Below are 281,283 nucleotides of genomic sequence, written 5' to 3'. Positions count from 1 at the left end.
ATCTCAGGATTTCATTAACCAAACACATCATTGCACATCTGGGAATACTGTTAATAAGGCTGAATATTTAAAATGTTATTTTTATGAGTCATATGGGAGAGAATGGGAGAAAGAAAATGATCTGAGCATCTAGCAAACATAATGGATTCCAAAGCCACTAGTCATTTCAGTGGGATCTAAGCCAAAATAGATGTTCAAGATTCAAGATTTGTCATATACACAATAACAAACACAGCAGTTTATTATTGGGTAATGAAATTCTTATTTTGCAACTGCCCGACCAAACTATGCTTACTAATATAAAAAGAAATATATATAAAATACGAAATATAAAATATACAGTGGGACAAAAAAAGTATTTAGTCAGTCACCAATTGTGCAAGTTCTCCCACTTAAAAAGATGAGAGAGGCCTGTAATTTTCATCATAGGTACACTTCAACTATGAGAAACAAAATGAGAAAAAAAATAATCCAGAAAATCGCACTGTCTGATTTTTAAAGAATTTATTTGCAAATTATGGTGGAAAATAAGTATTTGGTCAATAACAAAAGTTTGTCTCAATACTTTGTTATATACCCTTTGTTGGCAATGACAGAGGTCAAACGTTTTCTGTAAATCTTCACAAGGTTTTCACACACTGTTGCTGGTATTTTGGCCCATTCCTCCATGCAGATCTCCTCTAGAGCAGTGATGTTTTGGGGCTGTCGCTGGGCAACACGGACTTTCAACTCCCTCCAAAGATTTTCTATGGGGTTGAGATCTGGAGACTGGCTAGGCTACTCCAGGACCTTGAAATGCTTCTTACAAAGCCACTCCTTCGTTGCCCGGGCGGCATGTTTGTGGTCATTGTCATGCTGAAAGACCCAGCCACGTTTCATCTTCAATGCCCTTGCTGATGGAAGGAGGTTTTCACTCAAAATCTCACAATACATGGCCCCATTCATTCTTTCCTTTGCACGGATCAGTCATCCTGGTCCCTTTGCAGAAAAACAGCCCCAAAGCATGATGTTTCCACCCCCATGCTTCACAGTAGGTATGGTGTTCTTTGGATGCAACTCAGCATTCTTTCTCCTCCAAACACGACAAGTTGAGTTTTTACCAAAAAGTTCTATTTTGGTTTCATCTGACCATATGACATTCTCCCAATCCTCTTCTGGATCATCCAAATGCTCTCTAGCAAACTTCAGACGGGCCTGGACATGTACTGGCTTAAGCAGGGGGACACATCTGGTACTGCAGGATTTGAGTCCCTGGTGGCGTAGTGTGTTACTGATGGTAGCCTTTGTTACTTTGGTCCCAGCTCTCTGCAAGTCATTCACTAGGTCCCCCCGTGTGGTTCTGGGATTTTTACTCACCGTTCTTGTGATCATTTTGACCCCACGGAGTGAGATCTTGCATGGAGCCCCAGATCGAGGGAGATTATCAGTGGTCTTGTATGTCTTCCATTTTCTAATAATTGCTCCCACAGTTGATTTCTTCACACCAAGCTGCTTACCTATTGCAGATTCAGTCTTCCCAGCCTGGTGCAGGTCTACAATTTTGTTTCTGGTGTCCTTTGACAGCTCTTTGGTCTTGGCCATAGTGGAGTTTGGAGTGTGACTGTTTGAGGTTGTGGACAGGTGTCTTTTATACTGATAATGAGTTCAAACAGGTGCCATTAATACAGGTGGAGGACAGAGGAGCCTCTTAAAGAAGAAGTTTCAGGTCTGTGAGAGCCAGAAATCTTGCTTGTTTGTAGGTGACCAAATACTTATTTTACCGAGGAATTTACCAATTAATTCATTAAAAATCCTACAATGTGATTTCCTGGATTCTTTCCCCCCATTCTGTCTCTCATAGTTGAAGTGTACCTATGATGAAAATTACAGGCCTCTCTCATCTTTTTAAGTGGGAGAACTTGCACAATTGGTGGCTGACTAAATACTTTTTTGCCCATTGTAAAGTGCATATGGAATGCAAAATATAAAAGTTGAATGAAAATAAACGAAGATTAAAAAAAAGACAATCAAACAATGTGCAAACATAGAGGTAGATATACTGTGCAATGTGCAATGTCTTGTGCAAGATTGCAAATATAGAGGTAGATGGTGATTATAATCCGTGGTTCAAAAGCCTGATGGAAATATAGAGGTAGATGGTGATTATAATCCGTGGTTCAAAAGCCTGATGGCCTGGGGGTAAAAACTGTTTGTCAGTCTAGTAGTCCTTACTTTCACACTCCTGTAGTGTCTGCCAGATGGTAGGAGTGTGAATAGTCTGTGTTGTGGGTGTGTTTGGTCCCTGATGATGCTCTGTGCCCTTTTTGTGACCCGGGTGTTGTAAATGTCCTGTAGTGGGGGGAGGACAGCTCCACAGATGAACTGTGCCATTTTAATGACACACTGGAGAGCCTTTCTGTCCTGAGTTGTGCAGTTCCCGTACCACACTGTAAAAAATGATTTGTTGTTTTAACTTAAAAAAGTTAGTGCAAGGGTTGCCTTAAGGGCTGTCTTAAAATTTTGAGTTCACTGAAATTAATATAGTAAGTTCACAACAATTTAACTTACTATGTGAATTCCAGTGAACTCAAAATTTTAAGGCAGCCCTTGCACTAACTTTTTTAAGTTAAAACAACAAATATTTTTTTTACAGTGCACACAGTGATGGAATTTGTCAGGACACTCTCCACTGTGCACCTGTAGAAGTTGCTGAGGAGTTTGGTGGACAGTCCAAATTTCCTCAGCTTCCTTAGGAAGAGTCTCTGTTGAGCCTTCTTGATGGTCTGCTGTGTGTTGTATGTCCAGGTGAGATCCTCACTGATGTGAGTTCCGAGGAATTTAAATGTTTTCACTCTCTCCACCTGTGTTCCGTCAATGTGCAGCAAGGTGTGCTGGTCTCTCCTCCTCTTCCTCAGGTCAATAACCATCTCCTTGGTCTTCTCAGCATTCAAGGAGAGGTTATTTTCCCAGCACCAGGAGACCAGCCGAGCCACCTCCTCCCTGTAGGCTTTCTCATCTCCGCCGGTGATCAGCCCAATGACAGTGGTGTCGTCAGCGAACTTGATGATGGAAGTGTTACTCTGGGAGGGGGTGCAGTCATAGGTGAAGAGGGTGTACAGGAGTGGACTGAGCACACAGCCTTGGGGGGTCCCTGTGCTCACTGTCTTGGTGCTGGACGTTCTGGAACCGACTCTGACAGCCTGGGGTCTGTTTGTGAGAAAGTCCAGGACCCAGCAGCAGAGGGAGGATGTCAGTCCAAGGGTGGAGAGCTTCTCAGTCAGTCTGCTGGGGATGACAGTGTTGAAGGCTGAACTGTAGCCCACAAACAGCATTCAAACATAGGTGTACCTGTGTTCCAGGTGTGACAAGGCTGTGTGGATGGCTGCATTGACGGCATCGTCAGTTGAACAGTTCTGACGATATGCAAATTGAAGGGGGTCTATTGTGTCTGGGATGTCCTTTTTGATGTGTGACATGACTAACCTCTCAAAACACTTCATTACAACTGAAGTGAGTGCAATTGGGCGATAGTCATTCAGGCATGTTATATTGTTTTTCTTTGGGAGGGGCACTATGGTGGTGGTCTTGAAGCATGTGGGCACAGACGACATGGAGAGGGACAGGTTGAAAATGTCTGTGAAGACCTCTGCTAACTGTGTGGAGCAGGCCCTCAAAGCACGGCCGGGGATGTTGTCAGGGCCGGCTGCCTGTCGGGGGTTAGTCCTCCTGAAGACCTTGCTCACTTCGGTTATGGTCACAGTAGGTGAAGAGCTCTGTGCTGCCTCTGCTGGTAGAATCCCTCTGCGTTGGTTGGTGTTGAGGGTGTCGAAGCGAGCATAGAACTCGTTCAGCTCATCTAGTGATGTGTTGTGGTTGGCTGTGACCCTGCTGTTCTTCTGCTGGAAATTGGTGTTGCAGGCCCTGTCACATGCATCTGTGTTCAACACTGACTGTCCAATAATCATGAATAAAATAGAAGCACAAGCCCACTTTCTCTCAGTCTCTTTTCAATGCAATGGTTCTGACTGAACCACAATGTTGTCCATCAGCACATAACTTCAGGATTCAGGTTCAGGATCTAAATCTTATGTTTTTTGGATATGAACAATCAAATGAACAAATGATATTACAAAGCAAAAACTTACATTTATTAATCTTTAGCTCTCATGAGAACAAAAAACATTTAAGAATTTAAAGAGGGCCTATTATGAAAAATGTACTTTTTCAGAGCGTTCTAACCAGCTGCATCTCTGTGTGGTGTGGAGGCTGCAGTGCCTCTGACTGGAAGACTGTGAGGAGAGTGGTGAGGACAGCAGAGAAAATCATTGGGACTTCTCTTCCCTCCATTCAGGACATTGCACCAAGGCGTTGCATGTCTCGAGCCAGAAACATCATCAGTGACCCCTCACTCACTATGGACTGTTCTCCCCTCTGGCCTCTGGAAAGAGGTTCCGCAGCATTCGGTGCAGGACCATGAGGTTCTGTAACAGCTTTTCCCCCAGGTCACCAGACTGCTGAACTCCAAACCCAAACTCTAAACTTCTATTTATAACTTGAACATTCCAAATTCCACAGGCCACTTTATACTATTGCACTTTATCATATTTTTGCTGCTGCATAATTTAATTTAATACACTTCATATTTATTTCTGTGCTGAGCAGTGGCGGTTCTAGACCAAAATTACTAGGGGGGCAGAGGTGGGGCCAGTGTTTTTTCAGGGGGGCACATAAGGAAAAAACATGGCAATATTTAAGCGTTCAAAATGTTTTGTTTAGTTTATTTAAAACCAAAACAAAATACATTGAGCATAAATACAATGAGATAAACATTCTGTCTCAATAGCCTAAACATAAATTGTGCTCAATAAATCTTAAAACCATGTTTCTCTTTTTTGTAAAATAAGATTTCTATTTTTGCATACAATGAACCTTTTATCTGTCCAATGACACTTTTTAAATTCACAGCATGAATGAATTTTCTTTTTCACAGCATGAGACTTGAATGTACAATCACTATCTTTATCTAAATCACACTGTCATCATCTCACTCTTTCTTTATGTACAGCAGGGGGGAAAAATAGAAAGAAAAAATAAATTCACATACAGTGGTCTCAGAATCACCCTATAGCATTCACAGCAGGCTGAAACACTACAACAACAAGATTCTGCGATTGTGACTCCTTGAGAAACGGTCTACAAATGCATCAAGGTTCAAAGCCTTGGACCTTCTGGATTCAATGCTGAGCACACCAAGATTGCTTAGACGCTCCTCACTAATGGTGGATCGGAGGTACCGTAGGTCTTCACCAGTTTCAAAGTGGAGAAACTCCGCTCACAAGAGGCAGATCTCACTGGGAGTGCCACAGCTATTTTGCATAGTCTAAAGAGCTCAAAAAATACTTCTTTATATGGCTCAGTGAAACGTGTCAACGCTACTGTATCTGATGGCTTTTCAATCAAAAAACTTCGGACGTGACAGCTGTTATCACTCACGTCCGAAGTTTACAATTCGCGCTGCTGCTGGTCTTTCTGCTGCAGGTAACAGTGTGCGTGTAGCGCTTTAAGGAGTCCGTGTAGAACACTCCGTCATGTCAGTTCCGATCTTCGAGCCAGCGCACATCAAAATTAATAAATCTTATTATCTGTTCAGCACAGGGGCCACAACAGGGGCCAGGAGCAATTTTACAGGGGCACTGGCCCCCTCTGGCCCCCGTTTAAAACCGCCTATGGTGCTGAGCCAAATTGCAACGAAATTTCATTCGGTGTAAACTTGTTGCATACTGAATGACAATAAAGGTTGTTTATGTCTATGTTTGTGCACATACATTTGGGTATCTAGAGTGCCTACCAACCCATAAACTCTGGAATAAGCGTTTGTTCTAGTCAGTTTCTTTTAGGCTGCCTATTTCAGAAAATGTGCTTTAACAAGTTCAGATTTTGTTCCCCTTTCTATGTCACAAGGGGAGCTCATTAGAATTATGCTGCCCCCTCATCTGAGTATCTCCATTCATGGCTTGAGAGGGGGTGGCGTGAGCGGTGGCTTATTAACATTTAAAGGGACAGGCACTCAATCTGCTGTTTTTTAGACAGGGTGAGAAGGTAGCTGTGGTGATCTTATTTTTGTGGTATTTTGACCTCAGGGAACTGTGTCAACTTGTGAAAGAGGGGTATAATATGTCACCTTTAAGAGATTTCCATATAGGCTTTGAAAATTTTACCAGTGAATAAAAATAGAACTTGTTGGCTGAACACATAAATGTTGTAACACAGTTCAAATTTACGTACTTGCTTTAGTGAAACAAGATGAAAGAAAAGCCCGCATCAATCAAAGCTCAGCTTTGGGAAGGGAAGAGATATAGGACAAGATGAGGAGACGGAGAGCAAAAGAAAGAGAGAAGGTGCTGGAGATGAGTGAGGAAGAGCAGATACTTCCGACTGTGCCCTGGATAGGATTAAAATTGTGTCCCTGTGCTGTTCAACACAAGCACTTATGATGAATATGAAGGAAGATATTGCAAAAAAAATGTGGCTACTGCTTATAAATTAAATAGTTTTCTGATACCATGTATCAGATATCCTCCTAGTATCCTCCTAGTACTCCTAGACAGTAGATATCCTCCTGGGAATCAAGAAAAAAATGTGTCTCTCAATTTGTCTTTTGTTGTGATTTCCTTCTTAGGAATTTCCCAGCAACCCTCATGAGATATCATTGGAAAGTCCAGGATGTATTCTTTACAACACACCAGGATTCAAGTGAATAGCTTGAAAGAGTAAGAGGGTGTGCACATAAAACAAATATCAACTACAGAGGACACAAGTCTGTGGGCTGGTTCTCAGGAGGTTACAGCATATATATTTACTCTATGAGGCAGTAGCCACAAAAATGAAGCGTAATCCAAAAATGAACAATTTAAAAATCGCAGAAGTAAAATATACCAAGTGTCTGTACTTTATCTTATTCTACTCTTAGCTCTTACAGTTTTCGAAACTGAAACCTCCGAACTGAGGCTGACATACAAACGCTGTTGCCATGACCCAAACTCTTATTTCCTGGAAATGGCCTGGCGCTAGAACTCAGTAGAACACACTTTCCCTCTGTAATAAGCATAAACATGTCTGAAAGCAATTTCTTTAGTCTAGTCCATTCATTTCGAATGGTGAACTGAATTGTATACACCAGGGTGACCAGACGTCCCGGTTTTACCGGGACAGTCCCGATTTGGGGTTGTGTGTCCCGAGTCCCGACAAAAGTCTGTCGGGACATGGATATGTCCCGGTTTTCGCCACTCGCGACGTTTGCGACTGAGCAGCGTGGGAATCATTAGCGGAGAAATGTCTGCATTTACTATTTTGATGAATTGACAGGAATCGCAAACTTTCCTGGTTACTGCCCCCTGGCCCTGTGGCATAGGGGTTTATTTAGCCACATTATTCCAGACAACAGAACGTGTTGCCATGCAACAATAAAATAAACATTAACTGGCGCGAATGTTCTTTTTCTAGCAGCTAGCAGCAGCAATGCCGCAGCAATTATGCCGAAAAGAAAATGTACTTTTTCCAAAGATTTACAGGGCACCTACCCCTTCCTCCGAGAGGTGCAGAACAATGCGCACGAAGCCTACTGCACACACTAAGTGTTTTGTTCTTGTACTGAGTTGGGTAGCCTATGCTGCAAATGCTGTGCGCTCCTGTGGGGGCTTTCCTCGGGCTGTCGCCCCTCTCCTCCTTTACTGCTGTTCTGTTTGAGTGTATATTTACGGAAGCCGCGAGAGGCCCTTCATATAATCTTTTTTTATTCACCTTGTTATCCCGAGATAACGACATAATTAATTCAGGATCTCGAGAAAACAACACAACTAATTCGAGATCTCGAGAAAACAAAACAATTATTTCATGATCTCAGCTGGATCACTGTATCTCCGTCGGTAGAGACGAAGCCGGGCCAGTCTTCTGCGGAGGTGCCGTGGAATAATTTTGAAATTATCCCTTATTAAAATACTTAATGCAATCTCTCCCTGTGTCAACCCCTGATCAAAATATTGCCTTATTAGGTGATTGATTATTCCAGACATTCTAATGACCAAAGTTGCATCTATACAGAATGAGAAATAGCCCCAAAGTCAGCATATCACAAGTCTCTTGGCGCACCTGAATGAACCATTTCTCAGCTGTTTACTCAAGATCATGAAATAATTGTTTTGTTTTCTCGAGATCACGGAATGATTGTTTTGTTTTCTCGAGATCTCGGAATAACGTTTTTGTTTTCTTGAGATCTTGAATTAGTTGTGTTGTTTTCTCGAGATCCTGAATTAATTATGTCGTTATCTCGGGATAACAAGGTGAATAAAAAAAAGGATTATATGAAGGGCCTCTCTCGGCTTCCGTAGTATATATTCTCAAATCACTTGTCTCTTTTTTGTTTCTGTTTAACATACCATTCTGACAGTTTGGCCATATTGCTGTGTTGAACAGCTTGTTGCACCTTCCATTAAAGTGTTCACAAGTTTCTTGCTTTATTCATTCAGTTGTGGGGAATGGTTAGTAAGGTTGATTCTGACCTAGGCTATGTTGAGGTCACATATCTACTTTTTAAGTTCATGCTATAGTGCATACAATTTTAGAGATATAGCCTACATGTGCATATGCATTCTTCTTGGTGTTCTCACAAACAGGTGAAATAAATCAGTTTAAATTTGGCCTATGGACATAGCCTGGCCTATTCTCAGCCATTACAAAATCTGCTGTCTGACCATAATTTAACTGATCTGTATACCACTATGCTACTAGATAACAAAATGCCTGTTTGTTTTATTTCATGTGTGATGTTGATAAATGTGAGCTTCAACAAAATGATAAGAGCACCTCTCTGACTGTCACGTTTACATAAAAAAAAAGGTGTGCGTGCACGAGCATGGTCGCGCGCAAAGTGTCCCGGTTTCAGACTCGGGGAATCTGGTCACCCTAGTATATACTCACCGGCCATTTTAATCAGAACACATGTATGCCTATGCGCAGTGCGCGATCGTTACACTTACATTCTTACAGCACGATGACGTAGTGGCTAGCGCTGGTATATGAGGCAATAGACACAATAAAAACGATTTTGACCTTTTTGGTGACCTTGACCGGATGACCCTCAAAATGTTGGAGACCAATGCCCATCTATCCTGAAAGTTTCATGAAGGTTGATCCAGCCATTTTCCTGTAATATCGTTTACAAAAAAAAAAACAAAGAAACAAAGAAACCCGACTGAAAACAATATCTCGCCCCGCTCATTCTGTAGTGGGCGAGGCAATAATAATAATAATAATAATATTTGGCTTGTCGTTGGCCTGCACTAGCATTGCCTGTGCTAACATTACACCAGCTAGAAGGTAACTGGACTGCTGCACTAACAGCATTGAGTCGTGGGTAAGCTAGCATTGGCCTTTGCTAATGCTACTGCTATGCCAGCTGGAAGCTAACTCAACTACCGCGCTAACAGCACCAAGTCGTGGGTAAGCTAGCGTCAGCTTTGCTAACACTCCTGCTAAGCCAGCTAGAAGCTAACTGGACTGCCGTACTAACAACACTGAGTTGTGGGTAAGCTAGCATTGGCCTTTGAGAATTCTGATATGAAGAGCGTGTATGTATAATAATAATAATAATAATAATAATAATATTGGCTGGCTTTTTTCGTGGTCTTTCAGATATATTTCATTCAGCTAGCATGATATTGAACACATCTTTGACTCATTCAATATCATGCTAGCTGAATGGAATATATCTGATAGACCACTCAAAGCCAGCCAATATTATTTAATTATCTAGTAACTGCGGTGCATGTCATGGTCTGGGATATATATTAAATGGGAAGCAAGGAGTCAGTGCTTGTGATTGGCGTGTTGGACGTGGGAGAAACAGGCAAACATGAAGACCTATGCAAAATCCTTATAGCTCCCAGTTTGCAGTGGTGAGTACCTACCCACGATGGTCCAAGGAAGGGCAAACCATGAATTGGTGACAGGATGTTGGGTGGAAAGCTCATCAATCAGTGAGGTCCAGGAAGACTATCTCATCTGGCCTGAATGAACAGAAGGGATACTGTGGCACAAGTCAAATAAAATTTTAAGAATGGTTATGGAAGGAATGTGTTACAGCACACAGTTCATAGCACCCTGCTGCATATGGGCTGTGCAGCCACAGATCCAGACATCCCAAGTCTCCCGGAAGTTCCGGGAGTCTCCCACATATTGATAGTGGCTCCCTGATGCCCGCAAATTGGATAATATCGCCCTGAATCTAGAGCAAGAGCGTGCACGCAAAACATTAATGTCTGCATCGCGCATCTTAGAATGTGCGCATATGACGGAGCGAGCGAGGGACGGTGTTGCCAGATACTGCTGACGTTTTCCAGCCCAAAATATGTTAAAAACCCGCCAAAATGCACTTAAAACCGCCCAAAATGTAAAATGTACTTGATGCCTATCTTGTAAAGTAAAAATATGCAGCTAAAGACCAGCATACTATTTGTAAATCGAACAACAATGCAAACAACTTCTAAATGGCAACATGAGACCGTCAGTGCTGGAGGTGAAAAATCTGCTGTCTGGTACTCGGCTACGTATGGTTGAATCAGATTATAACTTTGCAGTCATCTGCTGTGTGAATCAGATAACTCATCCACAGCATTAATCAAAGTGTGGCAAGCAATGTATGTTGCTATCCGTAGTTCACGATGTTTCTGGTCATCATGGATATCAGTCGTGTTAGCTCTCCTCACCGTAAAAGTTCTGACCGTTGGCTGGCACCTCATCTTGTGCTTTTTAGTTGCAGCATGGTCTTTCAAGTCCTTGAGGTGAGCTCTTATGTTGGTGTTGCAAACTTTGCAGTGTGCCTTCTCTCCGTCATTCGATGAAACTATCCATAACTTTAAATCTGGGTTGTTTTCCCACTCCTTTCTGTACTTTTTTTTGTATTTTGCCCACTTTGGCATGTTGACTAGCCGTCATTCACTAACTGCACTCTGTGTCGTGTGATGCCCACGATCTCTGATTGGGTCACAGAAGTGTTTAATATGGATTGGATGTAGACTAGTGGACTTAGATAGTACATAGAATGTGCTGCATCAAAGTCCTTCTAAGGCTATATAAGTGTCTCTGGCTGCATTCTCACACAGAACGTTGGTACGAAATATTTATAAACATCTGATAAAATCCCGCCGAACTAACGTCAAACCTGCCCAATTTTTGTCAACCAGCCCAAGCCATTTTTTGCCCGCAAAGTAGAACTCAAAACCTCCCAGTGGCAACACTGGCGAGGGAGCGCGCGAGAGACTGCGTGTGTGCCTGTTCTTGTAGCGCATGCTAGACAAAGAACATCCTGATTGGTTTACTCAGCAAAATAAGCCAATCAGCTTTCAGTGTGGGTGGGCTTTTATCTCTTTTCTCGAGGACTGAAGCTTTCAGTTGAGTCACTGCGGCCTACAGGATCGTCATGGCAGAGAGAGAGCGCGCGCCCCCAAAAAACAAAAGTACAAAACTCACTTCACCTCAGATTACACAAAAGAATCTCCCTGTCTAATAAGGGTAAAAAAAAAAAATGACAGTTTCGTGCGATGTACTGTTTGCAACAGTGATTTCAGCATTGCCCATGGTGGCTTAAATGATTGTAAAGGACATATTGAGGTGGGGGTGGCATGGTGGTGTAGTGGTTAGCGCTGTCACCTCACAGCAAGAAGATTCGGGTTCGAGCCCCGTGGCCGGCGAGGGCCTTTTTGTGCGGAGTTTGCATGTTCTCCCCGTGCCCGCGTGGGTTTCCTCCGGGTGCTCTGGTTTCCCCCACAGTCCAAAGACATGCAGGTTAGGTTAACTGGTGACTCTAAATTGACCGTAGGTGTGAATGTGAGTGTGAATGGTTGTCTGTGTCTATGTGTCAGCCCTGTGATGACCTGGCGACTTGTCCAGGGTGTACCCCGCCTTTCGCCCGTAGTCAGCTGGGATAGGCTCCAGCTTGCCTGCGACCCTGTAGAACAGGATAAAGCAGCTTGAGATAATGAGATGAGATGTTGAGGTGAGGAGTGTCATTTCATGTGCATTATATTTAGGTCTACAACAGGCTGTCATGAAAAGACCAAACTCTGAAGATTTCCATAAAGTAACAATGTATGAATAAGCAGTTTACATTAATATAATATAATATAATATAATATAATATAATATAATATAATATAATATAATATAATATAATATAATATAATATAATATATGCTTTCATATCTTTTAGGGAGCACAACATATTAGGGAGGCTAAGCGCAGGGAAGGCTGCTCCAATATATCTCAATTCTTTTCATCAGTAAAGCAGAGTCTCATTGAGAAGGTTACTACAGCTGAGGTGTCTTTCACATCTTTTGTTGTTGAACATAATGTGCCATTCCATATGTGTAGGCACACTGGCAAGTTATTTAGGAAAATGTTTCCAGACTCAAAAATAGCAAGAAATTATGCCTGCTCCTCCACTAAGATAGCAGCGATGATGAACCTGGCACTGGAACCTGAATGTTCAGAGGATGTGTACAAATTAATCCGGACAGAAAAAAGGCCATGCAGTACGTTGGTTAATGAAAGCAATGACATCATGTGTGAGAGAGAATGTGCTATTTTAGTCAGGTACGACAGTGAAGCACCAGGATAAGGTGACAGGCGGATTTGTGGATATGCCAGTGTACAATGATGCCAAAGCTGAAAATATATTCAACTGCATTGCATCATCCATGCATGAAAAAGGCCTTGAATGGTCTAATTGCATAGGTTTCAGCAGTGACAACTGCAAAGTTATGATTGGCAAAAACAACTCTGTCTTATCAAGAGTGAAAGCACAGGCCCCACATATATACAGTGTTGGCTGTCCTAGTCACTTGGTTAACATATGTGCCAAAACTGCTGCTAAAGAGCTCTCAATGTCACCTGAAGAATTGCTAATTGACATCTACTACTACTTTGAGAAAAGTTCAAAAAGAAGAGAGGAACTTAAACAGTTTCAGCACTGTAAAAAAATGGCTGTGAAATCAACAGTTATTTTACTGTATTAAACACAGTAACAATACTGTGTATGATTTTTACAGTAGAATGCTGTAACTTTTACAATAAAACCTTGTCCACATGACAAAATCACAGTAGTCTAAGTATTACAGTGAAAATCACAGTAGTCAAAGCGTTACTGTAAAGAAAATCACAATAGCCGGTATAGTACTGTAAATAGAAAAGTAAACTACTGTATTTTATATATATATATATATATATATATATATATATATATATATATATATATATATATAAGATTTTAAAAAAGTATCTGGGCACATACTTTTAATATCATATTTATGACTTCTTATTGCATTATTAACTCATAATGCATTTATATTTTTTATCAACAGTAAGTTTTATCTTGGCGGCACGGTGGTGTAGTGGTTAGCGCTGTTGCCTCACAGCAAGAAGGTCCGGGTTTGAGCCCCGTGGCCGGCGAGGGCCTTTCTGTGTGGAGTTTGCATGTTCTCCCCGTGTCCGCGTGGGTTTCCTCCGGGTGCTCCGGTTTCCCCCACAGTCCAAAGACATGCAGGTTAGGTTAACTGGTGACTCTAAATTGAGCGTAGGTGTGAATGTGAGTGTGAATGGTTGTCTGTGTCTATGTGTCAGCCCTGTGATGACCTGGCGACTTGTCCAGGGTGTACCCCACCTTTCGCCCGTAGTCAGCTGGGATAGGCTCCAGCTGGCCTGCGACCCTGTAGAACAGGATAAAGCGGCTAGAGATAATGAGATGAAGTTTTATCTTTTTTTTTCTTTCACTGGCTGACATGGGGTGACATAAATTTATCCAATGAGGATCAAGAGAGTTCAACGGTCGTGCTTCAAATGGGCCAGTCATGTCAACGTAAACGGGACAACCTGCGAACACAGCACATGCAGTTTTGACTCTGTCAGAGTAAGGAAAGCTTCGTGACTGCTCCTAATCACTCTAATATCGGTTCGTTAGACAAGGCGTTGTTTTGTGCTTGTGTTCATTTTTGTTGCGTTTGTGTGTGTTTGCATCATCTATGTTCATTTTTTTCGCTGTTGTAACATTTTTGGCTGCGCGGGAGAGATTCATCCTGTGGGCGTATTCATCCTGGATCCACCACCAAGTAGCGTCGGGACTTCCAGAAAATCGGTAAGCAGATAATATTTTCCTGTTCATATATTTTGTTCTATAAAATTAAAATAAAAAAAGCAGCAAAAAAAAAGTTGAGTATGAAAACTCGAGTTCATGCATTTTACTTCATCCCTCTTAATCCTGCATGTGTTCATTGATTCACTGAAGTTTATTCATGTTCTGTTTATAAAACCTTTATCTGTAAATAGTTCTCTGACTCTTGTGATCAAAAACATTTATCTGAAGCTAAATTCGGAGGCTTTTATGTAAATAGTTTTCTAATAAACAATACATATAGAAACTTCTGATCAACTCGTATAAATTTCCGGCGAAAAAGACAACTTCTGGGGTAAGACCAGCCTATTTCTGGGTTAAACCACACCCACTTCCGGGTTAAGCCCCATTCAGAGTACGGATTTAGATAATTTAGTTGATTTGAACAGATACAGATAATGGTGTACTCACTCATTCCTAGTAGCCACCTCTGCTGTCATTATTGCTATTTCAGATTGCTTGCTATGCATGTGTCACTTTTTGTTTATCTTTCACCAACCCAGTTATTTTATCTGCTCCTTTTATCTGTTTTATGCACTGCTTGGAAGATATGTATGCTCCTTGACCTGCTTTTACACTCATTCATGTGGAGCAAATCGTTTATGGAATGCATTGCTATGAAATATAATTTTTGTAATGTCTGACTCTGACTAAGGAGAGACAATCCTGACTGCGAAAAAATGGATGCTGTCGATCGAGGGGAGGGTCATAATTCCACCTGCTGCTCACCTGACTGACTTCACCACTGCCTTGGCCGCTCTCTTAGCCTGTTACTGTTTTCAACCTAGAGTATCAGGTGGAAGCCAACACAACATTGGAGTTTGTTCAGAGGTATTAACTATCTCAAATAGTTGATTGTAAAGATTGAAATGTGAAAGCAAACTGACAATTTAAAAGCTGTTCAAAATCACCCTCTTCCTTTAAAATGTTATTGGTCTTGAGTATGTAAATAGTGTAGGTTGAAGTCTCCTTACAACTTGAATGCTTGATTAGAGAACAGAAGACTCGTTGACATGTAAATATTGTCCCACCCTCAAACTCCTATACTCATTTTCATAGGTTTTTGGTCAGAATTAATCCTGACTCCACTAAGTGCAGTGCCAAGGAGCAGATGAGCAGGAAGACTGGGAGAGTGGTGAAGCGGAAGACTTCCTATATGAACCCCCATGTGATCTCCTTCATCAGGGACTTCACTGAGTTCGATTGGCTAAGTGACTAGATAGAGGTGAGGTTCTGATAATAGCTTTTGCATTGAAAGTTCAAGATGGTTTATTTAAAGATCTCATCTCATTATCTCTAGCCGCTTTATCCTGTTCTACAGGGTCGCAGGCAAGCTGGAGCCTATCCCAGCTGACTACGGGCAAAAGGTGGGGTACACCCTGGACAAGTCGCCAGGTCATCACAGGGCTGACACATAGACAACCATTCACACCTACAGTCAATTTAGAGTCACCAGTTAACCTAACCTGCATGTCTTTGGACTGTGGGGGAAACCGGAGCACCCGGAGGAAACCCACGCAGACAACATGCAAACTCCACACAGAAAGGCCCTCGCCGGCCACGGGGCTCGAACCCGGACCTTCTTGCTGTGAGGCGACAGTGCTAACCACTACACCACTGTGCCACCCTTATTTAAAGATGTTATCTCAAATAGTTTTATTAACCCTTGTGGGACGTTCATGTTTTTGTTACACTGGACATGTTTGTGGGTCTGGTGGCTTTTTAAATCAATACAGCCATAACAATTTATATAAAGATACTTACCAGATGTTCAATTCATCCTAATTACAAGCAATGAAGACAGCATTATATGGATGATATTTATTATTTACCTCTGGTAGATCATATTAATAAAAATATTGCCCGATTTTTCATGATAAAATGAAAAAAAAAAGAGGAACTATGTCAAGGAGTTCAGTTAATGGTCTGCTCCAAGCAATTCAACTTTATGGATTTTTACATGTTTTTCAAAAGATTTAGTCTCAAATTTGAATACAAAAATGTCCAAACTCTGGTCTTTTATGTATAATAGTTACTGACTGGGTTAGTGGAGACAGCTGCCTTGGCCAGCTGTTGACTGCTCGCTACGGAAATGTGATAAATGATTTTTAGTCATTCAAACCTGTGGTTTCAGACTTAACTCTGCTGTAAAAGTTATATCATGGTACAAGTTCATGTGAAAGTTATCAACAATTCAGTTGTGTTTTTCTGGTGTACAGCCATAGCAGTGTTGATTATACTGTATGTAAAAATGCCATGGTTTGCGTATTGCTGTCCCTCACGTTCAAGTAATAAACTATATTGGGCATTTTTGCCCTCTGAGCAGAGAAATTTGCACCTGCAAAAATTTTTTTTGCAGGATGCTGGGATACAGAGAGTAAAAAGTGTGGGAATATGGGAGCAAATAGGTGTCGGTACTTAGAAATGTGTTGGAACGTTGTGCTGATAACACACACACACACAATAAGAGCAGGCCATGTGAGGACAGAGACCCTAACACCATATAAGGGTTAAATAATGTGTTAAGCTACGGTTGTGTCACAGTGATTGAGTGGTGATTGAGACTATGCTCCACTGATGAAGGTTCTTGAATCAATCTTAGCAGAAAAAATCAAACATGCTGTAATTCATGTTCAATCAAAAACATGTTAAAAACACAGTTTATTCAACATCTCTTTAAGCATTTTAACACATTGCTAAACTCAGTTACATCTTGAATCAAACTGTAGGCTACCTTAAACTGAATGCAGCAGTCATCTTAGGATATTTAAAATACCCTCTCCAATTATCAATATATAATATCCACTGTGAAGATGAAGAGCTTTTTTTTGGGTTCTTGACAAAGAGGCACTTGCTAAGTGAGGAAGCCCTCCCCCCTTACAAGACAAAGCAAGTTCCCAATGAGAGAGTGTGGGTGGTAAAAGAGAGCAACTGAACTTGCTTGAAGATTCTTGAAGACGTTTCACCTCTCATCCGAAAGGCTTCTTCAGTTCTGTCTGACTGGTAGGGAGCATCAGGTATTTATCCTCTCATGTATGAAAAGCTCATCTAAGGTGTCATTGAGGTGGGGTTTACATTAGACCGTATCAGAGGATCATCAGATTAACGTTTTTAAAACGATTAGCGTGCACACAGCAACGCCAATACACGATCAGCGTGCACACAGCAACGCCAATACATGGATACGCTCGGCTCCGCAGGCATCCTGCGCTCCAAATCACTCCGCCCTGAACAGCGAGTGCCCTCTGGAGGGTGCGCACTCCGGCCCTGCGCAGCTCACAGAGCACGCGAGTGAAGCGCACGAGCAGTGATTCGGGACTGAGCCGCTGTGTGTGTGATCCCAGTGCATATTGGGCATGCGCGTCACTTACCACTTGCAAGTGGAAGGATGGCAAGCCTAAAGACAATCATAACTACACAATGGGCAGTATTTGCATCAGTATTTGCAGTATTTTCATACTTTTATACTCTTTAATGAAAGGTGATACAAGGTGGAAGTCCGCGCCGTTTTTCAGCAGTCGCGTCACATGACCAACGCCAGTGAATCAGGAAGGTGGATGTCACAGTGACGTTGTCCAATGACGACGCCAGCTAGAGCTCAGCACAGCGTATCCGCGTATTCTCAATATTTACACAGCACCGGACCAGACACGATCTGGATTGAATACGTGGACCCTGGCGGATTCCCGTTTCCCGGCGTTTCCAGGCGTTTTAATGTAAACGGACAGTGCATCCGCGAAGAAAACGAGACAGATACGGTCTAATGTAAACTTGGCCTGAGTCATCCTGTTGGTGTGGGTCACTGGGGGCTGGTTGTGAATGGCCTCGAGAGTCGTTAGGATGATCAATGGATTGCCCGTTAGGGTGATCAATGGAATGCTGATTCTCTCTGTCCTCCTGTGAGTCACTGAAAACAGCTGGGTTTTGGTGTGCATTCAGTTGTCTGGGAAGTGTGCCAAGGAGTGCATTGTAGGTGGCTGATAAATGATGTCTTAGAACCCCACCTGACATAGGCCCTTCGATTTCCATCACTAGAGTGCGTCAAATTACTTTCGGTTTTGCCAGCATGGATGTGCTTCTTTTAAATGAAGGCACAGATGTGTCAGACATCGACAAAACGGTAAAGAATAAGTGGAGATGGGCTTGGCGAAATTAAATGGGCGATAATGGCAAGCTCCTGCTGCTGTGCCAAGGAAAAAGAAACAAAAACAGGCATCAGGTGTTGCCAAACTAGATGCCTTTGGCTTCACTGTGAAGAAGCAGAAAAAGTGAACTTTCAGTTTACTTTTCTTGTTTCCTGGCTTTATTTCAACAGATTTTCTTATTTTTCTTTCTGTTCCACTCTTTTGAAAGCATGGTTCAAGTTCGACTGCACTTGCACTTTTCTCTTAACCACTGTTTTGCATGACTAAAGTATTGTTGAAATAAATTTGCACTTTGCGCTGAAAACTTGATGTTTCATTATTTATAGCCAGTAATGACAATGGTAAAGTCTTGCCTTAGCTTTAGTCATTGTTAAAATTATGTAAATGTACTATAAGTAGGGGCCTAGGGGATAATGGACAACACGGCGTTTAAAATTTGACGCATCGCTGACATGGTAGGGGCCAACGACATGGAGCTTTTTTTTTTTCAGTCAGATGATTTTTTTTTTTGCTTTAATCCATGTGAGCTGCAGCTGTGGGAGCCAATGAAATTTGCTTAAAAATACAACCCTGAATCAGAAAAAGTTGGAACAGTATGTTGCAATTGAAATTAAAACAGAAAACAATGATTTGTAAATAATCTTTGACCTGTATTACACTCAAAAAAATACAACATTATTTGATTACCTCATGAATTTTTCAAAATAATCACTTATTTCAATTTTGATTCCTGCAACACATTTCAAAAAAGTTGGGACAGTAAAGCATTTACCACTTTGTTGCCATTCCTTCTCACAACACTTAAAAACGCTGTCGCCTCACAGCAAGAAGGTCCGGGTTCGAGCCCCGTGGCCGGCGAGGGCCTTTCTGTGCGGAGTTTGCATGTTCTCCCCGTGTCCGCATGGGTTTCCTCCGGGTGCTCCGGTTTCCCCCACAGTCCAAAGACATGCAGGTTAGGTTAGCTGGTGACTCTAAATTGACCGTAGGTGTGAATGTGAGTGTGAATGGTTGTCTGTGTCTGTGTCAGCCCTGTGATGACCTGGCGACTTGTCCAGGGTGTACCCCGCCTTTCGCCCGTAGTCAGCTGGGATAGGCTCCAGCTTGCCTGCGACCCTGTAGAACAGGATAAAGCGGCTAGAGATAATGAGATGAGATGAGACGGATATATCTCATTTTGGAAAAAAAAAACCCACAGTTTTTAAAAAATTTAAAAAATCAAAATCTAGATTTGCATTTTTAATGTTATTACAACCTCATAGTGTTATATTAAAGTTTCAAACAGAAAATAGTGATTTTCATGCTACCACACTTTTGGTAAATATATTTTTTCTCAAAGTTACTTATAGTGGATTTATCGCATTTGGATAATCCAAAGCAGATCCTTCCATAAAATGAAAATGTGGTGTGTTCTGCTTTAGTTGTAAACAAACATACTAATACACACATGCTATTTGGCATTATAATAATAATAATAATAATAATAATAATAAGTTAAATTTATATAGCGCCTTTCAAAAAACCCAAGGACGCTTTACAATTATAGACAAGGAAAAAATAAATAAATAAATAAATAAATAATAAAAAGTAAAAAGTCCACCAAGTAGGGGTCAGGATGTAATTCCCGTGGTGTAGCAGCCACAGTCCCACCAAAAGGCGCACGAAAACAAGTCCCACATCTCCAGCACCGCCGCCGTGACGCCGTCAGCAACATCGCTCGAACACCACGCCGTGGATCCACACAGCGAGCAGAGAAGCTCCGCCACGCAGAGCGCTGGTGTGTCCCAAACCGCCTGCACAGCCGCTGCGATGCCACCGAGCAACATCACTCGGAACATCACGCCAAGCATTAAAGCACAGAGCGCTGGACAACCACGATGCAAATTGAGCAACAGGCTCACTGCAGTCCATAGCTGGGAGCACAGGCATCACCCACGGCGAACCAAGGCCTGGAGGGAACCAACGCCCAAAACTGGGTCCGGAGCTACACCACAACCGGCGGACAAAACACTCAGACAAACACCAAACTACACAAACACACAGGAAAGAAAAAAAAATAGAAAAAGAAATAAAATAAGAGCTTATTTTGTACTTTGGAAACCAAACCAAAGCTGCTTGTCAGTTATAATCTTAACAGATTACTGGCTCTGATCAAACCTTTACGACAAAAAGATTTTAAAAGAAAGAAACACTCTCAAAACTACCATTTTTTGAAATTCATTTAACTTAATGTTGCCATGTCATTTTTCTTTCTTTTTTTAAAATATAGTGGTCATTATGCCCATATTTTAAATTACTTGGTGGTGATTTGGTGGAAGAAGAGCAAATTTATCACGCACACACTTAAGCACAGTGAAATTCCTCTCTGCATTTAACCCATCTGAAGGAGCGAAGACACACATGCACACACACGTGAGCAATGAGTGCACACACTCACTCACTCACACACACACACACACACACACACACACACACACACACACACACACACACACACAGAGAGAGAGAGAGAGAACAGTGGGCAGCCATGCTATAGCACCTGGGGAGCAGTTGGGGGTTAGGTGCCTTGCTCAAGGGCACCTCAGCCTAAGGCTGCCCCATGTTAACCTAACGGCATGTCTTTGAACTGTGGGGGAAACCAGAGCACCCGGAGGAAACCCACACAGACATGGGGATAACATGCAAACTCCACACAGAAAGGCCCCCAATGGAACCCAGAACCCAGAATGGGCTCAAACCCAGAACCTTCTTGCTGTGAGGCGACAGTGCTAACCACTACACCACTGTGCCAAATTGGTGGTGGAATGAGGAAGTCCAGGAAAGTATAAGGAGGAAGAAGTTGGCAAAGCAAAACTGGGATAAAAAGAGAAATGAAGAGAGCAGACAAGAATATAAGGAGATGCGGGGGAAAAGTAAAGAGAGCAGTAGCAAAGGTGAAAGAAAAGGCATATGATGAACTATATGAAAGGTTAGAAACTAAGGATAGAGAAAAGGACCTGTACCGATTAGCAAGACAACAAGACCAAGCTGGGAAGGATGTGCAGCAGGTTAGGCTGATGAAGAATACAGATAGAAATGCTGACAAGTGAAGAGTGTGTGTTGAGAAGGTGGATGGAGTACTTTGAGAAGCTGATGAATGAAGATAATGAAAGAGACATAAGGTTGGCCAAGGTGGAGATAGTGAATCAGGAAGTACAGCAGATTAACAAAGAAGAAGTAAGGAGAGCTGTGAAGAGAATGAAAAGTGGTAAGGCAGTTGGCCCAGATGATATACCAATGGAGGCATGGAGATGCTTAGGAGAGATGGCAATTGACTTTTGACCAAATTGCTTAACAAGATATTGGAAAGTGAGAGGATGCCTGAGGAGTGGAGAAGAAGTATACTGGTACCGATATTCAAGAACAAGGGCGATGTTCAATGACCTGTACCGATAACTAAAGAGGTATAAAGTTGACAACCTACAGCATGAAGTTTTGGGAAAGAGTAGTGGAAGCTTGGCTAAGAGGAGAGGTGGAGATATGTGAGCAGCAATAGGGTTTCATGGCAGGAAAGAGTACTACAGATGCAATACTTCCTTTGAGGCTGTTGATGGAAAAATATAGGTAAGGCCAGAAGGAGCTGCATTGTGTGTTTGTGGATTTAGAGAAGGCATATGACAGCTTACTGAGAGAAGAGCTGTGGTACTGCATGAAGAAATCAGGAGTGGTGGGAAGTATGTGAGATTGGTGCACGATATGTATGAGGAGAGTGAGACAGCAGTGAGATGTGCAGTGGGAATGACGGAGGCATTTAAGGTGGATGTTGGGTTGCACCAGGGCTCAGCCCTAACCCCTTTCCTGTTTGCAATGATAATGGACAGGTTGACAGACAACACCAGGTAAGAGGCCCCATGGATAATGATGTGTGCAGATGATATTGTGATCTGTAGTGAGGACAGGGAGCAAGTGGAAGAAAACTTGAAGACATGGAGATATGCCCTAGAAAGAAGGAGAATGAAAGTCAGTAGGAGCAAGATGGAGTATATGTGCGCGAATGAGGGTGAGGACATGGAATAGTACAGCTACAAGGAATAGAGGTGGTCAAAGCAGAGGAGTTCAAATATCTGGGGTCAACTGTACAAAGCAATGGCAAGTGCAGAGGAGAAGTGAAGAAGAGAGTGCAAGCACATTGGAATGGATGGAGGAGAGGGTCAGGAGTGATTTATGACAGAAGGTTGCCAGCAAGAGTGAAAGGGAAGGTGTACAGGACAGTATTAAGAGCAGCAATGTTATATGGTTTGGAGACAGTGGCACTGACAAAAAGACAGGAGGCTGAACTGGAGGTAGCAGAGCTTAAGATGCTGAGATTTTCATTGGGAGTGACAAAGTTGGACAGGATGAGAAATGAGTATATTAGAGGGACAGCACATATAGGACGGCTTGGAGACAAAGTGAGAGATGCAAGATTGAGATGGTTTAGACACGTACAGAGGAGAGATCCAGGGTATATTGAGAGAAGAATGCTGGAGATGGAGTTGCCAGGTAGAAAGAGAAGAGGAAAACCAAAGATGAGATTTATGGACGTGGTGAAGGAGGACATGAGGATGGTTGGTGTAACAGAAAAAGATACAGAAGACAGGAAAAGATGGAGGGACATTATCTGCTGTGGTGACCCATAATGGGAACAGAAGAAGAAGATTCCATATTTTCAACAAATAGGTTAAAAATGTTTGAATTTTATGAAACAATTTTCATTTTCTATAATTAAAATAATCAACATTCAAATTGTGGTAAGACTGACACCCCCTCAAAAATATGCTGAAATACGAGGGTAAGTCAAAAAAGTTTTAAGACAAATTGAAAAAAATCTTTATTCATGAAAATAACAAAGCTATTTCTCTACATATCCTCCATTTAAGTCTAAACAATTCTGCAAGTGATGTTTCCATCGGAGAATTCCTTCTTTGTAGAATTCTGGGGGATGTCTTTCACACCTTTTGAAATTATAACATCTGTCTTAGAACTTTTTGACTTACCATTGGAAATCCAATATGTTAAAATAAAGCCAATACATCCAACACACACATTATTCCAATAATAATAATAATAATAATCCTGCATTACCTGCATTATAAAATTCTGAATTCAGAATCTTGATCCAGGTGTATAACTCAGAGCCCCCCCAGGGAAGCTAAGATATGCTTATCCTTTACAAGCACTGACATAGGCTGTTGAGTCATTGTTACACTGGCATTCGCAAGCCAAAGCAAAAACAGTTCCAGTAGATCATGTACATGTTCGTTCAAAATACCTGAGACACACAAGTAGGTGTATTGCTACATTGTAGGGTAGTGAGATACACACACGTAAGTGAACTGCATTCTCTTGTAATGTATTTTTGCACAAAAATGCACATTTGCGCACACATGCCCAATGCCAATTTGCACCCATCTTTGTCTTGTCATTTATGTTGTTTATTGTACAGCTAGATGTTTAGATAGTAAATGTTACCTAGATAGCTATAGACAGTTATTTATATATGTTGTTTTGTAATCTATTTTCTCTATAAGTGCACCATGGGGAGCCTGAGGGAAACGGTATTTCAATGCATTATATACTTGCATATGAACGTATTGACAATAAAGCTTTCTTGAATCGAAGTCTTAGTGTCCATTTATATGACTGCTCAAGGTCTTGAATACAGAAATTGTTCCTGTTCAATTTGGCCTACTTATCCACTCTTAAAGGTTCTGTATAGAACAGTAAAGGTACAAACACTGAACTGTTCTATTCTCAGAGTGTAGTTCTTTTATCTTGATTTTTAATTACCATAGGTTTATAATCTATTCTGAAGAGACTGTTTAATTTATATGCTCTATCCTAAAGACTTTACACATTGTAAAAATTTGTAAAGCACTGTGAGATTTTTAATCCATCCATCCGTCCATTATCTGTAGCCGCTTATCCTGTGCAGGGTTGCAGGCAAGCTGGAGCCTATCCCAGCTGACTATGGGCGAGAGGCAGGGTACACCCTGGACAAGTCACCAGATCATTGCAGGACTGTGAGATTTTTAACTCAAAATAAAACATGCTTCATAAATAATGATTCAGATGATGAATTTGAGTTACATTATTTAACTCATTATTTGAGTTACAATAGAGTTCCTGTCAGCTCAAACCAGTCTGGTCATTCTCCTCTGATGTTTCTCATCAACAAGGTGTTTCAGCCTGCAGACCCTTCACTCACAGGATTTTTTTTATTACACCGTTCTGTATAAACACTAGAGACTGTTGTGTGTGGAAAATCCCAGGAGATCAATATTTTCAGCCTATCTGGTACCAACAACCATGCCATGGTCATCACGTTTCCCCCCATTCTGATGTTTATCTGAATTATTTTTTTTCCCATTATTCTGCTGCCACATGATTGGTGGATATATAAAACATTTTTAAAGAACTGACTGTTCTCTTGCTGCCTAATATAGCCCACCCCTTGACAGGTGCCATTGTAATGACAAACAATTAATCAATGTCATTCACTTCACCTCTTGGTGGTCTTAATGTTATGCTTGAAGGTTTGTGAACCCTTTAGAATTTTCTATATTTCTGCATAAATATGACCTAAAACATCATCAGATTTTCACACAAGTCCTAAAAGTAGAAAAAGAGAACCTAGTTAAACAAATGAGACAAAAATATTATACTTGGTCATTTATTTATTGAAGAAAATGATCCAATATTACATATCTGTGAGTGGCAAAAGTATGTGAACCTCTAGGATTAGCAGTTAATTTGAAGGTGAAATTAGAGTCAGGTGTTTTCAATCAATAGGATGACAATCAGGTGTGAGTGGGCACGCTGTTTTATTTAAAGACCAGGGATCTATCAAAGTCTGACCTTCACAACAAGTTTGTGGAAGTGCATCATGGCACGAACAAAGGAGATTTCTGAGGACCTCAGAAAAAGCATTGTTGATGCTCATTAGGCTGGAAAAGGTTACAAAACCATCTGTAAAGAGTATGGACTCCACCAATCCACAGTCAGACAGATTGTGTACAAATGGAGGAAATTCAAGACCATTGTTACCCTCCCCAGGAGTGGTCGACCAACAAAGATCACTCCAAAAGCAAGGCATGTAATAGTTGGCAAGGTCACAAAGGACCCCAGGGTAACTTCTAAGCAACTGAAGGCCTCTCTCACATTGGCTAATGTTAATGTTCATGAGTCCACCATCAGGAGAACACTGAACAACAATGGTATGCATGGCAGGGTTGCAAGGAGAAGGCCACTGCTCTCCAAAAAGAACATTGCTGCTTGTCTGCAGTTTGCTAAAGATCACGTGGACAAGCCAGAAGGCTATTGGAAAAATGTTTTGTGGACGGATGAGACCAAAATAGAACTTTTTGGTTTAAATGAGAAGTGTTATGTTCAGAGAAAGGAAAACACTGCATTCCAGCATAAGAACCTTATCCAATCTGTGAAACATGGTGGTGGTAGTATCATGGTTTGCGCCTGTTTTGCTGTATCTGAGCCAGGACGGCTTGCCATCATTGATGGAACGAATTCTGAATTATACCAGCAAATTTTAAAGGAAAATGTCAGGATATCTGTCCATGAACTGAATCTCAAGAGAAGGTGGGTCATGCGGCAAGACAACGACCATAAGCACACGAGTCGTTCTACCAAAGAATGGTTAAAGAAGAATAAAGTTAATGTTTTGGAATGGCCAAGTCAAAGTCCTGGCCTTAATCCAGTCGGAATATTGTGGAAGGACCTGAAGCGAGCAGTTCATGTGAGGAAACCCACCAACATCCCAGAGTTGAAGCTGTTCTGTACAGAGGAATGGACTAAAATTCCTCCAAGCTGGTGTGCAAGACTGATCAACAGTTACCGGAAATGTTTAGTTACAGTTATTGCTGCACAAGGGGGTCACACCAGATACTGAAAGCAAAGGTTCACATACTTTTGCCACTCAGAGATATGTAATATTGGATAATTTTCCTCAATAAATAAATGACCAAGTATAATACTTTTGTCTTATTTGTTTAACTGGGCTGTCTTGATCTACTTTTAGAACTTGTGTGAAAATCTGATGTTGTTTTAGGTCATATTTATGCAGAAATATAGAAAATTCGAAAGGGTTCACAAACTTTCAAGCACCGCTGTAGCTGACATATATGTTTTACTAGTGTCTTATTTAGAGCCAGTTATTTAGAGCCATTTGATTAATTGATGTAGCCACTGAAGCATGAATATGAAGCTGTGAATAACATAGACAGTATAGCATTAAAAAAACTTTATTAATAATATTCCTGAAATGTTCATAAATTGTTGTACTTAAAAAAACAAAACAAAACATAGAACAGACACAGAAGTCTGTTTTTTTTAAATACAGACCATGTATAAAATTACTGTTAGAGCTTAGACAATTATTCATATGATAAGTGAAAAAACACTGAGATGTTAAGAGACATTTTTCCTTCCTCAGGTCTTCTTTCTTTTCTTCTCCTTTAACCATCTTCATCACAGTAGTATTCTATAGTGCCAGATTCCTTCTGCAGTTAGGAAGAGAAAGATGTTCATGTTAATGTTGATGCTGATGATTGAGAGTTTAAAACCGTTAGGTTACATTTATGTGAACCAAACCAAATTAAATTCTGCTCTATCAATCTACATCAAATACAATACTGTGTGGTCTTAAAATTATTAATGAGTACTCGTGAAAAAGGAAAACCCTTAAATGTGAAACTTACCTTTTGAGGGCTTTCTGAACCCACTTGTCTTTAGGGTTGAGGCACAATTTAACTTCTTTCCGGAATTTCACTAAAGCACTGCAAGTATAAGACATGATTTTATTTTCAACGTCAGTGAAATGGCTGACTCTAGGCCTAAATCAGATTGACCTGTTACAACTACACATATTTTTGCAGCCAATATTGCAAAATGTTACATACTGTAAAATGAACTGAAAAAAAAAAGTTTTTTGAATCATTTCATTTATACTTACATTACTTCTTTTTCATTGCAATGAGGACCAGGTTGAAAAACCTCCATCTTCACAATTCTATCATTGGAGATTTCCTGTTCTACTTTTATGCTTGTACACTGGCATCGGAGCTGCAGTTGTAGAACTTTTGCTGAGGAAGAGAGATGTGATCAATAAAGTGCACAACTTCTCTGATAAACACATGAATAGTCTTGTTTTTTTAAATGCCTCAAAATTTGTTGAAGAACAAATTTTATTGCACTCAAAAGCAAGATGCTATTAGTAACATCCTATGTACGTCACTTCAATTAAATACACTTAAACACATAATTTACTATGATTTCTTAAGAAACCGGTAATATAAACAAATCTATAAAGAAAAGTAAATATTAAAAAAAAATGTCCATACCTTCCGTCATTGCCAAGAAAGCACAGGTTAAAAAAGTGATAGCTAGAGCTGAGGGGTTCATTATTTTTAATCAAAATAAAATAAAGAGAATAATGCAAATAAAAAAAAATCAGGAAGACACTTGTGTCAAGTGCTTCAGGAGATATCAGCTAAGAAGCTGAGCTTAGCCCTTTTATAGCCATTCTGCTTCTAGTGACATTGCATAACACATCCTCTGGCAGATATTCAATGCTCTTCCAGGGAAGTGATTTTTTTCACCCTCTATTCCAAAGTAAACATTTAGGAGCAAATTGTCTGCTCCAATTTTTATGTTACAGAAGAATATTACATAAACCTTATATTCATCAACCATACATATTACAGAAACCTTATATTCTTGTCCTAAATAATTTCAATCACATTTTTCTTTCAGGAGAGCTAATGACTTTCTGAGAAAAAGGTAATAAATTGGGGTTTTAAGGTGAAAAGGTTGCTTACTGGGTGGTATGTCTTCTCCAAATTTAAAATAATATGTAAGGAATAGCATTTTTTTTACCCTTGTAATTGTACAATCTCAAATCAGAAAAACTTGGGATGGTATGTAGAAATTAAAATTAAAAACAAATACAATGATTTGCAAATCATCTTTGAGCTGTACTGCACTCAAAACAATACAACCTTGCCAAAGGTTTGCCAAAATTATCCTGAGCCCATGTGGTTATCTCATCTCATCTCATCTCATTATCTCTAGCCACTTTATCCTTCTACAGGGTCGCAGGCAAGCTGGAGCCTATCCCAGCTGACTATGGGCGAAAGGCGGGGTACACCCTGGACAAGTCGCCAGGTCATCACAGGGCTGACACATAGACACAGACAACCATTCACACCTACGGTCAATTTAGAGTCACCAGTTAACCTAACCTGCATGTCTTTGGACTGTGGGGGAAACCGGAGCACCCGGAGGAAACCCACGCGGACACGGGGAGAACATGCAAACTCCGCACAGAAAGGCCCTCGCCGGCCACGGGGCTCGAACCCGGACCTTCTTGCTGTGAGGCGACAGCGCTAACCACTACACCACCGTGCCGCCCCATGTGGTTATATCAGCTATAAATGAATGATGGTTCTTGATGCAGTGTCATTTGAGGAATCAGAGATCACAGATGTTCAGCTTAGGCTTGTGCCCTTGCCGTACTGAAATTCCTCCAGATTCCTTGAATCATTTAATGATCTTATGCGCCATAGAAGGTGAAATATTCAAATCATTTTGTATCTTTCTTTGAAGAAGATTGTGTTTAAACATTTCAATAATTTTCTCTTGCATTTGTTGACAAATTGGAGATCCTTGGCCCATCTTTGCTCCTCAAAGACGAGGCCTTTTCTGGATACCGATTTTGTACGAAATCATGATTACAATCACCTGTTGACATCACCTGTTTCAAATCACATGATTATTTCATTGTTTTCCCTTGTTACTAGCCCCAAATCTCCCCTGACTTTTTTTTTTTTGGAATGTGTTGTGAAACACAGGAATGTATGTACATTAACAAATTAAATGAAGTTGACCAGACAAAACATGAAATGTCTTGCATTCATACTGTCTGCAATGGAATACAAGTTAAAATAAATTTAGAAATCACTGCTTTTTCATTTATTTGCATTTTCTATAACACTCAATGTTTTTTCTGATTTGAAGTTGTAATTAATTATCATTAAGGTACACAACTGGACCCGAAGGATCAATGGTTTTACAAAATATTTTTTATTGTGGGGAGAAATACATGGACAGTAACAACTTTACACAATTTGTGTTTTATTATTATTTCACTTAGTTTCAGCTGCAGTTATTTTCACTTTCTTTTAAATCTTTCTTTTAAATAATTTTATTTCAGTCAATGAGAACAACTTGTGATAATAACCTTTCATTTTCCTGTTTGTTAAGTAGTGAATATCAAATCAGTTTAATATTATTTTACTTATTTTTCTTTCAAAAGCCAAATTCACCCTTCAGCACAGGATTGGAGGACAGGTTTAAGCATGCAATGATGCAATAAGCAATTTGTCTCTGCCTGTTCTGAAAATGTTATCCTATTCAGACCATGAAACTGTTCCATGTGGTTTATTCTGATGTCAGTTCTGATGTCAAACTATCAAAATGAAAGTGCTGACGGGGGTCATTAACTACAAGAGAATTTCTGTTTAATCACCCTAGGGCTGAAGAGACTGGTGTTTCTGTCTGGTCTTGACTTGGTAGTGTGGATGGCAATGAGACAGTTGTATCAGTTGTTGCATTGCTGACGAGTTTTGAACACCTTAGTATTGCTGGGTTTGGAAACAGATCAATCAAAGTTATTCAGCCAAAGCAATGCAGTGGTTGAAAGTGATGTAGGATAGACGATGATCAACACATACTGTATTCGGATAAAATGAGTTATTTTCACATACTATACACTTACACGACAGATATCACCAGTGAAAATGAAAAAATAAATCTTAAGTACTCAAGGCAGGGTGAATACAATTGATGGCACATAAAAGCTTATTCACTGCACAGTTATTTTATATTGAACATCCAGCTGTGCCCAGTTCTATAGATACAGCAAAAAAGTGCTCTCTCAATTTTTTGGCATATATATGTCTGTCTATCTGTCTACTTATCTATCGATCTATTGCCAAAAAATTATCTATCTATCTATCTATCTATCTATCTATCTATCTATCTATCTATCTATGCATGCTCTTCACCTGAGCCTCTACTTATCTATCGATCTATTGCCAAAAAATTATCTATCTATCTATCTATCTATCTATCTATCTATCTATCTATCTATCTATCTATCTATCTATCTATCTATCTATCTATCTATCTATCTATCTATCTATCTATCTATCTATCTATCTATCTATCTATCTATGCATGCTCTTCACCTGAGCCTTGCACACCTGGAAGAGAACAACACTCATGTGCGGATGCTGTTCCTGGACTTCAGTTCAGCATTTACTACTATCATTCCACAAGATCTGGTGAACAAACTGGGTCCCCTGGGTTTCAGCACCCAAACCCCCCACCCACCCACCCCCGTGCAACTGGCTGCTAGACTTCCTCACTGAAAGACCACAGTCAGTGCAGGTCGGACAGAACACCTCCAGTGTCATCACCCTCAGTACAGGCTCCCCTCAAGGCTGTGTCCTGAGCCCTCTGCTGTTCACTCTGATGACACATGACTGTGTCCTCAGGGCTGCCAGCAACCACATTGCGAAGTTTGCGGACGACACAACAGTGGTGGGCCTCATCAGGGACGACAATGACCTGGCCTATAGACAGGAGGTGGAGCTGCTGGTGGGCTGGTGCAGGGAAAACAACCTGATCCTGAACGTGGACAAAACTAGAGCTCATTGTTGACTTCAGGAAGAACCAGCCCAGCCATGCTCCACTTCTTATCAACAACACGGCTGTGCAGGTGGTCAATAGCACCAAGTTCCTGGGTTGTACATCACAGACAACTTCACCTGGTCTGTGAACACCGCATCACTGGTCAAGAAGGCACAGCAGCATCTGCACTTCCTGCATAGGATGAGGAGAGCCCACCTGCCCCTGCCCATCCTCACTACATTCTACAGAAGCACCATAGAGAGCATTCTAACCAGCTGCATCTCTGTGTGGTGTGGAGGCTGCAGTGCCTCTGACTGGAATAGACCCCGAAGCCGCCACCAGGCGCCGCTAAAACTGCCATTTAGAATTTGAGCCGCCACCAGCCAATAATTTTGTAAGCCAATTTGAGCCGCTATCTAATAAAATTTGGCTGAACCACTAAGAATTGTGTACATCAAATAATGGGTTTATCCACATCATGAGCTACAAGAAAAGTGACACAAACATGATCAACTGTACACACTAGTAGTAACACAATAGAGACGTATAGGCATACACTGTAGAGATTTAGAACTGATATCACAGCACAGAGAGCCACCACAAGCTTGCCGTTGTGACTACCTGTCTGGCTTCCCGCCCCTCACACCATTACCACGATACACTGGGGAACCCGGGAACCCACCCAGAGCATCAATCGACTCCGATATCGACGAGATGGCTGCATTCTTTGCCGCTGCTGAGGGAAAGTGTAAAGGTATTTTTTTTGTTTGTTTGTTTGTTTCACATACTTCGAGATTGATAAAAAAAAAGTACTCCACCACTCTACTTTCATCATAGTAAGATAGCTGCCAGTCCTTCACTGGTCATTGCTAGTGAGAGTAGATAGCTAGATGCCTTCCTCGAACAATCCAGATTAGCTTATTATTAGCATTGAACAACAATCTTGCTAGATTTATATTTACAATGAAGTAAGAGACCAGGGGACCTGTGGTAATTTGCTTTTTATTCCCACCATTTGTTTGATCCGTTCGCCCGGATATATGCCACACAGTGACGTCCATTAATTAAGCGGGACTCCCTCAGAGACACTCTTTCATGATTCATACTTTGCAGTCTGACCACAGCTAGCAATATACTGACCGCTCTGTTTGCCTGGTAGGCAAGGCAGACAGAACATTAGTGAACTTGGCGGTCGGAGATAATTTAGAGCGAATCCGTCGCCGTACACTGCACAGAATAAAGTCTACTAGGGCCTACTATATTTTAATATCTCATAATTCATATGATTTCATGTTAAATGACCCGTGTGTATGTGTGTGTGTGTGTGTGTGTGAGAGAGAGATAATAATAATAATAATACATCTAAGTACTTATAATAAATAAATGTAATAAATAAATAAATAACTTATAATCAATAAATGCTATCATAAATACACCATTTGTTGTAGTACAATCAGTTTTTTAACCAAACTGTGTTGTGGAAATAGCCTATGTATCTGTGTAACCAGTACACTGCATCTTATAATCAATTGAACGTAGACCATAGGTGTGAAGAAACAGTATCAGCCATTTGTAGCCATAAACATTTTGGTGGCTGCAGCAGCCATTAAGGTTTTGGCTGAGTCAGCTAGCCAGCCAATAATTTCATCAGCCAGCCATTATCCTGAAAACAAACGGCTTCGGGGTCTAGACTGGAAGACTGTGAGGAGAGTGGTGAGGACAGCAGAGAAAATCATTGGGGCTTCTCTTCCCTCCATTCAGGACATTGCGCCAAGGCGTTGCATGTCTCGAGCCAGAAGCATCCTCAGTGACCCCTCACACCCTCAGTATGGACTGTTCTCCCCTCTGGCCTCTGGAAAGAGGTTCCGCAGTATTCGGTGCAGGACCACCAGGTTCTGTAACAGCTTTTCCCCCAGGTCACCAGACTGCTGAACTCCAAACCCAAACTCTAAACTTCTATTTATAACTTGAACATTTCCTAATTCCACAGGTCACTTTATACTATTGCATTTTATAATAGTTTTTGCTGCTGCATAATTTAATACTCTTTCATATTTAATTCTGTGCTGAGCCAAATTGCAATGAAATTTTGTTCTGTGTACACTTGTTGCATACCGAATGACAATAAAGGTTTATATATATATATATATATACTCACCGGCCACTTTATTAGGTACACCCATCCACCTGCTGTTTTATGCAGTTCTCTAATCAGCCAGTCCCTTGACAGAAACACAATGCAGAAAATCATGCAGATACAAATCAAGAGCTTCAGTTACTGTTCACTTCAAACATCAGAATGGGAAAATTGTGATCTCTGTGACTTTCACTGTGGTGTGGGTGTTGGCGCCAGATGGACTGGTTTGAGTATTTCAGAAACTGCTGATCTCCTGGCGTTTTCACACACAACAGTCTCTAGATGTGAAAAACAAGAAACATCATTGAGTGAGTGACAGTTCTGTGGGTGAAAACAAATGCCTTGTTGATAAGAGAGGTCAGAGGAAAATGGCCAGATTGGTTTGAGCTGCCAGGAAGGATATAGTATCACTCTTTATAACTGTGGTGAGCAGAAAAGCATCTCAGCATGCAACAGCAGAAGACCACATTGGGTTCCACTCCTGCAGCCAAGAACAAGGATCTTAGAATCAAGAACAAGTTCCTATTAAAGTGGCCAGTGAGTGTCAATAGATAGATAGAGAAAACTGAGACTTTTGTTTACACTGGATAGATTAGTGCTGGGGCGGCACGATAGTGTAGTGGTTAGCGCTGTCACCTCACAATAAGAAGGTCCGGGTTCGAGCCCCGTGGCCGGCGAGGGCCTTTCTGTGTGGAGTTTGCATGTTCTCCCCGTGTCCGCGTGGATTTCCTCCGGGTGCTCTGGTTTCCCCCACAGTCCAAAGACATGCAGGTTAGGTTAACTGGTGACTCTAAATTGACCGTAGGTGTGAGTGTGAATGGTTGTCTGTGTCTATGTGTCAGCCCTGTGATGACCTGGCGACTTGTCCAGGGTGTACCCCGCCTTTCGCCCGTAGTCAGCTGGGATAGGCTCCAGCTTGCCTGCGACCCTGTAGAGGGATAAAGCAGCTAGAGATAATGAGATGAGATTAGTGCTGACTAGAAGGAACATGTTATTTTGGGTTGCTCTTTCACTGAAATGTGTCTGGGTCTGAGTCAGTCTTTACACTTCCTGGGAAAAGTTTGATTTAATATAAGATAAAATAATAAATAAATAAATAAATTTCCTACTGTTTCCTTTCTTGTGAAAAAGATATCGCTTGTGATGACAAAGTGTATTTAAAAATTCATCCATCTGTTATCCGTAACCACTTAGCCTGTGCAGGGTCACGAGCAACCTGGAGCCTATCCCAGCTGACTATGGGCAAGATATACAAATGCTGTTATACAAATATTTTTGTGTAACATTAAGTTTTAGTTAATGTTAGGTTTTGATCTGTCTGTACCGAAGGAGGTTGAATTGACAAAGTATGATCTAGGAATGTAGACCTCTGCCACCTAAGAGATTCTGTCTCACGGATTGATCCGGGAGCAAACAGTCACTGACACAGACACAGCTGCTCAGAGATGTTTCTTAGTTTATTGTATGACAAACCTGAGTATATATTCACATTCAAGAGTGTGTTGTAGCTATGTGATTGGATAATGATGATTTAATTGACTAAGCCAAGTTATCTATGTATAACCTAAATGGGTGATGAACCATTACATCACTAGTTTAGACTACACTACTATATGAAAGAAGAGAGACATTATGTATCATTACATCACCCGTCAGGATCATAGTCTTATGAAAAAAAGAAAGACATTACTGGTCAACATAACCTTCATTAAGCAGAGAACAGAATGTGTGAGTGAAGATAAATCTCAAGGATTTAACTAACCAGAACAAGTAGTAATCAGACCAGCCTGTTCCAGTTGCAAGCATGCCAAACATATTACTATTAGTTAGTAATCTTCGGGAATATAAAACCTTTTCCTGACCCATTAATGTCAAGTCAAGTTTATTTGTATAGCACTTTTAACAATGAACATTGTCGCAAAGCAGCTTTACAGAATTTGAATGACTTAAAACATGAGCTAATTTTATCCCTAATCTATCCCCAATGAGCAAGCCTGTGGTGACGGTGGCAAGGAAAAACTCTCTCAGCCGAGTTATGACCTAGGTCATAAAATAATAAGCTAAAACAAAATTAGTACTAAAAGTCGTGTGGAAAAGAGGAAAATATCAGGGTGGATAGTAAACATAATGGTTTGAAACAGATTCCAGCAGCAGGAAAAAAGAACGGAAATCAATGCAATCAGTTGTTCAAATTTGGCAGCCCCAGCCCCCCCGTTTTCTCTCAGTCTCTTACCAATGCAATATTTGTGAATAATTCACAATGTTGTTCATTAGCACATAACTTATTCAGTCTATTTAGACTGTGTTTTTGTATGCAACAAACAAAGTGAACAGATAATCTCACAGAGAAAAATCTTACATTTTTAATCTTTGTATACATTGTACATAAAGAACACAAAGCTCCAAAAACTAAATACAGACATTGACCTATTAAAAAGGCAAATAGGGTTCGAAGCAAGAAGGTTCCGGGTTCGAACCCAGTGGCCAGCGAGGGCCTTTCTGTGTGGAGTTTGCATGTTCTCCCTGTGTCTGCATGGGTTTCCTCCAGGTGCTCCGGTTTCCCCCACAGTCCAAAGACATGCAGGTAGGTTGACGTGGGGCGGCCTTGGGCTGAGGTGCCCTTGAGCAAGGTACCGAACCCCTGACTGCTCCCCGGGCGCTCTGGTGTGGCTGCCCACTGCTCTGGGTGTGTGTGCGTGTGTTCACTGCTTCAGATGGGTTAAATACAGAGGATGAATTTCACTGTGCTTGAAGTGTGCATGTGATGAATAAAGGTTTCCTAGTTTTCTAAGTTTTTTAATATTAATTTTACTGTTCTAAAGTGAAACTGTATAGCCTGTTTTTACAATTACGACCCTACTAAAATGCACAATGTATGATAATGCGACAAACAAATGAAGGTTTTTCCAGTGAATAGATATGAATTGTTGACTGAGTACACTGAAACCCTCTTCAGAGAAACATTGATTAAGCTCTTGTCTGAACTTGCTGTCAGAGAGCATAACATTGCATAACATCAAACTGATGCAAATCTTGTCATTACAGTATAGAGAAACATGGGGCAGTGCCAATGAAAAAGGGTGAAATATTTCATCAAATAATTGTTTGTTAATTCTATATGTGTACTGAGAGACACGGTTTGACTTACAGAACTGTCATGGGAATCATTTTTGGTAAGTACTGTAGCAATTATTGTATTATATCAAACTATAGTTCTAGGTACTTCTTCCCAATGTCATGGGGTATGCTAAAAAATTAGAAAACACGCATATATGTGACCTATGTGACAGAAACACACATTAAATCTCATCTCATTATCTGTAGCTGCTTTATCCTGTTCTACAGGGTCGCAGGCAAGCTGGAGCCTATCCCAGCTGACTACGGGCGAAAGGCGGGGTACACCCTAGACAAGTCGCCAGATCAACACAGGGCTGACGCATAGACACAGACAACCATTCACACTCACATTCACACCTACGGTCAATTTAGAGTCACCAGTTAACCTAACCTGCATGTCTTTGGACTGTGGGGGAAACCGGAGCACCCGGAGGAAACCCACACGGGGAGAACATGCAAACTCCACACAGAAAGGCCCTCGCCGGCCACGGGGCTCGAACCCGGACCTTCTTGCTGTGAGGCGACAGTGCTAACCACTACACCACCGTGCTGCCCACACATTAAATCAAGTCAGTTAATTTGCATAAACTTTAAACAACAGGAATTTTTGCAAAGCAGCTTTACAGAAAAATAAAGACTTTAAACATATAAGCTGATTTTATCCCTAATAAATTCATTTATCCCTGATGAGGAAGCCTGTGCTGACTTACACATATGCAATTCATAAGAGGTTGACTTCCACTGATTAAGAAAAATGGGTATTTAAAATTTGGCCATAGAAGTTTAACATTAACTCTTGCATTACTCTATTGATGCTGACCAAATTCAAAATTATGGGGGTTTATCATATCCTTTTAAACCATCTGAAGCTAATGGACAGATTATAGGGATATGACACATGGCAACAAATGCACCTATTTGAATAATGTTTCATTTTAGCTTTAATACAAAATCCTTATTAGGATGTTTAAACATCTATATTGCTTCATTCTGGGTTATCGTATTGATCTTCTGAAGCATTATAATCCCCATTAAGCACTTCAGTCAGCTGAGACAGGCCTACTTTTAAAACACAAGGATCACTCTCAGCTCTGCTACAGCTTTGCCCTCATTTGAATGTGATGAGGTAGTCTGGGTAGGCCTGGCAGTCATGAAACACCACAAACATACTGGGTTTCTGCAAGTTGTCGACCACACTGTCAAATCTGTCATTAGGATCCTGTGGTGAGCGAGGAGGTGGAACATTCATGTCACTTTGTCCCTGGGTGTAATAACCTGTTAGAACAAGTGTCACAAACATGAGCTGCGTCCCATCGGCAGAAGGTACAGAGTATCTGGGATTGGCTGAATAGTTGGCATCTACAGCAAAGTATGTCCCAAGTCCATACATCGTTCCTGCAGGGGGGATAGCTCAATCAAGTTAATTTTGTAAAATTAAATTTTAGTCCATTAATTTAACTTGGAAAAAGTTTGAAACCATATAAATGAATGATTAATTTTAGTTAAGCAGTCAAATAACCATTACCATTTTGTCCAGCAAATCTGCGGTTAAAGTTACTGCGCTGTATAGAAGTGCAGGCATCAGCTGTGGTCCCGTGGTATAGGAATCTCTCTCCTGCACCAACTGTCCCATTCTTTTCCTGCAGCTCTCTCTTTCGGACTTCGTATGCACGGCGCAGGTTCACATTTTGAATACGCTCAATCTGTGAAAAAATATAAGATGTATAAAATGTGTTTTATTGATTGCTTACGTCTAGTGTACGTTTTGTAATGTATCAACACCCCTTCTCTCTCTCTTTCTCTGTAATGATTTTACAACTACATTCCCCTTAGTTGAGTCCTTCACATTCAGTCTATGCAGCACACCTTGATGACTGCTTTTGCGACTGTTCTCTTGAAGTCACTTTTCACTTTTTTGTACTCAGCAGAGCTGGATTGCAGAGGAACCACTTTTAGAACCTCTACAGTGGTCATGGTGTCCCAGTAAAGTGGAAAAAAGAAGTCTGTGGCACAGAAATAAACCAATGTGAGTAAATTTAATCAGATCAGATCAAGAGGGTTATTTTTTTTCTAGCTTGATTTATTAATTGAAAAATCAAGTGGCCTTGCACCTGGCAAGTTCTCCAGTCGTTTGATCTTTGCTCTGGTTCTAGACCCGACTGCTGTGGCCTCCATCTTTGTAAGATTTACTGTCCATTTTTGTGCTTGTGCATCCAGTATCCCTCCACCAACATTCCTGCTTTCCAGCTGATGGTTAGCCTCTTTAGGTAACCTCTCCCAGACTCCTCTCGATCCCAAAATGCACCAGCTGATATCGGAAAAAACTCTGTCCATATCTCTCTCTCTCACCTACAATGACAGAATGCTGCATGTTTATACATCTTTCATCAATTGCGCAGACCAAATAGCACTTAAATAACATTGTGTCTTTCTGAGCTTACTTCATGCTTGATACATAAATAGAGCCACAAATAGAGGAAATATTTTATTACACTATTTTACTACACAAATCTACTACATACCTGCCTAACAAGAGCCCCTTGTATCAGACGCATGAATTCATTTACCCCTCTTGCCAGTCCACTAACTTGCAACCCACCAGGGCCACGTTGGCTTATCTGAATACCCAGAGAAGTCACATTATTGATAATATCGTCCATCTCAGTTGGTAGTAAATGTTTAAGTTCCTCTTGTGAAACAAAATGAGAAGAACAATGGCTTTTATATGCTTGATGAAGCTCTCGACAGGCCCTTGAGACATTATCGTCAGTTAACCCAACTACAAGAAATTTCGCTGTGATATGCTGGTCTGGAAGAGACTGAACAAGAGAACTAAGGTCTAGAGGCAAAGAAGATGGAGCAGCTCTGAGAGGTGTGGACTGCAAAGGAGCTGGTAAAGACAAAAAAAAAGATAATGATCAGATAATGGCAGTGAACTTGCAGGTCTACAGTTGTGGTCAGAAGTTTACATACAGTGACATGATTGTCATCATGGATATGAATGTCATGGCAATATTTGGGCTTGACCAAAGATTTTTCTTTACCATGAACAAGCTTCTGGCATAATTCTGGTTGGATATTTCATGACTCTTCATGGTAGAATTGTTAGAGTTCAATTACATTTTTTTCTTGGCACTGACTCGACTTATAAGCATGGTCCATAAATTTTCAATAGGGTTGAAGTCAGGACTTGTTTTAAGATTAAGTTAGCCTGCTTTATCCTTCACAACCAGCTCTGATGCATGTTTGGGTTCATTATCCTGTTGTAACTCCCAAGTCCCAAGTCGTGTTCAAGTTTCTGATGATTTATGCTGAAGAATTCTGAGGTAGTCCTCCTTCTTCATTATTCTATCCACTTTGAGTAATGAACCAGTTCCACTGACAGCAAAACAGTCCCAGAGCATGATGATCCTTCCACCATCACCACCAGCTGGTACAGTGTCCCTCTGTATACGGTGGTCATTGTGGCCAAACAACTCAATCTTTGTCTCATCTGACCATACAGCTTTCCTCCAGAAGGCTTTTTTCTTTGTCTTTGTGGTCAGCTGCAAACTTTAGTTAAGCTTGAAGGTGTCGATTTTGGAGCAGGGGGTTATTTCTTGGATAGCAGCCTCTTAGTCCATGGTGATCTGAACTGTAGACAGTGATCCATCAGCTTCCAGTTCATGACAGGGCTGTGCCATGGTGGTTCCCAGGTTGTTCCTGACCATTCAAACCAATTTCCTTTCAGCTGAGGGTGACAGTTTGGGTTTTCTTGAAGCAAAGTGGCTTGGCAAAGTGACTACACCTCACAATAACTTGCAGACAATTGTTTGAACTGAGCTTGGAATTTGCAGTTGTTTAGAAATGGCTCCAAGAGACATTCCGTAGTTGTGTATATCTGCCATTCTCTTTCTCAGATCTGCACTGAGCTCCTTGAACTTTTCCATTTTACTGTGTGTTGGTCAATCTAATGAGTGCTGTAAACAAACCCTTTTTATGAAGGCACAGAGAAGCTACCAGCTGTAGTCAATCATGATCACTAACAGGAAGTTAAGAGACCTTGGCCTTGGCATGATAAGAAACGTTTTGAAAGTTTCAGCACCTCTGAATTAATAATCTAAGTGAGCATATGTAAATTTTTGACCCTGCATGTATAATTTTGACCCTGTGTTGACTTCAGAAAACTCAAAGAAAATTAAAACTTGTGCACCAAATTCTAATTTTTTTTTAAATTAAAGATGTATGCTGTCCAATCATTCTGCTACAGAAAAAGAACAGTTCAAAGAAATTACTGAAAGCCCAAATATTGCCATGACCTTTATATCCAAGATGACATTCATGTCACTGTATTTAAACTTCTGACCACAACTGTATTTGTGCATTTGTTCATTGTATTCTGTGCATGCTATGGCAGCTATGAAATGAGAGATATGAAATGATGGGCTGTGCTATGGACACAGACACGATTGCTCTCTTATAGAGCTTATATAATTGATGTAAGAGTTGTAGTAACAGATATGTATTTTCTCACCTGCCGTCTGGGTAAATCTGCCAAAGAGTTGTTGTGCCATTGCTTTGAATGCCAAAAAAATATGGATTTTCATCAGAACAATGTTAATTCTTTTAATGTTGTTGAGGTTAGCTTGTCTTGTAGCATCCTTCACACCCTGGAGAATAGCCTGGGCAACCAGATGAGCATCTAACCCTCCTTTACCTACACAACCCACAGGGATTAGTTATTTCAGCATTTTCCAGCAAAAGTTATAAATTATGCTTCTCTATGCAGTAGTAGAACTTCTGCAACAAATTTTCAATTATTCAAACTAATTACACTTCACTTTCACTACAAAGTGTTTCTGAGGCTGTATGAAGTATCTTGTATATTAGAAAACTGAAATCACATTTACACAAGTATTCAGGCCCTTTTCTTGGTACTATGTCTCGGCAAGGATTACATCATTACATTGTCTTGTGTGAGGTTGCAAGCTTAATACGCTAGTGATTTTCCCCCATTCCTTTCTGTAGAACCTGTAAGGTTGGACTGGTGACGTCTCTGTTTTCTGCTCTCTTCAAACAGGTTTGATTAGGTTTGTTCATTTACAGAAATATCCCAAAGTCACTCCAACATTGTATGGGCTGTGTCTCGGGTTACTGTTATCATCAGCAGCAATCTCTTGTTTTAAGGACTCATGAATAGGGTTTCATTCATCAGGCGTCTGTACTTTGATCTAATCAGCTTTCCCTTAAATCCAGATAAGCCTCCCAGGCTCTGCTGCTGAAAAACCTCACAGTATGATGTTTCCAGCACCAAGCCTGACTAAAGGGCTGTAAATGGCCAACTGATGAGTAGTGCCTGATTGTCATTCAGGCCATTATGGGACTTTTTTATATTTAAAAAAAAATGGCTTCTCCCATCTTGGTTCTCCTCAGGTTCTTGTCCACGTTTCTGACTAAAGCCCTCATCCATCATTTGCTTGGTTTGGCTGAATTTCAGATCTTTGTAGAGTCTTGATGGTTCTGAACTTATTTCATTTAAGGACTATGGAAGATGCCATCCGTTTTCTATCGCTTATCCGGATCCGGGCCATGGGGGTAGCAGCCTAAGCAGAGCAGCCCAGACTTCCCTCTCCCCGGCCATCTCCACCAGTTCTTCTGGGGGAATACCGAGGCATTCCCAGGCCAGCCGAGAGATGTAAAGACACTGGTTTTAAAATGACCTTTAAAGCTGCATTTTTCTGAACCCTTCCCCAGATCTGTTGCTAAATACAATCCTACCTCTATCTATGGGCAATCCTCTTTTTTGATTGGAAATCAATTGAATTTACCACAGGTGAGTTTTAATCACGGTACATTATTGGTAATAAAAAAAAAAATCTCAAGGATGATAGAAATCAATGGCAATGGGTATACAGTACCTGAACTGAGTTTTGTGTTCTAGCAACGTGTCTCAAGACTTTCCAGTGATGTTTATTTTTAATAAATTTCCTTTATGAAGATTTATATACTGACCAGCACAGATAGCAGGAATGGCCACTGACTTGTAGCCATTGTTCTCACTTTTGAGCAGGATATCTTGCACCAGTTTTTTAATGATGGCTGTATCCTTTTCTCCACACACATGCATAATTGCCTTGCAGGGGAATTCTCCAGGCTGAGTGATAAAGATTTCTCCTTTTTTAACCTGAGCTAGAATTAGGAAAAAAAAAGTTTGTGAAAGAGAAAGATCTTGTATCTTTTTTCAGCCATATTTCATGAAGCAAACATACCAGCGGCCCCTGCAGCATGTGAAAACTACAGTGAGAATGGTGCATATAAGGCCAGAAGGAGCTGAATGAAGGTTTTTATGACTGATTTGATTTTACAGATGAGGACATCATAACGGTAACAACCACATGCTCTCTGGTACAGTAGATGGTCTCTGGTAAAATGTGTCACTATTTACATAAAGAAATGTACAGATAATGCTGCATTAACTAAGCACCCCCCCCACACACACACAAAACAAACAAAAAACCTACATATGAACATTAAAGTCTGCTTCCAATCTCACAATGCAAACAGAGAAGCACAGAAAGCAATCAGACACAATCTGAAGGGTGGCATCAAGATTCCAAAAAACAACTAGAGCCCAAAGCATTGGAGCATTACTCTGACAGTGACACCTTGGCCCTGACTGCACTCACCTTATCTACAGATGAGTATTCATTCACTAAGCTACTATACTCATGCACATTCCTGGATTTGTACTGAGAGCGTGTGCTAACCTGCTGGCTGCTTTTTCTAAAACCGATATTGTCAGTCTATCCCTGGCTTCAGCAATCACTTCCTTTTCCTGAGAAGACGCAGCCCTCACTCATTTAGGGGAAACACATCTTAGCTCAGCATTTTTAAAAACACATTGTTATTTCCATGCTTGTACGTTCAGTATTCTGAGGATTAATAAAACACTCTGCATTGATTTGTCTGAAGATCTCAGGCTGTTAGACTGAGTGATCACACTTCTTCCCCACACTCACTCTTTACACAAGCTGTATTCTATCTCTACTGATCAATCAAATCAAAGTCCTTCCCACACCATGTGGCACTGATCTTCATTTCCATAGCTCTCAGCCTCTCACATAGCTAGGGTTACAGCGGGGGGCTAGTCCTCTGGTAACCGCAAGAGTTTGACTCCCCACTTGCATCTGTATTGCAGCATGCCTTGCCAGACAGTAGTAGGTACCATTTTTATGATGGTCTTCAGTATGACCCAACCATGAGTAGAACTCGCAATCTCCCGATCAAAAGGCGGACATGCTAACCACTAGGCCACTCACCGGTACTGATCAATACCACAATTATATTGCCAGGCATGGCTCAAACACCATTTTATATTACAACACAGCTATTGTGGGAAGCAGACAGACAGAAGGTGAAACTCAACAGGAAGTGGTGCACTGACAACAATCTCTCCCTTAATGTCAACAAAACCCTAAAGATTGCACTTTCTAAAAACATGTCATACCCTAGGTAATCTAACCTGGATACTGATCAATTACTGTTGACGTTTTATCCCAAAGGACTGCTGCTGCTGTAATCATAAAGACTTTGCTCATTCCCTCCTATTCACAATATTCTAATACTAAACATCCATTCTACACATTTAGTACTGTTTGCCCTTATAGTACACAGTTGTAAAGGAGTAATTAGTTATAACCCAACTACAGTAGTACAGTTTATTACAACATCAGTGATGTTGACTACAAAGTTCTACAAAGGGAAGTGAAAACTGACCAATTCATTACCAGAGCTGGGCTTCCATCCATACAGGACATTAACAACAACAGATGATGGAAGAAAGCCATCAGCATCATCTCAGACTAGACAGAAGTCTCTAATATCTGAGAAATAACACTAGAGATCACACAGCCCAAAGCACAGGGCAAAGAAACAGCTTCTACCATCATGCTGCCAAACTGCTTATATCTGTAATACTGGTAGATCTGTAGACTCTCTCTCTCTCTCTCTCTCTCTCTCTCACACACACACACACACACACACACACACACACACACACACACACAAAACAACACTTGCAAAACACAATCTGAATATTGCTAGGGTTGTTGTTGTTGTTACCTCCTGCTAGAGCATCCCTAACTTGTGGTCCAGCAATAGTCAGGATGTCATTGCATACATCTGAAAAACAGACATCTCATAATTAAGATCTCCCCCTTTTCATAGAAGAAGAACAGGGAAAAATGAAGAATGCAGTTTCATAGCGAAAATAGCACCTGTCTGTAAGTCAGTAAAGTCTGTGGTGTTTACAATGACATCTGTAGTCTCATTGCTGATGTCTCCAAATATCAGATGGAGCTGACATCTGCCCACTGGGATGCTGATTTCATCAATTTCTGAGCTTAGAGACTGAAATACAGCTGTGAGAGCCAATGAAATATGCTTAAAAATAGTTCAACTATTGTCATCAAACAAACATGCAGGAATATTATGCCTCATAATGAAATATATATATATATATATATATATATATATATATATATATATATATATATATATAAACTAACACACACACACTTACCCTGTCCTGTGTGATCCACCATTATGTCAGTTAACCCAGTGCTGACTGCGTGGTAGATCTAACAGTGGGGAAAGAAAATACTCTTCAATCACTGTTGTGACTTTAGTGCCACCATGTGGTAGTTCTTAGTCAGTGCCTTGTGTGTTCAGTTTTATATCTCAAGTTCATTCTCATCTCATTATCTCTAGCCGCTTTATCCTGTTCTACAGGGTCGCAGGCAAGCTGGAGTCTATCCCAGCTGACTACGGGCGAAAGGCGGGGTACACCCTGGACAAGTCGCCAGGTCATCACAGGGCTGACACATAGACACAGACAACCATTCACACTCACATTCACACCTACGGTCAATTTAGAGTCACCAGTTAACCTAACCTGCATGTCTTTGGACTGTGGGGAAAACCGGAGCACCCGGAGGAAACCCACGCGGACACGGGGAGAACATGCAAACTCTGCACAGAAAGGCCCTCGCCGGCCACGGGGCTCGAACCCGGACCTTCTTGCTGTGAGGCGACAGCGCTAACCACTACACCACCGTGCCACCCTATCTCAAGTTTAAAATCTATTATATGTTTTGAATTGTGGCAATATCAAAATCTTTATCACCTGTCTTATGGAAATTTAGCTTAAAAATTAACCATGGTGTCAAAGAAGTAAGATTTTCTGTTGTAAATTCAGTTCATTAGTAGGGTGTTCAGTTCAAGTAGTCTTAATTTATACAGGGTTATACTTGGAGATAATTAGTTAATGAGTCTTTAAAAACGTTTTATTTTGCTCTTTTTGAAATCTGTAAACTTGTGGACAAATAATGTCTTTATGAGTTTTTTTGTTTTGTTTTTGGTGTCAAAGAAAGAACAGGAAATTATTATTATGCACAAAGGATACTCTCTTACCTCTTCAGAATCTGTGCAATTAGGCATTATTACAATTCGTATGGTCCTGAGAGAACCCGTGGATCTAGTCAGGACAAAAGTCCCAATCTCTCCTGTCAGAATATTAGTGGCATTTTGTACAGGTACAGCCAGTGCTATTCCGGGTCCAATTAATGGAAGAGTGACTGAGCTCCATGCCTGCTGTTCAGAAAATGCCAGTGCTCGTTCAAGACCACAGCGCAGTTCCTATAAAAATAATTTATGACAAAAGTGTCATATGCAGTGTCTTCAAGCTTCATGAATTGCCACAACATTATAACTGACAGATGTTGAAACTTTTTCACTCCTCTGACCTTTTCACTGCTGTGTGCGTTTCCAGTCCAAGGTACACACTCAATAAAGAAAACCTTCTTGCATCCTAATGGAGTCCCATCAACCTCCAGCACATCTCCAGGAGTAATTCTGCATCTTCCTTTGGCAGCATCAAAATTATTCTTAAATTGCTGCCCTGCTTTATTTAGCAAGGATTTCCCAACCTTTGTTGAGGACAGGTTTGCGTTCAGCATGGGGACAACAAATACATCAGCCTGGTCCAAAGAAATCATAAATGTTACTTTAATTATCTGTGTGTACAGACTATAATAGATAAAATGTAATTCAATTCAATTCAATTCAATTCAATTCAATTCAAAACACTTTATTTGTCCCCTGGGGCAATTTAAAGGCACGCAGAGAAGTACAGTTAAACACATAATAAATATAAAAAAAAAACCACCCTTAAACATAAAAAATTATGACAGTGTGCAAGGGGGAAGTATGTGGATAAATAACTGTACAGTGGTACAATATGTACGGTATAAATATGATAATTTAAAAAACAGTATATACAAAAATATCATATGGTGCAATTTGCTTATGAGGTAGGAGGATCAATAGGAGCAGAATCTATGTTTAAAGTGGTATGTGTACAGAGGGGGGCTTAGTGCACCAGACAGGTTAGAGTGCATATGAAGAAGGAGGAAGGAGCTGGAGGGGTGAGTAGAGGGACAAGGATGGCAGAGAGTTGAGGAGCTGAAACAAGCAAGCAAACAAAGCCAACCAGATGATGTTTCTTGATAGGGTTTTACTAGAATAGATAGCATTATAACTGTTGTAGTGGAGTCACTAAACCTCGAGTCCAAATCCAGTCTTGAGTTCCCAGTGTTAAAGTCCGAGTCAAGTCCAAGTCATTAAAATTTTTTTTGAGTCGAGTCCGAGAACAAGACTCCAACTGCACCATTTGACGGTGGCTGTTTAGCGCCATTAATGTTAGTTTGTTCCTGAACATGATGTATGAACAGATGAATGTGCATTCTCTTTGTCAGGGAGTGTGAAGTATTCTGTCAGAGATGGTTGGGAGACGGATGTAAGCACAGAAGGTGTGTTTATTAATACAAATGAAGGCAGATAAACAATCCAGAATGGCAGGCAAAATTGTAAAACAATGAAACAGGCAATAGATCAAGCGAGGCACAAACAGGCTATCATAGACTCAGCAGAATCAAAGACGAGAAACAGGAAAACAAGGAAATAAGGCTCGGTAATGTGTCAGCAGTGCAACTCAATACTTCGCAATGTACGTGTATTTTCACAGTTTTTATATAGGTGCGTGGATTGCGCCTTAATCCTTTGCAGGTGTGAGTCGTTTATGGCATAAATGTGCTGTCCGGAGCGGCCTGAGAGTCTCTGATGCACGCTCCAAGGTACACAGGTGTGACACTCTTGCATGAAATTAGTACAAAAGTTAATGTAGATATAAATATTATATGCCAAATTATTATGGCATGTTACAAAAAATAAAGAAAAAATCAAAGTCCTCATCTCCAATTTACAAGTCCGAATGCAGTTAATGCACAAGTCCGAGTCCAAGTCCGAATCATCAGTGCTCAAGTCCAAGTCAAGTCACGAGTCTTTAAAGTTAGGGCACAAGTCAGACTCCGAGTCCTGGACTCGAGTACTACAAGCCTGCATTATTATAATAAAGTTATTAATTTTTACCTGCTGATCTTCAAGACATCCAAATACAATTTCCAGGGCTACAGAGTAACCTGGATGTGACACAGAAGCAGGTATGGGAGGAAGACTGGTAAAGGATGTGTTCCTGGCTGCTGGAGCACCTGTTTGAACATCATTTATGAGGGATATCAGAACCTGACAGGAACTCTGCAGTAGTGCTTGTGTATTTAAACCTTCGTCTTGAAAGAACTGCAGGACCCCAGGACCATCCACTGAAATTTTCTTGTGTTTAAGATGACTAAATGATGAATGCAGTTTATTCTTCATATCAGTTACTTTACACCGAGGTCCTGAGAGGTGGACACATGGGACAGGTGAGGATGTAGCCGTTAGATTGACATTGGTTGCTGTCACACCTAATAGTGACAGAAGTTTAGAGAAATTATCCACCATTTCTGGGAAAGGTAGAGGCACAGTGTCGCTGTATTCTGCATAGTTTTGTTTGTAGTCCTGTATGATATTTTTTAATTTATTGACTTCAGGTTTGTAGCCCACCAGCAGCACCTTCATTCTGGGATCAGACCCTGACACTGGCTCATAGCTAATTTCTACTTTAGGTGCTCCATGATTAGCTTGTTGTAATGCGGGACTCAAAGTGTTCTTCAAAGTGTCTATTCCTGGTGATTCAGATTCAGCTTGTTCCAGCAGCACCGTCTCCACACACAGGTCTCTCTGCATTGCAGTAGCTGCTTCCTGAAGTGCGCCTGGTGACAAACTCAGCAGAACCAAATTTGAGCCTGTGGGCTCAAGCAGAACTGGACTGCAGAGATTCTGCTGAAATCGTGTCTGAAAGATCTGAATAGCACCACTAGATAACAAAAATGTTCCAAGGGGATGAGGCAATGGCATTCTTTTCTCCTGAATCTGATTCAGCAACTCTTGAAGCTTTGTTGCTGCTGAATTGACTTGTTCTTCAGGGCCCTTTAGGACAAGACAGCCAGGTTGTGCCTGTGTAAGCTCAAGATTTGAAAATTTTGACTTTATCTCCAGTGCAAACTGGTCTTTCACAAGTGCATAGTGTATCTCAGACACGGGGCATTCTTGACGGGCTTGCTGTCGCAAATGGAAAGCATCTATAACTTGCAAAAATTTCTGCACTTCCTTATTTTCTCCAACAATCACAAATAAACCATCTTCTTCAAAGATTCCAAGGTGTTGTGGGAACAGGAAAGGGTTTTTTTGTAGAATCTCTAGTCTGTTAGGCGCCACCTCGAAATGGATGATATAGTGATCCTGTAGGTCCGAGAACACAATATCCACCTTTGTTTCCCACTTCTGCTGGACATCATCATTTGAAGCTGTTTGGACTGCATCCCTCACTACCACTACTGTCTCAGTGACCATGTCTAACTTAAAGGAGCTTAGTAAAGAGGAGAGCTGATCCTCCAAGTCTGACTTTGCTCTCGAATTGCCTTTCAGATAGCGCAGTAAGTACGGGTCAAGTTTAAACACTTTTTGCAGAGGTGAATCCCTGGTGGCCTGTAAAACACACAATGAAGTAATTACATGACCAGACCATTTTTCTATGAGCGACTACAGATAATTTAAGAAAGTGTTTATTGCTCATACAAGTAGTTTTGTTGACAAATGTTTCATTTATATACATTGAAAACTCATTTGGCACTCAGAGTATACATTTCCTGATTTTGTTCACCACAAGAACGTGAAGTGACGCAGCACCTACTTGTTGTTCAGATGTGGAATGTGGCAGAAGCTGTTTCTCTTCTTTTGTGTCACAGCTTTTAATCAAGATATGCACATTTCCGCATCCAGGAAGACTGATTATATGATCTGTTTTGCTTAATACTCTGTCCTGTGCTGTAATAATAATAATAATAATCATAATCAATAATCATAATAATCATAATAATAATGACACTTTACTTTCTTAAACCCACTCTGGCATACCTTATACAAAATTGAGCTAGAGCAGAAAAGTCTTGTAATGATAGACATATTTGTGTAAAAAACCAAAATAATCATATTCACTGACCTGTTTTTTCCAAGAAGCTTATCTTATAGGTGTTTTCTCCCACTTTTTCCACTTCTCCACACTCTCCTCCTCCAGACTGCCGCCTGATCTTAAAATAGTTCCTAATCTTCTTAACTTCTCCATCTGAGAGGTTATTTGCCTCAAAAAGCACAGGATACTGATAGTCTGACATGTCGAATGAAAATATTATAACCCTGACTACCGTAGGTTTGTTCCTTAATTACATCCGGCTCTAAAAGCAGAACAACAACAGCAGCAGCAGCAGCAGCGACCACTTTCACTTTCAGTATCTTTCTTTTTTCTCCTCCGCCCAGAAGGCGGTCGTCCTTTTTCAAACACAGAGGATAAGACACTTTGTGAACTTAACTTTCATGGCGTTAGAGAATGAATTGTAGCTGTGTTGACTGCCTGTGCAGCCAGTTAGATCTGTTTATCTGCTGATCTGTTAGTGAGATTTAAAATTAAAAATTTATCTTTACACCCTAAAAGGAGCGAAGTTCAGGTTTCAGCAGCACTGTAAACTCATCCTGTATCTCTACAGTAATTAATGACAGGTGATAATAATTAATAATTAATGTTTACAACATGTTTCTCTAATGTTTGCTCACAGTAAAGGAATATTAAACTGCACTGTTTACAGAAGTGGACAGTAATGAAATACATTTACTTGAGTACTGTACTTAAGTACACTTTTTGAGTATCTGTACTTTACTTGAGTATTATTTTTTGGAAACTTATGACTTTAACTTCACTACATTTGAAAGGCAAATATCATACTTTTCACTCCACTACATTTCTATCAAGGTCCTCGTTACTTGTTACTATGAAGCAGGTTTGAAAGTGGATGTTTTTTTCTTTTCTTTTCTAAAACGTGATTGTTTTTTTCACAGGTGACACTGAGACAGAATATCAGTAATCACTCGGGTCACGTCACGTCCATAGACTGTATAAAATCAAGTTCAATGTTTTCTCAGCAGCATTATTTAACACGATCAGTTGATGGCAGAATGGAAGGAGGCGGTTCTTCTGGAGAATGCACACACACCTGTGGCCATACCCAGAACCCATGTTTCAGTTTTCTGAAAGGATTAAAGAGTCGTTTTGTTTTAAATGTTTGCTTTGCTTGCCTAAATCGAACCACATCACGACCTACAAAAACTCGCCATCCAACCTGCAGAAGCATATTGAGGTATATACCGTAAACATTTTATTCCAAGAGAAAGCTTGCAATTAAGTTGTCTGTGCTTTTAGAGCTAGCGATAACGTTGCAATAGCTATGCAGTCTGGTTAGTCAAATGACTTTCTATGGATTTGCCCACCAAGTTCCCATAGCCTTATCCACAGCTAATGGCCAAAAGCCCAACAGCGTCTGTACTTCCTCAACAAACTGAGGAGAGCAAGAGCCCCAGCCCCCATCATGCACACATTCTACAGAGGCACCATCGAGAACATCCTGACCAGCTGCATCACCGTGTGGTACAGAGCCTGCACCATGTCCTGCTGCAAGACTCTGCAACGCATCGTGAGAGCAGCTGAGAGGATCATTGGTGTCTCTCTCCCTTCTCTTATGGATATCTATAACTCCCGCCTCATCCGAAAAGCCATCAGGATTGCAGGTGACCCCACCCACCCATCTCACAGCCTCTTCAGCCTGCTGCCATCAGGGAAGAGACTGCGGAGTCTCCGGGCCAAAACCAGCAGGCTCAAGGACAGTTTCACCAGGTGGTCAGGAGGCTCAACTCCCTCCCTGTTCTGCTTCTGCCCCTCTGCCCCCACACCCCCCTGCCCCCCCGCCCCCACACCCCCCTGCCCCCCCCTTCAGCATCTGACATCATGTCACCCTCACAGTCTCCCCCCCCAAACACACACACACACACACATACACACACACACTCTCTCAACATTCATTTGCACACTGAACTCAGGGACTGCATATTTCACTTTACCTCATTCATTTGCACTATTCCGCACTACCTCACCTCAACAGCTATTAGTTTATTGTTTATACTGCTTATTTCATGTTTACCTGCTATACCTCAAGTGCCCTTGACTGTTTATTTTATGTCCCTTTGCTCCTATATATATATATATATATATATATATATATATATATATATCATCTCATTATCTCTAGCCACTTCATCCTGTTCTACAGGGTCGCAGGCAAGCTGGAGCCTATCCCAGCTGACTACGGGCGAAAAGCGGGGTACACCCTGGACAAGTCGCCAGGTCATCACAGGGCTGACACATAGACACAGACAACCATTCACACTCGCATTCACACCTATGGTCAATTTAGAGTCACCAGTTAACCTAACCTGCATGTCTTTGGACTGTGGGGGAAACCGGAGCACCCGGAGGAAACCCATGCGGACACGGGGAGAACATGCAAACTCCGCACAGAAAGGCCCTCGCCGGCCACGGGGCTCGAACCCGGACCTTCTTGCTGTGAGGCGACAGCGCTAACCATCACACCACCATGCTGCCCTCTATCTATCTATCTATCTATCTATCTATCTATCTATCTATCTATCTATCTATCTATCTATGTGTATGTATGTATGTATGTGTGTGTATATATCTATTTTCTTATCTAGAGTGTTTATACTGTTTATATTGTTTATTTCAGTTATTCTATTTTTATTTATTGCATTGCCCCTGTGATGACCTGGTGACTTCCAGGGTGTACCCCGCCTTTCGCCCATAGTCAGCTGGGATAGGCTCCAGCTTGCCTGTGACCCTGTAGAACAGTATAAAGCGGCTACAGATAATGAGATGAGATGAGATTTATTGCATTGCCTGTTTACACCGTGGGTCAGAGAGGGCTGAAATTTCATCTGTGTTGTATGTCGAGCATGTATAGCATATATGACAATAAAGTTGACTTGACTTTACACATAGCTAGTTAACTTGGACACTGTTAGTTGGCATGTAAAAATGGAGTTACGCTAACAGGAATAATGTTAACTTATCTGAAGTCCTTTCAGAAATATGTTTTAGCATAATCTTGCCAAATAAACAGAATGTAGAAATCTTTCTTTTCTAGTCACATTAGCTACCCAATATGATTTAGAGTTTGAAAAGAGTTTTCTAGCATGTCAGGTGGAGCATCACTGACTAGCTAGCTTAACATTAAACCACCATGATGGCACAGCATGCGTTTATTTTCTGAATTCACATTTCTGTCTTTGGTAACAGCGTTAGGTTTTGTAAGCGTTGTGGCAATAATACAACAATGCGTTGACAGAAAATGTACTTTTAATACTTAAGCATTTTTAAAAGCAAGTACTTCAGCACTTTAACTAAAGTAAAATATTGACTGGACAACTTTCACTTGTATCGGAGTAACATTTGACCAGTGGGATCTGTACTTTGACTTAAGTAATGAAATTGCGTACTTTGTCCACCTCTGACTGTTTAATCCAGAGCAAACCTGTATGTTTACAGGTGAGGGAGCAGCAGCCTGAATTACTGTGAATGTAGGAGCAAATTTACAGTTATACTCTTCTTTTAATGCATTTATATGAATATGAAATAAAATACAACTGAACAAAATCTTAACAAAAATCAAATATGCTTTTTTCTTTTTTTTAAAGTAATGTTTTGAGAGTAATTTGCTTTTCATCTAATTCTGTGGAAATGAACAAATTACAAACTAACAAGCTGCTAAAATGAAAACAATAAGAACAGAATCAGCATAGACATATAAACAGATGCCGCCTTCTGCGTAGAATCATACGTCATCCTCGCCGCCATATTGGATGTGGCAAAGTGGAGATTCTTCAACCGTCTCTGGTATAGCATCTAGACAGTAGCCGAGAATAAAGATGCCTCATTCATGTGCTGTGTTTAACTGTACCAACAGGTTTACCGTCCAAACGAGATCACATGGGATTACCTTTCACAGGTGAGACTGGAAAAATACTTTTCATTGTATTTGGTCATTATAACGTAATTTTATGAACAGATTTTTTCTGACTTTGTGGCTAATATGAAGTCTCGCGCATAATAGCCGCTCGGTGAAACCTGTCTCCAAACAACGAAGTATTTCCTTCGTAACTATGCTGATTGTTGTTAGTTGCTTAGCTAACTTTTCACATACTATGTAGGTTTCCCAAAAATAAAGACATGAAAAAGCAGTGGGAGACAGCTGTGCGACGGGAAGGGTTTTCTGCTACTCCGTCATCCATGCTCTGCAGTGAACACTTCAGAACAGAGGATTTTGACAGAACAGGTCAGACAGTCAGGATCAGAGAGGGAGCTGTTCCTTCAGTCTTCAGTTTCCCAGCTCATCTCCACTGGGTAGGTGTATAGTTATAAGCAGTGAGAATTAGATAATACAGTGCCACACTATGATGAACATTTTTGAACGAATGATGAATGTTTTTAAACTTTCTGAATATGAAGGAATCAGTGATGTATTTTGTTTTGGTATGACGTTAGAACCTGGCCGAACTCAGTTTGGCGGTCATTCAGCTCACTTTATTCAACGAGAGTAGGTCTGTGTGGTGACTCAATAAGTCTCATCTCATCTCATTATCTCTAGCCGCTTTATCCTTCTACAGGGTCGCAGGCAAGCTGGAGCCTATCCCAGCTGACTACGGGCGAAAGGCGGGGTACACCCTGGACAAGTCGCCAGGTCATCACAGGGCCGACACATAGACACAGACAACCATTCACACTCACATTCACACCTACGGTCAATTTAGAGTCACCAGTTAACCTAACCTGCACGTCTTTGGACTGTGGGGGAAACCGGAGCACCCAGAGGAAACCCACACGGACACGGGGAGAACATGCAAACTCCACACAGAAAGGCCCTCGCCGGCCCTGGGGCTCGAACCCAGGACCTTCTTGCTGTGAGGCGACAGCGCTAACCACTACACCACCGTGCCGCCTGACTCAATAAGTAAAACAGCAAATTTTTATTTTCATTCACTATTTCCAGTTTTTCCATTATTTCCATCATTTATCATATTCAGTCTTGTAGGTTGGTTATTGTGGCCTCAGGTTTTGGTACCTTGCTATGGTATGCTGACTGATTAGCTTACCTGAGCTATCTATCGCGTATCTGTCGCTAGTTTGCAGTGTACAGGGTATTTCACACACTATTTATAACCATCACATTAAAAGTTATATATGTTGTTTTGATGCCTGTTTGTTTCCCAAATATATACGTGTGTGTCTTAATGGGTGAATAAAAGGCATCGAGTTAAATATTATTGTAGAAAGGGGCTTTATGAAGTTCAGTCCATTTACTTGCATTGGTTTACGGGGAAGATTTGCCACATCCAATATGGCGGACACTCTGATGTATCCCAGCAACGGGCCACCAGCTCAATGCGGCGTCTATGTTTATATGTCTATGAGAATCAGGCACATCCCTGAATTCCAGAGGACACACACACACACACACACATTTGGATCACAAAATAAAGCAGGAAAAAGTGAATAATGAAAATATTAAACAGACATTAACCAGATCAATTAATCAGATCAACCAGCACTTCCTTCATGAATATTAATGAGGTTCCCTCTGCCATCCTACGGTTAACATATCTGTTATCAGTTCGGAGAAGAACGGCTTCTAATGGACTGTGTCATTTCACCTTTGTACCATCAGATAGCAGAATTTTACATACAGAGAGAGGATTTATTTATTCATTCATTTCTTTTATTTATTGAGAAAACATATTTTATTTCTAAATAAAATATGATTTTAATTGTGTTTGATTAATTTTGAAGGAGAAAAAGTTTTGTTCGGTTTTATTTACACAGACATCAGCAGCTCAACTTGCATTCTGCAGTAAATCTCAGTGTGAACTGTAAATTATCTTTATTAATATTTGATTTGTAACAAAATTTCACAATCATAATGTGTAAAAACAGACTGCAGGATTAAAATTTTGTTTATGAAAAAACAGGCATTGAAATAAGCTGTACAGCACTTTTAAAGGGAAAATGTATTTTATTAAAATTCACCAGAAAAAGTAAAGTATTTGTTTATTCTCACCATTTAATAGATGATTAAATCTGTGAGATGAAAAATTCATTCAGTCTTTAATACAGGAGAGATGATCAGTGGAGCTGAATTTTTTCCTCCATCATTTGGACAAGGACTCAAGAATGGATAGAGTTTCTCAGTGAAAGACTGAGCAGTGAAAGAGTAGATATGAGATCTGGACTTCACATCATAAAAGGAGACCAGACCCTCCTCATAATCCACAAACACCCCCACCGTCTCCACCTTCTCTCTCAGTGTGAGGCGGACAGGGGGACCAGCATTAGCCCAGTACTGATTCTCATTCCTCAGTCCCACAGTCCAGAATCCATCCTGAGGTTTCAGTGTAATCTCCCCCTTCCTGTTAATGTTCTCTCTCACAACTCCTAAATCCCACTCAGTTTTCCCTCTGACCTGCACCTCATAATAAAATCTCCCTGAGGAGAAACTCTGCTTTCCCACAACACAGACACAATAATCAAACCTCTGTGGTGTATCGGTGAGATTCTGCCGCTTGTCTCCATGTGTCACTTGTTTTCCATCAGCAGACAGGATGAGTCTGGGATGAGCTGTATCAGGATCCAGAGTCACATCCACTGAGAGAAACACACAGGGTGTGATGTGAGTTTGCAGGTAAAAAAGATTAAATCATCATCCAGTGGATCAGATTCATTCGGATTTATAAGAGAATTTGTAGAAGATTAAATAATTCAACATTTTTAAATGATCTCTTGTAAAAAGAGAAAACTTGTACAGTTTATGGTCGGAGTCTGTTAAAGATGAGAAATATAAAATGTTTTCCTTCTGAAACTTTACTTTAGTGATTTATTTGTGTTTGCAATTTTTGTTCTTCAGGAAATCCATAAGAGTCACAGACCATGAGAGAAAATCATTTGAGAAAAACTTGATCCTGATGAACAATATAAGGTCAGCAAGTGACTCTAGTGATAAACATCTGGTAAGTTTTAACTTTTGGAAGAGAACACGTCACTCTGATGTCCATGATTGAGACAAACTGCATGATTTTTTTTTTATTCTTGTTTAACTGCATGGTTATAAAACTCTTTGACTTCTTTGTCCAGCAGAAAATTCACCTCTGAAAGGCAAAGAGTTTTATACTCATCACTTTTCCGCACACATGGTGGAACTATAGGTGCAGAATTGGGTGTGGACGGTGTGGGCGTGTCCCTACCAATATTTCTGATTGAAGAAAAAAAAAAAAAAACCGCTCCGCGCGCGGTACACAAAGGGTTACTGCAGGTTTCCACTGGGCGAAACACCATGCAAAATTCGCTCATGAATATTCACTCTGGGGGCGTGGTCGCGAAACAGCAAGCAAGTTAGGCTGCCGTGTCAGTTAGCAAGTGCGGTTGCAGTGCAGTGACCGGCTGCTAGCTAGCAAACTGCCCCTGAGGAATGTAGCATTAGATTAGCTTGTAAAATGAATCAGTGAACAACAGTTCGGATTCAGTGTGTAAAAACGACAACATATGAATATGACTGTTTCCTAAGCTTGTGTGGCATGTAAATAACAATCCGACTTGATACCATACCTGTCAGCTTTGAGGTTTGAAAAAAAGGGATATTTCCCAGATTTTTAACTCAAAATAAGGGAAAATTTCGGAAAGTCATACCCTTCACCAAAAGTGGGTGTGTAGTTGAATGGGGGGCAATTTTCTATCTAGTATTTGTGATTTCCTGTACTCTGGTGCATGTTGGTGATAGCCAAGACCCAAACTCAATATGCTTATGGTTTATAGCAGGGGTCCCCAACCACCGGGCCCCGGACCGGTACCGGTCCGTGGATCATTTTGTACTGGGCCGCAAAGAATGAATAATCTTGATTATTATATATAAAAATATGTTTTTGCTTCCGGGTGTCATATTTTGAAAGACAACCACTTCCGCCCTTGTCTAACTTCCGCGCTTGACCCTTTGGCGCGTATCTATCCTGCATCAGCAATGCAAGCTAGCCCTCGCAAAATGAGTCAGAAACAGAGTTCACTGGAGAGTTTCTTTGGAAAAGGTAAACAAGACAACGATGCGACAGCAGAAGGGTCACAGACTGCCTGCAAAAAGAAAGCTGCATTTAAAAGAAAATACCAAGATTCCTACCTGAGTTACGGGTTCATCGCAACAGGTGATTCACATGCCCCACACCCACTCTGTGTAATATGCGGTGACAGACTTGCTAATGAAGCCATGAAACCATCAAAACTTCGCCACCACATGGAGACAAAACACCCAGCATTGAAAGAAAAGCCCTTAGAATATTTTGAAAGAAAAAAACGGGAGCTTGAAGGACAGAAACAATTACTTAAGGCCACTACGTCAGCAAATGTGTCGGCGCTAAAAGCATCAACCTGCTCAATGAACTCAATCTCTCACTTCAGGGGAAAATGACAACCATTTTCAAGTTGGCAGATAAGGTTGCAGCATTCAAAGCCAAACTGGAGTTATGGAGACAGAGAGTGAACACAGGGATATTTGACATGTTTCACATAGTAGCAGGGATTATGGAAGCGACTGAGTTTGGACCTTCATTCACCCAGTTAGTGCATGATCACCTGTTGCAGCTTTCAAAAGAGTTTGAGCATTACTTCCCCATCGCAAAAGACCCCAGGCTGGGGAAGGAATGGATCCGGAACCCATTTGTGAACAAGCCAGGGGAATCAACTTTAATCCTACAAGAAGAGGAACAACTAGTTGAGATTGCAAATGATGGTGGCTTTCGGTCCATGTTTGAAACAACTTCAAATCTCTTTGCATTCTGGAGTAAAGTCAAAGCAGAACATCCTGACATTGCCACAAAAGCACTGAAAGTCCTGCTTCCATTTTCAACCTCTTATCTTTGTGAGGCGGGGTTTTCTGCAGTGACAGCAACAAAAACAAGACTACGGAGTAGACTGGATATAAGGAATACAATTCGAGTGTCACTGTCTCCCATCACCCCCAGATGGGACCGTCTACTTGCAGGCAAACAAGCCCAGAGCTCCCACTGATTCCACATTTTGGTGAGTTGATATTATAGTGTAATAGTTCATGAAAGTGCCTAATATAAAATGTAATTGTTGCATTCAGATTACATACTAAATATAATGATTAAGGTTTTTGTTATTGGAACCTTCACGCCCCTACCCGGTCCTTGAGAAAGTGTTTCTGTGTGAAACTGGTCCCTGGTACAAAAAAGGTTGGGGACCCCTGCCCTATAGACTTCCTAGGCTCATGCTCGCCCTGAATTTCTCTTAAAGTGAGGCTTTCTATGTCTTAATTTACATAGATGTTTTAATACGAAATATAAATAAGTGTCTTAGACATAGATACTATTTTACGCTACTGATAAATAAAACTTTATGTGGCTGATGCTACACCTTGTCAGTCATTCGTTTCATTTAACATTACAGAAGTCATTAAGTGTGTTCTGAATTGAAGAAATACATTTTACACAATTTTCCTGGACCAGAACACTATGTGCACTTCAGCAGAACCCTGTCACTCCCTCCTTCTCCACTCTGGGCTCAAGAAGACAACAGAAGGGCAATAATAGAACAACAACCAATCAGAATTCACATACAACAACCAATCAGAATTCACATACATTCTGCTGCCAAGTAAAATTGTAACCTTTCAATGTGTCAAAAAAGTTCTAGAGCCCTCGTCCTGCTTTACCGTTCAATCAATCACATACAGAGGTGGCCAGTAACGAAGTACATTTACTTGAGTACTGTACTTAAGTACACTTTCAGTATCTGTACTTTACTTGAATATAATTTTTTTTTGAAACTTGTGACTTTAACTTCACTACATTTGAAAGGCAAATACTGTACTTTTCACTCCACTACATTTCTATCAAGGTCCTTGTTACTTGTTACTATGAAGCAGCTTCGAAAGTGGATGTTTTTTATTTGATTTTCTAAAATGTGATGTTTTTTTCACAGGTGACACTAAGACAGTCTATCAGTAATCACTCGGGTCACGTCACGTCCATAGACTGGATAAAATCAAGCTCAATTATTCCTCAGCAGCATTATTTAATACAATCAGTTGATGACAGAATGGAAGGAGGCAGTTCTTCTGGGGAATGCACACACACCCGTGGCCATAACTAGAACCCATGTTTCAGTTTTCTGAAAGGAATAAAGATTAATTTCGTTTTAAACGTTTGCTTTGTTTGCAGAAAATGAACCACATCGTGGCCTACAAAAACTCACCCTCCAACCTGCGGAAGCATATTGAGGGATGTAAATGTTTTATTCCAAGAAAAAGCTTGCAATGAAGTTGTCTGTGCTTTTAGAGCTAGCGATAATGTCGCAATAGCTATGCAGTCTGGTTAGTCAAATGACTTTATATGGATTTGCCCGCCAAGTTCCCATAGCCTTATCCACAGCTAATGTTGACACATAGTTAGTTAACCTGGACACTGTTAGTTAGCGTGTAAAAACGGAGTTACGCTAACATGAATAACGTTAACTTATCTGAAGTCCTTTCAGAAATATGTTTTAGCATAATCTTGCCAAATAAACAGAATGTAGAAATCTTTCTTTTTTAGTAGCATTAGCTACCCAATATGATTTTGAGTTTGAAAAGAGTTTGCTAGCATGTCAGGTGGTGTTTCACTGACTAGCTAGCTTAACGTTAAACCACCATGATGGCACAGCATGGGTTTATTTTGTGAATTCACATTTCTGTCTTTGGTAATGGCATTAGGTTTTGTAAATGTTGTGGCAATAATACAACAATGCATTGACAGAAAATTTACTTTTAATACTTAAGTATTTTTAAAAGCAAGTACTTCAGTACTTAAGTAAAAAATTTGACTGTAAAACTTGCACTTGTATCGGAGTAACATTTGACCAACGGGATCTGTACTTTGACTTAAAGTGCACCTGACAGCAAAATTATGTTTTTATTATCGAGTCTTTCAGTTTGGTTTTTCATTTCAGTAGTTCATAAGTAGGGCGGCATAGTGGTGTAGCAGTTAGCACTGTCACCTTACAGCAAGAAGGTCCTGGGTTCGAGCCCCGTGGCCGATGAGGGCCTTTCTGTGTGGAGTTTGCATGCTTGACGTGGGTTTACTCCGGGTGCTCTGGTTTCCCCCAAAGACATGCAGGTTAGGCTAATTGATGGCTCTAAATTGACCGTAGGTTTGAGTGTGAATGGTTGTCTGTGTCTATGGCTACGTTTACATTACGTCGAATCAGCGGATCATCAGATTAACGTTCTTAAAACAATTCGCGTTTACACTAAAACCGTTAGCCGTGCACACAGCAACACCAATACGCGGATACGCTCGGCTCCGCAGGCATCCTGCGCTCCAAATCACTCCGCCCTGAACAGCGAGTGCCCTCTGGGGGGTGTGCACTCCGGCCCTGCGCAGCTCACAGAGCGCGCGAGTGAAGTGAACAAGCCACGATTCGGGACTGAGCCGCTGTGTGTGAGATCCCAGCGCATATCACTTATTACTTGCAAGTGGAAGGATGGCAAGCCTAAAGACAATCATAACTACACAATGGGCAGTATTTGCATCAGTATTTGCAGTATTTTCATACTTTTATACTCTTTAATGAAAGGTGATACAAGGCGGAAGTCTGCGCCGTTTTTCAGCAGTCGCGTCACATGACCAACGCCAGCGAATCAGGAAGGTGGATGTCACAGTGACGTTGTCCAATGAGACGCCAGCTAGAGCTCAGCACAGCGTATTCGCGTATTCTCAATGTTTACACAGCACCGGAGCTGATACGATCTAGATTGAATACGTGGACGCTGGCGGATTCCCGTTTCCCCGCTTTTTCAGGGGGGTTAATGTAAACGGACAGTGCATCCGCGAAGAAAACGAGACAGATACGGTCTAGTGTAAACGTAGCCTATGTGTCAGCACTGTGACGACCTGGCAACTTGTCCAGGGTGTACCCCACCTCTCGCACAGAATTAGCTGGGATAGGCTCTAGCTTGCCTGCGACCCTGTAGAACAGGATAAAGTGGCTAGAGATAATGAGATGAGAACAGGATAAAGCGGCTAGAGATAATGAGATGAGATGAGGCTCCGGTTTGCCTGCGACCCTGTACGGTAGGACAGGATAAGCAGCTACAGATAATGGATGGACTGATGGATAGTTCATAAGTAATTTTAGTCTGGTTTTAATTTTTGAGGAATTAAGAGCCAGTTTTAGTTTTTATTCAGTTTTTTTTTTCAGAGATATTCACATTATGAGGAAAGTCTTTATTTAAAGAAGCCAAAAAAGGTAGGATGAAAGAATGCATCCCATTAAATATGATCTACAAAATCTACATGAACACATTGTTCATAATCATCATTATCATCTCCCCAGCTCCCTTTGTCATAACAGGAGGGAGAGGAGCCTCGAGTGTAAGCCTGCTCCCGATCACCAGCTGATTAATGTTTAAACTGGGCTGGGCTGGTCCAAGCTCCTTTATTCTCTTTCTTTCTTCCAATATATGCTGTGTAAAAGGATGTTTCTGTAAAGAAATAACAGAATTTTCTTTCTCTGTGGATCCACTTGAACTTGCCATCTTGTGAAAGGTCCGGTCTAATGAGCAGCAGTGAATGACAGCCACAAATATGAAGGTCTGGAGAAAACTGTCCAATCACGTGAGGAAAAAAAAAACCCTCTTAGAAACCATCTCCAATTGGTTGCTAATAAAAGAAGGCGTGTCTAGGGTGCACTTTGCTGCACCCTGGGCCAAATCTTGAATCCGCCAATTAAAATGCAGCCTCAGGTCACATGCTCTCCAAAAGTTTGTGTAGCCCATTCCATCCATCCATTATCTGTAGCTGCTTATCCTGTTCTCCAGGGTCACAGGCAAGCTGGAGCCTATCCCGGCTGACTATGGGTGAGAGGCGGGGTACACCCTGGACAAGTCACCAGGTCATTGCAGGACTGACACAGAGACAAACAACCATTCATACCTATGGTCAATTAAGAGCCACCAATTAGCCTAACCTGCATGTCTTTGGACTGTGGGGGAAACTGGAGCACCCGGAGGAAACCCACGCAGACACGGGGAGAACATGCAAACTCCATACAGAAAGGCCCTTGCCAGGTAACCCAGAACCTTCTTGCTGTGAGGTGACAGTGCTAACCACTACACCACCGTGCCGCCCCTGTAGCCCACTCATCTTTACGTAAACTATCTGGAGAGCTCATACATACTGAGCTCTATATAAAATCTGGAGAGCTCATAGGCTGGTCAGAGTGAAGCCATCTGGCCGCCATCTTACCACTTGCATCACGTGTATTTGGTTTATGTGTGAAAGTGTCGTATCCCATCAAATTTGCCCCAAGAAAAGTATCTCCTGATTTTTCCCCCATTCATTACCTCCTCTTATTTTCTCACCTTTACGTCCATTCCTTACTTATCTTTATAGCACTCCCCTTCACTGTTATTGCTTTTTTCCCCCTTTTCCAGTTCAGTCTCTGATCATTTTTTTTGAACAGCTCTTTTACAACTATCATTATTTTTACAGAGATCATTTCAGTTTTCTCTGATACAGTGCATCTTTCTCTTTCATATATTTCTTCTTCCTTGCATCAGTTGTGGTCAGAAGTTTACATACAGTGACATGAATGTCATCTTGGATTTGAATGTCATGGCAGTAGTTGGGCTTTCAGTAATTTCTATGAACTGTTATTTTTCTGTGGCAGAATGATTGGACAGCATATATCTTAAATTTAAAAAATACACTAAAATTTGGTGTACAAGTTTTAATTTTCTTTGGTTTTTCTGAAATCAACACAGGGTCAAAATTATACATACAGGGTCAAGACTTTACATACATTCACTTAGATTATTAATTCAGAGGTGCTGAAACTTCCAAAATGTTTTTTATCTTGCCAAGGCTGAAGTCTCTTAACTTCCTATTAGTGATCATGATTGACTCCAGATGGTAGCTTCTCTGTGTCTTCATAAAAAGGATTTGTTTACAGCACTCATTGGATTGACCAACACACAGTAAAATGGGAAAGTCCAAGGAACTCAGTGCAGATCTGAGAAAGAGGATCGCAGATATACACAACTCCAGAATGTCTCTTGGAGCCATTTCTAAACAACTGCAAATTCCAAGATCAGTTCAAACAATTGTATGCAAGTTATTGTGAGGTGTAGTCACTTTGCCAAGCCACTTTGCTTCAAGAAAACCCAAACTGTCACCCTCAGCTGAAAGAAAATTGGGTTGGATGGTCAGGAACAACCTGGGAACTACCATGGCACAGTCCTGCCATGAACTGGAAGCTGATGGATCACTGTCTACAGTTCAGATAACTATGGACTAAGAGGCTGCTATCCAAGAAATAACCCTCTGCTCCAAAGTTGACACCTTCAAGCTTAACTAAGGTGGCACGGTGGTGTAGTGGTTAGCGCTGTCGCCTCACAGCAAGAAGGTCCAGGTTCGAGCCCCATGGCAGGCGAGGGCCTTTCTGTGCAGAGTTTGCATTTTCTCCCTGTGTCCGCGTGGGTTTCCTCCGGGTGCTCCGGTTTCCCCCACAGTCCAAAGACATGCAGGTTAGGTTAACTGGTGACTCTAAATTGACCGTAGGTGTGAATGTGAGTGTGAATGGTTGTCTGTGTCTACGTGTCAGCCCTGTGATGACCTGGCGACTTGTCCAGGGTGTACCCCGCCTTTCGCCCGTAGTCAGCTGGGATAGGCTCCAGCTTGCCTGTAGAACAGGATAAAGCGGCTAGAGATAATGAGATGAGATGAAGCTCAACTAAAGTTTGAAGTTGACCACATGGACAAAGAAAAAAGCCTTCTTGAGGAAAGCTGTATGGTCAGATGAGACAAAGATCGAGTTGTTTGGCCACAGTGACCACCATGTAGAGAGGGACACTGTACCAGCTCATGGTGGTGGTAGGATCATCCTGCTCTGGGGCTGTTTTGCTGCCAGTTGAACTGGTTCATTACTCAAAGTGGATGGAATAATGAAGAAGGAGGACCTCCTCAGAATTCTTCAGCATAAATCATCAGAAAATGTAATTGAACTCTACCAATTCTACCATGAAGAGTCATGAAATATCCAACCAGAATTCTTCCAGAAGTTTGTTCATGGTAAACAAAAATGTTGGGTCAAGGTGAATCTTGTGAAGAGACATTTTACCCAAATATTAGGTGTGCTGTATGTTTATTTTTGACACTGTATGTATAATTTTGACCCTGTGTTGATTTCAGAAAACTAAAACTTGTGTAACAAATTCTAGTGTTTTTTTAATTAAAGATGTATGCTGTGCAATCATTCTGCCACAGAAAAAGAACAGTTCAAAGAAATTACTGAAAGCCCAACTATTGCCATGACCTTCATATCCAAGATGACATTGTCACTGTATGTAAACTTCTGACCACAACTGTATGTATGTATGTATGTACGTACAGTGGTGCTTGAAAGTTTGTGAACCCTTTAGAATTTTCTATATTTCTGCATAAATATGACCTAAAACATCATCAGATTTTCACACAAGTCCTAAAAGTAGATAAAGAGAACCCAGTTAAACAAATGCGACAAAAATATTATACTTGGTCATTTATTTATTGAGGAAAATGATCCAATATTACATATCTGTGAGTAGCAAAAGTATATGAACCTCTAGGATTAGCAGTTAATTTGAAGGTGAAATTAGAGTCAGGTGTTTTCAATCAGTGGGATGACAATCAGAGGAGAATTCGACCAATAGTCGAACCTCGGATCCAGGAGGAACAATGCGGATTTCGTCCTGGTCGTGGAACACTGGACCAGCTCTATACCCTTCATAGGGTGCTCGAGGGTTCATGGGAGTTTGCCCAACCAGTCCACATGTGCTTTGTGAATCTGGAGAAGGCATTTGACCGTGTCCCTCGTGGTATTCTGTGGGGGATGCTTTGGGAGTATGGGGTTCGGGGCTCTTTGCTAAGGGCTGTACGAATGGAGCAGGAGTCTGGTTCGCATTGCCGGCAGTAAGTCAGACATGTTCCCAGTGCATGTTGGACTCCGGCAGGGCTGCCCTTTGTCACCGGTTCTGTTCATAATTTTTATGGACAGAATTTCTAGGTGCAGCCAGGGGCTGGAAGGAATCCTATTTGGGAACCACAGGATTTCATCTCTGCTTTTTGCGGATGATGTTGTCCTGTTGGCTTCTTCAAACCAGGACCTTCAGCATGCACTGGGGCGGTTTGCAGCCGAGTGTGAAGCGGCTGGGATGAGAATCAGCACCTCCAAGTCCGAGGCCATGGTTCTCGACCGGAAAAGGGTGGCTTGCCCTCTCCAGGTTGGTGGAGAAGTCCTGCCTCGAGTGGAGGAGTTTAAGTATCTCGGGCTCTTGTTCACGAGTGAGGGAAGGATGGAGCGTGAGATCGACAGGCGGATCGGTGCAGCCTCCGCAGTGATGTGGTCGCTTTACCGGTCCATCGTGGTGAAGAAGGAGCTGAGCCAAAAGGTGAAGCTCTCGATTTACCGGTCGATCTACGTTCCAAATCTCACCTATGGTCATGAGCTTTGGGTAATGACCGAAAGAACAAGATCGCGGATACAAGCAACCGAAATGAGTTTCCGTCGCAGGGTGGCTGGGTGCTCCCTTAGAGATAGGGTAAGAAGCACAGTCACTTGGGAGGAGCTCGGAGTAGAGCCGCTGCTCCTCCACATTGAGAGGAATCAGCTGAGGTGGCTCGGGCATCTCTTTTGGATGCCTCCTGGATGCCTCCCTGGGGAGGTATTCCAGGCATGTCCCCCCAGGAGGAGGCCCCAGGGAAGACCCAGGATACGCATGGAGGGACTATGTCTCTCGGCTGGCCTGGGAACACCTCGGTGTTCTTCCCGAGGAGCTGGCCGAGATGTCTGAGGAAAGGGAAGTTTGACCTTCCATGCTCAGACTGCTGCCTCTGCAACCCAGCCCCGGATAAGTGGATGAAGATGAGATGAGACGACAAGGGATGACAAATCAGGTGTGAGTGAGCACCCTGTATTATTTAAAGAACAGGGATCTATCAAAATCTGATCTTCGCAACATGTTTGTGGAAGTGTATCATGACACGAACAAAGGAGATTTCTGAGGACCTCAGAAAAAGCATTGTTGATGCTCTTCAGGCTGGAAAAGGTTACAAAACCATCTCTAAAGAGTTTGGACTCCACCAATCCACAGTCAGACAGATTGTGTACAAATGGAGGAAATTCAAGACCATTTTTACCCTCCCCAGGAGTGGTCGACCAACAAAGATCACTCCAAGAGCAAGGCATGTAATAGTTGGCGAGGTCACAAAGGACCCCAGGGTAACTTCTAAGCAACTGAAGACCTCTCTCACATAGACTAATGTTAATGTTCATGAGTCCACCATCAGGAGAACACTGAACAACAACGGTGTGCATGGCAGGGTTGCAAGGAGAAAGCCACTGCTCTCCAAAAAGAACATTGCTGCTCGTCTGCAGTTTGCTAAAGATCACATGGACAAGCCAGAAGGCTATTGGAAAAATGTTTTGTGGACGGATGAGACCAAAATAGAACTTTTTGGTTTAAATGAGAAGCGTTATGTTTGGAGAAAGGAAAACACTGCATTCCAGCATAAGAACCTTATCCCATCTGTGAAATGTGGTGGTATCATCATGGTTTGGACCTGTTTTGCTGCATGTGGGCCAAGACAGCTTGTCATCATTGATGGAACAATGAATTCTGAATTATACCAGCGAATTCTAAAGGAAAATTTCAGGACATTTGTCCATGAACTGAAACTTAAGAGAAGGTGGGTCATGCAGGAAGACAATGACCCTAAGCACACAAGTCATTCTCCCAAAGAATGGTTAAAGAAGAATAAAGTTAATGTTTTGGAATGGCCAAGTCAAAGTCTTGACTTTAATCTACGTAATTGAAATGTTGTGGAAAGACCTGAAGCGAGCAGTTCATGTGAGGAAACTCACCAACATCCCAGAGTTGAAACTGTTCTGTATGGAAGAATGGGCTAAAATTCCTCCAAGCCGGTGTGCAGGACTGATCAACAGTTACCAGAAACATTTAGGTCACACCAGATATTGAAAGAAAGGTTCACATAATTTTGCCACTCACAGATATGTACTATTGGATCATTTTACTCAATAAATAAATGAACAAGTATAATATTTTTTGTCTCATTTGTTTAACTGGGTTCTCTTTATCTACTTTTAGGACTTGATGTTTTAGGTCATATTTATGCAGAAATATAGAAAATTCTAAAGAGTTCACAAACTTTCAAGCACCACTGTATGTATCAATCAATCAATCACTCAATCAATCACTCAATCAATCACTCACTCAATCAATCACTCAATCAATCAATCAATCAATCAATCAATACAATGGCTGTATAATACTTTCTATTCAGGACAGTTACTGAAACAGGATTATTTTCTCATGTTCTTTACCATTTTCACTTCATTCTCACAGTCATGTCTTAACAGTGTTTATTAGTCACACAATTCACTGTCATTTTAGACACAAACAGTTTAATTTTGATGCTTTTTATTTTTAAGACCACGCAGTGTTTAACAAATGTGGTAACCTTGGATTGTGGTCTTCAAGATCATATCTTCTGATGGGAAGCATGTCTTCCTCATCTGTGTTGTTTGCACCTGGATGTGGTCTAGAACTGGACACATGGAGGATTGGTGTCTTATCCTGCACAATGCAGTTTCTGAATGAATGCATCTGTAAAACTCATCTTGCACAGGCATGAATTATTTCAGTTTCCAGTGCATACATCATTCATAATTCTGATAAAAGTTGCATTTGTTTGTCACATTGTTTGGCAAGTTGTATTTGTCATTGCATTTGTTAACCACACTAAAGATAGACTGCCTTTCAGATTTTTCAAGTTTGGGTCATGAAAATAATTTTCCTTGACACCCAATTATTTTTGTTTAGTGGACCAAAAGCTACTGAATTTGAATCACAGACTTCCAATTTTATTAGGTTTTTTTAAAAATAAAACAATTAATGAATTTAGGGCCACATGGCCCTAAATTCGCCGCTATTTTTTCCTGCTTCAGCATGATGTAATACAAGATACTGCATCATGCATCACATGGTGGGCTTTCCCCATTCACGCAAGGCATTGTGGGATACAAATTTGAAAGAGGAGAGAAAAATGGAGGACGTGAGTGTGCGAATGAAATGTGAAAGACTGACTACAGTAACAGAAAGTGAGAAGAAAATATGTTATGTTGTGAAGGAAAGGAAACTCAGGACCAAACTAATAAATATCGGCGGTCAGCGAGCACCTCGGTGTAATCAGCTGTCCGTTTAGCGACAGAATGATGTAACTGTCAGTGCATGGTCAAAGGTAAACCTGTAGATGGCAGTAATACAACACTGTGGATGCCAGCCTCTGTAAAGCCCAAAAGAAGAAGAAGAAGTAGGTAAACCTGCGCATGCACACATGGACTTCCTCTGTCTGCTTGACTGCACAAAGCGAGCGATTTCATGCACATTATTTGCTTGGGAATCTCCTCAAATTAAAGAATTTCCCAGCCACAGAATGGCCTGGGTTTATTTTAATTTTGTGAAAATGGCAAATAACATGAGAAAATAATCCTGTTTCAACAACTGTCCTAAATAGAAAGGAAGTACTGTACAGCCTTTGTGTTGGTATAATGAATTAATGAATAAATAAATAAATAAATAAATAGAAAGAAGAAATATATGAAAGATACACTGAATAAGAGAAAAAACTGAAATAATCTCTGTAAAAAATCATAATAGTGGTAAAAGAGCTGTTGAAAAAAAAGATCAGAGACTGAACTGGAAAAGAAAAAAAACACTAACAGTGAAGTGGAGCGCTGTTAATTTGTTAATTGTTAATTGTAATTTATTTCATATCAGGGACAGTGCACAAAAAAAAAAAAAACATTAATCTTGTACAACAAGATAATATGCTTTGTGCCAGGTTATAGCGGATTGCTACTTTCCGCCTGCAGTCCCTGCTGTAAAGGTCTGTAAGGAATGGGGGGTAAAGGAGAGAAACTAAGAGGAGGGAATGGAAGGGGATAAAAGTCAGGAGTTACTTTCCTTTGGGTAAATTTGATGGGATATGATGCTTTAACACACAACCCAAATACACGCGATATGAATGATAAGATGGCGGCCAGGTGGCTTCACTCGTCTCTCCAGCAGGGAATGGGTTCTGAGCTCTCCAGGTTTTATACAGAGCTCAGTGCGTCACAGACACACTCATTTGTCCGGCGCCCCGGCAGGCAGAAGTATTCAGGAACTTTAAATAAATACACTTTAAAAATGGATTTAAATAATTAGATGGGTACAGGGTGAAGTAGGATGAATAAACAATATTGATTTAATACATAGTTTTGCTTAATTAATGTTTAATATTACGTTGTCTTTCTCATCTGGATAATTGGAAGGGGCGATGCTCCAGCGCCCCCTATTGACCAGCGCCACTGCTACAAGGAAACACGGAACATTCTGTGGTTTGTGTAACAGCGCCTCCTACAGGACACACTCGGGTTATGTACAAGTTGGAAAACTTCACTGTGTGTGAGACATCAGTGTAACATGTCCCGACTCTCTCTCTCTCTCACACACACGTTTGTTTCACCATCCCTGTGAGGACCTTTCATTGACATAATTATTATTGCAGTGAATTAATACTGTGCCTGCACCTCAACCTGATAATAACCTTAACCTCAGGAATGAAAAGGAAACTTTTTGGCTCTCTTTTTTTTTTAACGAGCAATTTCCTTATGGGGACCATTCAAATGTCTCCACAAGGTCAAAATTGTCAGATTTTACTATCCTTGTAGGGACATTTGGTCCCCAGTAGTATATAATAACACACACACACACACACACACACACACGAGACTATGATTTAAGATAAAAGGATTAAACTGTTCTTACCTGCAAACAACTTCTTTATAAACTCTGAAACATAAAGCAATATTTTATATTAATTTATCTAAATACAATTAGATTCAAGAAAACTAACAATAGAATAATGAATATTTAAATAATATTTACACTACAGACCAAAAGTACAAATATTTCAAACAAGTTTGCCATCAGTAGATTTTCCTTAAAAATAGAGAAAGTAAAGAAAGGAAAGAATTATACAACCCCAATTCCAAAAAAGTTGGGACAAAGTACAAATTGTAAATAAAAACGGAATGCAATAATTTACAAATGTCAAAAACTGATATTGTATTCACAACAGAACATAGACAACATATCAAATGTCGAAAGTGAGACATTTTGAAATTTCATGCCAAATATTGGCTCATTTGAAATTTCATGACAGCAACACATCTCAAAAAAGTTTGGACAGGGGCAATAAGAGGCTGGAAAAGTTAAAGTTACAAAAAAGGAACAGCTGGAGGACCAAATTGCAACTCATTAGGTCAATTGGCTATAGGTCATTAACATGACTGGGTATAAAAAGAGCATCTTGTAGTGGCAGTGGCTCTCAGAAGTAAAGATGGGAAGAGGATCATCAATCCCCCCAATTCTGCGCCAACAAATAGTGGAGCAATATCAGAAAGGAGTTCGACAGTGTAAAATTGCAAAGAGTTTGAACATATCATCATCTACAGTGCATAATATCATCAAAAGATTCAGAGAATCTGGAAGAATCTCTGTGCGTAAGGGTCAAGGCCGGAAAACCATACTGGGCGCCCGTGATCTTCGGGCCCTTAGACGGCACTGCATCACATACAGGCATACTTCTGTATTGGAAATCACAAAATGGGCTCAGGAATATTTCCAGAGAACATTATCTGTGAACACAATTCACCGTGCCATCTGCCGTTGCCAGCTAAAACTCTATAGTTCAAAGAAGAAGCCGTATCTAAACATAATCCAGAAGCGCAGATTAGAGGGCTGCAACGGGACGGGACTCCCACGGGACCCGCGGGATGCGGCGCAAAAGCATGCGGCGCGGGTCATTATTTGACAGCCTCCTGCGGGAGCGGGCGGGAATGGAGAGGTGTAGTCGCGGGAGCGGGCATAAGCATGTTCTCTGGAGTCCCGCAATGTAAATACATTTCACAAAATTATTCACTGTGTATTTGAAAAGTGTTTTTTTTTAACTGGGGAAGATATGTAGTAATTAGGTGATGAGCTAACTTCGGGTGTTTGAGCTACAAGGGGTAGTTAACACGCCACTCGGAGATACCACTGGACACAGAGATACAGGACTATTTAAAAGTCAAGCTGGATGGCGAAGGATCACACGGCCCAAAAGATGTTCTACTCTGGTGGAAGAAGCATTGCCACTAATTTCCTACTCTAAGCAAATTGGCACGTCACGTGCTTTGCGTTCCAGCATCAAGCGCACCATCGGAACGCGCTTTCAGTATCTGTGGCCGCATTCTGGAGCAGCGACGCAGTCTACTGAAGCCCACATCGGTGAACAACATTCTTTTCCTCCATGGGCATGTGTAGAAGCACAAGACACCCTCGGGAATATCAGGTGCAATTATTTTCGTTTTATTAAAATGATAGGCAAGCTGTTAAAAGATGTAAACTTCTTTTGAAATTCCCTTTTCAATTCATCATGGGCATATTTAGTAGCCAACACAGCCCCGCATAGTTTATACCTGCATTTTCGTTATTTTTCCATACTTATTTTTAATTTATTTAAGCACCTTCATTTATTAGGCTACTGATTTTTTTTTTCAGTTTGTATTTTAAGGCTGTTGGCCAAGCTTTTCTAAATGACTCAAGCTGAGTCTACATCATGTAAACGCGTTTTGAGTGAGAATAAATGCACATTAAACAAATTGCAGTTGCTGTTTATTTTACTGGTTTTACTTTCTATAAATGCATTGTGCAATCAGTGCACATATTGTGAGGGAATCTCTGGCAGGCTAGAACGGAAGCACAACGAGCGTTTCGGGGAAATTACGGGATTTTAGCGGGGCGGGAGCGGGAGAAACCATAATATATGTGGGCGGGAGCGGGACGAAATATTAAATATTTCTGCGGGTGCGGACGGGAGCGGGAAACAAACTAGCGGGAGTAAGCGGGAGCGGGAGGGAAAATCAGTCCCGCGCAGACCTCTAGCGCAGATGTCTTCTCTGGGCCAAGGCTCATTTAAAATGGACTGTGGCAAAGTGGAAAACTGTTCTGTGGTCAGACGAATCAAAATTTGAAGTTCTTTATGGAAATCGGGGACGCCGTGTCATTCGGACTAAAGAGGAGAAGGACGACCCAAGTTGTTATCAGCGCTCAGTTCAGAAGCCTGCATCTCTGATGGTATGGGGTTGCATTAGTGTGTGTGGCATGGGCAGCGTACACATCTGGAAAGACACCATCAATGCTGAAAGGTATATCCAGGTTCTAGAGCACCATATGCTCCCATCCAGACGACGTCTCTTTCAGGGAAGACCTTGCATTTTCCAACATGACAATGCCAAACCACATACTGCATCAATTACAGCATCATGGCTGCGTAGAAGAAGGGTCCGGGTACTGAACTGGCCAGCCTGCAGTCCAGATCTTTCACCCATAGAAAACATTTGGCGCATCATAAAACGGAAGATACGACAAAAAAGACCTAAGACAGTTGAGCAACTAGAATCCTACATTAGACAAGAATGGGTTAACATTCCTATCCCTAAACTTGAGCAACTTGTCTCCTCAGTCCCCAGACGTTTACAGACTGTTGTAAAGAGAAAAGGGGATGTTATGGCCTTGTCCCAACTTTGAGATGTGTTATTGTCATGAAATTTAAAATCACCTAATTTTTCTCTTTAAATGATACATTTTCTCAGTTTAAACATTTGATATGTCATCTATGTTCTATTCTGAATAAAATATGGAATTTTGAAACTTCCACATCATTGCATTCCATTTTTATTTACAATTTGTACTTTGTCCCAACTTTTTTGGAATCGGGATTGTATAGTACCAGCGAAAAGTTTTGATACACCTTTTAATTAAACTGTTTTTCTTTATTTTTATTAATTAAAAGTCACTTCATGTCTTAAAGTAATGATGGATGTAGTTTCTCTTTACTTAGTTGAGCAGTTCTTGACATAATATGGATTACTACAGTTATGGAATTGGGCTATTTACTGTATTTTTATTATTTACAATTTATTGTTTAATCTCAAAGACATTAAGAAGGTAAGAAATTGCACTAATTAACTTTTGACGAGGCACAGCTGTTAATTGAAAAGCATTCCAGGTGACTCCCTCATGAAGCTGGTTAAGATAATGCCAATAGTGTACAAAGTGTCATCAAGGTAAACGGTGTGTGCAGTTACACCATTTTAAAGGAGTGTCTTAAAAAAAAAAAACAATCTCTAAAAGAATAGGAACATAAATATTGAAAAAGAATAAGACAATGAATGAATATAAAAATAAAATAATTAAAATAAATGCTGAAATACAAAAGGAATATGAAAATAAATGCTGCAAAAATACAAATAAAAGAACAGGGAATAATGCAGAAATAACAAATAAACAAAAGTATAACAAAATAAAAGCAATAAAGAAAATAATTTCTTATTCCCTATTGCTTTTTTTTTTTCGAGTCCCCAAGCTATCAATTGTAGAGGAAAAATTAAATTTTAGAGAATTTCTGTACCTCTCAGATCCTTAATAAAGAAGGTCAGACATTGTGTCTCATGTTTATATAAGATGAAGAATGTGTTTGTGTTCTATTTTCTAGGTTAGTCCAAAGCTGGACACCCTGAGATTAAGACGATATCTGATATGCAAATTATGTTATGTTATTTTGGCAAGTATAAAACAGGGTCTATGGAAATGGAGAATGCTTCTCTGGGTAAAATTCATTCAGAGGAGCCTTCTTGCAAGAAATATTAAAATAAACTTATTTTCTGTCTGCTTTCTTCCTGACAGCCTCGAGTCTTATTAAGCTTTTCCACCATACAAATCACCTGGCTGTGGGCGGGCCTTCCTTCCTCCCCAGGCTGAGTCCTGCTATGTGCAGTGTGAATGTGGTAGCGCTTTGAGTCAGGAGAGGAGAGGGTTTGCTTCTTCTGTGTGTACACTGATCATTGTCTGAGCTGATTCATTTACAGTTTTAGTCTTTATGACGCTCCTGTGACAGTGTTCTGTTTCCCCCATGTTATTTATTCATATGTATTTGGCTGTGTAGTGTAGTGGGTAATGTTACTGCCTCAAACCTCAACTTGGGTGAGTGCTTTATATATTCTTTTGGCTGCTCCCGTTTAGGGGTCGCCACAGTGGATCTTTCGTCTCCATTGCTCCCTGTCTTCTGCATCCTTCTCTACCACACCTGCCACTTTCATGTCCTTTCTCACCACATCCATGTATCTCCTCTTTGGCCTATCTTGTTTTCGTGTGCCTGGCAGCTCCATCCTCAACATTCTCCTTCCAACATGCTCTGCATCTCTTCTCAGGATGTGTCCAGACCATCTAATTCTCATCTCTCTTAGCTTAATTCCCAAGCTCTCCACATGTGCTGTCCCTCTGATGTGTTCGTTCCTTATCCTGTCCAACCTTGTCACTCCCATCGCAAACCATAACATCCTCAACTCCGCCACCTCCAACTTTGCCTCCTGTCTCTTCGTTAAGGGTACTGTCTCCAATCCTTTCATCACAGCTGGTCTCACTACTGTCTTATACATCTTACTTTTGCTGGGACTTTATCACAAATGACTCCCGAAATCCTTTTCCAACTGCTCCACCCTGCCTGCACTCTCTCTCACCTCACTATCACAGCCCCCATTTTCCTGCACAGTTGACCGCAGGTACTTGAATTCACCAACTCTCTTTATGTCTACTCCTTGCATCTTCACTACACTCTCATCCCCATTCTCATTGATGCACATGTATTCTGTTTTACTACTGCTCACCTTCATTCCTCTTTGTTCCAATGCATACCTCCATCTCTCCAAATCCAACTCAACCTCCTTTCTACTTTCACCACATATCACAATATCATCCGCAAACATCATGTTCCATGGTGACTCTTGCCTCACTTCGTCTGTCAAGCTATCCATCACTATGGCAAACAAGAAAGGACTCAAAGCAGATCCTTGATGGAGTCCCACCTTCACCTTGAACCATTCAGTTGTTCCAAATGCACACCTCACTGCTGTTTCACTGTTCTCATACATGTCTTGCACCACTCTAATATACTTCTCATTCACGCCACACTTTCTCATACAATACCATAACTCATCTCTCAGCACTCTATCATATGCCTTCTCCAGGTCTACAAACACACAATGCAGCTTTCTCCGGCCTTCCCTGTACTTCTCCATTAACATTCTTAAAGCAAAAATTGCATTCAACGTGCTCTTCCTTGGCATAAACCCGTACTGCTGTTCACAGATTGCTACCTCTCTTCTCAGTGTCTTGCACCACTTTAATCTCATTGTACATGTGTATAGTGACAATAAAGGCATTCTATTCTATTCAATCTCGCCTCCAATACCCTTTCCCATAACTTCTTGGTGTGGCTCATCAATTTTATCCCTCTGTAATTACTGCAGCTCTGTACATCTCCCTTATTCTTGTATATTTGGATGAGCACACTCTTTCTCCACTCATTTGGCATTTTCTCATTCTCTAAGATCTTATTAAACAATCTCATTAGGAACAGATTGTTGGGTGAGATACTCAGCTGTCTTACCTAAACATCTCCAAGCCTCAGTTGGGATACCATCCGGTCCAATTGCTTTCCCAATCTTCATTCTTTTCATGGTTGCCCTCACCTCATCCTTACTAACCAACTCTGCTTCCTGATTTGCTGTCTCCAACAAATCTGACCTTTTCTCTCTTGGATTCTCCTCATTTAATAAATCCTCAAAGTACTCTTTCCACCTTCTTAATACACTCTCTTTGTTTGTAAGCACATTTCCATTTACATCTTTCATCACTCTTACCTGATGTACATCCCTTGCTTCCCTTTTCTCTGCCTAGCTAGTCTGTACAGGTCTTTCTCTCCTTCTTTGGTCTCCAGTCTTTTGTACAAGTCCTGGCATGCATCTGCTTTCGCTTCTGTTCTTTTTGCCTTCTGTCTTGTCTCTCTGTATAACCGCCTGCTTTCCTCATCTCTCTAGTCGTCTGAATTCTTCTTTGCTAGCCTCTTCTCTTTTATAATTTCCTGCACTTCTTTGTTCCACCACCATGTCTCCTTGTCTTCCTTCCTCCTTCCCAATGACCACCCTAGCAGCTTCCTTGCTACCTCTCTTACTAGTATAGCAGTAGTATCCCAATCTTCTGGCAGACTTCCATTACCACTCAATGCTCATCTCATTTCTTCCCTAAACTGCTTCTGATGTTCAACCTCTTTTAGTTTCCATCACTTAATCTTTGGCTCCACTATTTCACGCTTCCTCTTTTTCACTTTCAAGCTCATCCTGCACACGACCACTCGATGTTGTCTAGCTACACTCTCCCCTGCCATCACTTTACAGTCTCCAATCTCCTTCAGGTTATCCCTTCTGCGGAGTATGTAGTCCACCTGTGTAGATCTTCCTCCACTCTTAAACGTCACCCTGTGCTGCTCTTTCTTCACGAAGTATGTATTGACAATTGCCAAATTCATCTTCTTTGAAAAATCAACCACCATTTGCCCTTCCACATTTCTCTTCCTTACACCATATCTGCCAATCACGTCCTCATCTCCTCTGTTTCCCTCGCCAACATGTACGTTGAAATCTGCTCCTATCAGCATGCGCTCCTCCCTTGGTATATTTTCTACCACTTCATCCATCTTTTCCCAGAAAGACTCTCTCTTCATTCTCACATCCAACCTGTGGGGTATATGCACACACAACATTGATTACCACTCCTTGAATCCCCAACTTCATGCCTATCACTCTGACACCCTCTTCACATCAATCACACTGTTGACCAACTCTCCCCTCAAAACAAGACCAACACCATTTCTCTTTGCATTGACTCCTGTGGCAGCGGGGGCATGGCCAAGCAGCAGTTTGTGAATGGAGGATGGGGTCGGGGAAGATAAGTGGCCAAGTCATTACACCTGCTGTCAATTAATGTTTGTTTGTTGCAGGGACAGAGCATAAAAGGAGGGGGAGAGCAGAGAAGAGGCCCTCCCGACCACAACGCATATGTGAGTGAGTGAGGAAAAGCTAAAATATGTGAAATAAAGAGTTTGTGTGTGACCATCAACTCTTGCCTGCCGTGCTTCTGTGCTCCACCCGCATCAGGAACTGTTACAATGCCATAATAAAACAACTTGCATCCACCTCCAATGTTCTTGGCCTTGCTTCCCTTCCACCTCATCCCTGCACACACAAAATGTCCAACTTCCTTCTTTCCATCATACCTGCTAACTCTCTGCCAGTCAATGTTCCCACATTCAGTGTTCCTACCCTCAATTCTAAATTCCTTCCCTTCCATATTTTAAACTCTCTCCTAACACACCTCCCCCCTCTCTTTCTCCTTCTCCGTTTTGGCGCAACAGTAGCATACTTTCCACCAGCACCCTGTTGGCCAATAGTACCGGAGGCAGCCGTTGTTAACCCAGGCCCCGACCAATCCAGTATGGCATTTCTCTTTTCAGTCTACATGTTAGATTTGGCACAGTTTTACGCCGGATGTCCTTCCTGACACAACCCTCTCCATTTATCCGGGCTTGGGACCGGTGCCAAGAGTACACTTATGCACCCCCAGTGGCTGTGTGTGTGTGTATATATATATATATATATATATATATATATATATATATATATATATATATATATACACACACACACACACACGCATGTTTGTCAGTGCTGTTCAATTTCCAAATTATTGCCCATCACTTACTTCTGAAAAGATGGTCATTTCTATTTTCAGATACATGCTGCAAAGACTGATTCAGGACGCTCTGAAATTCATCTCAGTTGTGAAACTGCACTGAAAATAATGCACAGGATTTACCTGATTTAAATGTGTATATACACGTTTCTATTTGTATGCATGCAGAAAAAAAAAGCATGCCGCATATAAACATGCAGGCGAACATAAAAGCCAAATGGAAAAAGGATTTTTTTTTTTTAAAAAGGGAAAGGAAACAGAAAAATCAATAAAGAAAATAATTTTTATTTTTAGTTCTGCATTTATTTTCTTTTATTTTTGTTTTATTTATTTTCTTAGTCTTGTTTTTTTATCTCTGCATATATTTTACTCTTTTATTTTTATTTCTGCATTCATTTCCGTATTATTTAATTTTTATTCATTTTCTTATTCTTGTTCAGCATTTATTCTTTTTCATCACACTCCTGTGACTCTATAATGGTGGCTACTTTGAAGAATATGAAATATGAAACACTTTTTTTTTAAAGACTTTTGTTGACCACATAATTCCACATACACTCACTGGCCACTTTTATAGGAACTTGGTCTTGATTGTAAGATTCCTGTTCTTGGCTGCAGGACTGGAACCCAACGTGGTCTTCTGCTGTTGCATGCTGAGGTGCTTTTCTGCTCTCCACGGTTGTAAAAAGTGATTATATGAGTTACGATACCCTTCCTGGCAGATCAAGCCAATCTGGCCATTTTCCTCTGACCTCTCTAATCAACAAGGTGTTTCCACCCACATAACTGTCACTCACTCAATGTTTTTTGTTTTTCACACCATTCTGTGTAAACTCTAGAGACTGTTACAGTGGTGCTTGAAAGTTTGTGAACCCTTTAGAATTTTCTATATTTCTGCATAAATATGACCTAAAACATCATCAGATTTTCACACAAGTCCTAAAAGTAGATAAAAAGAACCCAGTTAAATAAATGAGACAAAAATATTATACTTGGTCATTTATTTATTGAGGAAAATGATCCAATATTACATATCTGTGAGTGGTAAAAGTATGTGAACCTCTAGGATTAGCAGTTAATTTGAAGGTGAAATTAAAGTCAGGTGTTTTCAATCAATGGGATGACAATCAGGTGTGAGTGGGCACCCTGTTTTATTTAAAGAACAGGGATCTATCAAAGTCTGATTTTCACAACACATGTTTGTGGAAGTGTATCATGGCACGAACAAAGGAGATTTCTGAGGACCTCAGAAAAAGCGTTGTTGATGCTCATCAGGCTGGAAAAAGTTACAAAACCATCTCTAAAGAGTTTGGACTCCACCAATCCACAGTCAGACAGATTGTGTACAAATGGAGGAAATTCAAGACCATTGTTACCCTCCCCAGGAGTGGTCGACCAACAAAGATCACTCCAAGAGCAAGGCGTGTAATAGTTGGTGAGATCACAAAGGACCCCAGGGTAACTTCTAAGCAACTGAAAGCCTCTCTCACATTGGCTAATGTTAATGTTCATGAGTCCACCATGAGGAGAACACTGAACAACAATGGTGTGCATGGCAGGGTTGCAAAGAGAAAGCCACTGCTCTCCAAAAGGAACATTGCTGCTCGTCTGCAGTTTGCTAAAGATCACATGGACAAGCCAGAAGGCTATTAGAAAAATGTTTTGTGGACGGATGAGACCAAAATAGAACTTTTTGGTTTAAATGAGAAGCGTTATGTTTGGAGAAAGGAAAACACTGCATTCCAGCATAAGAACCTTATCCCATCTGTGAAACATTGTGGTGGTAGCATCATGGTTTGGGCCTGTTTTGCTGCATCTGGGCCAGGACGGCTTGCCATCATTGATGGAACAATGAATTCTGAATTATACCAGTGAATTATAAAGGAAACTGTCAGGACATCTGTCCATGAACTGAATCTCAAGAGAAGGTGGGTCATGCAGCAAGACAACGACCCTAAGCACACAAGTCGTTCTACCAAAGAATGGTTAAAGAAGAATAAAGTTAATGTTTTGGAATGGCCAAGTCAAAGTCCTGACCTTAATCCAATCGAAATGTTGTGGAAGGACCTGAAGCGAGCAGTTCATGTGAGGAAACCCACCAACATCCCAGAGTTGAAGCTGTTCTGTATGGGGGAACGGGCTAAAATTCCTCCAAGCCGGTGTGCAGGACTGATCAACAGTAACCAGAAACGTTTAGTTGCAGTTACTGCTACACAAGGGGGTCACACCAGATACTGAAAGCAAAGGTTCACATACTTTTGCCACTCACAGATATGTAATATTGGATCATTTTCCTCAATAAATAAATGACCAAGTATAATATTTTTGCCTCATTTGTTTAATTGGGTGCTCTTTATCTACTTTTAGGACTTGTGTGAAAATCTGATGATGTTTTAGGTCATATTTATGCAGAAATATAGAAAATTCTAAAGGGTTCACAAACTTTCAAGCACCACTGTATGTGTGAAAACCCCAGGAGATCAGCAGTTTCTGAAATACTCATCTGGCGCCAACACCCATGCCACAGTGAAAGTCACAGAGATCACAATTTTTCCCATTCTGATGTTTGAAGTGAACATTAAGTGAAGCTCTTGATTTGTTTCTGCATGATTTTATGCATTGTGCTGCTGTCAAGGGATTGGCTGATTAGATAACTGCATAAAACAGCAGGTGTATGGGTGTACTTAATTAAGTGTATGTCGAGTGTATGTTCCATATGTTATTTAATAGTTTTGATGTCTTCACTATTGCTCTACAATGTAGAAAATAATCAGAATACAGAAAAACCTATGCATGAGTAGGGATGTCCAAACTTTTGACTGGTTCTGTTCCTCTTACTAAATAGAGTTCCCTCCATAATATTTGGGGCAAAGGTATACGTTTTATTTGCCCAGTACTCCACAGTTTTAAATTTGTCCTCAAACAATTCACATGTGGTTAAGGTGCACATCCTCAGATTTTAATCAAGCATATGTTTATACATTATAGTTTGACCATGTAGAAATTACAGCACTTTTTATCTACAGGCACACAAGGCACCATAATATTTGGGACATGGGGCTTCACAGATGTCAGTAACTATTCAAGTGTGTTTAATTGCTTCATTCGTGCCATCACCTTCAGAGTCTTCTTTTACTATTTGTCAGCACGAGGACCAGAGTTGTGCCAATGAAAGTCAAGGACACATTAAAAGGTTGAGAGATGAAAATAAAACAGTAAGAGACATCAGCCAAACTTTAGGCTCACCAAAACCAACTGTTTGGAACGTGATTAAGCAGAAAGACAGAACGAGTGAGCTTAGTAACCATAAAGGGTCTGGTAGACCAAGGAAGAGCTCCACAGCTGATAACAGAAGAATTCTCACCATAATGAAGGAAAATCCCCATAAATCTGTCTGACAGATCAGAAACACTCTTCAGGAGGTACGGTAGGTGTGGATTTGTCAGTGAAAAATGTCTGCAGAAGACGTCATGAACAGAAATACAGAGGTGACACTGCAAGATGCAAACCACGAGTTACCCACAGAAACAGGAGGGTCAGGATAGTTTAGTAAAAAGTGATTAAAGGAGCCTGCAGCATTCTGGAAAAAGGTCTTGTGGACAGATAAGGCCAAGATTAACTTGTATTAGAGTGATGGCAAGAGCAGAGTAAAGAACAAAGAGCTGCAATGTCAACATGGTAAAACTCATCAGGATAAAAATACCCATTATTAAAATCTGAGGATGTGCACTTTAACCCCATGTCAATTGTTTGAGTACAAATTTAAAACTGTGGAATTCAGAGGCAAATAAAAATATATGCATCTAATTTTTATATTCCTAGTTCTTCACAAATTTGAAGAAAAAAAAACGTCTGTGAAGATTCTCAGTCATCCAGGTCATAGTAAACTGTGGGTGGTAAAAGAGAGCAACTGGACTTGCTTGAAGACGTTTCACCTCTCATCCGAAAGCCTTCTTCAGTTCTGTCTGACTAGTATAGACTGGTACCAAAATTCAAAAAAGTGCTTATTTAAGGAGTTAAAGGCATTTTTGAGACAAAATCGGCAAACAGTCTTATTTTGTCAATTTGGGTGTGCCGAATTCAAATCTGCAATATGCCGAGCTCTATCTGACCTCTGTTGACCTCTAGAGGTCATTGAACTTTGGGCCTGTAAACGTCTCAGCTGAACCCAGTTTCTCAGCTTTCTAAGGAATGAAATGTACTAAAATGATTAATGAAGTTAGCAAATGGCCTTGTTTGTTAAATGTTTGGGTGCTGAATTAATTTTTCATTTGTAAAACGACATATGACCTCTGATAACCTCAAGGTCATTAAACTTGGCCTATAGGCCCATGCATTTAACGGCATTTTTAAACTGACTTTACTCCCCCAAAAAGAATATGAACAGACAAAAAACAAATAGAAAGGCACAAATACAACATTAAATGCCAGTTCATGTACATGTGACTTACTTTTCACAATGAGAATGCCTAGGCGATCACCTTACATAACATTGCATTACATTTAGCGGTTATTGTTTATACAAAGCTACTGAAAAAAGGACAGATTCAGCAGCATACAAAATGTGGAGGCATACAGGGTATACAGGTTAATCAGGGTTAGTATATATGAGTTTTTTTCTTTGTTGTTTGTTTTTTGTAAATAATTTACCCCGTTTAAAACAAAACAAAAAACAAACAACAAAGAAAAAAACTCTCATATATACTAACCCTGATTACACACAATTCTGGATTTTGGTACCAGTCTAGTAGGGAGTATCAGGTATTTATCCTCTCATGGATGACAAGCTCATCTAAGGTGTTGTTGAGTCATCCTGTTGGTGTGGGTCACTGGGGGCTGGATGTGAATGGCCTCGAGAGTCGTTAGGGTGATGATCAATGGATTGCCCGTTAAGGTGATCAATGGAATGCTGATTCTCTCTGTCCTCCTGTGAGTCACTGAAAACAGCTGGGTTTTGGTGTACATTCAGTTGTCTGGGAAGTGTGCCAAGGACTGCATTGTAGGTGGCTGATAAATTATGTCTTAGACCCCCACCTCTGTTCAGTGATGGCCATTCCAGGTTGACAAAAATGGCTTCTTTAACTCCTCGCTCATACCAACGATCCTCTCTGGCTAAAATGCGTACATTGCAATCCTGAAATGAGTGTCCTTTGTTGTTAAGATGAAGGTAGACAGCAGAGTCTGGCCTGAGGAACTGGCTCTCCTGTGTTGAGCCATGCGCCTGTGAAGCGGTTGTTTTGTTCCCCAATATATGAATCCGTGCATTCCTCACTGCACTGAATTGCATACACTACGTTGTCCTGTTTGTGTCTGGCTATTCTGTCCTTAGGGTGGACCAGTTTCTGCTTCAGGGTGTTACTGGGTCTGAAATGTACCAGAATGTTGTGTTTGTAGAAGATCCTCCTGAGTTTCTCAGATCGACCAGAAATGTAGGGAATGACAATGTTCTTGCGTTTGTTCCTGTTATCCTCCTTGTCCGTTATGTTCCTTTTTCTGCTCTTGAAGAAAGACCAGTTGGGATACCCACAGTTCTGAAGTGCTTTCTTGATGTGATTCTGCTCCTTCTCTTTTCCCTCTACCATTGTAAGGATGTTCTGAGCCCTGTGTTGCAAGGTCCTAATGACCCCCAATTTGTGTTCCAGTGGGTGGTGAGAGTCAAAGAGTAGGTACTGGTCTGTGTGTGTGGGTTTCCGGTAGACCTCGATGCTAAGGCTTCTGTCTTGTCTAATGTGTACATCACAATCCAAGAAGGCTAGATTATTCCCACTGATGTCCTCCTGAGTGAAATTGATGTTGGTATCCACTGCATTGATGTGCTTAGAGAAGGCTTCCACTTCATGGGCTTTGATTTTAACCTAGGTGTCATCCACATATCTGAACCAGTGGCTGGGAGCAACTCCTGAAAAAGTGGTCAAAGCTTTATGTTCCACTTCCTCCATGTAAAGATTGGCCACAATAGGGGACACCGGTGAGCCCATGGCGCATCCATGCTTCTGTCTGTAGAAACTTTCATTAAACTGGAAATAAGTGGTAGTCAGGCAGAGGTCAAGCAGGGTGCAAATCTGGTCTGTGGTGAGGTTCGTTCTATCCAGTAAGGTGCTGTCTTGAAGGAGTCATTTTCTAACAGATTCGACTGCTTCTGTGGTGGGAATGCAGGTGAAAAGAGAAGTGACATCGTAGGAAACCATGGTTTCATCTAAGTCTAGTTTGAGGTCTGAAACTTTAGTAGCAAAATCTTGGGAGTTTTTGACGTGATGTGGCATATTCCCAACAAGAGGAGCCAGGATGGTGGCTAGGTGTTTGGCAATGTTATAGGTGACAGAGTTTTTACTGCTGATAATAGGTCTGAGTGGAGCTCCTTCCTTGTGAATCTTGGGGAGTCCGTATATGAGAGGAACGGCTTCCCTAGGGTACAATCTGTAGTACAGAGATCGGTTGATGGCTTGGTCCTTTTCTAGTTGTTGCAGGCAGCTAACAACTTTCTTTTTGTAACAACTGGTGGGGGTCCCGCCTCAAGGTTTCATAGGTGGTTGTGTCGCGGAGGAGACTGGTCATCCTGGAGTGGTAGTCCGCTGTGTTTAGCACCACTGTGTATCTCCCTTTGTCAGCAGGAAGGATAGTGATGTTCCGGTCTCTTTGAAGCAATGTAAGAGCCCTCCTTTCTTGGCTGGTGAGGTTGGAGGCGGGTGCTTTTGCACTGGACAGAGCAGCTGATATCTTCAGTCTAAGTTGTTCTGCCTCTGTGTTGGTCAGATTGTTATTTCTGATGGCTGACTCTGGCTGTGATGAGATCTACCACTGGTATCCACTCTGGTGAAACTGCAAAGTTAAGTCCCTTGGATAAAACATCTTTCTCTGGTTGGGTGAGTACCCTGTTGGATAAGTTCTTCACCCATTTCTCTTCTATGTCCGGTTGTGTAGCCTGGTCAGATTTCTTCCTCCAAGTCAGCACTTCTGTCTTGCTGGAGGAGGTAGTTTTAGACAGCAATGTTTGAAATTTGCGCATCTGTCATTCCTTGCCTTTGGTATGTTGTGAAATCTGTGCTTTCTCAGCAAAATCAGAGACTCGTTCCAAAACTTCACTGGGAAGAAGAACTGTCAACTCTTCAAACATCAGTTCAGTCTTGTTCTGGAGAACATCGATGGTGAAATGTACTTGTCTCAATCTCTCATTGAGAAGCTGCTTCTGGGCTTTCTGGAGGATTCTTTCAGCTCTGTGTCCTTTGACTGTTGAATACAGGCGTAGGCTAGTGGGGATAATGTTGGATTTTCGGCATCTCAGGTTGAAACGCAGGTGGTTTCTGTAGTCTGCCAGTTTTCTGGAAGTCCTCTCATACTCCCGCACCAGTCGAAGGGTTCTCATCCCAAAGTGTGTGGAAACATGTCTGTGAAGATTCTCAGTCATCCAGGTCATAGTAAACTGTGGGTGGTAAAAGAGCAACTGGACTTGCTTGAAGATTCTTGAAGACGTTTCACCTCTCATCCGAAAGGCTCGTATATTGGGGAAAAAAAACAACAGCTTCACAGGCACATGGCTCAACACAGGAGAGCCAGTTCCTCAGGCCAGGACTCTGCTGTCTACCTTCATCTTAACAACAAAGGACACTCATTTCGGGATTGCAACGTACGCATTTTAGCCAGAGAGGATCGTTGGTATGAGCGAGGAGTTAAAGAAGCCATTTTTGTCAACGTGGAACGGCCATCGCTGAACAGAGGTGGAGGTCTAAGACATCATTTATCAGCCACCTACAATGCAGTCCTTGGCACACTTCCCAGACAACTGAGCGTACACCAAAACCCAGCTGTTTTCAGTGACTCACAGGAGGACAGAGAGAATCAGCATTCCATTGATCACCTTAACGGGCAATCCATTGATCACCCTAACGACTCTCGAGGCCGTTCACATCCAGCCCCCAGTGACCCACATCAAGAGGATGACTCAACGACACCTTAGGTGGGGTTTACATTAGACCGTATCAGCGGATCATCAGATTAACGTTTTTAAAACGATTAGCGTGCACACAGCAACACCAATACACGATTCGCGTGCACACAGCAACACCAATACACGGATACGCTCGGCTCCGCAGGCATCCTGCGCTCCAAATCACTCCGCCCTGAACAGCGAGTGCCCTCTGGAGGGTGCGCACTCCGGCCCTGCGCAGCTCACAGAGCGCGCGAGTATAGCGCACGAGCAGTGATTCGGGACTGAGCCGCTGTGTGTGTGATCCCAGTGCATATCACTTACCACTTGCAAGTGGAAGGATGGCAAGCCTAAAGACAATCATAACTACACAATGGGCAGTATTTGCTTCAGTATTTGCAGTATTTTCATACTTTTATACTCTTTAATGAAAGGTGATACAAGGCGGAAGTCCGCGCCATTTTTCAGCAGTCGCGTCACATGACCAACGCCAGCAAAACAGGAAGGTGGATGTCACAGTGACGTTGTCCAATGACGACGCCAGCTAGAGCTCAGCACAGCGTATCCGCGTATTCTCAATGTTTACACAGCACCGGACCAGACATGATCTAGATTGAATACGTGGACCCTGGCGGATTCCCGTTTCCCGGCGTTTCCAGGCGTTTTAATGTAAACGGACAGTGCATCCGCGAAGAAAAAGAGACAGATACGGTCTAATGTAAACTTGGCCTTAGATGAGCTTGTCATCCATGAGAGGATAAATACCTGATACTCCATACTAGTCAGACAGAACTGAAGAAGTCTTTTGGATGAGAGGTGAAACGTCTTCAAGAATCTTCAAGCAAGTCCAGTTGCTCTCTTTTACCACCCACAAGAAAAAAAAAAGCCCTAAAAGTTTCACAAACTCAGATTTAATTACCGTATTCCACACTCTGTCTCTGCAGCTCTAAAAAGAGAAAAAAAAAGGTCACATTAGAGATGAGACATACTTGTAGAAGTGTTTATTACAGTTATTATTTTCTATTGTCTGAGTTGTATGTGGTGAATAAAACCAGAGTCCATTTTATTTAACTTTATATTTCTACTTCTCTACTGTACTTTTTCGAGACAGTAAAAATTTTGTGTTTAACACATGAATGGCTTCATATGTATATTATATACACTATATGAACAAAAGCATATGGACACCTGACCATCACACCTCCTGTATATGAGCTTGTTGGACGTGTGGGTGCAATCAGTTAATTATTGAAATTAAGTGATTGTGGCAGCGGGGGCGTGGTCTAGCATCGGTCTGTGACAGGAGGGCGGAGTCGGGGAAGTTAAGTGGCAGAATCATTTCACCTGTTGTTAATTGATGTTTGTGTGTCTTCCCAGTGACCGCGCCCTTCTTAAGGAGAGAGAGTGAGAGCAGAGGGACTCTCTCCATAACCAGACAGCTAATGTGTGTGCATGTGTCTGTGTGTGTGTGTATTTACAGTTGAAAAGCTGAATAAAGAGAGTTTTGTATGCTCAGTTCTGTCCTGCCATCCTTCTGTGCTCCACCCATTTACACGAACTGCCACAGTGGTGCCAAAACCCGGGAATGAGCACAGAAGACAACAGCCCCATGGAGTCCTCCACCTTCGCCGACCTGATCCACGCCTTCGCCACGGCCCAACAGAGCCAGCACCAGGGGCTGCTCGCCCTCCGAAAGGAGCAAGAACAATGGTTCGAGGCCGTGGTGCTGGCGCAACAGGAAGATCGTCGGGCGTTCCGGCACCTCCTTGCGTCGGCGGGGTCCACCAACTCCACCGCCGCGGGCCCTTCCCCCCTCACCCTCACGAAGATGGGCCCGCAGGACGACCCCGAGGCATTCTTCACGCTCTTTGAGCAGGTAGCAGAGACCTCGGGGTGGCCGGTGGAACAGCGCGCGGCGCGCCTCCTCCCCCTGCTAACGGGAGAGGCGCAGCTGGCCGCGCTACAGCTCCCCGCCGACCGCCGGCTGGCCTACGCGGACCTTCGCCGGGCCGTCCTCCAGCGGGTGGGACGCACCCCAGAGCAACATCATCAGCGTTTCCGCGCTCTGCGCTTGGAGGAAGTCGGCCGGCCGTTCGCGTTTGGCCAGCAACTCCGGGACGCCTGCTGGCAGTGGTTGAGGGCCGACAGCTGCGACGCCGAGGGACTCATCGACCAGGTGGTACTGGAACAGTTCGTCGCGCGTCTACCAGCGGGAACCGCAGAGTGGGTCCAGTGCCACCGCCCGGCGTCGCTGGATCAGGCAATCGAGCTGGCGGAGGATCATCTGGTGGCTGTCCCGACGGCAGGACAGCAGACGACCTCTTCTCTTCTCTCCTCTCTCTCTCTCCCTCCTGTGTCTTCTCCTCGCCCCATTCCCCCACCGCGGAGACGGGGGCCGGCGCCACCTCAGCTGGCCCGCCGCACCCGCGGTGCCCTTCCGTGTCTCCCTTCTGTGTCTGTCTCTCCCCTCCCTCAGGTGAGTGAGCCCCAGAGCACTAGTGCAGAGAGGAAGCCTGGGCCGGTTTGCTGGCGCTGCGGGGAACCGGGCCACCTCCAACAGCAGTGCTTGATAATGGAGGTGGGCGCGGTGGTTCGGATCCCCAACGCGCCAGGAACCGCCCTCGATCGGGCCGGAGCGTATCGCATACCGGTGAGTATCCAAGGGGATACATATCAGGCGTTGGTGGATTCTGGCTGTAATCAGACCTCAATCCACCAAAACCTGGTGCAAGACGAGGCATTGGGGGGAGCACAATTGGTGAAGGTGTTATGTGTGCACGGGGATGTTCACAACTACCCTTTGGTGTCGGTCCACATTATTTTCAGAGGGGAAAAATTTATAGTGAAGGCGGCGGTTAATCCTCGCCTTACCCACTCTTTAATTTTGGGGACTGATTGGCCGGGATTTCGGGGTTTAATGACGCACTTGGTCAAGAGTGGGTCCTGCCATTTGACAGGGGGAGGTCCCGGTGTCGCTTTGGCGGGAGCAGCTGTCACAGAGCCGTCCACGTCATCTCCGCGCCAGAGTGAGGAGCCGCCGGCTCCTCCTCTCTCTATTGGGGAATCCCTCGCGGATTTCCCGTTAGAGCAATCGCGAGACGAGACTCTGCGGCATGCTTTTGACCAAGTGAGAGTAATCGATGGTCAAACGCTCCAGCCGAATGCCACCCCGTCCTTCCCCTACTTCGCGATTATGAAGGATAGATTATACCGAGTGACGCAGGACACTCAAACTAAAGAGCGAGTCACGCAGCTGTTAATTCCGAAGAGCCGCCGGGAATTGGTATTCCAGGTGGCTCACTTTAATCCCATGGCTGGACACTTGGGGCAGGATAAAACACTAGCCCGAATAATGGCCCGATTCTATTGGCCGGGGATTCGCGGCGATATCCGTAGGTGGTGTACGGCATGCCGCGAATGCCAGTTAGTAAATCCAGCGGCCATCCCAAAAGCGCCTTTGCGCCCTCTACCGTTAATCGAGACCCCGTTCGAAAGAATTGGCATGGATCTCGTTGGGCCATTAGATCGGTCAACACGAGGGTACCGCTTTATATTAGTTCTGGTGGACTATGCAACGCGATACCCGGAAGCAGTGCCTCTTCACAATATCTCAGCACGCAGTATTGCGGAGGCGCTCTTCCGCGTCATCTCCCGAGTTGGAATCCCGAAAGAGATTCTGACTGATCAAGGCACCTCGTTTATGTCACGAACACTGAAGGAACTGTATGGGTTATTAGGTATTAAGCCGATCCGCACCAGCGTTTATCACCCACAAACGGACGGCTTAGTGGAACGGTTTAATCGCACCCTTAAAAACATAATTAAGAAATTTGTAAGCGAGGACGCGCGTAACTGGGATAAATGGCTCGAACCCTTGCTCTTTGCAGTGCGAGAAGTTCCCCAAGCCTCCACGGGGTTCTCCCCGTTTGAATTATTATATGGGCGTAAGCCGCGCGGCATTTTAGATGTGCTGCGAGAAAATTGGGAGGAGGGACTTTCACCAAGCAAAAATGAAATTCAATACGTTATTGACCTGCGCGCAAAACTCCACACACTCACACAACTAACCCAGGAGAATTTGCGGCAGGCTCAAGAACGGCAAACCCGCCTGTACGACAAGGGTACGTGCCTTAGAGAGTTTGCACCGGGAGAGAAAGTACTCATACTGTTGCCCACATCGAGCTCTAAATTAGTCGCCAAGTGGCAAGGACCCTTTGAGGTCACACGGCGAGTCGGGGACGTCGACTATGAGGTGAAACGAACGGACAGGGGTGGGGCGCTACAGATTTACCACCTCAACCTACTCAAACTCTGGAACGAGGAGGTCCCCGTGGCGTTGGTGTCGGTGGTTCCAGAGAAGGCGGAGCTGGGGCCGGAGGTTCAAAAAGGAACATTAGCATCATGTCCCTCTCCGGTCCCCTGTGGAGACCACCTCTCCCCGACCCAACTCGCGGAGGTTGCCCAGTTGCAGACCGAGTTTTCGGACGTGTTCTCACCCCTGCCCGGCCGCACTAACCTCATAGAGCACCACATTGAGACGCCCCCGGGGGTGGTAGTGCGTAGCCGCCCTTACAGGTTACCCGAGCACAAGAAAAAGGTGGTTCGGGAAGAACTCGAGGCCATGCTCGAAATGGGCATCGTCGAGGAGTCCCACAGTGACTGGAGCAGCCCGGTGGTCTTGGTACCCAAGGCCGACGGGTCGGTCCGGTTCTGTGTGGACTATAGAAAAGTCAACACGGTGTCTAAATTCGATGCGTACCCAATGCCTCGTATTGATGAGTTGCTCGATCGGCTAGGCACGGCTCGTTTTTACTCGACACTGGATTTAACAAAGGGTTATTGGCAGATCCCCTTGACTCCATTATCCCGTGAAAAAACGGCCTTTTCCACACCGTTCGGCTTACACCAATTCGTCACACTTCCTTTTGGGCTGTTTGGGGCGCCTGCTACGTTTCAGCGACTGATGGACAGGGTCCTCCGCCCCCACGCCACCTATGCGGCCGCGTACTTGGATGATATCATTATTTATAGTAATGACTAGCCGCGGCACCTACAACACCTGAGGGCCGTCCTTAGGTCGCTGAGGCGGGCGGGTCTCACGGCCAACCCGAAGAAGTGTGCGATTGGGCGGGTGGAAGTACGGTATCTGGGCTTCCACTTGGGCAACGGGCAGGTGCGTCCCCAAATTAACAAGACTGCAGCAATTGCGGCCTGCCCGAGGCCCAAGACCAAAAAGGGGGTGAGACAGTTCCTGGGGCTGGCTGGCTATTATCGTAGGTTTATACCTAATTATTCGGACGTCACCAGCCCGCTGACTGATCTGACTAAAAAGGGGGCACCAGATCCGGTCCAGTGGACGGAGCAATGCCAGCGGGCTTTTTCTAAGGTTAAGGCTGCACTGTGTGGGGGGCCACTTTTACACTCCCCTGACTTTTCTCTCCCTTTTATGTTGCAGACGGATGCGTCGGACAGAGGGCTGGGGGCCGTTTTGTCCCAGCAGGTGGAGGGGGAGGATCACCCTGTCTTGTACATTAGCCGCAAGCTGTCGGTGCGTGAGGGGCGCTACAGTACCATCGAAAAGGAGTGCCTGGCAATCAAGTGGGCGGTCCTCGCCCTCCGGTACTACCTGCTGGGACGCCCTTTCACCCTCTGTTCGGACCACGCGCCCCTCCAGTGGCTCCACCGCATGAAGGATGCCAATGCGCGGATCACCCGTTGGTATCTGGCACTCCAACCCTTTAACTTCAAGGTGATCCACAGGCCGGGGGCGCAGATGGTCGTGGCGGACTTCCTCTCCCGTCAAGGGGGGGGGGGGGGAGTCGGCTGCGGGCCGGACGGCTGCCCAGCCTGAGTCGGGCGGTGGGGGTATGTGGCAGCGGGGGCGTGGTCTAGCATCGGTCTGTGACAGGAGGGCGGAGTCGGGGAAGTTAAGTGGCAGAATCATTTCACCTGTTGTTAATTGATGTTTGTGTGTCTTCCCAGTGACCGCGCCCTTCTTAAGGAGAGAGAGTGAGAGCAGAGGGACTCTCTCCATAACCAGACAGCGAATGTGTGTGCATGTGTCTGTGTGTGTGTATTTACAGTTGAAAAGCTGAATAAAGAGAGTTTTGTATGCTCAGTTCTGTCCTGCCATCCTTCTGTGCTCCACCCATTTACACGAACTGCCACAGTGATCAATCTCATTAAATCAGTCTCATTAAATTTGAAGGTTAATAATTAAAATGAATCAATCCCATTAAATCGTTTACTTTGACTCATTTGAATTGAATCATACCATAGAATCAGTCTCATTTGAAGTGAATCATTCATTGAATCGTTTAGTGAATCATTTAGTGAATCATTCAATGAATCATTTAGTGAATCGTTCAATGAATCATTTAGTGAATCATACCATTAATCCTGGTGCTTAATAATAAATTACCAAACAGCTAAATTATGGTATATTTCCAAATTATTACGATCACTTACCATATTACATAACTCATATGCACCTTTTTGAATTCTTTGAGGAGATTGGGGACTTCAGATATTGTTCACCAACAAGATGAATACACACAGCTTTGATAATAAATGGATTTATTATAACAAAGACAAAAATGGATAATCAATATATACAAATATGAGGTGTGTATACATGTGTGTGGTGTGTGTATGGCCTAGCTTGTTGCTAGCTAAAACAAAGGAATGTTATCTAAACAGAACAAAGGATTAGCTCTGTGGCTAATGTGTGCGTGTGGGTGGGTGGGGGGGGAGGACTTGACCATGTGTTTAGCCTCGTGTAGCTAACTACACATGGTGGAGGCCTAGATTAGCCTTGTGTTGCTAGTATGTTTGTGAAAGGCCCTTTGGCCTAGCTAAAGTGTGTGTTTGTTAGGCCTGGTGAGGCCTACTGAGCACGTGTTGCTAAAGACAAAGGGAAGCTATCTAAAGTGTATCAGGCCTGGTCAGGCCTGTTGAGCACGTGTTTTCTCAGTAACAAAAAGATTCCACACTCATAACATTACCAAACTCACTGAAACCTTGATAAGGTCAAAATGTATGATAAGGAAATTAGTGTTAGTCAGAATAAGAGAGACACGGAGCCTATCTATTAAACAATTGAGAGAACATAGAACCAAAATAAATCAACACGCTGCGTGTCTAACAGTGTAACAGATAAACCTGGGTTTAAATTCACACTATTTCAAATAAAAGCAAATTCCTAAGACTATCTTAATTATGCCCAAATGCCAAAATCTTACTTAATCCTGCCTTTAGCAAGATATGAAGAACTATTCGCCGGTGTAGTTTTGGGCCTCGCCGTGGGAGCACGTGAGCCGCTCGTGATGGAGGTGTAGAAAACTTTCGGGTCCAGCGGAGCACTTGGGTGGTTCCCGTGGAAAGCAGAGGATTCTTGGTCCGAACCTCAGCGTTCGTGAGGAAAAGTCTCTGATCAGAATAAGATGCACAGCGCTTTTGAGTTAAAAAGGATTCAATCGCTTCTTAACTTTTAACTGCCTGGGCTGCAGTCGTGACGTCACTTCTTATACGAAGACACCGGTTGTAACTCAGGTTGAGTTTAAAGATCGCGCTATTCTGGACTTTTACCTTGGCCAGTGGTTAGGCACAGAACGTGCTGGATGGTGAATCTTGCAAGAAAGAAAGAAAAAGACGTCTTTTTGGTGGAGAGCATCTCTTTTGTGCGTCTAGACTCCTTGAAATCCAGACACGAGAGACAAAATGGCGGAGCTTCCGCTTGGACTTATGCGCGCATGGCGGACTGACGTAGATGATCCCGCCCACGCGTGACGTAGGTCACGCGGAAGTTGCCTGGGAATTGTAGTTCTGACACAAGATGGCGGCATAATACCTACAGTTCCCCTTTTGGTCTCAGGGGTATGACGGAGTCGTAGCACTGAGAGCACCATATCGTATCATCGCCATGTCCATAGTCCTTGAGGTAGCCTTGCTCTGCACAGTCCATGGTGTCCTGTGAAGACTGTGTAAACTTGTGAGTTCCAGTAAGACAGTTGGAGACAGAGGCACTTTGGGCATATCACTATGGGCATTTTGGGCATATAATCACCATCTCACTAACTAGATCAAAATCACATAAAAAAATATTAAACATTGAACATGAAACATGTAGGGTTCAATTTCTTATGCATAAAAAAACAAGAAAAGAGAAGAAATGAAGGAAGGAAAGAAGTATTAGTGTTTGGGTTGGCAAAACTAATCTTCTAGAAATCTTCTGTGTTCGGTAATCGCAGTGTGTGGTCTGGCCAGAGAGCGTGCGCTACTGCGGCTAAAGCTGTCAGGGACACAGACCATCTTATCTAACTTGGCATAGTGTTATGTATGGGTTGCCTGGGCAGACCCAGACCCAGTGGATGTCTTTAGTGGGGGTGCATATCTCTAAGTCTTGTGGATTCACAAAAATGAGGATAGCACTGCCAAGACTATATGCCGGGTGTATTTGCGATGAATACACACTAGTAATAGCAGCGGATTTTAGTATTTTATCTACCATGTTATACTGAAGGGTTATTACTTCATTGGGTTGGTGAAGTCTGACCGGGAATGTTAGTGTATGCTTATGGTTGAGTGATGCATACAAGCTAGGTGGACATGATGGGCCTAGCTGTCATCCACCCCCTTTTGGAGTGAGGACTGTTCAAAAGGTTTGATTCGATTATCATGGAAATCGATATGAAAGTGTTTGATTAGGCCTAGATGTCCTAATGTGATATGCGACGGGGAATGGTTTTCCCACGATCGAAAGGTCTCGACCAGGGTGGTAGGAACTTCTCCGAGATTCGGGCATAGTAGGCTTTGTGTCCTACTCTCGAATCGAGATTCCTTTGGGCACCTGTAAAGGTTGACTGTAGGTGGCGTCGTAGGTCAGCGACATGTTGATGTGCGGTGTATGCAATCGCGACGCTCATGGCCTCTGGTTTGTATAGGAGTTGCGGGGGAAGAACCGACTCTCGTCCAGTCATCATCCCAAAGGGTGTGACTTCAGTGGCGCAATGAGGGGTGGACCGAATGGCCCTTAGCACCAAGGGAAGTTTCACGTCCCAAATTTTACCATGGTTTGTGATATACTTTCGCAGCATGCTCACAATGGTTTGAATGGCTCGTTCAGCCTGACCAGAGAATTGAGGGTGGTACGCGATATGGAATTTCGCCTCGACGCCTAACATGTTCCACAGCGCAGCCATTACACCAGCAGTGAAATGGGTGTCTGTGTCTGAGTCGATGGATAGAGGGAGATTTTTGCCACTAGGGGGAGTCGCGATGTCGGGTGTTTCGACATCGGACTTGGTGTACAAAGACATGAACTGAAGTTCATCGGAAATTTGATCTCGCGTGGCGCTCGGTTGATCAGTGTTCGCACTAATCTCGTCGCAACGGTTTTGTGCATATTTTGTGGGATCCAACGACTGTGGGGTTTTGTTTTGTGTGAAGTTGGCTAAGTTTATGTCGCAGGGATTGTCGTTGGGATTGGGTCGCCTTGTGAGAGCTGTGTGTCTGAGAAATGGTGGTGAAGACTTTAGCGCACATGAGAGGTGCGTCTTGTGTGTTTGCCTTCGCCACCGGGGGGGGCCCTACATCCTGACCCTCGCCTGCTGTTTCAGAGGGATCTCCTCCCCCTTTCACGAGATATACCCGTGGTTCCTGGCCTAGTCATGCCAGCGAATAGCTTTTTGTCATTTTTCTTGGGCTCTTTTGTTTTATCTGTTGAGGGGTCTGACGTCTCCTGTAACAGTTCTTTAATCTCAGCCAACTGGGCTTTTAAAGACTCCAGCTCTGAGGGGAACTCACCAGGTTGGTCTGAGTCACTGTGTTGGTCGTCTCTACCCTTACGTTTAGAGCTACGGTCGGAACGCTTCTGCCGTTTCTGGTCAGAGCGGGGATGACGGTTTTGCTGCCAACCGTTTTGTTCCCTATGACCCTTTTCATGTGATGGGCGATTGCCATAGTCACTGTGGACTTGCCCTCGGTCCCTCCTGGCCTTACCTTTTCGATTTTTCCACTCACCCCTGTGATGGCTCGGCAAGGATCGGGCTGGACCGGAATTTTTCCAGGTGGGTCCCCCTTTTGGAGCTTCGCCTCCTTCTAAGGTTAGCGGGGGCCCATTTGCATCCTGGAGCCTAAGGACTCTGGGGTCATCATCGTTTCCGTTTGCTTTTTTGACGATGGTCTCCCAGGTCATTTGGGCTAGTCGCCTAATTTCCCTCATCGAATAGCGACCTCGTCGACATGTCAGTGTGACATGGGTCCGCACGCTTGGGTGGAGGTTATGTAAGAAGAGAGATATGAAACCTCTATCTTCTTCCAACCCTGGTGCGCTACTACCTTGGAAATAGGCAGTATGTAGCCATCTGTAATATTCACGAGGCGCCTCAGACCGTTTTTGTTTGATTTGTAATGCACACAATGTCGCAGAGGTTTCGTCCATGTATGGCGCATATTCTTCCCTCATGTAATTGCGAAGTTTCGAATAACTATCATGAATGTTTGGGGGTAGTGTCTCTAAAAAGGCACGAACGCTACTACTGGAGGTCTTCCAGATTAGTCTAAGTTTTTCATGTGTTGTGGCGTTCGGCAGGTCCATCAGGCATCGGTCAATTCCTTGTAAATAATCATTTACGTTTGTTCTTTTATTATCGGGATCGAATCGCTCGATATCTTGGGCAAGTAGGTCAATTTGCCGTAGGCGGAGGGCTTGGTGCGCATCCTTACGTGACTTCTTTTGCTCTCCTGAGTACTCACTGTCTGAGCTACTCTGGAATCGCTCCCACTTCGCACGAGATGCGTGGTCTGATTCATCTGAAGATGGATCAGGGAAACTGAAGCGCACTGACCTAGGTGTGCTATGGGCCTGGGCTCGGGATGAGCGCAGGGCGGCTCCATCCTAGCTGGACGACGACGGAGTCGTGTAGCGAGTTGATGGAGTTTGGCGGGATGTCTGGTTCTCGACCAGATCATTTACGGTGTCCGGTTCGGACGCCTCTTCCCGCTCTGAGCTTTGGCGCATTGTTGGGGGTCTTTCACGCCCCTCGCGCTGCTCTTGGGGGGTCTGCTCCTGGGCAGCCCTCTTAGCAACCATTTCAGCTTTCTCTAGCTGTTCGGTGCAATCATCAAGGGAGGTCTTCAAGAGCTCACGCTCCCTATGTAAATCATTATTATCGGCTGTCAGCTCAGCATTGCTGGTAGTCAGCCTTTCAACCTCTCCGTGGAGGCACCTGATTTCTGAATCAGCATCTTGGAAGTATGATAGGAATAGCTTACCTAGTGCCGCTTGGACACTAAAAGTTGTTCTTTTTGGATCTCTCATATGTTTGTTTGAGTTATCTAAGTTGTTTTGGCATTCACACTCATGTACTTAATGTTTGCCTTCCCAGAGGCAGAGCAGTGAATGAGATCTGCGATGACCTCAAGGAGAGACATGTCTTGAGCATTGTCTTCCATTTTTGAGACATGAGGGGATGCCATTTTACTTAGGCTGGATACTAGATAATTAATCAATGAGTTAATTATTAATTAATCATTATTAATTAACATTAACTATGTAATTAATAAGGTTTATTGGTTTTTAAATGCTCTCTTATCCTAAGTTGAATAGGTTATGAGTATTTGTGATATGGTTATCACGCTACTGTTAACCATTTTAACACACCTGGGGATATACCTTAGCAGTTGCTGAATCAACTGATAGTTTATTTGTTGTTGAACAATATTCCAGAAGTCAACAAACCAATCTCCTCACACGGGGCACCAATTTGACTGTGGGTGCAATCAGTTAATTACTGAAATTAAGTGATCAATCTCATTAAATCAGTCTCATTAAATTTTAAGGTTAATAATTAAAATGAATCAATCCCATTGAATCGTTTACTTTGACTCATTTGAATTGAATCATACCATAGAATCAGTCTCATTTGAAGTGAATCATTCATTGAATCATTTAGTGAATCGTTTAGTGAATCATTTAGTGAATCGTTCAATGAATCATTTAGTGAATCGTTCAATGAATCATTTAGTGAATCATACCATTAATCCTGGTGCTTAATAATAAATTACCAAACAGCTAAATTATGCTATATTTCCAAATTATTATGATCACTTACCATATTACATAACTCATATGCACCTTTTTGAATTCTTTGAGGAGATTGGGGACTTCAGATATTGTTCACCAACAAGATGAATACACACAGCTTTGATAATAAATGGATTTATTATAACAAAGACAAAAATGGATAATCAATATATACAAATATGAGGTGTGTATACATGTGTGTGTTTATGTGTGGTGTGTGTATGGCCTAGCTTGTTGCTAGCTAAAACAAAGGAATGTTATCTAAACAGAACAAAGGATTAGCTCTGTGGCTAATGTGTGCTTGTGGGTGGGTGGGGGGGAAGGACTTGACCATGTGTTTAGCCTCGTGTAGCTAACTACACGTGGTGGAGGCCTAGATTAGCCTTGTGTTGCTAGTATGTTTGTGAAAGGCCCTATGGCCTAGCTAAAGTGTGTGTTTGTTAGCCCTGGTGAGGCCTACTGAGCACGTGTTGCTAAAGACAAAGGGAAGCTATCTAAAGTGTATCAGGCCTGGTCAGGCCTGTTGAGCACGTGTTTTCTCAGTAACAAAAAGATTCCACACTCATAACATTACCAAACTCACTGAAACCTTGATAAGGTCAAAATGTATGATAAGGAAATTAGTGTTAGTCAGAATAAGAGAGAGAGAAGGAGCATGCACAGCCTATCTATTAAACAATTGAGAGAACATAGAACCAAAATAAATCAACACGCTGCGTGTCTAACAGTGTAACAGATAAACCTGGGTTTAAATTCACACTATTTCAAATAAAAGCAAATTCCTAAGACTATCTTAATTATGCCCAAATGCCAAAATCTTACTTAATCCTGCCTTTAGCAAGATATGAAGAACTATTCGCCGGTGTAGTTTTGGGCCTCGCAGTGGGAGCACGTGAGCCGCTCGTGATGGAGGCGTAGAAAACTTTCGGGTCCAGCGGAGCACTTGGGTGGTTCCCGTGGAAAGCAGAGGATTCTTGGTCCGAACCTCAGCGTTCATGAGGAAAAGTCTCTGATTAGAATAAGATGCACAGCGCTTTTGAGTTAAAAAGGATTCAATCGCTTCTTAACTTTTAACTGCCTGGGCTGCAGTCGTGACGTCACTTCTTATACGAAGACACCGGTTGTAACTCAGGTTGAGTTTAAAGATCGCGCTATTCTGGACTTTTACCTTGGCCAGTGGTTAGGCACAGAACGCGCTGGATGGTGAATCTTGCAAGAAAGAAAGAAAAAGACGTCTTTTTGGTGGAGAGCATCTCTTTTGTGCGTCTAGACTCCTTGAAATCCAGACACGAGAGACAAAATGGCGGAGCTTCCGCTTGGACTTATGCGCGCATGGCGGACTGACGTAGATGATCCCGCCCACTCGTGACGTAGGTCACGCGGAAGTTGCCTGGGAATTGTAGTTCTGACACAAGATGGCGGCATGATACCTACAGACGTCCCATTCCAAAACCATGGGTGCTAATATGGAGTTGGCATTGCGCATAGTGACCTTAAACTTGTGTGCAGCTGTTGGCCATGGAAACCTATTTTAATGAAGCTCCTGATGCACATTTCTTGTGCTGATGTTGCTTCCAGAGGCAGTTTGAATCTCTGTAGTGAGTGATGCAGCAGAGGGTTTTTCTGCACTCCGTGCTTCAGCACTCAGCGGCCCTGCTCTGTCAGTTTGTGTGGACTGTCACTTCGTGGTTGAGCTGTTGTTGCTCCTAGATGCTTCACAATAATAGCACTAACCCTGTGTTCACATTAGCACACCACAAATCACTCATGCCGCTTGTAGTTTGTCTCTTGTGGGCATGGAGCGAGCACTACTGTTGTCGCCTGTGGGTGTGTACCATCCATTCAACTCCAGTGAGAAGGAGTCCTGAACAAAATGTAGGCGACAGCACACAATTTACTACAAGATACGATTTTATTTGTCTTTATATTTTCAACTGTGACATTCTTTTAAAGTGGAAAAAGTGAGAAAAATTTGCTGTTTGATGTACGTTACATAACATGTATTCATACTAGCTATTCGCAACACAAGCTAACTGTACAAACTAGTTTTCTTTGTAATGTCTCTATACAGGTTGAAGGAGAAATCATATATGACATGTTAAAACAAAACCACTGTTCTGAGTTTTTTCCCCATTTTATTTTAAACAGTACATAGGAACTAATTACAGGTAGGAACTAAAGTGAGGTGGGAGTGAAAAACTATTGTACTACATGCACCGTACGATTAGTCTGAGGAATCATTTGAGCCAATTGTTTGGATTTACCACTTCATACCTAATTTGCAAATACTTGAGAAAATTTAAACTTGCATGTTGCTTGTCACTGTTGCTGAAATCACGGCTCTGTGTCACGTGTGTATATAGAACATGAATGGCTGCCTGTTGCTTTGTTGCTCGTGAGTGTGAACATATCTTTACAGTTGACTGAGGCAAATCTAGTAGAGCAGAAATTTCACAAAGTGACTTGTGGTAAAAGCGGCATCCTCTGACAGAGCCATGTTTAAAGTCACTGAGCCCTTTAGTCCAACCCATTCTACTGCCAGTGTTTGTCTGTGGAGATTATACAGCTATGGGCTTGAATTTATTCACCTGTTAGTAATAAGTGTGGCTGAAACAGCTGAATTAGGAGGGGTGTCCACATACTTTTGGCCATGTAGTGTACAGTACGGCTAATGCTGCATATAAAAAATTATCATTCATATCCAGTAATTGAGGTCTCTTTACTGTAATTCCTTTCAGACCACACACACACACACACACACACACACACACACACACACAGAGCATTTCTTTTTATGTCTAGACCTTTTATGGAGTTTTATTATCTTACAGTTGATTAAATATTCAGTCTGATTTTAAAGCAAAAAGTTTATTCTCACCTGCATCTGTTTTCACCTTTTGAAGCTTCTTGGCTGAAACAGATAAAATAGTTGAGTATTTTGTGTAAATTCTATTTAAATAAAAGTATAAATAGATGAAGCAGTGTAATATAGTGATAAAGGAAATGGACAGCACATCAGATTGCAGTTATGAAATGTAAGTGTCCTCTGATGTTCTATATTTGTTAAATGATGAAGCACACTTCACACAGTGGAACATGATGTTACAGGTCAGTTATGACTCAGATAGAAAACAAGTCATTTAATGTATTGTGAGTGATGTGTTTGTGTCTAAACTCTTCTTACAGAAGCCTCTAAGGAGTGAAATAGAGGTGGAGTGAAATGCTTGAAAAGACGTGTAAATGTGATTATTGAAAATTGTTCATGTGAATCTTGAGATTGTTTAATTTAGAACCAATATATTCAATAAATTTGGACATGCAGTTACACACTTTCAGTTAAACAAAGTGGCTGGTATAAATAAACAAATAAATAAATAAATAAAGTGACTGATAGGTTTTGGAGTCCACCAGCCACAGTGGCAGGTGGATAAAAAAGTCAATTTCCAACCCTGCTGTGTATAGAGAACATGAATGCCTGTCTGTCGCTTTATTGCTCACTAGTGTGAACATATCTTTACAGTTGACTGAGGCAAATCTAGTAGAGCAGAAATTTCACAGACTGACTTGTGGTAAAAGTGACATCTTCTGACAGAGCCATGTTTAAAGTCACTGAGCTCTTTAGTCCGACCCATTCTACTGCCAGTGTTTGTCTGTGGAGATTGTACAGCTATGGGCTTGAGTTTATTCAGCTGTTAGTAATGAGTGTGGCTGAAACAGCTGAATTAGGAGGGGTGTCCACATACTTTTGGCCATGTAGTGTACAGTACGGCTAATGCTGCATATAAAAAATTATCATTCATATTCAGTAACTGAGGTCTCTTTACTGTAATTCCTTTCAGACCACACACACACAGAGCATTTCTTTTTATGTCTAGACCTTTTACGGAGTTTTATTATCTTACAGTTGATTAAATATTCAGTCTGATTTTAAAGCAAAAAGTTTATTCTCACCTGCATCTGTCTTCACCTTTTGAAGCTTCTTGGCTGAAACAGATAAAATAGTTGAGTATTTTGTGTAAATTCTATTTAAATAAAAGTATAAATAGATGAAGCAGTGTAATATAGTGATAAAGGAAATGGACAGCACATCAGATTGCAGTTATGAAATGTAAGTGTCCTCTGATGTTATATATTTGTTAAATTATGAAGCACACTTCACACAGTGGAACATGTTGTTACAGGTCAGTTATGACTCAGATAGAAAACAAGTCATTTAATGTATTGTGAGTGATGTGTTTGTGTCTAAACTCTTCTTACAGAAGCCTCCAAGGAGTGAAATAGAGGTGGAGTGAAATGCTTGAAAAGACATGTGTAAATGTGATTATTGAAAATTGTTCATGTGAATCTTGAGATTGTTGAATATATTGGTTCTAAATTAAACAATCTGAAATTCAGATACTGAAAATTTAGGTTAAGAAATTAATGGTTTCAGAAATTCGAGTTTAAAAAATTCAGGTCGTAATAAAATGATGTCGTATAATATTGGGTTCTGCTGATTCTAATTTCCCTCCATAAACATCCTTCCTGTTTACTTCTTGTTGTCCAAATCTGGATACATGAGAAGGAACTGTAATTTCTGCCCCGATCTGCACCTTCTCATGAACCGTCACCATGTTAAATTGTGTCTCGAAGTCAGAGGCCCAAACAGTGTAACAACCTCCCCGTTACCTTCATCATTACATTTGATCAGGATAATATAGTTCAATCTCCAGCAAAGCACCATATTCTATCAGATTATCATATATTTGTAGCGTCGCTGTCCTGTGGGAACCACATATGTCTAAAAAGTCAGCTTTTCATGAGCTCAGAGAAACATCCCTATTTTCAGCTTTGTGACGATGCATTTTCCAGCTAATCCAAGAGGATTATTAAATATTTTATTTTGCTTAAGAAGCAGGACAATTTGTTCAGCTACTAAAGGAAAACTTCATCCTTTAGTTTATCACAAACATTCGAACTCAGCAGATTTGGTGATACACGGTTTGCACTGGACAGGAAGGGTATGAAAACTTTTATAATCTGAAAAGTCATTAGTAGCTAAAGCTGTCAGACAAATGGAGTGGAGTAAAAAGCACAATATTTGCCTCTGTGATGTTGTGGAGAAGAAGTATAAAGTTACATAAAATGAAAATACTCAAGTAAAGTGCAGGTCCCTCAAAATGCATTTAGTTACATTCCACCACTGACTGTAGTACGTGCAGTTATGGCTTCAGTGTAATGACCTGTTGCTAGAATTGTAATTTTATGTAATGAACACAGAGAAGTGGAGTGGCAGAAACAATGAAATGTCCCAGTGTTGTTATACTAAATATCAGTTCTCCTGGAACGCTGCTTTTGCAGTCAAATTAGTGACCTGGAACTAACTGTATAACTGTTAATGTAGCACTATTCATTCACTCCTGCTTTGTTTCTGCAAGTTACTGATTAAATATAAAACAGAACTGCACAGTGATCTCCTGAAATACTGAGAAACACTAAGTATATTTCTAGTTTGTATAATTTTTTTGTACAAATGTCATAATATATTACTTAAGAAATAGCACGATGGATTGTGCTGTTATACAAAATTAATGTGGTGTTATTCCGCTTATACCACAGCAATTTGCCAACAAATACAACAATTAATTTAGTAATGAATGACACATGGCAACATAATAGTCATTCTCTCATCATTCTCTCTCTGCTCTGTCTCTGTCTTACACGCACACGTGCACACACACACAATCCACTACCACATTTAATATCACACAGTGCCTTACTGCTGCACAATATGATAAAATATCATCAGTCATTCCATCCATATTCACTGGATATGAGCAATCGCGCGCTCTGATTGGCTACTCTACTACTAGGATATCAGGTCAAATACCGTGAATGGAGAAAAACAAAATGGCGGAGGGTGTTGCTGGTCCAACCGAAATCAAAGTAAAAACTCTACTTGAAAACAAAACCCCCAAAATACAAAAAAGCAACAAAATATGGAATGAAAGTATTTGATGGTAAGAACATATCTTTTTACATGTGGTTAAAGTGCACATCCTCAGATTTTAATAAAGCAAAAGTGAGAAAAATTAGTTGTTTGTATGTTACATGTGTATTCATACTAGCTATTCACAACACACGCTAACTGTACAAACTAGTTTTCTTTGTAAATGTCTCTATACAGTTTGAAGGAGAAATCATGTATGATGCATTTAAACAAAACCACTGTTCTGAGGTTTTTCCCCCATTTTATTTTAGTTAAACAGTACATATAAACTAATTATAGGCAGGAACCACAGTGAGGTGGGAGTGAAAAAATATTGTACTACATGCACTGTATGATTAGTCTAAGTAATAATTTGAGCTAATTGTTTGCATTTATCACTTTGTAACTAATTTTCACAAAGTTGAGAATTTCAACTGGCATGTTGATTGTCGCGTTGTCACGGTCACTGAAATCGCAGTTCTTTGTCATGTGTGTATCAGTGTTGGAGATTAACACCCGCTACCTGCCAAACGCAGGCGATTTTGCATAATGGTGGGTGATTTTGCGCCATCTATCAGCCACAGTGGTGGATAAATAAAAGGAGCATAAATAATGCAACAATGAGAAAAGCCAACAACAGAGTCTCCAGTGAATGGTTAATAGTGTGTAGTGTTTTAAATCTGCCCAACTCATCAAATGCAACTAACATCAAAATGCTGACCTTTTTTCCTCCATTTTAAATATTTAACTTGTGAAATACAATAGTGCAGGGCTTTTCAAAGTGTGGGGCGCGCCCCCCCGGGGGGCGCCAGAGTTCTTCGGGGGGGCGCAACGTCTCATCTCATCTCATTATCTCTAGCCGCTTTATCCTTCTACAGGGTCGCAGGCAAGCTGGAGCCTATCCCAGCTGACTACGGGCGAAAGGCGGGGTACACCCTGGACAAGTCGCCAGGTCATCACAGGGCTGACACATAGACACAGACAACCATTCACACCTACGGTCAATTTAGAGTCACCAGTTAACCTAACCTGCATGTCTTTGGACTGTGGGGGAAACCGGAGCACCCGGAGGAAACCCACGCAGACACGGGGAGAACATGCAAACTCCGCACAGAAAGGCCCTCGCCGGCCATGGGGCTCGAACCCAGGACCTTCTTGCTGTGAGGCGACAGCGCTAACCACTACACCACCGTGCCGCCGGGGCGCAACGTGAGAGACAAAATGGATCGATTTTTAGTACCTAAAGCTACAGGGAGTGAGGAGACAAAGTCTGGGCCAAGCAAAAAAAACAGAGCCTCCAGGATGTTGCGATTTGCAACTTCAGCGCAAATTCAACCAATCCCCGCGAACTCAGGGCGGTGTTGCAATTATATCCAATCACCGCAACTTTCCCGCAAATTTGACCAATCGTTGGCGTCGTCTTGTGGTGACGTCGACAAACTACCTTCCGCCTTACTTCCGGATGTCTATGTTCAAGAGAAGCAGCATGCGCGTGCGAGACAATGTTTATATAGGCTTAAATTCTGTTACTGAAAGTGTGTTATGTTTACAGTGAATGACTGTGTGCACTTTATTTTTCTTTTACTTAATACAAGAAATTAATGGATGCCAACATTTTTGCCAAAATGGTATTTTATTTTCCATTGTTTAGGCAGCTTCAGCATCATACTGTGAGATTCTGTTCAAATTGTTTTTTTCTTCTATGAAGCCTGAGCCACTTATTTTATTAGTTTATAATTATTGTTTAATTTAGTATTCAGGAGAGACTGCCTGCACACAGCACTAGTATTAATAGTTTTCTTTTCTCTTACATGAAAGCTGAGGCATTTATATTATATTTTAAGGTAACTTAATGTTGTGCTGTGAGGTTCTCTGCACTTTAACTTTTGAACCAACAGCTGCATTTGGATAAGTAAAGCCTATTTTTCTGCATTTTTGTAGTCCTGGTAATCTTTTATATTGGTAAAGTTGTTTATAGGACCATTTATCAGTGTCTGTTTTTTTAATCAATAGTTTTTCAGTAATAACTTAATATTTAACATATCACTCAATTTTAATCACAAAAAGAGAAAATCGCAACTTTCACTTCCTCCCGCAATGTAATCGCAACAAAAACCTAAACACCGCAACTTTCATCGCAATTTTTTTGGAAACCCCCGCAACATCAGACATTTTAGCCCGCAACAATCACAAAAAAGGCCCGCGGAATCCTGGGGGACTGGAAAAAGAAGGAAGTATGACCACGATTATTTAAAGTTTGGATTTACATGGACTGGATCTGAAGATGCTCCACTGCCACAGTGTGTTGTCTGCCAAGAGGTGCTAGCTAATGATGCTAATAGATGTTTAAAACGTGTAAAACAAGATGTTTTAAAAAGCACAGATGTTTAAAATGCTCCGGTTTCCCCCACAGTCCAAAGACATGCAGGTTAGGTTAACTGGTGACTCTAAATTGAACGTAGGTGTGAATGTGAGTGTGAATGGTTGTCTGTGTCTATGTGTCAGCCCTGTGATGACCTGGCGACTTTCCCAGGGTGTACCCCACCTTTCGCCCGTAGTCAGCTGGGATAGGCTCCAGCTTGCCTGCGACCCTGTAGAAGGATAAAGCGGCTAGAGATAATGAGATGAGATGAGATGTTTAAAATGTGAAAAAGAAAAAAAATAATGTGTACAACAACCTTTTTTTTTTTTAAATACGAATGGAACATTAAGTATAGCAACAACAAAAATTGTAAGGGGGGCGCTGTTGTTTATTTGCTCTCCGAGGGGGGGCTCACTCTCCCACACTTTGAAAACCCCTGCAATAGTGTATTTACCTAAATAATCATGCTTGGATATTGTAGCTCTTACTGTATTTTTCACATGCAGTTACACACTTTCAGTTAAACAAAGTGGCTGGTAAAAGTAAATAAATAAAGTGACAGATTTTGGAGTCCACCAGCCACAGTGGCAGGTGGATAAAAAAGTCCATTTCCAGCCCTGCTGTGTATAGAGAACATGAATGCCTGTCTGTCGCTTTATTGCTCGCTAGTGTGAACATATCTTTACAGTTGACCGAGGCAAATCTAGTAGAGCAGAAATTTCACAGACTGACTTGTGGTAAAGGTGACATCTTCTGACAGAGCCATGTTTAAAGTCACTGAGCTCTTTAGTCCGACCCATTCTACTGCCACTGTTTGTCTGTGGAGATTGTACAGCTATGGGCTTGAGTTTATTCAGCTGTTAGTAATGAGTGCGGCTGACACAGCTGAATTAGGAGAGTGTCCACATACTTTTGGCCATGTAGTTTACAATACAGCTAATGCTGCATATAAAAATGATCATTCATATCCAGTAATTGATGTCTCTTTAATGTAATTCCTTTCAGACCCCCCCCCCCCCCCCACACACACACACACACCTGCTTTGGGACAATGTCTATTGTTAAACCGGCTATACAAACAAACTTGACACACACACACACACACACACACACACACACACACACACACACACACACACACAGAGCCTTTCTTTTTTATGTCTAGACCTTTTACAGAACTTTATTATCTTACAGTTGATTAAATATTCAGTCTGATTTTCAAGCAAAAAGTTTCTCACCTGCATCTGTCTTCGCCTTTTGAAGCTCTGAGGCTGAAACAGATTAAATAGTTTTGAGTATTTTGTGTAAATTCTATATAAATGAAAGTATAAATAGATGAATAAGTGTAATTCAGTGATAAAGAAAATGACCAACGCATCAGATTGCAGTTATGAAATATAAGTGTCCTCTGATGTTCTATATTTGTTAAATGATGAAGCACACTTCACACAGTGGAACATGATGTTACAGGTCAGTTATGACTCCGATAGAAAACAAGTCATTTAATGTATTGTGAATGATGTGTTTGTGTCTCTACTCTTCTTACAGAAGCTTCTATGGAGTGAAATCAGAGTCAGTAGAAACTCAACCTGAATTTCTCATCTCATTATCTCTAGCCGCTTTGTCCTGTTCTACAGGGTCGCAGGCAAGCTGGAGCCTATCCCAGCTGACTACGGGCAAAAGGCGGGGTACACCCTGGACAAGTCACCAGGTCATCACAGGGCTGACACATAGACACAGACAACCATGCACACTCTCATTCACACCTACGGTCAATTTAGAGTCACCAGTTAACCTAACCTGCATGTCTTTGGACTGTGGGGGAAACCGGAGCACCCAGAGGAAACCCACGCGGACACGGGAAGAACATGCAAACTCCGCACAGAAAGGCCCTCGCCGGCCACGGGGCTCGAACCTGGACCTTCTTGCTGTGAGGCGACAGTGCTAACCACTACACCACCGTGCCGCCACCTAAATAATCATGCTTGGATATTGTAGCTCTTACTGTATTTTTCACATGTAGTTACACACTTTCAGTTAAAACAAAGTGGATGGTATAAATAAATAAATAAATAAAGTGACAGATTTTGGAGTCCACCAGCCACAGTGGCAGGTGGATAAAAAAGTCAATTTCCAACCCTGCTGTGTATAGAGAACATGAATGCCTTTCTGTCGCTTTATTGCTCGCTAGTGTGAACATATCTTGACAGTTGACTGAGGCAAATCTAGTAGAGCAGAAATTTCACAGACTGACTTGTGGTAAAGGTGACATCTTCTGACAGAGCCATGTTTAAAGTCACTGAGCTCTTTAGTCCGACCCTTTCTACTGCCAGTGTTTGTCTGTGGAGATTGTACAGCTATGGGCTTGAGTTTAATCAGCTGTTAGTAATGAGTGCGGCTGAAACAGCTGAATTAGGAGGGGTGTCCACATACTTTTGGCCATGTAGTTTACAATACAGCTAATGCTGCATATAAAAATTATCATTCATATCCAGTAATTGAGGTCTCTTTAATGTAATTCCTTCAGACCCCCCCCCCCCCCCCCCCCACACACACACACACACACCTGCTTTGGGACAATGTCTATTGTTAAACCGGCTATACAAACAAACTTGACACACACACACACACACACACACACACACACACACACACACACACACACACAGAGCATTTCTTTTTTATGTCTAGACCTTTTACAGAACTTTATTATCTTACAGTTGATTAAATATTCAGTCTGATTTTCAAGCAAAAAGTTTCTCACCTGCATCTGTCTTTGCCTTTTGAAGCTCTGAGGCTGAAACAGATTAAATAGTTTTGAGTATTTTGTGTAAATTCTATATAAATGAAAGTATAAATAGATGAATAAGTGTAATTCAGTGATAAAGAAAATGACCAACACATCAGATTGCAGTTATGAAATATAAGTGTCCTCTGATGTTCTATATTTGTTAAATGATGAAGCACACTTCACACAGTGGAACATGATGTTACAGGTCAGTTATGACTCCGATAGAAAACAAGTCATTTAATGTATTGTGAATGATGTGTTTGTGTCTCTACTCTTCTTACAGAAGCTTCTATGGAGTGAAATCAGAGTCAGTAGAAACTCAACCTGAATTTCTCATCTCATTATCTCTAGCCGCTTTATCCTGTTCTACAGGGTCGCAGGCAAGCTGGAGCCTATCCCAGCTGACTACGGGCAAAAGGCGGGGTACACCCTGGACAAGTCACCAGGTCATCACAGGGCTGACACATAGACACAGACAACCATTCACACTCTCATTCACACCTACGGTCAATTTAGAGTCACCAGTTAACCTAACCTGCATGTCTTTGGACTGTGGGGGAAACCGGAGCACCCAGAGGAAACCCACGCGGACACGGGAAGAACATGCAAACTCCGCACAGAAAGGCCCTCGCCGGCCACGGGGCTCGAACCTGGACCTTCTTGCTGTGAGGCGACAGTGCTAACCACTACACCACCGTGCCGCCACCTAAATAATCATGCTTGGATATTGTAGCTCTTACTGTATTTTTCACATGTAGTTACACACTTTCAGTTAAAACAAAGTGGATGGTATAAATAAATAAATAAATAAAGTGACAGATTTTGGAGTCCACCAGCCACAGTGGCAGGTGGATAAAAAAGTCAATTTCCAACCCTGCTGTGTATAGAGAACATGAATGCCTTTCTGTCGCTTTATTGCTCGCTAGTGTGAACATATCTTGACAGTTGACTGAGGCAAATCTAGTAGAGCAGAAATTTCACAGACTGACTTGTGGTAAAGGTGACATCTTCTGACAGAGCCATGTTTAAAGTCACTGAGCTCTTTAGTCCGACCCTTTCTACTGCCAGTGTTTGTCTGTGGAGATTGTACAGCTATGGGCTTGAGTTTAATCAGCTGTTAGTAATGAGTGCGGCTGAAACAGCTGAATTAGGAGGGGTGTCCACATACTTTTGGCCATGTAGTTTACAATACAGCTAATGCTGCATATAAAAATTATCATTCATATCCAGTAATTGAGGTCTCTTTAATGTAATTTCTTTCAGACCCCCCCCCCCCCCCACACACACACACACACCTGCTTTGGGACAATGTCTATTGTTAAACCGGCTATACAAACAAACTTGACACACACACACACACACACACACACACACACACAGAGCATTTCTTTTTTATGTCTAGACCTTTTACAGAACTTTATTATCTTACAGTTGATTAAATATTCAGTCTGATTTTCAAGCAAAAAGTTTCTCACCTGCATCTGTCTTCGCCTTTTGAAGCTCTGAGGCTGAAACAGATTAAATAGTTTTGAGTATTTTGTGTAAATTCTATATAAATGAAAGTATAAATAGATGAATAAGTGTAATTCAGTGATAAAGAAAATGACCAACACATCAGATTGCAGTTATGAAATATAAGTGTCCTCTGATGTTCTATATTTGTTAAATGATGAAGCACACTTCACACAGTGGAACATGATGTTACAGGTCAGTTATGACTCCGATAGAAAACAAGTCATTTAATGTATTGTGAATGATGTGTTTGTGTCTCTACTCTTCTTACAGAAGCTTCTATGGAGTGAAATCAGAGTCAGTAGAAACTCAACCTGAATTTCTCATCTCATTATCTCTAGCCGCTTTATCCTGTTCTACAGGGTCGCAGGCAAGCTGGAGCCTATCCCAGCTGACTACGGGCAAAAGGCAGGGTACACCCTGGACAAGTCACCAGGTCATCACAGGGCTGACACATAGACACAGACAACCATTCACACTCTCATTCACACCTACGGTCAATTTAGAGTCACCAGTTAACCTAACCTGCATGTCTTTGGACTGTGGGGGAAACCGGAGCACCCAGAGGAAACCCACGCGGACACGGGAAGAACATGCAAACTCCGCACAGAAAGGCCCTCGCCGGCCACGGGGCTCGAACCTGGACCTTCTTGCTGTGAGGCGACAGCGCTAACCACTACACCACCGTGCCGCCACCTAAATAATCATGCTTGGATATTGTAGCTCTTACTGTATTTTTCACATGTAGTTACACACTTTTAGTTAAAACAAAGTGGATGGTATAAATAAATAAATAAATAAATAAAGTGACAGATTTTGGAGTCCACCAGCCACAGTGGCAGGTGGATAAAAAAGTCAATTTCCAACCCTGCTGTGTATAGAGAACATGAATGCCTTTCTGTCGCTTTATTGTTCGCTAGTGTGAACATATCTTGACAGTTGACTGAGGCAAATCTAGTAGAGCAGAAATTTCACAGACTGACTTGTGGTAAAGGTGACATCTTCTGACAGAGCCATGTTTAAAGTCACTGAGCTCTTTAGTCCGACCCTTTCTACTGCCAGTGTTTGTCTGTGGAGATTGTACAGCTATGGGCTTGAGTTTAATCAGCTGTTAGTAATGAGTGCGGCTGAAACAGCTGAATTAGGAGGGGTGTCCACATACTTTTGGCCATGTAGTTTACAATACAGCTAATGCTGCATATAAAAATTATCATTCATATCCAGTAATTGAGGTCTCTTTAATGTAATTCCTTTCAGACCACACACACAGCATTTCTTTTTATGTCTAGACCTTTTACAGACTTTTATCATCTTACAGTTGATTAAATATTCAGTCTGATTTTCAAGCAAAAAGTTTCTCACCTGCATCTGTCTTCGCCTTTTGAAGCTCTGAGGCTGAAACAGATTAAATAGTTTTGAGTATTTTGTGTAAATTCTATATAAATGAAAGTATAAATAGATGAATAAGTGTAATTCAGTGATAAAGAAAATGACCAACACATCAGATTGCAGTTATGAAATGTAAGTGTCCTCTGATGTTATATATTTGTTAAATGATGACACACACTTCACACAGTGGAACATGATGTTACAGGTCAGTTATGACACCGATAGAAAACAAGTCATTTAATGTATTGTGAATGATGTGTTCGTGTCTCTACTCTTCTTACAGAAGCTTCTATGGAGTGAAATCAGAGTCAGTAGAAACTCAACCTGAATTTGTAATGCTTGAAAATAAATGTGTAAACATCATTATTGAAAATTGTTATGGCTTCAGTGTAATGACCTGTTGCTAGAATTGTAATTTTATGTAATGAACACAGAGAAGTGGAGTGACAGAAACAATGAAATGTCCCAGTGTTGTTATACTAAATATCAGTTCTCCTGGAACGCTGCTTTTGCAGTCAAATTAGTGACCTGGAACTAACTGTATAACTGTTAATGTAGCACTATTCATTCACTCCTGCTTTTTTTCTGCAAGTTAATGATTAAATATTAAACAGAACTGCACAGTGATCTCCTGAAATACTGAGAAACACTTTAAGTATATTTCTAGTTTGTATAGTTTTTTGTACAAATTATGTCATAATATATTACTTAAGAAATAGAACGACAAATTGTGCTGTTATACAAAATTAATGTGGTGTTATTCCGCTTATACCACAGCAATTTGCCAACAAATACAATAATTAATTTAGTAATGAATGACACATGGCAACATTATAGTCATTCTCTCATCATTCTCTCTGTCTCTCTGTCTTACACGTGCACACACACACACACACACACACACACACACACACACACACACACACACACACAATCCACTACCACATTTAATATCACACAGTGCCTTACTGCTGCACAATATGATAAAATATCATCAGTCATTCCATCCATAGTCACTGGATATGAGCAATCGCGCGCTCTGATTGGCTACTCTACTACTAGGATCAGTGGCGTGCACAGATAGACACGAGGTGGTGCTCAAGTACCTGCCCCTCTGCCCTCTGTCCAAAAAAGTGCCCTTTTGAATTTGTTTTTTTTTTTTACAGTTTACTGAGGCCAATGTCGACATGATCTTTTAGAAAATCCACGGCATTAAAAGCGTGTGTGAAAATAATGTCCCGATGTGTGCCCCCTCCGCACACACACCGGACCTCTGTCTCTCTTGCTCTGTCACGTGAACAAGCGTGCAGTGCATTCAATGTGAGGTTGCAGCAGCATAGCGTCCTGGAAGCCACGGCCTTGTCGTAGCGCAGACAACACATCGGGCAGTCAGTCAGCTCTTCCCCTGCCCCACCATCCAGGTAACACATGAATCGAGTGAAAATGTATTGTTTGCCCTCTAAGCCCAAGCTGTAATTATTTTGTCGTGAAGTAGCCCGTCGCATACAGAAACAACTGCACATAAGGATTATATTTTTTGCTAGACCATTTTCAGATTTAGGAAAACAACAATTTCTTTTTCTATTTTGTTCGACTAGAGATTCCTGGCAAAGTCAAAAAGCCTTGATGTAATAAATTAACATTAAGTGGTTGTTTTACACCTTTAAAAACTAAAACAGGTCAGTGGCGACCCGAACACAAGAGGAGGGTTAAATCTCAGACTTTTATAATAAGGTGTTCCACATGAGCAAAAAAGTGCCTTTTTTTCCTCCCAGAGCACTTGCCCCCCAAAATGTCTGTGCACGCCACTGACTAGGATATCAGGTCAAATACCGTGAATGGAGAAAAACAAAATGGCGGAGGGTGTTGCTGGTCCAACCGAAGTCAAAATAAAAACTCTACTTGAAAACAAAACCCCCAAAATACAAAAAAGCAACAAAATATGGAATGAAAGTATTTGATGGTAAGAACATATCTTTTTACATGTGGTTAAAGTGCACATCCTCAGATTTTAATAAAGCAAAAGTGAGAAAAATTAGTTGTTTGTATGTTACATGTGTATTCATACTAGCTATTCACAACACACGCTAACTGTACAAACTAGTTTTCTTTGTAAATGTCTCTATACAGTTTGAAGGAGAAATCATGTATGATGCATTTAAACAAAACCACTGTTCTGAGGTTTTTCCCCCATTTTATTTTAGTTAAACAGTACATATAAACTAATTATAGGCAGGAACCACAGTGAGGTGGGAGTGAAAAAATATTGTACTACATGCACTGTATGATTAGTCTAAGTAATAATTTGAGCTAATTGTTTGCATTTATCACTTTGTAACTAATTTTCACAAAGTTGAGAATTTCAACTGGCATGTTGATTGTCGCGTTGTCACGGTCACTGAAATCGCAGTTCTTTGTCATGTGTGTATCAGTGTTGGAGATTAACACCCGCTACCTGCCAAACGCAGGCGATTTTGCATAATGGTGGGTGATTTTGCGCCATCTATCAGCCACAGTGGTGGATAAATAAAAGGAGCATAAATAATGCAACAATGAGAAAAGCCAACAACAGAGTCTCCAGTGAATGGTTAATAGTGTGTGTGTTTTAAATCTGCCCAACTCATCAAATGCAACTAACATCAAAATGCTGACCTTTTTTCCTCCATTTTAAATATTTAACTTGTGAAATACAATAGTGCAGGGCTTTTCAAAGTGTGGGGCGCGCCCCCCCCGGGGGGCGCCAGAGTTCTTCGGGGGGGCGCAACGTCTCATCTCATCTCATTATCTGTAGCCGCTTTATCCTTCTACAGGGTCGCAGGCAAGCTGGAGCCTATCCCAGCTGACTACGGGCGAAAGGCGGGGTACACCCTGGACAAGTCGCCAGGTCATCACAGGGCTGACACATAGACACAGACAACCATTCACACCTACGGTCAATTTAGAGTCACCAGTTAACCTAACCTGCATGTCTTTGGACTGTGGGGGAAACCGGAGCACCCGGAGGAAACCCACGCAGACACGGGGAGAACATGCAAACTCCGCACAGAAAGGCCCTCGCCGGCCATGGGGCTCGAACCCAGGACCTTCTTGCTGTGAGGCGACAGCGCTAACCACTACACCACCGTGCTGCCGGGGCGCAACGTGAGAGACAAAATGGATCGATTTTTAGTACCTAAAGCTACAGGGAGTGAGGAGACAAAGTCTGGGCCAAGCAAAAAAAACAGAGCCTCCAGGATGTTGCGATTTGCAACTTCAGCGCAAATTCAACCAATCCCCGCGAACTCAGGGCGGTGTTGCAATTATATCCAATCACCGCAACTTTCCCGCAAATTTGACCAATCGTTGGCGTCGTCTTGAGGTGACGTCGACAAACTACCTTCCGCCTTACTTCCGGATGTCTATGTTCAAGAGAAGCAGCATGCGCGTGCGAGACAATGTTTATATAGGCTTAAATTCTGTTACTGAAAGTGTGTTATGTTTACAGTGAATGACTGTGTGCACTTTATTTTTTTTTTACTTAATACAAGAAATTAATGGATGCCAACATTTTTGCCAAAATGGTATTTTATTTTCCATTGTTTAGGCAGCTTCAGCATCATACTGTGAGATTCTGTTCAAATTGTTTTTTTCTTCTATGAAGCCTGAGCCACTTATTTTATTAGTTTATAATTATTGTTTAATTTAGTATTCAGGAGAGACTGCCTGCACACAGGACTAGTATTAATAGTTTTCTTTTCTCTTACATGAAAGCTGAGGCATTTATATTATATTTTAAGGTAACTTAATGTTGTGCTGTGAGGTTCTCTGCACTTTAACTTTTGAACCAACAGCTGCATTTGGATAAGTAAAGCCTATTTTTCTGCATTTTTGTAGTCCTGGTAATCTTTTATATTGGTAAAGTTGTTTATAGGACCATTTATCAGTGTCTGTTTTTTTAATCAATAGTTTTTCAGTAATAACTTAATATTTAACATATCACTCAATTTTAATCACAAAAAGAGAAAATCGCAACTTTCACTTCCTCCCGCAATGTAATCGCAACAAAAACCTAAACACCGCAACTTTCATCGCAATTTTTTTGGAAACCCCCGCAAGATCAGACATTTTAGCCCGCAACAATCACAAAAAAGGCCCGCGGAATCCTGGGGGACTGGAAAACGAAGGAAGTATGACCACGATTATTTAAAGTTTGGATTTTCATGGACTGGATCTGAAGATGCTCCACTGCCACAGTGTGTTGTCTGCCAAGAGGTGCTAGCTAATGATGCTAATAGATGTTTAAAACGTGTAAAACAAGATGTTTTAAAAAGCACAGATGTTTAAAATGCTCCGGTTTCCCCCACAGTCCAAAGACATGCAGGTTAGGTTAACTGGTGACTCTAAATTGACCGTAGGTGTGAATGTGAGTGTGAATGGTTGTCTGTGTCTATGTGTCAGCCCTGTGATGACCTGGCGACTTGCCCAGGGTGTACCCCACCTTTCGCCCGTAGTCAGCTGGGATAGGCTCCAGCTTGCCTGCGACCCTGTAGAAGGATAAAGCGGCTAGAGATAATGAGATGAGATGAGATGTTTAAAATGTGAAAAAGAAAAAAAATAATGTGTACAACAACCTTTTTTTTTTTAAATACGAATGGAACATTAAGTATAGCAACAACAAAAATTGTAAGGGGGGCGCTGTTGTTTATTTGCTCTCCGAGGGGGGGCTCACTCTCCCACACTTTGAAAACCCCTGCAATAGTGTATTTACCTAAATAATCATGCTTGGATATTGTAGCTCTTACTGTATTTTTCACATGCAGTTACACACTTTCAGTTAAACAAAGTGGCTGGTAAAAGTAAATAAATAAAGTGACAGATTTTGGAGTCCACCAGCCACAGTGGCAGGTGGATAAAAAAGTCCATTTCCAGCCCTGCTGTGTATAGAGAACATGAATGCCTGTCTGTCGCTTTATTGCTCGCTAGTGTGAACATATCTTTACAGTTGACCGAGGCAAATCTAGTAGAGCAGAAATTTCACAGACTGACTTGTGGTAAAGGTGACATCTTCTGACAGAGCCATGTTTAAAGTCACTGAGCTCTTTAGTCCGACCCATTCTACTGCCACTGTTTGTCTGTGGAGATTGTACAGCTATGGGCTTGAGTTTATTCAGCTGTTAGTAATGAGTGCGGCTGACACAGCTGAATTAGGAGAGTGTCCACATACTTTTGGCCATGTAGTTTACAATACAGCTAATGCTGCATATAAAAATGATCATTCATATCCAGTAATTGAGGTCTCTTTAATGTAATTCCTTTCAGACCCCCCCCCCCCCCCCCCCCACACACACACACACACACCTGCTTTGGGACAATGTCTATTGTTAAACCGGCTATACAAACAAACTTGACACACACACACACACACACACACACACACACACACACACACACACAGAGCCTTTCTTTTTTTATGTCTAGACCTTTTACAGAACTTTATTATCTTACAGTTGATTAAATATTCAGTCTGATTTTCAAGCAAAAAGTTTCTCACCTGCATCTGTCTTCGCCTTTTGAAGCTCTGAGGCTGAAACAGATTAAATAGTTTTGAGTATTTTGTGTAAATTCTATATAAATGAAAGTATAAATAGATGAATAAGTGTAATTCAGTGATAAAGAAAATGACCAACGCATCAGATTGCAGTTATGAAATATAAGTGTCCTCTGATGTTCTATATTTGTTAAATGATGAAGCACACTTCACACAGTGGAACATGATGTTACAGGTCAGTTATGACTCCGATAGAAAACAAGTCATTTAATGTATTGTGAATGATGTGTTTGTGTCTCTACTCTTCTTACAGAAGCTTCTATGGAGTGAAATCAGAGTCAGTAGAAACTCAACCTGAATTTCTCATCTCATTATCTCTAGCCGCTTTATCCTGTTCTACAGGGTCGCAGGCAAGCTGGAGCCTATCCCAGCTGACTACGGGCAAAAGGCGGGGTACACCCTGGACAAGTCACCAGGTCATCACAGGGCTGACACATAGACACAGACAACCATTCACACTCTCATTCACACCTACGGTCAATTTAGAGTCACCAGTTAACCTAACCTGCATGTCTTTGGACTGTGGGGGAAACCGGAGCACCCAGAGGAAACCCACGCGGACACGGGGAGAACATGCAAACTCCGCACAGAAAGGCCCTCGCCGGCCACGGGGCTCGAACCTGGACCTTCTTGCTGTGAGGCGACAGTGCTAACCACTACACCACCGTGCCGCCACCTAAATAATCATGCTTGGATATTGTAGCTCTTACTGTATTTTTCACATGTAGTTACACACTTTCAGTTAAAACAAAGTGGATGGTATAAATAAATAAATAAATAAATAAATAAAGTGACAGATTTTGGAGTCCACCAGCCACAGTGGCAGGTGGATAAAAAAGTCAATTTCCAACCCTGCTGTGTATAGAGAACATGAATGCCTTTCTGTCGCTTTATTGCTCGCTAGTGTGAACATATCTTGACAGTTGACTGAGGCAAATCTAGTAGAGCAGAAATTTCACAGACTGACTTGTGGTAAAGGTGACATCTTCTGACAGAGCCATGTTTAAAGTCACTGAGCTCTTTAGTCCGACCCTTTCTACTGCCAGTGTTTGTCTGTGGAGATTGTACAGCTATGGGCTTGAGTTTAATCAGCTGTTAGTAATGAGTGCGGCTGAAACAGCTGAATTAGGAGGGGTGTCCACATACTTTTGGCCATGTAGTTTACAATACAGCTAATGCTGCATATAAAAATTATCATTCATATCCAGTAATTGAGGTCTCTTTAATGTAATTCCTTTCAGACCCCCCCCCACACACACACACCTGCTTTGGGACAATGTCTATTGTTAAACCGGCTATACAAACAAACTTGACACACACACACACACACACACACACACAGAGCATTTCTTTTTTATGTCTAGACCTTTTACAGAACTTTATTATCTTACAGTTGATTAAATATTCAGTCTGATTTTCAAGCAAAAAGTTTCTCACCTGCATCTGTCTTCGCCTTTTGAAGCTCTGAGGCTGAAACAGATTAAATAGTTTTGAGTATTTTGTGTAAATTCTATATAAATGAAAGTATAAATAGATGAATAAGTGTAATTCAGTGATAAAGAAAATGACCAACACATCAGATTGCAGTTATGAAATATAAGTGTCCTTTGATGTTCTATATTTGTTAAATGATGAAGCACACTTCACACAGTGGAACATGATGTTACAGGTCAGTTATGACTCCGATAGAAAACAAGTCATTTAATGTATTGTGAATGATGTGTTTGTGTCTCTACTCTTCTTACAGAAGCTTCTATGGAGTGAAATCAGAGTCAGTAGAAACTCAACCTGAATTTCTCATCTCATTATCTCTAGCCGCTTTATCCTGTTCTACAGGGTCGCAGGCAAGCTGGAGCCTATCCCAGCTGACTACGGGCAAAAGGCGGGGTACACCCTGGACAAGTCACCAGGTCATCACAGGGCTGACACATAGACACAGACAACCATTCACACTCTCATTCACACCTACGGTCAATTTAGAGTCACCAGTTAACCTAACCTGCATGTCTTTGGACTGTGGGGGAAACCGGAGCACCCAGAGGAAACCCACGCGGACACGGGAAGAACATGCAAACTCCGCACAGAAAGGCCCTCGCCGGCCACGGGGCTCGAACCTGGACCTTCTTGCTGTGAGGCGACAGTGCTAACCACTACACCACCGTGCCGCCACCTAAATAATCATGCTTGGATATTGTAGCTCTTACTGTATTTTTCACATGTAGTTACACACTTTCAGTTAAAACAAAGTGGATGGTATAAATAAATAAATAAATAAAGTGACAGATTTTGGAGTCCACCAGCCACAGTGGCAGGTGGATAAAAAAGTCAATTTCCAACCCTGCTGTGTATAGAGAACATGAATGCCTTTCTGTCGCTTTATTGCTCGCTAGTGTGAACATATCTTGACAGTTGACTGAGGCAAATCTAGTAGAGCAGAAATTTCACAGACTGACTTGTGGTAAAGGTGACATCTTCTGACAGAGCCATGTTTAAAGTCACTGAGCTCTTTAGTCCGACCCTTTCTACTGCCAGTGTTTGTCTGTGGAGATTGTACAGCTATGGGCTTGAGTTTAATCAGCTGTTAGTAATGAGTGCGGCTGAAACAGCTGAATTAGGAGGGGTGTCCACATACTTTTGGCCATGTAGTTTACAATACAGCTAATGCTGCATATAAAAATTATCATTCATATCCAGTAATTGAGGTCTCTTTAATGTAATTCCTTTCAGACCACACACACACAGCATTTCTTTTTATGTCTAGACCTTTTACAGACTTTTATCATCTTACAGTTGATTAAATATTCAGTCTGATTTTAAAGCAAAAAGTTTATTCTCACCTGCATCTGTCTTCACCTTTTGGAGCTCTGAGGCTGAAACAGATAAAATAGTTTTGAGTATTTTGTGTAAATTCTATATAAATGAAAGTGTAAATAGATGAAGCAGTGTAATATAATAGTGATAAAGCAAATGAACAACACATCAGATTGCAGTTATGAAATGTAAGTGTCCTCTGATGTTATATATTTGTTAAATGATGACACACACTTCACACAGTGGAACATGATGTTACAGGTCAGTTATGACACCGATAGAAAACAAGTCATTTAATGTATTGTGAATGATGTGTTCGTGTCTCTACTCTTCTTACAGAAGCCTCTATGGAGTGAAATCAGTGTCAGTAGAAACTCAACCTGAATTTGTAATGCTTGAAAATAAATGTGTAAACATCATTATTGAAAATTGTTATGGCTTCAGTGTAATGACCTGTTGCTAGAATTGTAATTTTATGTAATGAACACAGAGAAGTGGAGTGACAGAAACAATGAAATGTCCCAGTGTTGTTATACTAAATATCAGTTCTCCTGGAACGCTGCTTTTGCAGTCAAATTAGTGACCTGGAACTAACTGTATAACTGTTAATGTAGCACTATTCATTCACTCCTGCTTTTTTTCTGCAAGTTAATGATTAAATATTAAACAGAACTGCACAGTGATCTCCTGAAATACTGAGAAACACTTTAAGTATATTTCTAGTTTGTATAGTTTTTTGTACAAATTATGTCATAATATATTACTTAAGAAATAGAACGACAAATTGTGCTGTTATACAAAATTAATGTGGTGTTATTCCGCTTATACCACAGCAATTTGCCAACAAATACAATAATTAATTTAGTAATGAATGACACATGGCAACATTATAGTCATTCTCTCATCATTCTCTCTGTCTCTCTGTCTTACACGTGCACACACACACACACACACACACACACACACACACACACAATCCACTACCACATTTAATATCACACAGTGCCTTACTGCTGCACAATATGATAAAATATCATCAGTCATTCCATCCATAGTCACTGGATATGAGCAATCGCGTGCTCTGATTGGCTACTCTACTACTAGGATCAGTGGCGTGCACAGATAGACACGAGGTGGTGCTCAAGTACCTGCCCCTCTGCCCTCTGTCCAAAAAAGTGCCCTTTTGAATTTTTTTTTTACAGTTTACTGAGGCCAATGTCGACATGATCTTTTAGAAAATCCACGGCATTAAAAGCGTGTGTGAAAATAATGTCCCGATGTGTGCCCCCTCCGCACACACACCGGACCTCTGTCTCTCTTGCTCTGTCACGTGAACAAGCGTGCAGTGCATTCAATGTGAGGTTGCAGCAGCATAGCGTCCTGGAAGCCACGGCCTTGTCGTAGCGCAGACAACACATCGGGCAGTCAGTCAGCTCTTCCCCTGCCCCACCCTCCAGGTAACACATGAATCGAGTGAAAATGTATTGTTTGCCCTCTAAGCCCAAGCTGTAATTATTTTGTCGTGAAGTAGCCCGTCGCATACAGAAACAACTGCACATAAGGATTATATTTTTTGCTAGACCATTTTCAGATTTAGGAAAACAACAATTTCTTTTTCTATTTTGTTCAACTAGAGATTCCTGGCAAAGTCAAAAAGCCTTGATGTAATAAATTAACATTAAGTGGTTGTTTTACACCTTTAAAAACTAAAACGGGTCAGTGGCGACCCGAACACAAGAGGAGGGTTAAATCTCAGACTTTTATAATAAGGTGTTCCACATGAGCAAAAAAGTGCCTTTTTTTCCTCCCAGAGCACTTGCCCCCCAAAATGTCTGTGCACGCCACTGACTAGGATATCAGGTCAAATACCGTGAATGGTGAAAAACAAAATGGCGGAGGGTGTTGCTGGTCCAACCGAAATCAAAGTAAAAACTCTACTTGAAAACAAAACCCCCAAAATACAAAAAAGCAACAAAATATGGAATGAAAGTATTTGATGGTAAGAACATATCTTTTTACATGTGGTTAAAGTGCACATCCTCAGATTTTAATAAAGCAAAAGTGAGAAAAATTAGTTGTTTGTATGTTACATGTGTATTCATACTAGCTATTCACAACACACGCTAACTGTACAAACTAGTTTTCTTTGTAAATGTCTCTATACAGTTTGAAGGAGAAATCATGTATGATGCATTTAAACAAAACCACTGTTCTGAGGTTTTTCCCCCATTTTATTTTAGTTAAACAGTACATACAAACTAATTATAGGCAGGAACCACAGTGAGGTGGGAGTGAAAAAATATTGTACTACATGCACTGTATGATTAGTCTAAGTAATAATTTGAGCTAATTGTTTGCATTTATCACTTTGTAACTAATTTTCACAAAGTTGAGAATTTCAACTGGCATGTTGATTGTCGCGTTGTCACGGTCACTGAAATCACAGTTCTTTGTCATGTGTGTATCAGTGTTGGAGATTAACACCCGCTACCTGCCAAACGCAGGCGATTTTGCATAATGGTGGGTGATTTTGCGCCATCTATCAGCCACAGTGGTGGATAAATAAAAGGAGCATAAATAATGCAACAATGAGAAAAGCCAACAACAGAGTCTCCAGTGAATGGTTAATAGTGTGTGTGTTTTAAATCTGCCCAACTCATCAAATGCAACTAACATCAAAATGCTGACCTTTTTTCCTCCATTTTAAATATTTAACTTGTGAAATACAATAGTGCAGGGCTTTTCAAAGTGTGGGGCGCGCCCCCCCTGGGGGGCGCCAGAGTTCTTCGGGGGGGCGCAACGTCTCATCTCATCTCATTATCTCTAGCCGCTTTATCCTTCTACAGGGTCGCAGGCAAGCTGGAGCCTATCCCAGCTGACTACGGGCGAAAGGCGGGGTACACCCTGGACAAGTCGCCAGGTCATCACAGGGCTGACACATAGACACAGACAACCATTCACACCTACGGTCAATTTAGAGTCACCAGTTAACCTAACCTGCATGTCTTTGGACTGTGGGGGAAACCGGAGCACCCGGAGGAAACCCACGCAGACACGGGGTGAGGTGGGAGTGAAAAAATATTGTACTACATGCACTGTACGATTAGTCTAATGGCCCTTTTCCACTACCCTTTTTCAGCTCACTTCAGCTCACTTCAGACCGACACGGCTCGCGTTTCGACTACCAAAGAACAGCACGACTCAGCTCGCTTCAGCCCTGCTTAGCCCCTAAAACTCGCACCGTTTTGGAGTGGGGCTGAAGCGAGCCAAACCGAGCCGAGTGAGGCTGGGGGCGTGAGCAGACACTCCTCTGTGCACTGATTGGTGAGGAGGAGTGTCCTCACATGCCCACACACGCCCCGCGAGCGCGCTGGGATCTGTAAACACCATAAACCCGGAAGAAGGAGAATTACGAATTACGAGAATTTCTGAAGCCTTATGCGCCTCGCCTCATCTATACGCTCTTGCCAGTATCTGTTGGCGTTGTCGGTGACAACAAGCCACAGCACCAAGACCAGCAACACTAACGACTCCATGTCCTCCATGTTTATTGTTTACTATTCGGGTTGTGAGACTACCGCTTAAAAGCTCACTGATGTCACTGTTTGCGCTGCTTAACAACATCACGTGACGTCCACCCACTTTTGCTAACTCCACCCAGTGTGTCCACCCACTTCCAGCCAGCACGGTTCAGCGTGGTTGTAGTCGAAATGCAACTCCAACAGCCCCGCTCAGCTCGACTCAGCCCAACTCAGCACGGCACGGCTCAGCCCAACTCAGCCGCGTTGGTAGTGGAAAAGCGGCACAAGTAATAATTTGAGCTAATTGTTTGGATTTATCACTTTGTAACTAATTTTCACAAAGTTGAGAATTTCAACTGGCATGTTGATTGTCGCGTTGTCACGGTCACTGAAATCGCAGTTCTTTGTCATGTGTGTATCAGTGTTGGAGATTAACACCTGCTACCTGCCAAACGCAGGCGATTTTGTGTAATGGTGGGTGATTTTGCTCCATCTACCAGCCACAGTGGTGGATAAATAAAAGGAGCATATATATATATATATATATATATATATATATATATATATATATATATATATATATATATAGTGTTTGTATACAAAGAAATAATGCAACAATGAGTAAAGCCAACAACAGAGAGTCCAGTGAATGGTTAATAGTGTGTGTGTGTGTGTGTGTGTGTGTGTGTGTGTGTGTGTGTGTGTGTTTTAAATCTGCCCAACTCATCAAATGCAACTAACATCAAAATGCTGACCTTTCTTCCTCCATTTTAAATATTTAACTTGTGAAATACAATAGTGTATTTACCTAAATAATCATGCTTGGATATTGTAGCTCTTACTGTATTTTTCACATGCAGTCACACACTTTCAGTTAAACAAAGTGGCTGGTAAAAATATAATAAATAAATAAATAAATAAATAGAGTGACTAATAGATTTTGGAGTCCACCAACCACAGTGGCAGGTGGATAAAAAAGTCAATTTCCAACCCTGCTGTGTATAGAGAACATGAATGCCTGTCTGTCGCTTTATTGCTCGCTAGTGTGAACATATCTTTACAGTTGACTGAGGCAAATCTAGTAGAGCAGAAATTTCACAGACTGACTTGTGGTAAAGGTGACATCTTCTGACAGAGCCATGTTTAAAGTCACTGAGCTCTTTAGTCCGACCCATTCAACTGTCAGTGTTTGTCTGTGGAGATTGTACAGCTATGGGCTTGAGTTTATTCAGCTGTTAGTAATGAGTGTGGCTGAAATGACAGGCGTACTAACACCTTCTGCGTGCTTCGGCAGCGCATTGATACGGAGCTCAGATATCAATACGCTGCCGAAGCGCGCAGAAGGTGTTAGTATGCCTGTCATTATAGTGCGGACTTTCCATAGCATAGAAAATCTCTACGTTTCAATTTTTTTAACTGAACTTGTTTCATATCACTGGTCATATAAACCTATGTAAACAAGAAAAACGCGGAAGAGTTTGGTCACATCTAACTACAGCCCCAAAAAATACCGTTGGCCATACTGAGCCTAGCTACATTGCTAACAGGAGTGACAGCGCGTCGGACTGCGTCTGACTAACTGGGAGGTCGCGCAAAGCTCGGACAGGTACGGAGCAGCTCGTCTCAATTCAGGTAAGAGCATATTTCATTATGGAAATACGGTGGACTGTTCCTTTAATGTCATTCCTAGCTCATGAAGGGAAGACCTTAGCTGATGTCACAGGTTTGTTAACTCCTGCTCCGCCCACCTCAAGAGACCTTAATACAGAGCTAGTGACTGCTATATCCTCATTGGTTGACAAGTGCCACATGCCTACTGATGGACAAGGGTATCGCAAGCTCCGCTTGTTCTCAGGTGTCAAGCCAACTCCACATGGAGGAGTATGAGGCCTGGGCTGAACAAACTGCGCATATGCTGGATGAATGGCAGTGTCTTGACACAGTTAAGAAACAAAGAATTGCTGAGAGTCTTAAAGGGCCAGCGGCAGACATTGTTCAATCTCTAAGAGTGAGTGATCCCAGCTCCTCTGCCAGTGACTATTTAAAAGCCCTTGAAACAGCTTTTGGTACCACTGAGAGTGCAGCTGATCTCATGGTGAGATTCCATCATGCATTCCAACAGGAAGGTGAGAGACTTTCAGCCTACATACTCAGACTGGATAAGTTGTTGCATGCAGTTTATCATAAAGGTGGTATTCTGGTGAAAGACATGAATCATACTCACATTGAACAAGTGGCGAGAGGATCCCTACCTCATGATCTGGTGGCATTGCACACAAGGATGACATACAAATTTAAGCCTGATCCAAGCTTCACAGAGCTGCTGCGTGATGTCAGAGAAGAGGAAGAGATGATTCTTGAAAGACAAACTGTGAAAAATGTCGCACCCACATCTTGAGTTATGTGTGCAGGGTGTGCTACTGTTTCTATTACATCTGGTCAGTCAGAGCCTGTCACTGTGGCTGCTGTTTCAGAAAATAACTCTGCCATAGAGAACCTGAAGAGGGAAGTTCAAAGTCTCAAAAATGAGGTCACCCGTTTGCTCTCTGTATCAGTAGCTGCCTCCGATAGTGCCACCCAGCATCAGGCATTTAACTCTAATCGCCAACAGAGAAAGCCTGCAACCCCACCTGCTCGCAACAAAGAAAGAATGACCAACTGTCTGTCTCGTGCTAATGTCTTTTGTTACAGGTGTGGTGAAGATGGTCATTTTTATCGTGAATGCTCAAACCCAGAAAACCTCAGAAAAGTCAACCAGCGTCTCCTAAGAGCCAAACAGGGAAACTCCCCAGGGGCTCAGTAGAGGAACGGCCTGATACCCCAGAGAAGATACGTTCCACCAAGTGTGACACGCTAAATGAAAAGTACAATAGCCTCCCTGAAGGTTTAGTTGGACCGAGCAATGTTGTCCCTGTACAAATTGAAGGTATCCACAGTAACGCTTTACTTGATGGTGGGTCTCAAGTCACTCTGCTATATCGTTCCTTTTACGATGAACATCTGAAGCACCTGCCACTGACTCCTATTGGCTGCTTGGAGATATGGGGTCTCAGTGTGGATGAGTACCCCTATGATGGATATCTGTGCGTGGAGTTGGAGTTTGTTGAAGATGTAGTGGGTGTTAGAGACTGTCCAAACACTTGCGCTGGTTTGTCCTGATCCGGTCATGACGGGCGAGTATTCCATTATAGTTGGAACAAACACTTCTACTGTAAGGAGACTATATCAGACTTGCAAAACTCAAAAAGGGAACAATTTCATCCACATAAATATATTACGTTCATTATGTCTTCTTCTTAAATCAAAATAATTAGTTTTTCTTTTGTTTCAGACATGTAAAAGCTTTTTTACCTTTACCTGACATGTTTCGACGGTGTAACTTCCGTCTTCATCAGAGGGTCACCCAGATGTTGGTGTGTGACATGCCTTTATAATCAGCTGATGTTGTGGAGGCGTGACCTCCCTGTCAATATTGACAGGTCGGTCACGCCTCCCGCTGTCAGTGTTGCCCCCTCAGGACGGCGCTCCAGGTGTGGGAGAGCATGTACGCCCCCTCATCCCTGTTTATTGTTCTTGGGCTACGCTTTCTGATTTCTATTGACTCCTTGATCCAACGGTGGTATCTGTTGTTCTCTTGCTGTATGATCTGAGCATTGTCCCAGTCCATTATATGATTTTCCCTTCTGCAGTGGTCCGTTATTGCTGATTTCAGGTTCTCTTGCATAGCTTTTTCTTTTATTGCTCTTGTTTGTCTCTGTTCTGTTTCTTTTTCACATTCCTTTTTATGTTCCTTTTTTCGTATGCTAAAACTCCTTCCTGTCTCCCCAATGTAGGTTTTATTGCATGACAGGCATGGTATTTCATATATGACATTACATTTACTGTTTTGGTCGATTTTGTCCTTAGGGTGAACTAGTAGCTGTCGTAGTTTGGTGTGTGGTTTCACGGGTGTTTGTATGTTGTGTTTTTTCATGGCTCTTTGGATTTGTTCTGTGACTCCTCTGACATACGGTAGAGTCACTACTGCTTTACTTTCCTGTTTTTGGGTTGTCTGTTTTCTTCCTTTTTCCTGCATCTTTTCTTTTGTTTTCACTTGTTGTGCGCCTTTGTGTATGGCCCATGGTGGATATTGACATGTGATCAGAGCTTGCCGTATGTGTTGTTCTTCTGTTGCGCGTTCTGTGGGGTCGGTTATGATTGATGCACGTTCGTAGAGTGTTCTGACAACTGACAGTTTGTGTGCGATGGGGTGTTCGGACGTCCAGAGCAGATATTGATCAGTGTGTGTCGGTTTTCTGTAGATTGTTATTTTGATGTCTCCGTCGTCTGTATGATGAATTTTTATGTCCAAAAACGCTATTGATTTTTCTGTTTCCTCTTCGTGCGTGAATTTTATGTTGCCGGTGTCATCTATAGAGTTGAGGTGATCTGTCAATTGTTGGGTGCGTCTGACTTTCACTTTCTCCAGGATGTCATCTACATACCTCCTCCATAATGTGGGCCTGCATTCTTCTGGGGCAGATGTAATAGCCTCTCTTTCAAGGTGTTCCATGAAGAAGCCGCACATTATAGCGGAGAGTGGGTCCCCCATCGCAAACCCCTCCTTCTGCCTGTATATTGTTCTGCGGAACTGGAAATATGTGGATGTGGCAATGAAATTGAGCAGTTGACTGATGTCTTCTACTGATAACTGTGTGCGTTTCTTGAGAGTCTTGTCTGTCTTGAGGCGCTGTTGTACGATTCTCAGTGTAGCTTCCACCGGTGTTTTTGTGAATAGGGAGACAACTTCGTGTGATATTAATATTTCATCCTTTTCCACTTTTATTTTACTGAGTTGTTCTGCTAGTTGTTTTGAATTTTTGCAGTGTTGTTCTGTTTGGCCCAGTAGTGGTTTGATTATCTCCGCAAGCGCTTTAGACAGGTTGTAAGTGACTGATCCGATGCTGTCCACAATCGGACGTAACGGTGCTCCTGGTTTATGTATTTTTGGTGTGCCATAGATCCGGGGGGTTATGCTGGCTGTGGGTATTAAATTGTTGTATGTCTGTTTATCAATTTTGTTGGCTTCCAATAAAGGCTTCAGTAAAGCTTTTAGTTTTTTCTTCTTGTCCTCTGTGGGGTCTTTCTTGAGGATCTCATATGTGGTGGTGTCTGCCAACATACTGTTCATTTGGTTTTCATATTGTGCTGTATCCATTATGACTATTGTTCTGCCTTTGTCTGCGGGTAATATCATGATGTTTTTATTCTTGGCCAAACTTCTTATTGCTCTTTCTTCCTGCTTCGATATGTTACTTGGTGGTAGTTTTGCGGATTTCAGTATTCCTGCTATTTTATTGCATAATTCTGCTTTGTGTCCCTGATCCTGTATTCTTTTGCATGCCAGCTCCGTTGCTAGGATGAAATCCTTGTGTGGGATCTTGTGTGGTGTAACGGCATAATTAAGTCCTCGCGTCAGGATGCTGTGCTCTGCTTCAGTCAGAGGAGTATGTCAGAGGAGTCACAGAACAAATCCAAAGAGCCATGAAAAAACACAACATACAAACACCCGTGAAACCACACACCAAACTACGACAGCTACTAGTCCACCCTAAGGACAAAATAGACCAAAACAGTAAATGTAATGTCATATGAAATACCATGCCTGTCATGCAATAAAACCTACATTGGGGAGACAGGAAGGAGTTTTAGCATACGAAAAAAGGAACATAAAAAGGAATGTGAAAAAGAAACAGAACAGAGACAAACAAGAGCAATAAAAGAAAAAGCTATGCAAGAGAACCTGAAATCAGCAATAACGGACCACTGCAGAAGGGAAAATCATATAATGGACTGGGACAATGCTCAGATCATACAGCAAGAGAACAACAGATACCACCGTTGGATCAAGGAGTCAATAGAAATCAGAAAGCGTAGCCCAAGAACAATAAACAGGGATGAGGGGGCGTACATGCTCTCCCACACCTGGAGCGCCGTCCTGAGGGGGCAACACTGACAGCGGGAGGCGTGACCGACCTGTCAATATTGACAGGGAGGTCACGCCTCCACAACATCAGCTGATTATAAAGGCACGTCACACACCAACATCCGGGTGACCCTCTGATGAAGACGGAAGTTACACCGTCGAAACATGTCAGGTAAAGGTAAAAAAGCTTTTACATGTCTGAAACAAAAGAAAAACTAATTATTTTAATTTCATCCACAGTCTGTCTGTTCATCCAGTCATCAAAAGGGCTTATGAGACATTTCAGGAACCCCCTGATACGGACATGGAGACAAAGCGAGGAACTGTCTGGTTCAACAGGGCACAGCCTTTTACGCTGCCACCTGGAGGTGTGGCAACAGTCACTGGCATCCCAAGGTTTCCAGGAAGTGTCTCCTCACAGGCTATCCTTATCGAGCGTCCTGAGGAGGGAGCTTTCCCTGATGAGCTGCTGGTAATGCCTGTTATGGATAACCCCACTGCTGTCAAATGTCGTCGCATCACAGTCACTGTGAGAAACATGTCCAAGCATGAGGTGACAATAAAGCTGTTAGGACTTGGACTGTTTTGGCCTCTAGAGGCCGCTGTTATTTCCTTTTCGTGTCATATTTATTTTGGCCTCTAGAGGCCGCCACTGTTCCTGTGTTTTGTGTTTTTTTTTTGTTAATTGCCTGTTAGTCCTAATTATCTTCACCTGTGCCCTTAATTAGTTTGTGTATTTATACCCCTGAGTTCAGTCCTCTTGTCACGGAGTCTTTGTGCTGTTATGTTTATCTCCAGTTTCCTTTGTACTGTGTTTTGTGGATCTTCTGAGCTTTTGCATCTTTGCTTTTTTCTTTTTGAATTATACTCTTTGTTTTTGTTTTTTTTTGTTTTGCCCTGGATTGTATATAGTGTACATAGTATTAATAAACCTTTTGTTACTTTTCTACTTCCGCCTCACGCCTCTGCATTTGAGTCATTCCCCTGGTGGCCTAGTGGGGGTTTGCTGGATCATCACACCAACGAACCAGGTTCGAATCCCAGCAAAACCCTAACAGAAAGACTCCGTCATGACCGACTCAGCAGAGGCTGCTTCAACTGTCTACCCGGCCAACCTTCAGGGAATTATGGCAGCTTTGACATGCTTCGGAGCGACCATGGACGCTCATGGACGTACGCTCACCAGCCAACGTGAGGCCCTTGCTCGCCACGAGGAACTGCTTCAGCAAATTGGGAAAACCCTGGCACAGCTGACATCTCTGCCTGCATCTCCTGCTCCTGATCCAGTTCCTGATCCAGCTCCCACTCCTGCTCCAGTGCCTCCTGCCATGCTGCCTTCTTCACCTCGCGAACCCAGCCTTCCTGCACCACAGAGGTATGATGGCAAGCACAGTGAGTGCCGAGAGTTCCTTACCCTGTGTCAACTCACCTTTGAGCTTCAGCCTACCACCTACACTACGGATCGCCGCAAGATTGCCTTTGTGATCACCTTATTAGCTGGTAAGGCGCGAGCCTGGGCTACTGCTATCTGGCAAAGACAGGGACCTGAGTGCTTTGATTTCCAGCTGTTTTCTGAAGAGATGCTTCAGGTCTTCGATCAGGCAGACATCAGTACCGACGCAGCCCGAAAGCTCATGTCCATCCGGCAAGGAGGAAGCGTCGCAGATTACGCCATCTCATTCCGAACACTCGCAGCAGTAAGTGGATGGAACGAGACTGCCCTGGTGTCAGCCTTCCACCATGGTCTGTCTGACCCCATCAAGGACGGTCTGGCCTCTATTGGATGCCCAAGTGACCTCGAAACCCTCATCTCACATGCTATTCGTCTGGACAACAGGATGAGAGAACGCCACCAAGCCTTGAGCCCCCCCAGCCTCCCTACCTCTACCTGGAGACCGTCTACCTCCTTCAGTGACTGTCCAGAACCCATGCAAGTGGGTCGTACTCGCCTCTCTGCATCTGAGAGGGAGCGCAGAAGGAGGGACAAGTGCTGCATCTACTGTGGCAAGCCTGGTCACTTCCGAGCATCATGTCCCGAACTCTTGGGAAAAGGACCGCCCCGTCCAGCCGAGGGAGGGTTGTGACGGGGCCTACCCTCTCTCCCGGACTCCCTGGCCAAGGAATCTACATCCCGGTCTCCATCTCCTGGGGTGAGTCTGTCCACTCTTGTCAAGCTTTGATAGACTCAGGGGCGGCTGGGAACTTTATGGATATTCACTTCGCCCAAAGCATCAATATACCTACTGCACCTCTTGAAGTCCCTCTGTCTGTGTCTGCCCTCGATGGCCAAGCGTTAGGTGATGGAAGAGTCACTCAAGTTACTTCTCCAGTCTTCCTCCAGTCTCAAGGTCACAAGGAAGAAATATCCCTGCACCTGATTCCTTCACCTGAGTTCCCAGTTATTCTAGGCCTTCCTTGGCTTACTCGCCACAACCCTCGCATAGACTGGGTAACAAGCCAGGTTGTGGAATGGGGCCCTGCATGCCATGCCTCTTGTCTGCTCTCTAGCTCTCCTGTGTCTCCTGCCGAGCCCCCTGATCTCACCGAGTTATCTCAAGTTCCCACAGAGTACTGGGATCTCAAGGAGGTATTCAGCAAGAGCAGGGCCGCCGTTCTTCCTCCGCACCGGGCCTACGACTGTGCCATCGACTTGCTCCCTGGGACTACCCCTCTTCGTGGCAGACTGTTTTCCCTCTCTCAGCCAGAACGCAAGGCTATGGAGGAATACCTCAAAGACGCCCTGGTCTCTGGGTTCATTCGACCCTCCACCTCACCTGCTGGTGCCGGCTTCTTCTTTGTCGGCAAGAAGGATGGGGGGCTTCGACCATGTATTGACTACAGGGGCCTGAACAAGATCACTGTGCGCAACCGATATCCCCTTCCGCTGATGTCCACTGCTTTCGACCTGCTCCAAGGCGCCACCGTCTTCACCAAGTTGGACCTACGAAACGCATACCACCTCATCCGTATCCGACAGGGAGACGAGTGGAAGACTGCCTTTAACACCCCGTCTGGGCACTACGAATACCAGGTGATGCCCTTTGGACTCACCAACGCACCAGCTGTTTTTCAGGCCCTAATCAACGACGTCTTAAGGGACATGATTAACCTGTACGTCTTTGTCTACCTCGATGACATCCTTATCTTTTCCAAGACCGTGCAGGAGCACCGCCACCATGTCCGCCAGGTTCTCCAGAGGCTGCTACAGAACAATCTGTTCGCCAAGGCCCAGAAATGCGAATTTCATGTTCCCGAGGTCTCCTTTCTGGGATTTATTGTACGGACAGGCCAACTCCAAATGGACCCTGCCAAGACCCTGGCCGTCCGGGACTGGCCTACTCCCAAGTCCGTTAAGGAGGTTCAGCGGTTCTTAGGATTCGCTAACTTCTACCGCAAGTTCATCAGGAACTTCAGTTCTGTGGCAGCACCCATGTCAGACCTCACCAAAGGGACAGGTGGATCTTATGGCTGGTCTCCTCAGGCAGAAAAGGCGTTCAAAGACCTCAAGGCCCGCTTCTGCACGGCACCCATTCTGGTCCTCCCGGACACCTCCCAACCATTCATCGTGGAGGTGGACGCCTCGGACAGTGGTGTCGGCGCGGTACTCTCTCAACGTTCGGAAGGAAAGCTGCACCCCTGCGCTTACTTCTCCCACCGCCTGAGTCCTGCGGAGTCCCGGTACGATGTGGGGGATCGAGAACTGCTAGCGGTCAAACTGGCCCTTGAGGAGTGGAGGCACTGGCTGGAGGGAGCGCAACATCCATTCCTGGTTTGGACTGACCACAAGAACCTGGAGTACCTCCAGCAAGCCAAGAGACTGAACCCTCGACAGGCTAGGTGGGCCCTGTTTTTCAGTCGGTTTGACTTCACCCTCTCGTACCGTCCCGGCTCCAAGAACACCAAACCTGACGCACTGTCCAGGCTGTTCTCTGCCACTAACAGGGAGAATGAAGTCGGGCCTATTATCCCGGTGTCCCGGATTGTGGCCCCTGTCCGCTGGGGTATTGAGGAGGCTGTTCGACGAGCCCAACGCCAGGACCCCGGTCCTGGGACGGGGCCACCGGGCCTCTTGTACGTCCCACATCAAGCCCGGGCCAAGGTTCTCCAGTGGGGTCACTCTTCCCCTCTCACCGCCCACCCGGGAGCTCGGAGGACCCTGGACTTCCTGAAAAGACGCTTCTGGTGGCCTAACATGGAGCAGGAAGTAAGGTCATTTGTCCTGTCCTGTGAGGTTTGCACCAGAACCAAGAACCCACGACAGTGTCCCCAGGGTCTCCTGCATCCTCTGACCATTCCCCGGCGTCCCTGGTCCCACGTGGCAGTCGACTTCATCACGGGTCTCCCTGAGTCACAAGGTAACATGGTCATTTTGGTCATTGTTGACAGATTCTCCAAGGCCTGCCGCTTCATACCTCTGTGCAAACTCCCCTCTGCTCTTGAAACAGTGAAACTTATATTTAATCATGTCTTCCAAGTCTTTGGTCTTCCACAGGACATTGTCTCAGACCGAGGGCCCCAGTTCTCCTCCCGAGTGTGGCACGGGTTCTGCAAGGTCATCGGAGCCACTGCCAGCCTCTCCTCTGGGTTTCACCCACAGTCCAATGGTCAGACGGAGAGGCTCAACCAGGACCTGGAAACCACCCTGCGAGGCCTGGCTATGGATAACCCGACATCGTGGAGCACCTGGCTGCCATGGGCAAAGTACGCCCACAACACCCTGCAGTCATCAGCCACCAAGCTGTCGCCATTCCAGTGCCAATTCGGGTTCCAGCCACCTCTGTTCCCGGACCAGGAGGAGGACGCGGGGGTGCCCTCGGTCAACCAATATGTGAGACGGTGTCGCAAGACCTGGAGCAAGGTCAGGAAGACCCTCATACAGACCTCCAGAACCAACCAGACTCAGGCCAACCGACACAGAAGACCTGCACACACTTTCCGCCCTGGGCAGCGGGTTTGGCTGTCCACTAAGGACCTTCCGCTGCGGGTGGAGAACCGCAAGCTTGCTCCTCGCTACATTGGCCCCTTCAAGGTGGTGCGCAGGGTGAACCCTGTCTCCTACCGGCTTCAGTTGCCCCGGACTCTGAGGATCAACCCCACTTTCCATGTTTCCCTGTTGCGGCCTGTACTGACGTCTACGTATGCCCCTGCCCCTAGGAACCCCCCACCCCCCCGCATCTTCCAGGGGCAGACTGTGTTCACTGTGCATCGCCTGCTTGACTCCCGCCGGGTCCGCGGCGGGTTGCAATATCTGGTGGACTGGGAGGGCTATGGTCCTGAGGAGCGCTGCTGGGTTCCTGCTCGGGATGTCCTGGATAAAGAACTGTGTCGGGACTTCCATTCGGCCCATCCGGATCGCCCTGGGAACGTCAGGAGACGCTCCTGGGGGGGGGTCCTGTTAGGACTTGGACTGTTTTGGCCTCTAGAGGCCGCTGTTATTTCCTTTTCGTGTCATATTTATTTTGGCCTCTAGAGGCCGCCACTGTTCCTGTGTTTTGTGTTTTTTTTTTGTTAATTGCCTGTTAGTCCTAATTATCTTCACCTGTGTCCTTAATTAGTTTGTGTATTTATACCCCTGAGTTCAGTCCTCTTGTCACGGAGTCTTTGTGCTGTTATGTTTATCTCCAGTTTCCTTTGTACTGTGTTTTGTGGATCTTCTGAGCTTTTGCATCTTTGCTTTTTTCTTTTTGAATTATACTCTTTGTTTTTGTTTTTTTTTGTTTTGCCCTGGATTGTATATAGTGTACATAGTATTAATAAACCTTTTGTTACTTTTCTACTTCCGCCTCACACCTCTGCATTTGAGTCATTCCCCTGGTGGCCTAGTGGGGGTTTGCTGGATCATCACACCAACGAACCAGGTTCGAATCCCAGCAAAACCCTAACAAAAGCATTGAACGCCCATCACCCATTTGTTTCCTGTGGATGTAGTGAAGGAAGTCCTTGTGAAGGAGAAGCCTAAACCCTCTACGTCGGAGCTGTCATCATCCTCCTTTAACTTTGGTAGCTCACCTGTGCCTCCTGAGTGGAAGGAGAGACTGTGTCAAAAGATGATGGAGAGAAAGGAGGTTTTCTCCTGCAGTGAATTTGATGTTGGTTGTGCTAAGTCCACAGAGCACACCATTAGGGTAACAGATGACCAACCCTTCAGAGAACATTCTAGACGCTTACCTCCTCATGATATAGATGACGTTAGGAAACACATCCATGAACTCAAAGGGGCTGGAATCATTTCTGAGTCCAGGAGTCCCTATGCGTCACCGATTTGTTGTTGTGCGCAAGAAAAATGGAACCATACGTATGTGTGTGGATTACAGAACATTAAACAAGAGAACAATCCCTGACCAATACACTGTCCCCAGAGTGGAAGATGCTCTGTCCTGCTTAAGTGGTAGCCGGTGGTTTAGTGTGCTTTATCTCCGAAGTGGCTACTACCAGATCCCTTTGAGTGCAGCTGATAAAGAAAAAACGGCCTTCATCTGCCCAGTCGGATTTTATCAGTTTGAGCGGATGCCGCAAGGGATTTGTGGAGCTCCAGCTACATTTCAATGGGTCATGGAGAGAACAGTAGGTGATATGAATCTCCTTCGAGGTATTGGTGTACCTAGATGATGTTATCGTCTTCGGGAGAACACTGGAGGAACACGAGCAGAGCCTTCTGAAAGTGCTGGATCGCCTTAAAGAGGAAGGATTAAAGCTGTCCTTGGATAAATGTCAGTTTTGCTGCCCCTCAGTCACCTACCTTGGCTACATAGTGTCCAGTGATGGCATCGCCACAGACCCTTCAAAGGTCGAAGCTGTTAAGTCTTGGCCACGTCCTAAAAATATCACTGCTCTGCGCTCATTCCTTGGTTTCTGTGGCTATTACAGAAGGTTCGTCAAAGATTTTTCCAGAGTATGTCATCCACTCAACCAGTTGCTTCATGGCTGCATCATGGGTGGGAAGTCAAGGAAAGGGACAAAGACTGTAAAAGATGACAAGGCAAACAAAACTGAAGAGACAGAAAAAAAAACAAAGCCATGGTTCCACCCTTTGGAACCTTTTGGTTCTAGGTGGGATACACCCTGTGAAGAAGCATTTGAGACTTTGAAGAAGAGGCTTACTGAGGCACCCATCTTAGCAATCGCAGACCCAGGTCTACCTTATGTGCTACATGTTGATGCAAGCAGAGAAGGTTTAGGGGGTGTCCTCTATCAGGACCAAGAAGATAGTTTACGCCCAATTGCATCTGTGAGCCAAAGTCTCACTCCATCCGAAAAGAACTATCCGACACACAAACTCGAGTTTTTGGCCTTAAAGTGGGCTGTCACCAGCAAGCTGCATGACTACCTCTATGGAGCCAAATTTGAAGTTCAAACCGACAATAATCCACTAACCTATGTTCTAACTACAGCTAAGCTGGACGCAGCAGGGCATCGCTGGCTTGCTGAACTGTCGACATATGATTTTAGTTTGAAGTATCGTCCAGGAAATCAGAACATTGATGCCGATGCATTGTCCAGGCGCCCTCATAGTGTCAATGAGACAGAGAAGTGCATGCCCACCTCTGCAGTTAAAGCTCTGTCGTATGACTTCAGTTGGTCCCCATCGTCACAAACCCCACAGAGCCATTGACAGTTTAGGTTCCTCCAAGCATGCAGTGCCCAAAGCATATTGTAGTCTATCCTCTCTGTCTACACACAAGCTACCCAATATGACAAATGCACAGATTTCTCATTCCCAGCAGGAAGACCCTTGCATTGGAGAAGTTTGGTGTGCAGTTAGCCAGGGGGAAGTAGGGAGTGCTGACAAGGGAAGACATCCAGATGTGGCATTGTTGCTCAAAGAATGGGAGAAGTTAAAGATCAAAGAGTCAGTGCTGTACCGCATTAGCAAACCACCCAATAAGCCATTGCGACAGCAGCTGTTGCTTCCGGAAGAGTTCAGAAAAACTGTGCTTCAGTCTCTGCATGATCAATGTGGCCACTTGGGTTTCGACAAGACCTATGGTCTGGTCCGAGGGAGGTTTTATTGGCCTAGGATGAAAACACAGGTTGAGAGGCACTGTAAAAATTGTCCAAGATGTATTCAAAGACGTTACCAAAAATAGCTGCTGAGCTTTCTCACCTCCACAGTAGCGGACCAATGGATCTTGTTTGCATGGACTTTGTCACTTGAGCCTGATTCCACGAACATCTGCAATGTGCTGGTAATTACTGACCACTACACTCAGTATGCCCAAGTGTTTGCCACAAAAGATCAAAAAGCCGCAACAGTCGCTAAGGTGCTCTGGGAACAATATTTCGTTCACTATGGGTTACCAAAAAGAGTGCATTCAGACCAGGGCAGGGATTTTGAAAGTAGGCTCATTCAGGAACTTTTGAACATGTTGGGCATAAGGAAATCTAGAACAACACCCTATCACCCCCAGGGTGATCCCCAACCTGAGCGGTTCAACAGAACGCTACTTGACATGCTTGGAACTCTTGATGTGCATGAGAAAAGTAAATGGAGCAAGCACCTAAGTCATCTAGTTCATGCTTACAGTTGCTCAGTGAATGAGACGACCAGCTATAGAGGGATTTCACTGACGTCACCCGAAACCGGAAGTAAACAGACCCTGCGCCATTTTGGAAGACCAACAAACTCGTGATTAGGGGGAAATAATGGCAGCGGTATGTGAACCCACGAGAATAAAGTGGAGTGGCAAACTACTTAAACAAATCTGAGCTGTTTTATTTATGATTTATTGGCCCAACAGTAGACTTGAAAGAAACCTGTGTGAGACTTGGCAAAAAACTGTGGATATAATGGATAAGTCTGTGCATGATCTGCGGACACTGAGGTAAGCAAACGCAAGAAATTCAGATTTAAAACATGCTAAATTGGCCCCAAGTTGATAACTGTATGAGGAGCAAGCCTCCCAGACTTCTACAATTTATTATCAATAATAATAATAATAATAATAATAATAATAATAATTTAGGATGATTTGGGGCTTGCTCTCCCTCCTATTATATAAATAAAGCATAGTTGTTGTGTAGACATATCATAAATACATATGTATAATTTGGATAAATTAACCTAAATTATGGATACCTTAATAGTAACAAAAAGTATTAATTTTTCAACTGAAAAGATATATTATTAAAAGATAAATATCAACAAGATTACTTTGGCCATAACTATGTGTAGGTTATTCTTAACAACAGCTGTAATATCACGAACCAAGCCACTAACAACATAATTGTAAGCCTGTAGCCCTTTGTAAGCTTTCAAGTCATCAGCAGTGTAGGCACTGGGTGTAAACAACAAATAGTTTACAATGTCTGGGTAGCAAACAGATGGCAGAATTGGTGTCAGGTCCTCCTTATGTTTCCATTCTCCCTTGCTGCGAGTCTTATCATATGGGTCAAACCCATCAATCACAGCCAGTTTCTCCACATACCATGCCCTTTCTGCAGCTGGTAATGTACTCACATAACCAGATTTATCATCCATCGTGTCCCTTTACTCTTGCTTGTACTTTGTTTTATATTGTGAGTGCATGTACTTGGTCTTCCAATATGGCGCCTAACAAAATCTAGCGGCGCAGTGAAGTCATGCGGTAGCCCTCTATACACCATATTTTCTCATGTTTGGTCAAGAGGCAAGATTGCCAGTGGATTTGACATTTGGAATCTCGAGTGATGGAACGTCCACCAAGTCCTACTTGCGCTATGTCAAAAACCTGAGACGTGAACTTCAAGCTGCCTTTCAGTTGGCTGAGAGTAAGTCAGAAAAGAAAGCCGAAGGAAATAAGAAGCGTTATGATCAGAGAGTTTGTTTCTGTCCACTTGTTTCAGGAGACAGGGTTTTGATCAGAAACTTTGGACTGACTGGAAAACAAAAATTGGCTGATCGTTGGAAATCCACTCCATACATTGTGGCACATCAATTTCCTGGGTTGCCAGTGTTCAAGCTGACGCCAGAAGATGGCTCTGGTCCTGAAAAGGTTCTCCACCGAAATCACATTCTGCCCATTGGTCAAGAGGTGAATTTGCAGACAAGTGAGAATACAGAGAAAACTGGGTCTAATAAAAAAAGGACAAGCAAACGGCTCAAGGCTCAAAGAAATGTAAAGGCCAAACCCTTGTACTCATCAGCTCACAAAGAGGAAAATAGAGTTGACTCCGAGTCGGAATCGGAAGAGGATGATATTGGTGTATGGTATGACTATTTTGCACCACATCCGTCCAGTGAGGAGAGAGATCAAAAACTATGCTCTGAACCTTTTGGCCTGGATTTAGATATTTCGGCGGCAGTCTCAGGAGTCTCTGATGTTAAGGAGAGCAGTGCTCAGGCACCTACAGCATTAAGTGAAATTCCAGAGGAACAGTTAACTGTTGAAGTTGAGAGATCTCCCAGCAGTACAGTTGAACAGAATACTGAGACTGAGAGAGACAAACCCTGATACCCTTACCCCAGGTCAAACTGTGGACAATCGAGACACTGACATAAATTTGGGTGACAGACCTCAGAGACAGACAAGGGTTCCGCCTAGACTGACCTATGACTCCCTGGGAAACCCGACTTCAGTTGCAGTCAATACATATGGGATTGTCCGTATAGAGGTCAAAGGTCAAAATGATAGTGTTTCCTGTCAAAAGGTATAGAAGTACTTTTTACATGTGGATGGGTTAAAGACAGTATATAAGTGTCTGTGAAAACTGTAAAATGCAGGGGATGAGATTTATGTTTGCATGTCATGAGGACATGACAGTTTTAGTCGGGGAGAGTGTAGCGCCCTACTAATTCTAGTGTATCCTTTTGTCGCGTGATTTATTATTTGTGATTTATTTTGTGCATTAAAAGAGAAAACTGTGTATTTTGGTTAAAGTATTCAAATATCCCACGTTTAGAGCAGACCTTGAACCTATCATGTCCGTTTCTGTTTGGTGCATTGGATATACAGATGTCAATCAAACAAGTTTGGGATAGACTTCTGACCTATCGGATTTGGTGAGGGGCGGGGGTTTGGTTGAGAAAAAAAAAAGATGAGTCAGGGTGAGGAGAAACACGAGGAGGAAAAAGAAGAGAGTAAAAATACCCTTAAGCTCAATTTTATTGTTAAAATACTGTTAAAAAGACTGTTTTATTTTGGAAGATTAAAACCTAGTGGGATTGCGACTCAGTGTGACTTTTACCAGCGGAGCGAGGCCATGTTAGGAGACGTTTGAGAGTGGAGGAGAGCTGAGTCAGGCGCCATTAGGAAGCCTGGAATTTGCTGCGTCAGGCGCCATTAGGAAGCCTGGAATTTTCCAGGGCCTTTCTACACGTGGACCGAGGTTTCTTCTCCCTCCTGCTGGCTGTGTATGGCAGTCTTGAATGGACTGTACCATCTTTCTGAGTTTCCAAGGGACTGTGAGTACTAACTATTCTCCAACTGAGGGTTACTTATGAGCTCCAACAGCGCGCCAACAAACATGCTACCATAGACTGAGTTAGAAAATCCCGGGTAATACTGTTACTATTTTCATTTGCTTATTTCATTTGTTTGGGGGTTTCTAAAATAAATACTGATATATTTTTGCAATCCCTGTGTGTATGTGAGAGTGATTCATGTTAAATAGTGAGGTAAGTCATTTCATTGTAAGGTCATCTGATTTATGTGGAACATTACAGGCCCATATATAAGTATGAAGCATGGGAGTTAAAGCTCACACATACAGTATAGCTAAGTTATAAGCTAACTGGGCCTTTTGCACCTCGGTTTGAATCATATGTTGTACACAATTCCCAGTTTTATTTTTGTAGCCATCACCTATTCCTCATCCATGCTAAAATGTGTTTAAGGCAGGCATGAAAACGGGTCGGGGTGAAAAAGGTGAGAAGGGTGCGCGAGTGGTGACGTGGCCTCTGGTGTTGTTTTATTTTGTTTGGGGGGGTCCTCTCCCAGAATAAATATTATAGCCTCCTTACTAAGTATACTGTATTGACATTTGCACAAGGACATACAGTACAAATACATGTAGTTATAGTGAAATTATGCCCTGGAAAAAAATGCGAATAATAGAACAAAGAAAGTGGAGAACACACAAGGAATAGTGATCATTTTTTTCATTTTATTTGCCTGGACCACCAGTGTCTCCATGGCCCACTTTCGCCGAGTTGCCACATGTTTCAGCCTTGCCCGCTTCTCTCCTTCAGCAGTCTGTTTCTTGGCCTGCTGAGCACTGCAAGTTGCTTGAGAGCCATCCTTGCTCTGCTGCTGCTGCTTTTCCTCCTTGTTCACCCTTTGCTGGTGTTTGTATGTGGCTGCTGCAGAGTTAATGTTCTTGCACAATGTTCTGTCCACTTCCCCAAACTTCACGTCCTCCCTTCTAAAGAGCTGCATAGCTGTCTTCCCCCTGGACATCAGCGTGTACTTGACCGTCTGTATTGCATTAAATGTTTCCACATTCATGTTGCCACTCCTTTGATCAATTACATCATTCATCAGACTAAATGAGGACTCGACTCTAGGTCCATGAAAGATGGAGAGGCAACACTTAACCAGTGCACCCAGGGAGGGGCACTTGTCTGGTTTGTCGAAGACATGACCCCACCACTCCACGATGCTCTCTCCCTCCTTGAAGCTGGGGATGGTCAGGCCAACACTGAACCGCACAAGTTCCCTCTGGATATCCTGGTCTGCTGGCAAGAGGTGCCCCAGCATACCACTCAGCCTGCCAAGATATGGAAGTACCTGCAGCTTTCAGCTCTTTTTAAATCAAGGCTGAATACTTTCTTCTTTGCTGCTGTCTTTTATTAAATCAAATTTGAGACTTTTAATTTGATTTCTTTCAGCACGGACAGCACTACAAAATGGCGTCTCCACTATACAGTGCCCTATATAGTGAGTAGCAAGCAATTTCGGACACAGGGATTGTCAAAAGACGCGCGCGCCCTCTTTCGAATGCTGACGTAATCAAGCCGGAAGTTTTGTTTGTTTTGATGGCAAATCAGGAAAGTTTGAAAAAAGTAGGAAATTCAGTCCGATGACTCAATCCAGCTTCCAGCGGTCTGGTCTGCACTCTGACTGATGTGTGCATGCTCTGGCCAGCAGGAGAAGAGGCGCGAAATGATGCCACTTGCCCTTCGCAGCGAAATGTATTCGTCGCTATGGCGTCAATATCAAAGCAGGAGGAGGAGGTGCAAACCGTCACAAACTGTCTATGGGTGCGAAGCGATCCCCCCCCCCCCAATTTTTTTTTCACATCGGATCTACACGATTCACGTAGGTCACCCATTTTGGTTTCAAAACGGCGAATTTCGCCGAAAGGTGAGGGATTTTCATGCATGTTAAGGGGTAGAGTGTGTACTCACCAGGGTTGTGTTAATAAAATAGGGATTGAGTGAGGGGGCTACAATTATGATTATTATTGTTAGGTAGCATTCATTCATTTGCTCCATCTACCAGCCACAGTGGTGGATAAATAAAAGTAGCATATACAAAGAAATAATGCAACAATGAGAAAAGCCAACAACAGAGAGTCCAGTGAATGGTTAGTAGTGTGTGTGTGTGTGTGTGTGTGTTTTAAATCTGCCCAACTCATCAAATGCAACTAACATCAAAATGCTGACCTTTTTTCCTCCATTTTAAATATTTAACTTGTGAAATACAATAGTGTATTTACCTAAATAATCATGCTTGGATATTGTAGCTCTTACTGTATTTTTCACATGCAGTTACACACTTTCACTTAAAACAAAGTGGCTGGTATAAATAAATAAATAAGAGTGACTGATAGGTTTTGGAGTCCACCAGCCACAGTGGCAGGTGGATAAAAAAGTCAATTTCCAACCCTGCTGTGTATAGAGAACATGAATGCCTGTCTGTCGCTTTATTGCTCGCTAGTGTGAACATATCTTTACAGTTGACTGAGGCAAATCTAGTAGAGCAGAAATTTCACAGACTGACTTGTGGTAAAGGTGACATCTTCTGACAGAGCCATGTTTAAAGTCAATGAGCTCTTTAAGGCCTCTGCATGCTCTTGCGACAAGGCTTTCGCAGATAGCTTTTCGCAGACAGTTGTAATTTATCGTTGAGCGGGGAGTAATAGGCGTGCACGATGTTATTCACCGGCACAACGCAAGGGGGCGCGAAGTCGCTAGGAGTAGTTGGTGGGTGTGGTTAGTGGAGTGTTTATCCTCCGGTTACTTATAATGACTAGAACTTTTTTTTTTTATAATGACTAGAACTGGAGTCGTATAGATGTACGTACTTCCTCAATCAACCGCTCTTCATGCTGCTCCATCTTCGCTCGTGTTTTTAAAAATGCCGGTCGTGAAAACAAACCAAACCGGGAAAGAGGGAAGCGGAAGTACGTGTACAGCGGATGTAGAGTGGACCAATCAGAGCCCTCTTGTCTGCAACGCTGTCTGCGAGGCTTCTGCGGTGGTCACAATTTTTGGGAGGTGCGCGCAGAGCGTCTGCGAAGGTGGGGGGGCTACGCAGACACTGTCTGCGATGCTATCTGCGAGGACTGGGTTGTCAGCATAAATTGGCCTTTAGTCCGACCCATTCTACTGCCAGTGTTTGTCTGTGGAGATTGTACAGCTATGGGCTTGAGTTTATTCAGCTGTTAGTAATGAGTGCGGCTGAAACAGCTGAAATAGGAGGGGTGTCCACATACTTTTGACCATGTAGTTTACAGTACAGTTAATGCTGCATGTAAAATATCATTCGTATCCAGTAATTGATGTCTCTTTAATGTAATTCCTTTCAGACCACACACACACACACACACACACACACACACACACACACACACAGAGCATTTCTTTTTATGTCTAGACTTTTTACAGACTTTTATTATCTTACAGTTGATTAAATATTCAGTCTGATTTTAAAGCAAAAAGTTTATTCTCACCTGCATCTGTCTTTGCCTTTTGGAGCTCTGAGGCTGAAACAGATAAAATAGTTTTGAGTATTTTGTGTAAATTCTGTATAAATAAAAGTGTAAATAGATGAAGCAGTGTAATACAGTGATAAAGAAAATGACCAACACATCAGATTGCAGTTATGAAATGTAAGTGTCCTCTGATGTTATATATTTGTTAAATGATGACACACACTTCACACAGTGGAACATGATGTTACAGGTCAGTTATGACACTGATAGAGAAAACAAGTCATTTAATGTATTGTGAGTGATGTGTTTGTGTCTCTACTCTTCTTACAGAAGCCTCTATGGAGTGAAATCAGAGTCAGTAGAAACTCAACCTGAATTTGTAATGCTTGAAAAGAAATGTGTAAACATCATTATTGAAAATTATGGCTTCAGTGTAATGACCTGTTGCTAGAATTGTAATTTTATGTAATGAACACAGAGAAGTGGAGTGACAGAAACAATGAAATGTCCCAGTGTTGTTATACTAAATATCGGTTCTTCTGGAACGCTGCTTTTGCAGTCAAATTAGTGACCTGGAACTAACTGTATAACTGTTAATGTAGCACTATTCATTCACTCCTGCTTTGTTTCTGCAAGTTACTGATTAAATATAAAACAGAACTGCACAGTGATCTCCTGAAAAACTGAGAAACACTTTAAGTATCTTTCTATTTTGTATAATTTTTTGTACAAATTATGTCATAATATATTGCTTGAGAAATAAAATGACAGATTGTGCTGTTATACAAAATTAATGAGTGTGTTATTCTGCTTATACCACAGCAGTTTGCCAACAAATACAATGATTTAGTAATGAATGACACATGGCAACATTATAGTCATTCTCTCATCATTCTCTCTCTCCTCTGTCTCTCTGTCTTACACGCACGCACACACACACAATATCTGTCATTTTATGGAGGAAACTGAAAGCTTTCTACTTTGTTAAACAACAACCCGAGAGATTGAGAGCATGTTGGAATTTGGCAGTCTGAGACACTGGAAAATGAAAATTAGATGTTTTTATTTCAACATTTATGTCATTGTAAAGCTGTAACTTTGCTCAAATCTGCAAAATTTATTGCTCCAGCCCTTTTAATAGCCAGTGCTGCCACACTACTGTCACACGAGCCGCACAATATACCACCTCACCTATCATAGTCACTAATAGGACTAAAGGGGAGGTAAAGGTGAAGCTCATTCACTAACAGATTTCTTATATCCAGTAACCATATTAACCACAGCCCCTCCTGTCTGAAGCCTTGCTGAAATTCTCTGTGAATTCAGTTGTGGCTTTACTGTTAAATTTTTTTGTTCTACTATTTTGTGTTTAGACTTCAGTTTTGTTTTGTTTTTGAAGCTCATATTCTCTTTAAATTCTGTTTCCTGGATTTCTCTGTCTGCAGCTCTTTAATAAGTCTGCAGTACTACATCCATAATACACTCAGCCACAGAAGCACTGAGCAGCAACACTGTGACTGCTGTGCTGAGAAACTTCAGAGCTGCCCACTGTGGCAGTGGCATGATTACGCGGAGGATCAGCAGCAGTAGCATGCAGTGCTGACAGACACAACAACATGCTCTCTACTCACAGTTCTTCCAGCTCCTGATTATTGCTGAATGTAGGCTGGAGTTCACTAGTACACTCGTATATTAGCTCATGGAAAAACTGGACTGCTGACTAAAGCACAAGTTCTTTATCCTGGTCCTGGAGAACCCACTGTCCTATACATATTAGTGTTTTCTGTGCTCTAACACACCTGATCCAGACAATCAGCTCATTAACAGCCCTTCCTGAGTTAAAGGGAGTGTGTTAGAGCAGGAAAAACATTGAAATGTGTAGGACAGGGGGTTCTCCAGGACCAGGGCTGGGAATCTGTGGATCAAAGCTATGGTATAACTACAGTATAATTTAATCTAGAGATGTTATGAAGGAAAATTATTTAAATATTACCTTTCTTGTAACAGATAACTGCAGTTACTATCAATCCAACAGCAAGAAGACATGCTGAAACTGAAATGCCGACAACCCACCTCCAAGCATCAAAGACTTTACCTAAAATTAAACCAAGATTAGTGTTGAAGATATTTTTAAAAAACTGTGTAAGAATTTGTAAAGAACTTGAAAACTACAAAACACACTCTTACTGATAGAACTGTAGCAAAATATCTAGATATACAGGAATAATAATAATGCAAAAATAGTGTTCATCTGTAATAATTACAGTAGAATCTTACAGTATAAATACAAGAGCTTTTAATCATAGACACTTACTATTAATGATGACCTCTGTCTCCATCATGTGATGTTCTTGGAGAAGTCTGCAATAATATCTGTTGGAGTCACTATAATCATAAACAGTGATGTGGCTTTTCACACTGAAGGTCTCGGTGTCTCTGTGTATTTGTGTATCTTCAGCAGGTAGAGCGGCTCCTTCTCTGTCCAGCCACACAACCTCAGGTTCAGGTTTCCAGCCTCTGGACTCACACACTAGATTAATCCCTCCTGAGTGATCATAACTCTCCATCATGATCACTGGGTGGCTTCCCTGAGCTATAGACAATAAACAAAAAGTACTGCTGTAAATATATTCAAATCATGTTAAACTGTTAACCCCATAGAGGTAATTATTATATGCTCATTTTCAGTTTAAACACTGTTCTTGACACAATCAAAGATAATACTATGAAGTGTGACACTATACATAAAACAGAACTATTTTCACTAATTTCCTCATCAAAATCATCAACTTGTCTACTAGATCTCTTGATTTGTTAATTCACATGAACCTTTATTTAACTGATACAAGTACAAAGAAAACAAGAAGACAGAGTCATCTATATCCCTGCCCTATATACCAACTATATACCAAGTTTCAAGATATGATTTGTCACATTTTTCAAGTTCTGCTGCAGGAAACCAACCCTACCTCTTTACACTGACCTCAGCAGCCCATGGCATAAACCCACCAGACCTTTGGTCCAGGTGAGCTAAAAATTAAAAATCTTCACATTTCTTAGTATCAAAAGGCATATATACATTACTTAATCAACACATTTACCAATTTTCAATACCACACCACTCATAGTTTTCAAGTTCTGCTCTGGAAACAAAACCTACCCCTAAGACTAACCTGAGAGACTAAGTCTGAAATTGTTTCCATGGAAACATAAAAAATTAAAATTTCTCAAATTTCTTAGTATGAAAAGGCATATCACCTTGTTAACATATATACCAAGTTTCAAATCTGTCTCATGAATAGCTTTGGATATATGCTCCAGAAACAAACATTGCTCTTAGAAACATATAGGGTGTTCACACGGCACATATTTGCATCGATGCTGCACCGATGTATTTTGTTGCGATATATCTTACACCGGTGTAAATTTTGCGCAGCGTTCACACGTCACAACCCTGCTTACTAGAGAGAAGCGTGTTAGCACCGGTGCAGCCCCACTTGCGGTCACACGGCAGTTTCTGCGACCGTGTTATAGTAGCAAAAACTTTATTACTATCATTTCCTATCATTATTACTATCATTTCCGATAGTAATAATGCGGAAATGAAATATGCGCATGCGTGAAAATGTACTTCTTTTTCCCGGTTGTCATGGCATCACCAAGCGCCGGGAAAACAACGTGGATGAAGACACCAGTGTTGCCAGATATTGCTGACGTTTTCCAGCCCAAAATATGTTCAAATCCGCCAAAATGCACTTAAAACTGCCAAATCTGGCAACACTGGAAGACACGCAGTTCTGTTGTTGTTGATATTCGCCATTTTGGAAGCGCAAAATACCAGGATGCAAATTATGCAATACCCTTATGTAATCAACTCTCCTCACGCGTAGCGAGTCTACCCCTGTAGCGTTCAGACGGCCCATTTTATATCGGTGCTGCCCCGCAAACTAGCATTTACTCCGGAGTAAATTTCTTAAACCACCTCCCGAGCAGGGTTAGATTTGCACCGGTTTAAGCAGCTTTCAGGGGCTACACCGGTATAACTTTGTACCGTGTGAACGCTCTACCGGGGCAGCCCCGGTGCTACACCGGAGTAAAAGTTGCCGTGTGAACACCCCTTAAGTCAAAATCTATTTATGTAAAAATTTGAAAAATCCTTTTTTTTTTCAAAAATCCAAAATAGCAAAAGGCACCAGTTCACATGTTTGATATGTGCTCCGAGATGATGCTAAAAATAGTAACCATGCGGTCGGCGCGGCCATCTTGGAAGTCACTCGCTCCAGAGCGCGCATAGAGTACACATCATAGAGTAAACATTCACAGATTCATTTCCGCGTTAGAGGGCTTAGAAGCTTGGATTTTTTAAAGAATTTAGACATCTGAAGTGATGGAGCACTACTGTGAAAGTTTGGATAAGCAGGCACGGGAGCGTTATGCTGAGAAGGTACGTTTCATTGGGAATGTAGATCCATACACTGTTAGTGAGAAGGAATGGAAAGCTGACCCCAGCTTGTTGCCGCATAATTATCAATTATTTTAGTCAGTGAATAAAATGTAGGCCTAGTATGTAACTTGTACTAAAGGCATGTGTACATAAACATTACTAGGCCTAGATCTTAAATGCCATTTGATGCAACAATGCACTGCAGTAGACATAAGCTACTTAATGTGACAAATATATCCATTAATCATTGCTGAAAGTACATAGAAAAGATAATAGTTTGTATCACATTTATTTTAGTAACTATGAAATTCAAGACAATTTAACCTACCTGTCACAAAGTGATCAGAACAAATCCGGATACAGTCAAGTTGTCCTAAATTTGATCGGTTAATGGCAGCCAGCCACTATCGTCTCCTCCACTCGCTTTTCTCCTGTGCTGCAATTCCCTGGTTTGTCATGACTTTAGGGAGTCTGTGGAAGCTTTTGCCACCCTTTTCCCCCCGGCTACTACAGCCAACAATGACACACGTATTCGGCATTTTGCTTCGCTGAACAACAACAATGCACTGACAGCGACATTTGACTTCCAATATGGCCGCCGCTGGGTTCGCGCTGATCTCGAAGCACTCTATAGTTTTAAAGATATGGCCCAGAAACGAAAACATGACTGGATGGACCGCCAGCCAGACGGGCGGACGGATGGAACCCATTTCTATATCCCCTGCCAAACTTCGTTTGGGCGGGGGATAAAAAAAATCAGTAGTTTTACTCACCAACTTAATTGTATTTTGTAAATATAAACAAAGTTAGAATTTGGTGCTTGTAACACACTAAAAAAATTGGGACAGAGGCATTATTACCGTTGTGTTACATCACCTTTCCTTTGAACAAAACTTTGTAATCGTATGGGAACTGAGGACATTAATCATTTGCAATTGGATTTTTTTCCATTCTTTCTTGATATAAGACTTTAGTTGCTGAACAGTCCGTGGTTGACATCATCTGATTTTCTTCTTCATGATGCACCATACATTCTCAATAGAAGACAGATCTGGATTGCCAGCAGGCCAGTCAAGTGTGGTGTAGTCGGAAATAAAAAACAAACTTTTGTAACTTGCAGTAACTTTACTCAACGTGCTCAGCAGGAACTACAAGCATCACAACACCCCTTCTTCTGTCTCTACCTATGCATACATACATGGTCCTGTATTATCAGTGGTGCCTCCTAGTGGCACTCCAATATAACAGCATTACAGAACACAACATCTCTCTCTGTAAAACACTACTCTGGGTTCAGCATTAGAATAAAGGAAGTACATCTGATCCCTACTAGGGAGACAATTCTAACAGAGGTGACTCATTAACGCTAGAAATCAATGGCATAAAGCCTAGTCTACTGTAATTACAGTGACACCCAGTGTAAATGTATGAACCTGTAACACCCTGAATAGGATAAACAAAGAGCAATTGCATGAATAGGTAGGTGGCATTATCACTTAACAAAACATACACCCACATTAACCAGACAGAGCCATAGTGAGGACTCTCATGAAAACATATCAATAAACAACATAATCCTGCTGCCACTTAGGCTTGACTCTGAAGCGTGTAGGGGTTGGAGAACTGTGTGTGGAGGTCTGTGGGCATGGTAGGGAGTCTGTGTCCCCATCATCAGTTCCAAGTGGAACGTGGGCCAGGTGAGTTGCATTCCACTTTTTTCCATCACTGAGTTGAAAGGTGTTTGGACCCACTTGCTTTTCCACTTATACTGGTGGGGAGAACCTCGGGTGACCTTTAGGTGTTGGGCGAGGAATCCTTATCCTAACCCCCTCTCCCTCTTGAAATGGAGGCTCATGTGTGCCACGCTTTGAATCAGTGTAGTGCTTCATCTTGTCCTGGTTCCTCTCTACCATGTCACGTATTTTTGCAGGTGAAGGCGTCACAGTGAGAGGCAGAGGTAGAATGTCCAGTTTAGTGCACATCTTACGGCCATAGAGCAGTTCATGGGGTGAAGCAGAGGTGGTAGCATGAGGTGTCGCTCGGTACACCTGAAGCCAGGATAGCACAACCTTTTCCCATGGCTGTGACTGCAGGATGGCTGTCTGCAGGCAGTTTCTCAGGGAGCGATGGAACCTTTCAACAGCACCGTTAGCTGCAGGATAGTATACAGATGTTCGAATATGGCGGATGCTATGTGAATCCATGAACTCCGCAAACTCAGCAGAGGTAAACTGAGGTCCATTGTCAGTGACAATGCACTCTGGGTTGCCATGGCGGCTGAAAGTGGACGTCAGGAACTTTACAATGTCTGTTGTCGTGGCACTGTAGGAGAAGGCCAGCTCGGGCCACTTAGTGTAGTAGTCTGTTAGCGTTATGGTGTAACGACAGGCAGGGGAAGCTGTTTCAAACGGCCCGACTATATCAAGGCCCAGTTTCTGCCACGGGCTCTCAGGGAGCCGAACAGGTTGCAGGGGAGCAGGGTGAGTGGAGGCTGTTTTATCATTTGACTGGCAGGCAACACAGGAGGCTATGCAGGTCTGAACCTCTGTGTCCATTTTTGGCCACCAGTATAGATCTCGCAGGCGCTGTTTTGTACGTACAACTCCCTGGTGAGACTCATGAGCCAAAGCTATCAAGGTCTGGCGCACAGCGGGCGGCACCAGGAGTCTCGAGCCTCTAAAAACGAAATTGTCTTTCACTGAGAGCTCTTCCCTCACCTTGTAGTAAGGGTTCATGTCCTGGTTCACTGTTCTGATGGAAGGAGGCCAGCCACGGTGAATCTATTCACACAGAGCTGTCATTTCAGGGCATGAAGAGCAAGCAGCTTCGAAAATCAGCCACTGGAAGTGCGCGCAGTGTGGAGGAGATCAGAGCCACCATTTCAGGCTCCACATCAGCAGATGGCTCAGCGGGCAGCGGCAAGGGAAGACGAGAAAGGCAGTCAGCCATGTAGTTTTGAGACCCAGGGCAGTACACCACGTTGTAATCAAAGCAAAGTAGGTGTGCAGACCAGCGTGCCACACGCATCCCAGCTCTGCCTATCCCCTTGGTGGTCAGTAAAGTAGTAAGTGCCTGGTGATCCATGTGCAAGGTAAAACAACGACCCCATAAGTATGTGCGCCATTTTTCTGCAGCCCACACACATGCCAATGCCTCTTTTTCAACTATTGAGTACTTGCGTTCCGTTGTAGTAAGTGTGCGGGACGCGAAAGCCACAGGTTTCTCAGTCCCGTCAGGCTGTATTTGAGCAAACACTGCACCCAGTCCATAGTCACTTGCATCTGTGGAGACAACTGAGTGGAGTGTGGGGTCGTAGAGGGCAAGGGCTGGACTAGCTACCAGGAGCTTTGAACCTCCTCAAAACTGCTTTGAGCAGCGTCAGTCCACGAGAATGAGTCAGACTCTTTGGCACACTTACGCATCGGGGCAACAACTGTAGCAAAGCCTGGTAAAAAATTTAGAGTACCAGGACACAAGGCCTAAGAAGGACCTCAGGGTGGCTGTGTCAGAAGGGGGCGGGGCATGCAGGATTGCATCAATGTGTTCACAGTCAGGCAGGATCCCCTCAGCCGTGATGACATGACCGAGGAAGCGCAATGTAGTCTGCTTGAAATGGCACTTGTCATTCAGGACTAGACCAGCCTCTTTTAGTTTCAGCAGGACAGTTCTGAGGCTCCGGTCGTGATCAGCAGGAGTGGCCCCATAAATGATCAGATCATCTAGGCAGTTTTGTACAACAGGTATGCCTTGTAGGATTGTCGCCATCATTTTTTGAAAAGCAGAGGGCGCCGACGCCAAGCCATAGGGCACCCTGCAAAACCTGAAGAGTCCCTCGTGTGTAATGAAAGCAGTAATGTCTCTACTGTCCTTGTGGAGAGGCAACTGATAGTAAGCATTTGCAAGGTCAATCGTAGAGAATACCTTAGCTCCTCACAGGTTGGCCAGTAGTTCCTCGATGTGAGGCAGTGGATAGCTGTCGATGACCACCGCCTTGTTTGTTTCCCGTAGGTCAGCACACATCCGGATTCCACCACTTTTCTTAGTGTTGACCACGATGGGGGAAACCCAGGCAGAAGCATCGATCTTCTCTATGACACCAGCCTTTAGCAAGCGATATAGCTCAGCAGAAACAGAGTCTCTGACTGCAAACGCCGCAGCTTCTGACGCAATGGTGTGATGGTGGGGTCAAGCTTAACTTTATGCACAAAGTTCTTTACACACCCAATGTCAGGGGCGTCCGGAGCAGTAGGTGTTGTAGTGTTTGTAAACATCACTGGTGTGGGCGGCATTGTGGCGCTGAGGTGAGGACAGTATCCCCTCTGATGCACAGGTCCAGGGCAGTGAATAAGTCCATACCTAGCGGTGCCGTCCCTTTCTCCACTATGAAGAACGTGGCTGCAGCAGAGGTGTTGTCCATGTGTACTTGAGCATGCAGGCATCCGAGTACAGGAATATTGTCTCTTGTGTAGGTCACCAGCCTACTAGAGGCTGCTGACAGTGGGTTGCCTCGGAAGAATTTTTGGTAGATGTGGCATGGCAGTATTGACACAGCAGAACCAGTATCAACAACAAGTTGCATTGACACAGCAGGAGTGGCAACATTGACATTGCATAGCAGTCTCTTTGGGGCATGTGTCGAACTCTCCAGGTACAGTATGGTGACGTCAGGTAACTGCACTTCATGTACATCATTTGATGAGGCAGAACAACAAACTCTACCATAATGTCCTTTTTTTACCGCAGGATTTACATTGTACTTTTGCTGCAGGACACTGGGAGGAATTGGCTAAATGCTTGTCCAAGCCACATCTGAAGCAAGATTTGCACTGGGAGGGATGTACACTAGCAGCTGTAGCAACGGGGCGATAGTTCTTTTTGAATTTCATATTGTGGGGCTTGGGTTGTATAGCCTGCACTGCAGCACCATCTGATTTAATTTTGTTAGCGTGCTCTGCAGCAGCTTCCATCTGTGTTGCCAATGTAGTAGCCCTCTCCAAAGTTAAATCAGGTTCTAATAACAGTCTCTCTCTCATTCTGTCACATTGCAGGTGTTCCAACAACTGATCCCGAATCATTTCGTCAGTATTTGTATCAAATGCACATTTAACAGAAAGCGCACGGAGAGCAGCAATATACTGAGTTACCGTCTCATTTGGCAGTTGTGATCGTTGTCGGAAAGTATGCCGCTCCACTACGACGTTAACTTTGGGCAAGAAGTGTCTCTCTAGCGCTGTCATAGCATCTTCAAAACTCTTACCTGTATCTGGCAGCGAGTAAAAAATCCTCTGCCCCTCAGCGCCAAGGCAGTGAAGTAAAGTAGCTCACTTGCGGGCTGTTGGCCAAGATTTCCCGGTTGCATTTATCACTACCAAGTAGTTGTTGAAGATACGGAGCCACTCGTCGAACGGCATGGTTGGTTCTCCCGGGCAAGGCAAAAACATTGCCGGCGCAGGAACGTGCACAGACATCTTGTTGAAGTAGTTGAAATCCTCGTCGCCAATTTGTGGTGTAGTCGGAAATAAAAAACAAACTTTTGTAACTTGCAGTAACTTTACTCAACGTGCTCAGCAGGAAGTACAAGCATCACAACACCCCTTCTTCTTCTTCTTCTTCTTCTTCTGTCTCTACCTATGCATACATACATGGTCCTGTATTATCAGTGGTGCTCAGCAGGATTGTCCTGCTGAAATAAGTATGGACTTCCCGGGAAGAGACATTGTCTTGATGGCAACATCTGTCTCCCTAAAATCCTATGCCTCCACATCAGTGATACCTTCACACATATGCAAATCACCCATGCTGTGGGCACTGATGCCCCCCATACCATCACAGATGCTGGCTTTTGCACCTTTCTCTGATAACAAACTAGATGCTCATGTTCACCTTTGGTACTGAGAACTCGACATCTGGTTTTCCTGAAAACAAGCTGAAATGTTGACTCATGTGACCACAGCACATGTTTCCACTGTCTGTCAGTCCATCTGAGATAAGTTCAGGCACTTATGACTTCTTTTCAGAGAAATTGTTTCTATATAGAATTGCTGAATGGCTTCCTCTTTGTATAATGCAGTTTCAGGTTGCATTTCTGGATGCAGTGGCAGACTGTTAAGTGACAACAGTTTTCCAAAGTACTCCCGAGCCCATGTGGTTATATTTGTCACATTATCATGACAGTTTCTCAGGCAGTGCCACCTGAGGGCTTGAAGGTCACACACATTCAACAGTGATTTCTGACCTTGCCCTTTACGCACTGAGATGTCTTTGAAGTCTGTGAATCTTTTCACAATATGATGTACTGTAGATTTTGCAAGACCTAAAATCTTTCATTATGAAATTTTCTTTTTGAATTGACAAACAATTCTCTTACCGTATGAATTTTGGCACAAAGGGTTGAGCCACAACCCATCCTTGCTTGCAAAGACTGGGCCTTTGGTGCTGCTCCTTTTATACCCAATCATGTTACCAATTAACCTGCTTATTGTGGAATCTTCCAAAAATGGTGTTACTTGAATAGCCTATACATTTTTTAGTCTTATTTTGCCTCTGTCACAACTTTTTTTGAGTGTGTTGCAGGCATCAAATTCTAACTTAATTGTATTTTGTAAATATAAACAAAGTTGGTTAGTAAAACTAATGAAAATCTTTTCTTTGTACTTGTCAGTTCAATAAAGGCTCAGGTGAATTAACAAATCACAGATTTTTGTTTTTATTTCATTTTGAAATATTCCAGCTTTTGTGGAAATGGGGTTAGTAAATCCTTTAAACTAGCAGTTATCAAACCCCTGATTAAAAAACCCTGACCTGACCTTGACATTAGACACTGGATGCTAAATAACTTCCCCCAACTTAATTCTGACAAGCTAGAAAGGACCACATGCAGGTAGAAGTAAGCTTTCTGATTCCAAAGTAAATCTGGATGGTCATTCTGTTTCATCATGGGCAGCAGTAAAAGACCTTGGTATGATTATTGATTCCAGTCTTTCATTTGAAGTCCATGGAGATAATATTATGAGGATAGACTTCTTACATCTCAGAATTTTTTGGAAAGATCAAAAATATAATGTCACTACATGATGCAGGAAAACTAGCTCATGCTTTTCTTCCCTCTAGATTGGATGACAGTAATGCCTTACTGTCTGGATGTTCCAGGAGGTGCATAAACAAGCTTTAGTTAGTCCAAAATGCACCAGTGAGAGTCTTTACTCAAATCAGAAGATATGACCACATCACCCCTGTCTTATCCACACTGCATTGTCTCCCAATCAAATGTCTCATTGATTATCAAATACTACTATTGGCCTACAAAGCAGTAAACAGTCTTGCACCACAGTATCTGAGTGAACTTCTGGTCTTTTATGATCTGCCATGCCTACTTTGATCAAAATAGGATATTTGTTTTACCTCAAATAGTGAAGGCTACAGCAGGGGGAAGAACCTTCTCGTACAAAATCCCCACATTTATGGAAAAGCCTTTCAATTCATGTTCAGGACCCAGACAGTGTCGGTGTTTAAGTTTAGGCTGAGAACATATGTTTAGTCAAGCCTTTTGTTTATGGCTACTTCTTATGTAAAGGAGAAGATCTGGAGGGTTCATGAGCATAGTGTTTTGGTAAACTGGGATGAGACTTGGGTAAACTTTGGATGCTGCCCCCCCCCCCCCCCCTTTACAAGCGAACACTCAGGTTTGTTGACAGTGGAGTGGCTGGCTGCTTTATGTCCTAGAGCTACATATGATACACCTGAGATACTGTAACAGTGATCCTGACTGCTTCTGCTCTCTGGACCTGCCTGATCCATCCTGATCCCCTACTTCTGGTTGGAGTTCTTATCACTTCACTCCTGCTGAGGATGACCCGATATGGACAGCCCAAAGATGAGCTTAGAAACTATGAAGATGGCTTTTGACTGCAATCTATACAAACAGTTTTGCTACGATCACTTAGGCCTACAGCTTCCATGATAACTTTAGGACTGCAATTAGCATGAATGGCCTTGCATTCAAGTCTCCATTAGTGAACAGTTGGTAACCTCAACAAAATAGACTTCATGTTATTCTGAATTTTATGGTTACACAATTGCACTTTTTGACCATAGAGCACACAGTTAGAGAAGTGAATTATTTATAAATCACACTATCCAGTGTCACCCAGATGAGGATGGGTTTCCTTTTGAGTCTAGTTCCTCTCAAGATTTCTTCCTTATGGTGTCTTTGGGAGATTTTCCTTGCCACAAGTTCTTATATATATATATATATATATATATATATATATATATATATACACACACAATTTATATAGAGGGATCCCGCATGACGTCACCGCGCCGCGAGATTTCGGTAGTCGCCATATTGGAAGACCAAGTACACATCTATGCAAGTACATACATACATAAAACAAACTACACCTGAAATGTAGCCAGGGCCAGTTCTGCCCTAATCTGGACCCGGGTGCAACATCACGCAAACCCCCCCCCAAAAAAAACAAAAACAAAAAAAAACACACCACCAGTCTAAATCAGGACAACCAGTGTTCGAACTACGGGGGTACTCGGGGGATCCAAGATCCCCTGAAACAGACATGAGATCCCTTGAAAACATGATTTGGGAAATGTTGGGGGGTCTCTAAAATATTGGCAAAATGATGTTTATTGACATAGCAATTGTGTGTAACGGGAAGCATTTGCATATCCGAAGTGTTGTGTTTACATCAAAGATAAAATAAACCGATATGACAACGACTGCTGCTGCCAGGTTGGTTGTTGAGTAGCCTGACTGTTTTTTTTTTTGCGTGTGGTATCATTGTTGACGCGAGGTTGTTTTTTGAACATGCCAATGCGGACATGATTTCCCCTGATGAGTTATGACTTCAGACGCGATGCGTGTGTGGAGGTGTGGAGTCCGCGTGATATGTGCATAAGATAGGCTTCTCATGTGTTTGGAGATCCGCGCTCCAAGACAAGCGCAAGCACCCCCCAGGGAAAAAAAGGGACCCCCTGAAAATATCGGCATAGTTCGAACACTGAGGACAACCATCACATAACTATAAACATTTTAGATCAACTATTTTAACTAAATGGGCTATAATAAATAAGCCTGCAGGCAGCCACGGCGGACTGCCTCAGAAAAGTAACCATTCAATGACACAACTGAAAGCCTGCAGCCACGGCAGGCTGCCTCAGAAAAGTAACCATTTGTCCTACCTTAAAACTCGTTTTGCATTTTCTGCCTCCTTTTTTGTATTTTCGACCTTCCGTTTATTTTCTTTCCTTTTCTGAAAACCCGATTTGTGTCCAGACATTTTGTTCTGCTACCAACGAACTAACTCGTCAGGTCTCGTCTCTCGAGTCCGCGATGAAGGGCAACAATTGATACATTTTTACAAACAGCCAATAAACAGCCAATAGGGAGGTTGCAACGTTCAGGCTCTCCTTTGCTCACAGACACTCAGTAATGCACTTATTCTCTGTCTCCTGGCAGAAAGCTCCTTAGTTTGCTCCCTTGTGTCTCAATCACAGCTGGTATTCTGAAGAACAACTTCTTTTCACCTTTCCCATCAGCTTTGTTGGAACACCCTAACACAGCACAAAAGTTTACCATTGTAGGTTTATGATGAATCAAGTGCCTCGTGGGTTTAAATTCTGCGCGCTGCCGTTATTTCCCCCTGATCACGAGTTTGTTGGTCTTCCAATATGGCGCAGGGTCTGTTTACTTCCAGTTTCCGGTGATGTCAGTGGGAAGGGTCTATATGGAATTTATATATTTCTGTAAAACTCCTTCATGACAATGTCCATTGTTCAAAGTGCAATACTAATAAAATTGAACTGATTATTTATTTATTTATTTTTAAGAAGACTGGGAAACTAATCTGCCAAAAGCAGAATCTGAGACAGCCTGTCCATTCAATCTAATCTCTGTATGAGAGGGTGAGGACTTTTCTGTTGTACCACTTGGGAGCATGAGGCACTATTACCATTTTGATCCAAACCAGTATGTTAGTACTGATAATGATGTTTTAATTAATTTTTGATTATAAATCACAATGTAATCAAAAATAATTACTAACTTGTGTTGGGTAACTGCATTTTAAGGCAAACAAATGATGGGTTGTTCAGCTCTGAAACAACACGTCATATTATTAAATGTTTTTAACCATTAACAATTCTCCCATCTGCTTAATTGTAAAAAAGTTTGACTTGATAGAGTGGTTATAGAGACGCACTCTTCATTTACATAGTACCTCACTCATTCATTTAAAGGACATGGGACATGAAACATAAATGCACGCTATATCAGTTTCTTTCCATTAAAAATATGAATTAATTGCATCAACAAATACAAAATCATCTATTAAATTCAGCAAAATCATTATATTCGTGATGATTATATGGCATTTCTGCTCGAGCTCCGATATGCATATTTTACAACCGGAAGAGCCGCTGTCACATGATCATACGTCACAAAAACTTTCGGGCACAGCACAAGCGGGTAGATGAATGGAGAAGTGAATGACAAGAAAATTGTTTTTATAGTCTTTACCGTACATTGAACATCATGGTGTATTGTGCTGCTTATGGTTGCAATAATTCCAATGGGAAATGCCCTGGAGTAAGTTTTTTTTGCATTCCCCAAGGACCCAAAGCTGAGGAAAGTGTGGGCTCACTACTGGCGTAGAAAAAACTTTGCACCTACTGTTTCCCACAAACTGTGTTCGGACCATTTCACTGAGGATTCTTTCAACATTAATACTCAGGTACTGAGCGATATTAATTGCCAAGCCAAATTTAAGAGGCTATTTAAAGATGGAGCCGTTCCCAATGTCCCAATTCAGGAACAAGACGGCGGAGTGAAACCCGAAGTGCTACGGCCACCACGAGGTGCATTTGCTAAGCGACTGAAAGCCGAGGTAAGGATTAGTATTATAATTTTGGGTGTATCAATTATTGATTATCATAATTCTGACTCATTTACTCTTATATCTGTCCTTCTTTGTTTACGTACCGAATCGAAGAGTTGTAGTGAAGTTGTAGGCCATATAGCCGGGTTCATGGAGGCAGTGATAGCGCCATAATATACAGGGCCTAACATTCCTACAACTGTAGAGACAGTTAAGAAATCCTGTAACATTAATGGACATTTAAATAAATGTTATGTTGGTAAGTTTGTTTAACTTTTCTTAATTTTCATCTCTTTCGCCAAATGGCGTAGTGTTGTTGGCTGTGTGATGGCGTTTTGCCATTTTGAATGTTTTCATCTCAGACTCTGGAAGCATTGTATCTCAATCAATCTTGAAAAATATCAGCAAAAAAAAACTAGCTTGCAATGGACTTTAGCTAGATCTATGATGAACTTTCAATGTATGATACAAAAATAATACTTCTTTCAACAGATCATTAGCCTTTGAGCAGAATTGTTTTTAACTTACCAGGAAGTGTTATCGAGCCGACCGCTTTCAGTTTCATGGGGATTGAATGAACTCTCACTCTCAGAATCATCTGACCCGTCAGAGTAAAGACAAGATCCATGTTCATGTGAATTTCCAGCTATCGGTTCGAATTGATAGGGTCTAACTTCACATCTCTGTGAAACATCGGGAATGTCACTGTCGATGGTGTCCATTTCGGTAACCTGTTTACATTAGATTCCCAAGCGCTGGCTCCTTGGAAAGTTTTTGTGACGTCACGGGTCACGTGACCACCTAGCTAATTAACGAATCATTGTTTTACGCTGATGTATAAAAAAGTTGAATAATGTGATGATTTTCACATTTTTGACACCCTGCAGTGATTTAGATGGCATTTCTTATGTCCTTTATACATAATTATACCCAGAAAAAAATCCATGTCCCATATCCTTTAAACAAACTTGCACATACTGATAAGGTGTGGCCTGTTTAGACAGTGACGGAGCTTCCTGACATGTAAATTGACCACTGAAGATTTTGACAGGAGGCTCAAGCATCTTGACATTTTCACGGATGTAAATTAACAGTCTTCGAGTGGTCAAAGCCTCATGCAATTAGCTGCTTTTCCTGTTCTGTAGATATAACTTCGACAATCTGGTTCACAATCTGGGCCTATTAAAACCTCTCTGAGTATGAAATCAGTCAAAAGAGAGAGAGATGAAATTTTGGTTCATTTCTTAAAAAGATGATTAAGCTTCTTTTGTGGCAAGATTTACTGATAAGGACTGATGCTCACTGTGCACACAGAAGTCCTATAATACACGAGAATGGATGCACTGCATCAAATGTACTGGTGAGCTGGTCACAAAGCCATCTTGGAAAGCTGATTTTTCAGTGTCCTTAAAGTTGACAGATAACCAAGTTGATGACATTCCTTGGAATGGGCATGAATAATTCATGATTTACTCCACCATTTATGCCAACAAATATTGGAATTCAAGAGGGATCACTTTCCACAACTAAGAATTCAAGTACCAAACATATTTTTCAGCTATTTACAGTATTTTGGCTTTTGGGTGCACTGATTTTCATACAGCACACACAAGGAGTTATCTATATAATATGATATTATCTTACATGGTTGCCATTATAATGATTTATAAATGGAAGAAGGGTATAGAATAGGTTTACTGGATGGATTGATAGATGGATGGATGGATAGGAAGATTGAGCTCATTAAAGTCTGTGTACCATGTTTTTATAACTTGCTGAAATCCGAATAACTAAAAACAAACTAACTTTACTGGAGAGATTTATCCATGAACAAACAGCATGTTAAGCAAGACAATTAGCGCAAAAGCAGATTTAAATGTTAGGGACAAAGGAGAATTTTCTATCAGAAAAACCTATGATAAAACACACAGTCTGAACTACTGTATCACAATATCCAGTTTCATTTAGATGAACAAACACTGATTTCTTTCATGTTGGCTATAAACATATGAAAAACACGTTCACTGACACTCCGATTTAACACCATCAGTGATCACAAACTCTCTTTGCCACATATTTTCATTATTGCTAAGTACTGTATTGTTTCATTGTTAAAACACCTATTTTCATCAATAGAGTCGAAAGTGTTAAAGTCTGTTACTTCAGAAGCGTACACTGTTCGTACTGTATAACCCTACTGGGTTACAAACTTTATTAAACTCTTGGAGTGTAAGCTACATTCAGCTCGGTCCGGTAACTCAGGTGGTGTCACTTCAAAAAATGTCCGTGTGTCACACTCAACTAAACAAAGGTTCCTAACAATAATTCCTATTGTTACATCCTTTCTCTTTTGAGAGTTAGAGCTGTTATCTCCAAATTTGACTTTAGCCAACAAACAAAACTCTAATACTAACAGTGCTTATTACTTAATCATAAACAGTTACATATGTTCATCAATTCAAATTCTCTCTCGGCAACTGATGAAAATAGCAGCTAACAAACAAAACCGTAACCATAACCATTTCATAATTTGTATTGCTCAACCCTTAGCTACAGTATGAACTTGAAATATGCAAATGGTCACAATAATCCCAACATATGTAAACCATAACTTTTGTTATTTACTTTCCCTGAGTATAAAATGTATATAAACATCAGCATATCACTTTATCTATCAACAGAATAACACACAGTCCTTGTATCGCTGTGGCTGCACCACTGTGCGACCAGCTCTGGTTGTGACAGGGGTATTTCTGTTACCAGTGTCTCTGGGTGTATGTCTTACTGTGACAGTGTGAGGGACAGGAACAGTCTCTGAACATTCCTTTCCCACAGCCTGTGGTGGACTGGGGATGCTGATCTCAATGTCCATAGGGTCACTGAAAGTCACTCCAGGTGCATGCCTGAGGTGTCTGCGATTTCTCCTTATGACACCACCAGTGTGCAACTGAACCTCATAGGACCTCCCATCAACTGGCTTCAGCACCCTGCCTAATCTCCAGACAGTGTGGGGTGGGAGTGGTTGTATCCTCACCCAGTCACCAGTGGTAAATATGTCCAGGTCTCTAGCTGATCTGTTGTAGTATGTCCTCTGACATTGCTGCTTGTTCCTCAGATTCTGACTGATCTGAACAACTTTTGGTTTTAGCAGGCTTGCTTTCGTTGGCAACAGTGTTTTGGTATGGCGACTAAGTAGTCGCTGTGCTGGACTGCTGTCCAGGCCCTGTGACGGTGTATTGCAGTGGTCCAGAAGAGCAAGATAAGGATCCTGCCCAGCTGCTTTGGCTTTGATGAGAAGTCTTTTTGCTGTCTTAACAGCTGATTCAGCCTTGACATTGCTCTGCGGGTAACCAGGTGACGAAGTCACATGCTGGAATCCCCACTGTTCACTGAATTTTTTGAAGTCCTGGGACTCATATTGTGGGCCATTGTCCAAGATCACTGTATCCGGAACACCTTGGCAGGCAAAATGAGCTTTCAGTTTTTTTATCACTGTGGTAGGTTTAGTGTCTGCCAAGTAGTCTATTTCCCAAAAGTTTGAGAAATAATCCACAGTGATGAGATAGTCTTTACTGTTAAACACAAAAAGATCTGTGCCCACCTTTGCCCATGGCCTACTCGGCACTTCATGTGACATTAGTGTTTCTTTATGTTGTTTATTGTCCATTGATCTACAGATATCACACTTGGCAATGTACTTTTTTATCTGATCGTTCATGCCCAACCAGTAGACACACTCTCTAGCTCTGCGTAGGCATCCTTCAACACCCAGATGTGATGAGTGTAATCGGCTAGTGATGTCTGATCTCAGTGCGTCTGGAATGACAGCTCGCTCACCCCAGAAGACTATTCTACCTTGGTGGCTTAGTTCTCCTTGTAATGAGAAGCAAGGCCTGATTTCACTCGGTACCTGTGCTTTATCTTTGGGCCATTTCTGGCTCATTGTTTTAATGAGAAGCTGCAATGTATTGTCTTTTCCTGTGGCAGACCGTATGTCATGTAGTCTGTCAGATGAGATCGGTAAGTGTTGCACCATGTTGACAGTCTCTACTTCATCTTCCACAGGTGTACTCTCAGGAAGATAGGCTCTGCTGAGTGTGTCAGCGAGTAACATGTCCCTTCCAGGCACATACATAATGTCCAAGTCATATTTTTGTATGCGCAGCATCATGCCCTGCAGCCTTTTGGGCGCACTCAGTAGGGGTTTTCGTACAATGGTTTCTAATGGCTTGTGATCACTCTGGACTGTGACTTTGCGACCATATGTGTACTGGTGGAATTTTTCCATGCTGAAAACCATAGCTAGAAACTCTTTTTCTATTTGGGCATAGCGACCCTCAGTCTGTGTCAGTGCCCTGCTTGCAAAAGCGACTGGTTTTCCCATCTGCATGAGCGCTGCACCCAAACCTGTGTCTGAAGCGTCGCACTGTACTGTCAGCTCCTCATCCGGGTTATAATATTTCAGTACTGGAGCATTCACTATTGTCTCTTTAAGTTTAAGGAATGCTTCCTCGTGCTCTGTTGTCCATTTCCACTCACTGTCTTTGTGTGTCAGGTCTCTCAGCACTTTGCACTGGTCTGAGAGGTGAGGGCAAAACTTGGTGAGGTAATTAACCATACCTAGTAGCCTCTGCACTCCTTTTACATCTGTCGGTGCCGGCATCTGCTCCACTGCACGCACTTTTTCAGGATCTGCTTTGAGTCCATCTGCCGTCAAGCGGTGTCCGATGTATGTGGTCTCTTTTTGTCTCAGTCTGAATTTTTCTGCATGTAGTTTTATGTTCTTTTCCCTGCATCTGTCGAGAAACTGTTTCAATTTTTCATCGTGATCCCATTCTGCTTCCTCTTGTGTCTCTCCTTGTCCTGTGATGAGGATGTCATCCGCAATAATGTACAGACCAGGTACATTGTCCAACACCTGTGTGAGCTTTCTCTGGAATATTTCAGGGGCTGGACTTATGCCCATCGGCATCCTCAGCCATCTGTAACGTCCGAAAGGAGTAGCGAATGTTGTCAAATAGCTGGATTCCTCCTCCAGCTGTACATGCCAGAATCCACTCTTGACATCACACACTGTGAACACTTTAGCTCTTGATAAGTCTGGTAAAATGTCTTCAGTGGTTGGAAGTGGGAAGTGACTGCGCTTTAATGCTTTGTTCAAGGGTTTGGGATCAATACAGACTCTTGGCTTACCATTCTGTTTCTGTACTACCACCATAGCACTGATCGAGTCTGTGCTGCATTCTACAGGAGTGATTATTCCTCTGTGTTGCAGGTCTTTGAGCTCTTCCTTCAGTGGTTTCATCAGGGCAACTGGGACTCGTCTCTTTGGCAGCTGCACCGGCTTCACTGTGCTGTCCATCTCCATTTTGTATTTTCCTTCAAGACAGCCATCTCCCATGAACACATCAGCATAACTTGCTTTGATTTGTTCCATTGTCCATTGTTCTGTTTTTTCAGTTTTTTCCGTTGTGACTATACTGTCTATTGTCATAATGTTCTCATGGTGCACCTTAATCAGTTTCATTGCCTCACTGGCTCTCCTGCCCAGCAGAGGCACTGCACCGCCCGCATGTACCACTTGAAACTCCAAGCGATATTGTTTGTGATTTCTTGGATTTATTATTTTGATTTTACATTTTCCCAATGGCCTCAGCTTGCTTTTGTTGTACATAACTAGTACACTGTTAGTGTGTTCTAGCTTGATGTCTGGGTTCAGCAGGTTAATGGGGATAATGTTGCAACTAGCACCACAGTCTATTTGGAACTTGACGAGGTCTTTGTCTAGTAGCATGCCAGCATAGAGAAGCTGAGTGTCCTCTTTAACTGTGTTATTCTCTTTTCCATCCTTTACTCTCTCTGCTTCCACATCTTTGCTCGAGTCTGCCTCCACTGCATCCACTGTTTCAGTGATACATGTTATATCTTCATATTCATCACTCACATATTCTGTTGCTACAGTACTCACATTTTTCTTCCACCTTTGGTCCGGTTTTGCTTTACATTTCACTGCAAAGTGGTCCTCTCTGCCACACTTTGCGCACTTCTTCCCAAACGCCAGACATTTCTGTTTATTTTTTTCATGTGTTTTCCTGCAGAATTTACACTCCACTGTGTTGTTAGCTTTCCTCTGGAACTGCGCTCCTTGAACAGTATGCACCTCCTCTACCATCGATCCGGTGATGGTTTTAACATTCTCCCTAGAGAGCTCCGTGGCTCTGCACAGTTGCAAACATGTCCAGCGTCAGGTTTTTCTCCTGCAACAGTCTCTCTCTCTCATAATTGCTTTGCTTCCAACACACACAATCCTATCACGTATGAGCGAGTCTCTCAAAGTCCCAAAGTTGCATGTTTTTGCCAGCAGTCTCAGTTCTGCGACATAACTGTCTATATTTTTGCTGGCGCCCTGGTTCCTCATGAAGAAACGATAGCGTTCCACAATCTCATTCACGCTGGGGTTGCAGTGATCATCAAACTTTGTAATGATGTCCTCTATTTTTCAAGCATCCCTAGCTGTATCGCCCATCAGGGTATCCAAAAGTTCTCTGCCGCTCTCGCCAACAAGATAGCTGAACAGTTTTACCTTCTGTTTATCATCAGCCTCGGCCATTGCCAGATCCACATAGAGAGCAAACTCGTCCCTCCAATTCTTCCATGTTTTAGAAAGGTTGCTGGAGTCCAAACACAGCGTTTGCGGCGGCTTCAGTCCCTCCATGGCGTCACACGGCAGTCTCGCGCTAGCGGCTAAAACGAGCATCCGGTAACTCTGCTCCGACCGGAGAAAACTCGTACATACTCAGACCGAGTCCTCTTCCGCTGCCACCATGTTAAAGTCTGTTACTTCATCCCAAGAAGCGTACACTGTTCATACTGTACAACCCTACTGGGTTACAAACTTTATTAAACTCTTGGAGTGTAAGGTACATTCAGCTCGGTCCAGTAACTCAGGTGGTGTCACTTCAAAAAATGTCCGTGTGTCACACTCAACTAAACAAAGGTTCCTAACAATAATTCCTATTGTTACAGAAAGTGCAATATACAAAATGGGATATCTATGACAAGATCAGCAAACCAATATGGTGTCTAATTGTGTCAAAAGTAAAAAGCATGGGTCCTAGTTATCTAGTTATTATGGAATGTCTATGACTGTACAATATCTGAAAAACTAAAGCCAACACTAAAACTAAGTAAAAACTAAACTAAAACTAATAAATTAGTCAAAATAAAAATAAAACTACTTATGCACTTGTGCACTAAAATGAAATAAAGAAAAACCTGCAAGACAAAATAAAATAAAATAAAAATGAATGAAAATTTCAAAACTACAATAACTCTCTCTCTCTCACACACACACACACACACACACACACACACAGATTATTTTTATTTGGACCCAAGAGAAAAACAAAGAATACAAGATCCAAATAACTTGGAAGAGGTTATTGACCGGCTGACAGATCTTAATGGCTTACACACTTATACTAATATTGTTGTTAATAAATCAATCGACTTTCAAGGATAAACAAAACATTTTCGTTTCCATATTTGCATGCTACCAATGATAGCTGAAACAGAACAATATTTTGCCAATACTTTTGCGCCCCCCTTTTGCAGTCCCCCTATCTGCAATCCTCTAACAACATTCTTATGTATATGACCTAAGCTCCCAAAAACCAATACTATTAACTTGCATTCATATCCCAGCTGGAGGATGCGTTCCTGTAATGGTTGGTATTTTAGTAGCTTGGAATAATAGCAAGTGTCCATGTAGGAATCAAAGCAGCACCCCACTTCTGTAATAAGCACAGAGTTCTCTAATTTGTTTACAATCACAATATCTGGGGTATTTGGAATGTTTTTGAAATAGTCATTATCTGTGTTTTGATTAAACCAGTTTGTTTTTACAGTACTGTGTAGAAAAACATTACAATCATTTCCTTGATTTATATTTTTTAAATCATTTGCAACCAAACTGACTAGACGGTCATGCCTGGCTACATACTGTCCCTTGTAGTAATTACATCCGGTTAATATGTGGGCTACTGTTTCATTTTCTTGATCATTTATGTGCAGTATGCAATTGGGGGTATATTTGGAAGGATACCCTGTTGCCAGGTTATATCTTGTTGGGAGGCATTGAAGTCTTGCCTTAATTGTAAAGGTAAGGATTTCTTCTGAGATGAAGTTGTTTTTTAAAACAGAATGTGAAGTTAAATGATCAGCAAATGGTAAATGTGCTAGCTTTCCCTGTAATTTAAGACTTTTCCAATGTTGTGCGCTTTGTGTTTGTCTGTGATGTAGAAGTGAATGTCTAATGTTTTTAAGATGTAAATGACAGGGTGGGGCGTTATTTGTATTCAGGACCACCAGTGTGGAGATTTGATGGTTAGATAAGATGTCCTCAAGCGCTGCTGCTGCTCCATCGGGTCCTAGCCAGGAGAGTTCTACTCCTGTACGTTGGCAAAGGTCATTGAGATCGATCCAGTCCGAGCGCACACCGAATCCAGCCGCCTTCATGTCTAGCTTTCCGTTTGCTTTTAGTTTGAACCCAAGAAACTGGGGCTCATTTAGGGAGGCGACAGGAATTTTGCGTCGCTGTAGATGTAAGAGAAGCGATTCGCGCGCCAGCTCTCTGACAGCTGGGTCATCGTTGTTCAGCATATTAATCAGATGGGCAATTCTAACCGAGGTGTAAAGCCATTCAATATTTGGGACACCTAGGCCCCCGCTTCTGCGTGGTTGGTAAATAATGTCTCTTGTCGTATGACTATTTAGTCCAAGCCATTTTCGCGTCAATCTCACGGTTTCATTATTCAACATTGCCAGCGTCTGTTGTGCAATATGGACATTAGAGAAGAGATGCTGGATTTTAGCCAGGGCTATGACACTAATGGCCTCGATTTTCATCAAGATGGGAAGGGGAGAAGAATCTATCTCTCTCTCTCTCTCTCTCTCTCTCTCTCTCACACACACACACACACACACACACACACACACACACACACACACACACACACACAGTGAGAGAGAGAGTTCAGACTCCTTCCCTCTGGAAGGTGTTACAGACAAATCAGGACAAGAACTTCCAGGCAACAGAATAGTTTTTTCCTGGCAGCCACAAAGACTATAAACACCCTCCCATAAACCTCCATTCACTACCGAACCTCAATGCACTACTGATTTTTAACATTTACACAACACTTTTTTTGTGCAATATCTTACACACGGACGATCAATACCATGTGAAATATATTTATTTACTACCAAGACTTCACTGTTATGTGCCAATGTGTAAACTGGTTTGTGTGTGTGATGATGTTTGCACTGTAAACTGTCGCGTGATAGCTGTCATTCTATGTTTTATTTCTATCAGGCTCTGTTGCATAGTGTCTGTAGGTGTAAATGTGTACTGTACACTGAAAAAAATTAAACATTGGCTCAAATAAAAAAAAAAAATTGAGGTAATCGATCACACCTAATATTATAGTGTTATACAATATAAATAATTCATTTGATTTGACCTGAAATATTTAACTTCATGTAAACCAATTTCTGATGGTTGAACCAAAGCAATTATTTCAGATTTTCCTAAATTAAATGTTTTTTTTGGGCTTTTTCACCTTTATTGGATAGGACAGTGTAGAGACAGGAAATGAGCTAGAGAGAAACAGAGAGGGATCAGGAAATGACCTCAGGTCGGAATCAAACACAGATCCCCGGATTTATGGTATGGCGCCTTAGTCAACTGAGCCATGGCACCCCTGAATACATTGGTTTTATTACTTAATGTAAATAATCTTTGTTAAACCTGAATATTTTAAATTCATTTAAACAACTTTTGAATATGGGAGCAAACTATTTTTTTTATTCACTGGAATGAAAACAAATACATTAAATGAACAACAGCTTTGTTTCACTTTTTTCAGTGTAGGGTCTCTATAAACTGGAAACAGATTCCTTGTACACTCAGGCACACTTGGCCAAAAAAGCAGATTCTGATTTGGATGTTTGAGCTGTACACCACCTCCTAGTGAGTGCATGTCTGAGTAACTCCTGTGCTGGGGATCATGTAGTCCACAGGTTCCCAACCCTGGTTCTGAAATACTCTGTCCTGCATGGTTTAGTGTTTCCCTTCTCTCAGCACACCGGATTCATCTAATCAGCTAATTAACAGCCCTTCCTGAGTTAAATGAGGTGAGTTAGAACAGGAAAAACACATTTCACTGCATAAAGCTTCAGTGCAGAAATGGATCTTACCCTCGACAATGATGTGAACAATGATGTCATCATACCAGGATTTGTCCTCAATGAGGCACTTATATTCTCCTTCATCAGAGAGTTGGAGAGGTGAGAGTTTGAGTGAAGCGTTGCCTTTCTGTAGCTCCTCTTTAAATAGTGATGTTCTTCCTCTGTAGGGCTGAGCCTGCTTTCCATTTCTGTCTTCACGATCCTTGTAGAGATGCACTAATGAAGCCGTTTCCTCTAGTCTCATCCATTCCACTGTCATGTCCACAGCACTGGTGGTGGATTTGAGAAAACAGGGCAGAACCAGATCTTCACCAGCAACAGCAACAAGAGGAGCTTCTGGACCAACCACCTGGAATCTCTCTGTTGTTTTCCCCCCCAAAAAAGAAACAAATACAATTATATATTTTATCTATCTATCTATTAAGATGAGTTTAAAAAAAGATTAGTAAAAATGGTTAGAAAAAAATCCACCTTTTGGTGAAGTAGCTTCATCTCACACTGAAAAAATCTGAAAAATCCAACCCTTAATTGAAATTAATTTATTCAGAGAAAAACAAATCCCTCATCAAGAAATAATTATTTTCAATCAAAGCATATGCCACTTTTATTGGCACCCTGGAAATTATAGTGAACACTATGTAACTGAAGCATGGTTCCCATTTCAATTGTGGATTTTTGAGTTGATTGGAGTGTGTAGGAACTTTCAAGTTGTAATCCATGACTTCCTGATTAACTGGGGTATGACTATGAGGTCACACAGAGGCAAAATTCCCTTAGTCATCCATCAACATGGGAAAGGTAAGAGAACACTGGGTGCTGAACTTTCTGTCAAACAGACCCCAGTCAGTCAGAGTAGGAAACTGGACATCAGGCATCAGGACTGTGAGCACAGGGACCCCCCAGGGTTGCTTACTGAGCCCTCTGCTGTAAACCCTCTTCACCTATGACTGTGTGGCCTCTGAGTCCAACACCAGCATTATAAAGTTTGTGGACAATACCACAGTCATTGGACTAATCACCGGTGGAGAGGAGACAGCATATAGGAGGGAGGTGGCAGGACTGGTGGCCTTGTGCCAGGAAAATAATCTCTCCTTAAATACAGATAAGACCAAGGAGTTGATTATTGATCCTAGGAGCAGAGGCGATTTTTCTCACCAGGCAAGCCAATCAGCTGCTTGGGGCCCCCACCAGGTGGCGACAGAGAGTCGAAATTTGCACAGCAGTTGATAGAGAAATTTGCGAGTCGAGAGTGAAGAAGAATCGAAATTTGCGTTTTGAAAAGTCATTCGCTGAGTCTGACTCTCACGGGTTTCCCGTTTACAATAAGCTGTTGGGAGGAACAAAATGCTAAGCAGCCAATTGTGTGACCACATTTTTGAGTGACAAAAGTCTTCAAGCAATCAGCGCTTGCAGTCTGCAGAGGGATCCCTTCCTGCACGTGCAACCACATGTTTGCACAAATCGGAAACCCTGTAGGCTATTAACGTGCACATATTGCGTGTTGGTAGACCTCCATGGCTAAATTATTATGAAGAGAAACTATCCATCCGGGAGTGAAAAAAGAAAGAAGAAAAAAGAAGACGAGGGGAGAAGAAAGCAAGATGGTGGTAAGTCAGTAGCAATAATAATGAACAGAGACAATAGTATTTTTCCCTACCGTTGATAATGAATGATGTAGTGCAAATGGTGCTAGTCTTGTTTCACTCGCGCTAGCATGACCATACTTTATTTATATTGTTTTTTTTTGTTGTGGGCGGGCGGTGGTGGGGCCCCCCAATGAATTTCTGATTGGGGCCCCACTAGACCCTAGAATCGCCACTGCCTAGGAGGAGGGAGCAGCACACCCCAATATACATTGGGGAGACAAAGGTGAAGAGGGTAAGAACTTTTAAGTTCCTTGGCACTCACATCAGTGAGGACCTCACCTGGTCTCACAACACTCAGCAGCTTCTGAAAAAGTCACAGCAGAGACTGTATTTCTTGACAAGGCTGAGGAAGTTTGGCATGTCAGCCAAAATCCTCAGCAACTTCTACAGATGCACAGTCGAGAGTGTCATCACCAGCTCAATCACAGTGTGGTATGGAAACTGCACTGCTCAGGACAGGAAGGCTGTATGACTATGAGGTCACACAGTGATAAACACTGGGTGATAAACAGTGCCCAGTACATCTCTGGAACAGCCTTCCCATCACTACAGGGCATTTACAACACTAGGGTCATCAGGAGGGCCCATAACATTATTAAGGACAACACACACCCACAACACAGCCTCTTTACACTCCTGCCATCAGCGAGACGCTACCGGAGTGTCAAATCAAGGACTACAAGACTCACAAACAGTTTCTATCCAAAGGCTATCAGGCTCCTGAACAATACAACACATTAAATACTGCACTCCCCATTCTCCAGCATGCCCACTGCAGCTACCTGTTTGCACAAAGCACAGAGTCACTTTACAGATTAACTCAGGTTTTTTGGCACTTCTCTTACCTATTTAGTTTTACTACATTTACTACTTTTATTCCCTTTTTTCATGCATCTTTTTGTCATGTGTTTGTTGAGTGTATGTGTTATTGTGTTATGTATGTGTTATAAACTTCTTGAATCTTGAATAAGAGAACACACAAACCAAATGGGGGAGAAGTGTGTTGAGCTTCATAAGTCAGGGAATGGTTATTAAAATAATATTAAAAAAAGCTTCTCACCTGAAAATGTCCATTTCTACTGTTAGGACAACAACAACAACAACAACAACAATAATAATAATAATAAAAGTGGACACCAACTGGAACTGTTACAAACTTGTCTGGAAGAGGAGCCAAATTTATTTTGCCCCCATGTACATTGAGGAGAGTAAGAGAGGTAAAAAAAAAAATCCAAGGATCACTGTTGGTGAATTATGAGAAAAAGCAAAATCTTGTGGTTTGTAAGTCTCCAAAACCACCATCAGACTCCACCTCCTTGCCAACAGATTATTTGGAAGGTTTGCCAGAAAGAAAAAAAAAATCTGTCAGTTAAAACAAGCATAAGAGCCTGAAGTTTGAGAAACGTTACTACAACTTTGACTGGAACCGTGTTCTATGGTCTGATGTCACAAAAATTGAGCTTTCTGGCAATAAATACTCAAGGTGGGTTTAAGGATGGCTATAATTAAAAGAACCTGATCCCAACTGTAAAATATGGTGGAAGTTCTGTAATGTTTTGTGGCTGTTTTTCCTCCAAAGGTCCTGGAAACCTTGTTAGGGTACATGGCATCATGGACTCCATGAAATACAAGGACATTTTAAGTCAGAATCTGGTTGCCTCTGCCAGGAAACTAAAACTGGGTCATCACTGGATCTTCCAGCAGGACAATGATCTGAAGCACATGTTCAAATCAACAGGAAAATGGTTCACTGAGCATAGAATCAAGCTTCTGCCCTGGTCATCTCAGTCCCCTGACCTGAACCCCAGTGAAAACCTGTGGGGTGAGCTGAAGAGGAGAGGGCACAAAAGAGGGCCGAGGACCCTGGATGAGGTGGAGAGATTGTGTAAAGAGGAATGGTCTCTGATGTCCTGCTCTGTATCTCCAACCTTATAAAGTGTTCTAGAAGAGACTCAGTGCTGTTTTACTGGCAAATGGAGGTTCTACAAAGTATTAAATGCAGGGGTGTAAATAATAGTGGCACATGTTTTTGTTGAAAATAGTTATTTCTTGATGAGGGGTTTGTTTTTCTCTGAATAAAGTTTTCACTTAAAGGTTGGATTTTTTTTCATTTTTTCAGTGTGAGATGAAGCTAATTTCCAAAAAGTGGATTTTTTCAAACCCATATCACTAATCTTTAAACCACTACCCATTAAACTGCCACAGCGACGCTTACAGTTTAGACCTACAGTATAAAGCTAAAATCAACATGATGTTTGTATTTGTTTTGTATTGCAGGGTAAAGGTAGTCTAGCAGCAGCATAAAGACGGTAACCCTGTGAGAAACCACTGCTGCTTTGCCTTAAGCTGTTTTGCTTCGCGTTACTTTGCACTGCGTTGCACTGCTTCACTTTGTCTTGCGTCGGGCATGCACGGCCTTGCCACAGCCGACTTTGCTTCTGGTTGCCTTGCCTGACGCTGACTATTCAGCTGGCCAGTTGCTTCCATGGCTTGCCGGTGCTCCCCAGGCGAAGCTGTGGCTCAGTAACGCTGTCTTTTAATTAAGTCAAGCCACGTCTTATCTGTGTGTGTGTACGCATGTGTGAGAGAACAGCGTGGTGATTTAGTTATTCTGTTCTTTTATGTGTTTGTTTGTCTATTGGTACATTCATTATTTTCTTTGATAATAATTGGTTTTGTTGTAACCTGGAATTGGGATTAATTTGTGTTTATTTAGGTTATTGGATTCTGCATTTCAACTGATTCTGTAGATTTTGGTTAATCATTTGATTTGCTAGTGTGTTTTCTTCTGGTTTTAGTTTAAATGTAATTTTGATTTCTTTTCTTTGTTATTAGTTTTGTTTTAATTTCTTACCCGTTGCTCTCTGGCCCCCCCATTCAGGTGCTGAGTCTACGGTGGTGGATTGGTGTCCTGGTGATAGTGTTCCCCTTGTATTGTGTTTTGCACATAGGGTGGTTTTTGCTTCCTATTTAGTTGCTTCATGTGTGGTGTTCCTGGGATTCCCCTTTTTATTTGCGCCATCTGGCACCGTGAGTCTCAGCCCTAATTGGTTTTCCCTTGGTTGTCCCAGAGCGAGTGATATTTTATTCTTTTTAAAACAAAAATTAACTTGTTAATAATAAAACTTGTATTTTTGTATTCTTGAACTGCCGTCTCTGTCTCACTTGCTAACGAACCTAAGTACCCTTTTTGTGTTTCTTTTGGGGGTTATCATATCCAAAATATTTCCCTGGGTGAAATTCCCAGGGTGGCATTATCTGGCAACAAATTAAATCCTTTACACTGTCCTAATCCATACTTTACGCCTCGTGCCGCCACAATCGGCTTGTGAACAATGCTCGTGCACAGCTATCTATGACGGGAACTCAAAGCATGGCATAAAAGTGAATTATATTCCGCAACTATAGGACAAGTCAGAGAGGATAAAATATCAATTCTCGCATAATGGACCTTTAACTAATAGCTACAATAGATACCTGGTCAGAACAGCAATAACAAGGCTGTCCAGACTAATTTATATATTTGAAGTATCAAACAAACAAAAAGGCTCCATGCATTACTAATTTATTTCCCATAATAAGTTCCCATGCTTGTTCTCCCCGTGTCCGCGTGGGTTTTCTCCGGGTGCCCCGGTTTCCCCCACAGTCCAAAGACATGCAGGTTAGGTTAACTGGTGACTCTAAATTGACCATAGGTGTGAATGTGAGTGTGAATGGTTGTCTGTGTCTATGTGTCAGCCCTGTGATGACCTGGCGACTTGTCCAGGGTGTACCCCGCCTTTCGCCCGTAGTCAGCTGGGATAGGCTCCAGCTTGCCTGTGACCCTGTAGAACAGGATAAAGCGGCTAGAGATAATGAGATGAGAGATGAGAAGTTCCCATGCTGTGAACTTTTTTCTTCTTACTTTTGAAAGAAAAGTTGATGTGACTTGGGGACATACTGGAACTTTCAGATTGGACTGTTACCTTCCCAGTCTGTAATGACCACAGAAAGAAAATAGGCAGAGAGAACAAGCTAATTAGAAATGTGTCATTCCAATGTAGAAACATACCGGGTTCCATCCCTCATTAACGTATGACCATGACAGTAAAACGGCGGCTATAATTATCGACAGTCCATAATTATCAACATCTTTTCAGATTTACCAATAAAAAAAAAAAGGTGAGTTTCAGTTACAACAGTTATTATTGGTTAATTAATCAACCAGTAGACCCCCCCTCTCCCTTTGATCTTGTCTATGACAGCTCGTTACCTGAGATGGAATTGTTTTTTAGCACAATCAGCAATTTGAGAAACCTGGACATTATCACCGCAGGTAAGCATGGTGGAAAGATCATGGACATGTTTTTACTGATCAAATTCACCGATATTTCATAATATCCTTGTCGAAACTTATTTTGTTTCTTACTCTTTCATTTGACAGTCGTCATTTTGTATCTAAACGCGTGTTTGAGAAGTCACGTGAGGTGTCGATGATAGTGATCACTTTCACCGGTGTCCACCATTTTCGACACCCTGTGGAATTAAGTGACATTTACAACTGTTATGTATCGATCTTTGTGTAACATTGTTGAAGTAGATGAAGTACTTTTTTAAAAAAATAAAAGTGCTGTGATTTTTTTTTCCTGATTCATAACAGAATAGAATGCTTAGAATATTTGGAATCCTATTGCAATAAATAGAATAGATCAGAATTAAAGTCCGAGCATATAAAAAATTACATACTTGAAATATTCAGATTTTTCTATTCCATTAAGAATTTTTTTTGCAGTTTGCTGTAAATATCTACCACATATGGCATGTGATCAGGGCATGTAATTGCAATGATGTAATGCAATAGATGCCTTTATCTAGTGAAGAGTATATATAGATTTGAGAACAAAGGGACGGTGTGAGGGGTGTGCCGAACCCTCATCACTTGTCCGTTTCTCTTGCAAAAGGATGAGACTGGTGTTGGTGTTTGTCATTTTTCCATGACAAATCACAGAACTATTGGAGTTCACCACCAATCTGCAAATTGAAAGTCAAGTGTTCAAAATGTTAAACGCTAGATTGGATATTGTAATAGATTGCTCCTTTTGGACTGAATATTAATCTACTTGCATGACCAGTCAAAGCTCTCAGGTATAATTACCCATTCGGCTAACATTAAAATTCTTTCCATGATGCTAAATTTAAATAAAATGTGGTATTTGACGCAGTTTGCTCAGCTACATTATCGGAACTGACTATAGTATTGGAGTAATAAGAAATTCCCTCACTTCAGGCAGTTAGCTGTTGCTCGGTCAGTTAGCTTGGCAGTGTAGCTTACAGAGATTTATGGATGTGATCGGGCACACAAGCTAAGTAAATGTTATTTACCAGCTGGGAGGTCTGTATCGTGAAATACCGTGACCGAGGTCTTGAAAGTATTCAAGGCCAAGGTCACAGTATTTCACCATACGGCTCGACCTTAAGCTAGTAAATAATACTTTTTTTTTCTTTATCAAATTCTAACAGAAACGAGAGCGCCCGAAAGGGAAAACCGAGCCTTTTGAATCCTCATTCACAGCTGTCATGAAAATGGCTTCCTTCTCAGTATACAAGTGCACTTCCATGGCAGGAAAAAAACTACATCTTGCCGCCTATGTAGTCCCCTATTTATACAAAATTGAGTCATTCGGGATTCAGCCATGTTTTTGCTCGGCGTTAGCAGCAGTTACGGGTTTTTAGCTTTCTCCTGAAACGTTTTCATTTTTGGTCCGGTTTCCATCAAATCCTGTGCGCTGAGTGGCGAGTGGGTCCAAATCCTACGGTACGGACCTCTGGCAACTCGCTCGTTCACAACAACAAACATAGTAGCATTTTTGTCAACATTTATTTTCGCATTTCTCAGGAGAATAGCATTAATTTTACAGCATGGATAGCAATAACAACAGTGTTCACAGCGAAAGTGAGTTTTACTACCCTGAGGAAGAAGAAATAAAATAAAACATTTCAGGAGAAAGCTAAAAACCCATAACTGTTACTAACGCTGAGCAAAAACATGGCTGAATCCTGAATGACTCAATTTTGTATAAATAGGGGACTACATAGGCGGCAAAATGTAGTTTCCTTTATCCTGCCATGGAAGTGCACTTGTATACTGAGGAGGAAATGGAGTCCTGAGGGTTGAGGCAGAAAGGGAGGGTGAGCCCGGAAGCGTGACAAAATGAAGTGACTCATTCGTGTGAATGAGTCACTTCTTTTTGGTGAACTCTGAGAGGCAACTCCTATATGAAAGACTTTCTGCACAAAACTTTCATTAAAGTACTAGTTAGCTGGAATTATTTAAAAAAATCTTAAAAAGGGACATGCTATACACTTCACTTATTTTACATCATTCCCTGAAATTCTTTTATAAAGTTTACAACTTGTTTTTACTGGCATACTTGCCATTTCAAAATTCTTATGGGGGAGAAAAGTGCGTGAACGACATTTTCAATTGGACAAGGGTATGATGCGCAGTTGAAATGATAAAAACAGTGGATTCCAATTAATTGCAAACCATTTGAAATTTATACAATTAAAGAGTTTTTGAATTGTTGATATTGTTCTATCAGTTACTATAGGTTATGGGATTCATGTATCAGGCATGAGAGAGCTCAGAGTGAAAAATCTGAAATAATACTCTTGTCTTGAATTTTAATATAACAATGAAGGGGAAGTCTTAAATCAGATTTTTAGCTGAAAAATCTCATGCCTGAATATTGTATACATACAGAGACCCACAGAAAATAACACAAGTGATGCTTTAGATTAATGTTTATAATTTCTTAAAATACACAGTGAATGAAAGTATTATTGGATTGCATCAAATGTGTTTTCCTTCTGTAAGCTCATGTAAAAATACAGAGAACTATAATAAAGATTATAGTTTTGGTTAAATCTTATTAAAATTATTTTACCACATAGGATGCATTCCTATGTGACTGAATGAGGGAGGTAACTTTTCATATTTATATCCCCGGTACAAGTAGTGCTACCATGACAGCCTCGTTCTGCGGACTGTAACCTTGCTAGACAACCTACAAACAGATCTGCATACAATCTGACGGACCTAAATCTGTTGAAAAGGCAAGTGCGTGAGTTTTTCCACATTCCTGGCAGCATAAACACTCATTAGCATGCTGTGGCAGCGGGGGCGTGGCCGAGTGTTAGTCTGTGAATGGAGGGCGGAGTCAGTGAAGGTGAGTGGTCATGTCACTACACCTGTTGTCAATTAACGTGTTTGTGTGTGTCTCCTCCAGTGACCGCGCCCTATAAAAGGAGAGTGAGAAGGGGAGGTCGGCGTTGAGGGCTTGCTAGTAGCTTGTGTATGAGAGTGTGAGTTGTGTGCTGAAAAGCAAGAATAAAGGAAGTAAGACACAAACAACCGCCTGCCATGCTTCTGTGCTCCACCCACATCAGGGTCTTTCTACACACACTTAGCATGCTCTTGACTCATTCATGAAAAACTTCATCAGGACATCACCAGGCTAGCCTACCGTAATTACCATAGTAGACAGTCCAACCCCCGCAGCAACACACAGGGGGTGAACAAATACTGCTTCACACAGCTCGTGTGCTCGAAACATTTTGAAGAAAATTGTCACTCAAACAACTCAGATGTACCAGGCATGAGGAATACTGTACAAGCCAGCACTGAATCCAGATGCGGTTCCCACAATCTTCGGCCAAAAAGCAGACAAGACAAATGAGACAACATGGTCAGTTGTCCGCAAAAGAAAAGTTCAAAGGGTAAGAAAACACTTTTTATGGCTTCCCTAACTTTTTTTATTAAGTGTGATGTTATTTTGAGGGGCGGCACGGTGGTGTAGTGGTTAGCAGTGTCGCTTCACAGCAAAAAGGTCCTGAGTTTGAGCCCAGCGGCCTGCGAGGGCCTTTCTGTGTGGAGTTTGCATGTTCTCCCCGTGTTTGCGTGGGTTTCCCCCACAATCCAAAGACATGCAGTTTAGGCTAATTGGTGGCTCTAAATTGACCGTAGGTGTGAATGTGAAGGTGTGTGAATGGTTGTTTGTGTCTGTGTGTCAGCCCTGCGATTAATCTGGTGACTTGTCCAGGGTGTACCCTGTCTCTTGCCCATAGTCAGCTGGGATAGGCTCCAGCTTGCCTGCAGCCCTGTAGAACAGGATAAGCGGTTACAGATAATGGATGGATGTTGTTTTGAGTTCCTTTGGGCATAAATGTAATAATTGCTGATGCAGCTAAGCAGCTTGATGTTTGTTGGGTGTCTTGCTTTGATTCAGTGTTATCAAAAAAGCCTCGGTAATGACTAACTAAAACAACTCTAAATATTTTTCACTTGTGTGTAACCAATTGAAATGGTAATGCTTGTTTATCATGATCATCATTATTTGTGTCACTGTCTGCAATACTCGAGGAAATCAGTGAAGAAATGTCGCTGGCACTATGGTCCGTTTTGTCGAATACAGCCATGTATTGTAAGTGATGTCAGACTTTACATAATCCATTCAAAGTTCTTTTAGGTATACAGGAATTTTGTTTGTGGAACAGCTGACCTCGTTCAATGCAATCTAGTCAAACGCGTGATAATTTTAAGAAACAGGTGAAAGTTTTTATGGAGTAAATTCCAAACCCAGTTTTATTATGTGTATATAACTAATTTTTAATCATTTTGGTGATATTTCTGTTATCTAGTTGTACTCTGTGATAATTACAGTTGGCATATATTTTTGTTTATGACTTCCATCATTGTTTATACAATGTCAATTTATTATTGTCTGATATTTTATTGTTTCTTGCTGTAATCAAGAGGACCACATTAGAAATAAGTGTATTTTATGCTTTGTGTTGTCCTCGGTGATATTTACAACCCCGATTCCAAAAAAGTTGGGACAAAGTACAAATTGTAAATAAAAACAATGCAATGATGTGGAAGTTTCAAAATTCCATATTTTATTCAGAATAGAACATAGATGACATATCAAATGTTTAAACTGAGAAAATGTATTATTTAAAGAGAAAAATTAGGTGATTTTAAATTTCATGACAACACCATATCTCAAAAAAGTTGGGACAAGGCCATGTTTACCACTGTGAGACATCCTCTTTTCTCTTTACAACAGTCTGTAAACGTCTGGGGACTGAGGAGACAAGTTGCTCAAGTTTAGGGATAGGAATGTTAACCCATTCTTGTCTAATGTAGGATTCTAGTTGCTCAACTGTCTTAGGTCTTTTTTGTCGTATCTTCAGTTTTATGATGTGCCAAATGTTTTCTATGGGTGAAAAATCTGGACTGCAGGCTGGCCAGTTCAGTACCCGGACCCTTCTTCTACACAGCCATGATGCTGTAATTGATGCAGTATGTGGTTTGGCATTGTCATATTGGAAAATGCAAGGTCTTCCCTGAAAGAGACGTCGTCTGGCTGGGAGCATATGTTGCTCTAGAACCTGGATATACACTTCAGCATTGATGGTGTCTTTCCAGATGTGTAAGCTGCCCATGCCACACACACTAATGCAACCCCATACCATCAGAGATGCAGGCTTCTGAACTGAGCGCTGATAACTTGGGTCATCCTTCTCCTCTTTAGTCCGAATGACACGGCGTCCCTGATTTCCATAAAGAACTTCAAATTTTGATTCATCTGACCACAGAACAGTTTTCCACTTTGCCACAGTCCATTTTAAATGAGCCTTGGCCCAGAGAAGACGTCTGTGCTTCTGGATCATGTTTAGATACGGCTTCTTCTTTGAACTATAGAGTTTTAGCTGGCAACGGCGGATGGCACGGTGAATTGTGTTCACAGATAATGTTCTCTGGAAATATTCCTGAGCCCATTTTGTGATTTCCAATACAGAAGCATGCCTGTATGTGATGCAGTGCCGTCTAAGGGCCCAAAGATCACGGGCACCCAGTATGGTTTTCCGGCCTTGACCCTTACGCACAGAGATTCTTCCAGATTCTCTGAATCTTTTGATATTATGCACTGTAGATGATATGCTCAAACTCTTTGCAATTTTACACTGTCGAACTCCTTTCTGATATTGCTCCACTATTTGTCGGCGCAGAATTAGGGGGATTGGTGAGCCTCTTCCCATCTTTACTTCTGAGAGCCGCTGCCACTCCAAGATGCTCCTTTTATACCCAGTCATGTTAATGACCTATTGCCAATTGACCTAATGAGTTGCAATTTGGTCCTCCAGCTGTTCCTTTTTTGTACCTTTAACTTTTCCAGCCTCTTATTGCCCCTGTTCCAACTTTTTTGAGATGTGTTGCTGTCATGAAATTTCAAATGAGCCAATAATTTGGCATGAAATTTCAAAATGTCTCACTTTCGACATTTGACATGTTGTCTATGTTCTATTGTGAATACAATAACAGTTTTTGAGATTTGTAAATTATTGCATTCCATTTTTATTTACAATTTGTACTTTGTCCCAACTTTTTTGGAATCGGGGTTGTATACTCTTTTACATGTATGAATTTTACCAAATAAATCCATACCATACCAGCAGCTCGGGTGTTTCTGCCAATATTTTCGCCTTTTTTCATACAAGTGCATCCTGCTGTAATGTTTACATGAATCCTGTATCATAAAGCAGTGTTTGTTTACCCTCTTTCTGCGCTGCTTTGGAGGTAGGACTGCCTACTACAGTAATTACGGTAGGCTAGCCTGGGGACGTCTTGAAGTTTTTCATGAATGAGTTGAGAGCATGCTAAGCATGCTAAGGAGTAGTGTCATGCATGGTTTCAGTTTCGTTTTACAGGTAAAGCATTCAGGTTTGTCCATAAGTCAGGGTTGCAGCTCATTAAGACACTATTTCAGATGTATAGTGAAAAACTCGACATTGTCACCTTAGTAGACCTTTCACTTTGCCCTTTCAGTACTGAAGTATACACTCAGCCTTGCGCCCAAATGATGTCATGCATTGCCCTTCCAACAGGCAACATGGCAGCCTCCTGGTGGCTTTAGAGCAGCGATACAAAAACACTCAACTTTCTTATAAATGGTCAAACATGCCTGAAACTTTTCTTACAGGCTCTCAATATTATAAGCTACCACCCCATGCATGTATTTATTTTACATTTTCTATTCCTTTAAAGAGTCACACACCAAGAGGAGCTGAAATCAGTTCTCTCAAAAACAACTTTTATTCTCCAATAAACTCCACTAAACTTACTGAATTCCACAACCTTAGAGTTCACTAATACACAGAGAGAGAAAGAAGGAAAGGTGGTTGTTCTCATACCTGATTGAGATTCCACAAAGCTGGAGAGAATCAGGAGAGTCACACAAATAATCCCTGAAAGAAAGGTTCTCATTATTGCTTCAGTCTGTTTCACAAGATAAATAACATTTTACACATTACACTTGTTTTAGCACAATTTAACACATCACTTCTCTCAAAAAATCTAAATAATCCAAAATACTCACTCATTTTAAGATGAATATTTTCACAATAAGACACTAAAAGTAAACACACTTTGTTCCAAAGTTCATGCTTTCAGTCGGTGTACTTTTGTTTTCTAAAGAAACATGAGAAGAGGTCAGGTGGTGTCTTTGAAGCAACTAGTTTAGGTTCAACTTGCACCAGGCTTCCAAGGGCTATAGAAATGGAGATCTGCGCCACCCAATGCACCTGTGGCGCAGGAAGGACTTTAGACTTTTTTTAGACTTTGCACCAGGCCTAAGTTGTGTGATATAAAATTATAGTATGAGGCTATATGTATGATAAAGTGTGACTGATTGAGAAATATAAGTCCTCTGCCGCCGAGAAGATTCTGTCTCACAGATATTCGGGAGCAACTGACACAGACTCAGCTGTTCAGAGATATTCAGTTTATTGAAGGATAAACATGAAGATATATCCACATTCAGGAGTGTGGTGGAATAGTATGATGAGAAAATGTAATCTCAGGAAGCAGAGCTGTCTGAGTGTGATGGGGAGCTTCAGTGGGTGATGGAAAATTACTGAGCAGGATCGTTTTATGACAGAGAGCAGATATGCGAGCAAAGATAAGTTTCAAGGATTGAACTGAAACTCACCAAAACAAGCTACAAGCACAAATCTCTCTATTAATGTGTGAATACTAAAATACTTACTCAGTTTTTAAAGGAAAAATCCACCCTGAATGATTTGTATGTTAATCTTTATAATTATCAGCTGAGCTTCAGTGGAGTTCAAGATTTATTCTGAAATGAAATGCAAAGTTTTTTTAAATTTATACATTGGCAGTTTTAACTTTTATTAATCGTATCCTGCATTACCCACAATGCCATTTGACTGCCTGGTTATAGTGATGTCAGAAAGATTGTAGCTCTTGCTTCATCTCTGTGTAAATACTGATGCAGCAGAGCTTTAGTCCTTTAGACTGTCCAGCTCTCTCATCTCCTCCTGTGTTCATGAAGCTCAAACTGAGCTCCTCTTAATCCCATTTTACACCAGACTGCCGTAACACCGCATTCAACACACTCACATGTTAACCATGTGCACTTTACATCAGACACTGACAGAGTACAGAGCAGCGATTTAGCATTAAATTAGGACATTTATTAGGAATTATGATATCTTGAAACACTACAAATTAAAATGTTTAGGCTGATTATCTAAACAGCACAAGGGCAATATTTCAGTCTGTAGACGACTGTAACAGCGAGTGTTCTGGTATCAGGTAAAACTTTTAAAACTGCCACAGAGCAGCACTAAGCACACTAAGAATTCAGGTTGTCTTTCTGAGGTCACTAACTTTGAACTTTGCAGTGGTCCAAATTAAATTTTTTTTTATTATTTCTTACTTGTACAAATAAGTACAAAAAATGTCGCACAGGGTTTTACTGTGGCTGAGAAAACCTGTTTAAAAAATTGTGCTACTGTCCGGAGTGAATGTTTACAGTACATGTGTCTCATGTCAGTCATTTTATCGATGCTTCCCAAAACCCATTCACTTCAACCCCATCTCAGTTTGTACAGAAAAGAAAAATGTGTTGAAAATGAAGAAGCACCCATTTGGTCCACCTTTCATCTGCCCCGACACCACATGCATGTCCATGATGAATGATTTAAAGTGCAGCTTAAAACAGTGCATTGGTGAAATCAAAGGCTGAAGTCATCAGTCAAACACACCCTTTAATTTTTCACAAAACAACTCCTATAAAACTCATTTACTGTATCATCATGTTGGGGAAGATAGAAAAGGTCAACTAAAAAACTACAGAACACTATTCCAGATGTCCCAAGCTGACAAAACCACCTCGTAGCACTCTGTGTCAATAAACTTGTTAATCTTGCGAGACATCAGATTCACAAGTGTTTGGTGAGACATCTGACTCCTAAATTCTGTCTTGTTGTGATGCACCATGCTGAATGCCCTTTCCACATCACAGTTAGAATTTGGCAGCACCAATAGCAGCTTCATCAGCTGACAGAGTTCCCTGAATCTCAACTGCCCTGAGCTCACAGACGTGACTTTGGACAGCTTCCCCCAGAGCTCATCAACTGGTAAATTCTTATAATTTGGCACCAGTGCTTCCAGGTTAGATGAGACATAATCCAGGACTTCTAAATGGAGTTGTTCTCTGGCATCTGCCTTCATTACATTTGGAAATCTCTCTGCCAAAGTCAAAATCTGCTCTGGTTTCACATCATCATGGTTCTCAGGATTGACCACTGACAGATTCGTCAAGATTTGATCTCTCACTGGGAATTTTTCCTTTATTTTTTGAAAGCTTCTGACGCAGAATGCTCTCGTATCTCTGTAGAATTACTTTGTCTTGTGACTGAAGAGTGCTGATTTTCACATCAGGAAATCACATATTCACACACTCAGCAGAAGATCTGCTGAGAATTTCTCATCTCATCTCATTATCTCTAGCCGCTTTATCCTGTCCTACAGGGTCGCAGGCAAGCTGGAGCCTATCCCAGCTGACTACGGGCGAAAGGCAGGGTACACCCTGGACAAGTCGCCAGGTTATCACAGGGCTGACACAGACACAGACAACCATTCACACTCACATTCACACCTACGGTCAATTTAGAGTCACCAGTTAACCTAACCTGCATGTCTTTGGACTGTGGGGGAAACTGGAGCACCCGGAGGAAACCCACGCGGACACAGGGAGAACATGCAAGCTCCACACAGAAAGGCCCTCGCCGGCCACGGGGATCGAACCTGGACCCTCTTGCTGTGAGGCGACAGCGCTAACTACTACACCACCGTGCCGCCCCGCTGAGAATTTATGTACAATAAAATAGTAAATGTAAAGAGTAGTTCTTATTACCAGGAAGTGTCAGTTAAACTACAATATGGCAGTGCCACACTTCAGATAAAGTTTAACAAGTAGGTGACATTTATTTTACCCTTTGTTCAAATGAAATAAAGTGTAAGAATGTATAAATAAGTGTGTGTGTCTGTGTGTGAGAGAGAAATGTGTGCAAATGTATGTAAAGAAAATATAGTTGACTAAATATGAAATACAAATAAGAAGTCTCAATTCACTTCCGTCACCTTCGTGCACAACTGTATAATGAACTAAAACCTATCACAAATCCTCTGACAGTACCCCTATTCAACCACTACGCTGAGTGGCACTATTAATCCCACTAATGGAAAAGAACAAAAGAAAAAAATACCCTTCACAAAAGGTTAGGTGATGAAGTGACAGTTGAACACTGTTTTCAATACAAATACAGTCAATAATACTCAGTCAGAATCAGTTCAATATGTCTCTATGAAATTATAATAGCAAGCTTGCAAAAATATAAAAAAAAAAACATAGGGGCCCATTAAACATTGGTGTACATGAAAAAAATAATTCACAATGCAAGTTCCAATGGGGCGGCACGGTGGTGTAGTGGTTAGCGCTGTCGCCTCACAGCAAGAAGGTCCTGGGTTCGAGCCCCGGGGCCGGCGAGGGCCTTTCTGTGTGGAGTTTGCATGTTCTCCCCGTGTCCGCGTGGGTTTCCTCCGGGTGCTCCGGTTTCCCCCACAGTCCAAAGACATGCAGGTTAGGTTAACTGGTGACTCTAAATTGACCGTAGGTGTGAATGGTTGTCTGTGTCTATGTGTCAGCCCTGTGATGACCTGGCGACTTGTCCAGGGTGTACCCGCCTTTCGCCCATAGTCAGCTGGGATAGGCTCCAGCTTGCCTGCGACCCTGTAGAAGGATAAAGCGGCTAGAGATAATGAGATGAGATGAAGTTCCAATGGTAAATGAAATCCAGCTGAAACAAAATAAAGTTCACTCACACTATTACCATGCTTGGTGGAAGAATTAGCAGTTGAGCTTCAAACAAGCTACTCACGAGCTCAGCAGTCCAGGATGCGTGGCGAGCAAGACGATGGCAATGAAGATTAGCTCCCTGTAGCAGCAGGCAGTCCAGATGACAATAAGCCTTTGATGAGCGAGCTGTTCTTCCAAAAGTGGCTTTGCTAGCTTTATCAGAGTTCATGTTCACTTAATCTAATGTCTTGTTGCAATGAAGAAAGTTCAAAACTCAACACTTTTCTTGCCATTACAACATACAGTATGCTACAGCACTTGATATATCCACAAATACAGGAAAAGAACTGAAAAAATTATTAGCTTGGTCGCCCACTTTTAAACTTAACAGATGAAAGCAAACACTCTGGAGCCTATCACTACAGACACTTGTTAACATTTGGGCCAGTAGCCTATTAGCTGTACTTAGTCTCCAAAAATATTAAATAAGCCTCTTTTTACGAACTTGGCTGCTCCTGCTCTACATCCGTGAACTTCGTAGCCCAAACATATTCTCTCCTTCACTTCTGTGTTGTAGGTAGTAGCAGATTCAAGATTAATCATCCCTAAATTCTAATTGGCCCCATACACATCACTACTTCTAAACTCACACAGGATTGGTTACATCATCAAGGGTTTTTTTAGGCATTTCAGCAGGAAACATGCATCATGTCCAAATAAAAGAAACCAATGCCTTGTGGTAATTGCAGTCATTTTCCATAAACATAATGTAATTAATTTACATAAAGTTATAAACATAGTAAAGGCCAAATCATTGCTATTTTAAAAGGGCCTTACATACAGAACACTATTCCTGAAAATAATTTGTGGAAATGGAACTAAAAATGGAAGTTTGGCTCAGTCTCCATTCACTAACATGGGAATGGGCGGGGTTAAAAACTGTACTGCAACCAGTGAACAGATCTCAGACCAAACGGGAACCATCAGGGCCTTCTAGTCCTTCAGAGAAGGCCCAAACATATCAGAATTTCAAATATTATATTTAATTTATTTCATTCTTTAATTTCTTTTGTAATTTCATAATTATTCTCTTCTAATTCTAATTGGGGCTCATTTTCTATCAAATTTGCTTCAGAAGTGAAAGGGTTACTGTCCTGAAAACATTAAAATCGAGTTATCCAATGAGATTTTTTTTGTTTGTTGTCTCTAGGCTGAGAAGAGTTTAGAGCTGGCTCACTCATTGTTTAGGACTTCATTGCTGGGACAGAAGGTTTATGTAGGAAGTGACAGATGAATTAACCAATCAGATTTTGATTTATAGTGGGTGGGACCAAAAATGTATTGCCCCTGGCCTTCCTGAAGACCAACGCTAGTTTACCCGCAAATTGATGCCATCGGCGCAGCAGTGAAGTCACCTTCCAGCTGGTGTAGTGTTCATCAGTAGTGTTAGCGAATGTTAATTAAGCAGTGTTATTGAGAGCAAGTAGCACAGGCTCATGACCGAGAAATTAAGATTTCTATCTCCAGACTCTTCTTGCACGCTCGATACAGTATTTTTCACTTAGACTTAAGTATTCATTTCCCTCTGTAAGTTACTTAGTTTCTTTTAAAATCAATATTGACAGCTACACAAAACGAAGCTACGTGGCAGCCTGCTGGTAATCCCTTACAAAATCCTTTGATCTGTGGCTTTTTTAGTGTCTGGCTAAGTTTTGGCTGAGCTCAAGTCCCAGGTCTAATAGTAATGGTTCACCACTGCCTCAGAGACATTTTGACTTCACTTTTGACTCCCTGTTAGGATGTCCACTTATATATACACTCATTGGTCTGGACACTGTGAAAGTGAAAAGTAGTCATGAGTAAGCCATGTGCTGTGGTGTATAATTGTTTAGTTGCAGAGCATTCTTGGAAGTGTAGTTCATTGTTTCAGTGGTGCTGAGAGCCTACTGACTTTCTGACTGAACAGCTCACATCACAGCTGCTGTTTATACAAGTTTTGTATTGACCAATCACCATTTTCCCCAACAATCACTGCGAACCATTGTTCCCGACACTGCCTTTATCCAGAGCAACTTTCATCTCATTTATACAACTCGGGGTATTTCAGAAAGCATGTTTAACAACCTCAGAGCCTAAACCTGAACTCTGAGTTGATGAACCCTGAGATGGGAAATTCTAAGATTCCTGTTCTTGGCTGCAGGAGTGGAACCTAATGTGGTCTTCTACTGTTGCATGCTGATGTGCTTTTCTGCTCACCATGGTTGTAAAGAGTTGCTATGAGTTACTGTATCCTTCCTGGCATATAGAATGCCAGGAATGTTGCCAAAATTTCTGCACACATCAACAGTCTCCTGCTTGTTATACTACAACAGTTATTTTGGAAAAATGTGCTTTTGCATAATTTTGGGGAATTTTTATTGGGAAAAATATTCAATAACTTTGTTATCCACTGTAGTGTCACCAAAATCATTAACAGGAGACTGTTGATGTGTGCAATGATTTTCGTTACACTACAATGAATAAGTGTGAAGTGATTTAATGTTTTTGTAGCATCTCTTTTCGGTCTTGCACTTTTTAGGTGGTCCCTGCACACTTGTCTCACAGCAGGCTGCACACAGAGACCAGTGTTATTAGTCCAGCTCGGAGAACGAGCTACCTTGGTACAGTAGAAAAAAGGCATCCGTTGTGTTTTAACAATGTTTTGCTTAAGAGTTATTGCACTCAAGTTTCCATTAATGAAGAGTTATAACATCAACGAAACTGACTTCATGTTAAAACTGTTAATGTTATAGTCATGTTGTCTGTTGTTGCCCAAATGAGGATGGGTTCCCTTTTGGGTCTAGTTCCTCTCAAGGTTTCTTCCTCATGTTGTCTGAGGGAGTTTTTCCTTGCCACCGTCGCCACAGGCTTGCTCATCGGGGATAGATTAGGGATAAAATTAGCTCATGTCTTGGGTCATTTAGATTCTGTAAAGCTGCTTTGGGACAATGTCTATTGTTAAAAGTGCTATACAAACAAACTTGACTTGAGTTATTGATCCAGGAAGTTTGAATCTGTGAATATATTTCCAACTACCACAGTTCAACCCAAGCATGAAATAGACCTTGATCATGTAAATGAGCCATATTACCCAGTTTATTCCCCATATTTCCCGGTTTATTCCCCGTATTACCTGGTTTATTACCCGTATTGCCCAGTTTATTCTTCATATTACCCGGTTTATTCCCCGTATTACCCGGTTTATTACCCGTATTACCCAGTTTATTCTTCATATTACCCGGTTTATTCCCCGTATTACCCGGTTTATTCTCCGTATTACCCGGTTTATTCTCCATATTACTCGGTTTATTCCCCGTATTACTCGGTTTATTCCCCGTATTACCCGGTTTATTCCCCGTATTACCCGGTTTATTCCCCGTATTACCCGGTTTATTCCCCGTATTACCCAGTTTATTCCCCGTATTACCCAGTTTATTCTCCACATTACCCCATATTTATTCTCCACATTATCCAGTTTATTCTCCACACACCTCATTCAAACCATAGATTCAAACATGAGTTTAAAGTTATCACATTATAAAATAAAACATTTCATGTAATAACTTGAAAAATATATTGTTATCACAAACTTTTCACATTATGTGATACTGATTTTTTTTCTTGGTGTGGCAGCAATATGTCTCTGTAATATACAACCAAGAGTTTAGAGAGAACTTGTTTCTGAAGGATTCACAACCAGGCTGCAGAAAGACCTGAGTAACCGAGCAACTACTTGGTTTTATTCTGACTGAAGAATTGATCATGAATTTTATTGAGGAATCTAAATGACATTAGCTAAAATATAATGCACTTATTATGGATAATCACTAAAATGCAGGTTGTGCTATTTGGATAAAGTAAAACTTTCAAATGGCGTGACTAGAGAAGATCCTTATGGCTTGGAGCCTGTGAGTGGATAAATGATTTTCAGCAGTTCTCTAGGCTGTAATGGCTGGACATACAGTATCCGTCAAGTTTTTACACCCCTACTCATTCATAATTTTTTTTCCCCTTTTCTCAAAAATTATTGGCGTTACTTGCTGCAGGATTCACAACACTGTTAATGTTATTAATTTGTTAGTTGAATGTCTGTAAGATGAACTTTATCATGTCAACACTCCCAAATAATGTCAGAAAAAAAATGAGTGAATGGTTTTAAGGCCAAGGTCTCTAACAGGCAGACCACAGACCAATAACCAATAAATTATTAAGAATTATTCCATTTTGATGGAGCATTTCTGTTTTAACCAGCGCAGCTTTTCTAGCCTTTGTGGCACTGGTTTAGTTGCCCAGGAAACTCACAGACCAATTACATGTGGTGATAAATCATCTCACACCAATTAAATCTGTGCACTCTTCGAGTCAAGGATGTGATTCAGTGGCTGAATTCCAAACCACTATGTGCTGAGCACAGAGTGCACTACATAGGGCACACAAACCTGATCTCATACTCTTTGTAGTGCACTTGTCTTGGGAGCATGAGGGGAAAAAAACCAAGGCATTTTTTTTCAATTTCACAATTAGTTTCAATGTAACTAATAGAAATATTTAAAATCCAGACTCCAGTCTGAGTTTCTTTTTGTTCTTTGTGTGTGAGTCTTCCCTTGCTGCTTTGTAATTTTCTCTGATTACAACAACAGTGAACACAAATATAGAACAGTTTTTAAGGTGCAGGTCAATGTGCTGTAAATATAAGAAGATAATTAATAAATAAAATAAAATACAACAATTAAAAAATGAACACACTTTCTTCCTATGAACAGAGTCAGTTTTTCCAAGTGTTCCTCAGATATGTTCAACCATATCTGTTACAGGACTCCCCTGAGGTGTACGGAGCTGGTTGGCCCTTAGATTTTGAACAAATCAAAGCTGTAGTCTGTATGTTGAATGTATCTTGACTGGGTTATTGTGTGTGCAGAGTTTGGCATATTTTTTTTCTGTATTTGTGGGGGTTTCCTCCAGATTTTTGGGTTTTCTCCCATTGTCCAAAAACATGCAGGTACATGGATCAGCAGCACTAAATTGCCTCTTGGTATGAATGAATTTGTGCAAGGTGCCTGGTGAGGGACTGGCATCCCATCCAAGGTGAATTCTCCTGCCTTGTGTCCACTGTTACAGGAATTGAGTCCAGATCCACTGAGGCCCGACATGGTAATGTAGTTACAAATACTTTGGTCTCAACATTAGCGACAAATATCAGCATGTGTTTCTTCCTGGGAGATTCTCTGTCAGACTTGAAACATGGCTTTATCCACTTATGCCTTTCAGGACTTTTTGCCTGAAGCAATTTTCACTTATAGTTTGTTTTATGAGAGTTAACATTTCTTGTTCTCTTGAGTAAATGAGCACAGAAGGCTTCTGAAGAAGTGTTTGTCTCAGCCAATAAAGAATATTCACTGAAGATGTTTTTATACTGATAAACTTCCCAGTTGGTTGAACAGTACATTTGAGGGCATTGTACTTTTTTCCAAGAGTTGAAGGCTCTGTCAGATTAGGCACTCTGATTAGACAGTCTGCTTGGATAATAATCAGTTCTTTTCCCTCCACAGTTTTCTCATTATGATGCAGTTGTTCATCTCATCTGCCCATTTTTTCCCCAGAAAAGAAAAAAAAATCATGTCTATTTTGGAAACAGGTGGCATCATTCAAAACTCTCAAGTCATTCTTGAGGCTTACCATTATTTTGTACTTTATGGAGACTCCTCTAAATCTTCAACAAGATATTTCTCATGTTTTAACAGGCATGCGTATAACTGTAGTTGCAGTTTTGTTCCGCTTTTCTCTATTATGTCGAAGAGTTGTCTGTTTTTCTTGTACTCAGTTGGAGCTTGTAGAATCTTCTCATATTTATGTTGGTCGATGAACACACGCAGTTCATCAGAAATGAGCTCCACTGCCACAATTCTTTGAATAAGCTCTTTGCGATTTTTCTTCAGAAACTGCACACCTGAGTAAAAAACAGCCACAATGTTAGTAATGAAAGCGAAAGTGCTCAAATTGCATCATATAACAGTTTTGTTTATTAATGATGCATATTTCCAAAGCATTTTTTTTGTCACATAACCAAATTTTCACCAAGGCAGACTTTGTTGACGTTAAACAAGTTTATAATTTACAGAATCTGAAGCTGCTTGTAGGCGGTATGGTGGTGTAGTGGTTAGCATTGTTGCCTCACAGCAAGAAGGTTCTGGGTTCAAGCCCAGTGGCCGATGGGGAGTCTTTATGTGTGGAGTTTGCATGTTTTCCCCATGTCTGCGTGGGTTTCCTCCGAGTGCTCCGGTTTCCCCCACAGTCCAAAGACATGCAGGTTAGGCTAATTGGTGGCTCTAAATTGACCATAGGTGTGAATGGTTGTTTGTCTCTGTGTCAGCCCTGTGATGACCTGGTGACTTGTCCAGGGTGTACCCTCCCTCTCGCCCACAGTTGGCTGGGATAGGCTCCAGCTTGCCTGTGACTCTGCACAGGATAAGCGGTTATGGATAATGGATGGATTGATGGAAGATACTTGTGGTTGAATTATTGAAAATCCCCACAGCCACGCTCAGGGCTGGAGTGGGACTGATTTCCACAGCCAGGGAATGTCAAAATAATATATTTTTTTGAAATCCAAGGAAAATCATCCATCCATTATCCGTAACCACTTATCTTGTTTAGTTTTATTGTTAATCTTTGTAATGCATAGGCGATCATATATTCATGCATCCTGCAAATTATAAATGTAAATTATTACCCTGTGCAGGGTGGCATGCAAGCTGCAGCCTATCCCAGCTGACTATGGGCGAGAGGTGGGGTACACGCTGGACAAGTCGCGAGGTCATCACAGGGCTGATACAGAGACAAACAACCATTCACACCTACAGTCAATTTAGAGCCACCAATTAGCTTAACCTGCATGTCTTTGGACTATGGAGGAAACCCACGCAGACACGGGGAGGCCCTCCACACAAAGGCCCTCGTTGGCCATTGGGCTCAAACCCAGAACCTTCTTGCTGTAACACAACAGCGCTAACCACTACTCCACTGTGCCGCCCCAAGGAAAAGCAGCAAAATTCTTTACGTCTGTGGGCTTCACTGGCTTGAAGTGCTTCACCAGCTTGAAGTGCTTCACCGTCCAATGACATTCCTTAACAAAAATAGAAGAAACACAACTTTATCCATTGTCTTATATACTCTGTGTGTGTGTGTGTGTGTGTGTGTGTGTGTGTAACATCCTCTCTATATGGTACAGGCATAAAAATAATTTGTACTTAAATTATCTTTCTCTTAAGATTCATAGTATTTTGTCTCATATTAAGATAATATAAGAATATTGGGGCATCATACCTGCTGAGGCCATTGCGATTAATTCAATTGAATTTGTATCCTTCTGCCTCGTCCCAATCACGGAAGATCGCTTTGCCCTTTTATTATTTTCAATCAAGCACTGAGATTTCAGAGTTTGATTTTCTTTTCTCAGGTTTTTGATCTCTTTATCTTTTTCTCCAAGTTTCCTTTCCATTTCTTTATCTTTTTTTCCAAGTTTCCTTTCCATCTCTTTATCTTTTTCTCCAAGTTTCCTTTCCATCTCTTTATCTTTTTCTCCAAGTTTCCTTTCCATCTCTTTATCTTTTTCTCCAAGTTTCCTTTTCATTTCATCAATCTTTATTTGAAGTGCCCCTTCCCTCTTTGCTGCTTGCTGAAGCTCTTCAGGCATTTTGTCCAGGACAGAGATCTTTGTGTGATTTAGATTTAACTTTAACCCTGCTATCTCCTCCTCCTTGGTTCTCAGCATATCCTCCTTTTCTTTCAGCAGACGTTCTAGCTCCCTTATCTCAGCATTTTTTGATTCTATCACATACATGTTGGAATCCAGGGACTTGGAGAGAGCTGAAATTTTGTGTTTTAGTGCTTCTACAAGTTTAGCCAAGTCCTGATGCTGCAGTTCAGGGTTTGGTGCTTTCTTCCCCAAAGTGTAGAAACGAATGTCATGCTTAGATGCAATAAATTTCTCAATTGTTTCAATTAACATTCTATTTTGTTTTCCACATGAGCATCTTACAAAGAAGTGAAATTTACATCGGGTAATGATGGTTTGCATTCTAGCACTGTGATAAACCACAATATTTTTTGCATCCACTGAAACTTTTAAAATATGGGGGAAAACATTATCACCCAAGAGTTGTTTGACTTTATCTGTTGTTGACTCTGCAGATTCAGTGTTCTTATCAACCAGTATAATAGCATGGGGTCCATTCTTAATTGACCGCACACTGTCTTTAATCACTTGCCAATGGCCGCTGTTCCTTTCAGAGTTTAAATCTGCAGACCAGCCTGGGGCACGAATCACAGTAACATGTCTGTCAAATATTGTGTTATCATCTTTCAAGTAATGGCTTTTATAGCTATTCTGGAATGTGAAGGCTTTCTTCTTAAGAATAGCATTCCCAACTGTATTCTTCCCAACTCCATGACGTCCAATAAGCACAACTGAAATCTTCTCAATGAGTGGTTCTGTTCATGAAGAAAACAGACATTTACATTTGATTACAAATGAACTTATGAAAGTTGGAAAATGATGGATCTGATGGTGGAAAAATGAAACTATGAGTTGAAGATAGGGCTATAGAGAGGTGTACTTTTTTTTTAAAGACTTTAAAATTTACCTTCATCTGTTTTATCTAATAAAGGCTGCTGGTCATCTGGCTTGGCTGTAGGTGAATCAAGAAAAAAATTACATTATATTTTTCTCTCATTTAAACTCAGCATATGCAGCAAGAAAAAAAATCATACTCACATGTTTGATTTCCCATACTGTATTTTCGCTGACCAACATAGGGCAGAAAATCCACCAAACCAAGAAATCAGTTCACAAGTAAGACTGAATTTTGGATGAAACTCCAGAAGCAGAGGTCTTCAGTCCTCACTGTTGGTCATCAGGGCCTGTGTCATAAATATTTATCTTACATGAGAACTTATTTCATTTGTGAATTCTCTGACTTCCTGTCCTATCACATCACTGTTGTGGTTAGCTAGGCACAGGAAGTGTAACTACATGAAGCGTAACTACATGAAGCATGCCTCCAGAAGAGTACTGCAGTATTACTTTTGAAATCACACACACAGTTTATGCCACTGTTTATTGATTCAATAAAAAAAGTTTCCTCTGACAACTCGAACCAATCTGGCCTTTTCCTCTGTCCTCTTTTATCAACAAGGTGCTTCCACCGACAGAACTGCTGCTCAAGTGATTGCTTTTTGTTTTTCAAACTATTTTTGAGACATTCCTGAGTTGTGTAAATCTGTGATCATGTTGGTGTGTTGGTCAATCTAGTGAGTGCTGTCAAACAAACAAACAAACAAACAAACCCTTTTTATGTTGGCACAGAGAAACTACCAGCTGTAGACAACCATGATCACTAACAGGAAGATAAGCGGCCTTGGCAAGTTAAAAGACATTTTAGAACTCTCAGCACCACTGAATTAATCATCTCAGTGGGTGGATGTAAACTCTGATCCTGTGTTGATTTGAGAAAAACCTACATAAATTAAAACTTGTTCAACAAATTTTTCTTTTGTTCTTGTGGCAGCCGGGGCGTGGCCAAGCAGCAGTCTGTGAATGGAGGGCGGAGTCAGGGAAGGTAAGTGGCTAAGTCATTCCACCTGCTGTCAATTATTGTGTGTGTGTGTGTGTGTGTTACAGGGATGGAGCATAAAAGGAGAGAGAGAGCAGAGGGGGCTCTCTCCCCGACCACAACACATGAGTGAGTGAGTGAGTGAGAGAGAAAGAAAGAAAGAAAGAAAGCAAGCTGAAAAGCTCAATAAAGTGTGTGTGTAAACACCAACTCTTGCCTGCCGTGCTTTTGTGCTCCACCCACATCAGGAACTGTTACAGTGGTGCCGAAACCCGGGAGCACAGACGGAAACCACCCCATGGAGTCATCCCTATTCGAAGAGTTCATCCTTGCCCTCTCTACCGCCCCGCAGAACCAACATCAAACACTGATCACCCTCCAAAAGGAACAGGAGCAACGCTTTGAAGCCTTGATGCTGGCCCAGCAGGAAGATCGCCAGGCGTTCCGGCACCTGCTTGCGTCAGCAGGGGTGTCGGCCACCGCTGCTGCCACCCTCATGAAGATGGGACTGCAGGACGATCCAGAAGCATTCCTCACCCTTTTTGAGCAAGCAGCCGAGGCGTGGGGGTGGCCGCTGGAGCAGCATGTGGCGCACCTCCTCCTGTGCCTGACTGGCGAGGCGAAGTTCGCAATGCAGCAGCTCCCTGCTGACAGCCGACTGGTCTATGCTGACCTGAGGAAAGCCATCCTGCAGTGGCTCAACCGCTCCCTGGAGCAACATCGCCAGTGCTTCCGGACGCTGGCATTGGAGGTCAGCTGGCCGTTTGCATTTGGCCAGCAACTCTGGGACGCCTGCCGGTGGTGGCTGGGGGCAGAAGCCCGCGACGTCGATGAGATCATCAATCTGGTGGCACTGGAACAGTTTATCTCTCGACTTCCAGAAGGAATGGCGGAATGGGTCCAGTGTCATCGCCCGGCGTCACTGGAATGAGCCATCAAGCTGGCGGAGGACAATCTGGAGGTGGCTCCGATGGCAGGCAGACGAGGCATCTCCCCTTGCTTCTCTTCTCTCTCTATCTTCCCCCCGTCTCTCGTTCCCCTGCCACGGAGGCAGCAGCTGGCTCCTCCCCAGCCAGCCCGTCGCACCCATGGTGTCCTCCCATCTCCCTCTTCCGTGTCTGTGTTGTCTCCCCCTCAGGTAAGTGACACCCATAACACCAGTGCAGAGGGAAAGCCTGGGCCGGTGTGCTGGCACAGCGGGGAATCGGAGCATCTCCAGAGTCAGAGCTCCGCAAGGGAGGTGGGTGCTGTAATCCGGATCCCCAGTGTGCCAGAAACCGCCCCCAATCGGGCCAGAACGTATCGCATACCGGTGAGTATTCAAGGGGATACTTATCATGCTTTGGTGGATTCCGGTTGTAATCAGACCTCAATTCACCGCCTGGTGTAAGGTGAGGCATTGGGGAGAGCACAAGCGGTGAAAGTGTTGTGTGTGCACGGGGATGTTCACAATTATCCCTTAGTGTCTGTCCGTATTCTATTCCGGGGCCAAATGCATGGAATAAATACGGTGGTTAGTCCTTGTCTCACCCACTCATTGATTTTGGGTACTGATTGGCCAGGGTTTAAAAAACTGATGGAATATTTAACATGTAGTGGGTCCTGCACTAGTAGGTCACGGGAAGATCCAGGTGTGGCATTGACTGGAGAAGCTGTCACAGAGCCGTCTGTCAACACCGTGTCAGAGCGAGGAGCAGCCCGCTCCTCCTCCCTCTCTCGGGGATTCCCTTGGGGATACCAATACTGGTACAAATAACTACTAGAGCCACTTTTTAAAAATAGTTTGTGCGTTTACCAAGGAAACAATATTGTTCGTGAAGAGCAAGGTTGAGGTCAAATATGAGAGATGTGGTAATTAGAAAAGGAGAAAAATCCAGGTAACTATTATTTTTAGACAGTATTTTTTGTGTGTCATTTTCACCAGGCTGTAAATCTGTCGTGTAAAAAAAAAAAAAATTATATATATATTAAAAATAGCATATTTATGTATTTAAATTCAATAAAACTGCAGCAAACGTGGAAAATTGCTCATAAAGAAATGGAATTAAATAATCTCTAATGAATATTTATACTGAAATTTGCTCTTCTTTCCATGTAATCTTTCTTTAAGAGGAGAGGACCTGTGAGAGAGGAGCAACACATCAGGATCACGAAATAAAGAAACGTAATTAGACTCGATAATCGGGTAATTAATTTAATTGGGAGTGAAACTGAGTGAGTGTGCATACACAGAGCTGTAAGGGATTAATAGCACGCTAATCACTGAGGTGTTCACATGGAGGCGAGGAGCAGAAACACTGCTAATCAGAAAGTAAGACAAATCTGCTTCTTTATGGAGTAAGTATCTTATTCTTATCCTTCTGGTGCCTTGTTAATAAAGCAGCACATGCTTCTCTGCTGTGATTCGCTGATTTATTTAATCTGGCAGCTGATTGGAGAAAATTCTGCTTTATTCTGTTAATTATTCACACAGCTGACAGATTTAGTGTCCTTTATTATGAAAGTGTTATTTATAAATGTAAAAATCAGAGAAAAGTGAAAGTAAGGCAAGTTTGTGTGTGTGAGTGTTTTATTGGTAAATCTGAAAAGATGTCTAATTATGGACTGTTGATAATTGTAGGCGGCGCTCTAGTAGAGTTAGCACTAGTTAGTGATTTTCTGGCATCATTCATTCTTTTCTCTAAAGCCTTCATTTTAATCAGCAGGGGTTAACCAATGATAGTCGGATAGAGGTGGTACCAGAGTAACTGCAAAAAATCACTTTGTTCACACTTTACCAATGTAGAAAACAGTTTGGTTTGCGGAGCTCAACAAAACACACACACTCAGAGTGCCATCTTGGCTGGACTCCTTCAAACAAGAGACTCACCTCATACCTCAGGAACTACTCTGACATCAGGAGTCCCAACCTCACCTAACTGACTCAGCTGGGTCTTAAAGCTTGCAGAGTTCACTGACTCAAAGCGCTGTTGCTCTTCTGCTCCACATGACACAGCCCTTTTTACTCTTCTCTCAGTGAATGATTTCTCTAAACCAGGGGTGTCCAAACTGATCCATAAAGGGCCATGTGGCTGCAGGTTTTCATTCCAGCCATGCAGCAGCACACCTCATTTGGCTTATTCAATCAACTGACACACCCACCCTTTAATCAAGGGTGGCTGCAAGTATTTGACTGTGTGAAGAGAGTTCACTTGATTGAATGAGCCAAGTCAGGTGTGCTGCTGCATGGCTGGAATGAAAACCTGCAGCCACACGGCCCTTTATGGATCAGTTTGGACACCCCTGCTCTAAACTGTTCTCAGATCAGATCAGTGATATATTCTTCTTCCAAGACGGTGGCGCCCCGTTTGGCTGCATGGGCTCACGACAGTTACGGTTTTTCCAATCATAATACGCTGCCTAGGATGTCAGTAATAGTCAACACTCTCAGGCTACATCCACACGACAACGGCAACGAGATGTTATTTAAAAATATATCGCGTCCAAATGGGCAACGATCAGTAAAATATCAGGTCCATATGGCAACGCAAAGCTTGCTGAAAACGATGCAATACACATGCCACACCTCTAGGGGCGCTGTAAGACGGTCCCTTCGGAGACACCAGAACAATAGAAGTAAGGACGCATGCACATAAACTATTATGCGCGAGACTTCATATTAGCCACAAAGTCAGGAAAATCTGTTCGTAAAATTACATTATAATGACCAAATACAATGAAAAGTATTTTTCCAGTCTCACCTGTGAAAGGTAATCCCATGTGATCTCGTTTGGACGGCAAACCTGTTGGTACAATTAAACGCAGCTAATCTTTATTCTCCGCTTTGACCTATCCAATATGGCGGCGAGGATGACTTATGATTCTACGCGGAAGGCGGCGTCTTTAATGGTCCGGAATAAATTGAATGCTACACGTTGATGGATTAATTTGTTGTTTCTCACCTGTGAAAGGTAATCCCATGTGATCTCGTTTGGACGGTAAACCTGTTGGTACAGTTAAACGCAGCACATGAATCTTTATTCTCCGCTTTGACCTATCCAATATGGCGGTGAGGATGACGTATGATTCTACGCGGAAGGCGGCGTCTTTAATGGTCCGGAATAAATTGAATGCTACATGTTGATGGATTAATTTGCTCTTCTACGCCCTTTTTGAGGAATGTATTGTAGGACTTAAACCATCATCTGAAGAGGTGAGATCGCTCCTTTTTTTCCCTATTTTTGCTGGCGGGATTGACTCTGCCCTAAGGGCAGAGTCTCTCTCTCTATGACTTTGCACCATTACACAATAAATATTCACAATGAAAATATTTTGTAAGTGCGTTTCATGAACCAAGTTATAGGATTTGTTGACAACTCGCATCGAGTTCGTTACACTTCTACCCGGCGTGAAGCACTCATAGTCATGTGGTTGTGACATCATCGTAAACAAATCTGTTATACTCATCTGGACGACTTCGCAACGGCAACGTTGCCAGATCTTTCCACTCTGGAACCCGTTCTCAAAAAGATTGTGTTTTGGGCACCCAAAACGCCGGTGCCGTGTGGACGCCAGGCCTAAACGATAAGCAATTGTATCGGAGTCACCTGAATCCGTTGCCGTGTGGACAGGGCCTCAGTAAGTTAGTATATAGTCGCCAGCACTTGCTGGAATTACGATCACCAGTGACTTTGGCTTCATAGACATGACTACTTGGGAGTGTTTGCGTAGCCTCGGAGTGCTACGCCAGCAAGACCCAGGGGCCTATGGTGCAGTGGACTCCTCTAGCAGCATAAGCCAACGGAGGAGTAAGCAGAGGCAGTGTGACCAAAGGTGGAAGCATGGTGGGGGGGGGGCTAAAAGCTAACCCTTATAAAACACTGCTTCCATCCATCTTCCTCGCTAACGTTCACTCCCTGGCATTGGCGGAGCTACAGGGGTGGCTGGGGGGCACTAGCCTCCCCTGGAATCTAATTGGCTACCCCAGGTGCCCCCCCCAGATGATTGACATGTTATGGCACCACACGAGAAAAGCCAGTTGCATTGAAGTCTGTGACTGCTAGGTTCCTCCTGTACAGTAGATGGCGCAATGCAAGCTACCACAAGGCGTTGCAATCCAATTTACAATAGAAGACATGGGAAAGAAGAAAAAGAAGGAACCATTGAACAGAAAAGGCAGCTGCTCCTCAGCCAGATGGATTTTAAGACTGACCTATATCAGTGAGTACACGACCGCAGTTTATCCCAAAATAAGTTAGATGAAGCTAGATGCCTTCTGCATGTTCTTAATAAACAGTGGTGGCATCTTTTGCGTCATTTGTAGAGGCTAGCCACGGATTACAGAGAGACAGTAGATATCTGTGTGATGATTTGGGTTCTTAGTTTATTGACTTTAAGTTGGACCTACTCGGCATTGCTGGTATGGTAGCTTATGGTCACGCATTAAGGGGGTGTGGAGTTGGCGGACCGAAAAGATGTAGGCAGTGAGTGTAATTTTAACCTTGTAATGTAATATCTATGTTGGACATGAAAATATTGCATTTTATTTTCATAAGGGAAGTCATGCTAGGAGTAACAAAGACGGGTTTTTTTTTTTTCAGTTGAGAATGAAAAGACAGGGAGGCATGATTTACAACTACTTTAAGAGAAACAAATTAGGCTCAGAGCAGATCAGCAGCACTGGCAGCCCTCATCCTGGGACTAATCAGGAGAGTCAGGCACAATCCAGCCCGCCATCACCACCAGGTTTGAACATATACACAAGCAGTCATATGTTCACGTCAGTCATTTTAAGTTATGTTTAACATTATTTTGAAGTGTTGGTTATGTTTATTTTTAGATAATGATTGCATTTTTTAATCATATTATTATACAAATATTTTTGTACAATGTAGGTTCATCGAGAGAGGACAGAGAAAATGTAGATGGCAGGTCCCAACCTGGAACTGGTACTGAAGAGAGTCAGGCACAACACAGCCCACCATCACCAGGTCAGAGCATCTAAGCAGTCACACATGCTACGTTCAGTCAGTGTGAGATTATTTTAAAATAGGTTACTGATTAATATGTGTTTTTAATGGTGGTTTATTTATATATATATATATATATATATATATATATATATATATATATATATATATATATATATATATATAAATAAAATAACTTTTTTTTTTTTTTTATTTTATTTTTAAAATTTTATTTATTTTATTTTACAATGTAGTTCCATCTGGGGAAGACACCGATGCTTCTGAGCAGGATGATGACTCAGAACAATGGTGTCCAGTCAGTGGTGTCAGGGTGTTTGGTAAATGCACCGTATTCATTTTGTACATTAATAAACTACAAATTACACTCAATGACATCTTCTGTGTGCTTAATAAGTAGCTACTTAAACATGATTGTAAATTGAAAGTATTGTTTATGTTTATTTATTTAAGAAGGCTCAATGTGTATTAATTAACATGTAAATGCACTAGAAATAATCACTGACTAGTTTTCTTTCATCTGTAGTCCTTGGAATTTTAATGTTGAAAGAAAGAAAGGTGTGTATGTATATATAACAAGTCAAAAATAATTAGAAGTCATGACATGGCCAAGAACACAAGACAAGAACAGGTGCAACACCATGTAAGAATAAATAATAACAATAATGCATAATTTAAACACATAAGATAAACAGATATACAGCACACAATCGCTAACATTAATCGTGAGTTCTTGTGCATATTTTTGTGTGTAGTAGTAGGAACCATTGACCCCCCCGAAACAGTCCTGGCCACCCCTTGCCCCCCCCCCCCCCCCCCCCCAAGGAAAAAAATCTAGTTCCGCCACTGCTCCCTGGAGAACAAAATAGATAATCTGCAGCTGGAATTAACAACAAAATGAGAAATGAGGAACTGCTGTGCAATAATTCTGACAGAGACCTGGCTTAACTCATCGATCCCGGACAGTGTTGTTAGTCTCGAGGGGCTAGCTATGTTTTGTGCCGACAGGAGCTGCGCACTAAGCCGTAAATCCCGAGGGGGTGGTTTGTGTATATCAATAACAATTGGTGTAAAAATACTAAATTTGTCTCAAGCCATTGCTCACCAAACATTGAGCTTTTGACTGAAAACCATTCTATCTGCCTAGGGAGTTGACTTTAGTTTCAATCACTGCTGTGTATGTGCCTCCCCAGCGCTAACACAAAGGAGGATATGAATGTTCTCTACTGGACTATCAGTGAGTTGCAATCCGCTCATGCTGAGGGCTTTCAATGTGGCTGGAGATTTTAACCAGGCCAACATGAAGACAGTTCTCCCTCATTTTCACCAGCATGTGGATTGTGCAACCAGGGGAGCGAACACATTAGACATGGCCGACATAAACATGAAGGATGCATTCAGAGCAGCTCCCTGCCCCCACCTTGGCTCTTCTGACCATTTATCCATTATGCTAATCCCTGCATATAAGCCCCTGCTGATCACAGGAAAACCTACAGTGAGGCAGGTGAGGGTGTGGTCAGAGGGGGCTATGGAGGCACTACAGGACTGTTTTGAGTGCACTGACTGGAACATGTTCAAGGCAGCTGCCACTTATAATGATCATACCAACATAGATGAGTATGCCATGTCTGCGTCAGCATACATCAATAAATGCTTGGATAACATCATCAAGAGCATCACCACCCAGGCCAACCAAAAACCCTGGATGACTTATGTACGCAAAATGCTAAAGGCACAGAACTCAGCCTTCAAGTCTGGTGATGAGAAGGCACTGAGAACAGCAAAAGCCAACTTGAACTGTGCCATCAGATTAGCAAAGCGCACTCACAGTAAAAAAAAAAAAAAAATCCAGGACTTTTTCCACGATGCCACCAACACCAGGAATATGTGGCAAGGCATATGGGCTATCACAAACTACAGGATAGCCCCTCCTGAGTGTGATGACATGGACTTCCTCAATGAACTCAATAACTTCTTTGGGAGCTTTGAGGCACTAAGTAGCACTCCTTCAGTGAAAGCTGTTCCCCATCAGGGTGAAAAGGCACTCTGTCTTGATACAGCTGAGGTGCGGAGGACTCTGAGGAGAGTCAACAAACAGAAGGCCCCAGGCCCTGATAATATTCCTGGTCAGGTGCTCAGGGAATGTGCAGACCAGCTGGCTCATGTTCTAACTGACATTTTCAACACCTCATTGGATCAAGCCAAAGTCCCATTATGTTTCAAGACTGCCACCATCATCCCAGTGCCAAAAGAACCTCAAATCACATCACTCAACAACAGGCCCACTCACTTCCATTATAATGAAGTGCTTTGAGAGGCTGGTAAAGGAGTACATCACCTCCAGGTTCTCTCCCACTTTTGACCCCTTCCAGTTTGCCTACCAGCCAAACTGCTCCACTGAAGATGCCATCTCCTCTGCTCTTCACCTGAGTCTTGCACACCTGGAGGAGAACACATGTATGGATGCTGTTCCTGAACTTCAGTTCATCGTTTAATACCATCATTCATTCCACAGCATCTGGTGAACAAACTGGGTCCCTTGGGCTTCAGCACCCCCTTATGCAACTGGCTGCTAGACTTCCTCACTGAAAGACCACAGTCAGTGCGGGTCAGACAGGACACCTCCAGTGACATCACCCTCAGCACTCCCCTCAGGGCTGTGTCCTGAGCCCTCTGCTGTTCACTCTGATGACACATGACTGCATCCCCAGGGCTGCCAGCAACCACATTGTTGTGTCATCCGCAAACTGCACAGTGGTAGGCCTCATCAGGGACAACAACGACCTGGCCTACAGAGAGGAGGTGGAGTAGCTGGTGGGCTGGTGCAGAGAAAACAACCTGATCCTGAACGTGGACAAAACCAAAGAGATCATTGTTGACTTTAGGAAGAATCAGCCCAGCCACGCTCCACTTCTCAACAACATGGCTGTGGAGGTGGTCAATAGCACCAAATTCCTGGTGGTGCACATCACCAACAACTTCACCTGGTTTGTGAACACCACATCACTGGTGAAGAAGGTACAGCAGCATCTGCACTTCCTGCATAGGATGGGGAGAGCCCACCTGACCCCACCCATCCTCACTAGATTCTACAGAAGTACCACAGACTGTTCTAATGAGCTGCATCTCTGTGTGGTGTGGAGGCTGCAGTGCCTCTGACTGGAAGAATGTGAGGAGAGTGGTGAGGACAGCAGAGAAAATCATTGGGACTTCTCTTCCCTCCATTCAGGACATTGCACCAAGGCACTGCATGTCCCGAGCCAGAAACATCAGTGACCCCTCACACCCTCACTATGGACTGTTCTCCCACCTGGCTATTGACCACCTGGTTCCGCATCATTCAATACAGGACCACCAGGTTCTGTAACAGTGTCGTTTCCCCCCCCCCCAGGTCACTAGACTCCTGACCTCCAAAACCAAACTCTAAACTTTTATTTATACTTGAACAATTCCTAATTCCACAGGTCACTTTATACCAGGGGTGTTCAAATTGATCCATAAAGGGCCGTGTGGCTGCAGGTTTTCATTCCAGCCATGCAGCAGCACCCTGATTTGGCTTATTCAATCAACTGACACACCCACCCTTTAATCAAGGGTGGGTGTGGCTGCAAGTATTTGACTGTGTGAAGACAGTTCAGTTGATTGAATGAGCCAAGTCAGGTGTGCTGCTGCATGGCTGGAATGAAAACCTGCAGCCACACGGCCCTTTATGGATCAATTTGAACACCCCTGCTTTATACTATTGCACTTTATTTTTGCTGCTGCATAATTTAATACACTTTCATATTTAATTCTGTGCTGAGCCAGATTGCAATGAAATTTCGTTCTGTGTACACTTGTTGCATACTGAATGACCATAAAGGTTGTCTAAGTCTATTCACTGCTATGAAACACCTTAAACCAAAGATTAGTTCCTCTGTGAACTAGTGAGTATTTACAGATACAGATCTGTCCCCATGAGACGGTGTGCATTTATTTCTGGTGAATGTAAAAGTAACTCACCTCTTGTCTGTCTTTTAAGTCCTGTTTCCTACACACACACTCTTGTTGGAGGTCCTGTCTCCTTCTCCAGATTACAGCAGGACACACGTTTACTTCACTCTAACATCGGTGTGTTAAACCAAACCCTGTATCAGCACAGAGTTCACATACAGGAAATAGTGACAGGATCAAGTCATAAAACTACAGTAAAACCCACAAACCCCTTCTGCATCTAGTTTCACTTCAGTGTGTTTATATATAATCAGAATGCAGGCACTCACAGATGTATGTGCAGAGGAGAGTGGGGATGCAAACAGGAAGTGTAGACAAAGCGTAGACTGTCAGCCCCTGCAGAACTTGATCAGGCAACTGAATGCTTAGAGTCAACGTTCCGCTATAGCTCCTCTTAAAAGGAAAATGATCAGAGAGAAAAAATAGCACCCTGGTATAATGATGACACTTGCACTTTAAAACAGACCACTCAAAAATTGGAATGTAAATGGTGTCAAACAGAATTGGTAGCCTTCAAATTAGCATGGAAGGAGAGCTTCCTGAAGTATAGAAAAGCTCTTAGTGCTGCGAGATCAACATATCTCTCCTCCCTAATAGAAGATAACAAAAATAATCCTAGATTCCTATTTAATACTGTAGCAAAATTAACCAGGAATAAGTCCACTATAGACACATGCACACCTGTAGTATGTAGTAGCAACAACTTCATGATTTTTTTTAATGACAAAATTGAAAATATCCGACAAAAAATTCAAACTACTAATTTAAGGTAAGACAACGTAAGCGACCCTGTAGTTAAGAATATAACTATCAGATCAGCAATTAGAATGTTTTACTCTTCTGAGATCAATTGAATTACTTTCATTAATCTCCGCATCAAAAGCCTCAACTTGTGTACTAGATCCCTTACCTACACGTCTATTCAAACAGATAATACCTGAAGTAATTGAACCGCTTCTAAAAATAATAAATTCTTCTCTTAGGATTGGCTATGTACCCAAAGCCTTTAAACTAGCAGTTATCAAACCCCTGATTAAAAAACCTGACCTTGATCCCTGTCAGCTGTCCAATTATCGACCAATATCCAACCTCCCCTTTATCTCCAAGATCCTTGAAAAAGCTGTGGCACAGCAGTTATGCTCATATTTACATAGGAATAACATCCATGAAATGTATCAGTCAGGATTTAGACCTCATCATAGCACAGAGACAGCTCTGGTTAAAGTAGTAAATGACCTACTGTTGGTGTCTGATCAGGGCTGTGTCTCGCTGCTTGTGTTGCTTGACCTTAGTGTAGCATTTGATACCATCGATCATTCCATTCTTCTGGATAGACTAGAAAATGTTGTGGGAGTTAAGGGAATGGCCCTCTCCTGGCTCAGGTCTTATTTAACTGATCGCTATCAGTATGTTGATGTAAATGGTGATTTTTCTAGACATACTGAGGTAAAGTTTGGTATTCCACAAGGTTCTGTCTTGGGTCCACTGCTTTTCTCTTTTATATATGCTACCTCTGGGTGATATTATTCATAAACGTATTAGTTTCCACTGTTATGCTGACACACAGTTGTATGTTTCTGCAAAACCAGATGAGAGACACCAGCTTAATAGAATTGAGGAATGTGTTAAGGACATTAGACACTGGATGCTTATTAACTTCCTTCTGCTTAACTCTGACAAGACTGAAGTACTTGTACTAGGACCACATGCAGCTAGAAGTAAGTTTTCTGATTACACAGTAACTCTGGATGGCCTTTCTGTTTCTTTACATGTAGCAGTAAAAGACCTCAGAGTGATAATTGACCCCAGTCTTTCATTTGAAACTCCCATTGATAACATTACCTGGATAGCTTTCTTTTATCTCAGAAATATTGCTGAGATAAGAACTTTAATGTCGCTACACGATGCAGAAAAACTAGTTCATGCTTTTGTTACCTCCAGGTTGGATTATTGTAATGCCTTACTGTCTGGATGTTCCAATAAGTGCATAAACAAGCTCCAGTTAATTCAAAATGCGGCAGCAAGAGTCCTTACTAGAACTAGAAAATATGACCAAATCACTGCTGTCTTATCCACACTGCATTGGCTCCCAATCAAATTTTGTATTGATTTATAAAATATGACTATTGACCTTTAAAGCACTGAATGGTCTCATGCCACAGTACCTGAGCAAACTTCTGGTCCTTTATGACCTGCCATGCCTACTTGGATCAAAAGATGCAGGCTATCTGCTGGTACCTCATATAGTGAAGGCTACATCAGGGGGCAGAGCCTTTTCTTACAAAGCCCTACAGTTATGGAACAGCCTTCCAAGTAGTGTTCGAGAATCAGACACAGTCTCAGCATTTACAACCCAGATTCCAAAAAAGTTGGGACAAAGTACAAATTGTAAATAAAAACGGAATGCAATAATTTACAAATCTCAAAAACTGATATTGTATTCACAATAGAACATAGACAACATATCAAATGTCAAAAGTGAGACATTTTGAAATTTCATGCCAAATATTTGCTCATTTGAAATTTCATGACAGCAACACATCTCAAAAAAGTTGGGACGGGGCAATAAGAGGCTGGAAAAGTTAAAGGTACAAAAAAGGAACAGCTGGAGGACCAGATTGCAACTCCTTAGGTCAATTGGCAATAGGTCATTAACATGACTGGGTATAAAAAGAGCATCTTGGAGTGGCAGCGGCTCTCAGAAGTAAAGATGGGAAGAGGATCACCAATCCCCCTAATTCTGCACCCACAAATAGTGGAGCAATATCAGAAAGGAGTTCAACAGTGTAAAATTGCAAAGAGTTTGAACATATCATCATCTACAGTGCATAATATCAAAAGATTCAGAGAATCTGGAAGAATCTCTGTGCGTAAGGGTCAAGGCCGAAAAACCATACTGGGTGCCCGTGATCTTCGGGCCCTTAGACGGCACTGCATCACATACAGGCATGCGTCTGTATTGGAATTCACAAAATGGGCTCAGGAATATTTCCAGAGAACATTATCTGTGAACACAATTCACTGTGCCATCCGCCGTTGCCAGCTAAAACTCTATAGTTCAAAGAAGAAGCCGTATCTAAACATGATCCAGAAGCGCAGACGTCTTCTCTGGGCCAAGGCTCATTTAAAATGGACTGTGGCAAAATTTCTTTATGGAAATCAGGAACGCCGTGTCATTTGGACTAAAGAGGAGAAGGATGACCCAAGTTGTTATCAGTGCTCAGTTCAGAAGCCTGCATCTCTGATGGTATGGGGTTGCATTAGTGCAATGGCATGGGCAGCTTACACATCTGGAAAGACACCATCAATGCTGAAAGGTATATCCAGGTTTTAGAGCAACATATGCTCCCATCCAGACGACGTCTCTTTCAGGGAAGACCTTACATTTTCCAACATCACAATGCCAAACCACATACTGCATCAATTACAGCATCATGGCTGCGTAGAAGAAGGGTCCGGGTACTGAACTGGCCAGCCTGCAGTCCAGATCTTTCACCCATAGAAAACATTTGGCGCATCATAAAACGGAAGATACGACAAAAAAGACCTAAGACAGTTGAGCAACTAGAATCCTACATTAGACAAGAATGGGTTATCATTCCTATCCCTAAACTTGAGCAACTTGTCTCCTCAGTCCCCAGATGTTTACAGACTGTTGTAAAGAGAAAAGGGGATGTCTCACAGTAGTAAACATTGCCTTGTCCCAACTTTTTTGAGATGTGTTGTTGTCATGAAATTTAAAATCACCTAATTTTTCTCTTTAAATGATACATTTTCTCAATTTAAACATTTGGTATGTCATCTATGTTCTATTCTGAATAAAATATGGAATTTTGAAACTTCCACATCATTGCATTCCGTTTTTATTTACAATTTGTAATTTGTCCCAACTTTTTTGGAATTGGGGTTGTAAGTCTAGGCTGAAAACATATCTGCTTAGTCAAGCCTTTTGTTAATGGTGTTTATGAGGTAAAGGTGTAGATCTGGAGGGTCCTCAGACAGTGTTTTGGTAAACTGGGAAGTATGGATGGTGTCAGTCCCCCACTCACTTGCTCACTCGAGTTTGTTGGCGGTGTAGTGGCTGCTGCTTTATGTCCCGGGGCTCCCTCATGCCTGTGTTACCTTCTGGCTTTCCCCTTTTAGTTATGCTGTCATAGTTAGTTTTGCTGGAGTCCCTGATTGTACTCAGCACAAAATCTATACTGTTCCTACTTATTCAGGTGACATTGGGCATATCTAACAAACCTGTGTTCCCCCCCCCCCCAAAAAAAAAAAAAAAAAATCTGTCCCTCTGAGTTGCATGTAAATCCTGAGCTCAAGATGCTGGCCTCTTCTGCTCCTCGGGCCTGCCTGATCCATCCTGATGCCCTATGTCTGGTTGGAGTCTCATCACATCGCTCCTCTGGAGGATGGCCCCATATGGACAGTTGAAAGTCACACTTGGACAGAAGTGGACAGTAACGAAGTACATTTACTTGAGTACTGTACTTGAGTACACTTTGAGTATCTGTACTTTACTTGAGCATTTTTTTTGGAAACTTATGACTTTAACTTCACTACACTTGAAAGGCAAATGTCATATTTTTTACTCCATTACATTTCTATCAAGGTCCTCATTACTATGAAGCAACTTTGAAAGTGGTTGTTTATTTCTTTTCTTTTCTAAAACATGATTTTTTTTTTTTTCTTCACAGGTGACACTGAGACAGCCAATCAGTAATCACTAGGAACACGTCTCATCAATCGACTGCATAAAATCAAGTTCAGTGATTTCTCAGCAGCATTATTTAACACGATCAGTTGATGGCAGAATGGAAGGAGGCAGTTCTTCTGGGGAATGCACGCACTCATGGCTATAGCTAGAGCCCATGTTTCAGTTTTCTGAAAGGAATAAAGATTCATTTTGCTTTAAATGTTTGCTTCACGACCTAGAAAAACTTGCCTTCCAGCCTGCGGAAGCATATTGAGATGTAAACATTTTATTCCAAGAGAAAATTTGCAACGAAGTTTTATGTGCTTTTAGAGCTAGCGATAACGTTGCAATAGCTATGCAGTCTGATTATTCAAATGACTTTCTATGAATTTGCCTGCCAAGTTACCATAGCCTTGTCCATGGATGACGTTTACACATAGCTAGTTAACTTGGACACTGTTAGCATGTAAAAATTGATGACATGACTGTAGTGGGGGGAGAGGACGCTGGCGTTGTCTCTTCGCCGCTTCTCCGCCTGAGATCTTTTGGAATAGCCTGCTTGCACAGTTTAAAAAAAAAAAAAAACGCTTTGATGACAATCCAGCGATCTATCTGTGCTATTTTTAAGCTTGAGCTATTTTTGACATTTATGCTTTCTACGAGCCTAAAGCACCAATTTTTCAGGACCCTGAAGCATACGTTTTCACCCTCTCTTTGACCAGTGGGGAAGCCAGGTGGCTAAGCACCTACCTGTTTCAGACGACTTCCAGCTGTCAACTTGTTCCGATTGGAAAAGGGCTCCTTTTGACTCGTAGGATCCAGCTATCCTTTTGCTGACGGCGGGCGGCTGCCAAGCTGTTTCTGGGTTCGTAGATCCAACAACCAAACGCCATAACGCCTTGGCGGACAATTTTCTACCTGCCGCCACCGATCCAGCACACGATGCTAACGTTGGCAGGCTAGCGCCTCTCCTGGGTCAGCATGGCGCTTAGCTACTCCAGCTCACAACTTTGGCCCAAAGTCATGCCTGGACTTAACATCCCCATCATCAACGAGCTTGGACTCCTTCGCCGCCCTCGCTACACCCATAGGGGCTCCAGTCGAAAGTTTGTTTTCCACAAACAGTCAAGCAGCTCTGCAACAAACATTCCAGCTCTCTGGTCTTCTGGCGCACGTCTAACGCGTCATCAGAGCACTGTTGCCTCAGCTGCAAATAACAATGGGAATATCGCGAGATCTCTGCATTCCAGCTTGGGATATCCCAGATCTCGTGGAGTGGATTTTAGTGTCCTGCGACCTGTTCAGAGAGTCATTCCACAGTCTCTGGTCAAAATCGAACTTTTTAACAGTCAATCCATAAAGAATAAATCCTCATTGATTGAAGAACATGTCAGGGAGAGAGGACTTGACTTCATGTGCCTAACAGAAACCTGGCACCAGCCAGAGGACTACTCTGCCCTCAATGAAGCCTGTCCCCCGGGCTACAGTTATCTGGAGGCAGCTCGCAGCACCGGCCGTGGTGGTGGCCTTGTTGTCATTTTACGACAGGGCTTGGAATTGACCCCCATCACACTGCCTGTAACATCCTCCTGTGAGTGTCTTGCATTTAAATGCAAGCCACCATTTCCCATGACTGTTCTCCTTATTTACCGGCCCCCAAAACCAAACTCTGCCTTCATTCCAGAAATGTCTGATCTCCTTACAACATTCTGCACTACGTCTGCAAATACGATAATCCTGGGAGATATAAACATACATGTTGATGTTCCTTCTCGTCAACCTGCAGCCGATTTCCTTCAGCTGCTTGACTCATTGAACTTACATCAGCATGTTGATGTCCCCACACACTCCAGAGGGCACACACTTGATTTGGTTATTTCAAACTCTGCTCCTATCAGTAACCTACAGGTTTATGATCTTGGTGTATCAGATCACATGGTTACATCAATGGAGCTGCCTTTCCCCTCTCCTCACACCAAATCAAAGCGGCAGATGCAGTTCAGAAAACTGAAAGGCATTAACCAGGATGCCCTGGCCTTGGATCTTCAACGTGTCTCTTCTAGCTTCACTGTCTCCCCCTCTGTTGTTGACTCTGTGGATTTTTACAACCAGTCCTTGAGCAGCCTCCTGGACCTCCATTCACCTCTAACATCCAGGTCAGTCTCCTTCACGTGCTCAGCCCCTTGGTACAATGGTGAGTTGCGAAAAATGAAGACGGCTGGGCGTGCTCTTGAGCGGCAGCTCAAAGCCTCTGGACTGACTGTCCACAAACAGGCGTACAGGGAACACAGGAGGGCATACACAGAAGCTTTGAGGGATGCGCGGTCCAAGTTCTACTCCTCCATCATCAATAACAGCCCTGGTAATTCCAAACAACTTTTCTCAACAATAAATCACCTTCTCAAGCCCCCCTCATCCTCCCATTCTGAGACCACTGAGGAGAGGTGCAACATGCACATGAACTTCTTCAGGCAAAAAGTTCACAACATCCGGTTACACCTCTCTGCCACTGTTGTCCTACCCCTGCAAACTGATGACTCCTCGCCGATGACTGTCCAGCCCCTCTGCTCATTCTCAGAAGCCACACAGGAAGAAGTGGAGCGCATCATCACAAAAATGAAGCCATCCACCTGTGCTCTGGACCCCTTCCCCTCAGCTCTGCTGAAGGCCAACATCTTTGCCGTGTCCCCTCTCATCACTAACATCATAAACCACTCCCTCCTGGATGGCCATGTCCCTTCTGCACTAAAAACTGCTGTCATCAGACCCCTGTTGAAAAAACCCACCCTCGATCCAGATGTCCTCTCCCACTACCGGCCGATCTCCAATCTTCCATTCCTGTCAAAAGTGCTGGAAAAAACAGTTGCAGCTCAACTCCATAATCACCTCAAACACAATAACCTGTTCGAGAAGTTTCAGTCTGGCTTCCGCCCTGGCCATAGCACAGAGACAGCTCTGGTCAGGGTCACAAATGACCTCCTGATGACGGCAGACGCTGGCTTCACCTCCCTACTCATCCTCCTGGACCTGACAGCTGCTTTTGACACTGTCGACCACAACATTCTCCTTCACCGCCTGCAACACATCATTGGACTCTCGGACACTGTACTCAACTGGTTTACCTCTTACCTGACAGACAGAACTGAACACGTAGCACTGGGCAGGGCAAAATCACAATCGCACACAGTCACTTGTGGTGTCCCCCAGGGTTTGGTGTTGGGCCCCACACTCTTCACCATCTACATGCTCCCCCTTGGACATATCATCACCAGACATGGTATCTCCTTCCATTGCTACGCCGACGACACCCAGCTCTACCTCAGGACAACCCCCACCTCATCTGTTCCCCAGCCAACATCCAATCTGGCCACCTGTCTGGAGGAGATTGAGGCGTGGATGAGACACAACTTTCTACAACTAAACAGCTCCAAAACAGAAGCAATACTGGTTGGCACTCCTCATCAGCTTCGCTCTTCCACTATCACCAGCATCTCCTTCTCTGGCCAAAACATCCCCCTATCCACAGCTGTCACTAACCTGGGTGTTAAAATGGACTCACACCTCACCTTTGACACCCACATCAAACATCTCTGTAAGACCCCCTTCTATCATCTCAGAAACATAGCCAAACTCCGTCCTTTACTCAGCCTGGGAGATGCAGAGAAGCTCGTCCACGCCTTTGTCTCCTCCAGACTAGACTACTGTAATGCACTCCTCATCGGGATACCTGGCAAGAACATCCAGAGGCTTCAATACATCCAGAACTCTGCTGCCAGGATCCTGATGAGGGTGCGCAAACATGAACACATTACCCCCATTCTAAAAAACCTTCACTGGCTCCCGGTCCATTTCAGAATCCAGTACAAGGTCTCACTTCTCACCCACCAGTGCATAAATGGAAATGCCCCCCACTACCTACAAGAACTCCTCACCCTCCAGGTCAACACACGCTCCCTCCGGTCCACAAACACAAATACCCTCCACGTACCCAGAACCAAACTACACAGCATGGGTGACAGGGCCTTTTCCTGTGCTGCTCCAAGGCTGTGGAACGCCCTCACTGACCATCTGAGGGCCCCACAGCCTACAGAAACTTTTAAAAGACACTTAAAAACACATCTTTTTAAATTGGCCTACTGTTAATCTTGTTCCTTTTCATTTTTATTTTATTGCTTCTGCTTCTTTTCATTTTTATTTTATTGCCTCTGCTTTTTTTTAGTGCAACACTTTTTTTTATTGCAACTCCTTTTTAACTTCCCTTTTTATCTATTTTTTGTAGCACTTTGAGATTTTAACAATAGAAAGTGCATTATAAATAAAATTTATTATTATTATTATTATTATTATTATTATTAAAAACAGAGTTATGCTAACATGAATAACATTAACTTATCTGAAGTCCTTTCAGAAATATGTTTTAGGATAATCTTGCCAAATAAGCAGAATGTAGAAATCTTTCTTTTCTAGTAGCATTAGCTACCCAATATGATTTCAAGTTTGAAAAGCGTTTGCTAGCATGTCAGGTGGCACTTCACTGACTAGCTAGCTTAACATTAAACCACCATGATGGCACAGCATGTGTTCATTTTGTGAATTCACATTTCTGTTTTTAGTAACGGCATTAGATATTGTAAGCATTGTGGCAATAATACAAAACATTGACAGAAAATGTACTTTTAATACTAAGTATTTTTAAAAGCAAGTACTTCAGTACTTTAACTTAAGCAAAAATTTGACTACAACTTTCACTTGTATTGGAGTAACATTTGACCAGTGTGATCTGTACTTTGACTTAAGTCATGAAGTTTGGTACTTTGTCCACCTCTGCACCTGGAGGACGCTCTGGACACTTACAGTAATGCTTTTATGGCTGAGGACTACAGTTGACTTTCTAACTTTAGGACTGCAGTTGTCATGAACAGTTTTGCACTCAAGTTTCCATCAATGAAGAGTTTATAACATCAACAAAACTGACTTCATGTTAAAACTGTTAATGTTAGTCATGTTGTCTGTTGTTGCCCAAATGAGGATGGGTTCCCTTTTGAGTCTGGTTCCTCTTAAGGTTTCTTCCTCATGTCGTCTGAGGGAGTTTTTCCTTGCCACCGTCACCACAGGCTTGCTCATTGGGGATAGATTAGGGATAAAATTGGCTCATGTCTTGGGTCATTCAGATTCTGTAAAGCTGCTTTGGGACAATGTCTATTGTTAAGGCCCCCGTCACACTTATTCAGAATTAGCAGGAATCCAGCAGAACCAGCTGGAATGAAAAACTTTTCAAAATTCGGGCGGGAATTTCAAACTGACCAACATTCTTACAGCTTTGTAAGAATGCTGTTTGAATACTTAGAATGTGCTTCGAACCCACCTCGAATGACTCTGGCACATTCCGAGTGTATTAGCTTTTGAATGCAGTTCAAATATAGTTGGAACACAGTAGGAATACCTAGAATGCAGTAAGAATTTTAAGAATGCACTTCAAATGCCGTACGAGTGCGGTTCGATTGCTGCCCGAATACCACCCAAAGTCTGGTCGGAAGGTGCCTTGAATGCTGTACGAACTCACCTCAAATACAGTCAGAATGCTCCCGGAATAGCTGCCAAATATGTTTTGAATGTCTAAGAATTCAAAGAGAATGCAGCTTGAATACTTAAAATGTACTTCGAATATCCCGGAATATACTGTATGAAGAATTTTCATTCCGACAGCATTCCGGCTCATTCAAGGCACATTCAGGACATTCTGGCAGGATTTCAAGTGGCTTGCCATTTTGCTTTTTCCCTCAAATGTGATCAGAATGTTTCAAATGCTGTTGGAATGCCGTAAGAATATTTAGAATGCAGTCAGAATGCAGTTAGAATACACTTCAAATGTCGTTCGATATTTCTCCTCTTCTAATGCACCTCAAATGTTTTGAGCATGAGCAAAACATTTGGGCTGGCCAAAAGAATGGGCCCAAATTTTTAGAATGCACTTTGAATATCCCGAAATATATGAAGAATTTTCATTCCGACGGCATTCCGGCTCATTCCGCCTCTATAGTGTGACTACCCTATAAAAGTGCTATATAAACAAACTTGACTTGGCTTGACAAATCAGCAAACAAACTCCGTCAATAAGCAAGCAGGGGTCGGTCGATTGGCAAACAGAGTGTGGCAGTTCGTGTAAATGGGTGGAGCACAGAAGGACGGCAGGACAGAACTGAGTTCACAAAAACTCTCTTTATTCAGCTTTTCAGCTGGTAAACACACACGCAGACACACGCACACACATCAGCTGTCTGGTTGTGGAGCAAGCCCCTCTGCTCTCACTCTCTCTCCTTAAGAAGGGCGCGGTCACTGGGAAGACACACAAACGCATCAATTAACAACAGGTGTCGTGATTCTGCCACTTAACTTCCCCGACTCCGCCCTCCTGTCACAGACCGATGCTAGACCACGCCCCCACTGCCACATACCCCCACCGCCCGACTCAGGCCGGGCAGCCGTCCGGCCCGCAGCCGACTCCCCCCCCCCCCCCTTGACGGGAGAGGAATTCCGCCACGACCATCTGCGCCCCCGGCCTGTGGATCACCTTGAAGTTAAAGGGTTGGAGTGCCAGATACCAACGGGTGATCCGCGCATTGGCATCCTTCATGCGGTGGAGCCACTGGAGGGGCGCGTGGTCCGAACAGAGGGTGAAAGGGTGTCCCAGCAGGTAGTACCGAAGGGCGAGGACCGCCCACTTGATCGCTAGGCACTCCTTCTCGATGGTACTGTAGCGCCCCTCGCGCACCGACAGCTCGCAGCTAATGTACAAGACAGGGTGATCCTCCCCCTCCACCTGCTGGGACAAAACGGCCCCCAGCCCTCTGTCCGACGCATCCGTCTGCAACATAAAGGGGAGAGAAAAGTCAGGGGAGTGTAAAAGTGGCCCCCCACACAGTGCAGCCTTAACCTTAGAAAAAGCCCGCTGGCATTGCTCCATCCACTGGACCGGATCTGGTGCCCCCTTTTTAGTCAGATCAGTCAGTGGGCTGGTGACGTCCGAATAATTAGGTATAAACCTACGATAATAGCCAGCCAGCCCCAGGAACTGTCTCACCCCCTTTTTGGTCTTGGGCCTCGGGCAGGCCGCAATCGCTGCAGTCTTGTTAATTTGGGGACGCACCTGCCCGTTGCCCAAGTGGAAGCCCAGATACCGTACTTCCACCCGCCCAATCGCACACTTCTTCAGGTTGGCCGTGAGACCCGCCCGCCTCAGCGACCTAAGGACGGCCCTCAGGTGTTGTAGGTGCCGCGGCCAGTCATTACTATAAATAATGATATCATCTAAGTACGCGGCTGCATAGGTGGCGTGGGGGTGGAGGACCCTGTCCATCAGCCGCTGAAATGTAGCAGGCGCCCAAAACAGCCCAAAAGGAAGCGTGACGAATTGGTGTAAGCCGAACGGTGTGGAAAAGGCCATTTTTTTCCCGGGATAATGGAGTCAAGGGGATCTGCCAATAACCCTTTGTTAAATCCAGTGTCGAGTAAAAACGAGCCGTGCCTAGCCGATCGAGCAACTCATCAATATGAGGCATTGGGTACGCATCGAATTTAGACACCGCGTTGACTTTTCTATAGTCCACACAGAACCGGACCAACCCGTCGGTTTTGGGTACCAAGACCACCGGGCTGCTCCAGTCACTGTGGGACTCCTCGACGATGCCCATTTCGAGCATGGCCTCGAGTTCTTCCCGAACCACCTTTTTCTTGTGTTCGCGTAATCTGTAAGGGCGGCTACGCACTACCACCCCCGGGGGCGTCTCAATGTGGTGCTCTATGAGGTTAGTGCAGCCGGGCAGGGGTGAGAACACGTCCGAAAACTCTGTCTGCAACTGGGCAACCTCCGCGAGTTGGGTCGGGGAGAGGTGGTCTCCACAGGGGACCAGAGAGGGACGTGATGCTAATGTTCCTTTTTGAACCTCCGGCCCCAGCTCCGCCTTCTCCGGAACCACCGACACCAACGCCACAGGGACCTCCTCGTTCCAGAGTTTGAGTAGGTTGAGGTGGTAAATCTGTAGCGCCCCACCCCTGTCCGTTCGCTTCACCTCATAGTCGACATCCCCGACTCGCCGTGTGACCTCAAAGGGCCCTTGCCACTTGGCGACTAATTTAGAGCTCGATGTGGGCAATAGTACGAGTACTTTCTCTCCCGGTGCAAACTCTCTAAGGCGCATACCCTTGTCGTACAGGCAGGTTTGCCATTCTTGGGCCTGCCGCAAATTCTCCTGGGTTAGTTGTGTGAGTGTGTGGAGTTTTGCATGCAGGTCAATAACGTATTGAATTTCATTTTTGCTTGGTGAAGGTCCCTCCTCCCAATTTTCTCACAGCACGTCTAAAATGCCGCGCGGCTTACGCCCATATAATAATTCAAATGGGGAGAACCCCGTGGAGGCTTGGGGGACCTCTCGCACTGCAAAGAGCAAGGGTTCGAGCCATTTATCCCAGTTACGTGCGTCCTCACTTACAAATTTCTTAATTATGTTTTTCAGGGTGCAATTAAACCGTTCCACTAAGCCGTCCATTTGTGGGTGATAAACGCTGGTGCGGATCGGCTTAATACCTAATAACCCATACAGTCCCTTCAGTGTTCGTGACATAAACGAGGTGCCTTGATCAGTCAGAATCTCTTTCGGGATTCCAACTCAGGAGATGACGCGGAAGAGTGCCTCTGCAATACTGCGTGCTGAGATATTGCGAAGAGGCACTGCTTCCGGGTATCGCGTTGCATAGTCCACCAGAACTAATATAAAGCGGTACCTTCGTGCTGACCGATCTAATGGCCCGACGAGATCCATCCCAATTCTTTCGAACAGGGTCTCGATTAATGGTAGAGGGCGCAAAGGCGCTTTTGGAATGGCCGCTGGATTTACTAACTGGCATTCGCGGCACACCGTACACCACCTACGGACATCGCCGCGAATCCCCGGCCAATAGAACCGGGCCATTATTCGGGCTAGTGTTTTATCCTGCCCTAAGTGTCCAGCCATGGGATTAAAGTGAGCCGCCTGGAATACCAATTCGCGGCGGCTCTTCGGAATTAAAAGCTGCGTGACTCGCTCTTTAGTTTGAGTGTCCTGCGTCACTCGGTATAATCTATCCTTCATAATCGCGAAGTAGGGTAAGGACGGGGTGGCGTTCGGCTGGAGCGTTTGACCATCGATTACTCTCACTTGGTCAAAAGCATGCCGCAGAGTCTCGTCTCGCGATTGCTCTAACGGTAAATCCACAAGGGATTCCCCAAGAGAGAGAGGAGGAGCCGGCAGCTCCTCACTCTGGCGTGGAGATGACGTAGACGGCTCTGTGACAGCTGCTCCCGCCTAAGCGACACCGGGACCTCCCCCTGTCAAATGGCAGGACCCACTCTTGACTAAGTGTGTCATTAAACCCCGAAATCCCAGCCAATCAGTCCCCAAAATTAAAGAGTGGGTAAGGCGAGGATTAACCGCCGCCTTCACTATAAATTTTTCCCCTCTGAAAATGTGGACCAACACTAAAGGGTAGTTGTGAACATCCCCGTGCACACATAACACCTTCACCAATTGTGCTCCACCCAATGCCTCGTCTTGCACCAGGTTTTGGTGGATTGAGGTCTGATTACACCCCGAATCCACCAACGCCTGATATGTAGCCCCTTGGATACTCACCGGTATGCGATACGCTCCGGCCCGATCGAGGGCGGCTCCTGGCGCGTTGGGGATCCGAACCACCGCGCCCACCTCCATTATCGAGCACTGCTGTTGGAGGTGGCCCGGTTCCCCACAGCGCCAGCCAACCGGCCCGGGCTTCCTCTCTGCACTAGTGCTCTGGGGCTCACTCACCTGAGGGGGGGGAGAGACAGACACAGAAGGGAGACACGGAAGGGCACTGCGGGTGCGGCGGGCCGGCTGAGGTGGCGCCGGTCCCCGTCTCCGCGGTGGGGGAATGGGGCGAGGAGGAGACACAGGAGGAGGGGGGAGAGAGAGGAGAGAAGAGAAGAGGTCGTCTGCTGTCCTGCCATCGGGACAGCCGCCAGATGATCCTCCGCCAGCTCGATTACCTGATCCAGCGACGCCGGGCGGTGGCACTGGACCCACTCTGCGGTTCCCGCTGGTAGATGCGCGACAAACTGTTCCAGTACCACCTGGTCGATGAGTCCCTCGGCGTCGCAGCTGTCGGCCCTCAGCCGCTGTCGGCCCTCAGCCACTGCCAGCAGGCGTCCCGGAGTTGCTGGCCAAACGCGAACGCCCGGCCGACTTCCTCCAAGCGCAGAGTGCGGAAACGCTGATGTTGCTGCTCCGGGGTGCGTCCCACCCGCTGGAGGACGGCCCGGCGAAGGTCCGCGTAGGCCAGCCGGCGGTCGGCGGGGAGCTGTAGCACGGCCAGCTGCGCCTCTCCCGTTAGCAGGGGGAGAAGGCGTGCCGCGCGCTGTTCCACCGGCCACCACGAGGTCTCTGCTACCTGCTCAAAGAGCGTGAAGAATGCCTCGGGGTCGTCCTGCGGGCCCATCTTCGTGGGGGGGGGAGGGCCCGCGGCGGTGGAGTTGGTGGACCCCGCCGACGCGAAGAGGTGCCGGAACGCCCGACGATCTTCCTGCTGCGCCAGCACCAGGGCCTCGAACCGTTGTTCTTGCTCCTTTCGGAGGGCGAGCAGCACCTGGTGCTGGCTCTGTTGGGCCGTGGCGAGGGCGTGGATCAGGTCGGCGAAGGTGGAGGACTCCCATGGGGCTGTTGTCTTCTGTGCTCATTCCCGGGTTTCGGCACCACTGTGGCAGTTCGTGTAAATGGGTGGAGCACAGAAGGACGGCAGGACAGAACTGAGTTCACAAAAACTCTCTTTATTCAGCTTTTCAGCTGGTAAACACACACGCACACACATCAGCTGTCTGGTTGTGGAGCGAGCCCCTCTGCTCTCACTCTCTCTCCTTAAGAAGGGCGCGGTCACTGGGAAGACACACAAACACATCAATTAACAACAGGTGTCGTGATTCTGCCACTTAACTTCCCCGACTCCGCCCTCCTGTCACAGACCGATGCTAGACCACGCCCCCACTGCCACACAGAGCAATGGAGACTAGACAGAATAGTACAAGAAAACACTGCAAAGGTTCAGTAACTGGAAGCATGCAGACAAGAAAGGCTCAATATGGCTGGGAAAACACAGAATGATACTTCACACTGAAGGAGTGTGAAGGCGAGGCTTAAGTAGTGTGATTAATTAGCAGTTAAACTGGATACAGCTGAACCTAAAAGGAGGGAAATATATACACGTGTGTTATATATATTATGGCATGCCGTTCAGGAAATTAATCTTTGAATATATTGAATGAAACTTTGAATATATTGAATGAATCCCCGAATATATTGAATGAAACTTTGAATATATTGAATGAAACTCTGAATATATGGAATGAATCCCCGAATATGTTGAATGAAACTTTGAATATATTGAATGAAACTTTGAATATATGGAATGAATCCCTGAATATATGGGATGAAACTTTGTATTCTGCCCCCGCTCCCACAGCTCGGCAGACAGACAACAGGTCCCAAGAAAAACTCTGACTCAGAGGAGAGTATAGAGTATATTGAGAAACGCTGTAAAACTCGACAAACAAAATTTACAAATTAGTTTTATATACAGAAAATACCGTTATACAAATATGATCCACGAGGGAAATGACTGTCACCGTAGCTTCGTTGCACATAAAAGAAGTAAACACTAATAAAACCACAAGCATTCGCCAGAGTGTTAACAATGTCTTTATTGTTTAAAATAGCCGCAACCAAATCCCGAGCCGACTGACTCATTACTGCTGCAGGACGGCGGCAGTGCCTTCATGACGTCAGCCAAGTTTCATTCCATATATTCAGAGTTTCATATTCGGGGATTCATTCCATATATTCAAAGTTTCATTCCATATATTCAAAGTTTCATTCAATATATTTGGGGATTCATTCCATACAGAGTTTCATTCCATATATTCAGAGTTTCATTCAATATATTCGGGGATTCCTTCCATATATTCAAAGTTTCATTCAATATATTCAGGGATTCATTCCATATATTCAAAGTTTCATTCAATATATTCGGGGATTCATTCCATATATTCAGAGTTTCATTCAATATATTCGGGGATTCATTCAATATATTCGGGGATTCATTCAATATATTCAGAGTTTCATTCAATATATTCAGAGTTTCATTCAATATATTCAAAGTTTCATTCAATATATTCGGGGATTCATTCAATATATTCGGGGATTCATTCCATATATTCGGGGATTCATTCCATATATTCAAAGTTTCATTCAATATATTCAGGGATTCATTCCATATATTCAAAGTTTCATTCAATATATTCGGGGATTCATTCAATATATTCGGGGATTCAATTAATATATTCAGAGTTTCATTCAATATATTCGGGGATTCATTCAATATATTCAAAGTTTCATTCCATATATTCAGAGTTTCATTCCATATATTCGGGGATTCATTCCATATATTCAGGGATTCATTCAATATATTCAGTTTCATTCAATATATTCGGGGATTCAATTAATATATTCAGAGTTTCATTCAATATATTCGGGGATTCATTCAATATATTCAAAGTTTCATTCCATATATTCAGAGTTTCATTCAATATATTCGGGGATTCATTCCATATATTCAGAGTTTCATTCAATATATTCAGGGATGCATTCCATATATTCAAAGTTTCATTCAATATATTCGGGGATTCATTCCATATATTCAATGTTTCATTCAATATATTTGGGGATTCATTCAATATATTCAAAGATTAATTTCCTGAACGGCATGCCATTTTATATATATATATATATATATATATATATATATATATATATAATGATATGAATCTCACACACACACTGTTTATATTAAGTCTCTAAGAATTTTGTAATTAACAGTACAACTATTCTTACATAATAGTTACAATTTTGAACACGAGATTCCAAGTAACTTTGTAACAAAATTTACTTTTAAAATGACTCAAAACTAGACATGGTAATATCATTTGACATTTAGACTAATATCTGCTGGACTAGAACTTAGAAGAAAACACAAGAGAAGAGAAACCCATTGAAACCGAAAGAGTGAAAGTGACTGTCGTGCCATTACCATGGGAATATTCTTTTATGAATGCGTAAGTGGACATCCAGCACTCAGACGCTGGTATGAATGAGTAAGTTGATGACAAGTTGTGTGTGCAATCTAATTTAGGTAATTTTAAAAATACAATATTATTTGACAGTGGGCACATAGGAAAGTGGAAAGTATAAGGTTTCTGTCAATATTTTTATCATGCTTGTATGATAAAAACTCGAAGACATTTATCTTAATACATGACCTACTCATTCTAAACCTGTCAAGCTTCACCACAGAAGCTCTCGACCCCAGAGGGTTAAAATATGATGGAAAAAACACTTTGTCGCGGTTCAAAACCTGTAGCAGTCTATTTTCTTTTAATGTCAGTGGTATACCTACCCAGCTGATAACAGTGTCGCATGTTAGGCCAGAATGCACTCCTACTTGCTGATGACAGTCAACTTGTCATTCATCGAGAGCATCCACGATGGGCCAATCACAGGCCATGTTACAACATAATGTATTTGCCCAGTGTAACATTTGGAAGAAAATTAGAAATTGATTAGACCGTATCTTTACAATTTTTAATGGGCCATCCGGTTTGATGCTTTTGAAATACAGACAGACAAATGCAAAAATGTCTGGTGGTCCAGCCTTATTTCCCACACACATATGGGAAAAGTTTTGAAATTATTTATGGTGGTCTCCATTTTTTTTTTTTACATCAGAAAAACCTATGATTTTATATATATATATATATATATATATATTTATATTTCATCTCATTATCTCTAGCCACTTCATCCTGTTCTACAGGGTCGCAGGCAAGCTGGAGCCTATCCCAGCTGACTATGGGCAAAAGGCGGGGTACACCCTGGACAAGTCGCCAGGTCATCACAGGGCTGACACATAGACACAGACAACCATTCACACTCACATTCACACCTACGGTCAATTTAGAGTCACCAGTTAACCTAACCTGCATGTCTTTGGACTGTGGGGGAAACCGGAGCACCTGGAGGAAACCCACGGGGAGAACATGCAAACTCCACACAGAAAGGCCCTTGCCCGCCACAGGGCTCGAACCCGGACCTTCTTGCTGTGAGGCGACAGCGCTAACCACTACACCACCATGCCACCCAAAGATAAAACTGAATTATAAATTTTAAATCACTTTCTTTGCCTTTATATTCAAGACTTAGAGGAGAATTCCAGCATGAAAACAGAATTTAATTAAAATAGTTTTGTCATGGGGTGTAGTGGTTAGCATGGTCACCTCACAGCAAGAAGGTCCTGGGTTTGAGCCCAGGGGCTGACGAGGGCCTTTCTGTGTCGAGTTTGCATGTTCTTCCCATGTCTGCGTGGGTTTCCTCCAGGTGCTCCTGTTTCTCCCACAGTCTAAAGACATGTAGGTTAGGCTAATTGGTGGCTCTAAATTGAATGTGAATGGTTGTTTGTCTCTATGTGTCAGCCCTGCAATGACCCGGTGACTTGTCCAGGGTGTACCCTGCCTCTTGCCCATAGTCAGCTGGGATAGGCTCCAGCTTGCCTGCGACCCTATACAGGATAAGTGGCTACAGATAATGGATGGATGGATAGTTTTGTCATTGTGTATATTATTCTGCGTCTCAGTACTGTATCACTTAGTTGAAGGGCTTCATTTATTTCTACAACAGCATTTGAGAGACACTTCACCCTGCAATGAAGGTAAACATACGATGGTGGCTGAGCAAACCAGCTGAATAATACAACCAAGAGTTTTGAGAGAACTTGTTTCTGAAGGATTCACAACCAGGCTGCAGAAAGATCTGAGTAACCAAGCAACTTCTTGGTTTTATTCTGACTGAAGAATCTATTATGAATTTCATTAAGGAATCTACTTGACATTAGCTAAAATGTAATTCACTTATTATTATGGATAATCACTAAAATACAGGTAGTGCTATTTGGATAAATTAACCGTTTCAGATGGTATGACCTGAGAAAATCCTTATGGCTTGGAACCTGTGGGTGGATAAATGATTCTTAGGGGTCCTCTAGCCAGTAATGGTTGGACATACAGTACCAGTCAAAAGTTTGTATACCCCATTCATTCACTTTTTTTTTTCTAGAAAGTTCTTGACTTTACTTGCTGCAGGATCCACAACCCCATTAACGCTATTAATTTATTACTTGAATGACTGTAAGATGAACTATATATTATCAACACTCTTAAATAATGTGAGAGTAAAATGAGTGAATAGTTTTAGGGCCAAAGTCATTAACAGGTGACCCGCAGACCGATAACTGATAAATTATTGAACATTATTTCATTTTGACGGAGCGTTTCTATTTTAACTTGCACAGCTTTGCTAGCCTTTACAGCACTGGTTGACTTGCCCAAGAAACCAATTACATGTGTTGATAAATCATCTCACATGAAGCTACTCAGCCAATCAAATCTGTGCAGTCCTCGAGCGAAGGACGCAAGTCAGTGGCTGAATTCCAAACCACTATGTGCTGAGCACAGAGTGCACTACATAGGATATATAAGCCCCATTTAAAAAAGAAAAAAACCATCAAATCACAAAAAGAATCTCAGGGAATAATATAATTGCAAAAAGGCTATGTGTCCTTTAACTCATAAACTAAGCCTGTTAAATTCTTAGTTAGCAACCCAACATCACTGATATGATGGTGAGCTCCTCAACCCACAGTTGCTACATGTCACAATACACAATCCTCCTCAGTCTTCTTTTCCCCCCAAGTTATGACATGGAAAAATCCCCAAAGCTGGGGGTTCCCATGTTGGAAGGCCTGTATTTCATAAACTGCTAGCTCCACAGCCAATCTACCAACTTTATTTTGATCATGAATCAATAAAGATTACTCGGCCCAACATGTTATTCAATTCAAGTTGATAATATTGATCCAAACGGTCGATTTTTTTCAGCTAAGAAGAAATCTTCAAGTCTACTCTGCCAGCGCTGCCATTTTGGAAATCACATGATGCATTGATATGTGCTGATTGGTTGAAAGGTGAGTGACACTGAATTAATTTGCAAGAAACTACACACCAGTCTTTTGAATGTGAACTCTCAAAATGAGTAACAAAAACAGGACTAAAGGCTCACAACACACCGTGTCATAGTATGAGAGGAGAGTTGGTTAGCAACAGCAGGGATGGATTCAGCCCAAGAATCTGACATGTACATTTGCAGAAATATTTTCACTAATTTTACCAGATCACTATGGATTTTTGTTTTTAAGTTTTGCTAATATACATTATCATGTCAACACACCATGTATGATGATGCTTCATTTATTAATATCATACTGTTTAAGTGAGGTTTTTTTATTGCACACATAAATCACATTTAATAACAATGTGACAAGTTCATATGAATTGTAAAAGTTTTCTGTTTGAAAAAAACAATTAAAAAAAACTACTGACAAACTGGACTAGAGCTGGTGACTAACATGAGTGTTTTTTAACCACAGAAATAAGAAAATCTACAAAAGAAGAGACACAACTACTTCATTATTCTACAGTATCCACCAGGAACATATGTATCCATAAATTCTCAGCTCACGCTATTCTTCGTGTGAAACCACATGACAAAAACAATGTGACATACGCACCAGAATGCAAGGACACATACATCGTCCAAGATGGTGGCGCGGACAGATGCAGTGGCTCAGGGCTCTGTTGTACAGCAGCGTTTTTGTATTTTTATGTGCATCATGTTTATTTGTTCAGCATGCTCAAGCACGCAGCGGACGTCTATACTATGGATGAACCAAACTGCTTAAAATTGGAGCTCTACAGTGGTGCTTGAAAGTTTGTGAACCCTTTAGAATTTTCTACATTTCTGCATAAATATGACCTAAAACATCATCAGATTTTCACACAAGTCCTAAAAGTAGATAAAGAGAACCCAGTTAAACAAATGAGACAAAAATATTATACTTGGTTATTTATTTATTGAGAAAAATGATCCAATATTACATATCTGTGAGTGGCAAAAGTATGTGAACCTCTAGGATTAGCAGTTAATTTGAAGGTGAAATTAGAGTCAGGTGTTTTCAATCAATGGGGCAACAATCAGGTGTGAGTGGGCACCCTGTTTTATTTAAAGAACAGGGATCTATCAAAGTCTGATCTTCACAACGCATGTTTGTGGAAGTGTATCATGGCACGAACAAAGGAGATTTCTGAGGATCTCAGAAAAAGCATTGTTGATGCTCGTCAGGCTGGAAAAGGTTACAAAACCATCTCTAAAGAGTTTGGACTCCACCAATCCACAGTCAGACAGATTGTGTACAAATGGAGGAAATTCAAGACCATTGTTACCCTCCCCAGGAGTGGGCGACCAACAAAGATCACTCCAAGAGCAAGGCATGTAATAGTCGGCGAGGTCACAAAGTACCCCACGGTAACTTCTAAGCAACTGAAGGCCTCTCTCACATTGGCTAATGTTCATGAGTCCACCATCAGGAGAACACTGAACAACAATGGTGTGCACAGCAGGGTTGCAAGGAGAAAGCCACTGCTCTCCAAAAAGAACATTGCTGCTCATCTGCAGTTTGCTAAAGATCACGTGGACAAGCCAGAAGGCTATTGGAAAAATGTTTTGTGGACAGATGAGACCAAAATAGAACTTTTTGGTTTAAATGAGATGCGTTATGTTTGGAGAAATGTAAACGCTGCATTCCAGCATAAGAACCTTATCCCATCTGTGAAACATGGTGGTGGTAGTATCATGGTTTGGGCCTGTTTTGCTGCATCTTGGCCAGGACGGCTTGCCATCATTGATGGAACAATGAATTCTGAATTATACCAGCGAATTCTAAAGGAAAATGTCAGGACATCTGTCCATGAACTGAATCTCAAGAGAAGGTGGGTCATGCAGCAAGACAACGACCCTAAGCACACAAGTCGTTCTACCAAAGAATGGTTAAAGAAGAATAAAGTTAATGTTTTGGAATGGCCAAGTCAAAGTCCTGACCTTAATCCAGTCAAAATGTTGTGGAAGGACCTGAAGCGAGCAGTTCTTGTGAGGAAACCCACCAACATCCCAGAGTTGAAGCTGTTCTGTACGGAGGAATAGGCTAAAATTCCTCCAAGCCGGTGTGCAGGACTGATCAACAGTTATCGGAAACGTTTAGTTGCAGTTATTGCTGCACAAGGGGGTTACACCAGATACTGAAAGCAAAGGTTCACATACTTTTGCTACTCACAGATATGTAATACTGGATCATTTTTCTCAATAAATAAATGACCAAGGATAATATTTTTGTCTCATTTGTTTAACTGGGTTCTCTTTATCTACTTTTAGGACTTGTGTGAAAATCTGATGATGTTTTAAGTCATATTTATGCAGAAATATAGACAATTCTAAAGGGTTCACAAACTTTCAAGCACCACTGTATGTAGGATTACAGTAATGCCCAGAGAGAACTGAAGAAAGGCATTAATGAAGCCAAGCACAGATACCAGCAGCACGGTGAGGGCCAGTTTGCAAACAACAACCCCCGCAGCATGTGGAGAGTTATGAAAGCCATAACAAACTACAAAAGTAGCCCCTCGCTGACCAGCCATAACACTATGCTTTCTGACACCATGAGCCAGTTCTTTGTGCGCTTTGATAACCACACCAGCAGAGCAAGAGTGGAAATAACAGTATCATCCAGAGGGGAGCCTGTACTTGTCTTGCAGCTCCATCAGGTGAGATCCACTTTGAGGAAGGTTGACAGCACCAAAGAAGCAGGACAGTGTGCCAGGCCACACACTGAAGTCATGTGCTGACCAACTAGCAGGGGTGTTCACTGACATCTTTAACTTGTCCCTACAGCAGGCTGTTGTCCCCACATGCCTTAAATCCACCCTTATTATCCCCGTGCCCAAAAAGCAAGCAGTCAGGTGTCTCAGTGACTATCGCCCAGTTGCTCTGACATCAATTATTATGAAGTGCTTTGAGAGGCTTGCATTATCTTACATCAAGGCCAACATCCCCATTGATCTGGACAGCCTCCAGTTTGCCTACTGTGGAAACATTGGCTCCAGAAGTACCAAAGAAAAAGCGACAGGACCAGCCAACCTTGTCCAGGTTCTTTCCAAGAAAGGTGAGCAAGAAAGGTGCCCAAATGAGGAGAAATTGGTAAGCAAATAACTATTCTTATGAAAGAGTAATGACCACAGATCCTGAGCATGATGAATTTCTAGTTGGTCTTCCAATGCAAAATGCTAACTTTGGTGAAGTTGTTGAGTCTTTCCATAACTGTCTTATGCTGTGATGGTCTTTGTGTGTGTGTGATGGTGAATTAAAAACTAGGGCTAATGGCCTCATTTGAAATGACATCCATGGTAGCACACAAACACAGGACATTTGGATAAGATTAAACAAGATATTATCTTGTCTAATAGGCCTAGGTTAATGTAAAAATGAAGAACCATGAAGACACATTTCTTTTCATATTTTCCAGTATAATTTTGGAGACAGACTGTCAGGAGACAGTGACAGTGTTGGATGATGTTGTTCACTACAGTACTGTTGGCAGGTTAAGGTCAATGAAAATGAGGATACTTCTTGTTCAGAACTGGATTCCAAATCTGCTGCTGGTGGGAATGGACATCTATTTGTGTCTCTTTGTAAAGTGCTTTTTATTGCTAGTCAGTAGTTAGGTTTTTTTTTTTGATGAAGTAGCCCATGAAAGTCAGGGTGAACTAGAGCAACTGGCAACTTCTGACCAGGGTTCGTACAGTCATGGAAAACCTGGAAAAGTTATGGAATGTGATTTATGTCGTTTTCCAGGACTGGAATACTCCTGGAAACACGAGCACCCTGGAAAAGTTATGGAATTTATCCACCTTCCTTTGTGAACAGACAATGTGATTTGAAATTGGCTATTGTATATTGTAAACAACTTATAATAAGAAAATCGTGCGTGTTGATTTGATTAACCGGCCAGTGCAGAGATCATTACTGATCCGCTTTTTCCCCCTCTCCGGCCACTGTTCATATCACGTGTGACGTGCGTTGCCTAGATGCAATGTAAACTTCCCTCAGTCTTTAGATCAGATCGCGTGGCTTGTACTATGCCAAGAGACAAAGTACACAATGCCAGGGAAATGTACATTTAATAATACCTGGCTTCATGCTGAAAAATACAAATCATGGTTGGAGAGGGTAGAGGACCCTGGAAGAGCCAAATGTGTCTTGTGCAGTAAAATATTCGACATAGCTAACATGGGAGAAGCAGCTCTTACTAGCCATGCCAAAGGCGCTAAGCACCAAGCTGTAGTCACTGCCCGCCAAGCAAACTCAATCGCCAGTTTTTTTTCAACCTCACATGACGACACCCACATCCACGCCGACATCTACCTGCATTATTGCCACTTTGTCTTTGAGACAAGGAACACTTTCAAGTGCTGTGACTAGAAATGACTCGCTTACTGCGGAGATATTCTGGGCGCTAAAGGTAATCAAAGCTCACTACTCCTTCAAGTCGTGTGAGAATACAGCCCAGTTGTTCCAGGCCATGTTTCCCGATAGTCAGATAGCCACAAGATTTGCGTGCGGTGAACGCAAGTGTGCATATCTCTGCACATTTGGACTAGCTCCCTACTTTAAGGGTCTGATGTTAAGCCGCCTCTCGGAGCAAAGTTATGTTATGTTATGTTGTTCGACGAAAGTTTGAATCATTATTTGCAGTTGAAGCAAATGGATGTGCACGTCAGGTTTTGGGACGGGCCTGAGGTGAAAACGACGTACATTGGCTCAGAATTTTTGGGCCACTCGACAGCGAAAGATGTTGCTGAAAAATTGAATCTCATGCTTTCCGAGACCGGAATCCTCAACCTTGTCCAGATCTTAATGGACGGGCCTAACGTGAACTGGAGAGTCTTCCAAACCCTGCAGAAGCAAGTGGAGACGGATGCGGGCAAGTCTCTCATCAACATTGGCTCGTGTGGATTGCACATCCTGCATAACGCGTTCAGGGATGGATGCAAATCCAGTGGATGGGACATTGAACACGCACTTTCAAGCCTGTACTGGCTTTTTCATGACAGTCCAGCCCGACACAAGGATTTTGTGACCGCAACTGGGTGTGATTCAAACATGCTGAAATTCTGCAAGCACCGGTGGGTTGAGAATGTGAACGTTGCAGAGAGAGGATGCAACGTCAGCACATATGTTGACATGGTGGGAAAAGGTGAGCTGCCCAATCCGAAAGTGAAATCATTTGATGAAGTGAAGAGCCGTTGTGCAGACCCTCTGTTCACTGTCAAAGTGGCAATATTCATCAGCATTGCAAGAGAGCTCAACCCCTTCTTGGTCATGTATCAAACAGACAAGCCTATGCTGCCCTTCCTCTGTGAAGATATGACTAAACTGATTAAAGGTAAGATTTATTTAAATAAATAAATAAATATTTATTTACAGTCTGTTAAAGCATGTTGAGTTGCATGTTTGTATGAATTGTGCTATACAAACACAATTATGATATAAACACAATACTGCAATTGAACCAATCATTTTACACTCCTTATCTATTTTATGGTCAAGTGAAAGCCTACAGAATTATGTAGCCTATCCAATATGTTTCAGCTTACAACTTGGTAAAAATTGGTGTGATCGAGTATATATTTTGACAATGCACATAACACTGTTCCTCATTCATCACAAACACCAGTCTGCTATGATGCTGCTTGTATACTGTTCTCTGGGCATAATCCAGGCTTCTAACTAAAATGATTTAATTATTAAGGACTTCTGAATATGATTTGCTATGCAAAATAAAACTAAAATATACATTGTGTTGCTTTAAATCTTTTGCAGGGCTGATGGGACGATTTGTGGTGGGCACACACCTGCAGGACGCATCATCCCCACTTAAGCTTCTGGAAGTGCCTTACCAGGACATCACTCTACACAAAGATGCTTCACAAATTGACATTGGATTTGCCGCAGACACCAGCCTGAAACAACTCTGATCCTCGAAAAAGGTTTCAGAGAGGCAGGCGCTTGAGGTGCGACTGGACAGCAAGAGACTCTTGATTAGCCTCCTGGACAAGTTGCTGAAAAAAGGCTCCATTGCAGTACACATGCAGTGTCTTGACCCCACACACATGGCTAGATCCAAAGAGCAATGTCTTAGACAAATGACAAGAATGCTACATACACTTGTTGAATGTAAACACATAGACAAGGCAGTGTGTGATGATACCCTCAGGGAGTTTAGGGAGGTATGTGATATGGCTAGCTGTCAGGCCAATTTCCGTGATTTTGACCGCAAAGTGGATCGAGTGGACACCCTTCTTTTTGAGACAGTGGGGACAAAACCATCCTTTTCCACAGTCTGGAACGTGATGAAACTTGTACTGGTCCTGTCATATGGACAGGCCAGTGTAGAGAGGGGATTCTCTATTAACAAAGAAGTAATAGTGGAGAATCAGAAGGAATTGTCAGTGGTGGCCCAGAGGCTCATTGTTGACCATGTCCAATCTGTGGGAGGTGTGACGAAGGTAAAGATCACAAAAGAACTTCTGCAATCAGCAGCAGGAGCTAGGCAGAAGTATCATGCCTATCTGGATGAGCAGAAAAGAGTGGCTAAAAAGCAAGCAGTTGATCTCAAGAGGAAGGCCCTCAGTGATGAGCTCCATGATTTGAAAAAGAAGAGGGCTACAATTGAGGCTGATATCTGTGCCCTAGAAACATCAGCAGACAAATATGCTGAGAAAGCAGAGAAAACGGGCAACCTCACGTTCATCTCAAAATCCAACAGCTTTAGACGTATGATAAAAGAAAAGAAAGCATCTCTGGTGACAGTTGAAAGACAAATAGATGAAAAGTTGGCAGAAATGAAAAAATGAATTGTGAATTGTGTGTGTGGGTAGTATCACTCACAAATTGGTTGATGCACTTTGATGTAAAGTTTGCACATTGATGTACTGTTACCTTGTACTTGTTTCTGTATGTTGAAATGGTCTTTCCGTCTTCAATCCAGACCAGTGTTACACAGTTTGAAACAGTGCATTTGAGGCTGCTGATTCATGCTTATGTCAGCGGTGGTTTAAATAAATGTTTTTGTATAATCCTACAATTTGTTATTATGCGTATTCTTATGTCATTTCACAGTGATAATTTTTACGTGTAGTTTAATGAATTTCATACATACTATGCTGCCCTTGCACTGCGTTCCAATCTGCAAAACTAGACAGCTAGCTAACAGTTGAATGATGGCACATTTGCATGCATATTTATTCTTTATAATTCTTTCGCTGTAAAAAGACAAATTATGTCCCAGGCTCCAGTGTTGAAAATTTCCAGTGCTTGAAATCATGGCTTATGCAGACCTTGCAATTGCACATTTAGTCCACAATGTGGGAGTATTTACTGTACAAATAACAGTCACAATGAACATAATGCATGACTTCTAAGGAAGGTAGAATTAATACATACATTGACATTTTAGAGGTTATGCGTAGTCATGGAAACTTGTGGCCAACTCATGGAAAAGTCATGGAAATTTGTTGGTTAAAATGTGTACGAACCTTGTCTGACACAGAAGACCTAGAAGTCATGGAAGAAGCCTGCAATGATCTTTGTGGTTTAGGAAAACAGCTTGAACATAATCATCTCTGTTATTGAAAATGCAAACTATTCTGCATATCCCAGAGTGCGCTGTACAAGAAGTGATACAACACCTTTGTCAAATACATGACCTGTCACAACCATTACTGTACAGTAATGTCAAGGCAGTATTTAAGAAATATTATCCAATGTGGATGAATTAGTTGTAAAAGAGATCATTTGTGCTGTTTCAGAAAGTAATGTGATGACATCATTGTGTGGCAAACATGGATCTCTAGGAACTGTAAAAAGGAGGGCAGCCTATGTGAGGAATAAGTTTCTCCTGACTGAATATCAAAATTGAGCTTATTTCATATTTTTCAGGTTTACTTGGAGTTTAACAAGGTTGTTGGTAGAAATCTTAAAGAAGAATTCTTTGGTGTTCTTGATGGTTTGTGTCCAAGCTTGATGGAAGTCTTCAAGAGGAAGACAGGTCAGATAGGCAAACAGTCAAGTCAAGTTTATTTGTATAGCACTTTAAACAATAAACATTGTCGCAAAGCAGCTTTACACAATTTGAATGACTTAAAACATGAGCTAATTTTATCCCTAATTTATCCCCAATGAGCAAGCCTATGGCGACGGTAGCAAGGAAAAACCCCCTCAGACAACATGAGGAAGAAACCTCGAGAGGAACCAGACTCAAAAGGGAACCCATCCTCATTTGGGCAACAACAGACAACATGACTATAACATTAACAGTTTTAACAAGAAGTCAGTTTCGTTGATGTTATAAACTCTTCATTGATGGAAACTTGAGTGCAAAACTGTTTATGACAACTGCAGTCCTAAAGTTAGCAAGCCAACTGTAGTCCTCAGCCATAAAAGCATTACTGTAAGAGTGCAGAGCGTCCAAACAGTAGCTGACCTGCTACAACAGACAACAGTGGGTTGATATTTCTGTTTTTTTCTTGTAATGATATTGATGGTTAGTTAATCTATATTACAAAAAATAATTCTCTCACCTTCCGTTGTGGTATTTCTCTATATGGACAAATAAACTGATATTATCCTTTGTTTTACATTTAAGTGTGTGTTATAGCGGAGCTTTCGCACGGGCCAAAGGCCCGCACAAGCGGAGCTCCATACTTAAGAAAATCTGCATGGTTTTCCCCAAAGCGTTTTAGCATATCAGGCCCGATACGCTTGCTCTGCCTGCCGATACGCTTAGTCGCTTGTTAAAATCCGATACGCTTAGATTTATACAGTAAAAATCTCCCGCCACACATTGTATTTCTCACGCTGAAAAAAATCTCATCTCTAGCCGCTTTATCCTTCTACAGGGTCGCAGGCAAGCTGGAGCCTATCCCAGCTGACTACGGGCGAAAGGCGGGGTACACCCTGGACAAGTTGCCAGGTCATCACAGGGCTGACACATAGACACAGACAACCATTCACACCTACGGTCAATTTAGAGTCACCAGTTAACCTAACCTGCATGTCTTTGGACTGTGGGGGAAACCGGAGCACCCGGAGGAAACCCACGCGGACACGGGGAGAACATGCAAACTCCACACAGAAAGGCCCTCGCCGGCCCCAGGGCTCGAACCCAGGACCTTCTTGCTGTGAGGCGACAGCGCTAACCACTACACCACCATGCCGCCCGCTGAAAAAAATTATAATATAAATTTCTCTGGTGCGAGGGCGGCACGGTGGTGTAGTGGTTAGCGCTGTCGCCTCACAGCAAGAAGGTCTGGGTTCGAGCCCCGTGGCCGGCGAGGGCCTTTCTGTGCAGAGTTTGCATGTTCTCCCCGTGTCCACGTGGGTTTCCTCCGGGTGCTCCGGTTTCCCCCACAGTCCAAAGACATGCAGGTTAGGTTAACTGGTGACTCTAAATTAACCGTAGGTGTGAATGGTTGTCTGTGTCTATGTGTCAGCCCTGTGATGACCTGACGACTTGTCCAGGGTGTACCCCGCCTTTCGCCCGTAGTCAGCTGGGATAGGCTCCAGCTCGCCTGCGACCCTGTAGAACAGGATAAAGCGGCTAGAGAAAATGAGATGAGATGAGATTTCTCTGGTGCGCTGCTATCGCTATGGAAACGGCAGGAAACAAGCGTGTCTCCCATGAGTCGAGCCTGCCACTTACCAGCCAATCAAAAAAAGGAAAAGGGCGGGGTTACACAATAGCCAATCAGAAGCACTATTGTATCTGAGTCGATAACGCAACAACCAATGAAAAAAGCATTGTTATCACGGGAATTGTTCACGTGATTCTGCTACAACCATCTTCTGAAAGTTTTGTTCAGTGGACACCATGAGGATGAGCTCTGAGCAGCACAGAGACCAGAGGAAGGCATATCCTGTTTCAATGTTACAACAAATTCACAACTTGTTTGACACAAGAAATGACAACTTGCCTGCTGTGAGAGAATGTTGCCCAGATAATTTGCATGGACATGGTAAGGTTTTACAGGAGCTGAGCTGTAGTGCACCTGTTTAAATGATCCCCTGGCGAGCAGCTCCACTTGTTCACAGGCAATAACAGACGCTGGTCAGTAATAATAACAGCGACACTAACGTCTGTTTAAAGCAGCATGTGAATACCAGTAAGAGTGGAGATTTTTTTTAATTTGTCAGCAGTTACGAAAGACCCGTTTTTATTGTTCATAATATAGAAACTGCGTGACTCCAGGGGAAGATATAGGGAAGAGGAAAGTCCAACTATTACAGATTACAGGACCCAACATCCTTTGACGTTGAGGAGTTTTGGGGAAGAAGATTGTCCTCAAAAAAAACAAAGAATTTTTTTGCACACAACATGACTTGCTCATTATTAAGATAAAAGGAAAACATTTAAGTAATAGAGGCCCTTGGGTCCTTTTTCAAAGGTGACTGGCTTGAACCAATTTGGGAGGTTATCAAAGATAACAACCTTGGTTTTGGTGCTTCCTCATTCAAATGCTGATGCCGAGAGGGTATTTTCAATGGTCAGTCTGAACAAAACCTCAACCCGAAACAGCTTGTCTCTGGACGGGACAGAGGTGGGACAAAGTCACTAATGTGCAAGTCACAAGTAAGTCTCAAGTCCTACCACTCAAGTCCGAGTCAAGTCACAAGTCAAGGCACTTTTGACCAAGTCAAGTCCAAGTCCTACCCAAGCCAAGTCAAGTCCAAGTCTCATTTTTTTCCAAGTCCCTAACAAGTCACCATTTATTCTACAGGCAATCAACACATTTTTGATCACAAATGTATTACCTGTCCACACTGCAGTGTATGTCCTCCTTTGCCAGTCACCTTGGATAAAAATGTCTGCTAAATGTAATGTAATGTCAATGATTCATAGAGTCAGCACAAGTAACTACAGTACACCCATTCTTTTCCATTTTAAAATGTTTTAGAGCTTGTGCCCCAAGACAATCAAAGAATCTCAGAGGAGACAATGATTAGTTAGTTAACGTTAGTAAAGCATCCTAAATTTTCAGTGAGTTTAGTTTGAGTGAGTCAGTGTACATCTGAGGCTAAGGGTGTGAGAATGAGTGAAAGTATGACCATTTCCTTAAATTTTTTATTGGAAAATTAGTGAGAAATTAAAACAAAATTCTAAACAAAACTAGTACTGGTACTGTGTAACAAAAATCATTTTCTTTTCATTTCATTCATGTCATTTTTCACATAAAAATGCTTTTCATGTGCATTTTAAGACATGAAACTCAAAGTCCAAGCTAACAGATGATCTGTGTACTTTTAGAATCAAAGAATGGTTTTCCTTCTGAAGTTAGGCACTGTCCCAACATACAACATGACATGCCTTTAACGCAATACAACGTGACTTGAGTACGTTTGTGTGTGTGAGAGAGACCAACTAACTGACAAAAAAATTCCGGAAATATCTGTTCTCCACTACTGAGAGAGGGATGTTGCATCCAATGACCAAATCTGTTAGTACTGAATTTGTGATGGCTTTTTGTTGTGGGTGGGTAGCATTGTACTGTGTATCTTTTGCAGTAAGGAATCCAGAAATGGACGGCTGCTCTGTCTCACTTGGGATGATCTTGTTCTTCAGATATTCTGCAAATCTAAACAAGAAAAAAAAAGTAAAATTAGTAGGCCTACTTGTTTTCTGTTTTTAATCATGTAGACATTAACATGTTTTTATCATTTTCAATATCAAAGTCTGAGTTCATTTAATCTGAACATATTTGTTTATACACAGTATAATGTTTAATACAAGCCAGTCAGGATGTTCCTTTAAGCAGTTTAGCTAGACCACAATGCATTCACTAAACACTCGCTAAAATACCGGTAGCCTCAGTAAACACAGAACGTTGTGACGATGTAGCCAGAATCAGAGTCCTCTAGGGCTCTGGCCAGAATGTGAGAATGAAGCCCTGGCAACATTCTAGAGAGCCGTATAATAAAGTAGAATAAACAGTTGTGAATTTCAGAATGTTCAGCGGAATCCTCCAGATCCAAGTTGCGTGCTTTTGGCGAATTTGGTTTCTCGCCAGAGACTAATAAATGTACTGGTAAAGCCATGCTACAGTATGTAGAGGCATTGTGTGCCCTGTCATTTGGGTAAGGCTGTGGGATAATGCTTCGCGTTGGAGTAGGCTACACTCCAATCTGTCGGGATGTACTGCGCTATAAAACGTCAGCTGAGCTTACATTTTACATACTGTAGCCCAAATGGCCCATTATTCACATTGCCTACATGACACCAGAGAGAGGAAGAGAATAGAATTGAATGTCTCTGATGACACGTAATCCCAGCACTAATAACACACATCGCACAGCGTCCACAACTTGGTGCAGTACGTAGCAAACAGTTAAACGCCTGGTTTAACTTGCATTGCTAGTCATCTCGTCTCAGTGGTTTAAATGCCTTTCATGACGAGCACTGACTTTCCCATTGCAAAGAGCGAACTTCTGTTTTACATACTTAGTTTGCAGCCTGGGTAACTGTTTATTTGATTCACGTTTTATCCTTTGCTGTCCGGTTCTTATCATAAGTCTGTGTCGTTCTGACCAGAGCCTTTATAACAATCTTGTAAACGTTCTCTGCTCTGACCAAATCACCACCTTCTGGCTATGCCTTCCCAATGTGTGTTAACTGGTAGCCTAGCCCACATAATCTAACACTAGACTGAACACAATAGCAATCCAATAAAAAAATCTACTTCACTATTTTATATTCAGCAAAGCAAAACAAATCCTTGACAGCGTTAATATATTAACACATTCCACTTCTAGCCACCAACTAGCCTGTACAGATTCTTGCTAGCTGTAGCCTAGCTTTGTTACTTACTTGTCCTTATGCAGCCTCAGGTGATGAGCGAAGTTTGATGTGGTTGACTGGCTGTCCGAAATTGTGGCTCCACATGTTCTGCACGTAGCAATGCGTTTGCCATCTGTATTGGAGTATTCTTTAAATCCAAAGGAAATTACGCGGGGAATCATGTTTTTATCCGTCCGTTCATCATTCAGCGTCATCAATGTTCAGCGTCCTCGTTGCCCATCACCATTTGGTTTTTCATTTGAACCAGTTGAAGTGCTTGAGTGACACCTAGTGCTAGTGGATTGAGCTGCCGTAGCCTAGGACAAGGAGCTACACCGCATTCAAATAATAACGAGTGTACTTGGATTCAAAATCGAGGGGGGGAAAAAAAGAATATTTATACCTGATACGCCAAGTCATTGCAAGCTAAAACTGTCAAGTCCAAGTCAAGTCTCGAGTCAACAGCGTGCAAGTCCGAGTCGAGTTGCAAGTCATTCCTCATCTAGGGATTTCAAGTCTCAAGTCATCAAAATGGTGACTCGAGTCTGACTCGAGTCCAAGTCACATGACTCAAGTCCACATGTCTGGGACGGGACATTGGCCTCTATCATGACCCTGAAAATGGCTGGACTTGAGCCGAACTGTTTTAAGTGGGAGCCAACAACACAAATGATGAAGGACTCCAAAAAGGCAACAAACACTTACAATAAACAACACCAGTCATAATCTCTCTCTCTCTCTGCTCGCTCACACACACATACACTTATTCAATACACGGAAATTGAATAAAGATTTTGTATTTGGTTGAGTTGTCAGTGCCGTGTGTTTATCCTTTCTTCTGCAAGTCTGAGCAGTTATTAATAACAACAACACTAATAATAATATTATTAATGAAAGACCCCCATTCCTGCGACCCGTCCAACCGCCCCCCCCAATAGGGGGGGGGGGGGGGTTGTCACTCTTGCCTGCATTCAAAACTTGAGAGCCCTGTTTATACCGATACATTAAATTTCCTACCCACAAGTAACTAGATACATAGGAGAGCAAATAACAGATCCATTTACATATTGATTTATATTTGTGTTGATTCTGTCAAAGTAATATGTCCGCATGGTATGATGTAAACGAACTAATCTGTTAGCTATGTCAAGATCACGTGTTCACACCGTCCAATAAAAACATCGAAAGAAAACGTCAGACATCCCGGAATTTTCCGATTCATTATAAGCGATCTCATTGCCTGCCGATGTTGTCCCCCACCAGACCGACAAAGTCGACTGATTTTAATAAACGAGGACAAGACTCACTGGACAAATTAATCCACATCAGCATGGATGACAGCGAGATGGTCGATGAGAGGGTTGCCCAACATTGGGCCAAGCAAAAGCCAAGGAGAATTAATTTGCTTTAAAGGAGTAGAAAACTTAATTCATTAGTTTGGGTTTGCAGAAAGATTATGTACTTATAAACACTCTCACGAAGTGAAGTTGTCCAAATGTGTCAAATACAGCATAATTTCAAATAATAATCATAAGCATTTTTGGCAGTGTGATGTCACTGGGATCCATTTAACAAAAGAAGGCTCTGGATTATTCTTTTGTTAAAGGCTCACAGTGACATCACACTGCCAAATATGCTTATTATTATTCGCAATTATGCTACATTTGACACTTATTAACAAATTCCCTTCATGAAATGTGTTTAAAAGTACAGAATCTTTCTGCAAACTTAAACTGTAGAAATTAAGTTTTCTTTTCCTTTAAATATATGTTTTAATCTTAATCTAGTCCATTTAATAAAGTGCCAAAATTTAAACTTTATAGCATGCAGTTGCCTTACTTTTCTTTTCAGTACATCTTAGTTCTACATATATTATGGTAATTGCATCCGAAACATTCTAAATCATTACAGTTATAGTAATACAGCAACTTATTTTAAGGTGGCAGTTCTTAGGTTCAGATCCCTTTGTGATCAACAGGAGGTCATGATCGATTCTCTTCATTGGATTGCATAAGATGGAGCAAACCACTGTTCATATTTTCATGCACATTTTCGTTACAACACTACTTGATCATAGGTAATTAAGGGATCCCCATAGATTTTCAATCTATCATATACCTCAGTAATCTATAACAAAACAGTTTAACTTGCATGTTGAACTTTAAGGTGAAATTTCAAATGTGTATACATTAATACTATTTAGATCAGAAATCATTGAAACACTGGTAAAATCTATTCTATAATCATGGATCTAAAACCTCTCAGAGACCCTGAAAATGCACCTGAGAGCATCTATTTTCAAAAAATTTTATGGGGGAGCATGCCCCCGGACCCCCCTAGTTTCACTTCGCGCCTTTGGCACTTGCTTTCACACTATTGGCACTCAATTGTCTGTGTATTATCATGCCAGAATTTAGGGCTTTAATTTTCTTCTGGGGAAAACACTGATCTGGGAACCCATCGAGTTGATTTTTCATGGACACACAGGGATCCCTGAAAAGGAAATGTTTAGCTGCAGTTATTGCTGCACAAGGGGGTCACACCAGATACTGAAAGCAAAGGTTCACATACTTTTGCCACTCACAGATATGTAATACTGGATCATTTTCCTCATTAAAAAAAATTACCAAGTATAATATTTTTGTCTCATTTGTTTAACTGGGTTTTCTTTATCTACTTTTAGGACTTGTGTGAAAATCTGATGATGTTTTAGGTCATATTTATGCAGAAATATAGAAAATTCTAAAGGGTTCACAAACTTTCAAGCACCACTCTGTGTGTGTGTGTGTGTGTGTACACACACTTAAAGTATATACGCAGAGCCATGGCCTCACTTTCATTTATAAATGCCTTGAGACCTCAAGAATGGCACAGGAATAGTTTTAAGCATTAACAATAAATCTAATATAGTAATTTTTATGATTAAAGTGATCCATATAGGTAGCGGTCTGCATGAATGCCCTTGACGTCCGTAACATCACAGCAGGAAGTCTATCAGTCTCATCGCCATTTCCGCTATACTAAAACACAGAGCTGACTGCAACTCCGATCCTCCATTTTGAGCTAATTTATCACCATGCCACGCAGATGTGTTGCTGGCCGGTGCAGCAACATGACAGAAGCTGAATTTATGTTGCATTCATGGCCCAAGATTGTTCAAATTGCAAAGATTTGGACATGTTTTGAGAGAAGTTCACGGGCACATTGGGCGCCTACGAAGTGGTCTCTCCTCTGCTCTGCACATTTTACTGAAGACTCGTACGAAACCCCTGATCTGTTGAGGAGCGTTGGCTATAAGCCCATATTGAAAGAGGGTGCAGGACCAACAATTAAAGAAAAAGAAAACAAGAAAAGGAAAGTATTTAATTTTTAAAAATTTTTTAAAATACCAGTTCTTCCGGCGCGTGAGCTGAGGGTTGTTCTTAAAACCTAGGATGGAACGGGACGGGACATATCGCTCGGGCAGTGACCTCCCCATGGTTGTTGCTAAAACCGGTGACATCCTATTCCCTCCCAGGTTTTAGTAATTGCCTGAGCCCAGCAGTAATGGCAGAGTACTCAGTATGGAGAGAATGGAGAATGAGTGGAGCAGCCACCTGATTTCTAAACTGGATATTGCTGCCATCTTGCCCTTACGTGGAAGAAGCGAATGAACGGAGAACTGAACGAACAACTGAAAGTCAGATTGTTTCAAAACAATCGACCACAAGCTCAGCCTTCAAGAAGTGAGAACACAGGGGGTAAGCTCCCACTCTCATTTGGATATAAAACAACAAAAACAACATGTTGTTTACCTGCATTTAGATTAATACATGTAACTTGTATTGTGTATTTAAGCTACCGGTATAAGATTATTTAATTTGCTTCAGAATGTGATTGTCTCAGTTCATCTGATTATTTAATTAGCCTTTTACGTTTTATCAGTGAAAATGCATGCATGTACATGTATGTTGCATAAGTTATAACACCCATCCTATTTTAATGAGTGTCAACCCACAATCAATGAAGTCAAATCAGTCTTAGTTGAGCAAGTCGGTAACGGTATTTCTTACTTTCACCATACATTTTTATTAATATGACTTTAGTCTATAGCTGTCAAAGGCCTCAGCCTTAAAACCGGTTACCGCTGTGACATCACGCACTCAGGGCTGGCTGGCTCAGCGGGGCGGCTCGAATACCAACTTTGCGGTTAATTTTAACTCTCAAAAATATATATTTTTTTAATTCCCATTTATGCAGCATACAAGAGTCAAGGATGGAGATACTATCAACTCAGAAATTTTGTTAAAAATAAAGGTTGTGCATATATCCTTTAATTACATAAGACATGGTGGGCATGGTGTATAACATTATAACATTTTGACTGGCAATTTCAGTAAAAACAACCATGGACAAAACTTTCACTGTCTTTCCACCACATACTCTCATTACAACATGTTTTAAGGGAAGAAAAGCTGCAAATGATATACATTTAAACCACTTCCCAAATTTACAATTCATTTTTCATTAGTGCTAGAAAATATGTAAGTGACTTTAAAAATAACTATGGACCTGCAAACAATGAATTTCTAATGGTATTTTGCAATGTTGAGTAACAATAAATTTAGTTCATGAAGTCATGTGATTTGTGATGTGGTGTGATTAGGCAGTGATGGGCAATTGAAACATAATCAAACATAATGAATTTAATTTTTTTCGCGGTCCGGTTTCCATCAAATCCTGCGCTCTCTGATTGGCTGGCGAGCAGGTCCATATCCTACGATATGGACCCCGGTTACGGACCCTGGTTACAGACCTCTGGAGACTCACTTGTTCACAACAACAACAAACATCGTAGCAATTTTTGTCAACATTTATCTTTTTTATAAGATTTATTTAGAAGACTTTTATCAAAAATCTTGTAAATTTTTGCCAGCATTTCTCAGGAGAATAGCATTCATTTTACATCATGGATAGCGATAATGACAGTGTTCACAGCGAAAGCGAGTTTTACTACCCTGAGGAAGAAGAAATAAAAGAAAACATTTCAGGAGAAAGCTAAAAACCTGTAACTGTTGCTAACGCCGAGCAAAAACATGGCTGAATCCTGAATGACTCAATTTTGTATAAATAGGGGATTACATAGGTGGCAAAATGTAGTTTTTTTCCTGCCATGGAAGTGCACTTGTATACCGAGGAGGAAGCCATTTGCATTACAGCCGTGAATGAGGATTCAAAATGGCGGCTCACCTCAGCTCAGTTTTCCCTTTTGGGCGATCTCGTTTTCTGTTAGAATTTGGTAAAGAAAAAAATAAATATATTATTTACCAGCTTAAGGTCAGTCCGTATGGTGAAATACCACGACCTCGGTCACCAGAGGGCCTTGGTCAGTACTTTCAAGACCTTGGTCACAATACGGACCTCCCAGCTGGTAAATAACATATATATATATATATATATATATATATATATATATATATATATATATATATATATCCTATTATGGCCAAATAATGGGCATAAATTCAGATCTGGTGGAAATTACATTTTTATGACACTTGATAAAAATGGGGGGGGGGGGGGGGAATCAATATTCCTCAGTCATGCAAATGACCATTATCATACTTTGTTACAAGGAAAATTAATGAAACTAGGAAAAGTGTTAAAAGTGTGTTTTGAGAGCACTGATTTCTTAAAAGTTGACAAGGCCAAAGGTTACAGATTTGAAGAAACACCCATAAATGTGTTATTATTTAACAGAGAAACGAATTTCATTATTGGTGTGTGAAGTCTTCCTGATACAGGAGTTAGTTCTTGGCAAAAAAAATGAAAAAAAAATCTGTCCCTCTGAGTTACATGTCAATTCTGGGATCGAGATGCTGACCTCTTCTGCTCCTCGGACCTGCCTGATCCATCCTGGTGCCCTGTGTCTGGTTGGAGTCTCATCACATTGCTCCTGTGGAGGACGGCCCCATGTGGACAGTTGAAAGTCACACCTGGAGGACGCTCTGGACACTTACAGTAATGCTTTTATGGCTGAGGACTACAGTTGACTTTCTAACTTTAGGACTGCAGTTGTCATAAACAGTTTTGCACTCAAGTTTCCATCAATGAAGAGTTTATAACATCAACGAAACTGACTTCATGTTAAAACTGTTAATGTTATAGTCATGTTGTCTGTTGTTGCCCAAATGAGGATGGGTTCCCTTTTGAGTCTGGTTCCTCTCGAGGTTTCTTCCTCATGTTGTCTGAGGGGGTTTTTCCTTGCTACCGTCGCCATAGGCTTGCTCATTGGGGATAAATTAGGGATAAAATTAGCTCATGTTTTAAGTTGTTCAAATTGTGTAAAGCTGCTTTGCGACAATTGGGCCTTTTCCACTACCCTTTTTCAGCTCACTTCAGCCCAACACGGCTCGCATTTCGACTACCTCAGAGCAGCACGACTCAGCTCACTTCAGCCTTACTCAGCACCCAAAACTCGCACGGTTTTGCAGTGGGGCTGAACTGAGCCAAACCGAGCTGAGTGGGGCTAGGGGCGTGAGGAGACACTCCCCTGTGCACTGATTGGTGAGGAGGAGTGTCCTCACATGCCCACACACGCCCCGCGAGCACGCTGGGAACCACCATCTGTAAACACCGTAAACCCGGAAGAAGAAGAATTACGACAAATTATGCGCCTCGCCTCATCTATACGCTCTTGCCAGTATCTGTTGGTGTTGTCGGTGACAACAAGCCACAGCACCAAGACCAGCAACACTAACGACTCCATGTCCTCCATGTTTATTGTTTACTATCCGGGTCGTGAGACTACCGCTTAAAAGGTCACTGATGTCACTGTTTGCACTGCCTAACGACATCATGTGATGTCCACCCACTTTCGCTAACTCCACCCAATGTGTCCACCCACTTCCAGCCAGCACGGTTCAGCGCGGTTGTAGTCGAAATGCAATGCCAACAGCCCCACTCAGCTCAACTCAGCCCAACTCAGCACCGCACGGCTCAGCCCAACTCAGCCGCGTTGGTAGTGGAAAAGCCCCAAATTTTTATTGTTAAAAGCGCTATACAAATAAACTTGACTTGACTTGAGTTCTTCTTCTTACTTAAATTGCATCAGATAACTAGACACAAAACAGTTGGTCGTCCACCAGTTTCATGTTCTAGCTTTCGCTTCAAGTTCAAGAGAAAGAGGAAAGGGGAAACTCCTAGACTCGAGTCTTGCTGATGTTACACTTTTTCACTGACATTACACACTTTTAACACTCTTCCTAGTTTCATTAATTTGCCTTGTAACAAAGTATGACATTAAATATAACTAGCAAATAAACAAACAAACAAATCCACTGTATGTGGTTAATGAGTAAATTTTTAAAAATGTAATTGTTGGCAAGTCACTGTCTAAGACCTACAAACTGAAAAACTACTTAAAACAGGCTACTTCATTTTTCTTTATTTGTTTTTGTATATAGCTATTATAACAGCTATGTTTAGTAATTACAGGTCTAGTTATAGTTAGAGGCATGAAGTCAGAACCCCTGCACTCTTCCTGCTTCAGTCAGGACCAGAGACTTTATTCAGTCTATACACAAGATAGAAGTGCACTGATTATTAGACGTAATATTCTAAACAGCATATATAACTAATATTCATGAATAGATTTTATATATAGAAGTCCTGGATGGTAAACCCATATCTTATCTGTTTATTTTTCCGTGATTCATAAAAAAATATTTTATTAATTATTTGAGAATATTAAATAATAGCATTATGCCATTATAATGAGAAATGAGAGGGGATTAGAAGTTCAAAAAAGGGAACAAAATTGTCTCATCTCATCTCATTATCTCTAGCCGCTTTATCCTGTTCGACAGGGTTGCAGGCAAGCTGGAGCCTATCCCAGCTGACTACGGGCGAAAGGCGGGGTACACCCTGGACAAGTCGCCAGGTCATTACAGGGCTGACACATAGACACAGACAACCATTCACATTTACAGTCAATTTAGAGTCACCAGTTAACTAACCTGCATGTCTTTCGATTACGTTCATTATGTCTTATATTGAGGGCGGCACGGTGGTGTAGTGGTTAGCGCTGTCACCTCACAGCAAGAAGGTTCGGGTTCGAACCCCGTGGCCGGCGAGGGCCTTTCTGTGTGGAGTTTGCATGTTCTCCCCGTGTCCGCGTGGGTTTCCTCCGGGTGCTCCAGTTTCCCCCACAGTCCAAAGACATGCAGGTTAGGTTAACTGGTGACTCTAAATTGACCGCAGGTGTGAATGTGAGTATGAATGGTTGTCTGTGTCTATGTGTCAGCCCTGTGATGACCTGGCGACTTGTCCAGGGTGTACCCCGCCTTTCGCCTGTAGTCAGCTGGGATAGGCTCCAGCTTGCCTGCGACCCTGTAGAAGGATAAAGCGGCTAGAAATAATGAGATGAGATCTAATTTTTTAGGTTTGTTTACCTGACATGTTTCGACGTACAACTGTCGTCTTCCTCAGAGTGTCCTCAGAGTGGACACTCTGAGGAAGACGACAGTTGTACGTCGAAACATGTCAGGTAAACAAACCTAAAAAATTAGATGTCTGATAAAAAAGAAAAAACTAACAATAACCTGCATGTCTTTGGGGGAAACTGGAGCACCTGGAGGAAACCCACAAGGACAACATGCAAACTCCGCACAGAAAGGCCCTCATCGGCCACAGGGCTCAAACCCGGACCTTCTTGCTGTGAGGCGACAGCGCTAACCACTACACCACCATGCCGCCCGGAATGAAATTGTGAATCTATAAAAATGTTAGACTTCTGAGGCACCCTATAGGCCTTTCATTAAATCCTGTGCGATAAACATAAACTCTGTCTCTTACCTTAATCAAAGCTAAAAGATCACCGCAGTCCAAAGAAGTAGTCCTGCTGCTTTCTTCTTTACTTTCTATTCATTTCCTTATTGTTGTTTTCAAGGGAATCAGTGTCCATGTAAAAATACAAGATGAATATTAGAGTAATAAAGGATTACCAGAGGCCCACTGTACCAAACTGTTAGGCTTGTAACATTTTTCATCTATATCAAACTATAGCAGGCTGAAGTGAAACTCAGGAAAAACCCATAGGCAGAACGTACTGATGTAGGTTCACGTATTTACCACAATATGGAACTGATTATTGTTGGGGTTTTTTCCAGTGGGGAGGGATTTGAACATCATTTGTACACATTAGATCAGAAAAGTAATTTGAAAGGGTTTTTTTTAACCTGTAAATGTACTTTAAATAGATAGGCTTTGGTTATTATTAAAATAAGTTCATTAGCATAAAGGAGAATAAAGTGGGATACTTAAGCTAGAATTTCTCTGCCTAAACTTGTAGGTTATATAGCATGTTTATCTAAATCTAAATTCTTTACTGAGTTTCTGCTCAGGAATATTTGGTTAAATTAACCAAGTGTTTGGTATGTGACGTTACTTTTGTGGGCATGGCAAATGTTATTTCAAAATTAAAATCAAGAGAATCAGTGGTCAGTGAAATGGTATAGCCATATGAGGCAAATCATGTTAAGGTTATAAAAAAAAAAGTAACAACTTCACTGAGTGTTTATAAATGTTGCATATAAGGAAATGCCATGTAAAATGTCAGCAGAAAATTTAGAAATTAATTTACATTTTAAAAATTATTTCTACTGGTCCCACTATAACAATAACACATTGGTAAAGTCAAACAGGGTATTACTGGTAAAGTGGAACAGCCAATCAAGTCATTTAAAGAGGGTTTATCTGTAAATAATATTTTAAAATCTTAAATGAGGAATGTTTAAAATAATGATTAAGGGATATATATTCTTCCTATCATTATAATGTCAAGTCAAGTTTATTTGTAGAGCAGTTTTAACAACAGACATTGTTGCAAAGCAGCTTTACAGAAAATTAAAGACTTTAAATATGAGCTAATTTTATCCCTAATTTATCCCCAATGAGCAATCCTGTGGCGACGGTGGCAAGGAAAAATTCCCTCAGACAACACGAGGAAGAAACCTTGAGAGGAACCAGACTCAAAAGGGAACCCATCCTCATTTGGATGATAACAGACGGCATGATTATAAATAATTAGCTACTATAACTGTGTCCAATATAGTCACAAAGTATAACTATGTAACCAAGAAAATCATTGTAGTTTTAACATGAAGTCTGTTTTGTTAAAGTTACAAACTTTTCATTGATGGAAACTTGAGTGCAAGTTCATTGATTGAAACTTGAATGCATAACAGTTGAAATGTATTTCAGAGTCAAATGATAAAACAAAGAAAGGCAAGGCAGAACATGAGAAAAAGACAGAAAATAAATGGCAATGAGTAAGATAACTTTAAATCAGTTGTGTGAAGAGAGGATGTATAGAAGAGTATGGAAAGGCAGCAGGAGGAGAGAGAAATAACACCACATCTTAGGATTAGAGCGAGGGCATGGAGTGTCCCAAAAAGCACCTTACAGAGGAGGTTCATGAGCTACGAGCAATTCATTTTTATATATCTGTTTTGCACACATTGTATTTTTTTTTAAATATTGATGCATATTACAAGCAAAACCAATGATAAAGAAATGTGGACATGAAATTCCAAGCATCTTTCTTGACTTTTATAGTAAAGAAATTGTGCCTCTTAGACAAGTTAGAAGGTCTGATCAGCAGAGAAGTGCTATTTTACCAGTTTGATATTTCTTGGTAAACAACAATTTCTTGATATATAACAAAAGTAATGGTTGGGCTCTTGCCTGAACTGATAATCACATCATCAGTTTTTCTTTGGTTAATCAGACACAAGGTACACCACCACACTTGTCAGAGCAGTTGGGGGTTAGGTGCTTTGCTCATGGGTACTTGAGCCAGTCCTGCTGGTTCGGAGAATCGAACCAGCAACCTTTTTAAAAAGTAAAGGTAATCTTTACAGATAGACTATCTTTCTATCATCTAATTTAATATTATATATTGTAAGCTTTGAGATAAGGCCAGTTCATTGGGTCAAAGAATTAGGGGTTTATTCCATCTGCATTTTGGAATGGGATGACTGTGCAAAAATTACAGCAGAAAAGTTTTTCAAATGCTCTTTATTTAAGAATCAGGTCTCGATTATGTTGACATTCATTTAAACAAAATTGTAAAATGGTAAATAAGGTAACATGATGCTTGTCCAAGACATTGTTTAAAAGTATATAACTGATTTTCTTTCTTCAGTCAGCATTAACATTATAGAGACTGACCTATGGAATTTCTGTAATATTATTTCTTTCCTTTTCTCTCTCTCTCTCTCTCTCTCTCATGGCTGGATGGTGACCTCCACCTCCCCATACACCTGCCGGAGAGCAGCACAGTCCAGGCTGGCTATCAGTTTGGTGGTTCCTGCTCTTCGAGGACTGAAACGCTCACTCCATATTATAGAGCTGCCTGGGCCAATTAAGCTGCAAAACACAGAGAGACATTTTTTAAGTTGTTGTTGTTGGGGGGGGGGGATTTTTTGGGCATGCACTTTTTGTAATCTTATGCATATGAATATTATTTTGTTCATTTTAGTACATTCAACAAAGAAACCAGATAAAAGCATACATGAGAAGCCCTTCTGAATGATGTTAGACTAATGTCTGACCATTTGACATCCTGTGCCTGTGAGAATATCTTTTATTTACCTGTACTGTTTAGTATTAATTGGCACGATGCCAGGCCCCTCTATACGCACATACACATTTTCCAAACTGAATTTGAAGGGGTTGGTGAACTCCACTGTTACATATATCTCTTCAGCCACTCTGAGAGAACCAGTCACCTGAGAGAGAGAGAAAGAGAGAGAGATGGACCATAAAGAGGAAAATGCCCACGATAATCAGTGGAATTATTAGGAAAGGCATCAATGTCTCCTAGGAGTTTAAAAGCCCAGCCAAACCTCAAACCTCAGTAACACAGTCTGCAAAATAATGGCATGCAGATGTTTGAATAGAGTTGCATATAATTGACATAAATGTCTGTTTATATGTAAACAAATTGCAAATTTCATGTCAAACCAATGGCAGGCATTTTAATTTCACTTCCAAGCTACATATTAGGCAGAAGTTAAAAATATAAGCCAAAACATAAAGTAGAACAGCTTGTATATTATGAGACTTTGGTGTGTAAAATCAACAATTCAAATATTGCTTGGTTTGTAATGATTTTGATCAGGATGGTGCATCAGACCTTCACAGTGAGTTTGGGATTGCGCACATAGACAACCCTCATGGCGGTTATGATTCGACCCGTCTCTTCCACTTTCCCTGTAGCGATGAAGTTCAGGTTCCCCTGTTCCACCAGCTTACTCTGATAGTCCTTACTGCGCACCACAATTTTTTCCTTTTTACCTGGAACCAATAGGGGCAGTAAAGCACATATAGTGCAATATGCATTCAAATTTTAGCCATGATATGCAAAGGATGCTTTATGATGAAAATCTGAAGTGAAACCACTTAAATATTTAGATATTTAATTCATGTGAGTTTGCTAGCCATCAAATGTATTGTCTACTATTAATAAGCAATTATTAAAACCGCACTCCAATACAGGCACAATCATGTTGATGGTGAAATGTGTTTAAAAAATTAAGGTTACAAAATGAGTTTTACAAGCAGACTGGCACTTAGAAATACCAAAAAGACACACACGCACACCCATACACAAACATACACACTTACTCTGCTGTGGCCCCAGTTTCACGACCGGTGTCTCAAAGATGACCTCAGCACTCGGCACTCCTGTGTAGTAGACCACATTACCACTGATGTAGATGTTCACCACACGGTGCTGACTGCTGCGGTTGGTGAACTGCAACTCCAGGTCAAAATCTTCACCCCACTGCACCTCCAGAGGAAGGATCTCTACCTCCACGTCTGCCTGAGGCACAGAAGCCTGCTCCCGCTGACAGCCAAACTCCTCCGCTTTCTCCAGAACTCTGCGTTCCTCTGCAGTGCCTACACAGACAGAGAGAGACATACAGAGAGAGCTCACTATTGTGACAGTTGTAGCACTAGTAACTCAGCTCGTGTTTGCTTTTAAGTAACTGTTGTGAACAAAAATTTGTCATGATCATGTGGAAAATATACCAGACATAGTTTCTAGCATGCAATAGTGTTCTAGCTGACCTACCCTCAGGGAACTTGTAATTGTAAATGATGTCTCTCCGTCCATTATCCAGCACTGCTTTGGTCAGTATCATGCGGCCCACATAGTCGGTGGTCACCTTCACTGGGTCCAGTGTGCCATCATTACGTCTAGAGTAGTACACCAAGTCACTGTTCACCTGAAGGGCACAATCAGTCACAGATATCAGTTAAAGTAGAAAGGTGTGAGTGTATAAATTGAAATATTTATACTTTCACCTCTACTACTACTACTACTAATAATAATAATAGTAATAAAAATTATTATTATTATTATTATTTGATTTCACTTTACTTTTGTTATCATATGGTCCACAACTGGTTCTTAGTTTTTAAACACTCCATTTTTTTTCCAGCAGTCTATTATCAAATTATTTACAATTCTCAAACCATTAACTTTTTCTCAACTGAATCAGGTGTATTCAAATAAGGTAAGTTAGATGTGTGTAAGATGTTCTCCATTATGAACAATGAGTCAAGAAGAGATGCAGAATTGTTAAGATTAGACACTAATCTACTCACCTCTGCAAACACAAATGAGGCATCAAAAGGATAGCAGACCTGGCCATGTTTAATGGCAGCCACAGATGCAGGTCCACACCGGTACAATCCTGAAATACAATTGCAATATCTAAAATAGACTCAGTTGTACATGAAGCAATAAACTTGCCCTCTAGAGCTTGTACTCTTGTTGCCTGTTTCTGGCTGCTGTGATGGTTTGATTTGTCTCCTTCTACACTCTGTGTAAACACCATTGTTTGTGCTGTTCTTGCTTGTTCATCGCAGAGCTTCTTGCAGCTGTAGAGTTTCTGACTTACTGTACAGACTACTGCTGTAGAGCTTTATAATAATTACTATGCCTATGGCTTACCTTTCCTGCTGATATGGATAAATCTACAACCCCGATTCCAAAAAAGTTGGGACAAAGTACAAATTATAAATAAAAACGGAATGCAATGATGTGGAAGTTTCAAAATTCCATATTTTATTCAGAATAGAACATAGATGACATATCAAATGTTTAAACTGAGAAAATGTATCATTTAAAGAGAAAAATTAGGTGATTTCAAATTTCATGACAACAACACATCTCAAAAAAGTTGGGACAAGGCCATGTTTACCACTGTGAGACATCCCCTTTTCTCTTTACAACAGTCTGTAAACGTCTGGGGACTGAGGAGACAAGTTGCTCAAGTTTAGGGATAGGAATGTTAACCCATTCTTGTCTAATGTAGGATTCTAGTTGCTCAACTGTCTTAGGTCTTTTTTGTCCTATCTTCCGTTTTATCAGACCCTCCAGGATGTTGCGATTTGCAAATTCAACCAATCCCCGAGAATTCGGGCAGTGTTGCAATTATATCCAATCACCGCAACTTTCCCGCAAATTTGACCAATCGTTGGCGTGGTCTTGAGGTGACGTCGACAAACTACCTTCCGCCTTACTTTCAATGTTGCCAGATTGGGCGGTTTCAAGTGCATTTTGGCGGGTTTTGAACATAATTTTGGGCTGGAAAACGTCAGCAGTATCTGGCAACACTGCTTACTTCCGTGTTTCCGTTCACTTTACATTATTTTTTTACTTAATACAAGAAATTAATGGATGCCAACGTTTTTGCCAAAATGGTATTTTATTTTCCATTGTTTAGGCAGCTTCAGCATCATACTGTGAGATTCTGTTCAAATTGGGGTTTTTTCTTCTATGCAGCCTGAGCCATTTATTTTATTAGTTTATAATTACTGTTTAAGTTAGTCTTCAGGAGAGACTGCCTGCACACAGTACTAGTATTAATAGTTTTTTTTTTCTTACATGAAAGCTGAGGCATTTATATTATATTTTAAGGTAACTTCATGTTGTGCTGTGAGGTTCTCTGCACTTTAACTTTTGAACCAACAGGTGCATTTGGATAAGTAAAGCCTATTTTTCTGCATTTTTGGAGTCCTGGTAATCTTTTATATTGGTAAAGTTGTTTATAGGACCATTTCTCAGTGTCTTTGTTCTTTTAATCAATAGTTTTTCAGTAATAACTTTAATATTTAACATATCACTCAATTTTAATCACAAAAAGAGAAAATCGCAACAATTTCTCGCAACTTTCACTTCCTCCCGCAATGTAATCGCAACAAAAACCTAAAAAACACCGCAACTTTCATCGCAATTTTTTGGAAAACCCCCTCAACATGAGACATTTTAGCCCGCAACAATCACAAAAAAGGCCTGCGAAATCCTGGGGGGACTGATTTATGATGCGCCAAATGTTTTCTATGGGTGAAAGATCTGGACTGCAGGCTGGCCAGTTCAGTACCCGGACCCTTCTTCTACGCAGCCATGACGCTGTAATTGATGCAGTATGTGGTTTGGCATTGTCATGTTGGAAAATGCAAGGTCTTCCCTGAAAGAGACGTCGTCTGGATGGGAGCATATGTTGCTTTAGAACCTGGATATATCTTTCAGCATTGATGGTGTCTTTCCAGATGTGTAAGCTGCACATGCCACACGCACTAATGCAACCCCATACCATCAGAGATGCAGGCTTCTGAACTGAGCGCTGATAACAACTTGGGTCGTCCTTCTCCTCTTTAGTCCGAATGACATGGCGTCCCTGATTTCCATAAAGAACTTCAAATTTTGATTCGTCTGACCACAGAACAGTTTTCCACTTTGCCACAGTCCATTTTAAATGAGCCTTGGCCCAGAGAAGATGTCTGCGCTTCTGGATCATGTTTAGATACGGCTTCTTCTTTGAACTATAGAGTTTTAGCTGGCAACAGCGGATGGCACAGTGAATTGTGTTCACAGATAATGTTCTCTGGAAATATTCCTGAGCCAATTTTGTGATTTCCAATACAGAAGCATGCCTGTATGTGATGCAGTGCTGTCTAAGGGCCCGAAGATCACGGGCGCCCAGTATGGTTTTCCGGCCTTGACCCTTACACACAGAGATTCTTCCAGATTCTCTGAATCTTTTGATGATATTATGCACTGTAGATGATGATATGTTCAAACTCTTTGCAATTTTACACTGTCGAACTCCTTTCTGATATTGCTCCACTATTTGTCGGCGCAGAATTAGGGGGATTGGTGATCCTCTTCCCATCTTTACTTCTGAGAGCCGCTGCTACTCCAAGATGCTCTTTTTATACCCAGTCATGTTAATGACCTATTGCCAATTGACCTAATGAGTTGCAATTTGGTCCTCCAGCTGTTCCTTTTTTGTACCTTTAACTTTTCCAGCCTCTTATTGCCCCTGTCCCAACTTTTTTGAGATGTGTTGCTGTCATGAAATTTCAAAATGTCTCACTTTTGACATTTGATATGTTGTCTATGTTCTATTGTGAATGCAATATCAGTTTTTGAGATTTGTAAATTATTGCATTCTGTTTTTATTTGCAATTTGTACTTTGTCCCAACTTTTTTGGAATCAGGGTTGTACTTGGTTAAAGTAACATGTGCTCTGATTATTAAAAAAAAAAAAATCCTATGCTAATCTCAGGACTCTCCGTGTATGCTCATGTACAATTTTCTGTATGCTATTGATACATTTAGCACTGTTTCCCTACTCTATATTATATACACGGTAATGATTTATGATCCCACTATCACCCAGAAGGACCACAAGCTGGCCTAGTGGTTAGCGTGTCTGCCTCTTGGGCAGGAGATTGTGAGTTTTACTCACAGTTGGGTCATGCCAAAGACCATCATAAAAATCGTGCCATTTGGCAAGGCACACTGCAATATAGATCTGAGTGGGGAGGCAAACTCTTATGGCTACCGGAGGAGTAGTCCCTTGTTGTATGAGAGGCTGAGGGCTATAGAAGTGGAGATTGTTGCTGCTCAATGCCTCTTAAGGGCCTGTTTAGTACTGGGAAGGGAGACTGCCTGGGAAGACCAGGTTCTGCCATGGGATGGACTTTGATCACCCAGAAGAGATTCTATTTTTAATCTGGTTCCTAAGGAAGGGTTCTTCCTTATTTTATCTCAGGCATTTTTCCTTGGCACCATCACCTCTGGCTTGCTAATTCAGTATCTAAATTTATATTCAGATTTCTGTAAAGAAATATACAAATAAAACTGAACAGAACTGAATTTTAATTATATTTTATATGTGTACCTGTGTTGCCTCTGCATGTGCACAAGTGTGTAGGAGAATACATGAGCATCCATGTGCAGAATTCATAACAAAATGTGACGGCAAATCAAAGTTGCAAAAACAGGTCAGGTCAAAACACAGAAAAGGCAAACAATTGGTGAACTAATCCAAAGTGGCTGGGTAAAAACAACAATCACAATAAACAGTCCAAGAGTTTAGATGGTAAAACAGGCAAGAGGTACTGTACCTTTAAAGTAGTGTTTATAGTTTCTGAATGAGAATGTGATAGGAATCAGATGAGATACAGTAGATAACCAAGGAGTGGGTTAGTACTCAGGTGATGGGGAGTTCTGGTGGTGTGGAGTTCAGTCATCAGGTGAGTCTGTGACAAAGTGTAACTGATTACTGACATTTGTGATGATGTGTTTTTGTGTGTGTTCTCACCATCACTGGTCTCCTGAGGTGTAGCATCCACAACCTGCCAGCCTCCGAAGCCATCAGGGAGATCAGGTCTGGCCATGTAGCACTCATTCCAACAATGATAATTCCTGAATTAAATACAACCCCAAATCAGAAAAAGTTGGGATGATATGTTGAAGTTTAAATTCAAACTTAAAATAATGATTTGTAAATAATATTTGACCTGCATTGCACCTAAACCAATACAACAGCACATTATTTTATATTTACTTCATTAATTTTTTTTTTCCAAAATGAGCATGCATTTCAATTTTGTTTCTTGCAACACATTTCAAAGAAGTTGACATGGTAAAGCGTTTACCACTTTGTAATGTTGCCATTCCTTCTCACAACAATTAAAAGATGTTTAGGGACTGAAGATACTGAGTGATGAGGTGTTTCAGGTGTTAGTTTGTCCCATTCTTCTTGCAAACAGGTCATAATGTGTGCAACAAAGTCAAAGTCCTTCCCATGCCACGTGGCGGCACCCATCTCCGTTTCCATAGCCCTCGGCCTCTTGCCTATTGCATAGCTAGAGTTATAGTGGGGGGCTAGTCCTCAAGTAACCGCAAGAGTTTGACTCCCCACTCACATCTGTATTGCAGCGTGCCTTGCCAGACGGCAGCAGGTACCATTTTTATGATGGTGTTTGGTATGACCCAACCGTGAGTAGAACTCACGATCAAGAGGCAGACACGCTAACCACTAGGCCACTCACTGGTAATGTGTGCAACAGTATGGGGTCATTGTCATATATATATATTTTTTTTTTTCATTTCAAAATTCACCACACGTTCTCTAATGGGGACAGAGGGGACAGGCACCCTCTCCTTCCACAGCCACACCTTTGTAATATGTGCAAAATGTGGTTTTGCATTGTCTTATTCCCTGGAAAAGATGTCTTCTTCAGTGTAGCATACGTTGCTCCAAAATCTCAGTGTACTTTTCTCCAGTAATGCTCCATTACAGAAGTGTAAGTTACCTTTGCCAAGGGCACTGACACAACCCCATACCATGACAGACCCTGGCTTTTGGACTTATTGCTGGTAACAGTCTGGATGGTCCTTTTCATCTTCGGTCAGGAGCACACAGCATCCATTTCTTCCAAAAAAGACCTGGAATAGTGATTCATCTGACCACAGTACATGTTTCCACTGTGTGATGGTCCATCCCAGATGCCTCTGAGCCCAGAGAAGTTGACAGCACTTCTGGACACAGTTAACATAAGGCTTCCTTTTTGCTCAGCAAAGTTTTAACTGCCACTTGTTGAAGTAACTCAGTATTGTAGTGCTTGACAAAGGTTTACCAAAGTAATCCTGAGCCCATGTGGTTATATAAGCTACAGATGAACGATGGTTCTTGATGCAGTGCCATCTGAGGAATCAGAGTTCAGCTTAGGCTTGTGCCCTTGCCCTTTAGATGCTGAAATTCCTCTAGATTCCTTAACACATTTCATGATATTATGCACTGTTGAGGGTGACATATCCAAATCCCATCCTATCTTTCTTTGAGGAACATTGTTTTTAAACATTTCAATAATTTTCTCATATGTTTGTTGACAAACTGGAGATCCTTGGCTAATCTTTGCTCTTCAAAGACTAGGCCTTTCCTGGATACTAATTTTGTCCCAAATCATGATTACAATCACCTGTTGACATCACCTGTTTCAAATCACATCATTATGTAATTGTTTTGCCTCATTACTAGCCCTAAATTGCGCCTATCCCAACTTTTTTTTGAATGTGTTGCAGGACTGAAACACATGGTTTATTTATATTAACAAATGAAATGAAGTTGACCAGACAAAACAAATATCTTAGGTTCATAATGTCTGCAAAGAAATTGAAGTCAAAGTAAAGTAAGAAATCACTGCTTTCTTTTTTAATTCACATTTTCTATACAGTCCCAGCTTTTTCTGATTTGGGGTTGTACAAATTTCAGTGTAAAACAATCTAAAGAACCAAAATAATTCCATATATTAGTCAACAAGATAGGACATAGGTCTAAAACCACTACAAAGATAACAACGTATGTCCTGGTGTCAGTGTCCTATTAAGCAAATACAGATTTAGTGCCAATCATCTGAACAAAAATAAGATGATGTGTTGAATTATTTATTTCTTTTCTAAATATGGATTCTATGGTTTAATAATAGGGGCTGACCAGATAGAGTCCTTGGTGCGGTTTCTGTCCACTCTCCCATTTTCATCTAGTATGATGTCCATCTTCAGGTTTCCATTGTTGTCGTGGGCAGAGAAGTAGTTAGTGACCACTCTACTAGGGATACCCAGACAGCGTAAAACTAAAAATATAATGTGGGGATCACAGCTTTAATCTTATATGCAGGGGTATGATGATATTTAAAAAATTAAAATGATAACCATACAAATCAATAACACAGTATTACACTTTGTCATTTGTATGCATGATGGCATCAAATGGCATGTAGGTCCTAATGGCAATGGAATGAACATTTAATTATTTGTTTAAGGGAAACTATTCCAATATTTAACAAACAGTTAGTACTATTTGTTAGGAATATTACACTTGACCTTCAGTAGTTGTCAGTAGAAAATGTTTCTATTTCAAAGGGCAAGGAACATGGTAATAACTGGTGTGATTTTCTGGTATAGTATCATGTTAAAGTACAATCGTATCAGATTTATTAATCACAGTATTATACCAGGGTGGTGTAGTGGTTAGCGCTGTCGCCTCACAGCAAGAAGGTCCGGGTTTGAGCCCCGTGGCCGGCGAGGGCCTTTCTGTGCGGAGTTTGCATGTTCTCCCTGTGTCCGCGTGGGTTTCCTCCGGGTGCTCCGGTTTCCCCCACAGTCCAAAGACATGCAGGTTAGGTTAACTGGTGACTCTAAATTGAGCGTAGGTGTGAATGTGAGTGTGAATGGTTGTCTGTGTCTATGTGTCAGCCCTGTGATGACCTGGCGACTTGTCCAGGGTGTACCCCGCCTTTCGCCTGTAGTCATCTGGGATAGGCTCCAGCTTGCCTGCGACCCTGTAGAACAGGATAAAGCGGCTGCAGATAATGAGATGAGATGAGTATTACACCAGTATACTGCCACTCCTTTAGATTAACACTATACTTTGATTAACAGCAGCAGAGATACATAAATTGTAATTATTCTACAAAGTATCCTATTAATACTATTAAGATGTTATTGATATGGGTGGTGTAGTGGTTAGCACTGTTGCCTCACAGCAAGAAGGTTCTGGGTTCGAGCCTAGTAGCAGACTGGGGTCTTTCTGTGTGGAGTTTACATGTTCTCTCCATGTCTGTGTGGGTTTCCTCCGGGTGCTCCGGTTTCCCCCACAATCCAAAGACATGCAGGTTAGGCTAACTGGTGACTCTAAATTGACTGTAGATGTGAATGGTTGTCTGTGTCTATGTGTCAGCCCTGTGATGACCTGGCGACTTGTCCAGGGTGTACCCCGCCTCTCACCCATAGTCAGCTGGGATAGGCTCCAGCTTGCCTGTGACCCTGCACAAATGTCGTTACGGATAATGGATGGATATTACTGATATATTCATTTATTTTAAAGAATTTTAAATATACATTTAAACACTAAGTAGAACATTCAGGACCCAGGATTCAACAGTCAGTGAATACAGGCAGTCTATATAGGCAGTTAATTGTTGCAGTTATTACTTAAAAACAATTACCTTATGTAAACATTTTAACAAGTAAGGAGAACTGCGCTTACTGTGTAAGAAAAGTGTTTGAACAGTAGAGGGCAGTATAATCATAAATTCATGCTCTTACAAGTATTAAACACAGCAGCATAGACCCAGCATTGAGCATAACCGACTGGCTGTCCTCTGCTTCCAGCGTAGTCCAGCAAGATCTCCACACTGCCTGTCCAGGAGGTGGGAGCCACACCATATAGGTAATCACCACTCCAATTTCCCACCAGCACGCCATTATCATCACGTGAGTTCACCTATAAGGCCAACACAATAGTGTAGTCATTATTATATTATTTAGATACAGCCCCGATTCCAAAAAAGTTGGGACAAAGTACAAATTGTAAATAAAAACGGAATGCAATAATTTACAAATCTCAAAAACTGATATTGTATTCACAATAGAACATAGACAACATATCAAATGTCGAAAGTGAGACATTTTGAAATTTCATTCCAAATATTGGCTCATTTGAAATTTCATGACAGCAACACATCTCAAAAAAGTTGGGACAGGGGCAATAAGAGGCTGGAAAAGTTAAAGGTACAAAAAAGGAACAGCTGGAGGACCAAATTGCAACTCATTAGGTCAATTGGCAATAGGTCATTAACATGACTGGGTATAAAAAGAGCATCTTGGAGTGGCAGCGGCTCTCAGAAGTAAAGATGGGAAGAGGATCACCAATCCCCCTAATTCTGCGCCGACAAATAGTGGAGCAATATCAGAAAGGAGTTCGACAGTGTAAAATTGTAAACAGTTTGAACATATCATCATCTACAGTGCATAATATCATTAAAAGATTCAGAGAATCTGGAAGAATCTCTGTGCGTAAGGGTCAAGGCCAGAAAACCATACTGGGCGCCCGTGATCTTCGGGCCCTTAGACGGCACTGCATCACATACAGGCATGCTTCTGTATTGGAAATCACAAAATGGGCTCAGAAATATTTCCAGAGAACATTATCTGTGAACACAATTCACCGTGCCATCCGCCGTTGCCAGCTAAAACTCTATAGTTCAAAGAAGAAGCCGTATCTAAACATGATCCAGACGCGCAGACGTCTTCTCTGGGCCAAGGCTCATTTAAAATGGACTGCGGCAAAGTGGAAAACTGTTCTGTGGTCAGACAAATCAAAATTTGAAGTTCTTTATGGAAATCAGGGACGCCGTGTCATTCGGACTAAAGAGGAGAAAGACGACCCAAGTTGTTATCAGCGCTCAGTTCAGAAGCCTGCATCTCTGATGGTATGGGGTTGCATTAGTGCGTGTGGCATGGGCAGCTTACACATCTGGAAAGACACCATCAATGCTGAAAGGTATATCTAGGTTCTAGAGCAACATATGCTCCCATCCAGACGACGTCTCTTTCAGGGAAGACCTTGCATTTTCCAACATGACAATGCCAAACCACATACTGCATCAATTACAGCATCATGGCTGCGTAGAAGAAGGGTCCGGGTACTGAACTGGCCAGCCTGCAGTCCAGATCTTTCACCCATAGAAAACATTTGGCGCATCATAAAACGGAAGATACGACAAAAAAAGACCTAAGACAGTTGAGCAACTAGAATCCTACATTAGACAAGAATGGGTGAACATTCCTATCCCTAAACTTGAGCAACTTGTCTCCTCAGTTCCCAGACGTTTACAGACTGTTGTAAAGAGAAAAGGGGATGTCTCTCAGTGGTAAACATGGCCTTGTCCCAACTTTTTTGAGATGTGGTGTTGTCATAAAATTTAAAATCACCTAATTTTTCTCTTTAAATGATACATTTTCTCAGTTTAAACATTTGATATGTCATCTATGTTCTATTCTGAATAAAATATGGAATTTTGAAACTTCCACATCATTGCATTCTGTTTTTATTTACAATTTGTACTTTGTCCCAACTTTTTTGGAATCGGGGTTGTAGATAGATAAATAGATGGATAGATGGATGGATGGATGCAGGAATGCATTCTGAACAGGGGTGCTGAAAAAGAGGAGGTGGATCTAAATGGGCAGAAATGGGCCTCTTAGGAATTATACACTATTATACATCTGCTTATACAATTTAGTTAGTAAAAAGTGTCACCAAAATACATTGAGATAGGCCTATCTATGGGCCAGACAGATGAATGGCTAGATGGCCATGGTACATACCATCCCTTTATCTGAAATCACTCACGCGTTCACTCCTCCCTACTCACTACATAGGGAAATACTATATAGAGGACTATATAGTGAGCTCATTGGTTAAATGAAAAAAAAAAACACTTTTGGACACTACTCTGCCACGCCATTATTTACATCATTACTGTTGCACAATCAAAACATGCCAGCTCAGTCGGCTGGTGGGTTTTCAAAATAATAAATACATGCAAGTATTTTTGTGATAAATCCATATTATACTGAGCGCATTTCCCACATTAATCAATACAAAGTACTTAGTGTCTGCTGCATCTTTCAGTTCTTTTAAATCAAGGCTGAATACTTTCTTCTTTGCTGCTGCCTTTTATTGCATCAAATTTGAGGCTTTTGATTTGATTTCTTTCAGTGCGACCACAATGCATGATGGTATATATTGCTTGGTTAGCGACCATCGGTTGTACGCTACTTTTCATGATGCATTGTGGGATACTTTGAGTGCACTATATAGGGTGTAATAATTCTCACTGTACATTCGGACAACATTACAAAATGGCGAACTCACTATATAGTGAGTAGTGAGTGATTTCAGACACACTCCATAGCTCAGGATAGAGAACAAATGTTCTATAACCCTCATTAGTGCACTTACAGGAATACAATCACAAATAATCTATAAAGAATGCAGCCCTATATATCACAATTTAGGACTCCCTCACTCACATAGACTGCAGTCATAAAAACCATGCCACAATGGGCCAGCCAGACTATAAAAAAAAACAAACAAAAAACAACATATTGGCCTACCTTATCTGGTGCTACACAAGGTGAGGTCATCTGGGTTCTAAATTTACATTATCAATTGGTTGACATTATCATCGTAGCTGCTACACAAAACTCAGACAGAATTATTGGCATGAGTAAATGTGCAGTAGTATGTATGATTGAGGGGGATCTATTAGCAGACATGGAATATATTATTCATTATTATGTTTTTATTAGTGTATAATCACCGGTAACTATGAATCACTGTGTTTTCATAAGCTTAGGAGACCTTCATATCTACAAATCCCATTTCCAGAAAAGTTGGGATATTTTCCAAAATGCAATTAAAATAAAAATATGTGATTTGTTAATTCACGTGAACTTTTATTTAACTGACAAAAGTACAAAGAAAAGATTTTCAATAGATTTTTAACTTAATTGTATTTTGTAAATATCAACGAACTTAGAATTTGATGCCTGCAACACACTCAAAAAAGTTGGGACAGAGGCATTATTACCATTGTATTACATCACCTATCCATTTAATAACACTTTTTAATCGTATGGGATCTGAGGATACTAATTGTTGCAGTTTTACAATTGGAATTTTTGTCCATTCTTGCTTGATACAAAAATTCAGCTGCTCAACAGTCCGTGATTGCTGTTGTCTGATTCTCCTCTTCAGGATCCGCCACACATTCTCAGTAGGAGACAGATTTGGACAGGCAGCAGGCCAGTCAAGCACATGCACTCTGTGTCTACGAAGCCACACTTTTGTAGCCCATACAGAATGAGACCTGGCATTGTCCTGCTCGAATAAACATGGACTTCCTGGGAAGATAGATGACCTTGATTAATAGCTCTCTAAAATCCCAATATATGCCCCAATATATCAATGGCACCTTCACACACACACACACACACACACACACACACACACACACACACACACACACACACACACACACACACAGCTCACCCATGCTGTGGGCACTGATGCCTCCCATACCATCACAGATGCTGGCTCTTGCACCTTTCTCTGATAACAAACTGGATGGTCGTTTAGCACTGAGAACTTGACGTCTGGTTTTCCCAAAAACAAGCTGAAATGTGGACTCATCTGACCACAGCACATATTTCCACTGTCTTTTGGTCCATCAAAGATAAGTTCAGGCCCAGAGAAATTGGCAGCGTTTCTACAAATAATTAATAAATGGCTTTGTCCTTGTATAATACAGTTTCAGTTTGCATTTCTGGATGCAGCGGCAGATTGTGTTAAGTGACAGTGGTTTTCCAAAGTACTCCTGATCCCATGTGGCTATATTTGCCACATTAGCATATCAGTTTCTCAGGCAGTAGCACCTTAGGGTTCGAAGGTCACAGACATTCAACAGTGATTTCTGACCTTGCCCTTTATGCACTGAGATGTCTCCAAATTCCCTGAATATTTATACAATGTTATGTACTGTAGATTTTGAAAGACCTAAAATCTTGGATTGAGAAATGTTCTTTTTGAATTGACTAACAATTCTCTTACAAATTTTGGCACAAAGGGTTGAGCCACGACTCATCCTTGCTTGCAGAGACTGAGCCTTTGATGCTGCTCCTTTTATACCCAGTCGTGTTACCAATTAACCTGCTTATTTAGAAATCTTCTCAAATGGTGTTACTTGAATATCCTATAAACTTTTCAGTCTTATTTTGCCTCTGTCCCAACTTTATTTGAGTGTGTTGCAGGCATCAACTTCTAACTTCGTTTGAATTTACAAAATACAATTAAGTTGAGCAGGAAAACTACTGAAAATCTTTTCCTTGTACTTTTGTCAGTTAAATAAAGGGTCACATAAATTAACAAATCACAAATTTTTGTTTTTAATCCATTTTGAAAAATATCCCAACTTTTCCGGAAATGGAGTTAGTACACAGGGAGCGTCCTCATCCACGGAGTATGCCATGGTGTGCAACCTTGTTTCTATAGTAACCTAGAAATAAGAGACCAAAACTTTAGCTCTCGAGAGGGCCTTTCATGTTCTTAAGGCACCTGATGGCCACCATAGGTTCTTCTGCATGCTTGGAAACGGAGGGGTGTAACTGGGCAGTACTTTACCTTGTGCAGCTCATCCAAAAACCTGTAACTGTAGATGTAGTGAGCTAACTGTAGTGTGCCCAGTGCTGTAGGCAGGGATACTCCCTGCCGTCGGTTCAGGCAGCCAATCAGCGACATTTGAGTCATGCGACTATGCAGTGTGACACACTGGCCTAGTTTTGAGCTCCAGTCGGTTAATATACAGTATTCTAGCCCATTTTGGTGACTTTTCCATAATATGTCACCAGTAGGTTCAAGAAAAGTTGGTGTAGTTCAGGTGTAATGAATGTGAACGAAGTGGATTATTTACTCTGTCATCTTTTTTCCACTAAAATATGTCTGGAGGAGAAACTGAAAGTTGATAGTTGATAGATTGAGCACACATTGTCTAATCAAAGTACAAAAGGACAGATGACAAAACCATAAGTTTAGTAGGTTGTTTTTTTTTTTTAAGAAGAAAGGTTACAACTTTTCAGTGTACTGTTTGTTATTCAAACAAAACATAGTTCAGATTCAAATGTTTAAAGTTATATATAAACTTTTAAATTATATATATTATTCATTGTTCCCTCCCACCCAACAAAAAATAAAAAATTAAACAATTATCACTAGCCACCGCTGGGCCCTACTAAAGCATTTGCAGGATTTTGGTGGTGTCTCAGTATCTTACCATTGCAGAGGCCTTCCTGCTGATTTTGATAGGATCTCCCCGGTTAGTGAGGGGCATTTCAGCTTTATCCAAGATGAACAGACATGCATCCAGAATGCCAAACTCAAACTGAAACAACAATAAAAGTTTCACCAATTGACTAGTAATCAAGCAAATATCATTATATCACACATATTAATCTATGTTATATTAATCCACATGGCTGCTGTTTTCAAAGACGCTCATTAATATCTGCTTTAGTGCATAACTAAACCCACATTGCAATTTCATTTCATATACACAGTTTTACCAGATGTACCATGTTTCTTTTTCACATTACATCTTCTGTACCTGTCCATAGTTCCAGGAACGTTCAGACACATCATCATATGTACCATGATAGATGATGCCCAATTCATTCAATACGCACTCCTCTCTCTCTTCCTCATCATCAAGGAACACAGTATCACCTACCATGAGAAGGTCAAAAGTAAAAAAAAAAAACTTCACAGTTTTTAACATATATAACTGATGCAAGCTATTATGTTACTCCTAATCAGAACTTTGGTTGTAAATGAGACAGAATTTAGCTACACACAATAATCCCTTTATTTGGATTAGATGTGTAAGAAAGAAAACATTGGAGCCTTGCTGATATTGGGGGGATGACACCACTGGGTGGTGTAATGCAGCCCAGAGATATAGTTACCACCTTATTGTTGATTGTTTTCCAGTAACAACACATCCCAAAGTGGTTTATTCCTTTTATACCAAAGCAATTTTCCAACAATTTAAGTTTTTATTCATTAAAGATAAATATTTTTATATTATAATAAATATTTAGTATTATACTGTACTTTTTATGTTTATAATTGCATTTAATGTTGTGCAATGTCAGCAAGTTGAGTTTCTGTTACCACTTATGTTATAGTGAGTAATAAACAGGTGTTCCTTCACCAACCTCTCTTGGTTCTCTGTCTTGAGGTTAATAAGACAAAAATGCAGATTGTTGCATCATGTTACAGATGTAATTATATATTTATATAGATATTTATGAAGTGTGTATATATGGTATGTAGTATATATTTATTTTTGTAATTATATATTTATATAGATATTCAAGAACTGTATATATGGTATATATTTTTATAGGTGTGTTATTGTAGTTTGGATTTCGGGGTAGTTAAAAAGGGGTGGGAAATTAAAAAAGTATTGTACTTCTTCCCACTCCTTTTTCGAACACTGTGCGGTGTTTTGTAATGTCTTAGCTCTTTATGTTATTTTATTTTTTTATTTCTTGTTTTCTTTCGTTTGTATGTACAAATAGTTACATACATTTTTTTATACATGTTCGAAATAAAAAAATAAATTCAAATTCAAGTGCAAATTCATTCATCCTGAAGGCTTTCATGTATTGTGGCAAGAAACTTACAGCTTTATCTTTGACAATTATAAAGTGCTGAAACCAGAGACTTTCTCCAAAATTGCTCACTAAATATCTCCTTACAGAAAATTTCACCATAATATCAACAATTGCACACTTATCAAAATCAATTTATGTAGTGCATATGCATTACTACATTGCATGCAACATATTTAAACAAGGAAATACCTGTGACTGAACTACTACAAAAGGATCTGCTTCATATAACATAAGAGCAAGCTGCTGACCTCGTGACCAGGGGTTGAAGATTATATACGTGTCCAGTGATGGGTCCCGGTTAGTCCTCCGAATGCCAAATGGAGTGATCACAGCAACGTACACCCTGTACTGTCCAACAATGCAGTTGGGAGCAGGGGTGATGCCCATGGTGACAACATTGTCTGAGCTGTCTAGGATCTGACCACGCCACACACTCTGCCGGTCCGCAGTTGGGAAAACGGGGATGTAGGTACCTTTACTGTACTGTGCGCCAACACCTAGTGAAGAGGAAAGCATTAAGAAATAATGCCTGCACACACTGTGGACAAGAACAATGGTCATAAAGTGAACACCGCAAACTAAGTAGCTGATAGAAGTTCTGATGTATATTCAATTATTCTTATGTTTATGAAGTTTTATGAAGCTTTTATCTTTGGGGTCTACACAGGGACAGCTATGAAATTAGAAATCCACAAAAGATAATGTATAAAAAAAAAAGGAGGAATGAAACATGCTGGACTCCTGTCTATCTGCATCTTCTGATCGTAGGTTTGCAATAAAACTTTGGTTATTGTAATTAATGTTTTTTTTTTTTCATTGAGTTACATACATTCGATAGAGACTACAAGCACTTCTGTATGTTACTCTGGATAAGATCATCTGCCAAATGCTGTAAATGTAAATGTAAAATCTCTCAGTTGAGTTATAGCTCATTTACTATAAATATCTTATTAAGCCTGTATAATTATATACACATCAACACTGCTGAGCTGGTTCTTTTTTGAAGATTTAGTGGACAGAGTCCTAGAGAAGAAGATGGTATCATAGAGATAACACACATGTGTGAGTGGAAACTGGACCGGGGGGTTCCCAAAAGCCTCTTAATGCTAAGAGCACTGAGAGAGAGCATTCATTGTGCTGTTCGCTCTACCATTTAACAATGATCTTTGTGCTACAATACTTTTGAGAAACTCAGGCCTGTTTGGTGTGTAGATCAATTGATTCAAAAACACTAAACATTTTACCCATAGAGTTTTATATCAAGCTATTTCTTCCATGTGTTTTCTTTTGCTTATATTAGAATACAATCAGGGTGGTGTAGTGGTTAGCACTGTCACCTCACAGCAAGCTGGTTATGGGTTCAAGTCCAGTGGCTGACGGAGGGGGGGGCTTTTTGTGTGGAGTTTGCATGTTGTCTGTGTGGGTTTCCCCCAAAGACATGCAGCCAGGTTAACTGGCTCCTTTAAATTGCCCATAGGTGTGAGTGGTTGAGAGGAGAAAACTTGTAGAACAATTCTGTAGAAGGTAATGGGAAACCACTACTATAATGTTCCCTAGAAACTCTGATGGACATAAGAGCCAGACCTGCCATCAGGCAGAACACTAAAGAAGAATACAATCAGGCTGCTAATTAATTGTGTCACCAGTTGAGTAACCATTTCAAATACGAGCATTTTTCACTTTTGGAAATTCATGATTTAGGCAACTCACTAATGCAAATATACACAAATGCTCAGTTTCCCTTGCACTATCAGAATCCTAATATTAAAGTTCTGCAAACTGAATGACTTGTCGAAAGAGGAAACATCCAAGAGATGAGGAATCAGTCCAACAAGAAGGGAAAGGAACCACATGGCAATGTTTTCTGCTTAGTCTATGACTCACAACAACAATGTGTTCTTGATTGCTATGTTTCTGCTATTATTTCTCAACACCCCCAGCGCAATGCTATGAAAAGAGGAAGATAGCAGAATTAAGTAGAGGAAGTAAAACTTAATACATTCAATTTTCCAAGCTAAATATGCATCTAAGAAATAGTTTTGAACTGTGCAGTGCAAGAGGTTTTTACTGTCTTAAGATTCTTTCTGTCAAATGTGCATGTGCATATAATTGTACGGTAACTTCATGTACTGAAGCAGTTTTGTATGGAGGAATGGTCCAAAATTCCTCCTCATCACTGGGCCAGTCTTATCAGCAGTTACATACAGGAAACATTTGTTGGAAATTGTTGTTGCTATCGGAAAATTTACAGTACAAGTTACTAAATTCAACGGTTCACTTACTTTTTCCAGGCTGCGCTGTGAATGATTACTCAGTGTGCTCAATAAAGACGTGAAAAGTACTACTGTTTGTACTATTATTAGTTTAGTCAGATTGTGTTTGTTTCTAATTGTGACATCGATGAAGATCAGACCACTTTTTAAGAATAACCCTGGTAACTCCATAGGGTTCATAAACTTTTTCTTGCAACTGTAACTTAATAATGGCTAACTATATTTTAAGTTTAAGTAACACACCGATAACAAACTCAACAGCAAACTTGTCCTTTTCAGGCTTGAAAGGACGGTTAAAGGTGATTTTGATGCGGAACTCCTGTGCTCGGCGTACAATCAGGTTATCACTGGCATAGAGGTGTGTGTGATGCCTCTGCTTGTTCTCCTCATTGGGCAGTTTGAGCAGGTTAACATTCCAGATGTCTAGATAATCTGTGCAAATGTGACAGAAAGAGAGAATATATGTAATTTGAAACTCTATTTCAAAACAAGAAACTTAGTATTAGATTATTAGGTTTACATAGGTTATTATATATATATATATATATATATATATATATATATATATACACACACACACACACACACATGAGGGTAAGTCAAAAAGTTCTAAGACAAATGGAAAAACATCTTTATTTATGAAAATAACAAAGCTATTTCTCTACATATACTCCTTTTAAGTCTAAACACTTCTACAAGCAGTGTTTTCATCTGAGAATTTCTTCTTTGTAGAATTCTGGGGGATGTCTTTCACACCTTTTTGAAATTATAACATCTGTCTTAGAACTTTTTGACTTACCCTTGTATATATAAAACAGTTATTCCAAGAAATCAAGCCGTACATGAGCTGATAGCCAACGAGGCACGTAGCACTGAGTTATCTATGAGCCATGTATGACAAGATTGAGTGGAATATATTGTTTTATTCTATCCACGTTCACTGAATTTTGAGAAACAGAGCATTTTTATTTTTTGCAAATTTGATAAATGAAAACTTTAAACAAAACATCCGAGAAAATCATGTTCGTTTAGAATGTAAACAAACTAGTGAAATGACAGTAGCAATTTGTGAAAAATGCTATAATAATAGTTATTATAAAATTATATATATATATATATATATATATATATATATATATATATATATATATATATATATATATATATATATATAATAAAGATACATTCTTACTATCAAATACTTTCATTCCATATTTTGTTTTTTTGTTGTTGTTGTTTTTCTTTTTTGGGGGGGTATTTTTGAGGAGAGTTGAGAGTTTTTATTTTGTCCTCGGTTGGTTCAGCTGCCCTGCCATTTTGTTTTTCTCTACTCACAGTATATGAACTGATAGCCTATTAGTAGAGTAGCCAATCAGAGCATGTGATTGCTCATATCCCGTGAATGTGGATAGAATGTGTGTGTGTGTGTGTGTGTGTGTGTGTGCGCGCACGCAAAGCTCTAAATCTATGAAAAGTGCTATAAATCATATATATATATATATATATCTTGAGGAAGAAGTCTGCTGCAGACACATCACTAGGAAATGTGATCTACAATCACTAGGAAATGTCTCATTACGCTTCTAACTATAATATACAGTGTCTAGTATCTACCAAAGTTAGAATGCAAATAAAAATGTTTTCAACTTCTTGTGACACTAAAAAAAAAGATTAAAAAAAGATAAAGGCCTTGCATACCAGTGCTAAATCATTTTGAAATATCACAATCTATCTTTAAAATAGTGTCTTACATAGCCTTCTTTATTAAGAGGTGGGTTTCCTTTTTTTCAGGAAAGCACAAACACTTTGTTCTGATATGATAGGGAATAACTTTCTCTTCAGGAGTGAGCCCTGTCATAAAAACAGAAGTCTCTCCAATCAGGAGGAAGCAGTGAATGTAGAGCAGCGTGTATAAAGGAAATATATAAACAACTCAGCATTTTGGTGTTTTACTGTTGACCGCAATGGTTAACCAATTAAAAGTGGATAATCTTCATATAATATGTAGTCCACACAGCATCTTATTTTAATAACGTATAGTGTTCATTAAGTCAATGTATGAGACTTAAATAAACACTGTAGTGACTTTATTAGGTTAAAAAAGACAACTGACTTTTAAGAGATTAAGGTTTTCAGCTAGTGACGAGAAGGTTGTGAGTTCAAATATCAGGCCTGCAAGAACAGTGAATGTTAGTCCCCGGAGCAAGACCGTTAACTCTCACCTGCTCTCCAGATAATAATTTCAGGTTATAAAATGCAGTTTTCTTCATAGGGTGGGGATCAGCTCACCAGTAAGACGTGGAAGACCTCTAACCAGAGGCCCGAAAGGCTCAAACTCTGGGATCTCTTCAGATTCATTGTTGGAGCTGGCGATTGGGCCAGTACTGCGTCCACGATGAGATGCCTTCTTAGGGCGTACAGGGGGTGCAGCAGGTGTTGCCGGCGTGGCCGTATTCTCAGGAGTCTCCTGGTCAGTCATGGCTGGTGTACTGCTGAAAACTACTATCAACACTCACTCATAAACCTACATGTAGGAAAAGAGTAAAATAGCAGTCAAAGTACTAAAATTCATGATTAAAACAATGACACAATTATATAGTAATGCTGGAGATGTATTTTAAAGTTTCTTCGTCTACAGTGTTTTCTCATACCTTTCTGCCATATGCTACACAAGAAAAATGACTGAGAAATGTTTCCAGAGTTAAAAGTATTTTCTGCAAAAATAGTTAATTTTGCTCTATTTTGAGTTTAGAGAGTAAAATTTGGATTTGGAGTGGGAGCAAAATTACAGAGTAATTGTGTGATAGAGTAACGGAGTTGACTGTGGCTCTGAACTGAGTAAAATAGTACAAGAGTTAATTTCAAGACACACTGAATAGAGTCAAATCCCAGCACAAGGAGTAAAATATTAACACTGAATTGAGGAGAATTGACTCTGGAAAAACAGCTCCATCAAAAGAGCAACTTTTTGGTTATTTGAACCAATTTATGTGTGTGTGTGTGTATATATATATATATATATATATATATATATATATATATATATATATATATATATATATGAGTGTTTAGTCTATGTCTAGTTCATATCTAGAGTTTTTATACTGTTTATACTGTCTGTTTGAGTGTTTAGTCTGTGTGTAGTTCTTATCTAGTGTTTACACTGTTTATATTGTCTGAGTGTTTAGTCTATGTCTTGTTCTTATCTAGTGTTTATACTGTTTATTTATACTGTTTATATTGTTTGTCTGAGTGTTTAGTCTATGTCTAGTTCCTATCTAGAGTGTTTATACTGTTTATATTGTTGTTTGTTTTTTTCAATTATTCTGTTTTTATTTATTGCATTGCCTGTTTGCACCGTGGGTCAGAGAGGACTGAAATTTCATCTGTGCTGTATGTCGAGCATGTATAGCATATTTGACAATAAAGTTGAGTTGACTTGACTTGACTTTTACTCTTTTTAGAGAGGGACCAAATGTTATCTGGCGTAAAGTAAAATTTTCTTCAATTTAAGTAAATTTTACTCAGGCAAATTTCCTGTGGACTAAAATTTCTGTAAAAACGTTGTGCCATGTTATTTAGCACTTGAAGTGAAAAGAAAGTAATTTAATATGGTGAACTTTGCATTTATCACAGTGTTACATTGTAGCAGGGAAGATGCACATAGCTGTGGCTAACACAAGTGTCACTGATGAGGGATGAGCTGCTTATCACAACTGTGTCTTACTCAACTCAAGCCAAATGTTACCCAGCAGCCTGAATCAGCAAATATGCATGTGCAATTCTGAACTATTTTCAGTTGGCAGTGGCAAATGAGGAAGAAGAAGAAGACTTTATTTGTCACATGTACTCAAGCACAGCATAATTCCTTCTCTGAATTTAACCCATCTGAAGCAGTAAACACACGCATGCACACACAAGTGAGCAATGAGCGCACACACATACCAGCTATGCTACAGTACCCGGGGAGCAGTTGGGGGTTAGGTGCCTTGCTCAAGGGCACTTCAGCCATGATACAGAGGGAGGGGAAAGTGCTGTTCAGTCACTCAACTCCCCTCACATTTTTCTTGCAGGTCCAGAGACTCAAACCGGCAACCTTTTGGGCCCAAGGCTGCTTCTCTAACCTGCAGGCCATGGCTGCCCCCCTTAGTTTAAAAGGACCAGACTAAGTAATTTATATGGCAGTAAATTTGACTTATTGCATGAAAGTTCTAAGAATTTGATGTATGTACATATAACCAGCTTCAAGAATCTTAAAAGTTTGTAAATATTCACTTTATGAGCAAAACAAGGAGGCCGAGTTTATTTTAGGCTCCATTTGGTTCTTCTTCTTTTTTCACCAGAAAGTCATTTGGATAAGGGCATCTGCAATAAGCAGTAAATGTACTGTAAATGTAAATGAAAGGGGGAAATGTATATTTTTCCTGCCAGATTAACTCCATAATATTACATACACATCATTCGTTTTTATTCAGACTATGAACAGCACACAGAACAAAGACGTACTTATTTAAACATCTGTTACATAAAGTGTCCATGTGTATAAATAAGTAGAACTGTGGGCACCATGTTGGCACTGCACTGAACCACTGAAATAGTGAGTCATCCCAAACACAGTACATGCCCTGTTTTCTCTCAGAGCATTCACAAATTGTTGATAGTGCCAATTTTTCCACAGTTATGCTTGGCATTTGGTACAGGGTGGAGAATATCTATCAGCACCAAAATGTTTTCTTAAGGCAGTGTACTTAGTGATTGTCAACACACATATTACAGCTAGCACACTGCACACATGCATGCACACAGAGAAAAACACAAATTGATGTTGAGTGTTTACAGAAGATTTTAGGTTTGGGGAAGGTTTGGAGAAAGAATGGCATATTGATCTCATCTCATTATCTCTAGCCGCTTTATCCTGATCTACAGGGTCGCAGGCGAGCTGGAGCCTATCCCAGCTGACTACGGGCGAAAGGCGGGGTACACCCTGGACAAGTCGCCAGGTCATCACAGGGCTGACACATAGACACAGACAACCATTCACACTCACATTCACACCTACGGTCAATTTAGAGTCACCAGTTAACCTAACCTGCATGTCTTTGGACTGTGGGGAAAACCGGAGCACCCAGAGGAAACCCACGCGGACACAGGGAGAACATGCAAACTCCGCACAGAAAGGCCCTCGCCAGCCACAGGGCTCGAACCCAGACCTTCTTGCTGTGAGGCGACAGCGCTAACCACTGCACCACCGTGCCACCCAGCATTCTGATGTACTGATAAAATATAATGTGCTGTCATAATTATTGAACATGCTAAAATTATTCACTAAAATAAGTAGATTTTTTGGTATTCAGTGCATTATTATTACCCATCCATTATCTGTAATCTCTTATCCTGTGCAGGGTCACAGGCAAGCTGGAGCCTATCCCAGCTGACTATGGGTAAGATACACCCTGGATAAGTCACCAGGTCATCATAGGGCTGACACATAGAGACAAACAGCCATTCACACCTACAGTCAATTTAGAGCCACCAGTTAGCCTAACCTGCATGTCTTTGGACTGTGGGACTATATGTAACAGCAGCCCCCATCAGCTGCTGGGCTCAAACCCAGAACCTTCTTGCTGTGAGGCAACAGTGCTAACTGCTACATGACTGTGCCACTTCTTCTGTGTTTTATTATTATTCTCCTAACTTTTTTTGGATGCTATTTCTCCCTCAGTTTTCAATCAATCATCACCAAATTTCACATGAAGAATACCTCTGGGCTAAATTAAGCTGCTATGACTTTTGGTGCTGATCTGGATCACTGAACTGGAATGATCCATGAAAAACAGGCTTTTTTCCTCACTAAGCATCATTCTCTATCTTACCGTTCCAGATCTATAGGGTACGGTGACAAGACATCCTGGTTTGTAAAAGCTAGGGCAAATCACTGTGACTTTAGTCACAGTATCTAATTATTATTATTATTATTATTATTATTATTATTATTATTATTGTTGTTGTTGTTTAATAATAATGCATTTAATTAAGCATTTCAAAGGAATTGTTTGATTTGATGAGGGCTTAAGTTTGCTTCTTTAGTTTCAAACCAAAGCCAAATGAGAGAAGTTTATCGCCTCATGCAAACTACTGTACGTCTATAACATCAAATGTCATTTCTACATAATCAGATTCTCTGTGGGGTAAAAGTTAAGCAACTTTTCTAAGAAGAAACAGGACATTTTGGACAAAAGTCCTTCATCAGTTGTGCAAGCAAAGTGCATCTGAGGTCAAATGTCTCAGAATGTATATAAGCACTTTTTCCTTATATTTCTTCTTTTATTATTATTATTATTATTATTATTATTATTATTATTATTATTTGTTCCCATTAAAACAAATAGTGATGCAAACAGACATGCCATTAATATTAAGTTCATAGCAATTAAAGTGCCTGGTCCCTGGAAAGGAGCAATCCTTCATTCTGAAGGTGCACTATAAAATGTTTTCAAATGTGCTCAGTTTCTGTACAAATGCACAATTGATTGCATTTCTTAAAGGAGAGACATTTAAAAAAAATCATAATGATGCCCAAGGAGTGATGAGTGACAATTGACTATTTAGGGCATGTGAATGACATAGTTATATACACTAGATGACCAAAAGTATGTGGACACCTGACCATCATGCCCATATGTGGTTCTTCCCCAAAATGATGTTAAAGTCAGAGTGATTTGCGCTAGCTCTTACAAACCAGGATGTCTGGACACTGTATCCTATAGATCCAGAATTGTAAGATATAGAGAATGATGCTTAGTGAGGAAAAAAAAATTACCTTCACTGAAACTAAGGAGGCGGCACGGTGGTGTAGTGGTTAGCGCTGTTGCCTCACAGCAAGAAGGTCCGGGTTCGAGCCCCGGGGCCGGCGAGGGCCTTTCTGTGTGGAGTTTGCATGTTCTCCCCGTGTCCGCATGGGTTTCCTCCGGGTGCTCCGGTTTCCCCCACAGTCCAAAGACATGCAGGTTAGGTTAACTGGTGACTCTAAAATTGACCGTAGGTGTGAATGTGAGTGTGAATGTGAGTGTGAATGGTTGTCTGTGTCTATGTGTCAGCCCTGTGATGACCTGGCGACTTGTCCAGGGTGTACCCCGCCTTTCGCCCATAGTCAGCTGGGATAGGCTCCAGCTTGCCTGCGACCCTGTAGAAGGATAAAGCGGCTAGAGATAATGAGATGAGATGAGATGAGATGAGATGAGATGAAACTAAGGAGTCCAAACCTGTTCCAGCATGATAACATACCTGTGCAAAAAGAACTCCAGTGTCCTGCACAGAGCCCTGACCTCAACCCCTCTGAATACCTTTGGGATGATTTGGAACACAGAGTGCACCCCAGGCCTCCTCACCTAACATCAGTACCTGATCTCACTAATGCTCTTGTGGCTGAATTAACCATGCTCCAAAATCTAGTGAAAAACCTTGCCTAAAGAGTGGAGGCTGTTATAATAGTAAAGGGGGACTAACTCTATATTAATGGTTATGGATTTGTAAAGGGCACAAATGTTGTGGACATACTGTGTGGTGGTGTTGTGGATATACTATGGGTATATATTATTGCAGATCCCTTAGCAAGCCCCTTGACTGCTTAGCTTAACTGCAAGATCGATATAAAGTGTAGTATTATTGATCATCTTCATGCTTAAACACAATGGTCCAATTCAACTTCAAATTCTCTCTCATTTTAAAATGCAATTGTTGCCACAGGTTACATACTCTGTGGGCACCAAATAGATCTGAAGAAACATATGATCTTAATATATTAATTCATGGTGACACCTTAATAATAACCACCATGTCACTGTAGTGGCTCTGTATAAATCGTTAATTTAGCCAGCTTGATTGGGTGATGGACTCCAGGAGATTTACTGGCCTGGAATACTTTAAAGATAATTATAAGAAAGACTCTCTTTCTCAACAGTGCTGCCAAAACCAGAATAAAAACATTGCAATTTTTTTTTAATTTAGTTCATACATAATTATTTTCTGACCACTAACAAAAACATCAGTGCAAATATTTGCACAATTCATCAACAGAATTAAATTGTGCATCTTCTTTAAGCAACCCTACAATGTAATAACAGTGGCAATTCAAATTAAAAATATAGATAATTATACACCAAACTCTAGTTGTTAATAATACTCTACTCATAAGGTAACAAAATAATGGAAAATGCAGGTCACAAAAAATTCATTTAGAAATGACCAAAAAAGGCCTTTAAATGTTAAAGTTGATACTTTAAATCAAGAGCAATAAGTGTGATAACTGCTGGTGGGTCACTAACCTGATCAGTTTATTGGTATAGATGCTGGACGATTCTTAGTCTGCACTCTCACACACACCCGTCAGGATCCTGAGGCTGGCAGGACAACTTCTCTTTCCTTCGTCCATTTATATGCTGAAAAGGAGTTGCCCACCGTGTGTGTGTGTGTGTGTGTGTGTGTGTGTGTGTGTGTGTGTGTGTGTGTGTGTGTGTGTGTGTGTGAGAAAGAGACCCAGCAGCCTCTGGTTTTGCAGAAATGTGTGATTTTTCATTTATTTATTTATTTATTTATTTATTTTTTATTCCTTGCAAGTCATTTATCACACACACACACACACAGCCACTAAGGTGACATGCTGCAACACAAGCAAGCATGCACTCTTGTGATTCAGTAAATATATACAGTACTAGGGGGTTTATGTGCATACACAAGTACTTGGAGTTCAGGATTTCAGTATGATCTAGTTTGACTGAGACTTGGGAGAGATACATGAGACCAAATAAAGAGCTAAGTGAGGAATGTACAATGTCTGTCTTTTCTGTCTAGACAGGCAACTGACAAGTTAGACAAGTACAATTTTATCAATGATGATAATATACTAAAGAAGATTTTCATTAAATAAAATAACACAATCTAATAATATATGAAACATGATTTGCTAGTATATTATAAGATTTGTAACATTGTTTGATCATGGGAAAGAAAAAGTTATAAATCAAAACTAGAACGTAGTTTTTCCATCCGTTATCCATAACCACTTATCCTGTACAGGGTCGTGGGCAAGCCGGAGCCTATCCCAGCTGACTATGGGTGAGAGGTGGGGTGCACCCGGGACAAGTCACCAGATCATCACAGGGCTGACACATAGAGACAAACAACCATTCACACTCACATTCACACCTACAGTCAATTTAGAGCCACCAATTAACCTAACCTGCATGTCTTTGGACTGTGGGGGAAACCGGAGCACCCGAAGGAAACCCACGCAGGCATGGGGAGAACATGCAAACTCCACACAGAAAGTCCTCCGTCAGCCACTGGGCTCAAACCCAGAACCTTCTTGCTGTGAGGTGACAGTGCAAACCACTACACCACCATGCCACCTAGAATGTAGCTTTTATTTAATTAATATGCAATGTGCAAGTAGGGTACAGTTGGATGCAAGTAGGTGTAATTTTTTTTTTTATATATGTCCTCCAGGCTGCATACATAATTTATACAGGCAGCCAGCTGGGACTGCTTCACTTTACCCATAACATAGAGAAACAGTACTCTCTTGTTTAGAACAGTTCTGAT

General features: G+C 41.8%; 4 protein-coding genes and 1 pseudogene across 6 annotated transcripts; all 5 read right to left on the bottom strand.

Annotated features, from left to right (window-relative positions):
• Nucleotides 1–26,681: 26,681 nt before the first annotated feature.
• Nucleotides 26,682–33,422, bottom strand: LOC132889109 (permeability factor 2-like). Of its 2 annotated transcripts, none has more exons than XM_060925305.1 (4): nucleotides 33,227–33,422; nucleotides 27,329–27,458; nucleotides 27,075–27,152; nucleotides 26,682–26,876 (listed from the first exon to the last, which is right to left on the bottom strand). In XM_060925305.1, exons 1-4 carry the CDS (start codon nucleotides 33,249–33,251, stop codon nucleotides 26,858–26,860), a joined length of 252 nt encoding a protein of 83 aa, XP_060781288.1. In that variant the 5' UTR covers nucleotides 33,252–33,422; the 3' UTR covers nucleotides 26,682–26,857. The 2 variants fall into 2 exon arrangements, with proteins under 2 accessions (XP_060781288.1, XP_060781281.1); XM_060925298.1 differs by lacking the exon at nucleotides 33,227–33,422 and adding an exon at nucleotides 27,717–27,841 and having other exon boundaries at nucleotides 26,695–26,876.
• Nucleotides 33,423–35,545: 2,123 nt separating this feature from the next.
• On the bottom strand, nucleotides 35,546–50,081 carry LOC132897822 (protein mono-ADP-ribosyltransferase PARP14-like). Its single transcript, XM_060939081.1, has 15 exons — nucleotides 49,800–50,081; nucleotides 49,491–49,624; nucleotides 47,789–49,285; nucleotides 46,105–46,338; nucleotides 45,773–45,997; nucleotides 44,883–44,940; nucleotides 44,578–44,721; nucleotides 44,423–44,482; nucleotides 42,314–42,490; nucleotides 40,836–41,018; nucleotides 38,845–39,212; nucleotides 38,434–38,671; nucleotides 38,189–38,325; nucleotides 37,848–38,025; nucleotides 35,546–37,717 (listed from the first exon to the last, which is right to left on the bottom strand). Exons 1-15 carry the CDS (start codon nucleotides 49,969–49,971, stop codon nucleotides 37,431–37,433), a joined length of 4,092 nt encoding a protein of 1,363 aa, XP_060795064.1. The 5' UTR covers nucleotides 49,972–50,081; the 3' UTR covers nucleotides 35,546–37,430.
• A 5,767-nt stretch (nucleotides 50,082–55,848) lies between these two features.
• LOC132897728 (butyrophilin subfamily 1 member A1-like) lies at nucleotides 55,849–171,274 on the bottom strand (annotated as a pseudogene).
• A 20,127-nt stretch (nucleotides 171,275–191,401) lies between these two features.
• LOC132889093 (uncharacterized) lies at nucleotides 191,402–249,962 on the bottom strand. 2 transcript variants are annotated; one of them, XM_060925270.1, is made up of 9 exons: nucleotides 249,817–249,962; nucleotides 207,611–207,734; nucleotides 207,351–207,475; nucleotides 196,545–196,690; nucleotides 196,414–196,458; nucleotides 195,095–196,261; nucleotides 194,829–194,894; nucleotides 193,448–193,718; nucleotides 191,402–193,352 (listed from the first exon to the last, which is right to left on the bottom strand). In XM_060925270.1, the coding sequence occupies exons 4-8, from the start codon at nucleotides 196,558–196,560 to the stop codon at nucleotides 193,462–193,464; spliced, it is 1,551 nt and encodes a 516-aa protein (XP_060781253.1). In that variant the 5' UTR covers nucleotides 196,561–196,690; nucleotides 207,351–207,475; nucleotides 207,611–207,734; nucleotides 249,817–249,962; the 3' UTR covers nucleotides 191,402–193,352; nucleotides 193,448–193,461. The 2 variants fall into 2 exon arrangements, with proteins under 2 accessions (XP_060781253.1, XP_060781245.1); XM_060925262.1 differs by having other exon boundaries at nucleotides 191,402–193,718.
• A 2,061-nt stretch (nucleotides 249,963–252,023) lies between these two features.
• On the bottom strand, nucleotides 252,024–280,113 carry f13a1b (coagulation factor XIII, A1 polypeptide b). Its single transcript, XM_060938891.1, has 15 exons — nucleotides 280,008–280,113; nucleotides 273,973–274,207; nucleotides 271,927–272,115; nucleotides 269,659–269,907; nucleotides 268,339–268,457; nucleotides 268,009–268,116; nucleotides 262,439–262,616; nucleotides 260,826–260,964; nucleotides 258,648–258,751; nucleotides 254,638–254,726; nucleotides 254,102–254,255; nucleotides 253,651–253,926; nucleotides 253,160–253,320; nucleotides 252,616–252,752; nucleotides 252,024–252,390 (listed from the first exon to the last, which is right to left on the bottom strand). Exons 2-15 carry the CDS (start codon nucleotides 274,160–274,162, stop codon nucleotides 252,249–252,251), a joined length of 2,235 nt encoding a protein of 744 aa, XP_060794874.1. The 5' UTR covers nucleotides 274,163–274,207; nucleotides 280,008–280,113; the 3' UTR covers nucleotides 252,024–252,248.
• Between the last annotated feature and the right edge of the window lie 1,170 nt (nucleotides 280,114–281,283).

Source organism: Neoarius graeffei, chromosome 1, assembly GCF_027579695.1.
Source record: "Neoarius graeffei isolate fNeoGra1 chromosome 1, fNeoGra1.pri, whole genome shotgun sequence".
Lineage (NCBI taxonomy): Eukaryota > Metazoa > Chordata > Actinopteri > Siluriformes > Ariidae > Neoarius > Neoarius graeffei.
The sequence above is the reverse complement of the archived record's forward strand: the minus strand, read 5'-3'. Positions and strand labels throughout refer to the sequence as shown.

Bases quoted from the DNA above. Each gene is read 5' to 3' on its own strand.
- LOC132889109 (XM_060925298.1), bottom strand. From the start codon at position 27,777: ATGAACCCCTCAGCTCTAGCTATCACTTTTTTAACCTGTGCTTTCTTG. The intron at 27,459-27,716 runs GTATGGACATTT...TCTCTTCCTCAG, and splicing joins TTTCTTGGCAATGACGGAAG to CAAAAGTTCTACAACTGCAG. The intron at 27,153-27,328 runs GTAAGTATAAAT...TTATACTTGCAG, and splicing joins TGCAATGAAAAAGAAGTAAT to TGCTTTAGTGAAATTCCGGA.
- LOC132897822 (XM_060939081.1), bottom strand. From the start codon at position 49,971: ATGTCAGACTATCAGTATCCTGTGCTTTTTGAGGCAAATAACCTCTCA. The intron at 38,672-38,844 runs GTATGTAGTAGA...CTGTCATTGTAG, and splicing joins AAGGGGCTCTTGTTAGGCAG to GTGAGAGAGAGAGATATGGA. The intron at 37,718-37,847 runs GTAATGGTTATT...TCCCCCCTGCAG, and splicing joins CAGATTTGCTGGACAAAATG to GAACGATGTATGGACTTGGG.
- LOC132889093 (XM_060925262.1), bottom strand. The intron at 194,895-195,094 runs GTATGATGCCCC...ATTTTTGTTAAG, and splicing joins AATCGCAATGGCCTCAGCAG to GAATGTCATTGGACGGTGAA. The intron at 193,719-194,828 runs GTAAAGAATTTT...TTTTTTACTCAG, and splicing joins AGCCAGTGAAGCCCACAGAC to GTGTGCAGTTTCTGAAGAAA.
- f13a1b (XM_060938891.1), bottom strand. From the start codon at position 274,162: ATGACTGACCAGGAGACTCCTGAGAATACGGCCACGCCGGCAACACCT. The intron at 272,116-273,972 runs GTGAGCTGATCC...ACATTTGCACAG, and splicing joins AGGTCTTCCACGTCTTACTG to ATTATCTAGACATCTGGAAT. The intron at 252,753-253,159 runs GTCTGATGCACC...TCTCTCTCTCAG, and splicing joins ATCCCAAACTCACTGTGAAG to GTGACTGGTTCTCTCAGAGT.